Source organism: Scatophagus argus, chromosome 9 (genome assembly GCF_020382885.2).
Source record: "Scatophagus argus isolate fScaArg1 chromosome 9, fScaArg1.pri, whole genome shotgun sequence".
NCBI classification, from domain to species: domain Eukaryota; kingdom Metazoa; phylum Chordata; class Actinopteri; family Scatophagidae; genus Scatophagus; species Scatophagus argus.
The window spans coordinates 6023307-6311664 of record NC_058501.1 but is presented as its reverse complement, the minus strand read 5'-3'; the positions used below and the strand labels follow the sequence as shown (position 1 = coordinate 6311664).

The 288358-nt window shown below is 40.3% G+C and overlaps 8 protein-coding genes, 1 long non-coding RNA gene and 1 other non-coding gene across 27 annotated transcripts; 4 read left to right on the top strand and 6 right to left on the bottom strand.

The window, feature by feature from the left end:
- Positions 1-19684: 19684 nt before the first annotated feature.
- On the bottom strand, positions 19685-34565 carry LOC124065161. The gene is made up of 3 exons (XR_006844370.1): positions 34394-34565; positions 21966-21972; positions 19685-19696 (listed from the first exon to the last, which is right to left on the bottom strand). It is a non-coding gene; the product is annotated as an uncharacterized LOC124065161 (long non-coding RNA).
- tent5aa (terminal nucleotidyltransferase 5Aa) lies at positions 20208-26185 on the bottom strand. Its single transcript, XM_046400315.1, has 2 exons — positions 24053-26185; positions 20208-23603 (listed from the first exon to the last, which is right to left on the bottom strand). Exons 1-2 carry the CDS (start codon positions 24473-24475, stop codon positions 22824-22826), a joined length of 1203 nt encoding a protein of 400 aa, XP_046256271.1. The 5' UTR covers positions 24476-26185; the 3' UTR covers positions 20208-22823.
- A 3964-nt stretch (positions 34566-38529) lies between the features above and the next one.
- On the bottom strand, positions 38530-59636 carry ibtk (inhibitor of Bruton agammaglobulinemia tyrosine kinase). Its single transcript, XM_046399651.1, has 29 exons — positions 59477-59636; positions 57791-58689; positions 57515-57611; positions 56896-57020; positions 55311-55421; positions 54158-54328; positions 53792-53909; positions 53291-53471; positions 52476-52599; positions 52012-52189; positions 51490-51643; positions 49121-49505; positions 48739-48995; positions 48545-48631; positions 48373-48455; positions 48186-48223; positions 47980-48076; positions 47741-47842; positions 46942-47059; positions 46702-46762; positions 45805-45932; positions 45427-45539; positions 45063-45208; positions 44696-44811; positions 44306-44404; positions 43921-44070; positions 43025-43225; positions 40194-40326; positions 38530-39744 (listed from the first exon to the last, which is right to left on the bottom strand). The coding sequence occupies exons 2-29, from the start codon at positions 58112-58114 to the stop codon at positions 39619-39621; spliced, it is 4023 nt and encodes a 1340-aa protein (XP_046255607.1). The 5' UTR covers positions 58115-58689; positions 59477-59636; the 3' UTR covers positions 38530-39618.
- A 1910-nt stretch (positions 59637-61546) lies between these two features.
- tpbgb (trophoblast glycoprotein b) lies at positions 61547-63762 on the top strand. Its single transcript, XM_046400237.1, has one exon. The coding sequence runs from the start codon at positions 62029-62031 to the stop codon at positions 63160-63162; it is 1134 nt and encodes a 377-aa protein (XP_046256193.1). The 5' UTR covers positions 61547-62028; the 3' UTR covers positions 63163-63762.
- A 20246-nt stretch (positions 63763-84008) lies between these two features.
- ube3d (ubiquitin protein ligase E3D) lies at positions 84009-101303 on the bottom strand. The gene is made up of 10 exons (XM_046400317.1): positions 101004-101303; positions 98319-98530; positions 97741-97831; positions 95972-96194; positions 95440-95512; positions 95277-95355; positions 94480-94588; positions 93255-93421; positions 90869-91007; positions 84009-84537 (listed from the first exon to the last, which is right to left on the bottom strand). The coding sequence occupies exons 1-10, from the start codon at positions 101093-101095 to the stop codon at positions 84517-84519; spliced, it is 1206 nt and encodes a 401-aa protein (XP_046256273.1). The 5' UTR covers positions 101096-101303; the 3' UTR covers positions 84009-84516.
- An 896-nt stretch (positions 101304-102199) lies between these two features.
- dop1a (DOP1 leucine zipper like protein A) lies at positions 102200-127979 on the top strand. 2 transcript variants are annotated; one of them, XM_046398356.1, is made up of 38 exons: positions 102200-102595; positions 103967-104164; positions 104369-104550; positions 104678-104848; positions 106219-106408; positions 106646-106744; positions 107241-107340; positions 108307-108416; positions 109252-109366; positions 109498-109618; positions 109985-110104; positions 110457-110574; positions 111585-111614; positions 112829-113095; positions 114630-115158; positions 115527-115810; positions 115902-116054; positions 116176-116276; positions 116401-116666; positions 116822-118952; positions 119216-119327; positions 119574-119756; positions 120326-120451; positions 120861-120995; positions 121387-121442; positions 122741-122845; positions 123076-123142; positions 123375-123519; positions 123913-123992; positions 124635-124744; positions 125039-125188; positions 125360-125421; positions 125829-125981; positions 126180-126316; positions 126472-126527; positions 126613-126777; positions 127038-127167; positions 127375-127979. In XM_046398356.1, the coding sequence occupies exons 2-38, from the start codon at positions 104027-104029 to the stop codon at positions 127681-127683; spliced, it is 7506 nt and encodes a 2501-aa protein (XP_046254312.1). In that variant the 5' UTR covers positions 102200-102595; positions 103967-104026; the 3' UTR covers positions 127684-127979. The 2 variants fall into 2 exon arrangements, with proteins under 2 accessions (XP_046254312.1, XP_046254314.1); XM_046398358.1 differs by lacking the exon at positions 111585-111614.
- A 122-nt stretch (positions 127980-128101) lies between these two features.
- Positions 128102-169061, top strand: snap91a (synaptosome associated protein 91a). Of its 14 annotated transcripts, none has more exons than XM_046398361.1 (29): positions 128102-129436; positions 144722-144864; positions 147344-147419; positions 148253-148355; positions 148846-148939; positions 149291-149402; positions 149778-149884; positions 150000-150041; positions 153429-153490; positions 153824-153832; positions 154438-154450; positions 154722-154909; positions 155042-155136; positions 156071-156085; positions 156352-156576; positions 158233-158310; positions 159645-159890; positions 161208-161291; positions 161582-161650; positions 162010-162126; positions 163441-163512; positions 164169-164399; positions 165916-166095; positions 166189-166207; positions 166572-166662; positions 167346-167441; positions 167606-167731; positions 167901-168005; positions 168453-169061. In XM_046398361.1, the coding sequence occupies exons 1-28, from the start codon at positions 129307-129309 to the stop codon at positions 167979-167981; spliced, it is 2904 nt and encodes a 967-aa protein (XP_046254317.1). In that variant the 5' UTR covers positions 128102-129306; the 3' UTR covers positions 167982-168005; positions 168453-169061. The 14 variants fall into 14 exon arrangements, 10 of the variants coding, with proteins under 10 accessions (XP_046254317.1, XP_046254318.1, XP_046254319.1 ...); XM_046398362.1 differs by having other exon boundaries at positions 128106-129436; positions 162028-162126; positions 165901-166095; XM_046398363.1 differs by having other exon boundaries at positions 128107-129436; positions 158254-158310; positions 165901-166095.
- A 2719-nt stretch (positions 169062-171780) lies between these two features.
- On the bottom strand, positions 171781-177879 carry prss35 (serine protease 35). The gene is made up of 2 exons (XM_046398369.1): positions 177504-177879; positions 171781-174133 (listed from the first exon to the last, which is right to left on the bottom strand). The coding sequence occupies exon 2, from the start codon at positions 174112-174114 to the stop codon at positions 172840-172842; it is 1275 nt and encodes a 424-aa protein (XP_046254325.1). The 5' UTR covers positions 174115-174133; positions 177504-177879; the 3' UTR covers positions 171781-172839.
- Positions 177880-189915: 12036 nt separating this feature from the next.
- me1 (malic enzyme 1, NADP(+)-dependent, cytosolic) lies at positions 189916-267552 on the top strand. 4 transcript variants are annotated; one of them, XM_046399028.1, is made up of 14 exons: positions 189916-190141; positions 219581-219714; positions 222034-222183; positions 245085-245160; positions 246965-247126; positions 254041-254144; positions 262193-262302; positions 263173-263270; positions 264250-264363; positions 265001-265106; positions 265316-265458; positions 265547-265720; positions 266769-266867; positions 266972-267552. In XM_046399028.1, the coding sequence occupies exons 1-14, from the start codon at positions 190013-190015 to the stop codon at positions 267137-267139; spliced, it is 1767 nt and encodes a 588-aa protein (XP_046254984.1). In that variant the 5' UTR covers positions 189916-190012; the 3' UTR covers positions 267140-267552. The 4 variants fall into 4 exon arrangements, with proteins under 4 accessions (XP_046254984.1, XP_046254987.1, XP_046254985.1 ...); XM_046399029.1 differs by lacking the exon at positions 189916-190141 and adding an exon at positions 207859-207981; XM_046399030.1 differs by lacking the exon at positions 189916-190141 and adding an exon at positions 219097-219132.
- On the bottom strand, positions 203847-203918 carry trnap-cgg. Its single transcript has one exon. It is a non-coding gene; the product is annotated as a tRNA-Pro (tRNA).
- Positions 267553-288358: the final 20806 nt, after the last annotated feature.

The following is a 288358-nucleotide window of genomic DNA, read 5'->3' as shown; positions in this document are numbered from 1 at the left end:
ATCAAAACTTAAATCTTGTGAATAAATCTGTAGTTCCCCTTAACAATTTACTTTGTGTTTTGAGTGTCCTGCAGACTTCTTCAATGATTTACTTCAATGATTTAGATGTGCAGTAATGTCACTGCAGCAAATATCGTGGAACATCAAAGCAGAAAAACTAAAAGAACTTCAAAAGTGTAGGAATATCAGGATTAGCACAAGGACGCAGAGGTGGATGAGGAAACTGAGGCAGAAGTATGGACCTGAAGCACAGGAGAAAACAATTAGAGTCCACACAATGGAATCAAAAAACAAGATCAGAACACTGTCCTGAAGTTTATACCATTCGAGATGACTGCACGGTTTGGTGGAGATGGAGTGAATGAGCCAGTACTTAAGTATAGCTGGTTGAAGGTTGATTGCAGAAGAAGAGTTGAAGCTGTGCAGGTGAGTTGGCGGGAAGAATGTAGGTCCGCCCTGCCCAGCTCACACACACACACACACACACACACAAATACAGCACATGGGGAGACAGAATAAAACAGAACACGCTGAAAGGGGTAAACACAAGTGAACATGAGGAAACCCAAGAGATGAAACTAAACCCCCTTAACAGTATCAGGAGAGTTGTGAAGTTGATGGGGAGACACAGTATTGTTTAAGCTGCTACAGGTAATGTAATTAATATTGTACACATAATGCATCAATTCAACCTATGCACAATTAATCACAATGTCAGTTTTTATGACTGCCTTTTATGACTGACATGCCTGCCCGCTAATATAACTTCAGTCTGTGCATCAAATGCTTTCAAGGTCATATAGAGACAGTCAAGAAAGGAAGTAATTTTGATCTCTACATCCTGTTTTGCTGATACTGTTTTCTCAATAGGAAATGGAATTGCAGATATGAAATTAGACACTGTCTGCATGCGCAGTCTTCACAGCTGGAAACAGATGTGATTCTGGCGACTCCTCTTTTAAGGCAGGCTATATGCAATAGTGTACAATATCGGATAGATTATTCAAAATATATTTTGTTGCTGAACAACCTCTGACCCATGTGTGTGTGGCCCTGGGCAAAAGTATAATAGCCTGTTGTGATTGGCCCAGAATTACACCATAGACCATATGTCTTTTTCATTTTAGAAATAGAGGTGATGTTTTAGTCTTTAGTGTCTATTTAAATGTCAATTTTATAAGTTTAAAAAAATATCAGTTTAGGAAAATATACATTCTCCAAGTTGCTAAGCATTGGCAAGTTGTACAAGAGGTTGGGCCCAGGCCTTTTAGGCCCACCTACCATGCAGTGCATGTCGAAAGGTCTGACCAGGTCATCTGTACCAGTAGAACCAGTGAATGGCAGTGAGTAGCTCAACAAGCCAGCCTGACTTTATCATAATCCAAGACCACAAAAAACATTCCATGGTGACACACATCTGCACACTACTAGGCTTTACATACATATGGCTTTCCTTATACTTCATAATGCAAGCAGACACATACTTTCCATCTTGAACAGAAGAGTATAAAGCCATGTGTCATAACACTTGAATACTTAGATTTCTTTTTGCTGCCTTGATATCTTGTTTATGTAAATGCTATCCATTTTTAATTTTTTTTTTAAACTCGTTGATCAGTGTGGTTTCATCCACTCATAGAAAGCACCCATTACATTTTTCCTGGACAGGCACTTGCTCTTCCGTTCCTACAGCTCTACCATGGCAGGTCTGCTCTCTCTCATTGTTGTGTGCAAGCTATTTGCCACACAGCAAAAAAAACAATTAAAAAAAAACAAACTTTTAATACTGCTGCCTGTTTCTCTCTTTACTGAGCCATACTGAGTATGTGTTTTACCTAGTGCCAACCCTGACTAAGGGGGCAACCTCAGCAGACAAACACAGAAGTAAGTGCCTTTATAATGACTAAGGTTTTATAATCTACCACTTTTTATAATCTTTTATAATCTTATTTTTGGCGAATGTGGCACCGTCTTGATTTATTATGTGAGAAATAAAACAGTTAAAGACTGGTATCCCTCAATAAAAAGAGGAGTAATCAGCCAATTTCACTCATGACTGAATTTAATATTGTGTGCAGGGCAAATTAACAGATGGACCTTTTTATGTAACACCATGTGACAGTAAATGTAGTGACCTATCATGAGAACAATGCAAATTACACACAGAGGACAGGTTACTAAATAAGTAAAAGACATGAACCAGGCCATCAAGGAAAAAAATGAAATGATTTTGTGCAGACAAAATGATCTCTGCATGACCAATCTGGCTCTTCTGTTCATGAATTTGTTCTTTTTTTCATGCAGTTCGACTCTCTGCCTTGTCTCTACATGCCACATAGCTAACTTCATGTATTTACTGTGTGATGGAAAAGAGTCTCATTCCCCCTTTTTCTTCCTGCTCTCCCATTTTTAAAATGCAGACAGACAGCTGCACGTAAGCACCTCAGGCTTTAAGATCAAGTTTAAGTATGGCCTTTTTAACCCTCTGAGTGCTCCCTTCCTTTAACAATTGACACTGCCATCCTTACGCCCTTTCAAGGCAGCTATAGCCCATGGAAAAGCCTATTCCCTTACCTGGAAAACAGGTTTGAGTTGCAAGGTCACTGAGGTACTTCCAGCGGTTTCCAAAGGCAGGTTCATGCAAGTTGCGACTGACTCATTCTATCAAAATCCGGTACTGTTTTCACAAAGATTTATACTTTCTTAGCTGGAAATAAGCAAGTTTTGTTTCTGAAGTTATGTTTTGGAAGACATTATGTTTCGTGATGCACCGAAAGTAAGTGAAGCTTTTCCCTCAATGTCCCAGTTGAGCTCTGCTAGTCAAACACCTTTGGCCAGAATAGCCTTCCTCATCCATCTTATTCTCTGGCAGCAGCCACCTGGAAGTCTGCATCTGTGTCTGCTCCAGTAGTTCCCCTCCAGTAGTCAGCGTTCATGTTGCTGTGTTTCCCTGTTGTCCACAGACTGATGGGTTCATGTGTGACTGTTCTTCTTCCCTCACACACTCTATCATGTCAGTGAAGGGGTGCAAAGGTTAAATGTGATTACACAATGGAAGAAATGACATTATTCATTTAGTAACAGGTGTTTGTTTTGAGCAGTGCTACTGGGAGAAGCCATGTTATCACAGAAAAAAAAATTCAGTTTCACCCAAGGTTTTAGGAAAACTGTAGCCACCACGTGCACCATGTGTTTTGCATGGTCACCATCCAAATTAGAGCTGGTACACTGTGTGCAGGAATATGTAAATAAAGTGATCTTAGGAAGAACACTTAAAATTAGTAATACAGCTCCAACATCAAACTGGGAGAGAGAGTTTTCCACTGAGCTGTATTGTTTACACTGTCCAAACACTTTCAGCAGAAGCAAGTATCTACATCTGTCTTTTTTCACTTTCTTGTTTTTTTTGTTGTTTTTTTTTCATGTATAATGTTGCTACTTTTCTAAAATTTCCCATGAAAATCAAGAGATTTTCACAGATCACGGAACTCTGGTCTACAGTATTCACATTTTTTCAAATAAGATTAATAAATGGATGCAGAAGATAAGTCATTTGTTGTCATGGTCCAAAAACGAAGAAGTTTGATTTATGCATTTCTTGTCCTGATATCAAATATTTGTACCACAGCCAAGACAGGCAGGTATACACTTCTAAGAGCATTCATGCATATATGGGCATGTATGATACGGTATCATGAAGTATATGTACAGACATGTACAGCTGCATGTGTGTGTGTGTGTGTTAGTTATCATAGGGATATGTGAAATGCACTTTGTCAAACACACACACGCACGCACACACACACACACACACACATCCATGCTTCACTTCACTCACTAGCACACTTTGTCAGTGTGCTGTTTGGTACTGGGTAGGTAGCAGCAGCTGGCTGGTTTATCAGAACTTTTTTTTTTTTTTTTTTTTTTTTGCAGCTGTCTGCTGCAGCTGGAGATGGACTTGATAAGAGCTTTGAGATTGAACCAAAATGAAAAGTAGTGGGCCATAAAGCCAAATCAGTGAGCTGAAAGATACTGAAGAGCTCTATGGAACTGAGTGGAACTTGGTGTGTCTCAAAGAGAAAAAACTTTCTCTCTAGACTCTAATGCCCAACATACAGCAAGAATAGGACAAAACATAATATTACTATGGAGATTAAACTCAGCTGACTTGAGCACAATGCACTTAGACTTTGCAAAAAAATGCCCCTGGACTCAATAGTACCACCTCTCTAGGTGGTGTTTAAAGTATTATGGGAAATGTCACTGACTAAATCTGTGATACAAGTTGAGAAAAATTTGGAGTAGTACAACAACCAATTAAAAAGAGAGGGTGAGGAAACAAAGATGAATCACAAAGATTTAGTCCTGAATGCTTTCACAAAGCTGTCAGCGTGAATTTGTCACATTTTAAAGACACAGAAATGGTTGACTTTCCCATGAAACCCCAACTCCCTGCAGCAATGGAGCACTCTGATATTTGCAGTTCCATTTCAAAGTTTCTCTTTTTGGTGCCAGGATTTGAATTACACAGTCTTACAGAAAGAAAGTACCTGACGAAGAACCAAGAATCTGTCTTGATTGGCTGATTGCAAGCAATAATGTTCTTCAGTTTGGAAGTATTCTGTTTGCCAAGCCTCGCTGTTAGATCTGTTCGGCCACTTGGTACAAAGTGTTATACATGTATGAACCCAGACCCTCCGTAGTATTAAGCAATCCCTGTGTTTTTTGTTACGTCTCCATGGGCCCATCCATGAAGCTGCTGCCATGTTTAACAAAATTCGATCTTTGAGGCTGAAGGTTTGTGATCAGAGCCAGAGATTCTGTATTAGTTGGCTAACAGTAGGTGATGGTGTTTCCTGTTGTGGGAAGGGACATGCTGACTCGATCACTGCGCAGGGTCGTTGTGGTCATGCCTAATAAGAAGCAGAATTAAATTCCTCACATGTCTGGAAACCAAGCACACGAAGGAGTCAAACAACAGAGGGAAGAGGAGGACAGAGGCAAGGGTACAGTAAAAAAGGGCAGTACAAATATTGGCATGAAGAAGAGAAGAAAAACGAAGCATTGATCCCTTTATTGTTTCAGCTGAGGATTGTCCACAACCAGGAAGCCTTGGACAAAAGCTCTGCGGTGGGGCTAAGTGTCTACAATTATAGCACAACATCATAAAAAAGGCGAGAATTGCATGTGCGGTTACATGTGCGGAGAGATGAATACAGAGTAGCACCCATCCTCTGTCAGTTTTATGTCTCTGTGGATATTGTAGGTATTATCACTGCACTAGGAGGCAGTCAGCTGATGCCTGCTCTCACTCTATAGTGGTTAGTGTCAAGGGTGTCTAGCAGCACTATTTCAAAGTACATATGAAGGATGGTCGGTAAAGGCATTGTGCAGCCAGAATGAAGGAAGTCTGTTCCAGTAAAAAGGTACAGCAACACAGGACACAAATATTGACTTTTGTCATCACTTTTTTTTTCTTCAGCAAAGTTCATGAATGTGTTAACATCAGAGTTTACACTGAAATCATAGTCAGGGCTTTTATTCTGTGTCTATCCGAATCAGTAGGTGTGTTAGCCAGTGGATGCCCCTCCATACACTATAACCCTCTTCATAGGGTGAGTCATGCACTGATTTATGAGGCAGAAACTCAAAACACCAGAATAAATCTGAACCCCAGAAACTGATAAAACGCTTGTTTAGCTCCTGGCATGGCAACCACCACCGGACAAGATTTAGACACCACTGGCTCTGCCTGTTCTCTCTCTCTCTCTCTGTCTCTCCATGTCCTCTGTAATCTCTTTCTCTCTCCCTCCCACTCCCCATGTTTCACTTTCCCAGATTTTTGTCTGGAGTTGTCAACATTTGAGCAGTCCAGGACCGGCACGGTTGGATCCCAGACCAACAGCAACAGTCACATGAGGGCCTCAGCGTGAACTGGACTGGCCCATGACCCAGAGCGGGACTGTAACTCAGATACAATGACCTCATGAAGCACAGAGGAGGAGGCCTGTTCTGAAGCAAAGCAAACCACTCACAACATTAAGCAGAAACTGTTAGGAGTGTATCATCTCAAAATAGCACTAAGTGCATTAAAAACTAAAGGCACAAATGATAGACTGGTTGCTTGAAGTTGTTGTTAGCCACCACATTTTCATGAGGCTTTTAATGATTTCCTCTTAACAGGGATTAAATAAATAGCTTGACATTTTGGGAGATCAAGTTGCAAGAGAAAACCAAACTACCATCATGTTTTAAAGTTTTAGTCCCGTTATATTTAGTCACATACGCTTCAGACTCTCTCCTGGAAGTTACAGCAACATGTGACCAAATAAAATTTCAGATCTCTCTGGGTTTGTGTTGGAAACATTTGGGATAATGTAAGTACACAGCTCAGGAAAATATATAACAAAGATCTAGTCATTTTTAGACATTTTAAATTAATTAAAAGCATATATCTATCTATATATCTATATATACATATCTTTATATCTGACTCTTGGCAAGAAAGCATATAAGCATATTTCCAAGATTCTCTGCCTATTATTTTATCACATTATTTCAGGTTATCCATATTTTTGACTTAAGCTGATTCTGCACACAAAATCTACAATTCCTGAAAGCTCTCCCAGTACCAAGAATTAAAACTATCTTCCTTCCCAGCAGACATCCATTTCCGCACTCATCCATGTTGTAGAAGCATCTGTCATTTGAGCTGAAAAACTGAGGGTGGTACTTACTTGTGCTGGGGCAGGTGTGCACAGTTTGGTGGGGATTCCACTAGCACAGGTATGACGATGGAAAAACTGCTAATTACTGTTATCTTTATCCCAGGTAAGTATAGCTGTGGCTCCCCAGTTCTAGATCTGAGTGTTACTCCATTGCCGGAGCATAGAGGCCTGTCCAGAGAAATAGGAATGGCTTTCAGGAGCTGCGCTTTCACCATCAAGCTTCTGTGATACGGTGGTTTATAAGCCTTTAACTGGTGTAATTTTAGCTTTAATGAGCACTTGAGAAGAAAGGTATGTTGAAAATTGGTACTCTGTGCCAGTAAAACATTAACACAAAGCCCCTGGCAGCCCTTATCTTTAAAAGTCTCCGTCATTGCTCCACTTGCAAGCTCTTCAATGGTAATCCCTTCAGTGTGGTGGCTGAAAATGTACAGAATGACATTATGAGTGGCAGTGCTTGCTGTCCTGTGAATGAGCATTTACACCCCTGAACATGCGTTTAGTTCAATACCTACAGAGCATAATATTACGACGGCAAACCCAAGGAACAGTAAGACATTAAGACAAAGTAAAAAAAACTGTTGGCAAAAACTGGTAAAAACTGTTTAGAAAGGCAATTTAACCACACTTTCATAAAGCTTCATAAAGTGTTGAGAGGAATTAAAGGAAAAAGTTTGCCTATAAAATTTGTCAGGTGTTGAAAAAGTCTGAGGGAAATATGCGACTCTATGCCACCAGTCAAGATGCAATTTACAACCATGTGTTCAGACTCATATAACACATGTTGCAAAGACTTGAATTGAATAAAAAGGAATGAAAGGAAATCATCACTATATTGACATGATTCCAGTGAATAATTTCCAGTGAGAAATATGCTGTCTTCACTTAAAGACTATTTTTATAAAGGACTGATAGGGAGCTTGATCAATATCAGTAAATCCAGTGGTGAACTACTGCTGAAGGTCTATTGGTGTGTAAGTTCATTTTGAGAAACAAAAACCAGTCAAATTCTTTTAATGTGTTTTACAGGTTTGGGCATTAAGGCTGCTCACAGAAATCCCTCACACAAAGCACAAGGGAATTGACATATTGCGTTAAAAGTCGTTGTTAACTGATCTGAAAGACATTGTGAAAGCAAAGGTATATCAGAACAAAAACATCAAAGCCTCCAGTCACTGTAGCACTCCCATAACATAACTGTGGGCTAGAAACTTTACATCTTCAGAATGTGAGCTTTTCAGCAGCTGAGGCAGCCATCAGTTTCTAATGCTTTTTGTTGTTCTGTTGCCCCAGTGGAATAGATCCAAATTTCATAAGGCTAAGAGAACAGGGAGTTTGCTCAGCTGACATAAGATCATGTAATCCCTCAGTTGCACTGAAACCATGAAAATCACCCAGGTTGGTTTTATGAGGATTTTATACAAAATCAGTGATAAACATTGTGTCATTATAGTGAGTGGTTTTTATCACATCAACACCGAGACAAATGCATTAATGTTGTTGCACCATCTGGAGAAAATCACCCTTGGGTTCCCCCCTCATGACCTCTCCATGTGGTCCAGTTAAACATCCTCTCGACAAATGAGGGGCAGAGACGGTGTCCAAACTGAGTAGGAGCTATGTTACAGGCTACCCTCCAGAGAGGTTTGGGTCATCCAGACAGGAAATGAAAGGGGAAAAAGGTTGTAAAATGAGTTCTGCTCATGACTCATCAAGAGACCTGGCACACAGAGCAGTGCAGCCTGGAGCTTGTTCCTCAGCTTGTTCCAGCCTGGACTGTTTTGCAGTGCAAACACTTTAATCCAGTCATATGTTAAAATACATTTGTTGTTTGAAATGTTGAAGGTGTGCTTTTAATAAGGTTCAAAAAAAGTTTTGTTTGACTGAGCAATAACATACAGATATTACATTTAGTGTATTAACAGTGAAATTGTGTTATTAGAGTACAGTGTTTGATGTTCTTAATGCATGTAATGATATAAGAGTGAAATTATGGTCATTGAAGGTATACATAAATATCTTTGCAGGTAGAGAGGAATTTTATAGGTAACCGTATGTTGCAGAGGCATGCAGAAGAGCCAATGTGTTGTACCTCACCTCTTTCATGCAGTTTAGGGAGGAATGTTCCATCTCAATAAATCATCCTCACATTTTCTTCTTTACCTGAGTTAAAGCAGTCTTACCCCTAGGCTGTCAAAGACCAACACCATCTTCATCTCCCTGTGCCATGTGCTGGTAGCTCCGACAGATCAATACTGAAATACAGATCAATTAGGCCCAGATTTAACCCTAGTTAGTATTTGTGACTGTACTGTGAACTATATAATGTTGTATGGAGCTTGCAGTAATATTCTACCATTAACTGTTTCATGAATTAAAAGAATGAAGCTGGTGTTTATGAAGACACTGTTATGTTCAGGAAATGTTGTTAAGTTAACTTTATCAAGTTTTATTTTGAAACTTTGAGAGTCGTGCATTTGGGTTCAGGTTTGAAGTTCAGTCGTGACAGACATCTAAAAACATTAACTGTAAACCATATACCATAGACTATATGTACAGATTGACTACATGTGTTCATATGTCCCCACTGCTCAAAAATGAAGACAAAATGTCCCAGACACAAGTGCTGCTATCTCACAATGATGACGTCATTTGGAGCCAGAGTGGTTGCAGTAATAGCATTGTTGCCTCACAGCAAGAGGGTTCCAGGGTTTCCGAGTTTGCATGTTCTCCCGTGGGTTTTCCCCGGATACAATCCCAAAAACATGCACATTAGGTTAATTAGCTACTCTGCACCCCAGATGTGAGTGTGTGTGTGTGCGTGTGTGGTTTCTTTGTCTTAGTGTGTCAGCCCTGGGATTGATTGGCAACCAGTCCAGGGTGTACCCCAGCTCTCACCTGTAGTCAGCTGGGATAGGCTCCAGCCCCTGGATAAGCGGTACAGAAAATACATGGATGAAAAAAAACCCCAAAAAAACCTTGGACATCCAGACAACAAAACAACTGGAACCATCGATGCATCCATTTATCGCTACACCATAAGGCTTCAGCTTGTTGTAGGAATCCAAATGCCAAAGAGCATTACGCCCTTTTGCATTGTCACGCCCAACACATTGTGCTCATCTGAGGTCCACATCGTGAGGATCTATTAATTTAATTATCTGTCGCATCATAGTCCTGTTGGACCACAAATCCCATTTGTATTGCTTGTAATGATGAAACCAGCGATAACCTTGCATCTGCCCAGTGCCTTGTAGTTACTGATGAACAAAGGCGATCACCTCATCCAAGTAAGTGTGATGTTCAAAACTCTTCAGTGTCTGGATGCTTATGATAATATGGTGATTCTGCTAAAATAACAAATATTTCCTTATTGCTCAATCCAACTGAAAAGTAGATTTTAATAAGTTCTTCCATTGCAGACACAATCCAGAGCAAGTTTTGTCTGTATCTTGCAGTGTAGTGACTGTAGAGCTGTTTCCTTACTTGATAGAAAAAAAACAACAGAACTCCAACAGAACTGAGTTTTTTCTCAGAAATTTTTTTGTTCTGTTTTTTTTTTTTTGTTTTTGTTTTTTTGTTTTTTTTTCTCCTATGGCCCTAATACTCTGTCACATATTTTGGGCGTGAAGCAGGTAAATATAAACTAACTCATGGAGATGTGTTGATTTCTGAACCAGTGATGCTCCATTGGTGCTATTTGCTGGCGGATTTATCAGTCCTGGGCTCATGAACTTTTTTTTTTTTTCAGAAAAATCTCCAGCTGGCCGTGTGTGTGGAATTACACCCCAGGATCCAAGCAGGGCAGGCTCACAGAAAAGAAAACAGCTGTCAGACAATGAATTACTGTTCTGTGACCAGACAAGTGCCTTTCTGAGCAGTAGATGAGGAAGCTGGGAGTGCATCAAGAATCTCACACACACATTTATATGCACCGTCTTCCACTTGCACATGTACACATATATTGTATGCATACTTTCTCACATCCAGAGGCTCATGAGGTCACACATACAGAGAAACAACAGTTAAATTACAAGTTGCACCACTTCTCCTGGACGTAAACTTTGAAACCTGCAATATTTTATGCTTCAAATACTGTACTGAGATAACATAAACCCAACAGCGTTCCACATTGTGGAGATATATATTCACGTGTTTAGTGCTACAGAACGATCCAGAGGGGAGAAGGAAAAAAAAAATCTCAGACTTTCCAAAAAAGCGTTTCTTTTTCTGGAGACTGCTCTAAAAGGTCTGTAGGGCTAACTCTGGCAGCAGCATGGCTTTGCAATGCAAACAGCGCACATCCTCAGACTGACCCCTGTGAACTGAGCCAGCAACTTCACACAACTACCTCTGAACCTGAAGATCTCAATGCTGCCTCAGTCTCACACATGACTGTGAGGGACTGAGGCTGAATGGTCTCATAGCACAGAAGAGGCCCTTAGAACAGCTCAGTTGAAGGGCTCAGTGTGTAATACATATTTGTGTAGGGGAGTTAGGGCTGAGATGGTTTCCAGTTTTGTCAGTTTGGTAGTTTTTCTTCATTGGAAAAGATTTTAGTTGAATCGAGTTGTAAATATAAAGAATCTATGTTGTACAGTTTTTGCATATTTTTTATACTTTTTATTCAACTCCTTTGCACCTTATTGCTGTCCTTATGCTGCTGTGACAATGCAAATTTCCCCACTGTGGGACACATAAAGGAAATTCTTATTCTTAAAAACTAGGCAACATCTACATACTTTCTGGCAAAACAATGGTTTATGATTTGTGTTTTTAGTGGATGTTGTAATGATGTGACAGTGATCCTGCAGCACTGCTCTCCTGACCTGGAATAATGTTTCATCAACAAAAAAAAACTTTTCTGCTCTCTCATTCATACTGCTCAGTACATTCACTCGCAGGCCAACCTACAGGAGGCACAGCACATGCTCACTGACCAGATATTGTGTGTGGACCAGGCAAGCCCAGACTTTTAAGAACTCATAGTGATGAGCTTCCCACATACAAACAGTGTATTAAATGCCAGATAGATGTATTCTTTGCATCACTGTTACACTTCAGTCTACAATCATGCCATGCCCCTTACTGTACTGGGTAACTGAGTCATACATCAGCTTCTGTGAAGACTGCTGTGCACCATAATGTATGGCAAACCCTGATCCACAAGTCAGACAGTTACGGTTGCAAAAGGAATAGGCATTTAGGAGTGGTGACGGAGACAGGTTTAGAGAGTCATGGTACAGATTAAGGTGGCCAGTGAGAGAAGCGACTGTATTCTGAAGAAATTCAACGCCAGTTCTGTGGTACTGATTCTGATTCTGTCTGGCAGGGACTCAGACAGATCACAAACTACAAACCTAAAGCCCTTCATTCCATCTGCTTGTACTTGACCAACGAAGTAAACAAGATCTATTTTTGTTTTGGAAAAACAACTAAATTGATAAACACATTTCTAAACATGTTTACAGTAAAGAATAACCAATATAGGCTACTGGAAGTGCGTCTGAACACAGATGAGAGGGTACATCATAAATTGCAACTATGAACATACTTTCCATTTCTGCCAAAAATCAACAGATGGCTCAAATAACAAAATAATGGGTTTTATCTAACGTGATAAATTGCAGCAAGCCTTGGTAGAATTCTAACTTAAAGTATACACATATAGAGAGAGCAAGAGAGAGAGACAGAACAAGAAAGAGAGCACCAAAAAGGAGGAGGCACAACCCTTTTTTTGAATTGCATCTTTTTATCTTTTTTCTTTTCCCTATCTTGCACATTTAAAATATTCTTACTCTGCTTAAAGTGAATATTTCCTGATGAATACAACATTGCTTTACAAAATAGCTGTACAACTGTCTCATTTAAATAACACCTTGAACATATAGTTATTCTTTTTGACTCACAAAAGCTTTTTATCTTTCTTATCTCTCTTCTTATATTTTGTGCTTTATTTGGTGTTATGCACCAAACACAGATGTGAATAAAATGTACTTCTGACTGAAGAAGTTAAATTCAGCCACCATCAGTTTTATTATTCACACCTGTACCTTTATTACTGTGGCATATAAAAATATGTTCCATGTCTGTGCTTTAATTTTGAGGCTATATGATTGAAGTTAGATTATTTTTAGACCAGCCTTGGCTCCATCCTAGGTCTCTTTACTTCATTATCTTTTTTTTTTTTTAAACCACGGCTTGATGGTGACATATTCCTTTGAAACCAGTCCCTTCAACACTGTTTTGCTTGTGCCCGTCATCTTGCACCCCACATTGGCAATACATGCTGTAGCCTGAGAAGTGAGCAGACAGATAATCTGCTGTTGTTACCTTCAAAAACCATAAATTGTCAACTTTGCATTTGAGTTTAGGTTTGGGTTAAATACATAAGATTGTGTAAACATGTCAGTCTTTAGAACCATGGGTCGTTTAACTTAATTGAGCTCAGCGGCTTGTTAGCAGGCATTACGCTAAGCTAAACACATCCTAGTTCGAGCTCCATGCATAGTGCACACACATCGATCTTCTACTTTCAAAGAAAACAAACACAGAAAGCAATGAATTAAATTCAATATATCAAATATGACCATATGTCATAAGTAAAAGGGACTTCTTTTTCACAAACAGCAGGTTTTGTGTTGTTTGCATCAAACTTGCATCTCGAGGTATGAAATCATCTTCCCTTGCGCATGTGTTCTGTGTGTGCCTGCGTGTCAGAATTGCGTTTAACAATAATAATCAAATCAGTGCTCAATCTCAGCCAACCTCATCTAGTTGCATTGTGCAGCGTTCAAAGGAAAATCAATCTCTCCTGCCAGGGGGTTCTGTGCATTTTTCATTGCCTGTAGGACTCTCCTGCCAATCAGATTTAATTGGAAAGTAATGAAATTTCCTTTTAAGGAAATGATACAAGTTTATGAGGATCATCTCTGTGGGGAGACAGGATAGCCTTATCTTGGTTTGGTTTTACGCAAGGGTAGAGTCTGCACCAATTCAAACGAGAAGTGTCTAGTCCTTTCACAGTGTCATTGTATGAAATTACCTGGCTTTTATATCAGCTCTGCCATCTGGGTCCCATTACCTCAGAAACTGATGAGCTAGCCTAAAATGGTTTCATTTGTCTCAGAGAGGAATACTGCAGTTTATCCAGCAAACATCATGTTTGTCATATGGGGCCAGCTTAAATGCACTCCAAATTGCTTGGATCATAGTCAGTTTTATTTTTTGCCTGTTAAATGTAAAGCTATTTTTAGACACATGTTGAAATTATGTTACTCCATGTTACTCCAGTACATCCTGGTGAACCAGATAAAGAATGGACTGCTCCGCTTTCCTGACTGAATTTGAATAAAAACCTTTTTCAAAGCCTGAAATGTCTTTCAAATCCCCAGTGTGGTTTACAAAAGAGAATATTATAGATTTTATTGGTATTTGTGAATTTAGAGCTTAGTATATAAGTAAGCACTTTTAAGGCTATTATTAGGGGTGTGAGGAATGCATTTTCATATAAAGCAGCTGGTTTGCTCAAAGCAATGGCTTGTGTCAGGGCCAAGGATCTCATCTGTTTCAGGAGAAAGAGAGTTGGGGGGGTGTCAAAAGCCACAGAATGGAGGGTGATACATGACAGGCAGTCAGATAGGCTTTTTTGGCTTGATGTTAAGTGCCCACAGGAACCACAACAGTATAATACCAATAAAATGCAATAACATAACTATAGTTAAACACTAAATATCTCAGCTCTGCCATCTTCCGCTGGACCATGACAACAATCACAAAAGTCATTTCAGGTCACTTCAATGTTGAATTTAATTGCTATGTTATTGTTGTGATCACATGGAAGGCAATGCCAATCTGTCAATCCACCACTTTGGTACAGGCTGAAATATTTTAATACTTACTGGGCGGATTACAATCACACTGTTAAGACATTCATGGTTAACAGAGGATGAAACCTACAGACTTTGGTGTTTCCCTGTCTTTTTCACTAATGTCCCCAGGAAGACAAGTCATGAAAGACAAAGCCATCCTTCCAGTACATCTCTCCAATGATACGATCCTCGACTTTTAACATTTCTTTAAAAACAATTCAAATCACATTTAGTCCAAAAAAAATAATGCCAGTGTGTTTTAATATACTATTAATACTTTATTATTAAATGTAAGTTCTTTGGGTAAATATCAGAAATAGAAATAGGTAGGCATTGGAACAGTATTTCATCAAATTAATATAACATTACATCAACACTAGCAGGCTGCCATCATGAAACCCAAAATATAAACTTTTTTTCTCAAAGGAGACCACAACAATTTGCAGAGTAGCTGTTTACTGTAGTAGACCAAATGTTTCACACATACAAACACACAAACATGTCATGCACAAATGGACACCCATGCATGCATAACCAATATGTGTTGTCCTGATATGGGTGTAATGTTGTTTGCTCTGGCTGTGTGACAGGGAGTCATTTTATACTCATAGTGGTTAACTTAGACCACCACCACACAGGCATTATATGACAGACCTTTCATGTGACAGGTTTTCATATTTTTTGTGTTTTTGACTTTTTGTCCAGTTTAGTAAGTTGTATACACAGTATTGTCTTATTGTTGTCTATGGGCATGTAGCTATGGTGTTGTTATGCATGAAATAATGCGTAATGTGTTGTTTATCAGCTGGCACTGTTAACTTGGTTTGAACCTCTATAGCAACAATGGCTGACTAACATTACAAACCTTGTGTTGTAGCAAATGGAACGCATCCAACTTGGTTTTTAAAGGACGCTATGTCCCTCCAAGTCCTGAGTTATGACTTACGAGTACAAATGGAACGCAGCATTAGTTCAAATTAACCTTTTGACAAGTATTTTTGTATGTGGCCTACTTTTGGAGGTAGAGTTTCTTTTTGAGGATGTAAGCATGGCAGCTTTATGTTACATTCATAAGGTAACCCTTAGTTATGTTGTTACTGGTAGGATTATTTATTTAAATGCAGTAACTTTGGATAAAAACATCAGCTAAATGAATGTAATGTTAAAAAATAAAATGCTTAAATACAGGAATGTAAGAAACTGTAAGACACTGTAACATTAATAACTGAAGTAGATATGAAAGTCATAAACTGATCCAGTGACAATCTCTCTATATATATCTTTTTCTGTGTGTGCGTGTGTGTGTGTGTGTGTGTGTGTGCGTATTTACTTGATGTCACTTCTGCACAAGTCAGTGCCACAATGGGCCACCCAAACAAAATGTCTGGACATAATACCAAAAATGACTTAAATAATATAATAAATAAATAATAATAATAAATAATCAGATAAATTATATTTAGATCTTCTCTGTCATATCGGATCGACAGTTTCTTACACATGTGACATTTCAAGTCCAATTTGCACTTCATGATAAAGCAATTTTAGCTGAGGTGTAAAATCTACAGGTATGAGAAATGAAAAATGTAAGTTTTAGCAAATGTTTACAAAATGATTTTGTATCACTTATGGTCTGTTAAAGCAGACAGAGGACCTTCTCTCTCTCCGTCTCTCTTTCAGTGTCTCTCTGCCCCAGTTACTGAGTGAGGCAGGACGCTCATCCAGCAGGTTCTGAGACTTACATAAGATAAACCTGCTAACTTCAATGACACTAATCTCTGAGAAGAGAGGATCACCTTCCCTGCCTGCACTCTCTGAACTTCTCTCTCTCTCTACACACACATACACACAAACACCTCCTTTATTATCCACTACTCTTCATGTTTATACTACATTTTTTTTTCTTTTCCACCCTGTTACTTCCACCTCTATCCTCATCCAAGATTCATGAATCACTTGTCTCCATTCAGCTCTGTATTTTCTCCCTATTAATACTGAGGTGTGCTTTTACGGGAGTAGATAAATCTTCAGACATCAGCAACAATAGCCATTAGCTTCCCATAGCTCCCACTGACATCTGTTGCTGACTTCTGTCTGTATATCTTTTCCAGTGTCTGGTTTCTTTTGTGTTTTCTTTAAGTGTATCACTATAGGTCAAGACTAAACTTGTCTTGCATTACCATTTGTTTGACACACCTACTGTTACAGAAGCTTTCCCAGCTTGGCTCACATTTGGCTTAAATCTGGTGGAAAACATGTTTTAAATGTTTTAAAAGGAAGGAAAATCACTGTTGCTCCATTAAGTTATACTGTCAATCAATCACACTGATTACAAAATTACATTGATTATAAAACACTGGAAACATGACAGCTGAGGAGGTGTATGGAGTAAACTTTCAGTGAACAAGACAAGAATTTATTTGTGCACTTTATTTTGTAATATTAAGTTTTCAATCCATCCATCCAGTTTCTCCACTTATCTGGAGTCGGGTCGAAGTGGCAGCAAGCTAAGCAGGGCATTCCAGACATCCTACTCCCCAGCAATGTTTTCCAGCTCCTCCTGGAGTATCCGAACCAGATGAGATATGTAATCCCTCCAGTGAGTTCTGTGTTTCACCTGGGGTCTTCCATTTCTACATGCCTGGAAAACTTCAGAAGAAAGACATCCAGGAGGCATCCTAACCAGATGCCCAAACCAAATCAACTGGCTCCTCCTCCAAGAAGTTCCATTAGTACCATTACTGTAAAATAAGAAACACAAGTATATCTGTGATTCCTTAACTGTGATATTGAGATGGGCTCCCAGCCAATAATCTAACTAATCTCACACAGACATATAAGCCTAGCTCAACCAGAAGAACCTGAGTGAATGTGATGTATCTGCTGATGTGAGTTAACGGTTTGTTGTTGTTTTGTTGTTTTGCACTGTGGTGCTGTGGTGGGATGGTGGGAGCGGGGTTTCAGACCAATTCAGGATGATGTTGTTTAATTTAGGACAGTAGTGTGCTGTAGGTCCAAAAGTCTGTGACCTGCGGCTGACTCTTTATCTTCCTCATGGCTGCTGACATGCGTGATAAATGTTTCCTTAATGTTTGTACAAACTCACCCCTCTGGAATTTGTTTACAAGCCCAGGTTGATGTGTGTGTGTGTGTGTCGGTGGGGGGGGGTCTGCTTAATGTTACCCAACACTCTTAAAAATAAAATGTTGAAATGTTCTAGTTTCTGGGATTTTGGAAACGAAGCCACATTGTAAATCCAAACATTAGTTAGCTTGGCCATGGTCTCACCACTCCTCACCAACATACTGGACTCCAACCCTCCAAACCGGGCTGACCAGGCAGTCAGTTTGGTAAAGCCGCTCTCCAAACGGTTCCTACTTATTCCATAAAAATTTTCATCTGGAAAAAATTCTTCACAGCAATAGAGAGGAAAGAAGAAGAGAAATCCCATGAAGCTGGCCATTCTCCATTCCTTGTGGTGGAAAAGCCATTAGCAGCTGAGCTCTCAGACAAGCACGAGGCCGAGGAACTCGAGGATGAATGGCAAGTGTTTAAGCTTTTATTCAAAGGTAAACAGGTTATAAAGACATTCACTGGCACATATAGTGTGGATTTGCTTTGTGGTCGGCTTTAGCTATCACCTTCTGCCAGCTAGCTGCCGTGGTAAGAGTCTTTCACAACTCCCTCTTTAAACCTTAAATCAAAGCTCCCTTCAATTAGGAGGGTTATTGCATTTGATGCAGCATCTCAAATTAAGGATGTGAGATTTAGGCTCTTTGGCGCCATTGTTACATCAATCTGACTTCTTTAGAGCAAACCACAAATGAGAAGGGCTCTTCAGAGGGGATTAAGTAAAATAATGCTTGAAATTAAGACTGAGACTAGAAGCACCAGCAGGTATGAGTCACTGACAGTGGGCAAATAAGTATTCCTGCTCACTGCTGGTGGAAGGCAAAAATTATGTTTCTATAAGCTATATACTGTAGATGAAATCTAGTATACAGGGCCTTCACGTGAGAAGGGGTCAGTTACAAGGCCCCCACTGAGGACTGCCGTGCCAAATACAGTATCGAGGTTCAAGATGGGGTAGTGTAACCAGCTCTGAACACAGCATTGATTCACTTGTAATTTCAGCATTAATTTGGTGTTGTCTTTTTGGACATCCGCAAATCAAGTCCAACATTAACTCTAACTCTTAACTAATAGCTTGTGTGGCAAATAAAGCTTGTCTGCTGTTTGGTGCTGAACAAGCAGCATACAGTTGGTTTTTAGAGTGTTTTTGCTGAAAACAGATGCTTTGTGTTGTTGGAAACAAATTGATGAAACAACACAACTGTGAGTCCTAAAACCAAAACAATGCCGAGGACAATTGTAGAGGCAAGAATTCTTAAATTGATCTGTTGTTAATATAAAAATATTGGAGCCATTGGCGTGTCGAACCAAAATGTTTTGTGTTAGATAACTGAATACATGAACCCACTTAAGTTGAACAATGTAAAATCCAATATGGCACACACAGGCTCATATTTTATTTCAAGTATGTGTTAAAACAATAGTCACATGCCCATGCCCGTGCACTGAAATGCTTGTGGTCACTGTAGCTGTTTGTCCTGTCGATACTGGCCATTGAGAGATCCTTTCATTATGCAACTTCACTGTCACTGCTGGGGGATAAAACCAGCATGTGGAAGTTCAGCTGAAGATAAACAGGGTTTCAGCAGTCCAAGTTAGTCAAACCAAGTCAACAAAATTCGAGTCAACTCAACAATTTTTTAAAGCAGACTTGAAAACATGGGATCTGTCCTCAGAGGTTTGACCAACAGAACATTAAATGTTTTGTTCAGATTTTAGCTTAAACAACAGAAAGCACACAGCAAATGTTTCTGTACATGTCTGTATGCACACAGCTGTTCAGACTCAACCTGTCAATCATTTCATCAGTGGCTCAGATGATGAGCTGTAAATGCGCTTAAGTGAAAGAGATAATATCCTTATCATGTCTGCTATATATAGTGTATCTCTTACTCATTCTGTGTTTTCTTCTCCATATCCCTCTGTATCTAGGACAGTTTGTCATGTGACCTGTGTGACAGTCAGCTCTGTTGTCAGGAGTTTTATTTCAGCCTGACAACCGTGAGACAGCTGGACTCTGGTCTCTGCGGGCCTTAGCGTTGATCGTCATTGCTTTGCTGTCGGAGTATGGGGGGGCTGTTAACACAGAGAATTTGATGAGCAGGCAAAGATATTCATTCTACAAAAGCGTTGAAGTCTCTTTTTTGGGTGGATGCAAATCCCCTCACAGTCAACAACAGCTCATTCTAGCAGCAGCGGGCCAGTTCTGGACGGGTTTCTGGCTGGGCCTGTTGGGCCCAGCAGGCCATGGAAGGGATTTGCCTCTCTGAGTGAGCGAGCAGGGAGCCCATCCGAAAGCCACTGAATGGCTAAGTGAAAAGAGACGCTCTAACTCTCCTTTGAAAAAAAGAAATCTGGAATTAATCAACAAATGAGCAATTTCTCTTGTTTGGCAGCAGGTTTCTGTCTGGACTAAACCAGGGCAGTAAACTTGATTTAGACTCAGACAGATGAATAATGAGAGACATCACAAATCTGGTTTTCAAATATTTTATTGATGAAAACATCATTAACCTCTTGACCCATTGGACACATAACATAATATAGCAAAAAGTTATTGAGAACATATCCTTTGAAGCCCGATCACAGATTGAAAAGCACTGCAACACCTGCAGTGTCTGATACATTTATAAAAATAACAATCATAAAAAATATACATACAACACAAAGATCTTTTTTCGCTCTTTTTCAAAGTATGTAAAAGACTGCTTGAACAGAAACAGATATTTGAGACAACGTATACAAGACAATGTAGTAACCCACGACCTCTAACTGATAGGCACAATTACTAACTGACAGGCAGACTGGAGCTAGCTAGCTAGTCAGCTGTTAGGACTTCACTGAGTATAAAAGGACAATACGTTGCCTGCACAACCAAAGGATATCATCAAATGGACAGCCACTGAGAAGAAAAAAAACTGAATAGAGCAGTTATGCATTATCAGAATAGGGCGAGACAGAGAATGAGAAAGAATTTTTTTTTTCAGCGAGACAATTTCTTTTTCAAACACAGTCTGAGTCAGTGCTGGTCTTCTGGGCCTAACCTACCTTTTTTATGCTTAACTCATTTCCTTTTTCTATCTGCCATCAGGAAAAGCTGCAGTGTAGTTAGCAATGAGTGAGTCGGCAAAGCAGAAGCATGTTATCATATATATACAAAGTTCTTTAAAATTGTGAGGAATGAAGCATTAAAAAAAAAGTAATAATAAGCATCATTAAAGCAACCTCACATATGAAAAAGAAGTTCAAACTTAAACTCTCCTGAGGCTGATGTGAATGCATGCAATTTTCTTCAGCTTCAACTCTTTTGAACTAGAATTGTATGATTAAAACAGAGAGCAAATGTTGATGACAAAATGTTTTGGTCTCCCTGAAAAAAAGGGGGGGTGGAGGGGGCGGGCACAGCACTGTCCATTAAGTTGTAATCTGACCTTAACAGAAACAGCTTATACAGTAAAGCATGGGAGCCCTAGAGAGATAAACCCCATCACCAGCTGCACCCATCTCTCCAAATCGACTCACTCTACCTCCTGCCTTTTAAACCACTACATTTTCATTTCTGTCCCTTTTTTTACACCTCTTCTGTCTACATCCCAGTCTTCTATACTAACACAGCATATTTTTTCTCTCATCAACAAATGTCCTCATTAAATTTTAGGTCTATCAGTGGGGCCGACAAAATGTTTGGCACAACATCCTCTGAACCCTAAGCGGAGCGTCTGTAGACCCAACCCCAGCTAAGTTCAAGCTCTTCAGCAGCAGCTGAGGAATTCCCTGCCAGGGTGCTACAGCAAATAGTGTCTCATCATCTGAGGTGTCTCAGCAAATATCCTCGCACTGCAGGAGGAAGCACGCACCAGCTCTCCGTCGGGCCCTCTCTCTGAATGAACCTTTTCCTCACTCTGTCTCTCTGTCTCTTATCTACTTCTTGTGAACTTGTTTTTTTTTTTTTTTTTTCTCAGATGACAACAAAAGAAGCACCGCTGTACAAAATATTCAGGAAATTGCATGTTAGCGACAGTTTTCTGTGTTGCTGATGATCTCAAAATGCTTGTCATCCTTTTTCCTGGCAAATATTCAATAGCAGTATTCGGTATAGCGCGTTTATCACACAGCAGAGATCAATTTTTGAAGTTCCAAATACGGATTCACGTATTTGGAAAATACGAAACACACGAAAAATGTGAATCTTGCAACAACCCGCCACTCATTTGACTGCTACTGCAAAATCCACACTGATGCTTGATGCTCTTTTTTTCCGTCCAAATGTACACAAACACTGACTGTGCATGATTTCACGTATACATTCACAAGCCACTGGGGTGCTGTTGTCTTGTGTATAAACAGCTTGGGGCAAATTCACAAAAAACATATGGCCTGCTCATTCTTTTCTCTGCCCACAGAGAGGCAATAGGCACTTAAAAACACACATATGTTCACATATACAAATAGACATAGCTTCATATTTTATTTATTTTTTGCCCACCAAAATTGGGTTTTAATGTTAGAAACAATCAAAAAAATCTTTGGTCTGTAAACAACCATAATTGTATCCAAATGCAAGTCAAGTTGAACAGCATCTCACCTCAGTTCATCTGACATAAAAGCAGAGTCTAGGGTGCTCATGAGCCCTGCACACACCCCAGATTTCACCTACAGTGTGTTTGTGTGTGTGTGCATGTGTGCACATGGAGTAACTGTCATCTTGAACTGATGCCGCTGTTTGGTCTGCTGTTGGAACATGCTGTATAATCAGTTCTTGACAGCTTCTATCAGTTTTAATAACAGTTCTGCTGCTTGCATTCAAGGCCCAAACACATTTGCCTTTAGCTTTTACAAATTAGTCTTAGCCTGCAGAGAATCAGAAGATGTTGGCATTTCAGGACAAGTGAGATATACACACTGAACTACATACTTGAAGTGAAAGCCAACTGTTCATACTGAACGCATGAACAAAAAATGCAAGCTTTATAAAGACAGCTTCTTTTTCTGTCAGCTGTCAAACACTGGGCAGGTTTCAGGCAGCGACTATGCCGCTCACTGCTGTGTAAACAAATCAGACTCTCTCCCTCCTCTTTTCTTCAGGCCTGACTCAGTTACAGGGCAACCAGGTGGAGTATGCAGGCTGCTGGCAAGCAAACACCGGCTGTACCTGTGCTATGTAGTAGTTACTGAAGTTGCCATCTGCCACATAAGGAGCAGGTTGGTAGTAACACGTTACATTAGCCACATTGGGGATGACGTTCTGTTCGGCTAGAACTCGCACTGCCAGCATGGCTATGAGCCCTAAGGTCTGCCGCCTCTCGTGTCCCATCAGGCACACCGTACTCTCATTGACCACTCCATGGAGGGTCATCAAGTAATCGTACTTGCGGTCCTCCAGGCCCACAAAGTGGTTTTGAAGGTAGGACTCCAGCTTACGCTGCTGGTCACCAATGTCAGGGAAGTCAATAAAGAAGCGTGAGCACATGTAGCGCTGCAGGGACTTCATTTCTGACTCAGAAGCGGCCCGGAAACCCCTCACCAGCAGGTGACAGTATTTCAGAAGACCCCCGCCTCGGATCTCCTCTGGGTTGCGGGTGCAAATGATCTTGTGGCGCAAGTGGTCAAGGGCCTCGTTGAAGTCCCCATACACACTCTCACCCACGATGGTAGGGTGGAAGGTCTCAGCCATTGGGTTTTCTGAGCACTCGTAGAACAGCAGGAGGGAGTCCAGTTTGATCTGGAAGGAGTCCACGCTGAACTCAAACTGCCGCCGAAGAGAGTCCACAAACTTAAGCTCGACATTCTTCCCACGATTGTTGGAAAGGGAGATAAGGCTCCAGCGGTCTGAGTCGTTACACACCTTCACCATCTTCTGCACATAGGCCTCCTATGTGTGTGTGTGTGTGTGTGTAAGAAAGAAAAAGCACAAAAATTAAGTAGACAGTCTTAAAGGTACAATCATTAACTCAGCAGACCCATACAGTGCACACATTTAGACCTGATATTTCAACTATGTTTTACGCCTTTTTTTCTGTATGTGTAAGAAAAAGCTGCATCTCTTTGTGTTATAAATCTTCTGTTATTAATACTACTGACCCCAATATTAAAGACCATAAAATGTACATGGATATAGAATCTAGGTGGTGGAGCACAGGATCCTTTCCTAATTGGTTTAACTTAATCCTCTTAACTATAGAAAACCGACATTTTACTATCACTAAACTAATCTAATTGCACTTTAAGCTGGTGGTAATGGTGGTTAAGCCGAATTGGAATTAAATCATGTCACATGTCTAAAAGTAAACAATAGAAGCAGAAAAAAAGTGCATAAAGTACCTTTAACGTTAACGGAGTTATTTTCTCTTTATTCACACATTCTGGTAAAAAATCCAGGAGACAGTCCAAAACTATGTCCTTCACTGTTTGGAAATCACTTTCACCTTTCATATCTGCGCAAAATATGAGGTCAAGGTCCTTAAAGCCCAGTCCGCTGTCCTCATGCAGAATGTGGCTCGCTGCAGAGCCATTTAACCGTACGTCCCGGACGTGGATCTGTTTTTCCTCCATCCGACTCCGCACCACCTTAACGATCTGCCGCGGCTGCATCTCCAGAGTGGGGAAGTTCCCCCGGCCGTGGATCGGTATGGTCTCCGTCAGGATGGCGTCCAACCGCTGCACTTGCTCCCAGTTAAGGACGCTAATGTTGCTGCCTTCTGTGTCAGACATACAGCTGGTGGAGCTACTGTCGTCCTCTGACATGGTGGAGGGTGTCAAGTCCTTGGCGAATGAATTTAAACAAAAATCAATTCGTTTTCTCAAATAAAGACAAGTCAGTGGTCGCGTCTTTACGCGCAAATTCGATAAAGTACTGTGCCTATAACTTCTCCCGTATCAGGATTCTCGCTATTTGAAGTTGTCCAAATTGGATGTAAACATATGAAAATAAAAAATTAACAGTAACAATAAAAAATAATAAAAATATTAACGACCACAAGGCGAATAGTGATAACTGCGTTAGTGCACGCAGCAAGCCTGTGGTTGGAGATCCAGTGGCGCAGCAGTCGAGCGGGTGGTTGTGTTGATCAAGGAGTGCAGTCACTCTACAGAAGCGTGTAGAAAACGAGTCGTAACTTTCTCTTCTCTTAGTCCGTCCTTTTAAAACATTTCCCCCGGTGCGGCCGTCAATGCGTCCGAGCGCTGCGCATCACAGTCTTTGAAGGTCGGTGATGATCCAGGAGGGGGTTTTCTTTTCCGGCTGTGACTCCATCACCCAAAGGCACGCCTATGATTTTATGAATTTGCATGAATAAGCTTCTCCTCGAGTCGCACTTTGGCACGACCGATGATGAACTCGTCAGAGGAATCTAGTGGATCTTTAAGCACAGCTCCTACATATTTTGATTTCTCCTCTTGCTGGCAGTAAATAATCCCTTAAATACAATTTGAATGCGCTCGGGAAATCCAGCTCACTTTCTCCAGTTTTGTTCAGTTCAACATATTTTCCCCACTCGTGCAGAAGTTAACCGTTACCTGCCCACTTGACATGCTCCGTCCTTCTGCAACAGTCAGGTCTGTAGTCTGAAGATGTCAGCTGTACTTCACCCCGCCCCCCTTCTGACAGTCCCCTGAAAACCCTGCTCAACACGACCACGATGTAAGACTGGACTTTATGAACCAGCTCCACACACTACCTTAATTGCATATTTATAATGCTTTTAACCTGAAGAACTCGAAGTGCTCATTAACAAATTCAACTCCATTAAATTATTTCTGCTCGAAATGACAGTTGCTGCACCTGAAATCATTCATGAATTACAGCATAGTTAGTGTCTTCCTTCTAACCGTAAATTTGACATTTAAAAGAGAAAAGAAAACAAAATAAAATAACATGAAATATAAAAGCAATTTCCTTATCTCTGAGATTAAACTGGTGCTGATCTGCATATACAGCTCACTTGACGTTGCCATATCGCCCTCTGTGGGCTGGATTATTGTTTGACATAAAGTAACAGTGCCTCACAGGGACAACTTCCTTTAAAGTATCGTCTGAAAACACTGTGATATACTCTAAAATGGTACTTATTCATAAAGCCATTAAAGAAACTGAGCTTTTGCTGATGAAAAACAGACAAAAAACAAACAGGAAATATTTTAGCTGTAATCCCATAAGCCTGTTACCCCCAGACCAGTAATACATTCAGGTCAAGTCTGCAGGTCACTTCCTCTGACAACATGTGTAAACTGTAAAAATACTTCTTACAGTACTTTCACCTTCTAAGATGTTCCTTTAGAGCTGATTCTATCCCTGCTCCCCTCTATAGGTTCAATTTTTCTCAAGTATCAAAAAAGCACTAGACAGTTTACGGTTCAGGGACCATGTGACAGTGTCAGTCAGGGGGTCAGATGAAAGCGGAGGGGTCAGGGCGTGGCAGCTGTCACGGGCGCTCCATTAGGTAGCGTAAAGCCCTGCGTCACTGCAACCACCCCAATCTGTAAACCCTGATTATCTCATTTGCTCTATGGCACTGTCTTAACTCCGAGGCCCACTCAGGAGCTCAGTGTCAGTGTCTCTGCAGCACAACACACACACACACACTCTTATATACAAGTTTACTTTCACAATGTGCTGTTTTTGCAGTAAATAGAGCAGTGAAATAAATCATAGAAACAAGAGAGAAAACAGTAGTTTTTGGAGTGTAGTTTTGAATTTGACCTTCAGTTCATTTTAGAATCTAACTATTTTTTTGTTTTCATGCATTGCTTTGGCACGTGGCAGACAGGTTGATTGCAGATCTCTGAAATCGAATCCCACATCTGGAAATGTATGTGGAACTATTAGTTAGTTACAATGGACCAAGAGCAGCCTCGTCAATGTGTTTCCCAGGTGTGGAGACATGGTTGCTATGGATTGGACCAAGTCCCTCCACCCTGCACACTGCAAAGCTAAATCAAAGCTGCTGTCAACAGGTATACATGTCCAAAACTGAGCTCTTGTGTAAATACTACTTGTCACCTCATTAGGCCTACTCATGGCAAAATGGATGATTAATTGTTGGTGGTTGTTGTAAGGCATGGGATTATGCTGTCAAAAAATTAAATGGAGGCAAGGATCCCCCCGGTGATGTTGATGTCTTTCCCTGTCATCTGATGGGTTTTTATTCATTTACTCAAAGTATCAGCAATGTAAAATATGGAAAGATTAAAAAAAAAAGAAACAGAGCACAATCTTCCTACTCCAGAGACTTTCTAATGTATGTGAGACTTCTTTTTCTTCTGTTATTCATAAAGTGACTCTTTTACACTATATATATATATATATATATATATATATATATATATTCATATAGATCTTGCAGCCAGTTAGCTAGCTGACACCTGGTTAACCTGCTGGGAGGATGAGAGCCCATGTGATTGACTAAGTGCTGAGAGGGAGGTTGCAAAAATCTGCTGTCATGAAGACAGCATTTTTGAGGAAACACTAAATTCCTGATTTCCTACATGAAACCTTATGACAAATTGAATATGGATATAATTTATCTCAACCTAATCCCACTGATTTCAGCCATCCATAATCCAGGTGCCCATTGTTAGAACCAAATTCTATTCTGCAATGTGACTGTGATAAGAAAAATCACCACTGGTACAACTGGATGTTCTAGCTGGCTTTCAATTATAACAATGTTTAAGGAATGAGTTGTGTGGAATATTTATTAGAACATATGTCTCATTAGAAGCAATCCAGAAAAATCCTGATCCTCTCTCTTCTAACCTGACCTTCAGCACAGCGACAGAGAACAGAACCACTTGTTATGTTGTGGCAAATTAATAAGCAGTGATAAATGATAAAACAATGCATGCAGGGTTCGAAAAATCTACTGAGACATGTGCATAGTCTGTTGTGATTGGAGTGAGGGATATAAATGTAGTTTCACATAGACATTTTATTTTCTGTCAACAGAAGCGGAAATCCTTTTTTTCTTCAGTTGGTGTGATATAGAGAAGTAAAGCAGATGGAATAACGAGGTGTCAACATCAATCTGAAACACTTGACCTCAGAAACCGTGGGGCGTGACATATGGGCAAGCAGCTTCTGAGCCAGTGTTACTTGGGAAAACAAGACTCAACTAGAGAACAAAGACTCAGTCATTGTCATCCCCTGTGTGTCTCCACACTCCTGCCTGACCCTCACCCTCCTTTCACAGAGATAACTGGATTTCCAGGAGGGTCACATTAGTTTGTCCCAGCTGTCGGAGAGATATTCCCACTGCTGACGGCAGAGTTAGTTTTGGTTGAGGATCAGAGGCACAAGGACAGAAATGGGATTTCCAGTCCTATTCAGTCAAACTGTTTCTGACCCCGGTGACAAAAAGCTGGAGAATCGTTCCGCCCTTAAGGAAAAGTAGTGTGGGGTTATACAGGGTCTGCGGATAGAAGAAGAAGCAGCCATCACTTCAGTTGGAGAATCCCTTTATTTCAGCCCTTTTTGATCCCAAAGAGGTTGTGTGTGTGGTGAGTCTGCTTTCAAATGATCCTGGCAGATGAATGCTGAAGGTTACAGACGGGGTCTTGTTACACAGGAAGATAGAGAAGCTCACCTAATCTTCCTAATTATAAGGCCTTTGTGATTTCACAGCCTGCAGGTCCAGGGACAACATTCTGCTGCTAAAGTGCTTGAGAGACTAATAGATGCTACAGATATGCAGTGATCTTGGTAGCCACACAGTATCTGCTGTCTCTGGCTAACTTTCATTTAGTGGATTCACCTTAATGGTATGACAGCCACTCCCCCACCTGGACATTCAAACCATCCTGAAGGCATGCTGGGAAAATCCACATCAAACAGCCACACCTTTAATTCAAGGGCTTTTAAGCGTGGTTTTCTAATCTGTGTCATTGTAACCACATGCTTAATTGCACCCTGCATCTTTCATGGGTGTGTCCATGTACTCTAACAACATGTCTTAGCAGTCACTCGAGACAGAGGGATGAAGCAAAAGACAAGAAGATCTCATCTAAATTTCTAAGAAAAAAAAAACATTTATCACCTATCACCCATGGGGAAAAGATTAGCTAATTAGCTCTATTTCGCAAAACACACAGGAAAGGAAAATTCCAGATAAGATCTCTTCTATATCTAGCATATTTCTCCAAGACATAACTGTACTTGGTTTAACATCAGTAACATCAACATTTTTTCACTCTTCCTCTTAAAATGCTCTCTTTTTTCTCTCATTGCGCTGATCTTTATGTGTCTGAAATGATCAGCTCTTAAGATAACAGTAAGCAGGCCCGCCTACAGAAATGGCTGGGCCTCTTTAAAGGTCTAGTGAATGGGCGCTCCCAGAACTTGCTTTACTCATATCAAGGCACACGTGTGCTCACTGTCTCCAACATGATCGTCTTTGCTGTCACTGACATCATCCTCCTCAACTGTTAGCTACCTGTTGGCTATGAACCATGAATGTATTATTTAGAGCTGGATACAATGGTGTTGTTCAGACTTGCTTCCGTTTTTATTCAGTAGCCACTCACGATGTTGCAAAAAAAAATTCTCTGCAGCCAAAAACCATTTTCCCCATAGACTATGATTATAAGAGATGTCTGTAAAACTCTTTACAGGACACCTCGAACTGTAAAGAAAGTTTCCCTTTCCAATTCAGACTTTCCATGAACCGAGGAAAGGGACTGAAAAATCAATGTAAAGTCTATGGGTCGAAAAGGAACTGACTCCTGCACATGTTCCCGTGGCAGGTAAACAGGAGGTGAACCCACCAGACACCAGTTCTTATTGGATTTATTATAATATTAGCCTGGGGGCTGCGAACAGCTTCCTGGGTCAACTGAAAAAAAAAAGCTGGTCTTTATATTATTATTTAAGTCTATAGACCCTCCCTCCTTTTCTTCTTCTTCTTTCATTTCTGGCATCCCAATTTATGTAAAGGTTTTCATATAGCACAGAAATTCACTCCAATATTAGCTAGCAGTTAGTTTAGATTAGCAAATTTTTCAGGGACTGTGGCCAGCCATCCATGATGTGTCTCTGATATTTTGAAGTTGCATTTTCCTAAAACAGCAATAAATAAAATATTTATATTTGATGTTTTGATGATGAAGTAATGGAGGGCGAAGTTAAATTATGTTATCATTACTCATAACTAGGATGAACATGATTAATGCAGGCTGCCCTGGGCCCCCGAAGATTTTGGAACAAAGATTTTGCCTTCACCTGTTCCCCTTTATGGATGGCCCTGACAGTAAGATCCAAAAGAGAACTTGACTGAGTTCTAAATAAACATGCACAATGTCAGAAATCTATTTCAGAAATCAAACACAAATCTCAACTCTGTGTTTTGACTGATTGTCCAAAGGTAACATGATTTGTGTTTTTAAAGGGGTTTATGTGCAGGGCTACTTCTTGGCCAGTCAACATAAGTTCCTCAAGTGTTGTCATCACCATGAGGTTGCACGAAAACCCCTCATAAAACCACAAATCCAGGTAAAACCAAAAAAAGGTTAAAATGTGTTTTCTTTGGTGGTCCAGCATATCAAACTGTCATTTTTCTTACCATTGGACAAAGACAAAATAGTGTTTCCCCCCGTTTTCTGTCTTTGTGCTAAGCTAAGCTAGCTGGTCTGCTGGCTAGATCTTTATATTAACTGTGAAGACACTGAGAATGTGAAGTTCTCACCTAGCAAGAAAGCAAATAAGAGTTTTTCCCAAAATGTTGAACATACACTTAAGAGAAAGAGAGGAGGAACAAAAACTGCGAAACAAGCAAAGCCAGGAAGAACCATGGACCATGGTTTGGTTAGATTCAAAGTCAGCAGACTACATAGTTCTGATACTGCATGCCTAACAAAATAAATGTTGTATGACATATCAATTAAAATTGGGATCAGTGTGTGTTCTGAAGTGCAAATACTTTAGACAAAAAAAAAAAAACAAAAACAAAGCAGACAAGAGAAAAGTGGATGTTATAATAATGAAAGTAGAAGTGTCATCAAAGGTTTCAAAAATGGACTGGAAATTGCTCACATTTACAACTGTCCTCACATCCACTGACAGGTTTGGCACATGCTTCGAAACAAAGCTCTGAAGACGTCACAAGACCACACTCTTTGCCAAGAGACACGTGGCTCTGAGGCTGTCAAAGTGATCGCAAGAGGAAGCCAAGAGGATGTGAGCTGAATGACAGCAAAGACAGCAGGAAGGCTGGTACATTGTAACCACACTCTGAGTACAAGCACTTCCTGAGGCCTTAATGATCTTTGTAAAGCTGCCAGAAGAGTGACGGCCGTAGAGAGGTCAGGTAATCCAGAGCTAACTGGCTCCATGTCCACTAAATAGGATTGAAAGGGCTAGTCAAACCTTGGCCCCCTGAGCCACAGGTCAGCATTCAAGCCAAAAGAAGAGTATGAAAAACTTTTAAGTAACTCTTAAGGTATTAAGGAGGACCTGCCATGCATCAGTCAGGATTGTGAATGAACTACTGTTCAAATTCTGCCACATCTTTTAAATTAAACCTAAAATATATCTTAAATAAAGCTATATTTTTAGAAACGCTATTTTTTATTAGTGTTAGTTGTTGTATTTTCACATTATATACTGTCATATTTTCCTACAAATATATTGGTCACATACAATGCTTTCAAATTTGCCACTTGCCTGCCTCATACAAGCATTTTTAAGTGCAAAACAAAATCTACTGACATGCAACTACAATTAAATTTAGCTGGCAATTTGTTTTCTGTGGTCATTTTCTTTTGCAGGTAAAATGCATCTGATAATGACCAATGAAATGTTGACATTTTGGTAGATACTGGATGTTTTTTCACTGTATGTATTCTTTCATTTCACACTAGTATAACTCTTCAAAAATAATAAACACGTATACTTCTTTTACAGTTGTACAAATAAAGAATGTGAATACTTCCAGTCCCTTAAAAGCATAATATGCAGCAATCTCCTAAAATCTATAGACACATACAAAAAGCAGTTTCTTTCTATCATAACTTTCGATCATCTAGAACTGTGTGGAGGTGTCTGTGTCTGCCCTCTGCCTGTTTGTCCTTATTTTCTTAGTACTTTGGCACGGGGGGACATTTCTGGGCGTCAGCCTTTGTGTAGCTCTGGGCAGCCCTAAGCCAGTAACAGCAGGACTACTCTATAAAAACAGCTGTCTCCATTTCTCCATGGTCTCTGTCCTTTCTCTTTTCTCTGTCTGTCCTAAAGAGCTGCAGGTCTGTCTGCGTGAGCTGCAGAGAGACAAGCAGGAGCAGAGAGACAGGATGAAGCCTCCACTTCAGCTACATTCACACGAAAGGCATTAAGCAGAGGTTCAGGTGTTTTACTACTGGGAAACAATAAAATCATTTTTTTTATTTCTCTGATTCATTGCTCTGTTCACGCTTAACACTGCCCCCCTTTCCATTCACTGTTTAGCTCACTTGATGTCCACCACTCCCCCCTCTCTCTCACTCTCTCTCTCCACCATTAAGACATAAAGGAGTGGAGAAGTAACTATAAGAAACTCCATCTAAATCTGAAAATATGCGTAATTGGATTATAGTTACACTGTTGAGAATTATTTGGATTAAAATTTTTAAAATATGTTTTTTTCATGCATATGTTTTTTAGGCGCTTCTCTTGTCTTACAAGAGCCGTCATGTGGCCTTTAAGAAAAGCATCTCAGATGCTGTAAAATACATACAGTACAGCTGTAGATTGTACAGCGCTGTTACTGTGAGGGTAATTTGACCAGTTCTGATGAAACTGCAAAATGCATTGAATAAATTTTCATGTGTTTAAAGAGAAAAAATATTTGTAAAATTTTTGTGGCTGGTTCCATTTTGTTTCAGTATGAAGTTCAACATTTACATTCAACATTCAGATTAGATTTCATTGATTATGTAATCCAGTGGATAATATTACCAATTTTAAAAATCACTATGTAATTTGTCTTCAGTAACTGATTACATTTCTAAGAATCTGATCCAACCCTGGATATATTGAAGAAACTTGAGTTACTACACCCTAAAAGCAGACAAACACATTTTATGTGCTCTAAAACAACACTTTGCTTGATACAAGCAGTGAACATACTGAACGCAAAATCTAATTTAAGGTGATGTGACAGCCCATCTGATTGGCTCATACTGCTGTCACCAGCCAGACCTTGGGCAGACCTCCTCATTGTTATCTTTGTGTTGTGGCTTTTGGTTTTCTTGAATTTGTTTCACAGCACAACATCCATACAGCAAATTTTCACTCATCCACTACTTATCAGGGCTGGGCATGCTGGGCCTACTGGCAATAACCCAGGCACATGTTGTTGTCATGATATGTGCATCAGGTGGGGCTGTATCAGTATGTGCGTTATTATTTTATCACCTTTGTCTCATTTTTAACTCAACTGGGAATCTGACTTATGTAATACTGCATTTGCTGAAATAAAACTTGCCTAAATACCAAAATTAAATCATCAGCTTCATGGTTGTGGAACGTGATAATTCACACAAATATAAAAGGGTGAACACTCAGAAATGCAATAACTTTACTAAATAAAGCATTTCAAAAAATAACACTGAGAAGTCTGTTTTGCTGTTACTGATTTATAGTATCTGGAACTTAGTATCATGGTTTGACAGTTAATAAATGATGTAGCATATACATTAAATATTGTTAACAATGACATTGGACAGCTTACATTAATAATAATGAAAAAAGATATTTGAATGGAACATTTTCTCAAGACACTCTTGAAGCCCCTCCCCTCATTTAAAGTGCTTTTTAAGTAACATATGTTTTTAAGAGGTGTGCAAAGAAAAAAATGAGTTGGATGACAAGATAAAAATTTTCATATATATTTTTGCATAATTAGAAGACTAGAAGAAGGAAAAAAATAATTCTACAAACTAGTTTTCATTTTTTGTTTGTTTTTAAAATGAGGAAATTCTGAACAGTTTATCAATTTAATTACACTAGCTAAAAAAACGTGATCATTTGGTACTGCCTTTGTGCCCCACTAGATGGAACTCTGAGGCCCATAAACAGCTGTTCTTTAGCTATTAATCATAACACATGGTTTTCAGCGCAATATATTTTTCTCTATTTGTCACAAAAATGCATTTGTTATGTTAAAAATTCTTTTTCTTTTGTAATTTCATTCACTCATTTTTTTCATTTAAGTTAACATGTATGAGAAGTCATTAAAATGCTTAGCAAAGAATGGGACAACAATGGAACTTACTGCCCCAAAATAGACCGTGTGTGTGTGTGTGTGTGTGTTTGTGTGTGTGTGTGGTCATGTAAGGTTGTCTAACCTCACACCACAACACAACTTGCACATCCTTTACCATAGAGAAGGCATCAACACTAAACTAAATTGCAGCTACTTTGCACCTGGGTGTGCACTTAACAGAGGACCTCACCTGGAAGTTGCGGCGAGCTGGGCTGGGGAGGCCAGTCCTGAGAAGCTTCTACCACTGCGCGGTGGAGAGCGTCCTCTGTACCTGCATCACTGTGTGGCACGGCAACTGCACCGCTGCTGAGAGGAAGGCTCTGCAGAGGGTGGCAAAGGCTGCACAGAGGACCATGAAGGGCAGCCTCCCCACCACCTCAGACCTCTACACAGCATGATGCAGGGGGAGGGCCCTCCGCATCATGAAGGACTCCACCCAAGAACTTCTCACCACAGCTGTTGGAATCCAGCTGATGGATCGTGAAGGTGGGGTGTTTCTGATCTCTTCTGATATAGTTTCCTCATCCTCAACATAATCAACTAACTCCAGTGGGGTGAAGTTTGGCTTACTGGAAAGCACAGAGCAGTTGTTGGTTGTGGCTGTTGTGCCCCCCCCCCCCCCCCCCCCCCCCCCCCACACACACACACACATACGACCTCACTAAAAACACTTTACACCTACAAGTGCAATATTCACAAGTGCAATGCGGACTTCTTTCCTGGATTATGGATCCATATTTATGCTGCACATGCTAAATCTGGCTTCTTTATTTATTTATTTATTTTTCTCAGAATGTTTAGTTTCTATATTAGTTTCTATATTGCATTTGTGCTAAGTAAAAATATATTCTATTTTTAAAAATATATTCTATTTTTAAAAATATATTCTATTTTTACTTAGCTTATATTTCTGTTTTTTTATTCAACTTTTCATTTCATATTTTATTATATTCTACTTATTGCTTCCGGGACCTGGGTCCTAATTTCATACCATAAGAATGTAAATGTGAGCTGGTATGACAATAAATGTTCCGTGATCCTTCCTTGATCCTTGATCCTTATTGAATTAGGCATTTAATTAGGGAGAGGGGAGAAGGCAGCAGTGGCAAGGTAGAATGGAGAAAAGTTGCTGAATTGCTAAAACACTAATTTCTGACCTGCAAACAGTGTTTTACTAGGTGAAGATAGTTTATGGTTTTGTCAAAATGATGCTCAATTCAGTGAATGAGTTTAGACAACTGAGCAATTGATTCACACAACAGAAATTAGTGTTTTAGCAATTCAGCAACTTTTCTCCATAAGCAACATGCCTTGACCACTGTGTTTTCATTTTTTTTGGTGTAGTGTTTAATGACTGCTCAGCAGTTTTTCTATTTAGTCCAATTTGTGCAAGATCTGATAACATTGTTTGGTTTTGAGCACATGAAAAAGTATTTTGAGGTGATGGTAAGAGTGGGGAGAAGGGTAAAAAGAGGAGAAGCAAGAGTGACAACAGTGTGACAGAAGAAGGGAAGAGTAGAGTAGGGTTTGCGGTTGGTTAAGTTGGGGGAGGAGTTAGGCGGTCACTCACAAACATCAACGTCGGAGCATCCCAGAAAGTGGAGGAACTCCCAGATTCTCATCATCAGAGCAGGCTTTTCGGTCAATGCATATTCCTGATCCTGATCTGTAGTCTTTTTGTTGTTGTCCTCTTCCTTCTTGTCCTGTTAGGATATATAATAAAACAACAAGGTAAAAACCTAGTGACAGGTACTATGCTGCTCTGCTTTACACAACTGAAAGGTGAACTCTGAACTTTTATGGTTATTGTGTCTTATCTTGTTTAATCCAATCTCCTTTTTTTCTATGAATCTGCTCTAATTGATTGAATTTTGCAGGTGAATGCTTCCTTACCTTGGTGGGGATTTGACAGATCCTGTTGCTCTTCTCAGCAGGTGCGATAGACTCCTCTGTTCCAATATTGCTCTGACAGATAGACTGATGGCATGAACTTCTCGCCACAATCCAGCTGATGGATCGTGAAGGTGGGGTGTTTCTGATCTCTTCTGATATAGTTTCCTCATCCTCAACATAATCAACTAACTCCAGTGGGGTGAAGTTTGGCTTACTGGAAAGCACAGAGCAGTTGTTGGTTGTGGCTCCAGAAGATGAGTTTTTGTGTTCACATGACAGTTCACTGGATGAAAACCTGACACCCTTGTCCTCAGGGTTTTCTAAAATTGGATGGACCTTATTTTTCTTAAATTTGAGAAAGCTTCTCCACCTCAGCAACTTCTTTTTCTTCTTGACTGTACTGGTATGCGGACCAGTCAATCTGACATCTTTAGTCTCAACGTCTGAGCATTTCTTAGTAGATGGTGTAAAGGCAACATTTTCCTTCTCTTCTGGCATCATGTTCTCATTCTCCACACTGACCGGAGGGATAGAGTTCACATTTGTGATTGTAGCAGCTACTACTTCCAAGAAAGGTCCTAGCCCTGCAACTCTGACCAAGTTGTTCTCCATGACACCCTCAGGCTTAACGCGTTCCACAGCCTTCCACCTGGTAATAGACATGATGCAACGGTGCAGCATCTCTGAGATAGGCATGCTGGCAGTTTCAGAGATCACCGAGGTGGTCAAAGAGTCAGAGGATATCTTGTCTCTTTCTGTGCAGGAGGGTGTTGAAGTCAAATCTGTGAGGCTTTGCTGTTGGATAAAAAAAAAAAAAACCCACAGTTAAAAACTTTTAGACTCTTAACTTAAGTGAATATTCCCCTCTGAAGTTTAGCCAAAGTGGGATAGAAGTACACGTACCTCAAAAAGAACTTGAGTTAGTGTGTGGAGTTGTACTTCTTTGCGTTGAGACGCCTTCAGATTTCCTTTCTTCTTTTTGTCTTTGATGTCTTTGTGTTGACCTTCTTGTTTTTATTTGAAATGATAAGTTGTGTTGTTGCGGTTCTCTATAAAGGTTTGTTCTGATGATGTCACAGCGGTGATGTCACAAAGGAGTTCTAGAATTCTATATGCACACACACATGGTTGTGTTTCCACCACTTTTAGAACATTACATAGACTTACATTCATTTCCTAGTGGCTTAACCACCATCTAACCATAACAATAAATATTACTTGCCTAATCCTAGCCCTTACCTTAACCTAAATCTAACCTCAACCTAACCTTAAAGATAAAATAATCCTTTATTAGCCCCACAGGGAGAAATCTGCTTTGTCACAGCAGCACAAGGATAGCAAATGAAGGTACAAATAAGGGAAAAACACATTTTTTTTAAAATAAACTATACAAAAACACACATAATATTTACAGTACTGCACAATTATTTACATTATTAGCAGTAAAAAGTTATGGTATTAGACTTCAGAAATGAGGGATTATTGCACAATGAGTTTGTGGTGGAGTGCATGGGGTTAGCTAACTAATTACCCAAAGACCGAGCAACCTAATTAAAAACTTTTAAGGTTTAAAAATAATTTGAAAGGGTTAATAGTCTTTCCTTTTTCTATGGAGTGGAGAAGTAACCAAATACAACTCCCAAATACAAAAGCAATGGCTTTTCTCATCAGCATCAGCCTCTCCCCAGCTGGACAATATACCTCATCACACTTCAAAAGCAGCTCAGGAATGTCTCCGGGTTGGAGGCCCCACCAGGTGGGAGGGTGGATTCGGCTTATTCCAGGGCATCCCACAGATTCTCCATCAGGTTGGGATCTGGGGAGTCTGCAGTCCGTTGTTGTGATCCTTGAGACATTCCTGAGCTGTTCTCAGAGTGTAACAGGGTTCACTGTCCTGCTGGGGGGAGGCTGATGGTGACAGGAAGAGCTGTTGTCATGGGTGGTGTGTGTCAAAGAACATCCATGATGGACAGAACCCAAGGTTTCTCCACAGTAATACTCCATTGTGAAGATATGCTTTATTTTAAGCCACTCTACCCGTCAGTGGTTTTAATGTTGTGGCTGATCAGTGTGTGCAAAAGCAACCATAGAGTCTTTGAGGAATACTACTTTGTGATCTCATTTTAAAACATGTAATGTGGAACTCCAGTACCTGTGAAAACACAGTGCGCATATGCTCAGGTTTAGCAATTCCACATTGGTTTCCAGGCTTGTTTTGTCAGGCAAGCACGTTGCTCAGTGATGTAAAGCAGCAGACGGTTTCTTCATGGCTTTGGTTCATGTGTCATCTCTGCACCAACTAATAGATCCTAATCTGTAATTAATATTTCCTCCACGAGCTGTCTCTCCCTGACTTCCGATGTGATGCTCTACCTGTAATTAAAGCCAATAAAATCCCTAAATCGCCACACTCGCTGTTCAGATCAGGGTCATCACAGTTAATCACACGCTGAGACTTGATAATTGTCCTCTGCTCATGCAGGGCAGCTAAAGTGTCAGGAGATGGGCAGATTAAATGTTATATTGATTAGATGCAGTGAGAGCCACATTTTTCAATAAAAGACAAAGTTTCTGTTATTAAAAAAAAGACAGAAAAAAGCAAGGAAATAATTAAGAAAATTAAATTTGTCTCCTTTCTTTCCACTGCAATCTGAACTGAAATAAAGACTGGAGACAGGATCATTGCACAGATGAGATCATTTATTACATGCCATTTTCTCTTTTCTCTTTATGTCTCAAATACAAATAAATGGCATCTGAAGACAAGACTACATGGTCCAGATCTGAGGTAACTACCAAACTAATATTGGCTTCTGCAAAAAAGCTGCAGAATGAAACAACTTTGAACAGAGAAAACAATGAAAAAAACAAATTATATTTTAGTTGCTGTATCCATGTCATCAGCTGATAAAAGGCACACCACCTCCTCTGTAACAACGGTCATAACTTAAGGAAAGCCAGTTCCACACAATCAACCCTAGTGAGCATTTACCCTTCACCATAACTGCATCAAATTATGTATTTTAAATAATAACATATTTCATTCATATCCAAAATACACACATTTACTGATTTCAGAGGGGTTACCATGCACTGCAAATCATCTGTAGCAATCAGTCAAAACAATGTCTGTATTTAGAAGAAAAGAGCGCAAAAAGAAACTAAACACACTTCCTTGGCAAACAGCTCATGTCACTTTGCTCTGCCACAGTTAATAATTGGCACTCTTACCTTAATCACATTGGGAGCTTCCACTGAACACACGCAAACCCTCAGGGTGATGTAGCTTGGACCCATTTCGTGGCCTGAACATTTCCATTTCTTTTCATTTCTTTGGCAACTTTAACTTCACACAAGTAACAATATTTATTTGGGAAAGTTGGTTACTTAGTATTGGTTTGCCGAGCACAGACAATGTTCCTAATAATCCTGCCAAAATATAAGAGGGGAAAAAACAATGGCGTGCATAAGTAATCCCAGGCCCAAAGCATCTCCTTCAGGACCACATTCAGTTACTCAATCACTCTCTTTCACACATACAAACAAAATCTTGAGCAGCAATAAAATAAAACTTAAAGTAACACTGCAGAGACAACTTTAGATTTGCATCAGACCCATACCACAGCGGGAAAGACAAGTCAGTGGCGCAGGTCATCATGGACTGATAGATCTGACGATGTGTCAGAGATGCTGCCAACAGAGTGATAACTCTGTGATAGGGGATGTTCTGACTTTGATGGTACGTACAGCTGGCTGTGCTGTTTAACATTAGTGTTTGTTCCAGGTTGGGGCTGCTATAGGACCTCTGAAAGACCTCTCAACCACTATCAGCTCATCAGGGTTGTCACGCGCCTTATAATGGAAGAGAAGATCTTGGATTGCCCGCTCTTCAATCTACAAGGACAGGAAAAAAGAAAAGGAGATCGAGCCAGGGATATTATGGGCAACAAAACCGCACTTCATTCGAGGGTTAAAGAGAAAACGCTGACATGGAGAGCTTAATCATAATGCGATAATTTACATAATGGTAACCAGGAAGCCAAAGGGGAGGAGCGTTTTGTGGAGGTGCTGACAGAAGTCTGGCAACAGCTATAGAAGGCTGTCAAAAGGATAAAACTGGGAGCACCTAACCAACACTGTACAGAATGTGATGTTCATTAGATATATGTATGCCACATATGGATAGAAAGGGGATGCATATTGTGGCCAGACCACCATGAAGCACCATAACCATATTTTCCACTTGGATGCTGCACACACAAGCTATACATCCAGTCATGGCAGGAGTGTTTATGTGTTCGGGTGAGTGTGTGAGCACTAACATGCACAGACAGGCGTGTTACCTGGATGAGCGCCAGCGGCTTCTCTCGACTGCGGATCAGCGCAGCTTCCTGCTGCTTCTCCTCCTCCACGATCGAGGCAAAGGTCACCAGGGAGGAGAGGGGAGGGCTGCCCACTGCTCCCAGCACCCACGGCCTGAGGGGGAGAGACGGGTGACACAGAGAGACAGAGATGGAGAGAGGATGGGTTATCAAAGCCCGGGATAGTGAAAGCAACAAGAGTCTAAGTGCGTGAACCAAGGTTGAGTCAACTACTACTGACAAGCTCCTGTGTGTGAACGGCCGCCTGTCCACCTGGCTTTCACCAACCTTTTATAGGATTATGAAACGGGACTGACGTTAAAATGCAACCATTATGCAATACCGAGACCATTCTTATTAAACTTTTAAATGACCTTTGCGACCACACAGCCGCAGGCAACACTTTTATCCTTATTCTTCTTGACGTCAGAGATGCATTTGTTACAGTGGATCACAAAATATTATTGGCCAGACAAGAAAATTGTATGTGACTAAGGGAACCAGTCATGAGCTGGTATCATATCTCCACAACAGCAACGTTTTGGTTTGTATTGGAGAGTTCAGGTCTAAAGAGGAAAACTTCAAGCTTGCTTCCACAAGGTTTGAGTCTTGGTTGTGTTTTATTTAATCTCTATATGCTTCCAATTCTATAATGGTCATATTAACTACAAAAACAAATATTCTCTATGACAACTTTGCAGACAATGCTGATATTTACACACATCATTTCCTTCTAATAACTTCCATCCTGCTGGAAAAATGAATCAGTGAGTTCACCAGATTAATAACTCGATGTCCCAGAACCACTCCAACTCTACAGGGGCAAATCTGAAGTAATTTCTCTCACAGGTGCTGATCATTCTTTTAATTGAAAGGAGTCAATTAAAGCCTAAATAAAATACAAAATCTTACCGCTTGTACATCAATCATGAAAGTCTTAGCTGAAGACTTACCTACGAAACAGCCAAATCTTTTAGATCCTCTGCAAAGCATTTCGGTTTGAGAGTTAGAACAAAGACCTGAGACACTTCTTTGGATAACTAACGGCCACACTGGTGGAACAAATCACCAGAGGATCGACAGCTATTGCTTCTTTTTTCTTTCGGTTTATGTCTATATTTTCATTTTTATATCAGGATTGTTCCTCTGTATACATGTCCATATTTGTTTAATCCTTAAATGTTTGCTCAGCACTTTTAAGTTGCCTTGTGTGTGACTTGTGCTACATACATATAATAATTTAAAAAAAAAAAAAAAACACATTGCAGACACATTTCCTCTCCTAATATTTGTATATTTGAATTGTATCTTTGACTGTCAAATACAATCTGCCTTGCTTTTCCCTATTCCACAAGGATTTTGACCATTTGCTCAACATGACATGATGTAAAGTAGATGACATGAGCTCCCTGCAGTATGATTTGTGTGTGATTTCCTGCTTCATATTTTCTAAGTGAGGGCTGGAGGAACATTGCGTTCATGTTGTTTAAATGTGGCCATTATGATCCATGCTACAGCCATGAGGAAAGTGCAGTCTGTGTTTGTGTGTGCGTACGTTAAATCTCGCCAAGAGACAACTCTGGAAATGTTCATAGAAGACGTAATGAGAGGAAGAAAGAAAAATGAAATTAAAAAAACAGTCTGACATGACTTGGGATATGGAAACAGTGTCCCAGTAGGCAGACATGAGAATATACAAGGCTGCTGCTGCTTCCTGAGCCTTGAACTCATCCGTCTCTCAGCTCATCCAAACACAAAGAGGAACCTGAAACCTGCTCCCCGTTCTGTATGATCTGTTGTGACATGAGGGCTGCCCTTATCAATACTGATTAACATCAGTGGCCTCACTGGAGTGACTCACACAGCTGTTTAATATCTAGAAATCTGCTCTGAAGACTGCTGCATGAAGGGTGGGTAAACATAGAGCAGAAGAAGTATGATATCACACATAAGAAAGAGGCACTTCCAAAAGGCCAGGAAGATGACATTCACTATTAAGACTTGAAATGACAGCCACAGTTCAATTTCTTTTTTTCTCTTAATCTTGCACACACAAAGACATAGATACAATTAAAAATGATCTGCTTTCGTGGACAATTGCTGTATTGTCCAGTTTAACTACAAATACATATTTATGGACTGGAGCTCACGCTGCAGTCTGTGTGCACTGTGTTTGTCCAGCTGTCTGGGGATGTCGTTAAATGTCAGGCTGACTTTGTGTCTGCAGGCAGGTTAACACAGGCTGTAGTGGGTCATTTTGAGCTGTTCACCTCACTCAGACTATAGGTTCATACCTCTCTCTGTCTAACTTGAGGAGATCCAGTCAACACTTACATTTGACAAGTGGTCCAGTCAGACTTACAATTCAATATTTTGTCATTGTTGTTTTCTCCACTTCCTCTGGAAAACTTAAAACACATAAAACACTCCTCATTACTTCCCCTTTTATGTCTTAATCTCAAAGCCAGTGTATGTTTGTGTAAGATCAAGGTGCCCCACAACATTTAAAAATAGTTTTATATTTGAGCATTTTCTCAATCTGATGAGAGAGAGAATCGGGATGTATATTGTGTCCTTTTTTCTTAATTAAGGCTCAGAAGAGGGTTTGTAATGAGGTTAGTTACAGTTGAGAGAATGTCTCTTCAATTGTCTTTTCTATCTTGCGTATGTATTGTATGTGGGTTGTTGATTTTAGAAATACATCAGTTTTGTGAAAATATATCAACAGTGCCCCCTAGTGGAATGTAACAGTACAGAACAGACGTAGTTCAAAGTGTTTTCCCTTATGTGTTTCGTGTACAGTAGACACTCACCCACTGGGTCTGTCTGGCTCGTTGCTTTCAGCACATTTGAAGGTGACCCTCCTGGTTGCAGGAGTAGCAGTGACAGGGGACCCCTGGGCACTTCGGCCCCTCTGGATTCCTGTTTGTCCCTCTCCAATAAAGCGGCTCTCCTCCTCCTCCAGCAGCGCCCGAAATGAGCATGAGGATGGTGGGGACTGGACAGCTGTTGCCCTACAGGTGGAGACAAGTGACACAAAACATGTACGAAACATAAATTCACAATGAAAGTAAAAGATTATGGCACTTTTGCCGCTGCTGTTTCTAGGCTGTCCTGCTGTGCAAGAAGGGAATTCTCTTCTCCATTCAAATTGACAAGAGCTGTATGGCTAAAAAGCTTAGGTACTCTAAGTATTTCTTCACATAAAAGTATTTGATTTAAAAAGAGAGTCCAGAACTGTTATTTCAATCCAAAATGACAGCATCTGTCTGCACAATAACTACTTTGAAACATGCAGAAATGTGTCACTTACACTACACTTACAATATTTTGTATGAATTGATGAATACTGACTGAGATCAGATCTTCTTGAGGAGCTGTGACAGATCAGATGACATGCTGATTCATTTACTATTTGTTTGTGTGATGTTTACATCAATTTAAAGTTACAATTATAATTTTAATTTGGCTAACATTTAAAATATTATTTAGAATATATGAGCTTCCAACTTGTCTGCTGCAGCTTCAAATCAGCTGACACACTAAAACCCTCTGCACAGCTGCAGTTGGGAAATAATTCTCTTTGGTTTTGTCATTCCATGCAACCAAATCCACAAACACTAAAACTGTCATACCAGTGACAGTCTCTAACCCCATCAAGAGCAACCAGGAAGTTATGTCTTGACAGTTGTGAGCAGTGGTCACTTACCAGGCCTTCCCACCACTTTTGGATGGGGTGACTGTGGGGGTTGGTTTGGATGCAGTGGACTCAACACTGGCTTCCTTGTTAGCCATGGCCAACATCTTCCTCTGCTTCTGGGACAGTTTCGCAGGAACGGGGGAGTGCTTAATGCTGGTGCTGTAGGAAGAAAAGTAAGTATGGTTAGCTGGAGGGAACAACAATGAAGAAATGATGTTCACTCTTAGGGCTGTACATCTGTCCTTCAGAGAGGCCAACAGGACAAAATGAAGTATCACATTTAAGGCACAAATGTAATTTGATGAAAAACACTCAATAGGTGATCACCACCACAAAGCAGTACTGTAAATTATTTGTAAATAATAGTAGTAATTATAATAAATGCCAGACATACCTTCCAGGGCTTTTAGGAGCTGCTCTGAGAGTCTGCTGAGAGTTGGCCTCCATGTCCATAATGGTTCGCAGATCCAAGACCGGAGGAGGACGAGCAGGGCTGCAGAGTGAAACAAAGCAGTCACACATACAGCTCATTTTTCAATACTAAACTAATATTCAAACCCTCTCATCAAAATGAAGTGGGAGGATATAAGGTCTGTTGTTATAGTCAGGCTAACACCTCAACATATCAAATCCCAAATCTGTTTTTCAATTAAATCTAAAACCACTGATTTCCTCCCTTTGAATGTTCTATCCAGAGAATTTTTCAGGATGAGAAGAGGAGAAAACCAAGACTGTAAGAATGAAACTGACATTTTAAAATATGGGATCATTAATTCCATCTTACCAGGGAAGGACCTTGGGGATGGCTTGTGGAGCAGAGTTAGGGGGAGTAGGAAAGCTGTCCCTCGGGGTCGGGGTGTTGGGTGGGGTCTTCAGTCTTTGAATGAAAGCCTTCTCATCCTGCAGATGATAAACAACAGTTTGACCAGTTATCTACTGTGTTTTTTTGAGTATTACATACACTAGTAATCATAAAAAGGCTAATGGATAACTTTATCAAAAGTACAAACACAAGGTAGGTAGCACTTTGTGGAATCTTTTTGTGATGCACTGACAGAACCACATAAAGTATAAAAGACAAACATATAATGTTTTTATTGAATTTGCAATGAAACAACTGCATATGTTTGCTGTAGCGGTCAGACTTTAACCTCAGCTCGGTCATGGAAGACAGGTGACTGCATGTCTCTGGGACTGCCAACCCCCATGTAGCTCCCCTCCGAGTCAGATGTGAGCAGCTCCTGCAGAGACTCTGTAGAGTTTGCCTTGCCTGACTTCACCAGGGATGGGGAGATCACTGAGAGGAAACAGAGTGTGTCAGAGAGATTACACAAATTATTCTACAACAACAACAACCTGACCCTTCTGAAAGGCTTTTATGGATGTGATGAAATAACAAATGAAACTCTGTAGTCTGTTTTGACGTGTGAATATGTGATAAGTGTAACACTGTGGTAATGTTTAATGAAAAACATACTTCCAAATAATATATCCTCTGTGTGTGTTCAAGTATACCTGCAGCAGGGGGGCTTTGAATGATGTCAGAGAGAGTGTAGCCCCCTGAGCTGTCAGAGCGTCGCCTTGGTTTCTTTTTGGCCTTTGTCTTGGCCTTCTTTATCAGGATTTCCCTGGGGGTAGGGGGTAATGTGGCACAATCATTAGCACATATTTATTTGGAGTATCACATTTGAGGAGTTTACAAGGACTCCCAGATAGCTAGAGTATGGCCTATACATTAAGTAGTCACTTAAGTGTTTCTGCTGGTCTGCATCTACACGAAAAGTGCAATTTCTACAACTGAAAAGAAAACACAAAACTCTGAACAGCTACCAAATTAGAAAACAAGCATAAGTAGAATCAATATGCAGATACTGAACATTTGTGTTTGTTTACCTGCATGAGAGATCCAGTTCTGCTTCTGGCTTTGGGCTGAAGGCTGAGTCCAAGTCCTCATTTTCATACATATTGATGTCTGGGGCACCAGGATCTGGAGTGATAATTCTCCTTTTCATGGCTGGGATCTGAACACAAAAAAACAGGACAACTGAAGAATCCAAACAGACATTGCTGGAACCCAGCTTGTTGACTGAAGCATCTCCAGCATCCATCTGTCATCAAAACCTCAACCTGTAAATATTTACATGAGAATGGAACTGACTGAAAATAAGCATGCAATCAGTTCTGTCAACTGTACAAACAAAAAGAAAAATTGACTGGAATATTCCAGCACATATTACAGTCATAATACATTTTAACACATAAAAATGAACATCGCACCCTCAGTCACATTAATCCACAATGTAATGGATTCCTTCGTCTTTGCCGCTGTGTTTTGATTTATTTTCTTGGCACACTTGTATTTCTGTACATTTCCCTGAAGCCATACAGAGTGTCTAATAAGTTGCTGCACTCAGCTGCGAGTTATAAAAGAAACAACAATCACGTTACTTTTCCCCAAGTCACTTCTTTCATTCAAGACAAAAAAAATATCTTGTAGTCCCAGCCTAGTTGAGAAATGACTGTTGTATACATGGACTTTCAAAGTCATGAATCTAAAGAGCCCTTTACTAAACTGAACTTACTTAAACTGTAAGACTGGAATCAAAATCTGACAGTTAGCACTGCTGTGTTAGCGTCAGTTCAGAACTTCCTAGAAACTGTTTCTCAGCACTGCATTTAATTGCTATATTATGTTTTTAAAAAAAAGGCAAAGTACAATTAATAAGGACACATCAAAGTCATCCACGAGGTGTTGCAAATTGGGATGTTTCCAGAGGCGGGGTGACTCACCATCCTCCTGTAGGCTGCAGAAAGCTCCACGATCACTTCATCACTAAGAACATCCAGCGCTCTGAGTGTAGACAGACAGACACAAAGAGGAGAAAAGATATTTTTAGTCTTCTCCTGCTGGGGAAAGGATTTGTCCTGCAGTATTTTAGAAGTTCCATGTCTACAACTTTACTGAATACATGCTCATGGACTGATGTATACTTATGGAGTGCACATTAGGTTAGTTATTTTGATTCTTACTTTGACTCCAGCAGGGCAGCCATGTTGAGCACAATGAACTGGAGACAGGAGAGTTTAAGCTGCTCTGCGTTATATAAGGCAGCAAACTCGAGCAGCTCTGCAGCATTCTTCAGAGTCACTGTAAAGAGCAAAGCAAGCTGCTTCAATGGTGATCTGAAGATAACTGTCAAAAGAAACAAATGCTTCGAATAATATTTTAATATAACTTTCATTTGTAAAACAGTGCTGCACTCACATCATGTATAATGTGGGAAAACAGAAGAATTCAACATAAAACAGTCAAAAACAGCTGCAACCTGAGTCTATCTGGTTGTTAGTTATAATTTTCATTTTTTACCTCAGGGATAACTGGCAGCCATAAATGATGATGATGTTGAAAGGAAGTTGATATTTAAGAGTGAACACCAGAACAAACAGCTCATGAAGCTGAATAACAGGAGGACACAGCAGCCTGTGAGTAACCTCCAGGATGCAATCACTAAGTGTTTAAAACACTGTCACTTTATCATGTTGTGCTTTCATACCTCATTGAGTTAACTTAGAAAAACAACAACATTTTTACCAACTTTCACTCAATTTACATTTCATATTCATATTTAATAGTCTGAAAACCCTCAAGCGCATGCTATGTGGATGTCAGGAACTCAAGTCTGCAAATGAACAAATTCCATTTTATGCTTCTAACCATAAAACTTAATTTTCATGACAGGAATGCAGCATCATTTCATGATAAAAGAAGCAGTGAAAAGATCAAAATAACTGGCACTGTGTGGAAGGCCAGAAGAAAAGACAAACATACAGTTTTCTGTGATGACGACCTCACACATTTCCTTCAGTCGTGTGATTAGCAGATGGTCAGCCACAACCAAAACGTTGCAAATAAACTCCACGTTCAGAGATTCTGATGAGCAAAGACAGAGAAAAAAAATAAAACTTGTTGATGTGTGCATTTTTAATGTTTAGGTTGCAACTTCTGCCACATCTTCAAAAAATATTAATTCAAAATGTGTTGTCAGACAACATGACTTGACAAGCTACCTTTAATGGTGGGAGACTCATCTGTGTAAATATACTCAAGGATGACCTGCAGAATCTCTGAGTTAGTGGGCATCTCCAACGCAGTGCAGGATGTGGCCTGAGGGGGGCACAAGGCAGCATTATTATCAGTACCTGTATGTTGCACCTTCAGTCCAGTGGAACATTTGTTAATGAACATTGCAGTATGGAACAAAAAGAAGGCATACCTCAATCCAGGGATTTCCAAGCATACTGTTGAAATATTCTGCAAAAAAGGTGGACACAAAAGTAAAAACATTTGAGACCCACTTTCTGTAACTTCACAACATACAGCAGCAGTCAACTCTAAGAAGGTACATTCATGCAAAATAGCAAATTGCATTGTTTGTTCATTGCAGCGTGGATGAATCTTACCTAGTCTTGCACAGAGGACACACTTGTGACATGGAAACTCTTTCCCATCTTCAGATTTCAGAGTAACATCACAAAGATAGGAGCTGCACAAACACAAGAAGACAGGTACATCAGAAAATCATCATACATTTTCATGTCTCTAATAACTGTTAATATGCACTCATATACGCACCATTTTTTCTGGTAGAATTTTGGTCTGTTTCCAGTTTTCTTGTGTATAACATTGATCTTTCCACTTTCATATTTGACCCCGTCCAGGCTGACCCCCCACCGAAAAAAAAAAAAAAAAAAGAGAAAGCTTGATTAACAGGAAATGACACGAAATCTGCCTTTGCTTCAGGGTCTGGTGTACAGTCGGTCTCTCACCGTGCAGACAGGTTTCCCAGGCCCAGCTTTTTTGCAACACCCTGTAAGGTTTTTACGGGGTTGGCTCCTCCCTCGTTGGCACTGGCCTTGTCACCTTTGCCTCCTTTCCCCTTCTTGCCAGGTTTGGCGCACTTGCTCTTGGTCTTGTCACCATCTTCTTTGGTTGCAGGGGGGAGTGAGCGGTAGACCTCCAGGGCTGAACGACCTCTCAGACCCAAGTCCTGCAAGCTAGTGATAAGCCTCTCCTGATCCGAGTCCTGTCCACGATACAGTAAGACACTGAAAACAACCAATCACAGCTCCTCTTCACGGCTAATGCAAATATTTTGTACACACTGAAACAATAGTGAATTCACTTTAGGGTCTGTTTTCTTCCCCTCACCTGATTTTGTCCTGTCATGACTCCTGAGACTCTCGGCTGGGCTCCATGCACCAGCAGCTCACAGGAGTCTGTGTAGATGAAGTGTAGGGCGTATTCAAGCATGTCTGCTGGGATCTTCTCCAAAATGATTAAATCGCAGCCCACGGCATCTTCGCTCTTCCTCACTTCTCCATCAAGCTCCTCAGCAACCCCACAACGCTCAGATATGAACAGTTTCCGGAAAAACTCTGACCTCATGGACAGGATGTACTTGTGGGCCGGGAAGGTACGATCACCGGCCTGAAGAGTCACATCGTGGATACTGTCCATTTCGTCCGCTTCATCCAGAAGTCTCCGGAAGTGTTGGGACGAAGAGGATGGAGAAATGATGGGAATCTCATACAAGCTGAATGAAAGAGAAAAATAGGAGCATCTCTTTACTATAATCATTAACAGCCATTTAGAAAACATGCATGAAGGACACACACAAGGAATATCTGTGGCACCTCAGTGATTATCAAACACTGGGTACTCCAATAAAGCAGTGTATGTTATCAGCAGGTAGAATATCCAAAAATAAAGACAATTAAACACAGCCAGATAGACAAACAGTCCATTATTTTTCACTATGCCAGCTGTCTAAATGTGCCAACACAACAGTCAGTGGTAAGTCATTAGTGAGTCCCTAGAGAGATGATGCTTTCGAAGTCAATCTTATTTTCTTTTTATGTGGTGAGAGGCAGGTTTCCAACTCTAGATGGCAGAGTTACATCCTTGAACCGTAAGACAGGAATATGTTTTACATCTAATACAGGGGTCAGCAACCTTTAGCATGAAAAGAGCCATTTGGCCCGTTTCTCACCAAATTAAAACCCACTCGGAGCCACAAAACCTATTTGACCACTAAACTGAAGGTAGCACCACATATAGTTCCCTTAAACTTATGCTTTAAATGTGAGAACTATAATAAATTACTTTTATGAAATTAATAAACTTTAAACGAAAAATGACAAATTTTTATTTTCCATTTTTAACAACGCAAATCACCTAATTCTTTTGTACTTTGAGAGAAAAAGACACTGGCAATCATACATTTATTTTCAAATAAAATAATATAAAAATATATCAGGGCTGGGCAAGTCAATGTGTTAATTAATGACAATTATTATTTTTTATTTTATCGCGTATTAACTCAGTTTTTAGTGAGCAACAGTTAAATAACTAGTGAGTAACGGAATTTAAAAATAATTATTATAATAAAAACAGCGTGATAAGATAATTGTCGGCGTTAATTAATTATCGTATACGCGATAATAACGCGTTAAATTGCACAGCCCTAAAATATACATGAAATAAAATAAAAAAATATTTGCTGATTTCTCACCACATGTTAAGCATAACTGTAAAGCAGTTTTGTCAGCAGTAAAAGCAAACAAATCTGTCCATGAGGCATTAAATGATCTCTTTCTTTTCTCTTCTTAGATTTGTCCATTGCTAGCTTACCGGGTGCCAACATAAGTCACTTATTTGGCACCAACAGGTGTCGCAAACAGGATGTGACAAAATTGTGAAAATATTAAATAATAAACAAATAAATAAATAGATAGATATTAAAACAAGTTTTATGTTAATGTCACAAGAGCAGCTCAATCTCCAAAATATGCTCGTCCTCTCTTAGCCACGGGAGCCACAGAAGACGTATGATAGAGCCTTGGGTTGCCAACCCCTGATCTACTAGATCTTCTTTGTCATTTCTCTAAAGGCTCTGTTTCCATTCACTAATAAGCTCTTCAAAGTTTATCGATGTTTGAGCATAGTACAATATAGTTACTCACATACCAAAAACAGATTTTAAACTTATTGTGGAAAATAAAAGCATGCTCCAATGGTGTTATGACACTGCACACGATAAACATACAGGTAAAGCAATAAGATTAATTCTAATACTGAATCAATTATCTCAGAGGTGTACGAGGAGATAATTAAGAAGAAACAAACAGCACAGTTTTCATCAGAGAGTCTATTCGGATTATGCAGCCTCCTCTATTGGGACTGGGACTCAGGTGAAGTTTGGACTTCATACCTTCTATCTGTCCTTTTTTAAAAAAAAAAACAAAACATCACATTACAGTGATTTCCTCCAATGTCACAAATGCTACTCACTGTAATTTAATGCCTTACACGGGATGAGTTTATGTTTATGTTTAGAGCTGTCTGTCTCCAATCTGCCTGCTTAAAGTTAGCACTGCAGCTGTCAACACTGACTGCAAAACAACTTTCATTCCATATATGCAACTAATCCTGTAACGCCTTCACAGGCTTTTTGGACTCATGAACATAACTACACCATTGTGTGCAGCATTTTCTGTGCTTAAATGGTGAAATAATACCTTGTTTTGGGGTCGGACTGAAGCACTCCAAAGTTTCGGCCTTTAGAGTCCATGGTGATGCTCACAGCTCTGTGCACATACGGGAGTTTCTCCAGACGGATTCGCTCATACATTGTGCCAGCATCTGTATGGCCACAAACCTCCACACTGACCTCTGTTAAATTACAGAAATCATCACATTTATTGCAACTGAATTAGCAAATCAAAATATCCTGATTTCTGAAGTCAAGTTTTGAAAACTGTTCTTCAGAATCTGGCTTTATTGATGTCCCTCGGCTGACCCCTTTTACTTTAATGTTTGTGCAATCTATTCTTATCCTTGTTCGCTTGCTGCCGTTTTATCTCAAATAAACTTGATGAGTATGTTTAGGCTCATATTTTGTTTTCATAAGTGCTGACATACAAATTTAAAGTTTTGGATCAGATCAAATTACACAAGAGTCAAAACGTGCAGTGAAAACCATCACTACAAAACATTTACCAACTTTATGATTCAATTTTCCATGTTTCTAAATTCCTCACCTTTCTTCTCACTGTACTTCCTATATTCTCCGGCCCACACACCACTGAAGCCCTCCCCCTCCTGAGTCACAAACATCATGCCGTTCTTGCTGAGAGCTATGTCCGACATGAAAACCTGACGCCCGTACGCCCACCGGCACTGTCTCACGGAGCTGCCGCAGGAACGCCAGCAAAACACCTGACAGACAGGAAAATGCAGGAGGGAGAAAATTTAAGGAAAAGTACAAGAACACAAGTCTTACATTTCACAACGTAAGAATTTAACAATGTGAGAATTTTCACAAACAAAACAGGTAAAGTAAAGCAGCGTTTAAAATAACAATGCTGCAACAAATGATGCAGAAGTGAGACTACAGATTTATTGTTCCATCATTGATTTAGGCCAAATTATTATGTAACACCCAGCAGTTACAGAAACAACAGAATGAAAAGGCATTTCCTCTTTACTTTCTAAATGCACTTACCCTCCCAGCTTCATCTAATGCCAAGATGGTCACCTTTTCTCCCCCGCCCTCATTGAGGATCTGTGGAACCACACGATGGTCCAGACTACCACCGCTGACCAGAACTTTCTTGATGTTCAGCTGCCTGAAAGAGATCAAAACCAAAATCAAAATATGAATAATTTGAAAATATGAATCAGAATATGAAGTGTCAAATTTAAAACAAAAGTATAATGCACTATATTCATCAATTTATCCATCAGTGGATCCAGATCTACACAGCTTGGTGGAACTCACTCATTTAAATACATCTGCTGATTTCTGGAGCATCTCCCATGTTTTGTTATTGCAATTTAACAGTCAGGCATACACTTAACCCCACTACCATGTCCGATAAACAAGTACTCACAGTATGCAAATCAAGGAAAAATAGATAACCGTTTCCAGTTTAGTGGGTGCTGTACTATCTGCTGCCATTCAAAGTAGGTTTGATTAGAATACTGGAGGCAATTCTTGTCAGATGCACAAATACAAAATAGAGAGAGTACAACCTTTAATTCTTTATAGAGATTACATCTTTACATTTGCCTGACAAATATCCTGTCATCACAAAATGCATTCTTTTGTTATTTAGGAATGAGTGCTGGACATGAACAAGATATCCACCCGCCACTTCTGCAATGGGATACTTTACTATCATAGACAGCATAAGAGTGACTGTTAAATCTTTCAATGAATGGAATCTTCATCCTCTTCAGTCTCTTAAGAAAAAAAATATTTGATACAAGGCTATTTGAGTGTTTTTGCAAAGTAAAAAACTGTAGTGTTCTATTTACCTGGAAGCCATTTTCTTGCACTGGTAGTCAGCCAACAGGTAGACGTCGCCCTTCTCAGTCACAACTACCGTTGCTCCATCACTAGCTGCTGCCATGGCTATGTTGACGTCCTTGTGGTGCAAGGCTGACACCTGTCGGGGGGCTGTCACACACTTCTCTCCATTAGGATCCAGCAAGTAACCTGGAGATCAAAACGCAATATACTGTGCATTAACATATCAAGATGTACATAGGCAGTCTGGCATTTTTTAAAAAAATACTAACAGTACAGTTTTGAGTCATCCATCTCTGATATGATGGACCATACCTCTTTTCCTACTGCAATAAAAAACCTTTATGCCATTCTACCACTGCAACAAAATCAGTACTCATTCTGAAAATATGAGCAAAGTGTTTTACTCTTTACACTGACAAGATGACACTTCACATATACATCTGTTTAGTTACATTAAGTACCTTGTGTAAAACTGGCTTCGCTGACATTTCAATGTTGAGACTTACCCAGCTGGCCTCCATTGAGTCCCATTGTGTAGACAGCCTCCCTGGTCCACAGCACTGTGTGGAACCTTCCAGCAGCAACTCCTATCACTGTCCTACCTTTCAGCATCTTGGAAAACACCTACACACATAGCATACATATTACAAAGGCCTTGAACTTTAAGTGTACAGAATTTAAGAGATTCCAAATTTTGAAGTTAATTTTCAACATAAAGTTTAAAACATACAGTATACAATTTTAATCAGTCTCAAACAGATACTTGTATGCTACGTGAGCAAAGTGAAGAAGTCCCATTCAGCACACAAACAATGCTTGTTACTGCAAAATGTCACTGACTGCTTTCCATCAGCCTCCCTGTTCCCTCCTACCTGTTTAGGGACGTATGCTGAGGCGGGAGGAGGAGCCAAGCCAAGCTGATGAAAGGTGTTGAGGCCAAAAGTGTAAACGTAGCCTTCTTCTGTCAGCACCACCGTGTGGTCTTTAGCTGCTGCCACCTGGGAGCAGTGGTGGGACATGAGACCCTCTACCATCCGGGGAATCTGTGGAGGCGTGTGAAAAGGAGAGGATATTGAAAAAAAAATAGAAAAAAATGAGCCCACTGATCAGCAGGTAGGCATCTTTGTGTTGGACCAATAAAAACAGTCCTGAAGAGTTCAGAGTTTGTTCTACGTTTACTCCTGACAGCATCCCATGCCTGAATTTCTAGCACCAGGGTAATGCCCTGTGTAGAACACTGCCATGTTTAACTATTTTCTGGTATTCACTCAAATACTACGTAGTAGTCATAGTGGGAGCCATGCTGGTTTCTTCTACTACTAAATTTATTTGCTGCAGCGGTTATAAATGTCTGATGATAGTCTAATTTCTCTTATCGTAAACAAATCCCCAGAATCCCATTTATCCATGCCAAACCTTTACAGCGCGTTTGTTCAGATTTTCAAGGAGTGAAGTCAGCTATATTACTCAGGTTACACACAGTTTGTGATGATGGCAGTTTCAAACATTTAGCCAGGGAGAAAGAGAACACATATCCACTTTGTGATTACTGTATATGGTTGTAGTCAGGGAGGACCCATCAGCTTTATCAGTGCTGACAACATGACTGGGTGAGACTGATTAATTAATATTTGATAACAGGCCTTTGACATGTAAGTAAACACAGCCTAAACTTAATATCCTTTAAAAGTAATTCCTTTTTTCAGACTCATAATCATTATGTCAAATACATCATCCCACACACTGAACATCCCACTTCAAAACTGAAATAGAGACATAACTTAACAAAACACTGCATCTTTATGTCTAAAAAAAATATGTAGAAAAAGTTGATCTCAACTCAGTATATGGCTAATGATAAGTTAATAATAAGTTAATTCCTTACAGGCTGGTCATCAATCAGCTTATTTCTGTTTCTTTTCAGGCTAGCTGTACATTATAAATCAAAAAAATGAAAATGGACTCATTTACAATTACATACATGACACATCTGGTCACACCAAAATACACTATAACAAGTTTCACCAGATATGTTTGTTCATCTCCATGTCCAAGTCGTCCTCCCTGTCCATGCCCACAGGTGAAGACCTGGCCTTTCTGAGACAAGAACACAGAGTGGAACTTACACAGGACCACCTACAGAAAGAAGAGGAGATTAAACATGAACATAAGTGATTTTTCTCTTTTTGCTTTGGTTTTAAAATACGGTAATATACATGATATTCTGAGTGATAAAGTTTGTTTGAAGTTCATGCTAATTAAGGCTCTTGTCATTCTAATTTTGACCTCACAATAGAGGCTGCTATGCATCTCTTTCCATGTCCCTCAGCCAAGCCCTCTTGTAGTGATAGTAAAACACTATGCCAATAAAAGGCCGGGGCACAAGTGGAAAAGCAAACATCATTACTAATACATAGCTCCCCTCAAGCTGTCAATGGAGCGCAGGGATGTTTCCCCAAGTATCACATTGATTTGGACATTCACACACATGCACACACACCAACGTAGATCATTTAATTAAAAACATGTCACTGAGGAATTAATATTTAACCTCTGGCACCTGCTGGATTGGGCTAGGAAGACAAAGACTATACACAGTGCCACTGGGTCATTGTATGGTCATGAAATCAGATCCATCTGTACCCCAGCCATGAGGCTTTATGAAATGACTCTGCAAGACAAGTCCTGCTGGGCAGAATAAATCCTCAAACACGGGGTTTCTTCTATAAACACCAATAACATGGTGCTGCAAAGCCCACGTGAATAATTTCTTATCCCATGTATGAAGAACAGACGAAAATGACAACATATGTAACACGGTTGTCCTGCATCACTTAATCTACTAGCACTAGCACCTGGTGTGTACACATATCACTGGGGGGGTGGTTGCACTGGTGCCAGGAGCTATATTAATCACACTAAGAGCACTCACATGACAAATGCATGAAATTTTAGCCTGTCTGGCACAAACTGGCTCACCAAAGTCACAAATTGAGACTCTACAGGACAGACAAGACAAAGCCAATCAGTCTTCGCCTGACACGCCAAATATGGCTGCGCCTCTGTTTGACTCAGTTAAACAACATGACTGATAGCTTTGCCCCCCCGATACTGCTGCCCCATGTCCATAGCTAAACGAGAATAATGTCCATGGATTACTACAGTATGCCAAGTAATAAGATGTGCCATAATTGCACAACTACCAACTTCATTCATTTATCAACAGGACAGTTTAAACCTCTCAAGCATAACCAATATTTCTACATTTATGGTTTAAAAGAAAGTGCAAGCCAGTATGAACCTGGCTTTGAGGAAGAACAATTTCACAAATGCAGATTTGCTTTGAAGAGAAGGTTGTGTAATACAGGACTCTTGAGAGAGAGTGTTTTGCTGCTTTCCCCAGGTGGCGTGTCTTATCTGGGAGACCCATGTGCTTTGCTTTTTTTTTTTATTAAAATGTAAGACATGTTGCCACAGAGTCGAATCATGAGGCCCTTACTGCTATGACACATGCAAGTGGGGCTTTCTGGCTTGGGAAGCCCTCTATCATAGGAACACACGTTCATGCTCCCTGGAGATTCGACACAACAGCAATGTGTTGTTAGCCTACCTGCTTGATATAAACTCCAGTCCTGGCAAACACATCCACAAGCTCTGGGTGCTGTCGGCTCTCCTGATTACCATGCCCAAGACTGAAATTTGTGTTGTTTCCCCATGTGTACACTTCGGTTGGGTCTGTAATGAGGAGGAAAACACAATTACAAGCACGGCCACAACACTATTTACACCTGAAGCTTGATTTAAACCACAGGTCTTTTCTGCCATTAAAAGAAGGCAAGTCAAGATTATTGGTAGCCCAACTTTCAACCATAAGGAAACTCAAAGTGCTCTACAGAAGACATAAAAATCATTAAGAAAAGACAGACGCACAAAAGTAATATAAAAAGAGACATTTTGAAAAAATTGAAATGGAGTAAATTAAGAGGATGAATTATAAGCTAAAACAGAATAAAATAAATAAAACAGAGGGATGTCCTGTTCACTGTGGCCACATCCTCCATAAATCTTTCATAAAGTAGTTTGTACACAATGTGAAAAATCACAAATCATAATGGCTAGGAGACCTATGAGATAGAGCATAGGGAGAATTAAATCCAAGGCGTATGTGTGAAATGCATTATTAACAGAATAAATCACAATGCTACCTAGAAGCAATCAGCTTTTCTTACCAGTGTTTTTGAACACAACATGTGATGGTCGGTCTTTCATTGTAAGGTCTAAGACAGAGAGACCCTCCTTGTCCTGGGTGGAGAGGAGTCCGGCATGCTGAGATAATGTCACGAAATAAAAGTTAGCCAAGGGAATAATCTTAATTTTTATCTTCTATTACTTATTATTTATCTTATATTACTTCCTTACTTAACTAATTTTATGACATTTCAATAAGAACACTTTGAAAACAAAATGCACAGAACATTTTTAGATGATCAGCACTAAATACATGCCTTGACCAGCGATATGAGACAGTGGATCTGTCCGTAGAAAGCGCTGCGATGCAGGGCGGTCCAGCCAGATTCTTTATCCTTCACCATCAAGTCAGCATTCTTATTCTCCAGCAGCCACTCCATTATGGCCTTCTTTCCCAGTGAAGCTGCCAGGTGCAGTGCAGTGCGACCAAACACATCCCGCAAAGTGGCTGCATTGTGGCAGTGCGAAGTCAAGAATGTCCGCAGCTGATCCTCAGATCCAGTTGTTAGAGCTGCTACCACCTCCTCTGCATGCTCCTGTGAGCGGCATTTGGGGGTGCAGTACGGTGGTGCCAGACTCATCCTGATCTCAAATCTTCGCAGTGACCCTTCCTCCCTTTTGTATTGCAAAGTTCTTCTGACAGCCCACCACCAACAATTGCAACCAAACTCAAAAACAATACTATGTGAGGTAACAAACCTGAAACACTAAAACTGTTTCATAACAGAGCTGCTGGCCAAGAAGATAAAAAAAAAATATATGTGTCAACAAAAGGCTGAAATAGCTTAGAGTGCTAGAATTGTGCTTGTGTTGAGGTTCCACCGCACCCTAGCAACTCCAGAGCCTCTGTGACTTGGTTCAGTCCACCATTTCAACCAAGAATTGAACACAATCTAAGGTGCCTGTGGCAAACGATGGCATTAAGAATTCGATAAATACAAAACTTCCTGTGCGTTTTATACAAATTTGTACATATAACGTTTGCAAAAATAGTTTCTCCTTTATATACTCTTTAATAATTTACAAAAGGCATAAACTTCAACAACCATCTGACCTTCTTATCCAGCAGTCCAACCATCAAACTTGAGGGGAAAGGCCCCCTTTCCCCCCAAAATTCTCACGTCTCTTTTCAAAACTCCATAATTGTAGAGTGCACCTGAGAAAGAAAGGTAGACAAGTATCACTAAAGCGCAGTGACCAACATTCACACATTGTGCACTTGCAAAATGCAAGAATACAAACAAACATTTCAGTGTAGGATGTAGTAGTGACATGAAATCCAAAACTGCAAGCACAAAGGTCGGAGCAAGTGTGACCTAATTACAGGCGTAAGAGGTAGGTCAGCTGGCAGTGCTGTGCAAATGGACACTGGACACTTATCATTTTAAAGTTTGCATATGGGTAATGTTTTTGTGAAGGAAGTGCACCAACATTAATAAGGATATTTAAATACTGACCAAATAGCAGGGTTATGTAACAGGCTAAGTATTTCGAATAACATGACTTGCTTCGAGTGTGTTTGTCATAAAGAACTATTTTTTAAAAAATAAGAATAAGATTTACTGAAAATATGCCACTACATACTGCAGTTTGGTGACTACTTCCTAATGCTATCAAGCTATGGCTTAGCACAAACTAACAGTTACTGCGTGTTTTACAGTGTTTTAGCGTTAGCTCATAACGTTTAGCCCAAGCAAAATAACGTTAAGATTACACGTCAAGTCACACTGTTGTTTTTTTTAGGGGGGGAGTGTCAGATCTGGCACACTATTTTCACCCATAGAGTGCGGAAAAGCTACTATTAACGTACAGGTTTAGTTGTCAATTTTCTTGACTGGCGTTATACTGACAGCTAGCTTTACCAACACATCATCGACGGCTAGCTTAACGTTAGCGAGCTGTTCTGCTGCAGGGAGATTAACTAACGTTGTATCATTTCTTACCTTCCGCTAGATAAAGAAAAAAAAGCACATGCAGAAAGTTGCATCAACGACGTACATCCACGGTGTCATTACTACAGATAAGCAAGCGATATTTCCACTGATGCAAATTTTGACAGGAATGGATGCCTAACACCCTGCAGGTTAGGTAAAGACCTCGCTTATGTCGAGACTTTTGATTGGTCAGGGCGTGTACATCCTAATATTCTATTGGTTCATTTTTGGGGTTGAGTTGTGCTGCTGTATCTATGATGTCATAGGAATATTTTTTAATATCTATTTTTATTTTAGTGTTTACATTAAAAAATAATTATAAAATCAAGTTAAAAATGATATCAAAAACGATATGCCTTGTAAAATAATTTTAAATGATTGTGTAAGAAAATTAAATAAAAAGTGATATTTGCACCTCTTGTGAGACTCGGCAGCAACACATTATTCTTCAACAGAAATTTGCAATGCCGTTCCCTCTGTCTGACAAATGTGTTATTTTACAGAACTCGACTATATTTCCGCGTATGGAATTAAGGGTTTTAAGTTAATTTTTGCTCCAGTGTGACACAGTAATATTGTACTACTTAAGAGAACGCAAATAATTTAATGCTCCATTTATCTGAGGACACTACACTTAAAATCATGTTGACATGAAAGATGGATGTAAAACGTAGAACATCATTTCAGCTACAATAATCTCATTTTTAACTTTGGGTGGTGTATCACTTTCAGTCTCAATCCAGGTTTCATGGAATTACTCAGATGATTGTCACATTGACCCAGGCTAAGAAAAGGATGAGGTCAAAGGAGTGTAAGCTAGGGTTACACTGGTATCTGCAATGGGACTTCCAATATGACATATTGATGAGCCAGCCCTTCCTCACAGTTTTGCATCTAAGCAGTACTAGAATCCTGCATAGTCCAGCAAACAGTGTTTTCACCAGAAAGTTATCACCGAAGTGATTTCTTAAAAGACAATGTGGAAATATGGACCATGTAATGAGATAAAAACGAATAGGTAGTATAGTAATAGTTTTCTAATTTCTTTCATCACTTGAGAAAATTACTTACAGCTACCAAAAAGTGTTAAGTGTTAAGTTACTTTTTTATTTTTACATTAGTGTTATTACTTGTGGATAAAGCAAGTGAATTATTCCTGTTTTCTGCGATGGGTCCCCCTGAGGGAACCTTTGGAGTCGCTGGAAACACGTCTGAGGGACACATACAACATTCACCCATGCTCTAAATCTTCAGTGTTTTCCTCCTAGCTTCATTGTTGTGGTATAAAAATGCTCATCATCCTCCAGGATCCTAAAAGTGATTCTCTAAATAAATAGCAGTAGCTTAATGATGAGTTCAGTAATGTGACATTATCAGTGGATCAGATGATCCATGTGTTTCCTTTTCTTTCTTTTGTTCAACTTTTATCAATTCTTTAGGATGGGCCCACGTGTTTTATACCCGGACAATACTATCAAATGGGATTTGTGTTGAAGTGCATTAAGCTAGATATCAAATCGTATGATAGGCCTAGCAGATTAAACTAGTTTTCCCACAAGAATCACAAACATTTTTCTTTCCCTGCATGTTGAGTCACTGACATGACATCATGTCAAAATACTTCATTCCAAGAAATGCCGTCAGAAAATATATTTGTGCTTGGTAATGATTTATGTATTTACAAAAATACCATCATCTTTGTTCAGATGTCAGAGGATACACATTTGACTACACTGTGCTATACAGTCTGCTGCTTCATCTTCGATCGACACAGTGAAGGCAAAGCTGGTGTCAAAGCTGGTGCTCTTCCCGTTGTTTGAGACGTCATTTCACTGGAGCCCCCTTCTGGGACCTCTGGGGGTCCCTGGACCCTAAACCGTCAGGCCATCTAATTTTTTTTGGGGGGGGGGCTACACTTTGACAATGATGTTAAAATTAATGTAATCCAGTGAGGCGTCATTTTGAGTGGAAAATTTGAATAAAAATATTTAATAGACTTGTGAGAGTTTTCTGTTCACCCCCTCTTTAGCTGAACAATGGTATGCTCCGTCCTTCCAGTGGTCTGCACTGTGCTGCTGTGCTTAGTCTCTCCCTCTAGAATCAACGTTTGGGAGAGACACAAGCTGGGAGGTACGTACTCAGCGCACGGCATTCTTTGGGGCACAGGGAGGTTGTCTGTTTCGGAGCCAGTTTCAAGAGCAACTTATTTTACGATTTACATTCCGCATCGGACTTGCTGATTTGCCGGGACTGTATAATATATTGTGTAGTTTTTATAAGACTGAGGTTTGAAAAACAAACAAAGACGGAAGTTTGCGATCTTCATCCACATAACCATAATGCTCATGGAAATGTAGACTTATCCTAAACGAGGATGGTTTGGAGGTAGTTTTATGGAGTCTGAGTTGGATGTGGGAACGGTTTTCGAAAGGATAAAGGCGGGAAACATATTTGAAAAACTTTGCTTTGTTCACCGTGGAAGAACGAGTAGGTGACTGGGTTGGATTGTTGTAAAGAAATCTTTACGCACGGTCTGCGCAGACAGATTTGTTCAGTCCAAGATGCGCCTGTTGAACACGTCGTGCGGATGTAACCGCGGAGAAATCCAAGGAAGCACACACAAGTCTGTGATGATGCGTTTGTTTTTCCTCCTCGTGGCCGTAGTGTCCTGTGAAGGCTGTCCGGACAAGTGTTTGTGCATCCCACAGACGGTGAAATGCCAAAACCAGGGCTTGGACGCGATTCCGCATTCTTTACCGACCAATACCAAATTCCTGTTCGTCACAGGAAACAACATTTCCCGTATTAGCGAGGACTCATTTCCAACCCTCCTGGAACAGTTAACAGACCTCTATCTCAGTGGGAATGAGATAGAGTTTGTGGATGCAAACGCATTTGACAACTTGCCAAATCTTGTACGACTGGATTTGAGTAACAACAAAATCGAGAATTTCAGTGAAAGCGCGTTCCCTCATAATAACACACTGCAGGTCCTGAACCTAAGCAGATGCTTTCACAATCATTCCACAGTGAACCTGGAGTTCCTGGAGATTGGAAACCTCCACCAGCTGAGAGTCTTGGACCTGTCCAACAATGACCTTTTGATTCTTCCAGGCGACGTGTTCTCCAACCTCCCCAGCCTGGTAAACCTCACCCTGCAGAACAGCTCCATGATCTCCATTCAGAACGGGACGCTGAGGGTGCCACCGCTGCGTGAACTTGACCTGAGGGACAACAGCCTGAGGGATCTGTCCACCACTGCTATGGCAGAGTTCAGCCTCAAGCCTGGCCTCCGCATACAGCTGGCAGGGAACCCGTGGCGCTGTGACTGCTCCATTGAGGACATGCTGTTATGGCTGAAAAACTCCACTCAGATTGTTGACATGCAGAACCTAACCTGTGCAGACCCCGAGGACCTGAGTCGACAGCTGCTCCAGCATGTGTCTCACTCAAAGCTGAAGTGCTCTGGTGACATGGAGGGTGTGCTGGAGACTTCTTATGTTTTCCTGGGGCTGGTGTTGGCTCTGATTGGTGTCATATTTCTGCTGGTGCTCTACTTGAACAGAAAAGGCATCAAGCGGTGGATGTACAACATCCGGGATGCTTGTAGGGACCACATGGAGGGCTATCATTACAGGTACGAGATAAACTCTGACCCGCGTTTGGCCAATCTCAGCATCAATTCGGATGTGTGAGAGAGGACGGGACACTGTCTGAGACCCCACAGTGAGATATTAGATGACTTATACTGTTAACATTTGCATGAAAGTCTTCCTCCCCTTTCGCCTTTTCCCCTACAATGCTACAGATTTGGCATCTGTCATGGCTCCTAATTAACCCCTCTCACAACCGCCATTCAGCCACTGCCGCATGTTCTATACAGTTACCTGGCAGCTGTGATGTCAGCCGTGTTTCTGCCATGCATGGACAATGAATCATGTCAGTTTTTCTCTTTCTTTTTTGGATAGTCGCAAAGAGTGATGTGTTCTGTTTTTACTTTTCCTAAAGTATAAATGGAGGAGTATATTAACTTTTAAGCGAGAAGAGATTACAAAACACGTAGGCTACTGCTGGTCATTGCATCCCTGTCATTATGCCTCTGCTGCAGATAGATATTATACTGTTTGTTTGAGTGTGTTTTTTTTAATATGTGAATTTGTCATATACAGTATGCCTTTTTTGAATGATTAAAGTGCACATTGCATAGTTTTTGGATTTAGTAGGTGGATGTAATTGCTCTTGCTTTTTTTCTGTGAAGATATTCAACTAAATAAAATGCCTCTGGATTGCTGGTATGTGTTTTGACTGAGGACCTTTTAATTTTAAAACTGAGGAATGTGATCATGGACTCAGCAGAGACACTCATTCCTGAGGCGGTGCTACAGCTGGCATGAACCATATGATAAATGCTAACTTTTATCCTAGTTGTCAGCGAGTTCGGCAATGTGTGAAACTGTTTTAGCTCTATTTTTATTAAGAAGTGAGTTGGTAGGAATGCAGTCAAATAGAGAAGTTGAATAGATAGTGCACTGTCTGAATCTAAATGAGCTTCTTCTGTCTGTAGGTCTAAGTGATGAGAGTAGCCAACTGTTATCTCCCATCCAATTTAGTTCCTGCTGTGAATCTGATAAATATCCTTGGCTCTGCAGAGAATTCCCCAAAATAATGTCTGTGAGCTGCAGCCAGTAGGCAGGTTTCACATCCAACAGCCCCCACCCATAGACTCCAGCACACTGTGATTGCCTTTCGATATACTCCAGCTGCAAAAAACAGAAACAAGTGGTTTGCTGTTTTGTGACACATGCTAATGAAGGCAAAGTGAACCCAAGATTCTCATGGGGCACACAGAGGTATTATGGAAATGAGCTCAAGCAGCTTTGCTTCTCATGTAACCCTGTTTTAAGGGAACTGGCAACCTTGAAAAAAATGTGTTCTATTAGTGTCTCCACCCTGTCAATTGCTACCCTATTTTACATACAGTGCAGTATAGTACGAATCAATAATTAATATGTGGTATTCCTTTGAAGAGTATACCATGCATGTTGGTGCCGTGTGGCAGTCTAAAGTAATGAAGATGTTTGTTGTGTCTGCTCACGGGAATGACTGTGAACTTCCTTGGCCTTTTGGAAGAGCATCTAGATACATAATAATGTCTTCCTCCTTCCAGCTCTTCACACAAATACACAACAATCTCTAACACCTTAGCCTGGAGCTACAGATTTTCCCTCGCTGTCATCGTGTATTTTAGTATGGGAAACATGAGCATAGGACCAGGAAGGGAGGATGGGGACTTTATACACAGGACCCCACATGTGTGGAGGGCCCACAAAGATACTAGGATAAATAGCAGTGGATGCAGGAAAGGGCCCTTAGATTATGTTCATGTACAGGGTCCAGATTTTTGTGCTACATCCCCCTGACGAGAGCAGCTTCCATAGTTCTGATCGTCTCTGTCTGATTACGCTCGTTTGGCATGAGGAAGGGAAGCGCTGTGTAACACTATCTGTCTGCTCTGGTGCTCCGGCTGGTGTTAATGCTCTGTATGTCTCCTGACAAACACAGCAGCAGCTCTGTTGTCTCAGAGGACTGAAGACGTGTCGTCACACCTTTAGTTTCACACTTCCCTCCTGGAAATCTGTCAAGGAGACAGCATTGCCAGTCTTGGAGATAAGGATTGTGTAGTTGTTTGTAATATGCTGCACGTTTTTATTGTAGGATTTTTATTCTCATTGCCTTCAAGGTGTGTTTCTCAGGCTTCTATTCCGATGATCACACCTTCATTTCTGGCTCTATGGCATCCGTGTGTGATTGTGATTTTACAGGTTGATTTCAAGAATTTCCCTCCAGGGATTAATAAAGGAATTCTGATTTCAGCTGGTTAAACACTCCCAAGCCCAAAGGCTGCTAGTTACAAGCACTTGTTTCCTCACTACAGATTTATAATTGTTGCAGGCTCATTTTGAACATGGAGGGTTCTCACTTCACACACAATTCCCCAAAGTGAGGCTTCCTTACCTTTTTGTCCCAGGAGGGACATACAGGTGCAGACTGCTTACAACCTAATGTTTCCACAGAGACTGTCAGTGAATAGTCTTCCTCATCCCTCACACTCTGCAGATTCATATTAACAAGTGATTTTGCCCAGCCACGCCTCGAGCTACGCTTGGCAGAGCAGGTGTAATTACAGTGGGGAAAAAAGAAAAAGAAAGCAAGCGAGAGAGTAAATGGTTGAAAAGGAAGAAGAATAAAATGGATGAGTGCGGAGGGCGCTCTGTGTTCTATTAGCACGGCGACACCTTCTCTGGCTCGCTCAGTGGCCCCTTTGTGCTTGTTAGTACTAGTCTCCAAACAGCTTGGACGTCTGAATAGCCGGTCGTTGACTTGTGGTGTCAACTGAGATTCAGAGAGGCAGCAGTTTGTCTCAGGCATCTCCCTGGACTCTCTCAGCTGTCTGTTAAGGCTGTGGTCTAAAGCTTATTTCCAGACAGGAGCAGGATTGCCTACTGAGGCCTGACTATTTCATGATTACAGACAGAAATGTTCCCTTTATTCCACAGATGTTCCACGTTCCTTTTATCTTAGTCCCTCACTTAAGGGTGCAGCATTACCTTTGTGTACAGGTATGCAAGGTCGATTTTTTTTTTAAATTCAAGCGCTCCTTGCAGCCCAGCAAGGAAAACACAGTCCAAGGAAACACTAAAAAGTTCAAAAATGACCTCTGTAACATGGGAGATTCTCGTCTGATTTTGGTAACTCACATTACTGAAGCCTCATTTTAGCTGCAGCCAGATACGAATCTCTGTCCCATTTTGTAGAGAAAGGCAGCTGCAGCCAATTATGTTGCAATCTTTCGTGTGATCTGTGGTTTTAACTGCACATGGGAGATTTTTCTTCCCTTTCTTTGGCCTTCCAGACAATAGGGAGAAGAACTGTCTTCAGGATAAAGTCAAAGAACCAAAGTGGAGGTGTATGAAATTGATGAGTTTATTTAATACACTAGCACAGCTACATATATGAAGCAAACACACAAAAGCACATTATTTAACTTGGAACAAAATAAAGACAGTGACAGCTAAGAGACAGAGAGAGAAGCTGTAGTGTCTTATTTGATAGCGAGCAATAAGACTTTCAAGCTAGGTGCAGGAAAGTGAACATTTAGATGGACTTTAAAAAATATTGAACATATCTTTTAAAGATGAGTGGTTTAACTCTTGAAGTTGGTCACACAGCTGAAAAACATACTGGCCTTCCAGACAGTCAAACCTTGTCCCAACCGCTGCTCCTGCCCAGCAATAGTGCACACACAGACACTGTTCCCTGCTCACAACCACGTTTGTTGAGTCACATTTAATATGGCTGTGCACTTTCCTACTGTTGAGAGACAGACTGGCAGGTTATCAGATTGCCAGAGTACCGTAATTACATTCACTGCACCACACTGGTCTGCTGCTCCACAAACACCTGGCATGTTGCCCCAGCCACTGACCTTTCCGGTGGAAAAAAATTTGGCTAAATAATTGGCAGTCACATGGGGCACTCTTTGCTCTTTGTAGAGTGAAATATGATGAAGGTTGTTTTTTAAAATAAAGAAATAGAAATTCCCTCCATCTGATATGGCACTATTGTTCCTGGATATAGTGGTTAGCCAATTGTATGCCAGGCCTCAACCGCCACCCCTGCAGCCTCCCTCCACAGGACATGCCTCGGCTTCTCTAATGTGGATTTATGGTGCTGTGTGTGAACGTGTTTGTGGAAGCCTGCCTCCTGTTGAGCCATGTTGGCCTTAATGAACAAGCAGCCTCCTAAACGAAGACGGATCTGAGCTGACGGCGCCGTGGCCTCTTGGAGAGAACTGTTGCCGCACAGCATCTGCCACATGCGAGGGACAGATGCGTAGAGATGTGGCTGAAGATATTTTGCTTGCTGAATTTGTACAAAGAGGAAACTAGATGTGATATGTTTAAAATGTCAAAATACATACCGAGAATGACCTTTATGTGTAGAATTGCCGGCACTCAGGGCCAGGTGAGGCTACTAGTTTGTTTTTACTGAATGTTGAGTAAGTGCATGAGAGTTGAGGATGTAAAATGTTAATAATATACTGACCTTTCCTGGGTGACCTTTACTCTTGGAAGACTTCAGAGAATAGATTTAATAATTTATAATTTTCTTTTATTATGTCACAAGATTTGCATGAGATTTTCCTCTAAAGTAAAATGTGTGTCCTGATCATCAACATATATTAATTTCAGATGCCACTATCTTCCTGTGTTACTGGTAGGTTCCATGCTCGGGTGCATGCGCCCGTGTTATGAGCAGGCACCCGAGCATCTTTGTAGTGAGAAATTTTGATCATACTGAAGCTAAATCACAAAGTCAGGCCTTTTCTGGCCTGTTCTGGAGATTTGTTGAAAAGAAAGCTGCAATTTGATCCACACTCCATAATGTGAGTTCAGTAAGTGATATTTAATTTTGCAGTGCATCTGGAGGTTAGACTGATAAATCTCCCACAACCTTTCATGTCTTAAAAGCCAGCCTTCACTCAGCATTGCAAATGTTGAAGTGTTACCTCTGAGCACTGCAGCTAACAGCCTATCAACTACACATGAATGATTTTTGTGATGATTTCTCAGCACTCAATAGCACAGCAGATCAATGGACCGGTCTCAATAGGAGTTGGTATTTTCCTTCAACACATTTTCTGTGAACATAAACTTGAAACCCAGCCTGCTTCTTGTAATCCAGCCTGTAACATAGAGGGACAAGAGCAGCCTTTCTACTGCCCTTTAAAACCACTGGAGACTGATTAATGTATAGACATGTACATCTGATGCTGGGCTTAACCAACAAGTGCTCTCCTGTGTTAAGCAGATAGTGAGACATTCAAGTGTTTTTACACTAATTTGTTTCTTAGATGGTCCAATATCCCGACAGTGTGCTGAGGAGATTGCTGGCCATTTTACATTTACAGCCTGTCACCTTTGGTTACAAATCCGTAAATGCTCCCAGCTATGTCTTTAGCCTGTGGTTAATCGAAATACCCATATAATGTATGCTATTGCTCCTATTTGTCCAAATAATAAAGAGTAAAAGAGCAGCAGACGTTTAGGATGTGTGTCTACTGTTTATCATCCTTATATACTGATAAAGTCAAAAGATGAGTGTTAAATATCAAACTCTTTCTTGGTCCTCGTAATTTGACCAGTTAATGACAATAGTCCACTGATTGTGTACGGATCACAATGAGGTAGAACAGGAAAGACACAAAATATAAATTATTAGAATAACTGCGACTACCTGGATTTGGTAGTCCTGAAACCTGACCTGGGCCAGATAACACCATCATCTTGGAGCACATGGAGACATGTTACTCTATTGTCCACTAACCCCTCTTACACCATCTTGGTGTCTATATTGGTTGATAATGAAATCCACTCGGCTTGGAATGAACAGTATTGCAATGGCTGAACACTGTGTATTTACCTTTTTTATACGCAATGTGAAAAGCCAGCATGTCTACAGCCCTTAAATCAGCTAATGGCTATCTTAGCAAGTATTATCATCAGAGTAGGAATGTAAATAAAAGACTTTATGTCTGTTCACTAATTTATGTCTGTATGTTCAACAGTGTATTTATAAATGTCATAAAATATTCATCCCTCTAATGTCATAACTACGAAATGTAAACAGTTTATTTCATGTGCACTTGTGTTAAGATTAAAATTAAACATTAATTGAGATTAAACATTTGATACTGGATTATTAACCTTTTGCGTTTTTGTCATCACTTACTTTTTTCTGTTTGCAAGTGTAAATAATTTATCACACAACTCTCCATGAGACTACATATTGTCATTTTTACACTGTGTTTCTGCATGGATTAGAGACCTTTAATGTGTTAATTAAGATGCTTTAGGTGCTGGTAGTCTTAAACTTCATTTATTTATTTATTTTGCAGCCAGGCTAGCTGTTTTTTCAGTCTTTATGCTAAATCAAGCAAATCACTTCTGAGTCGTAGCTTTATGTTTAGGTAATGAGTGGTATCAATTTTCTGAGCTAACTGTCAATAAAGCAAATAAGCATATTCTCCAAACTGTTCCTGTCATGTTAATGTTTGTGCTGCTGTCTTCATCATGCCTCCCTTTAAGGAAATCTTCAGGGGCTGAAGTTAGTTTTAAGTAGTTAAGTAGTTGGTTTTTAAGTAGTAAAGAAAGGCATGTAATCACTGAGACACCGTAACAGTTTTTGTTTTGAGAAATCCTCTCAGCAACAGGCACCTGCCACTCTAACATGTTAAGCTTTCCATGTGGACACACTCCAACCTAAACACCACTTGAGGTGTGTGTGTGTGTGTGTACATTTTCTCTCACACTTTCGAAGGAGCCACCACTAGGAGTAAGGGTTAATTCTTTCCCTCTCACATCCAAATAAACTGTGAACCGTGACAGCTTTTTGCCCTGCGGCAAAACTAGAGTGGCACTTGTGTAATCTGAGGCATGTAGTACTGTACCTAGAGAGAAAAATGAAATGATTTAGAGAAGTATCATGACTGTTTGAAAACAAAGTAGCTTCAGGTCTGTTCATCATGGCTGCTTTTTGTTCTTTGTTTAAACTTCCTTTCCAGTTTTGAGTGAAAGTGGAAAAAAAAACTTGAAGACAACAGGAGTGGGGGAGAAAGGTATGATATATTGTCACCCAGTATTAGTTGTCACATTGACTGAACACTTATCACCACAAGAGGTAAAATATTGAGATTTCTAATAACCTGATGTCAAGGAAAGTTGTTAGGCAAAAATGTTTACTGAAGAAAAAAGCTTCCCGAAGAAGTAAAGCAGTGTGAGAGATTTGCTGAGGGAGGCACTTTAACAACAGTGATGATGCATTTAGTACAGCTTGGTGGTCCTCTGGCTGGTTGTTTTGTGAGGCCATACGGTCAGCAGGGAACAACATTAAATGCTCGGTAATATGATGTAGATCGGCGGAGGGTGTCACAGTGAGTAATGACCTCAGCAACACAGCAGTAAGGCGCTGGGAGCAGAGACAGCCAGGAAGAGCTTGATCACGCCATCCTGTAATGCTTTTACAAGGTCGTGTGGTGCAAAACCTCTATTTAAAAACATGTAGTTTTTATGCTCCAAATCAGAATGCTCAGCAGGCCTTGAAGAAATAGTGTAACAAGGTCCACACAGAATATGAAAGCTGTGTTCCTGCCATTAATCTGTTAGTACAAGAGGTGTTAAATTGGACCCTACTCCTCCGGCTACGAAACTTACACAGGAAAGAGAAATTTGTTATGTTGCCTAAAAATGATCCAGTTTTTCACAGCTCTTCACACAGGGTAACCAGATTGGATACCTACACCTCCCTGGTTTTGTGGTCTATGTTTGGTGTTGAAATAATAATTAATAAAAATACATAATATTTATTCTGGACTATGTCATCCAAGGACGGGGTTCTGAAGGAGTGCTATTGTAACAGCTTAACCCCTCTTGTTATGAGGCCTGATAAAGTATAGCATTGACAGTACAGTGGCAATGACTTTCAGCATTAAAAATACAATTTGGCATTGAAAAGAAAACATGAATTGAAAAAGGAAAGATTGGCATTGGTACATTTGTATTTGAAAAAAGTTGTATTTGCACTGAAACAAATATTTGGCAGGTACAATAGGCACAATAAAGCAACATTAAAAATTATTTCCCTTTACTTTTGATATATCTTTTTGTGTGTTTTTCAATGACATTGTATTAGATTTTTTTTTTCAAGTTCAGGGGTTTTTTGCATGGTTTACAGTTCCAGCTCTCATTTACATATCTACATACTAATGAGAAATGTGACTCTTTGGACTGAAGGTCTTCTTTGGGGCCTCAGACACAAGACATAAGCACAAAACTCTACTATCAAACAGCAAGTACGGTGAGTCTCTTTCAGCTGTTCTTTTTCACATAAAACCTAACATTAGCTATAATAGCTGACATTAACGAGTTAAGTTAACATTAGACCTCTGCCAGGCCAGCATAGTGAAATCATGTAATCTGGATTCTACATGTATGTGCGTGTCAGAGCCTCAGCAGACCACATGTCCCGAGGACTAACGTTTCTCATTAATATGCATATATGCAAATCATACTCTCTTTGCCCCCTCCCTTCAAACTCTTCCTCCTCAACCTCAAGCCAAAATTCTTGACAGAGAATCTGAAACTGAAAACCAGTGAGACTAACAAAAACCTGCCACCTAACTGATACAGACATGAAGAAAAAAAGAAGGAAAAAAGATTAGCACTGAAAAACACATCCTTTTTAGCATCAGTACAACTTTTATATCTGTTTCAGGTTCAATACAACTTTGTCAAATGCAAAGGTTTCCTTATTCAGTTCAAGGTTTGTCTTCATTGCCAAATTTAAATGTAAAATGTCACTGCCACTGTTATAGTGCCATATAACACAAAAAGCATGATCTGTTCTGTTCAAGAATTTCAATCTAGTGCGAAGAGAAATAGCCTACAAATGTGCTTTACCCTTTAACATCCAATCAATTAGATATAGAAAAGGAAAAATGTTTTTTTCCTCAAGCAAAAAATGTAATGTTTTTGCTTTTTTATTTACTAAGTGACTATATAAAAGTAAAAAGTATATCTATTTTTAAACTCTAACTGTTTAAGTAACAGCATTTTTTTATTAGCGTATTCACTTGTATTTTTAGATTGGCCAATAAGCCAATTTCTTGTCACTTTCAGGCCTCTATACCTTGTTAGCTTTCCATATGTGTAGGCCCATATAATGTCCAATACTCAAATAGAGCCCTTTCTCCCAGGGGCCTCAGTGAATGTGAAAATACTTACATTCACATTTCTCCAGTTACAATCTCAGCCCCCAGTTGTCAAGTACGTCGTTCCGCCCCTTTGCGCTCCATCTTGTCATTTTCTATTCTCTGTATGAAATGAGACAAGACAAGACTCTATACTAGCAAAGCAGTTTGGCAGCAGCGCTGGAGATTAATGAAATAGGCTTCGGCTACAGTACAGACTCAGACAGCCTCCCGACAGATGAAATGCAATATTCTTAAAGTGCCGTGTAACATGAGCTTCATATGTAGATATCAGATAGTACTTGACGATACCTCCATTACCATCCACAAGCCAACGCTTTGGGCCATTAGGATCTCTCCGGTTACCTTGCTGTACATGAGCCAATCCAACATGAGAAGGATAAAAACTCAATTAGCTTTTGTAAGGTGCTGCTCACTCTACAAAGTAGAGTGAATTCAGGGTTCTTATTCTATTTTACTTCAGCGTTCACATAGACCCTTCAGTATTTTCTTTGTTAGTTCAAACGTCAGTTTCATTGTCAATACTTGGCATTTTGGGCTGAAAGTCCACTTTCTACTGATAAAACCAAATTCTTGCAATTCACCGGAGTATACAAAAAGTGCAGCTCAAGGGGGATTAATCCATCATGCTCTTTTGCAAATCCCTTTAACAATGTGGGGATAAACATGAACAGAAAATTTGATCCGACAAGTGGGCCTGTGGTTTAGGGGTCCATGAGTGGGCAGCCATAATAGGCGTCAGTTCGAAGGTATGTGTTGAAGTCACTGTGATTTTAGTTTTCAGAATGGATGCATTGAGGCAAAATGTGACATTTCTCCTTTCTCCTGCTCTATATCTTTTTCTCAATTTCTTTTTAACTCAACTCAATTTCCTTTATTCTTTTGGAGATCACAATGTAGTAGGTTTCTGATTATTGTTGACACTTCTGCCTGTGTTGTATGTATGTTGTATTTGCAATTTACTGTAAATATGTACTGATCACTAATCTGCCCTGCAGACAGTGAATTTCACTTTAGTCTGTCTACAAAGATTTCACAGCAGCAATCTTTGAAAAATTTGCAAAAGTCCTGTTATTGTAATGTTAACAAGACAGTAAAGTGATGAACTAGAAATAATTGGATGAAAAACATATGGCCCAGTGGTGGTCATATATCTGCTGGCTAAATCAATATGTCTGCTGTTTTAGTAGCAGCTGTAGAGTACATTTCTTTAAGAATTGTACTTAAGTAGACTTATGAGGTAGTGGAACATCTATTTTATGGACATTTATAATTTTATGCCACTGCATCACTTTACAAGTTAAGATTTTCTATGCAAAACAGTCCCTCATCTTATAAAATATGATCCACTGCTGTAGATTAGATGAGCCAGTACCAAACAGTAGAGAAGCGACCGGAAACACGTGAGTAAGAGAAAGCCCACACAAAGTAAAAATACAGATGTGTCCCAACCGCAAGGCCACAGAAAAGCCCAACTTTTGGTAAATAACCACATAAATCATTTAGCTAATTGTGATACTGAGACAATTGCTTGTAATCTTTTTTTATTATGTTATTTTATATTCTGGTTATGGTAAGGCTTAACTTAAAAAGATTAAAAACTTTAAAAATGTTGCTACAGTATATTTTCTTCACATCTAAATATACCACTTGAGTGAATATATAAAATGCATTGTGTGTATGTATAATAATTAATGATGGTGTTTCAGTCCTTGTGCAACCATGTAGTTGGTTTGCTTTGAAATATGCTTTATGAATACTTTTTTTCCCTTCACAGATATCAGGTAAACTCCAACTATAATTAGTTTGGCAGAGACTATAAAGGCCTGTGTGTGTGTGTGTGAGTGTGTGTGTGTGTGTGTACAAAGTCAAGCAGACAGCTGCTGTGGAAAAATGAAACACTTCCTCCTTGTTGTGCCCATTAACAGAGTTTTCAAACATCCTCCTCTCATCAGCAGTGATCCTGAACAAAGCTGGCAGGGTTGCAGGCAGGCCAAGGCCGCAGGCAATAATGCTGTAGTATACTGATGTTACAAAGAGGAATGTAAAATGTTAATGACAACAGATCGGCAGTGCATGCACACACACTGTAATCACATCATCATCCCTACTGGCCAGTTAGTCACTCTGCCTTAGTTGGAGCTGTGTTTTCAGTATCAGTGCTGATCAAGTGTACATACTGTGCCCCATAAGCAACCTTATAACACACAGTAACTTTGGTGATACAATTCAGTCCGCATGGCCTGCTGCTCTCTTCTGCGGTGACTCTGAACTGTGATGATGGAGCTGTTCAAGTGAGAAAGGAGCTATTGGATAACAAGCAGAGACAGAGAAAGATCAGAGGGAAAAGGCTGCTGTGATAACATCTCCTGCTTGAGACGCTGACAGCCTTGAGAGGCATCCTTTAGTGGTCTGAAAACAACAGAGAGATGTATGGCTCACAGACAAAAGCTACACATTACGCTTGATTTCATGCTGCCCTTCTGAAATGTTTTGTGGAATGAAATTCCGAAACAGCAAATTACGCGCTGAGGACACAAATCATGTACGAAAGCTTACTTCTTTCCAACAGCGTTCTGAAATGTGTGCAGATCAGTTGAAAGAGGGCCTTGCGGCCTTACTTGGTTTGATCATTTGTGGAGTATTTTGTATACAATACAGTACAAAACTGAGTATTTATAGTATATGCCTAAGATAACATTGTAGATCAGAAAGAAGGGTCTATTACTTCAGCACTACAGACATCGCTATGGATTTATCAGTACACAGCACAGTCTACTGATGCTTCAGAGCCGTGCACGGGGCAATAGATTGTAACTTGCACAAACTTCAGTCAAATAAAGGACCAATGTGTCAGACTGACTAATACATCCGGCTAAACAACCCCTCTGCCTCTGAACTCTCAGGTCGAGGAGAACAATACATTTTGGTCATTTTGCTAACAAATTGTGTACTGCTTGTGATATTTTGAGCTTACATTACTATACTATACATTATTCTCTTCACCACACTTTACCCATAGCATTTATTTGTTTTTGTAGATACCCACGTGGAGCAATAGTCTTACATTACTGTTTGAGTATTGTACTTCCCGTAAAAATTGAATTTGACATGTAAAATCGGTGTGTCCCTTTAAGGCTGAACAGTGCTTTGGTCAAGATTAGATCAGAAACAACACTGACATATAGACATTGTATGTTGTATGTAGTCATTGTTGCTGTCTTATATTTATTTATATTAACAGATGTTTTTCACCTACCTGTATGTACATAATAGTTGCATGTTTGGTTTGACCAATTATTTATTTATTTATTTATTTTATTCTGTTGCCATTAATCAATCAGACCTGTATGTCTTTTTCTATCTTCCTGTAAATTGCTCTGTTTTTAAGTACATTGAGAGCAACTTAAAAATCTGAGTTGAATTCCTCATGTGTGCACTCATTCCAGATGAAAGCTTGTGTGGGTGGGGGGAACACATTTCTCCCACTTTCTGAGGATGGTACTTTTTGTCAAAGTGCTCATTGTACAAAAATGTGCAGAAGCCACAGTATGGTACTGCTAAGAGTGACAGTTAAAATTAGTGTATGGTAATTACAAAGACATCACTGGTGAAAACGTCCCCACTAACTCCTGCAGATAATAACATGTACTGCAATTAGGGCAGAAAAAAACTGCCTGTCTCTCATTCCCTCTTTCCTTTGTAAAAATTACATTAAAAGCTGGATATCGTGACCATGATTCATTCTCCACATACAGTACTGCACATGTAGCCCAGAGCAAATTGAAGTGAATCATTTCTTAACTTTGTTACAGAAGCTATTAAAGTCGACACAATGCATTGCCAGATCTGTAGCTGGAGGCACAGTGACAAGTGGCTCTGTTATAGAAGCAGTGGAGACAAGCGGGTCGACATTAAGGTCTTAACGCCATGGTAATATTTCCATAAATCAAACTAAAACAATGCAAAGACATGTCCCATGCACACAATGCTGTACCTGAACGAGAACTGATCTACAAGAGCTGGTCTAGAGAAATATGTCAGTGAAAAGTAAGGGTGGTGTAGGTATGTATCATATCAAGGAATTCTCTTATGTTATGGCCTAAAGTTTCTGTATTCAACTATTAATAAAAACCTTTCCAAAAGAGTAAGCTAATCCAAACTACAAAAACAAACAAAAAAAGACACTGTCCCACATACTGCATAGATTCTAGCTGTTTAATAAATTTTGGCCTGAGTTGCTAAACTTTTGAAATATCCATCATTGAGATTTCTCCCACCACAGCAGAACAATTAAGGTGACTAATACTGCAAGAATACAATAAAATGCATGAAAAAAAAAGAAAAAAAAGATTACAGTCATTTTTTCTCTCTGAACTGTAGGAAGACATTAAAAAAGGAATGGAAGATTCACTTTGACAAGAAAGTAGATGGGATGATGCTCTCAACTTGTCAAAACGTCCTGCTCTCCACCTGCCGCCTCTGTGGGATAGCGAGGGTCTTTGTTCTGACTCAGCGACAAACCCTCCTTTGAATAAAGGCTTCTGTCTATTAGAATGAGCTGCCTGGGAGACTTGTGGAGAGAAATATAATTTGGAAGCAGCTCTAGGAAATGGGACTCTCACACCTCAAAATATTAATGCCTCAGAGACTCACAATGTGCAGTCCTGGAACCATTCAGAAACTGGACTCTGTCTCATCACGAAGAAACCCATCTAAAGATAGATTCATGTAAATATATTGGAACAGACAAAAGGCCTCTCTTTGGCAAGAGGCAATGGGTAACACGCAAACTGGCACACATGCGCATGGAAACCGTGGAAACCATCCTTTTTAGCCAGTGGGAATATGTCTCCGCTTATTGTTTGCTTTTATTCCAGGTTTCCACTTTTCTTTGTATTATAATGCAAGAAATGTATTCTTGGGGTCAGGCTGGCTACACAAACAGAAGCCCCTTGAACCTGAGGCTACAAACAGCCACAAACCCCTGGAGAAAGACAGGAACGAAACAGGAGAGAAATGTGCCCTAGTTCCTCTCCCTTGCTACACTTTTCTTTGTGTTCCTGAAATCCTGGAAAGATGGACACTCCAACTTTATCCACTTTTATTTTTTATGTTTGGGGAAAGAATTTGTCACACAGATATTCCTAGAGACCTTCATGCATGTCTTCTTCCAGATGAATTAAAATAGTTTTCTGGATTTTCCATTTCGTGCCATCATGAGATTCGGTTTATACTTGAGTGCTTGCAAATGCATTCCCATCAGTCTCAGCTGCACATTGTGCTTAGCAAATGTTAGCTCAATTACAATTACAATGCTGAACACAAAAAGAACACATTATCTCAACTGAACATTAGCATGTTAGCATGCAGATGTTAGCTTTTAGCTCAAAGCACTGCTGTGTTATATGTACAGCCTCACAGATCAAGTAACATGGCTGCTAGACTTTTACCATTTGTTCAGACAAGACTTTTAGAGTTGGCACAATTGCATAAGTCTATAATGATATGTGACTGGGTGGGAATTTTTCCAGAGTAGGACAAAGTATGGCAGACATGCAACCTGCTGAGTTGAAAATATTTGAACTTGTGCATTGACTGTATCGTGGCTTTTTACATTTCAGTGTTTGTGAAGATCACCTCTACTGCTACAACATAAATATAGCTTTGCGGTTATTACCACAAGAAAATATTCATTCCTGCTCATAAACTTTTCATTTGAAGGTTCAAAATGGTAACTGTCACACCACATCTGCAGCGGATAGTCTACACCCATGAGGCATGCAAAAGAGACGTGAGTCTGTGTAGATTGGACCATTTGTCTTAGCCGTGAGTGCTGACAGATTGCCCTGTCGTTAACATCCCCCTCTTCGTCTCTCACTGTTCCCACTTCTATCCATTCCTCATTTAGATCCTCCCTAAAGCAGCAGTCTGTATAGCTGTCACCTCATTCATGGGACAGAGCTGAATGATCCATCTTTGCTAAATAGTTGAAAGATCTCAATTGTAGAACAGAAGTCTGTAATATTCCAGATGCACTCTATTTCATTGTGCCACCAGGCACTGACAACCTCTTAAAAAGGTATTTTTAATTTTTCATCAATATCTTTATTTTGTTCCCATCCTGTATAAAGTATTTTGTTCATTTTGAATCAAAGTTTTCTTGAATGCACATCCACACTATATATATATATATATCTCCCCTAGGAGAGAGGATTACCAACTACAGGAAACCTAACTGCTTATTTTTCTATAATACATGCCGAACATAGCCGCTGATAAGCATTTTGCCCCCCGACAGTGAGGCAAAATCTCCTCCGTCTCCAGACTCAGAAGCAGCAGCCGATTCATCTCCCCTCAGGCTGGAGGAGACATCAAGCTGCAGCAGTAGCAAAAACGGCATCCTATCACCCCACTTCCAGCAGGGCTTCCATCTCCTCTGTCAGCTGTCAGCTCAAAATGTCTCCTGCTTGTCACACCAGAGCTTCCAACGCAGTCTGTGTCTGTCTGCCCAACTACCATCGCGCTTTCTTTCCAAAGTTTGAAATGATGTTGTACATCGAGCTCGAAAATCAAAAGCTATATTCTGCAAACTAAACAGCAGAAATATTGCTGAAGTTTCATTCTCACATACTGCATTCTCACATTGGACTAGCCACTCATGACAGTAAGCAGTTTTCTGTCTGTCATTGCGCTGTCACAAGCATTATAAGTTCCTAAAGTGCTTTCTGAATGTCTGTTACGAAGGGTTTTTTTCCCCACGCCTCATGCACGCTGAGGCAGCTGTGTCATTCTTCCCTGGGAGCAAGTTGACTCTGTGGTCGGTGCCTGCTGGAATGTTTGGCATGGATTTGGTTGAATTATGCCACCGAGGCTTGTTGAAACCAATGGATGAACTACCGAGCCCCCGAAGACTCCAATGATATGCCCCATGGCCTTGCTGGAAAGCCAAGATGGAGGAGATACAGGGGGAGAAAGGCTGAGGTATGGATGTAGTGGTTGTTAAAGTTATGGGGTAAAGAGATGACACTAGAGGGGACAATATGACTCTGTAATTAAGATAACAGTGAAACATGACTGAGAGTCTGCAGCCATGCTAGAATCTCTTTGAGGCAAAACAGCACACTTTTGAACTACCTGCCAATGTCAGCATACTAACGTGCTCACAGTAACAGTAGCTGTGTTTCCATCTAATTGTCAAGCAAGTTTGAATTAAGTTTTAGAAGTTACAAAAAGAAAGAAGAAGACTAAAGAAAATGTGAAATGTGAAAATCAGGTCACTGTAGCTATCTACAGGGTACTGGGGAAATTTATCCGGGAATGGGAATCTTATGGGAATATCTATGATTCTGCTTCTTCTCGTAATGTAATTTAAATGTCTGCAATGTCATAACTTAATCTGAAAATGCATTTCCATCTCCCATTAACTATGGACCCTTTACTTGAAAAAGGCAAAAATCACCTCAAGCAATCATTAAAGCTTTTTTGTAAAAACTGAGGTTTTTTTTTTAAATTATGCTCTCACTATTAACCTTTTATGCGATACTGTACATTGGAATATGTCAGTGGAAACATGGCTTCTGCTTCCATGTTAGCATGGCAGGTATTGTGTCAGGAACCAAAGTAATGCACAAATAAAAATTTGACCTCTAGAAAAAAAGTGATTTAATTACAGAAGATATTACAATTCATCCCAAGGAGGACATGACTGACAGGACATTTCACTCTGAAACATAAATGTCACCTTACTACATTTTGTCCTCCTAGTTCATGTTGAGAAAGTACTAGATAATAATTCAAGATCATTTGTAGGGTTCCTCTTCTGAGCACCATGGATATATGTATCAAATCTTATGGCAATCCACTCAGAAATTTCAAGGCATTTAGAGGAAAAATTCACAGATTTATTCTCTGGAGATCACAAATTCCATCAAAATTTCACAGTAACCCACCCAGTAGAACAAAGGGTCCAATAAAAAGTCAACTGAAAATTTTAATTTCTTTGTGTGGTGCTTCATATCCACCAACGGTGATTTGTACTAAAGGTTATACAATGGAAAGCCATACAGAGACATCTTAGCTGGTACTATATTTTCATTCTGAAACTCATTTGATCCCTTAGTTAGAGTTGTTTGGCTTCTTAAGTGCAAAAGAAATGAATTAAACAGAGCAGGAAAAACTGAAGAGGACAGGATATGGGATAGGTTATGGTGCAGTATTCTCAAATCCATTAAAAGACCACAACACATGTGCAGTCCCATGAAAACTATGGATGTAACAAAACTGACTTTGTTTTATTCTGTCTTTATTTTTCACCTTGATCGCAACTCAGAAAACAGAGCCAAGATTCTGTGATCCCTCTTTGGCAGAAAGACTTCAAGATTCTCAGGATAGATGACCCATTAGGCTTGGGTGACTAAAACGGGAACTCAATCTAATGCCTCATTTCCTCTCAGAGATGAGACAAGCTTTATGGCTTGACCTCTCCCAAAAGGATCTCTTTCTTTCTACAGTGGCCACGTTGTAATCTCACACATCACTGTCTCGCTTAATCTGAAAATAATATCAAATACATTAGTAAAGGCAAAGGCCTGGAAAATCCAATTTGAAATTCATACTGTGGTGCTCGTAGACTTGATCACTACTTATGTGTAATGTCACATGTGGTTTCGATGGACCTTTATCTCCACTGGGACAGAAGTCAGAGGGAGTGCAGGGAGTTCTGGGGGAAGAGATGCTTCAAGTTGCACTGTTTAGTGCGGTCTAAATAAAGTTAAATGTAACACATTAACTTATTTGCTGTCAGGTGAAATCCTCAACTCCAAAATGACAATTTTTAACTTTGTGATAGTCGTACAGGTTTCATTTCATTATTGTTAAGTTTTTTTAGCCATGCCAGCTGCATGGCTCCAATGGCAATGTTGGTTTCTTCCACATTTAAACATCGCAACTGTTATATAAGTATAACAACTACTGGACAGAATGGAATAACATTTTGCATAGACATTCAGAGTTCCCAGATGATGAATCGATACGTTTTGTTGATCGTTTGTGTTGATCCCATTACTTTTTCTCCAGTGCCACCATGAGGTTGACATCTGTGGTTTTCCATGAAATGTCCGCTGCATGTCATGTCATGACATTTACTAGCATTAGGAATTGTCTCCACTTTGATGATACCTTTTTTTATCAACTGCATTCATTCAGTCAAAATTTTCATTAGTTCAATAATTTGGTTTACAATCCGCAAAACTAACTATATTCTCAAGAGTCTCAACTGTAGTTTATGTTTAATGGGAATTTGCATGTGTTAGCACACCACTATGTCTCTTCAGGTTGAATCACTGGTTTTTGATTTGGCCAAAAAATGTTTATCTTTACTTGGAAAAACATGAATTTCATCGGGCGGCACGGTGGTGCAGTGGTTAGCACTGTCGCCTCATAGCAAGAGGGTTCCAGGTTCGAATCCCGGTCTGGGCCCTTCCATGTGGAGTTTGCATGTTCTCCCTGTGCCTGCGTGGGTTTTCTCTGGGTACTTCGGCTTCCTCCCACAATACCAAAAACATGCACATTAGGTTAATTGGCTACTCTAAATTGCCCCTAGGTGTGAGTGTGTGGTTGTCTGTCTTTGTGTGTTGGCCCTGCGATTGACTGGCGACCAGTCCAGGGTGTACCCCGCCTCTCGCCTCTCGTAGTCAGCTGGGATAGGCTCCAGCTCCCCCACGACCCTGACGGATAAGCGGTATAGAAAATGGATGGATGGATGAATTTCATCAACATGGAGGGTTGTAAGTTTAGTCATGAGGACAGAAATGTCTGTCCAAAGATGCAGCACTATACCACAGAGTGATAATGCTCTCAAAGGAATGCTGAAGTATTGCACATTAGCAACAATCTATGACATTTAAAGTGGCTGCAGATGGATATAATTACTCTTTTTTTCCTTATAGTTACTGTATACATGTAACTGAAGAGCAAGCAGAAAGTGTTTTGCAGCTATGGACAAGTAATTACTGAGGATGAACATCCACTAGACCTGCAGACTTATATTTTTCATGAGATAACTGTCTGAAAAGGCTAATGAGCTGCACAGTGTCAACGCATGGCAGTGAACTTTTAATTTGACACTTCCATTGTCTATCATCAAGAAGATAAAGATAAAGACAAAGACTGCCTGCAACTCCTGAAAGCTTCTGGGTGTCTCTGTCCATTGGCGTGTTCAAAACAGCAGCAGCAGCAGTCAGTAATGTGGAGTACCTCCTTCTGCTCAGCGGACTTGAAACAAATGGGTTATTTAGAGCCTACTTCATTTGCACTTGTGGAGAGAGGGCAAAAAGGAAATGAGAACCCCTTGATGGTTCAGCATTGGATGTATTTAATTAGCCAATTCGCTCTCTGCTTTGTCGCCTCAGTAGGCACAATACTTCTTTGTATTTTTTAAAGTAATTGTCACTTGCTGCATCAGCATTCAACAGATCCAGGCATGCAGTCAGGAGCAGAAAAAATAGTCCCCCTGTCTCAACTAAGTGCTTGTAAAAAAAGACACAAGGGCCCATATTATGCTGTATTGCTGGTCAGAGATAACCTATGCAGACTGGATCCCGTGTTCACAAACCATGAAGCAGAGGTGTGGGCATCATAGGCTCCAGTGGTCATCAGTGGACCCAACAGATTACTCAACTGTGCTCTGCAGTCAGTTTTGCTTGTTAACACAATAATTTCTAGTAAAAGCCAAAGCTTTAAAAATGTCACACAAATCCACACTTTAAAATACATGTCCATTGGAGAGGGACATATACAATCCATCTGAGAATGACTCAGCCACAGTAGCAGCTCTGGGGCTGCACAGTGGTGCTTTGAGCAAAGTGCTAATGTGACCATGTTAACATGCTGATAAGCTGTTATGCTGCTTATGTTTAGTAGGTGTAATGTTTACCACATAATAATGCTCATCATCTACATTTAGCATGTTAGCATGCCAACATTTGAATATATTGCTTAGGCTGATGGGTGTCATTCAATTTGCGTGTATTTTGCAGGTCATAAACATAAAGCAAAAAGATCACCAACATTACTAAAATCAATCTTTAAGATAATATGAATTTGTGTACAAAATGTATTGCCAACATTCCGATCAAAAACACAAATATCAACCTCCCAGTGGCGCTAGAAGAGAAGGGATCACCGAAGTCAGTAGGATTCATAATCTGGGAACCATGAAAGCATGCATAACAATTTTATGGCACAACAATAGATTTTAAGATATTTTAGACTGATTCTAAGTGGTGGACTGACAAAATGACAGACCTAGATCCACACTTCAAATATGACTAAAAAAGTACTTTGACATACTGTAAGAATTACCTGACCAGTCCATATTATAATGACCTTTGGAGGGTGAAGAGTGTGTGATGTTTCAAATTGAAAAGACCATTTAACCACACATTTTCACAATGCTTGCTACCACGCATTTTACATAAATACCATCAATCATTGACACACACTTACATATAAACCCACCACTAGATAAAAATGACCTAGCTCCACAAGCTGTAATTACAGTACACTCAAGTGGAGGATGCGCTGCTGTACCCTGGGGCCTGAAGTGCCTCTATGATAAGCTTTCATCAAGAGCCAACTCAAGAACAATGCCCCACATACCACCTGGCAAAGCTCTCCAGCAGAGAGGAAAAAAAATAAATGAAGAGGTGATACTTCTAGAAAGTTTAATCTGTTTTTATCAAGACAGGCAGGAAAAATACAAAATAAAGTTTCAAAAAGAACAAACACACACAGGCTTTTCGACGATTATGATACTTTTTGAGCTAACATTAAGATTAAAAATGATAAAACAACTACAGTGTATTTAACTAACTATCTATTCTACGAAAAATAATTTGGATGTTCTAGTCATTCTCTTCCAGTTTTGCATTTGCTGGATATGTGTTCACATTTAAAGGCAGAAACCTGTTTCCACATGAATCTGTTTCCAAGCGATGATACACTTGTTGACAGAACCAACCACAAACCACAACTTGACTTGATTCCACAAGCCAATCTCGCAGTAATATCCATTCTAATACTTACTGGAAACCTGTGCAAGAATAACATAGACACACATGTTGTACATGTTGACAAAGGTTCCTGTCTCAGCTGGTCCAGGTCCTCTTGAATTCTTTACCAAGTGGAGCCTTGGTCTCCTTGAATCTGACCTCTGACCTCACAGTCTCAGGTACGCCACCTAATGTTGACAACAAAGAAATGTTAAAATCTATCCCTCAGCTTGAGGATAAAATAAAAATAGATCAACTTTAACATTTTACAAATCTCCAGTTTATACTGCACAATGAGAATTTTTATTCCCAAACGCACAGATGTACTGGATCTCTTCAGTCTGCTGAGCAGCACAGCAACCCATTATCTGCAATTACTGTCATCAAACAACAAAAACACCACAGGTGGTAGAGATTTAATCAACTTCAAAAACACACATTCAGATAAACAAAGAACAGGAACAATCAGATGAGCCCTGTCCTCTCCCCTTCTCTTTTCCTCCATCTGCTGTTCCTGGGTGTTTGCCTGCTGCAGACAATGGCTGTGCTCCACTGAGGGCTCTATATTGGGATGATGGATGAGGGCATTTGCCTCACTCAAGGCCCTGTCTACTCCGTCCCCATGCCAATGTCTGCTCACCACTCAAGCGCATCACGGTAATTCATACAAATGATAACAAACGGCAACTAGGGGTGAGCTGCTTCCAACACACCTCTGAGCCCGTGAAAAAGAAGACAAAGTGTGATAAGGAATCAGAGCAATGAGAGTAGAGAAGCTGGCATATGACTAGAGGGTTGCCAGGTTGAAGCCGGGAACATGAATCTAAGGAAAGCAGGTATTGTGCTCCACTCCCTTGACAAGTTACTACTGAGCAAGGTACAAACCCACAACTCCCTCTGTGGAACACAGTGGCTAACACTAAAGCTGTGGCTGCACTGGACCGTCCCAGAGTGTGACTGTATGAATCTACAGTAGATAGATACTGGAATACCAGATGAGTCCTTGCTTAAAACTCCTGAAAACATAAATGTATAAATATATGCAAATATGTATGTCTTTTTTGGTGTGTGGCTGTATACATCTAAATATATGTAGAAATTGTGAATAATGTGATAAGGAAATCAACTGATTATTACTGAGCTGTGGAAAAGAGTTAGAATCAAATAAGCTTATCGTTCTTCCTACTTGTATTATTTTCACATGTTTGAAAAAAACAAAAGCCTTCAGTCATTCATTCAACTAGTGAATTTCAGAAAACATTCTTATGAACAGTGTATCACACAAAAACGCAGCTAATCTCCCTTATCAGAACTGTGAGTGTTTGGCATCTGGCATCAGCATCTGGATCAATCAATCAATAAGTGATATAGGCTCTCAAATCTGCAGGGGTACACCAGAGGCTAGGTACAGGTAGTTAAAAATAATTCCATAATTCCATGAAACCAAGATACCAAGAAAAAACAATATTACTGGGTTTCTAAATAGTTAACTGATGACCATGTTACTTCACTATTTCTTAAAGAGAACCCCAGCAACCCTGGATATTCAGTCCAAAGAAAAGTAAATGCTTGTGTGTGGCTGCAAAGGCAAGATTCCAGGAAAAAAAAAAAATTTGGACTGCAAGCGGTGATTCCTCCACAACACTGTACCTACCAAGAGGCATATCAGCTGGTTGAGAGCCTGACTGAAAAGGTGAATCACAGAAACCAGAAAAGGTATCACAGGACTAGTTTACACTTGCTTCTGGTGAGTACATTCAACATTTTTCAAATCAACTATTTTATCATGAGAAGCCACACAAAAAGAGTTCTTAGATAGTTTGTACTTAAGAGTGTTAAGATTACACAAAGAAGGTCTTTAAACTGGCAGTGAGGCTGACAGCAGGTCTGCCCAGAACCCTTGATGATAATGTGCTTAAGGGTGTTACAGTTCTTTGATCTCAGTGAAATTTGTTTGAGCTTCAAGCACGGTGGAATATAAAGCGTCACTGCAAAGCCTTTAGTGTAATACATCTACCTGCAGCAAGAGATAATATTTAGGTTTATTTTGCATCTCTATACAACTGCTCTTTAGCTGAAAAAGGGGTCTCAACAGGGGTCTGGATATTAAAAGGTTCTGAGATCAAACAATCATGCATGGACAGAAATTTCATTATCTTGTAAATCACAAACAAAACTCATAAACTCAACTAATCACTTAAACTGTCTGCTGATGACAAAATATTTGAGATGTTGTCCATGAATATTTGGGTTTCTCATATTTTTGTTGCTGTCCCTCAAAGATACCTCAGTCTGATTTGAAATCATATAATATGGTACAAAATCTGAACAGAAAAGGTTACAGGATGACAAAAACTTACAAAGGAGGCAAAACAAGCATAATGTGAGAAAAAAGTTCACTGAACTTTTAATCTGTTAGCAAAAAAATTGAAACAAAGTTAAAGTAGCGAAGGTGGGGAAATTACTTTAATTTCAAAAATAACTGTAAAAAATTATGTCGAGTAACACTGATGAGATAAAATCAGCCTTGAGTATTAATCCATCATATATCTAATTCAACAAACTGCATCTTTTCCCTCACATTGACAGTAAATGACACTGAATTGCCATATATCTTTCAATTAAAAAACAACATCGGCCTTATTTATCTTTTCAGTTGGAAATGTTCTGAAGTAAACCTGGGCACAGAATAGCCTCACAGACCCCCCCCCTCTCATCTATTGGTCCACGTGCAATGAATCGAGACGCATGCATCTTGGGGGAAGTAATTTATTTCGACAAAGTGCAACTGATCATGGTGGGACGCTGTGTGGACTGCAGAAAAGACTGAGGCAAAGTGTGATCGATACATCTTCTCAGTTCTTCATGTAAAAGGTTGGGTCAGTTTCTGTCTAACCTACATGTTGTCTCTGTGGGAGTAAGGAGATTAATGAGGCGGGGGGCGGGTTGTTGCTGTTGTCTGTTCCTGGGGTAAAGAGGGACGCTCTCAGCGCTTGAGCCACGTTACACCCCATTACACCAGCAGGCCCAGGGATGGAGAGCGGGGAACACAACAGCACAGAAAACAGTAGATATTCTACATGCAGCATAATAACCGGGCTATGGTGCAGGTCTTCATCTATTCACTGGCTTATCTCACATACCCAATTCAAAACAGTTACCTGCAAACTGTTCTGATAAAAAAGTGAACTGAGTAGTAGTGTTTATTTTGGGGAGGAATAAACACATTTGCCAATTACCTTTTTTTCCATGACTAAAATAAGATGATGAGACGGCACAGACATCATTAAACACAGACTGTGGGACTGCATAGTTTGTCTTGCACTCTGGGCAATCAAAAGATTTCGCTTTTGATTTTCACGTTTTGAAGAGAGTATTAGGTCCCAGGCCAGTTGTTGAATCGTTACAAATAAATGCGCAAATCAGAACATGTTCCTTCTCTGTTCCTGTATTCCTTACATCAGTATCAGCAGCCCACCAGACACAGTAGCTTTAGATTTCTTTTTAAATACACTTCATTTATCCTAACATGGGACGTTGGCTTTTCAGTGTAGAGGGGATATACAGTATATTGTTTTGTTTTCTTTTTGGTTTTTTTGTTTTGTTTATTTTTTTTTCAACTTCTCTTGTGACAGACAGTCTGACACCATAGGAAGAAAAGCATGTATGTAATTAATAATAAGGACCGCATTCCATTTAGCTGAGCCAGTTCTCATGCCACAGTACAAGCCTTTTTACAGCACACAGAATTTCAAGTTAGGTGACCTTAAATAACTCTCAGCATAGCTCCACTTCAACCTGAGCAGAGATCTAATCAGCCAGAATAAGTGAGAGCACCTGTGTGGGTGTGCTGGGCTTTAACATTCCTCATCATTTTCCCTTCCAAATAAGTGATTTAGAATTGTTGGGTTAAATTTGCTCATTGCTGTCTGATGGTATGATGAACAAAATATAAGACTTTCTTTGAAATGACTGCAAATGGTGTTGCCACTTGGTCTTCTCAAGAAGGCTTTTGCTCATTTGAGCCTTCAAAAACCAACAGAAAGAAAACCACAGCACAAAACACCCACCCTCTCTGTCCCTCTTTCTTATTTGCATCTTCATTTCGTCATCTTTAGCAAATGCAACTCTTCAGTTTTGCAATAAACTTCCTTACATCTGTCCCAGTGCCTAAACATCACACTCTGGGCGTCTGAGAATTTTCCAAACAGGGACTCAGACACTCTCAAACCATCTCCAGTAATTCTAGATGTCCCTATGATCACATTACCATCCTGTCGTCTGCAGCCTATAGCACAAGCTTCTACTATCAGGAAGTGTTCAAGTGTGTCAGTTTATCACACTCTCTGAACTGCTGTAACCACTTCTACCACCAGACAGATACTATGTCCTATGTCTGGGTCGCTCTGTCTGTAGCCTTCTCCATTTCAGCAGGGCCTAATTTCTTCCACCTCGCCCACCACTGTCATGTTACTATCACTGTACTACAAAATGTAAGAGGAAATAAAAATCATTCGTTTTCCATGCGCAGGGCTGACAGTGTGAGAGAGAATGGACACTGAAGAACAACACATTTTGCCCGGACAGGGGGGCTTTTGCAGGTAAAATAACTAGAATAGCAATAGATCTGTAGAGGAATAGATGACAGTGTGGCGCTGTCTCTCTGAGCCTCTGATTCATTGCTGTATACAAAAATCTTTGGTTCTTCAGTCACAAGCACAGATTGGAGTTACAGCTGCTATGTGCAGCCATTTGAAATATCAGTACATCAACTGCAGAACCCTGGTATAACCGACTGTTCGTGAGCCGGCAGCCCCCTAATTTACTGCTGCCGTGTTAAGCTTTCCATTACACAGTACATATACAGCTAACAGTGGTATGGGGAGCAAATTTACCACTCCAAATTTGCAGCAATTTTTTTAAGGTAGACAAGGTAGAGGTAGACAAAATAAACAAATAAATAAAAACTAATTTCCTAGCTGAAACTGAAATGGCAGCTGTCACTGTAGTTAGTTAGTTAAAATATGTTAGTTGTGTTATGCCATTTTTGCAAAAAATTAGCACATAAATGGTATGTGAGGTTATAAACACAAGTCACCCCTTTTAAAATAGACAATGACTCCTTTCCCACTGCCACTCCATAAGTTTGTCTTTCTCTTTCTTTCTCTTTTTTTGTATGTGTGTCATTGAATGTGCCAGAAAACGGGCAGATTGTATACATCATGAGACTGCATGCTGACTGAGAGGTGCATGCAAAGTACTGAACGGGTGCTGACATAGAAGCCAGTGACAATGTTTGAACGGAAATGGATAGAAAAGCATTATGCACCTATGTCCTCAACTCCAACAGGTATCACAGCATTGCCATAGAAAAAGGGGACAAAAGTCAGCTTGTCCACCTGTGTGTCTTGTTTACGTCACAGCAGATCATAGCTGGAGCCATTAAATAACTGTGCCAATGCAGAGTCACTGGACGTGGGAATAAACACCATTTGGACCCTTTCCCATTTCCACTGCTGCCTCAGAAAACCAGTTTGGCTGGTGTTGACAGAACAGAGCTGCTAATGTTAGCCCCCATCCAAGACTGTCTTCCACACAGTTTGGCAGCTTACATTAGAGTTTACACAGATTTGATTCCATTCCTTGCACTTTTGTACTTGTGGTTCTTGGTTTTATTCATTTAAGTATTTCCCTGTTGAATATTGAATGGCTTATTAGTGTCATGTGAAATCTTAACATAAAAAAGGCTATTTTTAGGTTATTTTGTCATTGCAATAAAGTATTGCTTCTTTGGTACTTATTCCCTCGCTAGGTCTTACAACAGAGGCTTCACATAATACAACAGTAGATTGTCCTCTATAAAAGATTTACTTACTGTATTCCATCTCTCATATTGTTTAGCAGATGGAAAACTTGTTTAAGTGGTAGGAGTTACTTCCTAAACTTTCTGAGCAGGAAGTGGAGGATAATGGTGCTAATTACCACCATAGCTCTGTTTAAAACAGCTCAGAGAATAGAGTTGTCAGCAAGGTTAACACCACCTATTTTCTAGTCAAAGGGTTTTTCCTTGGCATCTCGGGTTAAATATACACATTTTGCACAAGTGCAAGCAGGTGTGTAAAAGCTGAAATAAGGCTGACAAAAGTAAAACCTTACATTTGACCCATATAATCCCCAAAGTGAAGCTGTTGACTGAAAGCTCTGAATCATGAAATTAATTAAGGCGACATAAAAACACTGTGAAGCACTGCTGAATAATGGATAAACAAGGTGCTGTATGTAAAAAAAGGGCGAAGCAAGTGATTTGCTGACAGCTACAGATTCCCTGCTGGGCTCCTCATAAGGTTTTTTACAAAAGATGAAGATAAATTAGAAGACATTCAGCATCTCTCTGCATATAGTACACAGCATCAGCATAAGGATTTTACAAATATCAAAAAAGATGGTGCTATTCAAAGGGTCGACATGCCTGAGTCATCATTTGTTGCCCATTACAGTAAATACTGTAAACTGTCTCACCTCATAGGACTTCATGCAGCGCATAGACGCAGGAAGCGTCGAGTTGCTGTCATCTATCACTTGCAGCAGCTCCTCACACACCTTCACCGGCAGCACCACAGGGTGTCCTAAGGCATTGACCTCCCAGCTAGTAACAATGCTGAAAACACACACAGAGTAGAAGTGATTTATTGTGACTGCTGCAGCATTATACAACCTAGATGATGCCCAGAATAGCTGCTGTAAATCCCATATTGAAGCATTTGTCCTGACGTTTTAATTAAGTAGTTTTAAACTGTACTAGAACTGAACCAGATAACTGGGGCTACATAAAAGTGGATTGATGACGAGCGTGTGTGTGTGGCATCAATATGTGTCTGTGCGTGAGACAAATAGAAGAGGGGAATGAAAGTAGAAGAGGAAGAGTGATTGGGAGGGGAAAGATTGATGCTCTGTCATTGTGTGGTGGTGATGCAGTTTGTTCGGGCGACATTTAGCCATCTGTGCTGTTCCTAAGAGTGAAAAGTCTTCTCAAAGTTTTGGTGGTTCTACTTAAGACATCACGCTGAAGAAACACTACCACTACAGCTCTGTTTACATGCACGGTATATGTAATATTAGCCACTCAACATCACACAGGAAATCTAATTAACTTTTGATGTACACGTTGATCCAAACTAGTCAACATCATTACTTACATATTAGAATGAATTCTGTGGCCCATACAATTTACATTAGACTCAATTTCCATATCTATGAGATCTCAATCCTATTGTACTGGACTGTGATGGTGCCTGCAACTTTCACTCAACTCATAATCAAGTCACTGCCATTAGTGACAAGCATAATCCACTTAGGCACTGGCTCACTGATTCACCAGCCAATTATTGGCAGTTTTAACAACACACACTGCAACCTCTGGTTGCAGTCGACTGTATCCTGAATAAGAGGGCTATCATCCAGGGAGTTCAGCTCCCCAGGCATAACATTTAATTTAAAAATGTCAGAGATGAGTGATGAAGGATGAATGAGGTAAATTCTGTAAGGGGGAATTGACATGTGAGTAACACCAGCATTTAGCTTTGCAAGACTGCAGCGAAATGTCAGAAAAAAATTCAAAAAGCATTTGCTCAAATATGAAGCACCTTTTGGGTATGGTCACACACAGGCATAATTAAGACTAGTGATTATTCAGCCCCTGGTCTCTTTCATTGTATGCGAGCAAAGGGACGGGTGAAACATTCGCTGCTTTGCTACTGGAAAATGTGCACATTTTTCAAGTGTGGTGAACTTTATAGCAAAGACAAGTAGTAGTCCAATGGACTACAAACCAGCTGACTGATTTCCATGTATCACATCTGCACCGGCAGGAGATAGTCATTCATAGGCAGTAATGAACAGCTCTAAGGTCTGAAATTTGAACTGTGGAAGAACAGATGTTTTTTTTTTATTTCATTTCTGACTGGATTTAAAATACATATATCTATAGTATGAAATAATTCATTCAGTGAGAAAAAAAAGCTGAAATTCAGAGGTGTTAATTACTCATCGGACTTGACAAAATCAACAGTGCTTGAGTCAAATGTTGCTGTCATGGCTTGTTTTACCAGGACGCCGTCTCTTTCGGTGCCCAGCATGCACCTATGGAGAAACAGCTTACCAAGCATCACTCACCTCACACAGATTATCGTGTCATTTACATGCATTCTTACTGCTTTGACTGAAAAGACAGGCCTTTCTCCTTTCATCTGAGTTTTTCCCTCTAATTACCCTTTCTCCGTCAGTCAACTGGTGGAGGCTTGTCAAAATGGCAGAAACATCAAAACTTCTCTGTTCTGCCTTCACTCCGTGCTGCTGCAGGGAAGAGGAGGAGGAGGAGGAGGAGGTGGGGGAAAACGCTGAGTGCTGATTCAGTTGAAAATAATGAGGGTGGAAGGCTTCTCCACTGGGGTGCTGCCGTACTGAACATGGAGAACCACATGCAGCACATCCACCTACACCTTTCTAATACATTGTAGCAAGGTACACAGAGCCTCACTCCAGTCAAAACAACATCCCCTGTATGTGCAACAAACACAAGTGTGGCTTATGCAAGTGACAACACTGAGACGATAAACACCTCTGATGACAATCTCATTCCTGAAATAATAGACAATTACGTTTGAGCGAGAACCTTAGTGCCAAGTGTTCTATTAAGACCTAAAATCTGTACACAAACAAAGTAGTCTTTCATCCTTCGCAGTGAGCTGAGACAGGTGGTGATTGAGAGAGTGCGTTGGAAAGATGAAAGGATAAGATTAAGAAGAAGAAAACAAAGACTGAAGGGGGGATATGGAAGGGTGGGGGGGGGGGGGGGGGGGGGGGGGGGGGGTGGAGGGTGGAGGATGTGGTAATTTTCCTCACTTACTCTCTCTGCTCGGTGTCTGTGTGAGAGCAGGCGGTGTAGAGGAGTTTCAGGGCTCTGGCAGCTCTGGGTGATGGACTGTGAAGAGCCGGCGAGCTGATACACCTCTCACCCCCGACACTCGTTTCTGGGACCGACGCCGCGATGGAGTCGCTGTTCAGCAGCCAGAGCTGCAGGAGGAGCAGACAGGTCACTTAACGCTCGAGATACCCGTGGGCGAAGGAATCCCACTCTGTGCATCCACTCATGCATGCTGGGGTTAGAGTGATACTTTGGAATGATGATGGACTTTTAATGGCCATCACATTTTGCATGTGGGTCACTCAATAAACAGACTTAACATCACTTTTACACTTCATGGCTTTTCATAATTTTATGCAAATTCAAATCTGTCAGAAAATAAAGCATTAGTTTTCAGCTGTAAAAGATTATTTGTTATCACATGCTCAATGCAAGACTATACTGAAGATACAGATTTCCCCTCAAACCCAAAGTTTTGGTTTAGATTGCTGTCTATAAGGGAATTTATTTTGTATTTTGTTACAATTGTTTATTTCCTCATACTACAATGAGGAAGCATGCTTGTCAAGAAAACAAAACAAAACAAAAACTAAAAACAAAATCACTGATGATAAACAGAGTATTTGATTTTCTATAAAAGAACTCCTGGTCCCTTTTGGTCCAGTTTCACACATGATTAATTAGATTGCTATTGCCATCCTTTTTCAGTGAGGAGTTTTAATGTCTCACAGTCTGAAGTCTGCCAAGAACACAATTTGTGGAAAATTGGAACATTTTGGATGTTTTATGATATGCAAATGAAAAGCTGTGCATATCAGAAAAACATATCAGATGGCAGTTAAAATAAACACATATCACTGAATCACACACTTTCTGAAATACTCTACTCAATGCTACATTATAAAATAGACTATTTCGGTTTTTGGCACACAGCCCAAATTAACAGATTGAACAGACAATTGAATGTATTTTTATTGCAGTAATATATTACTGTTGTTTTAGCCACTTGTAATAGTCCACTTGTAGCTAATTTTAAAGAAGTTGAAAACCTGGCAATATGCTCAACAACTCTAAAATCACAGCCAATCAGCTTTTCACATCACTTGAAAATCCTTCCACATTACTCTTTCCCATTTATCAAATAATCAAGTAGTCTATTCTTACAAACATGCCATGTATTTGTCTGATTATGTTAGCTTGTTCTTACCAGTAAGAAGGCTTTTCCATCAGGAGTCTGGACAGAGAAGTGGAAGGTGCTCAGTGAGTTTGACAGCGCCAACAGCCTGGCTGCTACAGTCCTCTCCAGGAAGAGAGATCTGTCAAACAGAGACAGACAATGTCCATTCATTCACACATTCAGTCTTTATAGAGCATATTAACCTGCAGTCATTCAACCTCATACACTCACAGTAATAAAGAATGGAGAGACTGATGGATTTTGACAAGATAACCAAATGCCTTCAAGGTAAAGTTATGGAAAAATATGTTACTTTTTATGGTCATACTGTTTTTGAAGTCAATCATTAAGCTCATGTACAATAGCCTTATTGTACTAATGGTGATGGAAAGCTGGTGAAAGAAAAAAAAACTGAAGAAGTGAGACTGTGTGATGCTTGTGTGCAATTTTGAAATTGATCAAATTTGTGCTGTGGGAGTTGTGGTTATTGAAATGTTTAATTCAGATCTACAATAGTGCAATTATCTTTGAAAAGGCCTGAACACAGGGCTGATAATCAGCTATTCCCCAAAGTTTTACCAAAATCCAATCAGTGTTGTGTCAGACACTGGGTGAGTCTGACATACAAATGATCTGCCTTATGGTCTAAGCACTGATTTAACTGTGAGAACAAAAGTACAGGACAACAGTCACAATGTCAGGATGACTCGGTGCGGTTTCATAGTATCTCCTGTATCCCCGGCACATAACAGCTACCTTTTTCGTTTCCCTATGAAAGAATGTGCTTCAGCAGTTAATGTTAGGACTTGGCTTGTATAAAAACCTGCCTATTAAGTGAAGCTTCCGGCTTTCTGTCTCCCACAGCAGGCTCCACCACCACCTGGGTGATGTACAGTTTCAGGGTCTCTGTAAGATACAATACAAACTCTTATACACAGCTGAATTATGAAATTCTGATTATTTATGAAAATCGATTTAAGTGATGCACACCTGGCGCGACAGCCTCTCCCAGCACTGATGAACAGCTGTTGCAGGAGATGAGCGCCAGTCGACGGCAGGGCTTCTGTACGTAACAAACGGAAGAAAACAGAAAATCCGTCAACACAGTACACAGCCATCTTTAACTGTTAAGCTGTTTTGAAAGTCAAAAGCCACTACAACCAGGATGGAAGACAGAAGAGGAGGAAAAACAGCAGGAGACATAGAATAAGTCAAGCAAATTGTCATTTGTTCCTCCTGCTCTTTCTGTCCTCTCTTTCATTTTTTCTCGTTTCAGTCATGCAACGAGTGCCACTCGTGCAGAGAAAGAGTCATAGACGGAGTCTGTGCAGCGGAGTTTGACGCAGCTTTGATGCAGCCGTCTGCTAAGTACAGTATGTGCCTGAGTGGGTGGCTATAATCTACGATATTACAACGGTTTTTCCTTTTTTTCCCAGACAAAAGAAATTTGCAAATGCTGGTTTAAGGGCTTTGTCACCCTTCTAAGAATAAAGGAGCAAACTGGTTGTTTTCCTTTGCTCACCTTCGGATCCTGACTGTCCTCTGGGCCAACAGGGCTCACTTCCTCAGCCAGAGTCTGTTCACAGCTGCCATCTCTGGCTAAGAGGAGGAAGGTGTCACCCAGTAAACAGTCCTCTGCTCGGGGTAGCAGCTTCTTGTTTGCAAATGGATCAGGGTGACAACACCAGTCATCCACAATGGCGTTCCAGTTGCCATTGGGGAGAGGGAGAACTCGCTTAAACTCTCTGAAGAAGAGAAAAGGCAATTACAGTTTTTCTTTTTCTTTTATCATCGTTCAGTGATATTTGGAAATTATAACAGCTGTTATCTCCAAATAGCACACAGTTTCCTTAAGGGCAGAGAAGATCAGAATACAAAGGAGAGAAATCAGACAGTAAAGTATCCAAATAACACCAGAGACTGAGGGAAGAGGAGGATAAATAAACAAGCTGTTTCTTATTTATTTCTAAAGAAAGTCCACAACAGGCAAAATATTCACAATGTCTAGTAAAAGAACAACCCTCCAATTATTTTTTTACATTTGTTTTTGCATGTAGTAAACGTGTGTATATTGTTGTGATTGTCTGAGTCCTGATATATTTGCAAATACCTCAATGATTTCTTAGTGGGCACCTAATGGAGCAAGCTGCAAAAACTGTACTGTTATATTATCACCTTATAAAGTTAGCAAAGTTATTGTTAATTCCAACACATTTAGAAATATTAAGCAAGATCAGCTTCCAGTTGAATGCGCCATGTTTCTGGCACCTGGCTGAACTTAAATCGAAGTCACTAACTTTGTCTGCCTGCTTGTGGTGTTGGGCAGATAGTGTACAGTGGGTTTATTAGAGTTGTTTTAACCATTTTAACAGCCTCTTGCTTCTGAAACGGTGATGAGAGCTTTGAGACGGTACCAAAACAGCCACATTTTAGGCCCTTAAACCAAAACAAGGTGCTGAAAGACTCAGCAGAACAAAACGGGAACAAAAATTGATGATCAATTTCTGTTGATCGTCAAAAGCCTTTCAATTGCATGTAGTCACATGCCCGCCCCCGTGACCCTGATGGATAAGTGGTATAGAAAATGGATGGATGGATGGATGGATAGTCAAGTGACCCATTGTTAATATAAGAATACTGATTAGTGCAGCTTTAATACAATAGTTACTTTATTAATTCCAGTATACACATGAAAGAAACTTCAGAGGGCTCTTTGTGATGTTGCATCAATGGCAGCCTTAATACCTCTGAGCAGCCACAAAAATGGAACATATTGCTGCAATCATAGTGAAACATAAATTATAACTTCCCTCGCTCCAAGCACTACTCCTGACATTTTTACTTTTCTCAAACCTTGTTGAAAGCAAAAAAAAAAAAAAAACAACAAGTTTTTGGCAACTTTTACTGTGTTATTGCTGAGAAACATAGCCAGAGGCCAGGACTATGGATAATGCAGCTATTGCAATTTTCAGCATGTCACATTGCTGACCAGAGAAAGCTACAAGCTTAAGGCAATAGGAACAATACCACTGTCCCGCTGAACCACCTCACGGCGAGAAATGCAATTGTTTTTTAATAAGTAGCGCAGACCTTTACGTCACACCGACTCAATAACTCTAACCCAGTCAGGCTGACATCTGTGGACTCCAGCTCCATCCATCAATCCCCCCTGACTATCACTTCTACTGCTGGGTCACACCATCAATAAACACCCGCTCCTCTTCCTGCAGAGGCGGGTGTAAATAAAAACCCATTTGCACTGATGCTCCTCCTCAACTGTCTGTGCCTCACCTGTCTTCGAGCAGCCTGGTCATGCAGCCCTGGCAGTAGAAGCAATAAGTCTCTTTTGCCCGGAGTGTCTCCATCACACTGTCAGAAGCCTCTGTGGAAGGCCAAAGGCAAGCAAATAAAAGCCAGATTTTGTGAAATGGTTGCAACCTTGTAGTACAGAGCAGAAAACTGATAAAATACTGAGTGGCTTGGCTAAGGAGCATGCAATCAATCTGATTTTGATTGGATTTGTCAATGACTGCCCTTTGCTGTACTTTCGTCTTGCATCGAAAGTGAAAAAGCTCCAAGAATGAGCCTGTGTATATTATGCAATAACTCTGGAGTACATTTTTGATGATATGAGATCAAATCAAAAGGGAGTATTCTCAGGACTGATGATCAGTTGCCTGTGGGCTGTTGAAATTTACACCTTCACTATCTCAGATGACCAAGTGACTCAGTCCAATTAACTCAGAATAGACAGCAAGCTCTAAATAGCTACCAAAGACTTCGTTCTAGCTTTGACACTGAAAAGTCCAACAAAGCAGAGGGAGGTTTCACGTGTCTGGCTGTGTTTCCATCATTGTCCTGGACATCACCTTCATCCATGCCTCTTGAGACATTAATGCACAGTCTGAAATGCAGCTCCTCTCCACAGGATTCTCCTGTAGGCGTCGGAATGCAGGATCCCTGCTCGAAGGTGACGCCTGTCGGTAAAGTGACGATCAGCTCGCCTCTGGGAGTTTGGATGTGGAGAGAAGAGTCTCCACCGGTCACAACCACATCTGCAGGACTGCTGGCTACATGTTTCCTGAAGAGCAGAAGATGCAAACAGACACTTTACACACACACAGCTTTAAGGGAACACACATAAGAAATATTTGAAATACACAGGTTTGTTTAATTAGGTAGATGAGCTGATCACGACCTCTCATGTCCGTTGGGGAAAACTAAAACTAGAGCCAGGAAATGATTAGCATAGCTTAGCATATACACACAGGTGGACCCTCCTGGCCTGGCTCCTGTAGTCAATTAAAAATAAATTAGTTGCAATCTATTCTGATAATCAACTCATCCTTTCAGTCATATTTAAGCAAAAGCAAAAACCGTATCATAATCCAAATATCACTGAAACATTTGCAGGTTACAGTTTCTTAAAAATAAATGAAGAGTCTTTGGGTTTTGCACTAGTAGTTGTACAAAAGAAGCAATTTCAAGATGTCACTTTGAACTCTGGGAAATATTCACAATTTTTATAGACTGAACAATTAGTTGATCAATAGTGAAAATAATCAGCAGATTAATCGATAATCACTAGTTGCAGCCCTAGACTCCTGTCTTGTTGTCACCACCTCCCAGCCAGAAAAAAGTCCCGTACCTAAACCTGTAAAAACACAATCTGTTGCTTTTCTTTTGCATAAATTAAATAAACAAAACATGAGATGGTAATCAGTGAGTTTTAGAGGTTCTGAACTGTAGATTTTGTTATCTTCAAGCAGTGTGAGACCAGCTATTTCTCAAACTTTCCAGTCTTAATTTGCTAGGCTGAGCTAACCGGCTGCTGGCTGTAGCCTTACTGAACAGACACACCTTAAGTATAATCTGTCCTCTTATATGATCCTCAGAAAGAAACTAAAGAGGCAGATTTTACTAAAATTGCAAACTATTATTTTAACTCTTGAGGAAACATTATGTTAAGTGACAGATTAGTTTTGGTGTAGCATATTGGAAACATCAAATCACACAAATATTGATTCAGGAGGATCTGTAATTAGTGAAGTTGTCAATACAGTGATTAATATGCCAGCCTTTAGAGCAGAACATAGACCGCATATAAATTAATAAATACTTATATGTGATCTATGCTGCAGTAAAACACCCTCTGCAGAGCTGTTCTTACTACTGTAAGAAACTATTAGAATTAATACTACTACAACCATAAATACCACCTCCACCTCCTGCTGGGTGCTGCTGTCTCAGTTGAAAGAAGTACTGAATACTAACTGAGTTCAGGAAAACCACTGAGAGAAGCACGGTGTTAACTGAAAGCAAACTGGATTCAGGATGCGCAAGTGCTCTGAAATTTTTTAAAAGACACAGTTTTATACGTTTTCTTTTACACAGAGAAAGACAAAGAAAGAATAAGATTTGCTTGTGTGTTCAGAGTAACCTCTTCACTGTACATTCAGTGCTCTGTGGGAGAGGAGAACACCAGGGCTCAGTTTGCTGCCTGTTGAATCTCATTAACCCCACCTAGTGGTGTTGTAGGTGTATTACATACACTTTCAGCAAGCAAACGAACCCATTTGATTGTCTAAGACAGATCACTCCGGCTCTGGCTCTGCTGCAGTATATCATATACGTATTGTTGACTGGCTGTTAATAATGATATGAACCATTCTTATTCATATATTACTGTTTAAATATAGGTTTACAAAGTTACTACACTACATGGAAATTCCCTCGTAAAGCACACGTACCTCAAATCTCAAACTCAAAATCATAGGATTAAAGTCGATTATGACCAAGTCCAAATTTCTCGTGTAACATTTTTGACATAAAAAAACCCCCTCAAAATTCAATTTGCCACCTTTTTGAGGGTCAAAGTAGGAATCGTTGACATACAATATATAGACAAAAGTATACAGACACTTAGATTGTGAGCCAGGCCTTTTGGTCCAACATCAGTGCCTGACCTCACAAATGTTCTACTGCGTAAATGGGCAAAAATTCCCACAGAAACACTCACACTCCAAAATCTTGTGTGAAGCCTTCTCAGAAGAGTGGAAGCTGCTGCAAAGCAGTGTGTATTTGTCATCAAAGTGCCTGCTGGTGCACCACACAGACAAATATGTCCGTGTCTGTGTGGTGTATACAAACTTATATACCGTATGTACTTATATAGTAACGTTTGTTACATGAGCTAACGTCACAACAAATCTGGAATAAAAGCGTCCATTTGGCTAAGCTGCCACTAATTCAGAACAAAAGCCAGATCATTATGATTCATTTACCACATCGGGTATTTAAGCAATCAATTTTGTGACACAGTTTTATTTCTGTCCAGCAAAGTGTTACCAAGCGTAGTAGCACAATTCAAACTATAACTAGCCGACGTTAACGTTGGAGAAACTTACAAAGCAGAGATGGGGGCACACTACGGAGACACATTTGTAACTAGCTACTGATCTCGGCTAAGTTAGCTAATGCTCTTAGCTAGCCTAGCTTTGAATATAATAACGTAACCTAACTGTAATTGTTTAGTCATGAATCAAAATAATTACCCGACAATAAGTAGCCCACTCTGAAGTCTTTTTCTCAGCTCTAAGAAGACTCCAACTCCATGTGTTTTGGCTGGCATCTCCAGCTCTGACATTCAGGCAGCGCAGTATTCAGACAAGAAGAACTAAATCGTAACGTTACACAAATCACAACTCAGTATGGCTGGGTGACTGAGGATAGCAACATAGCGTTTAAGGTAAAACTAATATAAATGTACGTCCATCTGATTTTGCAGGATATGAAGGTTGTAACATGTTTGCAGCGTGATGAGGTGTTAAGTTCACCATAATACGAAAGAAGTATCCGGTCAGGCATTTCAAAATAAAGTGTTAAACAATCAAATTCTTGACGTTTTTCATTGCCATCAATTAATTAATTAAAATAGTCTGTTCTGTTTTGTGTGATTCCATATTCCACTACTAATCAAACCATGAACTGTGTATGTTTACACTCTAAAACATACACAGTTCATGGTTTGATTTGGATGTTATTTATGATGTCTTCAAGTGATGGCATGTATTTTGTATTTTGATCTTGCAGTTTTTATCATATTAGATCGAGAGTGACTGTGAAAAACTACTATTAATTTTATTTTTAATTAGTGTCCAAGTATTTGTAAAAATGTGTCACCTTATAGCATAACTGTGTGTTTCTGTTTTCCCGTGGGCACTTTTTGTAAAACTATGGCCCATGATTAGATTGAACTGTTAAGGGGCCCTTAAGCAAATATTTGCTTCCGAGCCTCTGTTATCTAGGAATATGCACCTCAAAGGTATTGAGCACAAATAAAATAAATATCATATTCATAGATTTTTATTCAGAGCCTTTGTAGATTAGCCAATGATGAACCTGTCTCAGTGGAGCACTAGTGGGTCCCAGGGCAGTTGCACAATTTGCCTGGTTGGTAATCCATCTGTGCTCCGACATAGGAGTGACTGGAACTGAAAAATATTGTTTGTTTGCAGCCTATTATTTGTTGTTACTATTTTTACACAAACAATTTTAAATACACTTAACTCTTAATTTAAGAGTTGAATCGCTGGGATATTTAATAAAATAATACAATAAAATATTTAAAAATGTGGACGCTGTATTTGCTAAAATTGAACTTCTCGGATGCGCGAGTTTTTATTCTGAAGACATAGCACATCAGCTTCAGTATATCTGTGGGTTACTTCACAGTTATTCACGAAAAGGCGGAAGACGTCCATGCGGAAGACCGGAGCAGTTGGACGCTATGGTTGGACGTAAAGCTAATCTGCAGTGCAGTGTGGGAGCTGTCAATCGTCTCCTTTTTGTATCTCTGGCACTGGAAGCTACGATGCGCTCACCACTGTTTATTTACATACTGTGGAACAATACAATGAAATATAAGAATATGTAGAATATAATTACCTACTGTCTGCTTTTTATCAAGGGATCTGACTTACATGGACGAGTGACATCGGAGCCGGGCCCTGCATCTTCATCATTTAAATAACCTGCTACTAACGTTAGCTAGCTTGCTTGTCGTATTAGTGACGCTGTCAGCCGTTTTTACTTGGCCCACCGGCCCCATGATTAAATGACAGTTGCCGCCCTGTGTCCTATAACGGTAAGCTTTTACATCCGCTTGTATCATTAACGTTATTAAGTGCCGTGGACGTTAGCTGAAATCACCACTACAAGCTAGTGACAATGTAGTTAGCTGTTAGCTAAGCCCCTACTGTAACATCTCGTCTCTCACACAGACAAATTATGACGACAGTAATGGTTATTACCCCTAAACTTTTGTAAATATTATTTTGGTAAAGTTGTTTATAGTAATTTTACATATCGTATTTTTCAAGACGGAATATTAACTTAGAGATGCGACGGTTGTTGCTCTTTGGACGACAGGTGTGCGTACCTGCCCTGCCATCACTCTGTTGTCGGCGCTTTACAGCCTTTAAGTCTGCGTAGTTCAGGGAAGAAAAATCACTCGCTGTAACAAATTAGCCTCTCACTTAAAACGTTACATTTTCTTGAATTTCAACTGCACCATTTTCTCAGTCACTATGTATTTCTGAATAAGTATGGAGGCTCTTTATCTGTTTACTGCCATTCGTTACAGCATGAAAGCACAGGTGTGATTAATAACATGAATTAATCATAGCTGCATTGTGCTCGTGGACTTACTGATAAAGTTTCCTGCGACCTTTAAATTGGTACTGAGTCATCATTAATGTTGTTAGTTCCCCCTTCCTTACTGTGGCAGTTCAAAATGTCCACACTGAAAGGTTTTGGTGGGCAAGACTACAAAAATGTTACTTGCCTTTTCAAAATCTCTTCGAGCCCCTCTTAAATGTAATACTCATATAATAGAGCACATAATATTTAAATGACATAATATCTTCTTGTTCTACTGAAACTGTTGCTCTACAAGTCATAAGGTCACATGTCATGCTAGGTGTGTTCATGTGCTTGTAAGTTAGCTTACATTTAAAACTCCTTCTAAAAGACAAGTAAAGTGTTTTTAAAGGTAGCTTGTCTGTGTAGCATGCTAGCAGCAGCCCCTTTTATGGTGACACTGTTCACCAGCTGCAGAAATCTGCTTCCTCTGGTGCTGTTTCTTTAAAATGAAGTGTTTTTTCCCCAAAGAGTGCGTTGTGCAAGTGACAGCAGCAGCATTGTGTGAAAGTTGATCCTACTCTTCTCTAAACTTTGAAGATTTTTCCGGGGAGTTCATTCTGTGATTCAACATGTCATTTCCAAGCACATAAAACAAAGAATGTAAAGACTGCTTATTTCAGACTTTGCTGCTCCTGATTTGCTCTCTGATTCAGTCTATAAAAACGGCTCCAGCAACAGCCTGACAAATAATAGAGTACATAGTCTTTGATGGGCTGTGACTTTTTTTATTTTTTTGGGGGTGGGGGGGTTGCTGGTCAACTAAAGTAAAGTTTGTGTTCTCATCTTTTTATGCTCTTTTCTCTTTTCATTCCAGGTGTCATGTACATATGTGTGCCTGGTGTTTTACATTAGTGTATAATAACCACTCAGGAGAATGAATGCAGAGGAAGTGGAGCTGCTCAGTGACTCCAAGTACAGGAACTATGTGGCAGCAGTGGACAAAGCCCTTAAGAACTTTGAGTACTCCAGTGAGTGGGCAGACCTCATCTCTGCGCTGGGTAAACTCAACAAGGTAATGATGTAAGGCAGTCCACAGCTTAACACACACTGCACTGGATTACAAGTTGTACAGAAGGCAAAGGATGTGCAATATATACAGCATACAAATACACAGGTATATGATGACTGAATACATGTAGCAGGTATTGCTGCCTGCTGCAATTGCATGCGTTCTAAGGTAAAGATGTGAAGGTTACACATTTACATTCTGTCTCAGGTTTTGCAGAACAATGCAAAATACCAAGTGGTTCCCAAGAAGCTGACAATAGGAAAACGGCTGGCCCAATGCCTCCACCCTGCCCTGCCCAGTGGGGTCCACCGCAAGGCCTTGGAAACCTATGAAATCATCTTCAAGATCATTGGACCCAAGAGGCTGGCCAAAGACCTCTTTCTTTACAGGTAACACTGTAGTATTACAGTAAGCAGTAGTACTGCTTGTCAAAAGTCAGCTAGGCATGTTTTCAAGTCTTCAGGTGTTTTCAGATCTTGATATCTCACATCTCGCATATCTTTTTCACCACTGCAGCTCTGGACTCTTCCCTTTACTTTCCAATGCCGCTATGTCTGTGAAGCCTGTGCTGCTGGGGCTCTATGAAACCTACTACTTGCCTCTGGGAAAGACTTTGAAACCAGGTCTACAGGGACTACTGACTGGGGTTCTGCCAGGTCTGGAGGAGGGCTCTGAGTATTATGACAGGTGAGATGAGCAGGAATGGAAAGATAAACTCTTAATGGCTGTGTGTGGGCATTTGATCAAGCCATTAGGAGAAAGCATTTTATAGCATAATGTGGGAGGGAATTGATTTGAGATCATATGAATGATGCATGAGATATTATGAGACATTGCAAGATGAATAAGGATTCAAACTCAACACACAGCCCAATACGTCTGTCTCAAAACCTGGTTTACAGTTAAGAAGATGTTTATTGTTTGATTTTGAGAATTGCTTGCAGACATTTGTGTCTAGTATTGTTAAATTTACTGTCTCAGAATATCCAGTATGTACGGCGTTATCTTGTGTATCTAATGTTTTTTCTTTTTCATTGTCAGATATGTGTTAATGAAAGCTGGAAAATAAATTAATCTCATCAGTTCTACCAAAATGACTCTCACAGGCCCTGGAGGGCGTTGCATTTAGAGGTTAAGCCGCGGTGACATAATAGAAGGGGGCTGCATCATTATCGGTTGACCGTTAAACTTGTTTTAGGAAAAGTACAGGTGCAACTAATAAAATTAATGATGGCTCCATTAGATTGAAGCGTGCCAGTAAGCAATGCTAGATGTAATTGATGTTACTACCCAATTTCCCTCAGGATTCAGTATTTCTGATTCTGATTCTCATTCTAATAACACCTATGCCTTTCCTGGTATGATGTTAGTCAGTTATTAACAAAAGGCCTTTGTGATTGGCTCAGCATACAGCACGTCATCTTGCTTTTCATTAAGTTTTTTTTTCTATATATGTTATAAGTTTAGTTCTTATATATCAAGTATGTAGTATTTTACATCCTTGCTTTGAGTTTATTTTTCTACTGTAACATTCCCAGGAGGTTGCATTATTTTTATTATGTCATGTTACCATTTCCAGTTACTGCTTACTGTTTCAGTAACTCAGTTTCCTCACAGAGGAAATTTAACTTTCATTATTTAAAGTCAAATCACCCATCTTGTCAGCAGAAATCACAATAACATCCCATCTGTTCTCATTTTGATTTCACAGATTCAATTTATTTGTTCTAATGACATGTAGTATTATGTATAAATGCCGAGAAATCCTTGTCACTTTGTGGAAATGGCAAATTAAAACTGCACAGTGAGATCCAAATAGTCTCAGAAACAGCAGTGAGTGAGTGCTCTGTTCAGAGGAAGCTCAGCAGTAATGAATGATGAATCTCTCTCTTTCTCTCTGGTGCTTTTCATTTGTTCTCTTGCCAGTTAGATGCGAGTGCTCTGTGCATTCAATGATGTTGCTTTACAGAAACAAAATTCAGAAACCTGTTCATCTAATGCAACTTATTGTACGTGCAATAAGCATGTTCACTGTGTCCTGTCTTTGTTTTCTGAAGAACTAACACCCTGTTGGAGAAGGTGGCTGCAGCAGTGGAGCAGTCAGCCTTCTACAGTGCCTTGTGGGGCAGCATCCTTACCAGCCCTGCTGTGCGACTCCCCGGGGTGACCTTCGTTCTGCTGCACCTCAATCGCAAGCTCTCCATGGAGGACCAGCTCTATGTCATGGGCAGTGACATTGAGCTCATGGTACACGACAGTACATGAGATTACAAACATCCCCTGTCAAAATACTTAATGACAGACTTCTGTGCCCCTAAGCTCAATATATAGTATGCATGTCTAATAGCTCTTCTGATGGGCCAAATTTACTACACAGTTGCAGTTTGGTCATGCAGATGTTTCAGTGAAATGGGTTCATTAGCATCACTTCAATCTTTTAAGTGTCCAAATGCAGATTTGAAATAGTGTCTCCGTTCTCACCAGGTGGAAGCAGTCAGTACCTCAGTCCAGGACTCAAGTGTGTTGGTGCAGAGGAGCACTCTGGACCTGATCCTCTTCTGCTTCCCCTTCCACATGAGCCAGGTTAGAAAGCTGTGTGACAAGGGCAGGCTAAAACTACAGGTTGCATGTTAACAGAAGTATGGTAGTGATGTGTGTGTGTCTGTCTTACAGAAAGGATTAGTCCAAACTAAGTAATGTGTTGTTGTTGTATCAGTCTCTTCATACGTCAGTTAGTATTAATATCATTATTAGCATTCTTGTTATATTATTTCAGATTTGTGTGTGTGTGTGGCTTTTCTTTCTTTGTTTCTTTCTTTGTGTGATCATGATGAGGCCACTCAGGCAGCCAAGCCGTGGTGGTGACTCATGTTAGCTTGCTTGTTAAATCCTTCACCTCAAAACATTTGTAGACATGTCAGGGCTAGGACTCAGCTTTCCTCTGACATCTGCATCTGTGTGTGTGTGTTTGCTTTTATGTATGTATATATATATATATATGTGTGTGTGTGTGTGTGTGTGAGTGTGAAAAGGAGAGAGCAACAGTCACAAATGGTCTGGTCTGTTCTGTTGTGTTCAGGCGACTCGCCCTGACATGATTCGGATCCTGTCAGCAGCTTTGCATGTGGTTTTGAGAAGAGACATGTCCCTCAACCGCAGACTCTACGCCTGGCTGCTGGGTGCGAAATACACATTCAGACACAAAGACATGTTGTATAATTTGCAGTGATACTTTCTCCACATGAGGAAACAAAAAAATTTCCATTTGGGTTCAAGAATGTCAGTTAACTCTTTAGACAATAGCCAAAAGTGAGGTTGTTGTCATGTAGATTCACACTTTTATTAATCTCTAGTATCCACTTAAAAACCTTTGCATAATCCAGTGGGAAAAAGTATTAATATTTATAGGTTATGAAACCATTTTAACTAATATACAAGAGGAGACATAGACCTTTGACATGGACCATGGTGGGAAACCTGGTATGCAAACCTTCATATACACATTGTTCTGGTTTGTGGGTTGCGTAAGCACCATGTGTGTGCTTAGTTGCTGTTTTATTTTTTCTGTTCTGTGTAACATACAGTGGCCTTATATCTGCTGAGGTCATTGTCTTACTTATTTTCTCTTGTTTTCATCTCACTGCGGATGAACATGCTGGTAAGTGTGTGCATGGCTAAAGGTGGACACTGAATGTATCAAGCTTACACACGTTTCCACAGCAACTTGCAGTGATTGAAACACTAGATTACATCAAATTTCTAGATCACCAGAAATGAAAAGAAACTAATAAGTAGTGGATCTTCTTTATGGTGTTTTCCCCAGTGAATGGGATATATTAGCTTGTTGTGATAGTGAGCTGAAGACTTTTTTTTTTAAAACAGTTCAGTGGTACTTAAGATTGACAGGCCTTACGACTCTAATTATGATTAGGCTTCCATAGCGTGGAGCAGAGGAGGTGATGTGACATCAGTCATTATGACTTTACAAAGAAGAAAGAAGAAGAAGAGGATTAACTGGAAGATACAGTTTATCTCCATAAAGATTAAATCTCCATTTTCTCCGCTCTGGATTAGTGCTTTGCTTCTCAGCTGTACGTCTGAGTGTTTATGTAATTTTAACCATACCTCTTTGTTTTTTTTTGAAGGCTTTGACAACAACGGGGTGATAATAGGTCCCCGCAGCACTCGACAGAGTAACCCAGAGGAGCATGCTAGCCACTATTTCAACACCTACTCTAAAGACATGCTAGTCCAGGTGAGCTCTCAGTCTAATAGGGCACTGATGAAAAATGGTTCTTAGGTGTCAAATTAGCTTTCAAAAAAAAATCCCCAAATCAAATATCTCCTGATGACTGAACGTGTATATATGTGGAGTGGGGAAGTGTGTGTGTTGGTTGGGATTCATCATAAGTTTGGTAAATCTGGCCCTCTGTTGTCTGTCACAGAATTTATCCATCCCCTTTAATCCCTTTCTCCTACACCTCCCACATTCTCTCTGGAGTTCGCACACATGTCCTGCTCTCTTCCCCTATTCCCATTAGCCTCTCCTTTGAAGACGGCTCTCGAGATTTTTACACACAAACACACACACGCTTGTGTAATCTCTCCTGTTACACTCAAAACCGCCTTTGCCCTCCTGGCATGTGATGAGCTCTGGTTCTCCAGCGGTTGGAAGAGGGGACACACAGAGTGATGTGGATGCAAAGTTGTTTTTGAAATATTTCCTTTATTTTTTTTTATTTGTTTTTTGTTTGCTATTCTGCCATCTGCTCTGAGATATTTATTGGAGCTCTGTCCACTGGGAGGAGGTTGGTGCTACAGAAACCGTCTGTTCCCGGGTTCAATCCATTATGTGGCAGACGAAGCGTGAAGCAAACACAAAAAAACAAAAGGGGGCTCAATACAAATATGAATTTGCATTAAAAGTGGTTCTGGCAAAAAATTATAGGAAGCAAGATTAAAAAAAAAACCCACATAAGTAAAAGATAAATAACAAATCAGTGTAACTTCTGCTATATCAAAAAAGGCTTTGGAGGACTGATTCTGATTGCTACTGTAAAAGAAGTGTGTATGTCCGTGTGTGTTTTCAGGCAATGGTGGGGATCTTGCAGGGCAAGGCCCGAGGCGGTGAAGAGGAAAGCATCCTCATGCATGATCTAAAGCCATTTCGCATCCTCATCAGTCTGCTGGACAAACCGGAGCTTGGTAACCAGTCTATCAATATGTAGCAACCCACAATCTAGTTAGAGTTGTAAATATGTAATAATGATGCACAGAAGTCACAGAAGCATATGTCCACTGTGTATGAAACTGCTTGTATCTGCCTGTCTCTCCAGGCCCAGCAATCTTAGAAGATGTTCTGATTGAGGTGTTTCGGACTCTACACACACAATGCCAAACAGAATTGGACCTCCAGAACCAGAGTCCATTCAGCAAAGACCACACACACCTTAGCAGGTCAGTCCAGTCCAGCACCTGTCCAAACTCAAATGAGACCCATAAGTTTAATCAATAAAGATAAACAAAGCTAATAATATTTAGTAATTACACATGAGAACATCTTAAGGGATGCTTGAATTGATAGAATATCCAGAGCTTGCAAAATGTTAGCATTACAATGTACTGAAAAAACATTAATGAAAAATAAGATAAAAATGTGAAAATATGTTCACTTAAATAGCTAGTCAAAATAATGACAATGTTACCTTTATAAATATAAACATTTGATACATCACTTAACAACTACTGTTACAGCGGATGTTTTTGTTAAGGTCATCCATATGGACATGAATAGCGTGATGCCGATTATACCTTCTGTCTTAGTAAACTACGAGAGAACAAGAAGACGGCCGAACTGATTAAAACAGCCAATCTCCTGTTCAACTCATTTGAGCCGTACTACATGTGGGACTACATCGCTCGCTGGTTTGAAGAGTGCTGCAGGTTTGTCTGTTAAAATTCACGTGAACATAGACTGTAGTTGCCACTTAAAGAGGCACATCTAGCTAGTGTCATAAACACCATCAGTTAAGTTGTGAATACTTTAGACGACAGCTAGAAGTTCCTGTCATGTTTCTGGAGCCATTTAGAGGTAATGATGCATTATACTGGGCAAGGTTCCGTCTTGAGAGAGAAGAAAACAGATGGCCCTAGTCTGCTACTCCTGTTTCAGTATGTTGTTGTGTTCAAACAAGACTCACTTGGTACCAAGGGTCAAATGTGTGCCACGATACTTTTTCTGCTGCCATTGCATCCACATCCACTGAACATAATATCAAATGCGCTTCTGTTGCAGGAGGACAGTAAACAGCAGCTCTCGTTCACAGCGGCATGCTGGGAACTTAGATCCTCCTGAGCTCTCATTGGTGGAGTTCTGTCAGCTGGTTGATTTCCTGCTGGATATAGTTTCCTTGGTAAGACTCTTTCTTTCTTTCTTTTGTTCTGTCTTTTGTTCTTTTTTTCTGTCTTTCTTTGTTTCTTCCTGTCCTTCTTTATTTCTTTCTTTTTCTGCTTTTATCTGTCTTTAAGAATCTGTCTCCTGTTTTCTCTTTCTCCTTCTCCCACTCTCTGTCTTTGGTTTTAGTCTGGTATGACTTTCTTTAAACTCTTCTGCTTATTTGTGTCATTCATTCAGTGTCATTCTTTTTCTCTTCGTGATCTTTTTTCCAGTGTTGCACTATCTATATTCATTTGTTATTTTTATGGTGTTTCTTTTTTTCCTGTTTTGTCATTATTTTGCCTTTCTATTCCTTCATGTTTTCATTTCCCTTCCTTTATAGGTTCTCGTTTTCTGAAAATGTTGCTCTCGTTGTTTATTTTTGTATTTCTTTACCACATTCTTTCTCTTCCCTCTTTTATAGCCCCTTGTCTCCTGTCCCTGCTTGGGCTTTTCATCTCATTTTTTTTCTCACTCATGTTGGCTCGCACACCTCCTTTTTGAATCAAATATTTTCCCTACAAGCACTATTCAGGAACATTTGCAATTTGGCCCACATTTGTTGTCTAACTCCATTTTTGAATCCCGTTCTGTGATGTTATGGCCACCATCAGGGGGGTGTGTGTCTGTGTATGCGTCTCACCTCTCCTTTATCTGTGTCTGTATGTGTGCAAAACACAGGCTTTAAAATGCCTGTGTTCAGTTTCCCTGCCAAAAATGTTGTTTGCTTCTTCTTAGAAGTTTCCTTCTCTACACATTTTCCAATCTGAATAGTTTGGAAATCTCACACTCCTTTGTTACCATGTTTAAATGCTTGTGTGAGTGCGTGTTTGTGTGTGTGTGTCTGAAAGAGAAAGAGAACCTTGTGTTCTTTGAGTCTGTGAGGAAGCGTATGGTTACTGTGTGTGTTTCTGCAAACAAAGTGCTGTGTGGCCTGTGCTCTGCTTGCTCCTGTCTGTTCAAACTATCTGCTCTTTCTCCTTGAAGCCTACTAGAAGCATGAGGGTAATCTGCCAGGTAAAGTACTGCTCTTTCCTGCTTTTTCACCTCACCTTGCTTCACTGAGGCTACGATAACATTTCTGCAACGTCCTGCCAACATCCCTCAGGTCATCCTGCCCTGCTTTGAGTGATCATTTCAGAATGACTGGCTGACATTTTTTAATGCCAACAATGATCCAGAGGAAGAAGTGGGAGTATAACAGTCATTACCTGTGGTGCAAACTTACATTGGCTGTTTGGTGTGGATCTTGTGAAAATGACATCTCCGCCCAGTGTGTTTGAGCTTTCTGTAAAGCATGCATGCAGTTATTTGCTATTGCAGTGCTCACATATTTGTAAAAAAAAATATGGCACTTTTAGTTTACTTCATGGTTTAATGCTCATTTTATTATTCGTTTGTTCTTTTTTGCTTTTGTTTTTTCATAAAAATGTGTCTTGCTTATTAAGTCAAAATACTTGAACTTAACAATACTTACCAGAAAATGTTCAAAAGATCATTGTCACAACTCTCAAGTGTAATATACCATAAAATCAAATCTTTAGAAAAGAAGTTATTGTACATTTAAATCCATAAGTCCAGCATATTTAGCGATAAATTAATTAAACCCTTGAATTTGTGCAGAGCCTTCTTTTTCAAAGGAAAAACAAGATTAAAATATGATTTTACTTAAACACAAATAGAAGAAACAGCCAACATACGAAAACAAAAGAGGATGAGAGAGATCGCATGGTATTACCAGCAGCTAACATTTTGCCCTCTAACTTCTGTAGGCCTTTTAAATATTGATACTGTTGGACTGAAAACTATTTTACCACTTCCATGTCACTTACATATTGAAACTGCACTAAAACTGTACAGGGAAATCTGTCTTTGAAACCAGAAAAAAAACATGTCAGCTGTTACATGTAGCCTTCATCACCAGTTGAAATGTGGTGCTTGCAGCAGGACAAGGATAAATATAAGTAGAAAAAAGATAAAATAAAATTATGAGGTAAAGTGACAGTGGCAAGATTAATAGAGTAGAGTCAGCACATCTAGAGTGTGTATTGTATTTTTAACATCATTCTAGATTGTATTCATAAGATTGAAACAAAATGAATTACATCAGTCATAAGTCAAAAAATAAAAGTCCAGAATTAGCCTTAATCCCATAATGTCAGGTTCACCTAATTCTATATAGCCAATAATTGCAGTCATCACTTGACTTCTGTTTTTTCCAACTTGTCCAGGAGACCTACATAGAGATCCAGACAGAGCATCTTCCTCAGCTGCTGCTGCGCATGGTGGCTGCTCTGACCTGTCACCTGCAAGCCCTTGGCCTCGGGGAACTCACCCATTGCCTTCGTCTCTGCTCCAAGATCCTCAGCAAAGTGCAGCCACCTCTGGTATCCCCTTTGGCTCTGCCCTCAGACCCCCGGGCTCAGGGCATTTCGAACTCCACTGGCAACCCCTCAAATTCAGCAAGAGATAAGAACAGAGACATGGAGGACAAACGGGTGAGCAAAACTATTAAAAATGTCCCATAAAAATGAAAGAGCAGTGCTATTCTATATCAGAAGCACCGTGTTTTTGCTGCCAGTTTTATCACAAGATCAAAGTATCTATTCACTATATTGGCCAGTTAGAAATGAAAACTGTTCATGAGCACCAAAACAAAAGTGATGCCATCCTCTGCCAACCCCTCACTTTGAAAAGCACTGTCAACCAATAATTCTGTTCTGTCACTGATCATGTAAAAATCTTTTGATAAAGTCAGAGACCCTGTTGCTGCCTCAGTCAGAGCAAATCCCAGTTTGACCCTCAGTGAGGGTTACTGCCCAAAACTCCATCAGTTCAGGCTCTGATGGTGTTCCCTGGTGCCTGAACAGGGCCCCTTTCGGCTCTTGTTGGCTTCTGCCTGCCTCCTGCTGTGTGCTGCAGTTGGCTCGATAGTCTCATAACCGGCCCTGCCATCCCACTCTCCCTTGACACAAGGCATTTGAAGACTTGCTCCGAACAAATGCTTCGTTTGGCTGTCCTGGTCCTCCTGGTCCCTGTCCATCAACCTGGTTGATAAAGTACTTTGGCGCTCAGTGAGGCGTGTTTAAGAGCTCACTCAGTGAGTCCCGTGGCTCGAGATGGATAGGGGCTAGATAGATTTGGGGCAGACTCATGAGGTGCAGACGAGAGGACAAGTAGAAAGACTGAAGATGCTTAACCAACAGCTGAGCCCAGCCCAGCTCGGCTCGACTCTCCTAGGAAGAAGAGGAGTAGACTGGCCTCTGATGCCCACTGGTTGAGCCATATCCATCAGAGTGGAAAATATTCCACATACATCCGCTGAATGCTATAACAACCCCACCCCCCACCCTGAGGGGCATATAGAAAACGTGCTGTCTAGCGTGCCATCTGAGTCCAGGCTCAGAATGTGCATGCTCCCTCAATCAGAATGCATCCCAGGAAGCCTTCAGGCTCCCGCAGGCTGACTGTGACAAACAATGGTAAGAACTTCCGTCTGACAGTGGATGCTCGTCTGGTGTACAGCTCTGTTTACAAAAGTCCCTCAGGTCAAACCCAACAGATGTGTGTATAGCCCCACTAGACAGTATAATGGCCAGGATACAGGATTGCATAGGAATACTAATGGAATTATTTATTATTAATATTATTATATAAATAATTATTGCATGTAAATGTCATCACTGTTAATAGTATATAGAGACTGGTAATATCATCTAATGTCCAGTATGGCTCCCCCCAAATTGAACCTATCTAGACGTCAGCCATGGTAAGCGAGAACACCAGTTTGGAGTTTGAACGGCAGATAAATTCATCTCACATAATACTTGTTTCCATACTGCTAGAAACAAAGAAATTCATGAAATTGAAAACAAATCCAAAATGCTCAGTGGGAATACACAGAATTTGCACTTGGAACTTTCCTTGCTTGCTGTATTTCTAGTGTACTAATCAACAACACACTTTGGCCTTTGTTTTCCGTCACTCTTTGCTGAACTTCTTCATCACTTGCACTCCTCTGTCCTCATGCAGGCTTTGTCTGCTACGCTGGAGACCCCTGGCAGTGGGGAAGTATTTGAAGATAGGGAAAACCCTCATAGCAGTCGCTCCTCTGAAAGTGGATTCACAGACTTCGTGCAGTACCAGGGTGATGGCACAGAGGAGACTGAGCGAAACCCACCTCCCCACCCAGCAGTCAAAACGGGCCGTCGCTCTTTCTCAGGCCCATCTCAGACCAAGCCTCTGGACAAACCAGTCATGCAGTGCTGCTTGGAACACTTTCAGCAGTTTCTCTCCAGACTTATCACCTTATATATTACCCCTGGGCAGATGGACAAAGCCGAGAGTGATAGAGGCGAGGTCATGCACCTGGAACCCCTGGCATCAGATCCCTCACAGCACAATGGTCATATAGAGTCATGCTCAGGATCAGGGCTGATCCAGAAGGAGTGTGTTGCTGCTTTCACTGCTGCCTGTCAGCTCTTTTTAGAATGCTCCAGTTTCCCTGTCTACATCGCAGAGGGGAACCTCAAGTCCTCACCCCCACAGGATGTGCAGTTTGGTAAGTGCCTAAATTGCTCTCTGTGATTAAAAAATTGGGACATCTCTATCTTTTTTTTAGCTTGCACTTATGGTAGGCTAACTATTTGTGTGCATTAAAAATATAAATAAATAAAATCAGTTAAGATAAAGATGTTGGATTTTTGTATTGTCTGGCAGAAAAGCTGAAATGGACTAATGGTTTTCATCGGAATATCTGCCATCTCTTATATACATATATGCTCTCAAACTATACACAGTTTTTGTTTTTAGATTAAAAATAGAAACTGCAGCCATGCATCTCTGGTACTTTATGCTAAGGGGAGTAACTAGAGAGCTTGAGCTCTTTTACAGCTTGAAAATGTTTCATGTACCTCTGCTCCACTACAGACAGTGAGCAGGTCCATCTGCCAGTGTGGCTTCAGACCCTGATGGATGCCTGCTGCCTGTCAAGTGACTTCAGCCTACAGGGTGTGGCCATCTCCCTTCTCATGGACCTTGTGGGACTCACCCAGTCGGTTGCCATGGTGACCGCAGAAAGCGTGGCATCTGGCAACAGCTCTGAGTCCACTCAGCCTATGAGCCCCAGTCAGGGTCGAGTAGCTGTCGTCATCAGGCCACCACTCACTCAGGGAATCCTAAAGTACATCGCTGACAAGACCAATTTCTTCAAGGTAGCGATCTTGTTTTTGGTTGTTGTGGAACTATAGGTGGGCTTAACTGTTTTGATGATCTTGACTATTAAATCTCCAATCTTCTTCCTAGAGTGTAGCTCTGATACTATGGGACCAGTTGAGTGAAGGAACGCCCCAGCACCATCAACGCAGCGTTGAGCTCTTCTACCAGCTCCACAACCTGGTGCCTTCCTCCAGTATCTGTGAGGATGTCATCAGCCAGCAACTCATGCACAAAGACAAGGTTAGTACAGTAGACACTTTCCATCCCAGGCAAACTGACACAAAATAACTCGTACAGTGTCACTCTGCGGATGCACATAATCTGTCAATTAAATCCATGCTGAAGGACCTTTTTCTTGCAGAGAATTCGGCTGGAGGCCCACGTGAAGTTCTCGGTGCTCTGGCATTTGACGCGAGATTTGAATATGACCAAGTCCTCTCCTTTTAATCGCACATTTGACAGGTGGGCTGGCCTAATAAGTATTTTTCATAATATAGTTGTATTTTGCATCAAGTTCCTTTCTAGTGATTCATTGTCATTTTTATTTTTTCTTCCTCTCATGACATCTTTTCACTTTGTCTTTTAGATCTCTTTTCATCATGCTTGACAGTCTGAGTTATTGGGATCCGTGTACCAGCGCTGTTGGTCGGGCTTGGCTGAATCAGGTTCTTCAAAGACATGACATTGCTCGGGTTTTAGAGCCTCTCCTTCTCCTTCTGCTCCACCCCAAGACCCACAGAGTATCCATTCAGAGGGTACAGGCTCAGCGCCACTGGGCCCAGATCTTCCCTGAACCACGTGAACACGAACCAACAGAACACATTTACACCAGGGACTCTGGCTTCTCCGACAGTAAGCAGACCATTAATTCTGCTTTTTTTGTTTGTTTGTTTGTTTTATTGGTAGTTACTATGTCCTTTTGTGTCAAATTTTTCCACAATAACTCCTTTTTACATTTTGTTTAAATGTTCTTTTTTCATTGTTCTTTCCTCTCTTTCTTTCATTAGACTTTAGTCAGATCCATGGGGAAAGGGTGGCACACGAGGAGCACCAGGCTGTGGCGATGAGTGATATGGAGCCATTCTGTCTGACTGTCAACCCGTTGAGTGACAGCTTATCCTTACTGAGTCTGAGCAGTGAGAACTTGCAGGTAGCTTGCGAATATCAGCATGCTGACCACCAGGGGGAACCCCAGAGCTCTGATTCAAGTGGTTCTCATTACTCTACAGTGGAAAATGGCAGCTTTGAGGAACCAGAGGGTGTCAGCAGGCTGGTCAATGGCTCAAACCAGCAACATGGTTCTTTAGATGACATGTCTGAGGACTCTATAGAGGATGCTGTATCCTCTGTTGTAAAAGAGATGATAGACAGGGTTATGAGTTTAATAGATGAAGGACCCCTTGAAGTCTCACCTCCACCTGAAAACTGGCCCCAGACAGATACAGACAGCACTTCATCAGATACCTCCACTGGGATCCGTCTTGACTCTGGACCTCCTCTCTTCTCCAACCACCAGACTCTACCTGAGATGCTGGCAGAAGGGACACTGGAGTTCCTCTCTGTTACACCGACTGATGTATCTGCAGAGGAGCAGCACAGAGAGGGCATCACCCGTCATAGTTCATCGCCTTCCATTGTGACATTGCCAGATGGCTCCGAACCATCCAACTCAGACCACAACCTGCGGGTGGACGACCCTCAGGCCCGCAAACGTAGCCATAGCAGCACTCAGCTCAGCCTTAAAGGGAAAATCATGGAAAGGTTAGCAGACAAATCTCCAGGTGCTAAGCCCAAGATCAAGAAGGCCAAAAGAAAAGAGGAGGAGAGACAGAGAAAGATAGCAAATCAAACTGAAAAACTGCGACCACCCAGTATTTTCTTCGGGGACAGCCTGGATCTGGAGAACTGGTACAGTTGTGGTGAAGGTGAGGTGTCTGAGATTGAGAGCGACACTGGTTCACCCAGCGGGGGCTCTGGTGGGACTGTGGGGGGTGTCAGTGTCGCAGGACACAGATTATCCTCTTCTCCACCTCGTTTTAACATCCATCCTCTCTACCAGCATGTCCTACTCTACCTCCAGCTGTATGACTCCTCCCGGGCTCTCCATGCCTTGTCAGCCATCGCAGCCATGCTAAGAGCCATACCCTCAGGGTTTGTAAGGGCTATCTCCACCACCAGCATCAACAACACGTACACCCCACAACTCTCTTTGCTTCAGAACCTCCTAGCCCGTCATAGGGTTTCCGTAATGGGGAAGGACTTCTATTGCCCCATCCCTCAAGACTCCCACTCCCACTCATTCCGCAGCGCCATGTACTTGGAAATCATCATCTCACTCTGTCTCTACTTCCTAAGAAGCTATTACTCTGCCCATGTAGCAGCAGGCCCTCAGGACTTGGCAGGGAACCGGGCCATGCAGCTGACCAGTGTGGAGGTTTTAACTCTCCTCTTCAGTGAGTTAGTCAAAGTCACAGGTGGGTCAGCTAAGGGCTTTGCTAGTTTTATCAGTGATGTTCTCTCTAAGTGCAAAGTTCAGAAAGTGGTTCTCCATTGCCTGCTCTCCTCCATATTTAGTGCCCAGAAGTGGCATGAGCAGCGAGTGGCAGGGGTCAACATGGCCACAGTGGAGGAAGGTCTGTCAGAGGACAGTGTTATCAATCTGTCAGAGGACCAGATAGACAGCTGTAGCGCCGTCCAGTCTCAGCTGTTCAGACTGCTGCAGAGCCTAGTTGTACTAGAGCACAGAGTCCTGGTGCCAGCCGATGAAGGAGGAGAAGGAGGACCTGTGGGAGGAGGGGCAGGAGGTGGGGGAACGGGAGGTAGTGTTGGTGCCGCGTTTGAAATCTTGGGTGGGGAAGTGGAGCATGTGAACCCCCAGCAGCCAATGACATCCCTGCAATACCTCCACGGACAACCAATCACAGCACAGGGTATGTTCCTGTGTGCGGTGATCAGGGCCCTACATCAACACCACGCGTGTAAGATGCATCCCCAGTGGATAGGACTCATCACAGCCACCCTGCCATACATGGGGAGGGTGTTGAGGAGAGTGGTGGCCTCCGTCACTCTACAGTTGTGCAGGAACCTGGAGAATCTTCTTCAGCAATACCGCTATGAGACTGGGATTTCTGACACCAGGTATTAACTTCTTCATGGATCATAATGATGAGCTGCACTAATGTAACATAACCCATTCTACATTTAGGTATTTCATACAGGCAGTTACAAAAAATAAAATGGCTAAGCAATGGTTTGGTCACCAGATGGCACTCTTGACCATAAGATGAAATAGCTCTCTTATACATCATCCATCTTTCTGATGTACCATTGGTGAGGAACTGACACATGAATACATGAATTCAAAAATAGGTTAGGTGACATATTCTCTCTCTCCCTTCAAGACCCCAGTGGATGGCTCTCTGCATCCCTCCTGACCTGATTCTGACTGTGCTGGAGGGGGTGACGGCCATCATCCATTACTGCCTGCTTGATCCCACTTCCCAGTACCACCAGGTGAGGGCGCTGTGCTCCAACATTTTTGTTATCAAATTGCTCCATCATTTCTGAGTGAATGTTTACAGCCTCTGTACAGACTTCTTTACAAATAGTAATTTTGAATGCAAGCCTTTTCTGTATTTGTCACAGTTATTTGTTACATTCATTAGTGTAATTTGTATCAAGATGTGCTTGATTATTTTTTATTTCTTTGCATAATAGTATAAAAGTACTGGCTGTCTTTTTGAATATTCTGCCTCTCAGTTACAAGTGAGTGTTGACCAGAAGCACCTGGCTGAGGCTCGCTCAGGCATCCTGTCCATCCTCCACACCATCATGTCTTCTGTCACCCTGCTGTGGAGCGTCCTTCACCAGGCTGACAGCTCCGACAAGCCAGCTGCTGCCTCTGCTGCCTCAACCTCCAACATCAACCTGGGCTCAACTAAGGTACATCAGGCAACATGTACTCAGAGCGTTTACATATTTTTGTGCAGGTCTTTGCCAGTCTGGTAAGGTGATACCAAGTCCTGCCTTGGTGTAATTAAACCCATCTTGCATGCAGAATAGTTGCCTGACCTAAATGTTCTTCAAAGAAAGTATTGTAATTACACATAAGATGACTTCTTTTAGAAAATTTAGCTCTGTATTTGTCTGTAAGTAGTTTTTAGGCTTGTCTAGATGATATTAGTTTTTGATATTAGTTATTAGAGGTGGGTTGGTAATGTAATTTTCACTGAGATAATACACAAATTTTTTATCTTGTATAGAATATAATTTGTACTCATTGTGCGGGGTCCTGACACTAGGAATAATTAAAGATCTAAAGACTTAACTTTTACAACTGACTCCAATGTCCACAGACCTCAACAGCAGCTCAGTTTTAATGCACATAATGTTGTTTGACTGTTGATTGATGTTGTGTGATGTGGAAGGTAGCAGGCCATACATATCCCAAAATGAAATGTGACTGTGTTTGATTCATTTTTTGCATTCGTTGTTTTTGTTTTTTGTTACAGAACCTCCGGCAGCAAATCCTAGAGCTGCTGGGTCCAATCTCCATGAACCATGGTGCTCACTTCATGGCAGCAATTGCTTACGTTTGGAATGAGAGGAAACAGGTCAAGACTCCAGTCAGAAATAAGGTGGGTGTTCTAAAAAGAGTAGGTAAAAAGTATGCCCATCTTTTTCTGTTCTTTTCCTAGCTTGTACTGTCTTAATGCCTGCAGTGAAAACTATTTCCACTAGACGTTATTTTCTTTTTGAGAAGTAAGCAACAAATTGCGTTAATTTCAGTTTAATGTCTAAGTAAAGTATATTTAAAGAGTTAGCACCTGGCTAAACGGTAGTGTTATGATGCCCTTTCTCAGCCTGTTCACTTGAACATCACTGCAGCAAGGTGAGAAATTAAACCAGTGGAGATCAGGTTTTCAGGGGATGATAAGTTCTTTTTTAACACGAATCACAAAAGCAGCACATTTATGTTATTGATGTCAACGGAGACGTCCTGACTCCTGTATATCTCTGTCATTATATTTATTCCACGTCTTTCAGGTGATTCCTTTAGCCAGTGAAGAGCAGCTGCTGCTGGTTGAGCTGGTTCGTTCTGTGAGCGCCATGCGCACTGAGACAGTCATCCAGACAGTGAAAGAGGTCCTGAAGCAGCCTCCGGCCATTGCAAAGGACAAGGTTTGTGTTTTAAGTGTTTGTTTCTGAACTCCATTAGCTTAAATGATTTCGTCATCTTTGTTTCCCTCAGCATAACTCAAATTAAACACTGCAGTGTTTTAAGAGTTTTTATGTGTGTGCTATAACACCACACATTTAACTGTTGACATAGTAAAAGAAGTTTATACTTTTTAGTTAAGATATTAGAATTTATCACAAATATCACTTGGATAATGGAGCAGGGTAACAATAAGACTTTGATGCATTTCTTTTTAAGATTACAATTTACAATTTATTTTGGGTGCAGTCCTTGGTTTTCTCGTGGTCTTTGACCCTTATGGCTTTTAGTTTCACCTTGTCTATAGTCAGTAATTACTAATTATTAATACTATTTCTTAATTATCCCCCACAGAAGCACCTCTCCTTAGAAGTCTGCATGCTGCAGTTCTTTTATGCTTATGTCCAGAGGTGAGTCCACTGCTTACCAACAGCTGTATGTGTGATGAAGTGTCTTGCCAAAATATTCACCCCTCCTTGGCTTTTTGCCTATTTTGTTACTTTACAACCTGTAATTTCAGTGTTTTTTGAATTTTATGTAATAGATCTGCATAAAATAGTCTAAGTTGGGGTTATGAAATGAGGGAAACATATTTAAAAAAAAAATTAAAAAATAAAAAACTTAAAATTGGCTTGTGCATATGTATTCACCCCATTTACTATGAAGCGCCTAAAAAGTTCTGGTGCAACCAATTACCTTCAGAAGTCCCATAATTAGTGAAATAAAGTCCACCTGTGTCAATCTAAGTGTCACATGATCTGTCATTATATATAAACAGCTCTTCTGAAACGCCCCAGAGGCTGCAACAGCCCTAAGCAAGAGGCACCACTACCCAAACAACACCATGAAGCCCAAGGAGCTCTCCAAATAAGTCAGGGACAAAGTTGTTGAGAAACACAAGTCAGGGTTGGGTTATTAAAAAATGTCCAAACCCTGATGATCCCCCGGAACGCCATAAAATGGAGAGAACATGGTACCACAATAAACCTGTCAAGACAGAGCTGCCCACCAGAACTCATGGACCGGACAAGGAGGGCATTACACCATCCCCACTGTGAAACATGTTGGTGGCAGCATCATGCTGTGGGGATGTTTCTCAGTAACAGGAACTGGGAAACTGGTCAGAATCGAGGGAAAGATGAATGGTGCTAAACACAGGGATATACTTGAGCAAAACCCTGCAGTCTGCCAGTGATTTGAGATTGGGATGGAGGTTCACCTTCCAGCAGTACAATGACCCTAAGCGTACTGCCAAAGCAACACTCGAGTGCTTTCAGGGGAAACATTTAAATGTGTTGGAATGGCCTAGTCAAAGCCCAGACCTCAATCCAATTGAGAATCTGTGGTCAGACTTGAAGGTTGCTGTTCACCAACAGAACCCATCCAACTTGAAGGAGCTGGAGCAGTTTGGCCTTAAGGAATGGCCAAAAGTCCCAGTGGCTAGATGTGGCAAGCTCATAGAGACTTATCCAAAGCAACTTGCAGCTATGATTGCTGTAAAAGGTGGCTCTACAGAGTAGAGGGGGGATGTGTAGTAATGCATGTTGTTTTCAAGTTTTCTGTTATTTTGTCCTATTTGTTGTTTGCAAGGCACACATGTAAAGGATGCTATTATGTTATTGTTTTTATATTTAAAAAAAGAGCAGGGCCTTTTAAGCTTTAAAACCTTTTACCTTGCTTTCATCATTGTGCTGTGTTTTTGTCCTAGGATCCCTGTGTCCAGTTTAGTTGATAGCTGGCCATCTCTGCTGGCACTGCTGAAGGACTCAGTACCATTAGGACTTCCTGCCCCTGGACAGTTCCTTATACTAGGGTTGGTTTCTCTTCTTTCTCTCCTTCCTCCCTGTATGCTCACAAATCTGGGGCACCACTTATACAGATACAGTTAAATTTAGCAGTTTTGTGGATGTTAGTGAGCGAGTTAGCACACTGTTAAATGGTAACAATGTGGATCTGAATGAGTCGGTCTGTAGAGACTACATCCTCTTTAACTTTCACATTATATTCTTTATTTAACATGCTCTCTCTCTTTGTTTTCTCTAGGGTTCTGAACGAGTTCATTTTGAAGAATCCCAATCTGGAGAGCAAGAAGGATCAGCGGGAGCTGCAGGTAATTACAGGGGCCACCTTGAATGCTAATCAGCTCTTAAGTTCTTTCTTTGTGTTTTCTAATTAGATTATATTTCTTTTATTTCACTAGCATATCAGTTACCACCATTTTTTTTTCTTTTTTTTTTTTTTTACATCATCAATATAACACGTTTTACTGATGTTTCATGCTTTGTAGTCATACTGATGTGATTGAACACAACTTGTTTCTCCCTGATGACTTGTGTATTCAGGATGTGACCCATAAGGTGGTGGAAGCCATCGGGACAATCGCAGGCTCCTCTCTGGAGCAAACCACATGGCTGAGGAGAAACCTGGAGGTGAAGCCTTCTCCTCAGATAGTGGTGGATGGAGCCAACCTGGAAGCTGATGTAGAAGGTGGTGCTGCTTACTTATACTAACTGCCAATGAAGGCCTTATATGTATCTTTGCTTATTGCTGCAGTGTACATTCAGTTTCACACTAAACCAATGTTTTACGCACTGTGTCTAATGTAAATGACATAATGTTTCACTGTTAAGGTGCCGGCGAGGCACTGTGGATACTGACTTTTAGTATCTGTATTTTGGCAAAGGAAGGATCATTTTTGTGTTTATACCAGAGATGTTTTATAACATCTGTGTGAGAGGTACAAACAGAGCACTTGGATGTTCCTTGGGAAAAAGCATGGGAAAACTTGTTTTGCAGATAATTGACATGCTTCAGAATGGCACTATTAATATATTTCAGCTCTGTAGCTGCTGCTAACATTTGCTAATGTGTGTTTTGTAGATCTAATGCTCACAGTGATGGAGGCCTCCAGCTTCACTCCATCAGTGTACAGCGTTCACGCCCTCACGCTGTTGGCTGAGGTAAAACTCTTGTGTCTGTGATTCAGCTCAATTGTTGTTTTTCTGGCCATCAGTCAGTGGCTCTGCCGCTTATTTCCTATGTTTGTCTTGATTATCTCTCAGGCTGCTCTCCCTCACGGTTACCAGCAGTGTTTAGACATGTTGCTCTCAGACACAGCCCTACAGTACACTAACATGCTCCAACTGAGCTCCTTAGAGACCTGATTTATGACCCCCTTCCCACCTCTGCTTCACTCATCATTAGTGAACCAATAAATCAATTTGTTGGACTTTGTACTTCGAATGAGCTGACTGTTCAAATCACAGCACACACCTTCTTCCATCTTGGCTATCTTAGCCTAGTGTGGAGCTAATTATGCACATTTTGCCTGTGCTTTATTGCCCTTTGCAGCTCATAGATTAATGGGTGTATTCATGGCAATATATCAACAGAATACAGTTTGGTTTATGTGGTTATATACTGCTTATATACAGTATAATTTTCCAGTCAAGGAATCAAACTTCAACTACTTCAATGCCTATGGATGAATACATACTTTCTGTGGTTATTTTGAGAGGGCGTCACAAAATTCAGTAAATGTTGATGTGCCTAGTGAGATCATGTGGTGTGCGACTGACATGAAATGATGTGGACTTTGACAGGTGCTGGCTCATCTGTTGGACATGGTGTTCTACAGTGATGAGAAAGAGAGGGTGATCCCGCTGCTGGTTAATATCATGCACTACGTAGTGCCCTACCTACGCAACCACAGGTGAGGATAAGCCTCTTACTACTTTGTTGTCACTGAAATTTCGTCTGAATTTATGGCTAAAGAGTTAATGTCTTAAATTCACTTATTAACCTTAGAATCACTTTTTATGTAAGTGTTACACATTCTGAATCTTTTTACATTACAAAATAGTGAAGTATGAAGGTGAAACACATAAAATGTCAAGCGATCTTTTCATGCTGCAAAGGAAGGTGAAGGGCAGCTAAAGCAAAGTGTGAAAATGAGTCGCAGCTGATCATGTAGCATGTTTTATATGTCTGCTGTTTGTCCTGGCAGTGCTCACAACGCCCCCAGCTACCGGGCCTGCATCCAACTGTTGAGCAGCCTCAGTGGGTACCAGTACACCCGCCGTGCCTGGAAGAAGGAGGCCTTCGACCTCTTCATGGACCACACCTTCTTCCAGATGGATTCTTCCTGCGTCAGCCAGTGAGTAGGAGAGGAAACTTGATCATGTGTGGGTGAACTAGATGCACTATCTCAGCAGTCTCCCCTTTGTTTAAGAAGTAACCATAAGAACTCAGGGACACCAAAGATACATTTGGATCAGTCTTTCTGAAATATTAATGTAACATCAACACAATTTTTCTCATTTTTCAGCTGGAGAGCCATCATTGACCACTTGATGACTCATGACAAGACCACATTCAGAGACCTCATGAGTAAGCTTTACAGTTCATGTTATTGTGGAATAAAGATAGATATCCCCATTGTGTGTGGTTACATGCAATTTACCAGATCATCTGTTTCTGTCTGACATTTGCCAGGCAACAATGTTTTGCCCTTTTCATGTCTCATCTCATGGCAGAATTTAACTTGCAATCCGCAAAATAGCTTGATCAAAACGTGCACTTAAACTCCTGCTCCAATTAAGCTTGTAGCACATGCAGATGTAAAAATAATTAAGGTCAAGTCAATTTTATTTACATAGTCACAAATGCTACATTGTCTGTTCTTAAACCCTCAATTTGGTAACACCAACAAAATTTAAAGCCTCTTAACAGGTTCAAGACTGGCGAAGAGACTAATAATGATTGTGTGTGTGTGTTGTGGGTGTGTTTCCTTTCAGCCCGGGTGGCTGTAGCCCAGAGCAGTTCTCTAAGTCTGTTCACCAACAGAGATGCTGAGCTGGAGCAGAGAGCCATGCTACTCAAACGCTTGGCTTTCACCATCTACAGCAGTGAGGTGGACCAGTACCAGAAATACCTGCCAGACATTCAAGGTAAGCAGTACACACATCAGTGTTGTGTACAGATACTGTATGCAGCGGCAGTTAACACCCTCACCGTTTTTCACAAAAATATAACGTGAATGTATATAGTAATTTCTTGAAGTGGCTTTTATGCTGACTGCATGGAGATCTACATCGAGGTCAACTCTGTGGGTGGTTTACTAACTTGCATATTTTCCACATGTCCAGAGCGTCTGGTGGAGAGCCTGCGTCTGCCTCAGGTGCCCATCCTCCATGCTCAGGTGTTCCTGTTCTTCAGAGTGCTGCTGCTGCGCATGTCACCTCAACACCTCACCTCACTGTGGCCAACCATGATCACTGAACTGGTGCGAAGCAGACCACACTGACAACATTGTCTTTCTTTCTCTTTCACTCACTTAATGTACTTTCATGTTTTTATTTTCATCTTTTACACATATATTCACACTGGCATTCCTCTCATATCTTTCATTCATACACTCTTTATCCTACTTACTTGCAGGTTCAGGTGTTTCTTCTGATGGAGCAGGAGTTAACAGCAGACGAGGACATATCAAGGTGCGTTATCTGGCGATATTATAAATGTGTATTGCAGCACTAAACATCGCAAATGACTGATTTATCCTCTCCTGTCCATCTCTAGGACATCAGGGCCATCCGTGGCTGGGTTGGAGACCACCTATTCTGGTGGGAATGGCTTCTCCACCTCTTACAACAGCCAGCGCTGGCTTAACCTTTATCTGTCTGCCTGCAAGCTCCTAGACCTGGCCTTGGCCCTGCCCCCGGAGAGCCTGCCTCAGTTCCAGATGTCAGTGCAGTCTTAATGGGCTTTGCATGTAATTAGGTTGGGTTATGGATACTAGATATAATAATAATAATTATAGGTAATAGTAGCAATAGTAACAATAATAGATATAATTCATTTAAATTGTGCCTGTCAGTGTTTGGAATGCATGAATACAGAAGGGGTCATTTGCAATAACCATTTTAAATGGAACAATTGCCTACTCAGTATGATGAGTGCATATGAAAAAGATATTTGGTTGAATGAGTCCTGCCTCGATACAGGTACCGCTGGGCCTTCGTCCCAGAGGCTTCAGACGATTCAGGATTGGAAGTGAGACGTCAGGGGACTCACCAGAGAGAGTTTAAGCCCTACGTGGTCCGACTGGCCAAGCTGCTGAGAAAACGAGCCAAGGTACCTCATCCTCCCTTTGCCCACACAAGCTAATTAAATGTTGGAGACAGATGACTGCCTCTTACATAGAGTATAACTCAGGGAGACGCTTATCACAGGAACCTTACTTGTAGCCCGTTTCATTCATGCTGCCCTGTCCTCCACCTGCAGGGTAGCACATGAGTTTTTCTACTGGGGTAATTTTTTATTAATTTCCCATTCCCACAGAAAAACCCAGAGGAGGACTGTTCTACCCGAACCCTGTCATGGGAACCGGGTCACCTGATGCTGACTCTCTATGTGATCCGCAGCATGGAGCAGCTGCTACCCTTCTTCAATCTGCTGAGCCAGGTGTTCAACAGCAAGGCCAGTAGCCGCTTGGGTCCCGCCTACAGCCACAACCCTGCAGACACCTCTTTCCCAGGCCGCAAGGAGGGTCATAAACTTGAAAGTCAAAAGGTCTTCTGGAGTCAGGCTCGACAGAACATTGAGGAGATGGTTGAAAAAGACTTTCTAGAGGGCCTTATCAAGACGTGAGAACATCGCAAGGGGTGGGAGGGGAATTAACACGTATCTTATCAACACTCGTGAAAAACCTCAACTTGTACATTCATGAACAAGAGAATGCAAATAGGGAAAAATAGTTTGTACATTTTTGTATTTCTAATGATTATTTTACTTTTCAAAAGCTATTTAATTTTAATTATTTGTATATATGAAGCAGCTTTGATGACTGACTTTTAACATTTCATGTTAGTCCTTTTGGACAAAGTGAAGATGCTGTGCCATTCCATATCGATGTGACTTAATAAAGATTTCTAATGAGAGGGTTATATGCTCTCTGTCACTGTCGTCATGACATTTGAAGTGCATTTACACTATATAACTTTAACAGTACATCACAGGTGCCATTTTTCTGTAGGATTTTACATTTGATACTTTGGTACATTTTGCAGTTAATGCTGTTGTGTTTTTGCGTGAGTAGGATTTTCACTACATGTGATGGATTATTTTTTACACCGTGGCATTGATACTTTAATAAATATTTCCACGACCAGCAAACCAGTGACAAGCCACAAGCCTGAGTCACAAACTTGTGTGAAACAGTGAAACAGAATATGTCAGCACCATGGACGGGAACAAAGACGGTGTCCTGTCACGTCCTGGCTGCAGATCTCTTCTTGAGCATCCATGATGTACTGTATGAACACTGTGTTAACTGAGGCATATGACCTTCATAGTATGGGTGCAGCATGACAAGAATCAAGCTTGGCTGTGGAGTAGCTTTATTAACCCCTCTTGTCCTTAGCCATCTACAACCTCCATCCTAGCTCTCGTCTCCTCCCAGCTCTCGCGATGAAAGAGGCAGCAGCAGGGTTGGTAACACTGCGTCACCTGACTCGGAGGAATGGGCGGGGCGTGGTGAGAAATATCAATAATTTATTAATTAAATGAACGCGAGGATGTAAATCCGTTGAGAACACCGCCATCCAACGACCCGGTTTGAAGAGCGCATCGCGGGGCTTGCAGGCTGACGGTAGACCGCAGCAGAGAGGAAGCACCCAGCAGGGGAGGAGGAGGAAAAACCGCTGCACTGGATGGTGGGGGATGATGATGATGATGATGATGATGCAGCCATTCAGGGCCTGATGTTTCTCTGCACGCCCCGTTGATACACAGGGACTGTCGGACTGCTGCTGTTGGGGAGGATTATCCAGGAGGCTGGAGGAAGGAAGACAGGGAAGGGGGGAGGCAGCGACGAGCATCCTCCGGTGAGGACCGTTTTGTCGGTGAAGCTGGCCGTCAAATTACACGGAACAGTAAGAATTTGTCTCAAACAAAAGGAAAAGCCCCAAATTAAAAACATTTTCAACGGATACTCGTCCACAGGGAAGAAAGTCAGTTCATGATTGTTCTAGAAACCTTCGAGGATCCAACACAACTGAGTGGGAATTCGAACAAATCCAGTATTGTTATCCAGCTACAATTCATCAGAAAGTGTCCAAGTATTTCTTTCTTAGTGCTGTGCTTCTGTGGCGCTTTCGAGGGCAGCTCGGATTTGTAAAGCCGGCCGTTCGTTTCGGTGTGTGCGTTTGGGGGGTGGGGGGGTAGGACCATATTGGACGCTTTAAAGTCCAGGTTGAGCTCCACAGAGAGAAGATGTCGGGTCAGACGCTGACGGACCGCATCGCCGCGGCGCAGTACAGCCTGACGGGATCCGAGGTGTCCCGAGCTGTGTGTAAAGCCACCACACATGAACAGACAGCCCCCAAGAAAAAACACATGGAATGTGAGTAATCTATCTATCTATCTATCTATCTATCTATCTATCTATCTATCTATCTATCTATCTATCTATTTCTCTATCTCTTTCCTACTGAATGTGTCCTGTCGACCCTGTATCCGTCCTCCTCGTGCTCAACTAGGCCACACAGCAAAACCATGATGGTTGCCTCCCCCCATCCTTTGCTCCAGTTTGTGTTTATGTGCTTGGAGGAGTTCTTCAGCCACACTGTATGTTCTCCCATGTGTACACACACACACACACACACGGACACTATGCTTGAGGCATCTACCGCTTTAATTTAGACTTTAATTGAACAGACCAAACTTATTACCAAATTACAGCAGGGTTTCTATCCACATTGTGCCCAGCAGATGAGCATCAACCAGAGGGAAGCCACAAAGCCTTAAGCCAAATAGCTAAGCCCCGCTGACTGGAGGCTGTCTCCCCCATGTCGCTCCAGTGCTGGTGAATGCATAATTGAAAAGGTTGAAAGTGGTGTTGTACACACTGGCCTTTGCCTGGGCTCTTGTACGCTATGGTAGAGCAAAAAGGTGCTTGGCACTGCCATTAACTGATTCTTTTTTTTTTGGCACAGTTTGTTGATTTATTGCCATATTGCTTAACAGGGGAGGAAAAGGTTGGAGGTATATAAACTTATAAATGCAAGGCCATATTACAGTATGACCATCCATACATAAAGTCGATTGGAATGATTGAAATGGTACTGTATGTGGGTTTACATTTTGTTATACCTCTCTTGTGTTTCTGAACATTGTGGTTATGTTTAATTATGATGACCCACCTATACTCAGTAAGACTCTACCAACCATATCACTTTATTTGACACTGACTTCTGTCTTGTAGTATATCTTCAAAGACATTTGACATTTCAAAGTCTCAGTGCTACTGGTTGCCCTTGGCACCAACATCCCACGTGTTCAAAAATGTAGAACAGTAATAAAATATTCAACACAGAATGTAACTCATGTACAATAAAACATACCTAGCAATGACAAAATAATAAAGCAGAACATCAGCTGAGATAAAACTGCCTGCTCATATACACATGAAATAACTAAAAAGCAAAATGGCAGCATTAGCTTAATTTACTGTAACTTTAAGTTAGTAATTTTTAGCTGTTGAAAACAATGTTAAAATTATGCTAAAATGTGTTAGAGGACAGGTGAAGACAAACATTATGATACTGTGGAGAATGTCTGCAAATGATAAAATGCCAGCTAACTTACACTTAATAGACCAGGACAAAAGGGAACAGATGAGGAAGACATGGAGGAAGGTGGAGAAAGCTCAAGGTGAACGTCATAGGTGCACAGTATCTGTAAATGTAGCAATAATTATTCATGGCAGCAGGCCTCCATACAGCTGTTACACAATCCGTACCACATGATCAAAGTCCTATCATCATCATTTCTTCAGTATAAAATCTAAAGAAAAGGGAGAAAATTCAAGCTGGCGAACTCAAACCCAGTGGGAGAAATCAATTCACCAGTCTGTTTGTGTCCAGACTAGAAAGTCAAACGGGATGATGAACTGTGTTAAATCATAGCGCAACAAAGTAGAGAGCTCACCCACTTGCCAAACTTTGCATCAGCACTTTGTTGTTGTGGTTAGAGTAGAGGAAGCACTGCTCTCCATATATTGCTTCCTTATTCACCTTCAAAAAGAATTTAACTTCTCAAAAGTAGAAACTAAAATAACTGATCCAATAAATCCCCTTGAAAATACACCCTCCTGGATTCTCTTGAGCAGACGCAGATGTTTTTATTCCCTTTAATGAACTGCTTTATGAGTAAGGGGCGTGAAGAAACTTGAAGGTTGAAGTAACATCTGAAGTAACACCCAATCTGTAAATCATAATATACCATGTACATACTGTTAATTTATTTATTATATCTGCACTTGCTGCTTTTTGCACTTCTGGTTAGATGCTAAGCTGCATTTCGTTGCCCTGTACCTGTACATGTGACAATAAAGGTGCTGCCTCAGGGATATCATCTGACATTACATCTGATTTCATCCACAGCTGACACTTAACCAGTGTGCTGCTTGGGTCAAGTAAAAAACAACTGGTTCTTTTTTTGTTTCTGTGACCGCTAGTAGAAATACTCATCTACATCATGAGAAAAACTTGTTGCCATAGGACATGATGGATGATTCACAGCTGTACTGTTTCACATAGAGGAGTTTGACATTCATCATTCTCCCTGCTACAAAACACTCTGACTGCACTAACTGCATTAACTATGCATTATTCTTTACAGCCAACACATTGACTGCAGATGTGTTTTAACCTGATATTCCTTGTGTTATGCAGTATTTGTATTGATACAACTCCATTACAAAGTCTCATATTTTAATTAAACAATCCACTGACATAATCAGTCATCTTCATAATTAGCCTCCTCTTCCCCTTCAGATATCTTTCCGCCATGTTGATGTGGTCTGTCATGAATATGGATAATCTGTGCTGTTTGCCCATATATGTCAACTACACATGGCTTTAGTGTCTTTGACTGCTGAACATTCTGTCTGTTACTAAAGCACTTTACATATTTTAATTATATCAAGATACTGGAAACATACTGATATCCATCCTACATATTAAAGTCTCATTTTATTCTGTATTTTCTGGGTTTGGGGCCGTAATCTGAAGAGAACTGCTCTTTACACTGAAGCTGAAATATGACAGCAGCAGATCAATTAAGATACCTCTTGTCTTGCTTTCCGCTGAGCTCAATGATCACTAGAGATGTCCATTACGTGTTGTAGTTGCTCATTCTGATCAGCCTTATCAAAACAATGTCATGCATAATGTTCTCTGCTACCAGAAACATTTTCAACCACTGAAACAAGTACAGGATTGATTTGCCAGATTTTCTTAGTCCTAAATCCAGGGAAGTTTTTGACAGATATTTGTCCATGGTCTAAAAATAATCTCTAATGGATTGTTCCACGGATGTGTATTGGTGTATTGCTTGGCTGATCCAGTTAAAGGGACATCCAGAGAGCAGCAGGGCAGTAAGCCCCTCTTGCTGTGACCCCGAATGCCCAGACCAAAAAAACGGAGAAAATCAGAAATAAGCGAGCTTTTAGACTGAATAAAGTCCTTCTGACTCCTTAAGTAGCAAAATCACCATAAATAGATTATATTAGATAAGCCTGGGTATATCTCTTTTGCAACTTTGCATGCAGCTCTTAGTCAGATTAGTTTGTTTTATACCCTAAAATTAACCTCTGACTGTAAAGCAGTGAGACGCTGTTTCCTTGGGGTTCAAGACACTAGACTGTGACTAAATGGTTTTGTGTCTTCAGACCACAAACTGCTGACACTGAGTACCAGTTAAAGAAAAAAGTAATCCCAGTAATAGCACAATAGTAAATATGTGTCTCCAGAACTTTGGCACAGCACATTCAGCAGTTATTTTAAGAGCCTGACAGATGATTGAGATACAGATCAGAGGTCCTCTTAAAAGATTAGAGAACAGGCAGCAGCACAAATTGGCTTACGCACAACAAGAACTTACAAAAGGTTTCATTGGCTGCATGTGTGTGAATGTATGTTTGTGTGTGGATGGTTTCATACATACACGACTTCACATACACTTAGAGCTGCACGCCACATGCTATTGACGACATCCCGGAATAGAGGAGCACGTTGTTGCAGAGGAGGAGGTGCAGCTGTGAGTCAACATGAAAGGATGAATGGGAAGTTCTTAAGGCTTTAGAATAATTACTGTGAACAAAGAAGACCACTGCTGAGAGGAGTGGTGGTCTGAAAGCTTGATGTGTGCAGCAGTGACATATGTAAAGATAGAGGCTTTCCACTTCCTCATGTTGTACAAATGTAAAGCCAGAATATCTCAGATAGGAACGTTGCACTGGTGACTTCATTTAGCATAGTAGTGAACGGGCAGTGGAAGCGCAGCTTTGAAGTTTGAAGTAGTGAGTTCCTGCCCATACAACTGCCAGGCCAAATCGCAAGAGTTCAGATATCAATAATGACGTTTCACCCCCTTTTCATAACATCATATAACTAATTAAAACCAAACTTATCCTAAAAGTGAAAATTTTACCACCTAAAATAGCATCATCATCAACAGCAGCAGCATCATCATCTTTGTGAAAAAGTTATTGTAGCGTGTACTTTGAGTTTTTACTTTGGCCCTGGGCCCATCTGCTGACATGGAGGCAGAGGGGGTTATGACCTGTACATCACCAGCACAAGATGGCAGCGCTTGTATCTGTGATATATTGGTTTCATTTTTGTACAGTGCGAGGAAATGTTGTCCAACTTTATATTTTTTAGGTGTTACCCCTTGAAGGCAATACATGTTGGTTAGAAACACTGTTTCATTAACGCTGACATGGATCACATTTAAATTTAGGTTATTTAGGAAAAATACTTTTCTTATTCTAACTCAAGAGTTAGCTTTTGAATTGTCTTGGTGGAGTCGTGTGACCATCTGGCACGCTGGCAGGCACACGACTCAGGGGTTCAGATGATGAGAGCAATGGCTCACGCTAAGCATGTTCACAATGACTTGGTGATGTCACAGTGTTTTATAGCAGTCTGCTTAGCCCTCTTACCTACCACACACTCCGTCAGTGCTATCTTCACAATACTGCAGTGTTCTGTCTTTTGAATCGGAATAGGTTGATTACACAACATCTGGCAAGTGCATTAATTAAATTGTCAGTTAAGTGCCTGATACACTCTTTTTCCACTTCAGTCTGCTGCTACTGCTGCTGCTAAATGGCCTCTTTTGTCAAGGAACCCATTTTATTACTACTTCTACCATGAAGCCACTGAATGTGCAACAACCAGGGGCTTACATGGTAGCATTTTTCTGATTGGTCAGGATAACAACTGAGCTCTGTCTCAGTGTGATCCAGAGGCTCAGAGTATGGATCAGAAGAAATACAGGGTATCTGCAGCCCAGAGGGAGACACTTAGAGAACTAGTGTGTCAGGGTTTGAATATCTGCCAAATGAAGATGGCTCTGTTTCTGAAGACAGGCCCCGCCATTCCTGCTGCTTAATAGCCTCTGTCTTTATCTACTGTCACTCATGTTGCCCTAACCTCTTAATGCTCCTGCTGTTAAGAGAGTTAGGACAGGTTTATAGCTTGGAGGTTGTATTTTCGAAAATGGCATAATTTTCCCTCTCTCACCGTTGCTTCTCTCTCTCTCTCTCTCTCTTCTTTACATCCGTCTCAATTGAGATTCTGTCTTTGTTTGTGGCGGTAATCATCACCAGCACTGCTGCTGCTCTAAATCTAGTCACTCCAATTAACAGATTTTTTAACACAGTGATGCAATTATCATCATTTTGCTCAGAGCAAAAGCAAATGCAGGATACATGACCTGCTCTGTATGTGTGTGTGTTTGGTGAGGGTGGGGAGAAGGCAGGAAGGAGAGCAGTGAGAAACATAAACAGCGTGCTGAGTTCCCTTTGGCTGCTAAGGTGCTGTTACCACAACACGAGTCACCATCAATGTGTTACCATATTTGAGAGGCAGACTGTCTCTCAAATGTGGGGAGGGAGTAGAGGGTGAGGGGGCTTTCTCTGTAAAGTCTCATGTGTTGTGCATGCTAATTGTTTAGCTCATTTTAAAGTGTCTAGCTGATATTTTTCATAGCAAATAGAGCACATTTGGTATTGTTAGTTTTTTGTTGAAAGTTAGAATAGAAGATTAATGCCACTCTCATGTCTGTGAAAAAAAAGGGGGGAGGGGCCAGTTTATTAGCTTAGCTCAGCGAGATTGGAAACGGGGTGAAACACATATCCAGAGGCTGCAGGTTGTAGCCTCATATAGTATTTAATAGACAGCCTTAAGAATCGTATCAATCTCATTATGAAACTCTCAGCACGAGATTGAAAGTATGTTTTCACCAAACTATTCCTTTACTTCTTGAAACAATAACACAATCAAACAGTAATTACCTGGCTAAATAATCATCATCTATCAAAGACACACCTGCTATAGAAATAATAAATAAATGTAATATTATATATAATATTGTAATTAAACTTCTTGTCGTCTCTTTTGCCGTTAATTTGCTTTAGGTTATGTTTTTGCTCTAGGTACTGACCAGCCAGAGAATTTCATGTCTACTTTTGCTAAAGGGGTTGTGTTCATGGACCGACAGTCTGGACATATGTGGCACAAAAGCTTCACCAGGATTTAGACAGCCTGTATTCACTCCTAGCACGATCAAAATAAGATACTGTTTTCACTGAATAGCAGCAGAGGACTGAAAATGTCAGTAAAACTGATGCAAGGCAAAACATTTGTAATTACTTCCACTTGCTGACCCAGCACTGTCAGCCCGGGTGTCTCCATTAAAATTGCTCCTAGTTATTTTTTCGTGTTGCTTCAGTTCCCGTCCTGTGTGTTAAGACTAGGTTCCAGTATTTTAACATACAGCAGTGGGCCACCTTGTGCCATGTAGTGTAAAATCCAGTCTCCATAGTTTCTCCGGCCTTCCTGCGCCCTCACTTGGTCATCATCTATTTTCCTTGTTCTGCCTCTCCCTCTCTGTCTTTTCACCAATACTACTCCCACCCTTTTCTCTTGTGTGTCTTCCTTACTGTTCTGTAAAGATTCTGTGCAGTGCCCCTCTAATGGTGAGTGAGCAGAGGAATGTAAAAGGAGATCGGTAAGAGCACCCAGCATGTACTGCAGCACTGATCTCACAGCAGGTGTCCTTGCAAACCCCTTAATGCTTCTCTACTGTCAAACACTGTGTGGGAGGTGGGTTGTCCTACCAACAGTGTGTGTCCAGATTAATGAGCTGCGATCAGGATGGAGCTCATACAGCTGCCAGCAGACCCTTGGGCACTCTAAATCTGAGTAGCCATTTCACGTTGATTTGCTACTCCTTTCTTAATACTGCCCACCTATTCCCATGGCTCTCAGTCTCTTCTCTGATGTTCTCTGGAGGTCACAATGCCCTTGAGCCTGCTAGTCTGAGAATAAATAGCATAAATATTCCACTACATGTATTCATGAAGGGACTTATTGCCTTTAAATGTGCAGAATATACACACAAATGGCTGCTTTAGCCAGAAAAGAAAACAGATACACTGTCTATTGTATGCATGTAGCAGCATGAACATTAAAGGGCCGTGTCCATACCCAGGCTCCTTATCAATAATGCAGGAAGGCTTAGGTTTCCGGCTGTTTTATTACTCTGTCTGACTGCTGAGTTCTGCCTCAGGATCTTTGCAATTAAAAACAGTGTCACAAAAAACTGTTCCCTTCATGCCAATAATATTTGTCTATTGAAAATATTGAACAAATACCTTACTTTTAGAAGCCTTGATTGTAGTTGGGGAGGGGAGAGTGAAGGGAAACTCTCAGATGTAGTTTTCTCGAACAGATAAAAAATAAAAAAATGCTTAAATGTTTCACCGGGGGCGGCACGGCGGTGCAGTGGTTAGCACTGTTGCCTCATAGCAAGAGGGTTCCAGGTTCGAATCCCGGTCTGGGCCCTTCTATGTGAAGTTTGCATGTTCTCCCTGTGCCTGTGTGGGTTTTCTCCGGGTACTCCGGCTTCCTCCCACAATCCCAAACACATGCACATTAGGTTAATTGCCCCTAGGTGTGGGTGTGAGAGTGTGTGGTTGTTTGTGTGTTGGTCCTGTGATTGACTGGCGACCAGTCCAGGGTGAACCCCGCCTCTCGCCCGTAGTCAGCTGGGATAGGCTCCAGTTCCCCAGCGACCCTAACGGATAAGCGGTATAGAAAATGGATGGATGGATGTTTCACCAGACATACTCTGGTAGTCTGTTAATATACATGAGTTGTTCACCCAAGTAAAGTTAATTTGTGCAAAATATTGTTTAGAAATGGAGCATTCACTATGAGACCCAACCCCATCTGTTACTGTTCCTGCGCATGTCAACCTTTGACAAAATTTTGTGGATTTGTTTTTTTTTTTTTTTTAGAACAGTGGGTTCCAGAAAGAAGTACAAAAGGCTGGTCTCTCATGTCGTTGACAATTCGAGTTTATTCCAGCAACAATCCTACCTGCTGACGTCTTTGTTTTGATGTTTTGAGTCAGAGTCGTTAAGAATTCTTTTGGGCAGAGCAGAGACAGCTCAAATGAGCTTGAACGAGCTTTCTAATTTTCTACCAATCATGTTTTCACAGCTAGTCATTTACAAACCCAATCCCAAAAAAGTTGTACTGTTTTGTGAAACGTAATATAAAACAGAATGCAGTCCTTTGCAATTGAGCTGTGTTTATCAACAACAGTTTTCCAAAGTGTTCCTGAGCGCATGTAGTAATGTGCTTTATGCAACTCGTTTCACTGAGTGGTGAACCTCGTCCCTCTTTACTTGTGAACCACTGAGCCTTTGAGGATGCGCCTTTCACATTCAGTCATGATGCTATAACCTGTTCCCAATGAATCTGTTTACCTGTTTACAGCAACTACAACTCCACCAACGGCCGATTGAAATACCACCGAAACCAAAGGGTCTATATGTAGACAGCGCTGCTATCTGTGTCCACCAGAAGTAGCATCAGTACTGTGTTGGATGCCAGCTTTTTCCTCAGATGTCACTTTCAGCCTTCACAGTGTCTGGATCCCAATGACTTCCTCTTTGTTTGGCTGCCACACCACATTGGTGCTATGCTATACTGGGGCATAGTGCATTCTGGGTATTTTTTTCCTCTCCCTGTACGTTGCTTGAGGGTGAGAGGAGCTATAAATACACACGGCTTTTCATGGTCCGTTCATGTGCAGCTCAATGAGGCATCACTCATGCAGCGTGGCTCTGCACTCTTTTGAAGATAAAGTGCCTACTGAAAGCACCAATCCACGTTTACCTATTCAGCAATACCAATTCATATGAAATATATAGATATGTAAATTTGTTCTCCATGTAACAAGTCTACAGGTTTACAGTGCATATGGAAGGTATTACTAAGTGTTTATATGAATTTGGTGCTGAATTCTTCACTAGTGTTAAAGCTGGTATGACTCATGGCTTTGGCTAGATGACCCCTATCAGTTTGCTGCTGTGGGAGTTTGCACTTTTCAAGAACTCGAAAGGATTTTACTGCATCCTTGATGCTGTTGCAAATATGAGAGCCTGTTGCCTAGGAAACCACCTTGGCATGTCCCCTTTGGTGCTTATTGGTACAATTGTAAAAATCCATCTGTGAGGAGGATGTAACGCGTGTGTCATGGAGGCTTGCGTAAATGCTTAAGTGTGTCCTGCAGTGCATGCATGCTTAGCAGCTTTCCTTCAGTGGTACTCGCACACAGTAGCTGTGGTATTGCATACAGTTATTGATACATGAAAGGCTGTTAGTTGAAACTGGAGTCCTGTTGGTTGAGTGTTGGGTGTGGCAGACACTGCAGGGCTTTCCTAGTAGTATTGGGTGACAGATATTTGACACTGTGTGGGTCAATAGAGCACAAGTCCAGCCCTCTGGGTCACCTGAAAAGACACCTTTCCAGAGTAAGCCTGGCATTTTTCTATAATTTTATTTTTGTCAAAAGACCCCATGAAAAGACCACAACTAACCGTGCATCTGCCTTCACTACCCTGTCTGTGGCACTCAGCTCCAGGCTGGTCTCACACTGACAATATATTCTTGAATTCTTTAATATATTCACCTTGCTCTTTAACTTGCAGAAGAGTTTCTCTCATGCATCCCAGCTAAATTCCTGTTTCCAGGATAATTGGAATGTTCACTTGTGCTTCACTTCATAGACGTGCCTGATCAGTACTTTTTTCCAAGTGCCTGATCAGTACTGCACACATGCAAGCCTCAAAAGAGATAATAAAAAAGTGAAATGGCTCACTCCTTTGCTACTTAAATCATAAGCTTCAATTCAGTAAACAAAAAGAACAGTATTGTGAATAAGTAACCATAACTCGAGCATGCTCAGTGATCAACATCACTTTTTGTGTTTATATGTGTAGTTTTTAGAAAATGGTACTGTTCTGGTGTGGTAGAACAATCTATAACACACTGTGAGCACACAGAAAATACTTCCAAGGATCAACTCATTTTTGAGACAGTGATTCTGCCCATGGTCTGCTGTTCTACTTCAGTTTGTGAAAATTGTACTGGATGTTTCATGGATGACAAACAAGGCTGTGTGTTGTGCTTAAATTTTGCTTCAGTTAGGCAGAATGCTAATTCATGCATGGTTTCATTTTGAAGCATTTATTTACAAGCGCCTTCCATGTGCGGGGGTCTTTTCCTCTTGTCTTTACCCCTCCTCTCATTTTACAAGCACAAACACACTGTAGAGGATAGGAACATGTCAAAACACTGGTTCTATCCTCTTCGCTTGCTGTGCTGCACAATGATGGCTCAGGTGTTGTGGCTGTAAAATTGGAACAGGAGAGGATGTCTGTGTACACATTGGTATGGGCCTGTGCTAGAGTGTGTGTATGTGTATGGTAATAAAACAAACATGTAGTAGTAGTATTTTAGATGCTCTTGTAATCCTCGTGCCACTGATAACCTTGTGTAACAGCTAAAAATCCCCAGGCTTTAAATGAAGGACATGTTTTGTCACTGAGGGACTGAAATCTCATACAACAAGAGATCGTTTGGTTGCTGCCGCATTTTTGAACCAGAATATACAGCACATTGTAAACAGTGCCCAGATTCTGTTTTTAACTTCTACACATCTTTATGAGACACAATGTAAAATACAACATAGGAAACAATAGAAAATGTTAATCTTAGGGTGCTTGGAGACCACAAACAGAAAGCCTATTTTACAAACCAGGTGCATGGAGAAAGATGTGGGCATAGATCAGTCAGCGAGGGCATAAGGTTTGAAGCAGATGTTTTTGAAGTTCCCCGAGCTACATGAAAATTCAATACTAAATCACTGCAGTTCTCTTTTATTTATTATCAAAAATGCTGTTTGAAATTTGTGTACATCTCTGTGTATATGTCTGGCAGGGATGTGATAAAAATATGAGTGATTCGGCTTGTGGTGTGTTGCATACAGGATACGGAATATGAATACAAGCATGCAAGTACTTGTTAGTCAGCGTGACTATCTGTGTGTGCTAGCACACATATCGAGCTGCCTTGCGCTCTGGCTCTCTTTCTTACTCACACTCACACATATGAATAATTGAGAAGCAAGGTGGGGGAGACGGTGAGTCAGGAGTTCCTGCTGAATTGTTGTTCAGCATCTCAATCAGAACCGAGGCTCTCTGCCTGTTTCTCTGTCGCTTCCTACAGGATTAGTGTTCTATCATTAGTGTTCTATTCTCCTGAATGTTTAAATATTTACAAAGAGTTTATCCGGGATATTTAAAAAAAAAAGAAACGTTACTGAGCTCATCAGTGATTCTATCAATATAGTTCCCAACATCCTTCTATACACAGTGTTTATCCTGGCAGACAAAGAAATGATACACCGCTTGAGCAGCACTGACTGATTGTCACTGCAGTGCAGAAGCGATGGCCGCCTGGAATCAAAAAGTGAAAAAACTGAACTAACTAACTGAACTGTTATTAGGATGTGATTTACAGTAGATCTGAGCCAACTAATTATGTAGATTAAATGGGTATGGCTTTGCAGTTTGACTCTGGCAAGTGTGGCATAAGCACTGACCCTCCCAGTGGGAAATAGAGAGAGACAGGCAGAAAGAGAGACAGACAGACCGACAGACCGAGGTACAGACAGGCTGAGACTAAGGGATGAAAAACGTAGGATGATGCAGGCTGCTGACTCATCAGCCCTGTAGGGCTTATCCTTCTCTTTGTGTGTGTGTGTGTGTGTGTGTGTCTCCTGCCTCACTACTGAAGGGGACGTGCATAGCAATCATTACCACATGATGAAAGCATGATAGAGGAAACAAAAACGCTTGTAGCATGACTGTCAAGGCAAAACGACCTTGAATGAATTTCTGCTTGACTATTCATGCAGTTTAAATAGAAACACACCTTATAAACCAGAAAAATAATTTACCATTTAGCCACAGATCATACATACTGAATGTGGCTTACTGGAGTTTCAATGCAAAGCTGACAGACAAACAGGTTTAATTAAAACATTCGGTCAGTGTTCATATACATATGTTCACATATATCACACATATGTTCTGATTTTTTAGTGGCACTCAGACCCATATGTGGTTACTGAACATGTGAATATTTAAAATATGTATATATTTTTTGTTTTACAAACAAGTGAGTAAATCCCTTAGCTGGGCATTCTCACAAACTAACTAACTAACTAACTAACCAACTCTACTCAAACTCAAATTAAGGATGTATGTCTTGGGAACTATATTCAGCTTTGGAGGAAAATCCATTTGGTTCTCTAATGGGCATTTACAGCATCAGGACAGGGTATGTAGGTATATGGTTCTTTGTATATCACCTCACAGTGACAACAAGACTGCAGAGTTATTTACTGATCGCATCCAAGAAATACTCCAGACATAACATAACCTGTAAAACTACAAAAAAATATCTATTTTATTGATATTATTTTCATTTTTCAGGCTTTTTGTCTGGATTACACTAACAAGATATGACATGTCAGTCACAGATCTTTAGTATGTTTTTATATCCCTAAAGAATGCAGCATATTTTTAAATTAAAGATTAAAGTGACATATTTTGTCATTGGAGGGAACTCACTCCAACGAAATTTGTGCTCTGCATTTAACCCACCCAAGTGACGTGCACACACACACAGCAAACCCGGGGCAGTGGGCGACCGCGTGCAGCGCCCGGGGAGCAGTGGGGGTTAGGTACCTTGCTCAAGGGTACCTCAGCCATGGACACCGGGACGGGGAATCAAACCAGCGATCCACCGGTTACGGGTCCGACACCCTAACCGCTGATCCACGACTGCATATCAACACAATAAGTTGACAAAACTGTCCAAGAGTAGTTGGAAACATTCATTTATTTGATTTTTAGTTTCAAAGTAAGACGTTTTACTCCCTAGCTAACCTGTGTCATTATAATCAGTGACAGATTGCTCTATGTGTGAGGAGTATTGGGTGCAAGGTGTACTGGCATTTAGTCTATTTTGAGCTGGGGAGGAAAATTCAATAGACACCTCTCAGCTGCCTCGCAGTCTGCTGACAATGTGCAGACATGGATATGACACTATTAATGAATCACTGGACTCAATAGTAGTTGCTCTGGGCCTGCCCTGCTCTGCTGAATTGAGGATTTTAAAATGATGCCGGTCATGTTTTCTTTCCCTCTCTGTCTGTCACACTCTGCATACACACCTACCCATCTCATTCCTCACACTGTCTCTGAAGATGTGCCTTGAGGTTTTTACATGGAGGGCAGCTTTACTATCTGCCAGTGACAAGTTATTCTTCACATAGGCTTTACTCTTGCCTGACAGACGCTGATAAACAGGAGGTAGGAAACACAGCTACAGATTATTTGGGTATTAGCAAGGTATGTTAAGCTTTTGATACATACCTGTTAAATTACTAATAGTGATATGAAAATATTAAAATAAAATTAAAATTGACCTTGTAGTGCAGAGGGATTGTTCATTTCAGTGCTCCATGCTAACAGTTTGGCTTAAACAATAAATGTTGGTAGATAGCTACCATTATTCAATTTTAAAGGTGGTTTTAATTATGGAAATTAACCATTTTAATAATATAGGATGTATCATGCATTTTAAAATTAAAGCAGAATTAAAAGCTTACGTTTTCTGCCCAGTTGGGGGCAGCAGAAGTGGATAACTGTACAAAATGGAAATATTATTACCCAATTACCCATCACTCACCAATAAATATGTTAGCAACCACATCCACATAGAGCAGGATAGCACTGAAATATCTGTCTCTTTAGCTGGTAAATGCACCACTATATTTACCAGCTGGATGCTAACTTTGTCTGTCTATTAATAATATTAACATCTAAAACATGTGCTAGCAGATACTAAAAAGACTCACAGAGTTATGCATACTCCATTTAATCTTTTTGTAATAAAAAGCTTTAAATATGCTGTGACTTTAGAATATTCATGCTGTAACCCTGACATGAAGGCAAGTTGTCTCCCCAGAGTCAATTATAAATATACCAGAGAGCCAAAGTATATGCTTAAATGGAAACATGGAATTGGTAACTTAAGCTGTGCACAATGTTTTCCCATGTTTTTCCCATGAGACCATTTGTATTCACCATCATAATTATCAACATGGATTTACAGAGTCGAATCCCGGTCTGGGCCCTTCTATGTGGAGTTTGCATGTTCTCCTTGTGCCTGCGTGGGTTTTCTCCGGGTACTCCGGCTTCCTCCCACAATACCAAAAACATGCACATTAGGTTAATTGGCTACTCTAAATTGCCCCTAGGTGTGAGTGTGAGAGTGTGTGGTTGTTTGTCTTTGTGTGTTGGCCCTGTGATTGACTGGCGACCAGTCCAGCGTGTACCCCGCCTCTCGCCCGTAGTCAGCTGGGATAGGCTCCAGCTCCCCCGCGACCCTGACGGATAAGCAGTATAGAAAATGGATGGATGGATGGATGGATGGATGGATGGATTTACAGAGTTGATAATCTACAAATAACAAATTGCTTTATTTCATCAGGTCCTATCTCTGAACCATCATACTGACCAAGAGACCAGTCTGTCAAAACCTTGGAGTGCTCATTAACTGTCTGTCTGTTCCTGATCTGTAGGGCTGAAAGTCTGATTCACATTGTAGTTCCTTCTTCCATTGTGGGTTCTTTCTATCTCTTTGCTCTGGAATGTTCCACTCTCCCTCTACTTGTGCTGGCATTAATGACTGGATGCAGAAATGAACAGAGTAGCAGCCAATGTGACTCATACCAGGCAATGGTGGCATAATGTGAAGCACTCATCTAAATACATTGCATTAAGATGGAAAATGGCACTTTCATTTAAACATTTAGACACAACACATAACCTAATACAAATGGCTGTTTACTTTTTACTCAGACCTCTAGTAAAAGTATTAAAACAGGTCGAACACATGTAAAATGATCTCATTCCATTTTCAGTGTTATTTGAAGGAACACTGCTGGGAGGAATACATATGGTGACTTAAAGTCAGGATTAGAATGTGAGAGCGCAAAGCCCAGACTCCACATTTACTCGAGCAAACTTTTGTTTGTCATCTCTCATCCATATGTCCACTTCTTACACCAACCTTGCAGTGGTTTGTGTCACCATTACTTCAAGGAAAGGCTGTCAGGACGAGCTGTACTTAAGCCGAGTCTCTCCCCTGCTGATATCCACCATCTGACCTCCTATTCCTTTTCTCCTCAGACCTGATCCAGGCCACCCAGGAGACCAATGTTAACGTCCCCCAGATGGCCGACACGCTGATGGAGAGGGCTGGCAATGCCAGCTGGGTGGTGGTTTTCAAAGCCCTGATCACCACGCACCACCTCATGGTGCATGGCAATGAGGTGAGGTTATGGTATACTGCTGACACACACCCGGAGTACACTTATTTTATTGTCTAGAAAATTGCAGTCAGGAGAAGTGAGGAAGTATTTATCTTACTGAGGAATACTCTTTATCCCAGCTGATCTGCTGAGCACCACAGTGTGATTGTAGCCACCAGTAGTCACCAGAGGATTGGTTGCACTGGAGAGATGTAAAGTAGGACAGTGCTGGACAAGGGCGTTGCTGATCAGTCGACTTTCAGCACAAGACCCAAGGTAGACACGCAAATACCTCCTCAATAACACAGTGTAGCCAGGGCACAGACTGCCTTTTAAAAAAGTGTGTGAATAGCTTGTCAGTATATTGATATCACAGTTAGAATGTGCAACAGTTATTCTATGTTAGGTCAATAGCTTACTATTAAGCTAAAATTATTGTTGGATTTTTCCAACCCTTTATGGATAACAGGTCAAAATATTAAATGTAACGTCAACATTTTTTGGAGCAAACCCACAGAAAATTATCACCCAACTCAACAATTCCCCTCTGTTTTACAGAATATTCTAGCACCTTTCAGTGCATTGTTTTGGTTTGTAGGACCACAACTTTACACTCTCAGCACTCTCATCAGTTTCATTTCCAGACAAGGTAGACAGTAGTTTTTAGCTGTGGAGCATTTAGCAACTAAGAATGTAGACAATCAAATTCCCAGAGCAGTTGGATAAGACCAAAACAGAGCTAAAAGGAGAATGAATATAGGAATTGCATTCATCAGGTGGACAACAACATGACTCCAAATGAATGGAGATATTGCCTCATGTCTGCTGGGTGTGTAAATAGACAACTGCTTACAACTGCTAACACCTTACAACTATACAAGGTGACAGTATGTCAATAATAGTGATGCTCATCATTTTCAAGCTTGTCGGGTTGCTCTCAAGTTGTCAATAAATCATTTTATGCAGGTTCAAAGCTACTTAAATTGAAGTTAAAGGACATTCAATGGAAAACTGACTGTAAGATGTCAGTGTTATTGGCAGTGACTATGTGCTGACACAGAACGGTTAAGATGAAATAAAGATGTGTTCAGTGACAGTTTACTACGATTTTACTACATTTTTTTCTTTTCTTTTGTTTTGTTCCCTATAGTTGTGAATTTTGGCCTCCACAGCAGTCATGGAATTAGCAAAGGGACTGACCTTTTGCTTCCTGGTCCTGACCTCTTGAACTAATTTATGTCCTGACAGTTCTGAAAAGGCAACAAGGGACAACTGAGAGCAATAAACAGATGGTCCTTTACTGACCGTCAAAGTGGCCAAGCTGCCACTGAATTTGCAGATGCCACAAAGGAGAGAAATGTCGGTGACAGCAACACCAGAAGTGTTCTGAAGTGTTCAACAGGAAAGAGCAAGAGATGACATATTTTACTTAATGAAGAATAAGAAGGCAAAGAGAAATACTGCTAGACCAAACCATCAGCTCATTTAAAATTTACCTTCCATCCCTACTTTTCCCTATCCAGCATCAAGGAGTGAGGGGTTGTCTTCCCAGCATACACTGGATGGAAAGAGATTTAATCAGATGAAGATAATACCATTAACTTTTGAAGCTTAACAGTTCCATGTTCGTGCTATTACCTGTGTAGTATGGACACAGAAGCTCAAAGGGAGTGTGTCATAAATGTTTGTGAGCTGTGAAATTTCATTTGACAAGGCAATATACTGTATGTTTACAGTCTCCTGAGTCCTTTTTGTGGTACAGACTAGAGAGAATGAAAGGAGGAGCAGAGGTAATGTGTATCTCACCATTTCTCCAGGGAGAGTTTTTCATTTTTAACCTTATTATGCTCTGTGTTTGTGTAAATGGAGCCACTGAATAAACTTCAACTGTGTGTGTGTGTGTGTGGCACGTTTTTAAGCACCTGTGTGTCGCTGGACTGAGCTTGTTCTTGCAGGTCTGCACAGGGGGCCTATTTGTCTGTATTACTCTATATTTCCTGCTCCTCTCCGTGTGTATAATCGATATTCACACACTCTTACTCACAAAGACTGCTGCATTGCTCCTTTAATGCTGGATTTCTATCTACTGACTAAAACATAAGACAAACATAGAGTCACACCTCTTACATTAATTCTGCTTTGTGCTACAGGCAGTTTCACAGCTTTGGGTAGAGTGCTGAAAGTGCTGAACAGCCCCTTTGAGATAGCTGTGAACATCAGCCAAGGCTTCCTATCTTTAAAACAGAGCCATCTGTTTGAAAGTTATGGGAAATTTAACAAGCCATGACTGCTGTGATATGTCTTTATTCATAACTTTGAGATATAACCTGTGGTTATTTTTCAATTACATATTTTTAACTATTAGTTTAGTTTTGCTGATATGTATTAAATTTTCAAATTGACTAAACTGACTAAATTTTGCTTTAGCCAAAACTAGAGGCGTTTAACCACATTTGTCAATGGAATAGAACTAAACCCTTTGTATTGTCCTTTCCTGCAGAGATTCCTGCAGTTCCTAGCATCTAGAAACACCCTGTTCAACCTCAGCAACTTCCTGGACAAAACTGGCTCCCACGGTGGGTGGTGTTTCTTTCCTTCCAATCAGTGTCTAAACCCACCCTCCATTAGTTTTAATACAATTTCATTCCTATATTTTGACCTTTTTGTTTGTTCTTTCAACCCTTTATTTCTGTGTTTAGCTCTCTAGTACTTACCATTTAAGTTTAATTTTTCAGACTCACTATGTCCAACAGCAGATTGAGCTTAAATGTTACAACCAACCTGACCAGTTCCAGTTCTCCTAACCCCTGCTTCCCTCAATTAAACCCATCTCCATGGAAACGAATGTAGTCTCCATGGTGATAAATACTGGGTTCACAGTCTGTTGTCATGGACATTTTGTCTACTAGGATGACTGGAGTATTTGCAGTGGTTAAGGAGATGCATTAATTTTGCAAATTGTCTCCTTCTGTTTCCAGAATTTAAGCTAAGCTAATCGCCTCTTGGCTCTAGCTGAATATGTAAGATACAGACAAGGAGTTAGAAGAACACTGATGCCACTCTCATATCTGTCTGTTAAATATGAAGATACTTCCAAACTTACATTCAGTTTAGCTTAGCATGGAAACTGAAAGCAGGAGGAAACAGTTGGCCTGATTCTGTTGTTTTCTTATTCATTTGGCTTGTTTGTACAGCGTAAACAAACAATATAACAAGTTACAGTTCTTTTCCCACGTGTGTGTGTGTGTGTGTGTACATATGTGTATGTGTATATATATATATATATATATATATATATATATATATATATATATATATATATATATGTAGTCTTTCAAGAGCCTATACACTGCACTGAGTTGACGTTGGAGACTGTGCAGGTGTTTACATATGAGTGTGTCTTCCTCAGGGTACGACATGTCCACGTTCATCAGACGCTACAGCCGCTATCTGAACGAAAAGGCCTTCGCCTACAGACAGATGGCTTTTGACTTTGTCCGAGTCAAGAAGGGGTATGATTTCTCATTTATCACAACACTACACTTCTGCATGACTATTTCAGCATTGTTATTGATTTTTATGCTTTTATGCTTATGCTGTCTTAGTTTACCCGGGACCACAGTGCCCCCCCTTGTTTCTTGCCCTCCATATGCATCAGAACTACCTACATCCCACAGGGGTCCTGTCCGTGAGGGAAATGGGCCAGATGCGTGGCTTTACTGCTTGTACTGCATGCAGACATGACTACAGAGTGGGATAATATACTCATGCTGAGAGTCAACAAATATGTTTTCCTGACAGACACAAAGTCCCTATAGCTACATAAGCTGGTACCGAAAAATACAATCACAGACGATGAAAGAGAGCTGTGACACATTGGTGGATACTGTATATGTGACAAGTACAGACAGGTGTTATAGGTGTTGGCATGCAGACAGTATGTACGTCTTTCCATCTAAGGGGTGCCCAATTCTCACAATTTCTCTTTCTTGCCCGTGTCAGAGCTGAAGGCGTGATGAGGACCATGTCAGTAGAGAAGCTGTTGAAAGGAATGCCCACACTGCAGAGCCAGATCGACGCACTGCTGGATTTTGATGTGGGTGTCACTTGCTAATAGGCAACAAATTCACTTTGTAAGGTTGCTGAATTTGCTAAGTGATAAACAGAGTTGAGAAAACAAACAAACAGTAGAATCATCTATGAAGACATTTCAGTTACAGCCCTGCAACATGTAGGATGTCTTCTATAACTGAAAAAAACATGTATGTCAGATTGTATTCATTTAGATTGTATTAACCTGTAACATCATCTTTATCTGGCAAAATGTCGCTGTTTTTTTCACTCAATACAGCCTGAAAATTTCTCATTTGAAGGCTATTTTGTGTCTCATATGCTTGCATTCAGAATCCTAACCACACTGTGCCCCTTGGCTTTTACTTGTCTTTAGGTACATCCCAAGGATCTAAACAATGGAGTCATAAATGCCTGCTTTCTCCTACTCTTCAAAGATCTGATCAAGTTATATGCCTGCTACAATGATGGAATCATTAACCTGCTAGGTGAAGACTGGCTCCTTTTTTTTTTTCACTTTACTCATTGAATAATCAATGAACAGAAGTTAGGCATCCTTAAAGGATAAGTTTGAAGGTATTATATGCATTTTTACCAGGAAAAGGCAGTAATGTGTTAGACCGTCTCTCAATACTTTCCAACTTCTTCATCCAGTCTTATGCATTCTTATGCCCCAAGCCCAAAGCAATACAGAGAGCAGCTGAACACTGTATTTTTTAGGGACAGCTACTCGAACAGGAGTAAATAATGAATTTGGTGGTGGTTTGGTCCACCAGGGATTTTACAGCGTAGAGCAGTGAATGTGACTTTTTCCCAAACTTTATAGGGATCAAGACTCATGTTTCATAATCTCTGTTGTCCAGAAAAATTTTTCCAGATGAAGAGAAGCCAGTGTAAAGATGGGCTGGAGATCTACAAGAGATTCTTGACAAGAATGACTCGAGTTTCAGAATTCTTCAAGATTGCTGAGGTAAACTGCAGACAACATTATAGCACCCAAGAGCAGCTAAATGGAGTATTGCTTTGTAACTGTTGTACTGACATGTCACTTTCTTCTTTCTTCATGTCACTTTCTTCTTATACAGCAAGTTGGAATAGACAAAAATGACATACCTGAACTCACTCAGGTAAGACTGACTAAGGCTTTTTCTTGCCATTATTTATTTAAATGATGATAAAAATAATGTTAGCGTTGGATCTGTAAAGTCTATTTAGACTCCATTGTAACAGGAAATGTCAGTATTTTGTTTTTTTCTATACTTTATCTCAGGTGAATGAATAATGCTTTCTCCTATTTTTACTCCTGCTGTGTTCACCATTGTTTCACCTTTTTGAAAACAATCAACCATTCACGATACTATGTTGTAAAAAGAGGGCACAGTAACCTTTGTGTACTTCTGTTCTCCATGCAGCCAATGAGCCACCTTATTTTTCACTTGCAGAGGTGCAGATTGATCATTCAGGCTGAGCGTGTGAGTAGTGAGCACAGAGCTAGCTGTGGGGAGCAAACAGCTTAGGGAAGGTCACCATTTGAACTCTGAGTGCACTGAACTGAAGCTGCACATCCAGCAGACAGAAATTGGGCTCTGTGATAAAGTGGGATGATGAGACTGGAAGAGCCGATTGGATAAGCTATGATATGCTGAGTGGTGCTGCTGACCGGGCGGCTGTTCTGCTGCTGAAACTCTGGGCTAAACATAGTTTTAGTTCAACAGCCATAGAAAGTCACAGCAGACTGTTATCAGCAAATTGTGCTGCACGGTTTCCATAACATCTATAGAGTCACTGTAAAGATTATTGTTGGGTCACTGACCAATTCTGTCAGTGAGACCCACAATTCCTGTTGGTTCCTCAGTTAATCTTCTATAGGCTGCTGAACTCTGTTGTGTTGTGGAAACTGTTCAGACATGGCAGTATGGATGACTTGCATGAAAAGAATGCTGTAAAGCTGTCAGATTAAACTGAGGCTCGATAGGTTGATCAAACATCATGTAATCTACGACACTAATTTAGTATATTTATATCTCTAATTCATGTCAGAGACTTGCAATTATTAGTTGCAAGATTAGGCTGACTCAAAGCTAACTGCCTGTGTTATGTGAGAAAACGGGATTTCTGGCCCAAATATATAGATAGTTTTTTAAATAGGTATTGTTTGACATTTCAGGCAATTCTTGCTGAACTAGATGAGACCATTGATACCAGCATCACATCTTTACAGTTAGCTTCACCTAGCAAAAAGCATATAGCTTATAGCCTGGCTCTGTCAGATGAAAAAAATCTGCCTACCTGCACTTCTAAAGCTCAGTAATTAATATCTCATTTGTTCAGTCTGCACCCAAAACTAACTGTGGAAACAAGTTGTTTTATAGGGAATGCAACAAGTTCCAGTCATGATAAACTAGGCTAATGGCCTGCTAGCAGTAGTTGATGTTTACAGTGCATATTTGTGGTATTGATCTTCTTATCTAACTATCTGCAAAAATGTGAATAAGCATATTTCCCAAAATCTCAAACTATGCCTGTGGTGAAATATCACTTTATGCACAGGTCGTGAATACTAGTAAACTAATATCCACTTTGAGTGCATGTGCACCAGTCCCTCCTTCAACAACATTCTTAAAGGTCTACGAACAGTAGATAATACAACCTCTGCAGATTGCATTTAAACATGTTGCATTCAGTGTTGGGTTTTGACTGATAGAAGTCAAAGTTTTACATTACGTTACGTTATCCTCTTGTGCTGCCTATAGAGAAATTTTGTTGTCTCTGCCTCTGTTTTCTTTCAGTTTGAATTTTAGTCTTGTAAATATATATTAAAACACTTTTGTTGTCTTTATCTTGATGGCATTTTTCTTCTTACATAGTCCTGGACTCCTGGACTTTTTTTTTTAGTGTTCCCATAAAAAAGCTGGAGAAGACTTTGAATGTTATTGACCTGTTGGTTGGATTTAAGTATGAAGCTAGGGTCTGTTTGTAGTATTAGTGGTTCTTATCAGTGTCTGTAACCTCACGCATTTAGTCATGTAACTATTCGCGGTTGTTTTAAGGAAAAGTTGTAGAAAACAGTACAAAATGTCCCTGCACTAGCCTGATAAAATGAAACATAAACAATGAATGAATACCAGGTTCATTTGAAATATGACACCATTTTTCTTACAAGTTAAGCGCTCCAGCGTTTCAAGCAATACTGTGCCATAAATTAGCAGGATAATATCATTAATCTTCGAGGACTCAACCTGCGTATCTTGGAGGTCCCTGTCTTTAAAAACGAGATTCTGTATGGCTGATAAAATTTAATCTGTGTTCAGGAGAGCAAACTATATCAGTCTCCTCGGTCTCTCAAACTATAGTGGATTAATCTCGTTCTCAGCCATCAAATTGTGTTGTCATCCCCTGCAAGAGGAATTACATCAGCACAAACAAGGCAGAATGTTATTACCATCTGACTGTCCTTGTAGATGTGTTGTTATGTCATCGCTCATGTATACTTGCGTGCTATTTTTTAAAGCAGTGAATAGGTATGGTAAATACTCTGTAAGTGACTGGGTTCACATCAGGTCCTTTCTCAAACGTATGCCTGTAGCTGTCACATGCACAGTTTGACAGCAACAGAGCTTGTCCATCTTTGTTCTTGGTGGTGAGGACAGGCACTTGAAAATCTCTAGATGATAAATGGTCTACCCTTCCCTATGAGTGCCAAGACAAAAAATTATCAGCCTTGTTGGTCTCATAAAATTTAAGGGCTAATCGACCATACAGCTTTAAATGGACAGATACAAGAAATGAAGCAGGGAATTAGATGGTGTCTCTTAATAAGACTACTGGATACACTGCCCATTTGACTGCATGTCAGGAGGTGATCCCATTAAGCCCTGTTGAGCATGCAGCTTTGCATTGTGGCTGGCTGAATTATTGTTCTCTGTATTAGCACTGAGATGAAATCTTTTCTGTTGTCTTTTATGTTTCTGTTTTATTCTTATTTATTTAACCTCCCTTTCCTCCATTTCCTGTGTAACAAATTGAATTCTGAAATTGTACATTATGTCTAAATGGAATGGTTTAAAATTGTGACTTAAAATAAGGAATATCTGATTTAAATATATTGTATGTACAGCTCACAAAGCCTGAGAAGCCATTCAATATAAAATTACAGTTTTTGATAGTTGTAGACACATGTTGCTGTGGACACTATTGACTGACCAGAAGCCCTTGTCTTAACTTGTGAAGTTGTATTTGTGTTGCCATTAATCACAGCAGCACAAAAGAATTTGACAAGACGGGACTTGTAGATAAAGATAGGAATATATTGATACAGATATAGATTTAGGTATAATCTAGATATTAGTTCAAGTGATGATATAAGTTAACCCAGTTAATCAGTGTTTCTGTTTGACTGCATAGTGCACTGCTCTGTTGTGGAATATAATCAGTAATGGCAACCTCTCTGTCCATATCCGACCTTTATAATGTGTTTGGCCCTGTTGGATTACCTTGTCTTTAATGTTCTTCAGGCCCCAGAAAGTCTTTTGGAGTCCCTGGAGACACACCTTAACACACTGGAGGGGAAGAAACCGTAAGTAGTTCAATACATCTACACCCTGTTTTGTTTTTTAATTGTTTACCAGCAGCAACAAAGAGCTGAATCTTCAGTAATCTTTTAATTATACACTTTCATGATTCTTGCTATTCTGAAAGCTATAGAAGTCTGGAGTAATTTAGGCTCAAGAAAGCCTGGCAGTCCAACATGCACCTGGGCTTATCTTGTGCTTTTGTACTCTTAGAGTATTTTAACTCTTTTTGGCCTGCTTGATCTTTGTAAGTGACTAAGTAGGTGACTACTCTTGTCTCCCCACTGGTCTCTGTTACATCTCTAACATGTCATTTCTTCTGTCTTTGCTCAATTCAGAGAGGATAAGTAAGTATCCTCTGTCAGTGAGAATATTATTTTATCATTTATCATATTGATCAGGTGTGTTGAAAAATAAACTTTCAGTGTTTCTATAGAAAAGGCATCTGAATGAGCAGTTCAGTGTATCATTGTGTTTTGTGCAAGATGCAGTTCTATAGAAAACATTTTTTTGTAAACATTATGTTCATGCTTGTGATGAACATAATTTGTACCACTGTCACTAACCTACTCTACAATGACAGGTCTTGCCTTCAGCTGGTTACCTCCAGCTTCATTGTTAACATAGTCATCTTTGTTATCATCTTATCATGCAATCAGCCACAACTTTTAGAAATCTTTTACAAATCTTTAGATGCATGCCATTTAGAAACCCTCAGCTCTTACTTTCTCTTGAAAAGCTTTGCTGAAAAGGAGCAGGGGCCAAGAGGCCGTTACTCAGCAGATCAGTGTGCATCCATTAATTGCAGATAAGTGGAATTGCCTTGAAATGCTGCTTATCTGAAAACACCAAAGCAATACTTAAACTGTCATTTGTCTCTCATGGTAACAGTCATTATGTTTCAGCTTGTACATCAAACTCTTTAACTCATGTGCTATTGTTGTTTTTGCAGGTCACCCACCAAGGTGAGCGATGTTTCTTGATAATCATAATTTAGTAAAAATGGCGCTCTTTAATTTATATAGTACCATTTAATGTCAAAGCACAGTTATTGAGAGCTTTAAAGAGCAGCATCTGAACTAAAAACTGTAAATGCTTAATTCAGCTTTTAACCTCAGACTTTAAAGTTCTTACTACAGACAGGTAGTGATTCATTGTGAATTTGTGTTTAAAGGATGTTTAATCACATTAACTTACATAACAGTGTGGTCACCATTTTAACTTCCTCTGTGGTAGGATGCAACAGCCAACAGCAGTTCACCGGCTGCTGCTGCTGCTGCTGCTGCTGCTGCACCGGCCAAGCCTGCACCTCCCTCTGTTGCTGGCGGGCCTCCTGCTCGCCCTGGGCCACCTGCCAAACCTCCTCCGCCCTCTGTCACGCCAACTGCACCAGCCCCTGCCACCACTGCGACTGCTAGCAGCAAGTAAGAGTCACTCAATGATAATAAAAATTGTTGCTGTATGTGAGTGAGCTGCATGACTATCCAAGTTTCAATATTACATTAGGAATGGATTCCCTCTGTCAGCACACCCTTTTTTTTTGTCTTTGTGTTTAGTGCTCTTGATGATGGCTTCCTGTTGGATCTAGACCCCATGTCCTCCTCATCAGCAGGGGGCGCTGCAGCAACTTCCTCCACAACTGGCTGGGGAGGTAAGCACTTTTTCCTCCACTTTTGGTAGCTGATTGTTTGCAAAGCTCCGTCCACCTTTATTCGCTGTGTGCTGCCAATGCGTCTGTTCTGGCAGGACACTTAGGCAGTTAATAATGATAATGCTGACAGGTGAAACCCTTGAAATTGAAACAATAGGTCCTCGATTTCAGATGGAAGCAGACAAAAGCAAATTTCAAGCTTTCAATCGCTGCTTTTGCTGACAGAATTGGATGAGTTGTAGCTAGCTTGCTAGCTAACTAAACTTAATTTTACAGCGAGGACTTACTATACACTTACTATACATGGCTGCTCTCAGTTTCCATAAAATTCAAATGAACTATGCTGATGTTTGCCACATTTCATCCCATTAACTGCAAACTCTTTTACTTTTCATTGCTGCGGACCATTTCCAAAGCATACAGTGGGATGAGCTCCCCACAGAGTGATTTTATTGATATGATAAAATAAATGGAAACCAATTTCTGCTTAGTAGAAGCAGGAAAAAGAAAAACTATGATATGCTTTGGAAAATTGTTGGCCATAATCAGGTATGATGTATATGAGTTGAAACAAAATGGATCCCATGAACCTTTATGATATTTCTGTTCGTCAGACAGTGTGGCTTAAATTACAGAGCATGGCCATTATCTGCTGTTGCTGTTTGTCAGGGCCTCTGTTTATGTCTACTCATGCTTTGATGATGGCAAAAGTCCAACTGTGGCCTTTCAAAGCCGAAATTACATTAAGGAGCTTTTAGCTGAATTGTGTTTTACTTTTTATCCATGTGTGTTGTTTCCTGGCCTTTTCTCTTTAACACTGACAGCTAGCAAATTAAAGATTGTTAATTTCATTTGATCATTTCCACACATCATACCTTTCCTTCACACTTTCGCTCATGCTCTTTCACCTCTCTCTCTCTCTCTCTCTCTGCAGATCTCTTGGCTGAGGGTGAGTATTCTGTTGATATAACTTCACATTGAATATGATGCCTGCAGGGACTTTCACTCCACAACTTGGCTTTCTACCTGTAGTTCTCAATGTGTTTGTGTCAAATTATTTTCACCTTTAGTACCCAAATCCTTTCTGCTAATCCGTCGTTTTCAATTTTTCAGTCTCTTCGACATTGCTGTCTTCCTTTCTTTTTTCTCATATTTCTCTCTTTTGGGGTTTGTGACTGGGTCATGGTGTTTGGATTGTGGGGTTTATCTGCATAGCGGCTCCAGCTGCCACAGATGAAGCCTCTGAAGCTCTCTTGGCGAAGGGAGAGTCTGCTAATGCTGATGCTGATGCAGCAGCCGCTGCTGCTCCTGCAGCTTCCGCACCCACGGCAACTGCTGTAGCTCCCGCCTCCGTGGCCACTTCAGCCGCTCCAGCGCCGGCCTCGCTGCCCATCTCAGCTCCTGCAACTACCACAGCCACAGACCTCGACCTTTTCGGAGGTCAGTCTGGTGCGAGGATAGGATATAGACTAGAATACACAGTATGGCAGCCTGCCTGCTTGTCTGCATTGAGCCCTTTCATCACTGAGTAGTTTACTGATCAGTGTTAAACCTAAACTTTCATAAAATCCCCAAATTCTACACTCGTTTGGCCCATCAGATTGAATGTGTGTGTGTAATGAATGCATCATTCATGAGATATCTAAAGACTGAGGAGAATCTGGCTTTGAGGTGCTTGCATTTTTAATGCAACTTGAAAACAGTAGAAACCAGAAAAGCCTGCTTGAAACAAGTGTATTAAATGTACACTCTCACACTTCAAAATGGCACCATAGTGTGCTCATGTTTTACCATTGGAGTCACAAAGCCACACATTTGATTTTCAAAATAATCACCAAGCAGTCCTGGGGTTGTTTAACAACCCAGTGCTGCTCTGGGCTGACTTCTATTACCTTCTGGATGAAAAAGTACTTTTTCTGCTGCATTATTTAGAATCCCTTTCTCAAGGAGCCTTTCCCATTCTTGCTCTTTTTGTAAAACAATAGCTAAACACACACTCACACAGCACACTCTTTTGTGTGAGAATATTAGATATTATAAAGAAATAGAAGAGAATTTGTAATGCAGTCTTTAATTTTGGCTCATGTTACACAAAGTGAAATGTCATTTTCAGCTGTGATTTTTGTTTGGATTAGGACAAACAGCTTAAAAAATCATACTTTTATTCATCCAGCAGCAAAACATTTTTTCATCAGAATTTTTAGAAGAATCTTTGAAGACTTAAATGTGATGGTTTTCTACCCTTACTTTTTCCTAATGTTCTAACATCCTGCTTTGCGGCAATCGTGTACGCTAACCTGTTGACATAAAGCTTTCATACACTGTGTTTGGCATTGAGCCCAGAGCAAATATTTGTTATTTGTGGCTCATCCCAAAAATATTAATCAGTATAGTAGATTACTTGCATTTCTCTGGGTTTGAACGAAACACTAATAACTTCTGATATTAATGAGTCTTAAACATTCAGTGTTTTGTGATGATCTCGTGCACCTCAGTAAACCCACTGCAATGTAATTAATCTGTTTTTTTTATGACTCCCATTAGGGGATTTGCTGCTTTTTGCTTTTTTTTTATCACCCATAATGATTTTCTCCCTAATGACTTACTAACAGTTTTATAAATATGTCAAGATTAAGAGTAGCTGGATTTTATTTAATGCTATTTTGGCTTTTTAATATTAACCCCAGCCTTAACATTGTAGTAGCACCAAATATCTGCTGAAAAGCGCCAGCGGAGTGTCTTTGTGAAAGAGACCTTGCATTGTCCATTCCTGAAATTTTCCCTCTTGTCACAAAGTAACTTGTGCTTCATTCCACAAACCTGCACAGGTAGTGCACTCATTGAATGCAGCATTATGCAGCCTGTCAAAACTCATCAGTTGGCTAATGGTGCAATCAGATTATTCACAGCAGTACATGGGCTGCATATTTCTTGTATTCTCTGCTTTCTCCTGATGCTGACCTCTCATTTTTGTTTTTTGTCCATTCCATCTGTTTACTCATCTTTTGTTCTTTACATTCATGTGTTTGTCGTGTGTTGGCCTGGATGTTATGTTTTGCGTTTGCGTTGTGGCTGTTTTTGTCTGCAATACCCTAGATGCGTTTGCACCTTCCCCAGGAGATGGTCCTGCTGCCGTGGCCGCGGGCCCCGCAACTGATGCATTTGGTGGATCTGGTGGGTGACAAAAGAGCTTTTTTTGTCCAAGTGTGTGTGTGTGTGTGTGTGTGAATGCTAAAGCTGTTGTTACATTATTGTATTAAAGCTGCTTCTGCTTCCATAGAGACAGTAGAACAAATCGTGCCCCCAGGGCCTACTGTTTCACCCCAAATCCTGCTGTAATGCCCCAATCATGGACCCTCACCTGCCTCATCTTTACTACTCTTTTCCACCTAATATTGACCCAGTGAATAGTACAGAAAAACAGCACACACTGTACACCTTCAACTATACTGTAGTCCAACAATGAATACCAATTGTTGTGATACCCTAACCTAATACCTGATGATAATGATTATACTAATGACTGCTGATCTTCTTTTCTTTTTTAAAATAACTCCATTTGGTCTTTCTCTTTGGCCCTCGCAAATTGAATTTTTGCTTTTTACTCCTACACAAAGAGTTGCAGTTTGTTTAACATGTTTTGGCATTAACTTTAGTCTGCACCCACTCTGGTCTAGAGACATGCCAAAAATGTTTCCTCTTGGTGAGCTTACCTTTTTTTTTATCAATGATGAGACTATTCTCTTAGATTATCCATGTGTCCCCCACATCTCCAGGGTTTCATCTTATTTCTGACACACACTCATACAGACGCTCATTCTCACCAGAGAATACATCCTACTGGCTTTGGTGAGTCCTTGTCTTTTCATGAAAGGACTATCATCAGGTCAAAATTTGAATTTGTTCAACTAGCTGAAAAAGCAGTGACATTCCAATCAGCCTCAGCTGTGCTTTGTGTTTGTGAATATTAGCCAGTGTTAGAGTTTAATTGTTCTCATTGCCTGGATGAGTAATGTTTGGTATGAAGCATGAATGAAGGTGCTTATCCTCTGCCTTTCTTTAATCACTTTTGTCAGGTGCCAGGTCTTCACTCTGAGTAGCATCTGATAGTTGTTTTATTTCAATGTATTATCACATAGCCAACAGTGAGCCAAGGACACATGGATAAAATACTAACTGGCCAATAAACCAAATATCATTCCACACTCCCAGCAGTAGTCAGTTATAGGTTTCTGAAGAATTGTTCCCCACAGTCTGTTGTAGCTTGTGGATGCAGTTAATAAGTGTGCTTGGTTTTCTCTCTGACTACACTGATTTGTAACTTCAGAGGTGTCTTTCGTCACAAATATGTTGTTTTTTTCTTTTCTTTTCTTTTACAATGTTTTTTGCTTTAACAAACCCTCAATACCCCTTTTCCTTCCCCATTCACCCACCAACCCCTTCCTTTCTTCTCTAATCATGAACCCCTCTAACCCATCAACACCACCCACCTGCTGCTTCTCCTGAAGACCCTTTCGCTACGACAGAGGGGAGTGCGGACATTGCTCCTGAGCTGGACCTATTCGCTATGAGGCCTGCCGACACAGGGTCCACCGCTATCACCCCTCCCACCTCTAGTGAGGCGCCGACCATCGTCGCCCCCATCGCTGCCCCTGCTGCCCCCACCCCTTCTTCCACCACCAACACTACCACAACCACCTCCGACACCACCACCACAGAGTCTGCAGCCGCTCCGACTCTAGATATCTTTGGTGGTAAAGTCCTCTCGCTCTCATTATGCCTCTCACTGCATTGCCCTGCATTATGACGATGATGATGATGATGATGATGATGATGATGATGATGATATAGGTTTTGATAGTGATGTTGCTCTTGCTAGTGATGATGATGACAGTAGTGATGATGATAATAACCTGCCCAGTCCCTACATTTCAGATTTGTTTTTGTATTTTCCATGGTGCCTTCCCCTCAGATACAGATCATTTAAACAAGTTAATCAAGCAACTTGACCTCCTCTGCAGCATTGAAATCATTTTGAAAAATCCACAAAGAAGTCATTTGTTTATGCTATTTCAAAAATTAATGAATTAATTATTTGGGCATTTTTTGGGACCAGTGTAAATTTGATCTCTGAGGACATAAGTTGTCTCTTTTTATCAACAGAGGTGGCTCAACTTGTTTTGATTATTAACCTAATACTAACAAACAGACCGCCAAAACTTAGAGGGAAGAAAATTGTTTTCTTCTCCTGCCTGTGATCAATATGTTAAATACTGGCAGCTGAGAATGCTTTACTGTAGCATATGCACTTATGTTAAAAGGGAATATTGCTGGATGTCACAATTTGCATATGATATGTTTTTCCTCAGAGTGGTCTGGGTTGCTCCCATGGTCCAGACTAGATTAGGTGAATTTGGTGACTTCAAATTGCTTCCAAATGTGAGTTGGGGTGGGATCCAGCCTCCTTTAAACTTACACAGCTACAATAAGTGTGCATGGATAATGGATGGATGGATGAACATGTGCTATTCCTATGATTCGGGTAACAGCTATGGATAATTTTAGGTTTAAATATTTAGGCATACTGGGCCTGGTTCTACAGATAGCAATGTCAGTCCACCACTGTGGTTGAGACTGAAATATCCCAACAGCAACTGGATAGATTGTCTTCATATTTTTCTAGACATTGCTGTTCCCAGAGGATGACTCCTATTGATTATAGAGTCTGCTGACTTTTCCTCTGACACAGGCTTCAGGTCAAAGTTTTCACCTATTCAGTGAAACAGCTTGACACGGCTGCCTGTGATGTCACATCACCCATTTGGAAACTGGACAAACTCAAAATCAAAATTCATTGATGCAAATATGGAAGTCTTTATGCTGAAATTTGGCAATATACCCTTTTAACTTTTGCACTGTTTCATTTTCCATTGCACTGAACAGATAGACAGTGGCTTTAATAATCAAAATGTCTGCTATCTCTGCTTTCCCTCATCTCTCTACTTAACTCATTCTGTATGCACTGGACTTGAAATCTGAATGTACATATGATTGTGTGTCCTTGTTCTTAGATATGTTTGATTCTATGCCTGAGCAAAGCCCTACCACAGAATCCAAAGCTGCTACCACTCCTAGCGTAGACCTTTTTGGTGCAGGTACAAGAGTTGGTATCCATTTCTCTGTGTGTGGAACCTCTTCATCTCTTCTGGTTTCCATACCTCCACTCCTCTGTCAACTGTTTCTTTCCCCCACACATCTTGATTTGTCCCTCATAGTGGTATGAGAATTGTGCATGTAACCCACTCGTCAAATTTTGGATCGTCCTTGTGGCTGCTTTTTACCGCTGTGTCTTTCTACCTGCCACGCTAATACTTTTCTTTGCTCCCCGACCTCCACGATTTTCTTCTTTCTCGTATTCTGCCTCTTGCTTGCGTTGATAAATTAGACCTTCCTGCTGTTTCACGCGGGCCTTCTCCTTTGCCCGAGCCGGCTCCGACTGGAGATATCGTGACTGGTGAGTTAAGCTGCTTTATCTTAACTGCATCACTGTTTTCCCATTCCTTTATTATGAAGAGTGCGGCCAGCCTCAATTATTGTAAGGCTTTTAGCATGGTGCTGGTGTCTGCATGCACATGCACACCAATGCTGAACTTCTAAATGGTGCACGCTTCAAGGATGTGGATACACAGTGAAGATGCAGGGGTGCCTGCTTTCTTCTCCTGCTGCCTCTGCATGTCTGTGAGGCAGAGTAACAGTGCATGAGAAATGTATTCTCCCATTGGAAATAGAGCTTTGACTGTCAAATGTAGTCATTTAGATTTGAGAGTAATTTAATCCATTCCTGCTTCTGTCTCTGCCTGACTCTCTGTTCAGACTCACTTGTATCTCCAGCTCCTGCTGCTCCTGTTGCTGCTCCTGCTGCAGCTCCTGTTCCAGAGCCCCCTTCTCCACCCAAAGCAGCAGAACCAGCACCCGTCATTGATCTGCTGGGTACTGTACCTCAAAATGCACATACACATCTCTTTACAGCACACTTACACTTACACTTGTCGAATTTAAACAACTTTTTGTGAATATTCTAGTTTTACTTTGCTTTCTTCTGGGAATTCTTTGTTATCATTGTTGGTGGTTACAGTCAGTTGAAGTCAATTGTTCATACTAATGAGATATTGTCTAGATGTTGTGATAGACTGTCGGTGTAGTGCAAAGCTAATTTAACCAGTTTCTGGATTAGACTGCAGACAGATCATAGATGTAGTTGGCAGTAGCCACCAATTTTATTCCCCAGATGAGTATTACACAATGTGTTTGTGTGTCTTTTCTTTTCTGCAAAATGTAATTTTATTTTTTGGCTCAACTTCATGTCGCACTAAAATTTTAGCCTGCTGGAGTAAAAACGGGAGGCACTCATTATTGTCGATAATTATTTGTTGATGCACCACCTTGATCCTGATATAAATATCTCAACAATTATTGCATGGGTTGACAGGAACTATATGTAGAAATTCATGGTTCCCTGGGTTTGCCCTTTGTGTAATTATTCATTTATTTATATTTGCATTGCTTACTTAAAAATTATGTGAATTAACAGAAATATTGTTCGTATCATTCAACAGTATTGTTAGATTTTTATTTTTATTGAAATATTAGGAGAGCCTGCTGAATTTGTTGCATTATGATTCACTATATTTTTCAGTATGATTGTCTTGCTAAACCAGTTATGCATACGATACAGTTATACTTTAACAAAGAAAACCACAGCATTACAGTTAGGCATGGTTATATATATTGTGTGATTGACAGTCACTGCAACACAATAAATCACAGTCTGACATCACTTCTTGACATCCTGTGAGCAAAAAACTTTTTGGTTTGTGACCTAATACCTGAAAACATCCCATTGCTTCGGCTGCACTTTGTTTTTAGAGCTAATTAGCAAATGTGAGCATGCTGACGTGGCAAACATTATACCTGCTAGACAGCATGCTAATATTGTTATCGTGAAATTATTAGCATTCTGATGTTAGCATTTCGCTTAAAACATGTCTGTAGCCTGGATGTGACTGCTGCACATTTTGTACCACAGTCACAAAAAAGGACCTCATGACTGGAAGGCTTTCTCTATCCACAAAAATGTCTCAATTTCATTTGACATTTGGCACTTTTTATGTCAGTTATTGTTTTGCTTCCTGGAGATAATCTTGTCTCCTACCCCCCCACTGTGTCCCACTTTGTGGTCCAGGGCTGACCTCTCATCCTTTTTGCCCTCCATGCTGCGTTGTGGATATCCGGATGGCGTTGCAGACTCCTTTGGAAGTGCAGTAGAGGAGACTCAGAGCTCTGCTCCTGGAGGGCCTGGAGACGACCTGCTGGGAGGTGAGACTGTCTGTCGCTTTCAAGTAAATTATGGTTTAGCTGGAAAGGCTGAATGGACCAAAAAGTTTAAGTTAAAATAAAGTTAAAAAGTTTTATGCTTGCGAATGGCTGACAGAAATGTTTTATGTTGATTAAGAACTTATGCAGTAATGTCAGAGATACATTTATCAGTTTAATAATGACGCAGACTTGGCAGGATTGGTTGCAATTTATTCCACAGCAGTTCCATAGTAGCATTGGACTCATTTGAAAATGTCTTTTAAAAACAGTGTCATTGTCCTTACTAATGTAAGGAATTTCTCTTATAACCTCTTAACCTTAACCTTAACCGCTAATATATATGTTCTTTATTGTATTTTAGATTTTATTTATATCGCAGTTGTCTTGATTTGATTCACAGTTGTCTCAGATCCTGAATACTCATTTGAACATTTGGCATATGATGCAGATTTTTCATCTGTATTCTTTGTCTTCATGTACTTTACTCTGACATGTCCTGCTCAGATACTGCAAGACATGTTGCACATTTCATTTTCATATTATTTTTGCTGCTGCTGTTGTGTCAGTGATTATATTTAATGTATGTTTCTCATGGATCAGTCTCACAATATTACATATTATGTCTCAGTTACAATCCTGTTTGTTATCCCCTGCAGGCCTGATGTCCCCCACCCTGGCTCCCACGGCAGCCCCATCTCTGGCTCCAGCCTTGGCTCTGGCCTCAGCTCCGGTGCAGAACGACCTCCTGGAGTCAGGATTTGACACTCTTGGCTCCCTTCCCTCTCCATCACCACCTGTACATGCTGCAGTGGCAACGGTACCAATAGTACCAGCTTCAGCAGAAACTGCCACCACATCAGCGCCCTCTGGTGGCTTTGATGCTTCAAGTGAGTGGATCATAACATGTTAAATATTTCTTTTCCGTTTTGTTTTGTTTGAGTAATCTGCCTCATTGTCATGCCTGGTGAAGAGTGAAATATTAAAGAATCAAAGTATTTTGTTCATATTTTGCACAGGTCTTCTGCTTGATTTGCATCAGTCTGCTCTGGTTTATTAAAACTGAGCTACATTGACCATAACTTAGTTATATCTTCCTGCAGAGAGCTTGACTACTGCATGAATGACACACTGATATGTGCTGCTGTCACTGTCCTCCTTATGTCTGCCAACTGCTTAACTCCTCAGCACTGCTGTCTCTCGCAGTGATTCTTTTTCTTTTTTTAATCCGTTCTCTTGTACTTCTTATGCTTTCACAAATGCTGAACTTTGTCGACCTCACGCTCACCCCACCGCCTCTCTGCAATCTTTCCTTCTTTCTTTCCTTCTTTCTTTCTTTCTTTCATCTGCATCTTTATTTCCCTCTTCAAAACAAATCTGTGCTCCCGCCACTCTGCTGGGTCATTGCTTGCTTCTTCTAATCTGTAATTGGTGAGTTCAACCTTGCAGCGCATTGCGGCATGTGCAGTTTGGAAAAGTCTCCTGTTCTGTGTTTTTGCATGTGGCATTACGACCCCGGACTGCCTCCTGCATGAGTCAAGACTTACTGTATTGTTGTTTGCACAATGCGTCTTTATTTGCCTTTGGTATTTTAGTATAGTGGGTGGCTCTTCTAGTTACCACATACCATCAAGGCCAGAGTCTGTGGTAGATTCTCCAGGTCCTGCTAACTAGGCCCTAAAACCTCCTTTAGCCTTTACATTGTCCCTTAGCATGGTGACTCCCAACCAGGATTATTACGAAGGGGTTTTGAAGTTGCCAAAGGGTTTGTGGAAAAATTGTGAAGCAGTACTTTAAATAAAACATGAACATGAATGTGAATGTATTAAAAACTATCAGAGAAGTTAGCTAAAAGTAAAGGGTAAATGGTTGAACTGTCCTGCTTTTGCCAATCTCAGTGGCAGTGTAATGTTGTACAATAGATATTGTTAATTGATAGGTGGTACTGATGAAAGGTTACTTGAGTTCGTGTGGTATATCAGACTAAAGAGGGCGGCGACCCCTGACTTAGTGAATGCACCCTCAGCCAAATTTCAAATGCTTCTGTGGTGTTCACTTTGAATGAAAACCTCTAAACTCATTGGCCTTGATGAGAAATACCTTGTGCTTTTTTCCAAAATCAACTGTTGTTTAAGTTTCAGAGATGTCATTATGTAAACTGGCCAAACAGCCAACCACATGATGTCCCTTAAATATATTTACAGTACAGTCCTACATTGTGCATGCAATGCACAGCTGACTGCTGATGTTATGACAGTCGGACTGTCCCCTTCACTTTACCGTCTGGTCTCACATCTGTACTCTGCCCATGTCATAGCTAGATTAGGGATTTGCAGATTTGTAATCCATGTTGTTTCTCTGGTGTCCCACCATTTCCACCCTGCCCCCAAGTGTTTGATGGATTAGGCGACTTGTTGATGCCCACCGTAACACCTCAGAGCACCGGGGGCAGCACTGCTGGAAGTACAGCAGGAAGCACTGGAACTCCCATTGCAGCAGGCATTGCAGCCGCTCCTCCCGCCACCCCACCTCCCAGCAAAACCATTGGAGGAGACCTTGACTCTTCACTGGCTAACCTGATTGGAGGTGGACTGCAGATTTTCTTGTCTGGAGCTCAGTATATTTCGTGTATAAATAATATTTGAATATAAATTTAACTTCTTTCTTTCCTCTTTTCAGACCTTGGAGTAAAGAAAAAGTAAGTGCGTGTTTTAAGATGTGAATTAAATGCATGATGTAAGCTGTGTGTAAGCTTAAATATGTATAGATAACTCTATACAAGGCCAGTTATTTGTATTCATTTTTAGTCAACCATATGAATTCATTAGGATTTCTTGGGAGCAAAATTGATGTCATTTTGATAAATGTCAGTAAAAGTCCTGGAGTTTTAATTGAATTTGAATTTTAAGTGAGTGCAGGAATTCTGTCTCTCTTTGTGTCTACATGTCCCATCTGTTAACCTTCAGCTGACTTTCTGCGTTCACCACTCCAAAAATTAAAAGTATCATGGGGCAAAGTGCACAGTAGAGAATGAGGTGTATCCTTTGTTTGATCTCCTTTAGAGACCCACAGAGTGAGAAGAAGCTGACAGGAGGCGCCAACTGGATGCCACAGGTAGCTCCCACAAGCTGGGGTACGCCAGGAGCCCCCATGGTAAGAACAGCATGTACACCACACCCCTCGTCAAGAAATCACACTTTTCACACAATCACATAAGCAATTTTGCTACAAACTGCTACAGACTGTCGCAGACTCAGATAAAGCTATTAACACATTTTAATTTCTGTAGACATTACAAAGAGCAAAGATAAACATGACAAAAACTACATTTGTTATTGTTCATTATTGAAAAGTTAGGTCTTTTCAAACACTTCTGAAGACAGACTGCCCACTGGGTAGCTCCTCCTTCAAGGGCATCTTTTTTCTGTTTGCCTTAGCACCGCAAAGGTGTAAGCTTGATTTTGGTTGGTATTGCAACAATACTTCTGTGTGACATGCAAAAACAACAATTGAAGAGACACTTGTCTGTGTTTTGCTTAATTTTTAAGGCAGTTGTTACCAGCTGTTGCTTACACTGCTAATGTTTCATGTCGCTTCCAGTTGACAGTGTTGCATTGGCTCACCAATCAGTGTGCACTTAGATCACTCAAGCTACCTTTTCTGCTTGATGAGCAACTAAAACACTTCTTCTAAACTGGGTACTTAGAACTGTGATGAGTTTTTGTGGTGTGGGTACAATAAAAAAGAGGGTTCTTAGAGCTATGAAAAGGTTCCTCCAGTCGCAGAAGTCCTCATCATGCAAAGCTATGCACTCCTGATGTATCCTGTCTCTCTAGACTGGTGCTGCCCCTGGAGCTCCTGGGGCACCAGGAGCAGCTCCGCCTGTTGCAGCCATGGTGCCATCAATGAGTGCACAGCCTGGTTTTGGCATGGTAGGTTTTATTTCATTCACAGTAAGTTCTCTGTATTATTGCTGTGGGCCTTCATCATCTTTTGAATCTGTAACTCAAAACTGCATCTGTGTAGTAGTTATATTCTAATAAATTTACATAGCCTTCATAAATTATAATCTGCAGTGCTGTCCCTGTCTTACCAGCCTCCCACAGGAGGGCCTGGAGCTCCCATGATGCAACCTGTGATGGGGCAGCCTATGATGGGACAGCCCATGATGAGACCTCCTTTCACTGGCGCTGCACCCGGAGCTGCTGCACCCGGAGCACCGGTAACAAACCACATATTATAGAGCGCTCATTAACTAAAAAAGGTCATTTGTCCTATGTCAGGAAGATTCCTTTTAGCCTAAAAATTCAGCAAAACTTTTTTGTAGATTTGTTTTCCTGCTGCTTCATATCTGGTCAATATTTTAAATTCTGCATTTCTTATTTTCTCAGCTTTCTCCAGGACCCACAAGCCAGAGCCCCAAGAAGCCCAAGGACCCTTTGGCAGAACTTGACCTCAAGGACTTCTTATAATGTCTCAGCTGGGAGCTCACAAGAGTACATATAGTATATACTGTTCACTTTGTGCTAGCTGATGAATCTTTTGCTTCAGTGAAATATATTATGAATTATATGGTGGACAGAAGGATAAAATGGCTAAATTCTGCCAATGATAGAGATTTTTTTGATCAGGTTATTTCATTTGTTACCACACTTTTTAAATTACATAGAAAGAAACATGTTTCAAAATCCTAAGGATCCTTTTTTAGAGTTGATAAATAAAACATGTAGACAGGTATTGGGGCACCTATTACACCAACAGGAACTTTAATGATAATGATAATTCAACTAAAATCAACCTGTTGTGTAAACACAGCATCAGTAAAAACAAGAAAAAAAGTGACTGTCAATTTTTTAACATGGAACTTGCACTTTTTTTAAATTGACAACCAGAAGAACCACATGGGTCTCACTCTGAAATGTTTTCTACTTCCTGTCTTCCAGCTGCTTTCTTCTTTGGAGGGCCCTGTCACCTTATACCTGGTGTCTGTCAGCATCTCAGGATACCAGTTCAACTATTCAACCTTATAAGAGCCTCTCTTCTCCACCCTGCCCATCAACATCCCACCCTTCTCCTGTGTGATGTCGTAGCACAAAATGTGAAAGTGAACCATAGCGGATTATATATATTTCAGAAAAAAATAAAAGCGTGTGCTTAAGTAGATGTACTAATCTTTTGTCTAAACAAAATCACTGAAAACCCTGACAAAAAAAAAATCCACAGAAGTAAGTGAGAGAAAGTGAAGGTGTATGTGTTTAGATTTATTTCTAGTATTGAGCTGAATGATGGATGTGTTTTGGTGTCCTAAGTTCCACCCACCACCCATTATGTGTCCCCGCCTCCTCATGAAGGGGGAGGAGCTCTTCTTCGCTCCTCTCTCATTGGATGGGGGTGGTAAATGAAGCCCCAGTAGATTTTCGGAGAAGCATTTCATGTGTTGTTTACAGAAAGGTCCTCTTTGGTGTACATAGATTTCTCTGGTGAGGATTACGTCTCTATTCTGTATGTCTGTTGAAGAGAAATATAAATGTGAATCTGACATGAAGTTGTAAGAAGTTGTGTGAGTATCCTTCTATTTCCTGTCATATTTTGAAAGTATTCAGACAAACATGAATACATGATATGATTAATATACTGTATATTAACAAACATCTTCTATGGGCTTCTGAATCATACCAGACCAGGAAGCAATCCTTTTTGTTTTTTTCTTCTTTTTTTTTACTGTGGCTCATTTTTCTATGTTTCTTTGGTTGTCTTTTGTCAAATGTTATTTGTATGTTCTGTTTCTTTTAGAATAATTCTCCCTGGAGCACCTTGGTAGCTGTATGGTTCAGCGCATGCTACCTGGCCACATGGTTGCAATTGGTCGCACAGCCTGACCTTTATCGCATGTCACCCACAAATGAATGAATGACTAATGCACTAGACTGCTGCTGCTGATATTTCCTGGCAATTAAAGAACACAGCTTTCTTCCAGAGAAAATGCTGTAGTTATTCATCGCGGAAAACTCACATTGAACTAAGTAAAATAAGTGTCTACCCGAAGTTTTGACACTACGTATGTGGATAAGTCGCCAGTGGTTTTATTAATGATCCGGTCACGATGGATATTTTTGTGTCCAAGTAAATTATTCCATCACTATACCAAATTCTATGTTCAGACAGATCAAATTAAAATAAAAAGCAAATATGTACAAATGTGATTTGAAATGGAGATCCAGACTTCAAGAAATAGCAGACAGCCAATGTGGTGATCCAGCAGCAAGGACAGGTTTTTCTCACCTGTCCATGGCTGAACACGCCTCCACACAAGTCAGAATCAGGAATGAATTAAAGGTACCCTGTCAGGTTTTTTAACTAAACAAAGCTCTGTTTATATGCACTATTTATGACCAAATAAGCTTTGTGTGTATCATTGAGGAATAACAAATGCATTGAATGCATCTACCGTACTTTGTCACAAAACTTGACAAAACACTTGAAAAGCAGATTTATTTAGAAAATTTTAGAATCCACATTGTTTACAAACAAAACTGGCACCCACTTTTTAAAACAGTGCTTGAAGTTCCTTGTTACTAACTGGCTGCACCCAGGGTGTCAACTGACAGTGTGTATTATGACACTGCTGCTTTGACAATGTTATATTAACAGCAAGTTAGTGAAGGTCACCTGAAAGTACAGAGACAAACATTAAGATTTGACAAAATAATTCACATATGATCGTTGTCTGAACATAATTTTTGTTCAAGTTGTTTATTGATTATTGCTGACCTTTGGCACATTATCATTTCAACATTACATATTCTAAGTGGCCACATGGGTGTTATGTGTACAGTGTTGGAATCTACAACAGGCCACTGATTGTTTAGCCATGATCATGTTCCCAAAAAGCATCTTAACATGAAGCTTCTCTGATCCCACACACTTACAACAGAATCAATATGTTGGTGTGCATTGGAACTGCTGTATATACCAGAGGTTCCAGTCCTGTGCTGTAAACCAGACTAATGTAAAACTTACTTGTGTGTTGTTGTTTCAGTGGACAGACTAAGCAATTGGTTGTATGAATCTGATGTGATTCAGAAATAATAATGGGAGATTATTAACATTTTTCATGACTGAATTATTAAAATTGTATTTTTGTTTAGTTGTAAATTTATTTTATTTTTTGATGACCCTCCCCAGTGCATGTATGCCCTTTGAGGTGCAATAAATTCAATTATGGATTGAACAGCCCATGAAGGATTGTGTTGCTTTCATATCATAAAAATTATATGTCGGTTTGAAGGAGTATTTCATGAACTTCCCACAAAGTCAGTGGTATGTTTATAGTGGACTGTTCACCAAGGCCAGATTACCATCTTGGCAAATGTCCTGGGCAATACACCCTCGGGGTCTCATGAAGAGCCAGTTTTGTCATCATTTGGTCATTTCATTCACATATAGTTTTATTCTTGGTCCATGGTCCTACATATAGTTAAGTCAAATTGCTGCCAAATGGATGCACTGAAAACATGCAGCCAGATAGTTTCATTATTTCAGCATAGTGCACTGTTTGGATCCTGGGTGCCTGGATGTGAAATGAAGCTGTCATATTATGAGTGACAAATTATCAATACAAATATAATTATCATTTTACATATCCAACTACACAGAGCAACAGTGTTTCTGTCCACCTGGTGAACACTAAGTTGAGCATTCGCTCTCCTTTAAGCTCTGTTTTAGTCTGTTGATCACCTGAGAGAAATCTCTCTCTCCAACACTGTTCACAATGTTTACCAATTACCTGCTAACTTTGTACGTCTGTTGCATGCATGGTGCTGGGCAGCTGCATCATGTTAAAAACGATGCTGTGTGAATGAAAATAAAACATTTAAGATGTTCATGTAAAAGCCAAAACAATGAACCGATGACGTTCATGAGAGTTTAGTGGAACTGCACATTCGGGTGATGATTCCCCTGTGGGTTCATAACTATGATATTTGAGCTTTGAGCAAAAGAATGTGGTAGGTTTGACTTATGGTGAGGCATTAGTTGTTGTTGAGTATGTTAACAGTTGATTCTATGTTTTCTGGAAACGAGTGTATGACAGACACACACACACCCACACACACACACACACACACACACAACCAAGTAGTAATCTTGGTTTAATGGTTGTTCGTCTTCAATCTGCATCATTAGGTAATCAGGTAATAGCTACTCAAAATGATACTCATAGGAATTTTTGGAGCATAAACAACAGGACAAATAAAAATATCACATCCTAAATTTGTTATTATATCACAACATATTTTGCTATGTCATTTAATCCTTTCAATTAGAGATCTCAACAGCTCAAGTAAATTAGTAAATGTTTCAGTCCCATTTTAAAACAACTCAAATATGTAGCCTCATATTAAATACATAGTTACAGTACTAGGCTATCAAAATATATTCTGAGAAGCCCCCCCTCCCCCCACTCCCACCCGTCAAAAAAACAAAAACGTTTACAGTTCCATAAATTAGCACCATGTCTTCTGGTTAAACACCGATATAAGTATGTGCACAACAATGAAATCACATTTGCCATCATTTCATTGTGTTGCAAGAACAGAGAAAAGATGATGAGACTCACAAAAAAATTCTATACAGTGCCCATAAGGACCCTTTCTCTATTTAGACAGGAAACTCTTAAAAAAGTAGTTGTAAAAATAACAATGTTCATGATATACACAATGCAAACGCCAGATTGTTCAATTAAAGTGTTTATAAAACAGTATCAATATCTACTGTACGTATAGTTCATTTGTAAAACAAAAGTTAAATGAATTTCTCCTAGGTCTTTTGTCAAAGCCAATACACACGCTCTTCTTTACAGTGGAAGAGAACACTTTTTTAAAATGCAAGTTTCTGTGTACACAGCCTGAATGGAATATAAGACAAATGTACCAGGACTTTGCTCTTTGACATTTGAATATACACACTTTCCAACACTGTATCCATAAATGTCAAATCTTTGAAAAGAGAGGAATAAAAGGAATAGAAGCCGACCAGAATGATCTGAAAATGCATACATTTTTTTCCGAATTGTATGTTTTAGCAAATAAATTAGAAAAGCTGACGAGCCACAGTTCTCTTGATGCACTGATGAGTCCTGGTTGCTGTCAACACAGAGTCAGTCTGACTGTTTGTAGGTTGGGTGTGTGTGTAGATCAGCGTGGCAGGGGAAGGCAGGGAGAGGCAGTCGTAGGCCCCCGGTTAATAATGACTGGTGATGGTAAGAGTAGGTATAGAGGTCGGTCTGAGGGATGGAAAGGGTTGATGGTTAATGGGGACTCCTGTGTTGTCTTAGGCTACCTGGCACTCACTTGAGTCCCCATGGATCCAGTGGCAGATCTGGGCATATTTGAGAGGTGTTATCCTAACCGCCACGTTGTAATCCTGCTGCGTCCCGTCCCCGTTTACATCCACCCACTGGTGACCGGAGAAAACCCCAATGATCTTCCTCTTCCACTTCTTCTTGCCAGGCTCTTTGAGGCGGACGTAGACCCCAGAGCCACTAGAGCCAGGTTTGGCATCACAGTACTGATACAACAAATCATTGGATTCCTCAGAGACAGAGCAGAAACGGTACACCAGGTTGCCGGGCCGATCATCATCAAAGCCAGAGAAGTGGATTCTCCCAGCAGGGATCTTCTTGAGCGAAGGGATAATACCCAGATCCATGTGTTTGGTTTTTGGAGCTTTCTTCAACTCCAGAACAGCGTAGTCATAATCTGCAGCCAGACCATTAGACACACCTTTGAACCAGCCCTTAGGCACCAGAGTGTGCCTAACCCTGGTCCATTTAAACGAAGGTTTCTCTGATTCCACACTTCGCCGACTCCGGCTCTTCCTGCCTTTCCTTTTTCCTTTGCGGTCCCCTTTCCCACCATTCTGGTCCTTTTCCTGCACTTCCTCTTTATCTTTGTCTCCCTTTCTCCTTTTGCCCTTTCCTCGCCCTCCTCTGCCTTTGCCTCCTCTCCCTCGTCTGGACTTCTCCTTCAGAATACCGACACGCAGCTTCTGCATCCCATCTAGATAATCCTTCCCATCATGGATACAGTGGGCAGCGGTCAGCACATGGTTAGGTGACACAAGAATTCCAGAGCATCCTGTGGAGATCTTCACAGAGGTGGAGAAGGGATATTTGGTGGAGAACTGCTTATCAGAAATGGTGAAGCGGGTATCTGTACCATACACTTCTCGTTTGTGGCGGGAGCTAGACGAGATGTTTCTGGACCAGTCAGCCATCTCATTGAGACCCTGCACAGAAACTGAGGTATACGTGCGTGTACCATTCTCATAAACTGTCTCATAGGACAGGAACTGCTCCAGGTCATCCAGAGAAGTGGTAGGGAGGCGACGCTGACACTCAATCCCACAGATCCCACTCAGCTCCGCCTGAGAATGGGCTGCGAAGTTTGGGTTGCTGAGAGGCACAGTACGTCTTTTTCTTACCAGAGGCACCTTCCACTGCGGCCAGGTATACTCATCATTGACTGTATTCTCCTCACTAGCGACAGCCACCACCACAGCCAGTACCGTCACCGGAAGCAGGACACACAGGGGTATGGGGCCCATTGTTAAGTTGGGCCTGGATCTGAAATGTTAAGTGTTAAAGAGGAAGATTTAGTGAAACTTTGTAATAAAGGTGGAAAGATAAAAAGACTTATTGAATACATAACTTATTAGCTATGTGTGAGTCTAGGAAGGGTAATGTCAGTTGGTTTGTCGGTACACCAGAATGAAATATCTCACTGTTGGATAGATTGCCATGAAATACTGTACATTCATGATCTTCGCATGATGAAACCTATCCTCTTGTTGAACCTCTGTCTTTCCCCTTCATCTTCTACATGGGTTTTTCATTCTGATTCTAAATGAGATGTCTGAACACCTCCCTGCTGAACTGCCGGGAGCACTTAATTACTTAAGTGAACCCTTACTTTTAATCTAGTGCTACCAGCAAATTTGGTTCTCAGAAGATGAAGGCTAATAACTTCAGAGAACCCCTGACATTTCCCCCTGCACCACAGTGAGGTTGACATTTGTAGTTTTGAGTGAAATGTCTCAACAACTGGATGGATGGACTACTATAAAATGTCACACATATGTACACATTGGCAATCACATTCAAACCTCTTGCAGGATGAATTATATAATCACTTCAGAGAATCCCTGCCTTTTATCTACCGCCATCATTAGGCCAAAATTATATTTTAAACCTGTACTTGGGTTTATTACATTACATTATTATCAGCCTTAGCTTTACTTTGCATTTAGTGCTAATTAGCAAACATTATCATGCTAACAAACTAATCTAAGATGGTGAATATGGTACACATTTTAACTGTAAAGATGAGCAGAATAGCAGTGTCATAGCCAGCATGTTAGCAGGCTATTGTTTGTATTTAGCTCAAGGCCCCTCAAAAGTACAGAATCATACAGTGCATACATGGCTGCAGACTCTTTATTTTAGCCAAGTAATAATGTAATGTAATTTAAACAGATCATGGCTATGTTACTGTTTTTGTCTTCACTTTAGCCTTTAACTTAGTTCAGTCTGTTGTAGTTTTCTTCTGTTTCTGACCAGTTTATTAGCTCAGAAACCACCTATCTACAACAGTGTTTTTACATCATGATTGCAAAAAGCTATCGAATTGATTTCTTTTGTCTGATAATTCTGTGATAATTGCTTTATTATTATAATCACTACTGCTTAGTAAGGGAGAGAACACACTCAGATCTATTTATGGCCACACAGAGGCAGTATAGCCCAGACTATTAGAGACATCCAATGGGCCTAGACTATGGACTCACTGTGGAGGCTCAGCAGTCTGTGGCAAAACAGCACACTCAGGGCTGTCCATTTCTTTAAAGAGCACAATTCCTCAAAATGCTCAAGTTTGCAGAAAAATATATGAAGAATATATGAAGGAATATCTCTCTGTGTAAAATATTCTTGAGTTCTCGAAAAACAAATTTCTCGGCAGTTGATACAATGTCTGCAAGCTGGAGTAGAGATTTATGTCTTCTGAGTTGTGCTGAAGGCTGTAGGCAGTGAGGAGAGGATGAACCCAGATCCTCTGTATGGGCTGAGACAGTGGCTTGGAGGTTTGCCACAATGGTTAACCTTCTTCTTCAGTAATGACCATATCTGGTTTCTTTAACTCCACTCCAGTCCTTGTCCTTGCTGACAAATGACATCTAACATAGAGACTATGCAGGCACCAGACAGCTTGCCGGTCCATGCTTCTACTGTATGAGTGTGGTGTTGCCAATAATCCTGATAACCCCATAAAGGAAATTACACTTCGGGTACATTTTAATAGATTTAGCAGTCCATCATGTAACTACAGAGTAGGGAGTTTCATTTCATCAGCATGGTTGTGGTAATGAAGTCACACAGGCCATTCAAGACACAAGGAGAGAAAATCATCTGTATGCCTTTTGCTGAGGAACACTGCAGCAGGAGTGTAAATTCAACAGTTAATTTCAAACAGAAATCCAGAGTGAAAAGTCACAGTGATTTCATTCATTCTGGCTGTCTGAAGGGTTTAAATGATGTGCGATAGACCCGCTGACATCTGAGGTATTCAGCTGGAGGACACACTTTTATGGAGGACATTAGATTGACCAGGGGCTCCAGAGACACACATTCACTTTGAATTAAAAGTAAAAATGAGACTCCCAGGAGACTAAGCTGAGAGGAAGAATGTGCAGCATAATCTGTGGATCATGCCAACAGTTCATCATCTATTTCAGAGATACTACCCAAATCTCCTCTTTTAGTTGAAACTAAATTCCAGTAAGGGCATTGTCTTCCAAAAGAGTCCAGCTGCAAAGGAGACTGTTTGGCTTGAGTTCACCACACAGTGTCCAATAAAACATACCCAGTTGTCGACATCCAACCAGCCCCAAAACAGACGGTAATAAAATACAAGCCCACAAGAGCTGTAAAACAGTCTCAATAAATGAGAATACAAAAATGACCCTTAGTTTCTGTTCAACTTCACACTCCCACCGCCAGACTCAGACATAACACAAATCCAGAAGAAAGCCTGCAATTATTCAGCATAGAGTGGAAACTGATATGCTGCCATGGTAGCTCTCGGTTGTCAAAGGCGCTCAGATGAACTATTTTCCACTGCAGTCAGCTGAACAAGAAGCTGTGCCCTCTCCATCCCTCGGTGGAGGGAGTCACACGCACTGCTAAAAGGCAGCCTGGAGACAAATGACCAGTGGAGGGCGCTATGGCGCAGCTGTCCATCTGCAACTCAATAAGCATGGCTCACCATCTATTGTCTAGTTCAACACCAAGTATAACAACAAGGGTGATTTCATTAATTTGACGTGTTTTCAAAAACTTCATCTAAGGCACAGAGTTTCCCGAAACAGAAACTGTTATTGGTTTACAATAAAAAAAAATGTTTTAGTTTTGATCAATATCAAGGTGTCTTGGTAAACGTCTAAGCAGTTGTTTTTCTCTTTCCAAAAATAACGAAAATCACCAGTGGCATTGCAATGCAAGTAAATAGTCGATTAAATTAGGTATTCAACGAAATGTGAGAAACAACATCTGTAATTCCACATCTGTTGCAGCATAGTGACTGTATGTGAAAAGAAGGGGAGTAATGTCTCTATAAATTTTAAAGCAACCCACGCAAACTGTATTTCAAAAATATGTTTGATGCACTTATTGTATAACGTCACTAGTGATAACAGTCAGATGCTTCAGTATATAAAGGCTTATTAAGGAATATTACGCATAGTTTTGGCTCCTATTCCGATTAAATTCCTCAGGGGAAAAGGGCGCATCCACACAGATAAGCATCCACAATCAAAACTGAGAGAATTCGATTCGAAATTGAAAACCCCTAAATATTAAATAATGCGAAAACAAATACAGACCACATTTCACACACTTTTAGAGATGGTTATTGTTGTACAAAATGACAAAAGTTTCCTACCTGCTTGCATCCGATTGATGGATACGCCAAAATCCGCAATGTATTGTTTGTCTTCCCGAATAATATACAAATATGATCCCACTGGAAAACAAACGCGGGGTTACTGCATCCCAGACGTCCCGGTATCAGCAGGACGAAGGCTCCCTTCTCCTCATTGCTTCTTCAAAGAGGCTGAGAGAAAGTCGCGGCTGGGACGCTCGGCTCTGGCTGCACTTGATGCTGAGAAGGGAGGGAGGCAGGGGGAAAAAAAATCCAAAAAGGACGTTTTTTTTTCCACTTGTGACAAAAGCTCTTCACATATGGGTGGGACCAGACCGAGAGATCTAACTAAAGGCTGAATTGGGTGAAGTCAGTGGTCTATTCAGTGGGGAGGTGTGTTGGTAGGCTGGCAGGCTGCAGCCCAGCCATGCAGCAGGAGGAGAGCCTTACTAAATGGGACTTTGAGCAGGTCTGTGAGGGAATTAGTTCCACTGCTCTTCATACAATACAATAGCTTCTTAGGCATTTCAGTTCTGAGCCATGTGAGCCTCAACATCTGCAGCACTTTGATTCTACAAGCCCAGTGAAGTGTAAGCACCAGGGATGTGGCTTTGTACAGTAAATGCAAATGCAAATTCAAGCTGTATGCACAGCCTATACACATAAATTAAATTTAATAAATTTCCACAGAAATATTCTTTGATACCACTTTCTATTTTTCATTTTTGCTGTTGTTGCTAATATTCTCATTATTTTTTTCTGTCCTGCACACTTTTACTTCCAGCTAGTTTGAAAGAATCTGAGATATTTTAGGGAAAATCACTGTTTGATACAGTCGTGGAACATGTGGAACACATTTTTCCATCCTTTAACCTTAATAGTACAAAAAGTTACTTAAAAGTAAAAGTTCACCTTTGGAGGCTCCGCCCATTCCATCTTCCTCCAGCCAGTTGAAGACTCTGATTGGAGCGGCATCCAGTCAAGCCCTCCAATCCCGAAGGGGCACTGTCATAGAGTAGTTATGAAACAATCTAAGAGTTTCACTTTGTCATGTGTTAAATTAGTTTTTTGCTATGACCTCCAAATACTCCAGATCTCAATTCAATTTAGCATGTGTGGGTTTGAAGAACAAGTCCAATCCATGGAGGCCCAACCTCGCAATTTACAGGATTTAAAGGATCTGTCATTATTTTATTAGTGGGCCAATAGCACTACTAATAAATATTGAATTATTATTGCTGATGAATCTACCTGAAAGCAAGATTTAATGTTTAATGTATTGAGTCAGGACTAAGGTACTTTTCCGTGGGGTACTTTAAACTATTACAAAGCATCATGTTTAATAAGGTGGTCATAAGTCTGGATGCAGGACATCAATCTGTCTAACAATAACGGCTGTCGAAAATGGAAGTAATCAATCAAAGCACAAGAATCTGAAAATTGTATTGTATTTGGTTAATGTAGTTTTCACCACTGCTTTGTTGGAGCTGTTCACAATTTCGAGGTGGTAAAACATACATACATAGTAACATACATAATATGCATTCAAAAGCCAGCTTTTCTGTAGTCCTTATATTTATCTCATGGTCATATAGCTGCTCTGCCCAGAGAACATATGTTTATACATCATCATCAGAAACCGTGGTGCAGTTACCTCCTTTTATTCAGTCTAACAAGAAGAATTGGACTATGAGACAAACTCAAATAAAATTTGTGTGTAGCCTTTATGCATTATGCAAGGTCACAACCAACAGGATTAAAAAAAACCCCACAAGCGGCCCACAGAGGAAGAATGCCATGTGAATGAGAGAAGAAAAGACATGGAAAATATGTGTGTAATGAGGGAGAGAAAGAGACGGAGCGGGGAATGTTGTGATGATGATACACATCTGGAGCAAAGGAGGAGAACAGGGTGTCACGTGAGCCCGATCTGTCAGTCACTTTGACTTACAGCAGGCTGCACCAGTACTGTCATAAAATTACACCTGTTTCTGAAACTGTGACTCTCTCTCTCTCTCTCTCTCTCTCTCTCTCTCTCTCTCTGTGTGTGTGTGCATGCGAGAGAGAGAGAGAGAGGAGACTTGGGTAACCTGCACACCTGACCAGCATGTTAAGGATCATGATGGATGCTCATCCATGTGTGTTGTGATCCCACGCATGCTTGCGTGTGTGCATTGAACATACAGATACACAGCTCAGCATTTTTTAAGCAGTATGACTTAGAAGAAGAGCTACATGTTCTCTCCCTCTGGCCTTCTGGGTGCAGTCCTGGTTCTGCCCTTCAGGGTCAGCATGTTAATGAAGCCTACCTATGTTTTGGGAGGCTGACCCATTAAGCCACTGGTCAATGCAAAACGCACTGTGGGGACTGTAAACATACAGGGCTCCCCGGTAGATTGTTGGCTTTAGTGTATAAGACTTCTGCATAACTTAACATGCTCAGGGTATTATGTTATACACAAGGCCACACAGACCGTGGGAAAACATTGCATAAGTGACATCAACCGTTCCCTTCTGAAGAGAGAAGTTGGGTTCACCACTCACCACCAAATTGGTCAAATTACTGAGGCCACAATATCTAAATTATTTAGGAAATGAGTGGAGGGAATCAGAGGTGGGATGAACACACTGCAACCACCACAGTTGAGTATAATAGAAACCATTTTGAATAGAGTAAACAAGCTCTGCTTTGAGACCCTGACCTACTCTAGAACAGAATAATGGAATTTGGAAGACTTTATTATGAGAGGGTCCCCATTTTACTTGTCTCATGCATACGCACATGCACACAGGTGACAAGATACACATTCCTGTTGATGCTTTTACACTTTTCTAGTGAGCTGCAATGTTCCAGTGATGGAAGTGAAGATTGGTAGTTTGTACATTTAAACAATAAGGGATTTAAAACAAGGCTTTGTAAATGTTTTATGAGGAAGGACACTGGTGAGAGAATGTAAACAGAACTTACAAGAGGACAGGACCGAATTAAGATGGGCAGTCACTGGGTATTTCTGTTAATCTTGTATGTTTGGACCTGCAAATGTTATGTTCATTATGCATGGATTACTTAAATGACAATGGCGTGACTGCTCACACTTAATGTAAGTATGGAACTCCTGCTAATCCAACAACAGCAATGTTAACAAAAAGAGAGAAAGGCAGCATTTAGACAGTTCTAATATTAATGGAATAAAAGAATGAAAAAGTAGATCCGTAAGTGAGGTGGCTGGGAGAGGAAGACAGTATGATCTGTCTGTTCTGCAGCCATGTTCAGTCAAGACTGTAGTTTTAGCCACAACAATGTAAAACATTCCATCACTTATGCTGAAACAAGCTCTTTATGATTTATAAAAGATGTTTTGACAGAAGCAGTGAGGAAAATCAGGCTGTGGAACTGTCCAGAAATTCAACCATTTGCCCAGAGCTAAATCATTGATTGTTCAGAGAATAACAACCAATCTTGCAGAAATTCAGAGCGATTCTAAAATTAGTCTCAGGTGACCAATTAAAATCGGGCTTAGGCTCTGTCTGGCTTTATGTGTTTGTTTGTTTGTTTGTTTTGAAAACTCTGAATCCAGATCACAGTTAAGTGTGCTAAGACTGTACAGACGATAAATTATTATTATTTCACCCTTGGCAACTTGTGTCCCTCCTCTCAGAAGCCACTCAACATCCAGAGTGCAGAAACGCAATAATAGTTAATGTTGTCAGTTAAGTTCAAGTTCAGAGGTGAGAGAAGAGGAGTGAAGCAGCAGAGTGAGGGTGGGGTGGGGGATGCCTATACTCCCAGCCTGGTGGCTTCCAAATAGAGAAGCAGTGAGTGATATTTCTGGTTGGATAGAGGGCCTTTTGTGTTGGGTGTCACACCCTCACGTGAAGCGCTGCCTTTGCACTATGCTGTGGTAGATGGATACTTGCTTTCAGGAATTTCATTAGTTGTGTTTGGGTGCACTGGATGATATCTTTCCCACCTCCACCACAGTAAACCAGCACAGCAGTGAAGCTCTTAAAGGAGTAACATCAAGTTTTGGGGAGTCTAGCCTTCCGGTTATCTTTTAGCCGTGACTCACAGCATCAAAAATGTGTCTAGTGAGTTTTTATTTTGGATTCCTCTGTTTGATTTATCATCTATAAAAACCTTGAGATCCCTAATGTGCTCTGACAAATTCTAGAGAGCTTTGTTTCCAAATGAAACTATCTCAGGGGATCTTGTTGCCCTTTTTGCTGTATATAGCTGTATACATTAAAGGCTGCCTACTCCTCTGCACAGACCACACTAATAAACGAACTCAGAGGGCTGCAGTGACCCACAGTTCACTTCCACAGGCTTTATTTTGACAACCGAATGGTCTCTTAGCTCTGCTTCACACTAAACAGACCACCATTGATATGATAGGACTCTCCACCTCACTACATCTCCCTCTCACATACACAAATACAGTATATACAGTAAACAGATATATAAACAGTAATGGGACAGTAATTTAAAGGTCTAGTTTAGATCCAAATAGAGTTTATAATCTTTTCAGTAGTAAATATTTGGGCTAATGGTTGGCAAGTCAGCTTTCAGAGACGAGACTGTACATGATGAAAGGCTGACTGAAGTCACATATGCTCCTTTGAATCTCATGTGCAAACGAACAGGCAACCACAGTCCTGCTGCAAAGGCAGACTTGAGAAGGCAAGTCATTGCACTGCCATCGGTTTAAAAGAGAAACTTTCCTTTTCATATTGTTGATGCACAAGAAGCTGAAATTTTGCTGGGCTGATACCTTTGAGGTTGGAAGGGAATCATTGCCCTGAGTGAGGGAGTTTAATTTTCTTAAGTGCTGTCTTGTTCAGGAGTAAGAAGTGAGTAAGATAGAGCACAAGAGCATCAGCAGTGATTTGGTCGCTGAACTGCACTTAGTGAAGAGAGAGCTGAGTGTCTACCGGTCAGTCTGTGTTTGAGCCCTTATCTACATGAGCTTTGGGTAATGGTGAAAAAGACTGATATCACAGATACAGGCAGCAACAATTAGCATCCTCTGCAGGGAGACTGAGCTCACTCTTAGAGAACTCCAAGACAACTTCAAACTTTTCAGCTACTGATGGTACCAGATGAAAAGTACACAAAGAGCCTGACAATCCATTCTACAGCTGTCAAGATATTTCAAATTAAAGCACAAATGTCAACCTGCTGGCTGTCAGGGAAATGCCAAGAGTATCTGAGTATCATATTTTATGTCAGATCACCTGAATGCTATTGAAATATTTTAGTCTTGATCAAAGTGACCGTCAGAGCAGGCTGATATTGCCACACCATTAGCATGGCTACAAATTGCTATTTCTAAACAGTAATTGTCCAGAGGTGGAAATCAAATATCCAGAAACAACAAAACTAATAGCTGTTAGAGTATATCTTTCCAGAAAACCTCACGGGAAACTTGTCATGATTTTCCTGTTCCAGGCCAAAGAAAAGACAAATTAACGGGCATGTAAATAAAACCTCCTTGGTTTAAATACTATGCATCCCTTTGGTATGATTTGCTACAGCCTGACCTTTACAACAAATCGACATGTATTCCTTTATGATCCTCTATGACTCTCAGTATGTGGCCCTATGTTTACACAGACTGCCCATAATCCCTTCCTGCAATAAAAACTTAAAAATATCATTCCACATCACATGCCTGAAACACCTCCTGTCCACTGAAAAAACTATGCTACAGGTAAGAAGCAGAGTGGAGTGCCTGTTGCTTCTTTCATGGCTGGGATAGTATTTGGACTCTTGAGGTGTCAAGCGGTGATTGACGATCTTGTAATTTGTGCTTTGGTACAGTAATGGTTAGTTCAGAAGGCCAAATGCGTGAAAGTAAGAGTTTAGCCTCCTTAGAAAAGGAGCTCTCGGTCACATATAGAGATGTTAAAGGGCTTTGAATTCTTTTCTGCTTTGCAAACAGGTCTTTAAAAAATGTCCTGTCTCCCCATACATCCCACTAGTTTCAAGAAATGTAGCACTGCAATCTGCGTTTGAAAAGAGGAAGCAAAACAAACATCACAAACCCTAACTCTTATCATGATAATAATGTGGGCAAAACTGGCAGGGCAATGTTTTAAACAAAAGTTTGCACAAGATGTTGGCTGACATGAAACCAGTTCCTCCACTTTGCAATAACTTTAACACTACACAACAAACATATATTTTGCAGATTATACAGGAGATGAACCGTCGGTGAGGCTCATTTGGCAACACAGCGGAGAGTGGAACCAACAATTCAGACCTGTTATTGAGCTTAAGGGTAAAAGATCTGCAGTGTGCCCGCACTGAGATGAAACTGTTTAGACACGCTGAAACAAACACGGTAAAATATGACATTTATCCCTGACAGAGCTCTTGTTTATAGTGAGGATTTGGACAGAGGAGGTGTTCTCATTTCACAATGTGCTGCCAGGACTTAAGACATGTGAAAGGAGGGAGGATACGGAGGTATGTGTTCAGTTTGCATACTGCAGATATAGTCAGAGAAACTAGCAGTAGCAATGGGAAAAAACAAAAAACCAAAAACTATAGCATGTTTAAATCCAAATGCAGTATGTGCCACTTACAAATGCAAATGTGAATTTATCGAAAATACTTCAGAAATAATTCCATATAAGTGATAATTCATATATAAGCACATGTGCTGTCTGGATGTTGTTCATGTATGAGGTTTTTGAGATTTTAAACGATACATTTGGAACATTTCAGGTGTGAAAACATCTGGGAAGGACACACACACACACGTGCAAACATAAATACGCAAACAAATTCTAACAGGTTTGGAATGATTTCATACAATAAGAATGAAGTGAGGAAAGCAGAAAAGCCTCTGTGTGTTTCCATGCTGAAAGACAGAGAGACTCATATTCTGCAGGGTCAAAAAGGTTACGTAAACACACTGTGTGACTAGGTTAACACACTAATCTCTGTCCTCTTTCCTGGAGAAGAAAGAGGGTTTTGTTGAAGTGCAATGATGACGCCTCTTTAGTTCATTCTGCCAAATGCCATTTAGTAGTTTGACTGGTGAATCTCTGGTGTCTCTCCAGCCGAATCTCTGCTCTGTGATGTTCAATGCCTCATTGGGATCTGTCTGGCAAACGCTGACCTGCACGCTTGTTTCATTCTGCAGTCAAACTGAGGTCAGTGGCACACCTTGTTTTGTGGGTAAAGTCATCATAAAAAGGGTCAAAACACACCCACATGTTCATGCAAGTTGAAACACACACACACACACACACACACACACACAGTGTTCTGTGCCAGAAAAGACAGACCTATTGTTCAACCCTATTGTAGAAAAGTTTCTTCTAAAATATCTGTTTACTTTATTGCTTACCTTCAGGTTGAGCTGAAACTGAATACTGTAATTTTGTGAACAGCTTCAAGTCTTCAAGTTTCCCATGTTGGTGGCATGATATTCCTTGGAGACATGCGACTGACTGTGACACCTAATAGCTCTGTATTGACTGTATGTATTAAAATAAAGTGAAATACCAACTAATAAAGTATATATCTAACAATTTCTTACCAAAAATGAATTAAAAGTCAGTCAGTTTGACTGTTAAAGTAACCTTCTATACTGAGAAAAGGTATATAAAAAGTACCTTGTTGACAATTTCACAAATGTGCTGTGCTGTCTAGTATCTTGCCAGTGATCTGTTTTCATTCACGGGATGCTGAAAGCACTACCTTCACCAGACATTTATGGGACATGTTAACGTTAAGGCTCAGCAGCACCTTCCTCAGGATATGTTTAGGGCTTCCTTGACTCAACTTGGCCTTTTATGATCAAACTCCTTCTTGGAGTACATTCATATCAATGCAGCTTTCTCTTATAATGCAAGACAGAAAAACTGCACGTTAAAAAGCTCTCTCTTTTTCCACCTTCCCAAATATCTGGTGGCTCAAACAGTGGGTCATTATGAAGAGTGATCAGTCAAAGGGCCCATTGATTTGGGGGGCTGGGGGAAGGTCATGTATGGGCTCACAGAAGAGAGGGAGAAAGAAAGCAAAGTTGCAAGGGCAGTCATGTATGTATGTATACGGCGGTAGACTTGGAAGTGCAGGAGCCGCTCCAAAACATCCACCCATTTCCTCTTCTGGGATTGAAGGTGCTCAGCAGGCCCAACACCTCTCAGCTCTTTTGTGCTTGTTCTGTGCAGAATCAAAACAACAGTTATGGCTTCATAAAGTTACCTAAAGAGAGGAAATGTGGTTCTGGTCCAGATTTTCCTCTGCCAATGATCAAATCATATGCTGCCAGTTCTTGAAATTGGAAAGAGTAACTATGGGTATGGTCGTTCTGCAAGTCCGTGAACCCACTGTGGAAACAAACCACCCAAGTTTATTGTACACAGAGTTTATTGGTCCAAAGTAGTGATAATAAAAGAAACTGAAAGGTCAAACACCATATCAGCCTTCAATAACACACACTGCTCAAAACTTATGAACTCTCCTTCCTATGGTTTAAATTGCAATGCAATCAGAAGGTATGATTTCCCCCCACTCCATAGAGTCTGACTGCAATTAAAGTTAACGACCATGTTTGCAAATCCTTTACATGAGCTAGGGTGCAGGAAGTATGGCCAGGTGTTGCTGTCAGAATGCAGCAAAATAAATGGAGGTAAGAGACAAAACCATGTGATTGTGGGTGATTTGATTCTCGGTAATTGTATTTGTCTTTGTCTGCTGCCTCCTCCTCTTCCTGACCAAAAAAGCCCCACAGGGATAAACAAGAGACAAAACACAGACAAGAAAAAAAAAAGCTGCGTATGATGCAGACTGCAAGGATTGAGACTTTACATTAAGACAGTTTCTTTTTATGTGTGTGTCTGTTATTAGGATACAATAACAGGAGATTACATCCATAAAACATCTGGTTCAACAGGGTCATGACAATTTGATTAGGAGAAGTATGGATGAGAAGAAGGTGTGTAAAGTCCTCACTCATTAGCATATTTGTTATCTTATCACCGATGATTCTTTCAGTGTTACAACTAGTTTATATGCCATTTCATCACCAGTAATTGTAACAGGGTTTATGGTCTCTTTCGTCATCTCCTGCACGTTGCAGCAGCTCAGCTTCACAGTGACCCTTGTCACTTTCACATCATGGCCTTGGCTGTTCGCCATTCACAGAGTGAAAACCAAGAGAGCTCCCAGTGGTGCAAGAAGCACTCAGATCTTTTCTTTAATAAAATACCACATTGTGGAAATGCTCTGAGTGAAAGCCTGTATTAAAAGTGTACTTCATACTATAAAATTAGGTAAAAAGACTTGGCCATGAAGGTGTCTTGTGAGATTTACTTTGGTGATTCGCTAGATTCTCAATCTGGTTAAAATTTCAATTTTTCCAATATTTTGGTTCACGACCAAATACTTGCATAACCAACAATATTCCCATCAGTATACTTTGGGTTTAGTACCAGCAGCAACTCAGGTAGGCTTTGTGGATTTGTAAATTGACGGGACAATCAAGTCAAGAGTAGGTTTAGACATTGTTACATAAAGTCTTGTACTGGCACATCTCCTGCGGGGATTTTTCTTTTGATATACCTGTGTTGTAACTAGGCCTTTACCCGGTTCAATGAAAGCCTTTAATGCACACTTGGTTATGCAAACACCCTTTGTATGATAGTCCTGTGCTGGGTCACAGGAAGCCTATTACATTTCTAACAGCAGTGGCAACACTTAAACTGAAATATACAGAAGAAGAACAGTGACAGCTCCCGTGTATTATCATATTAATGGTCTGAAACCGTGTTCTTAAAAACATCCAGCTGCTCCAGTAGCTACTGTGATCACCTTCAGTGTGTGGGTTGATGGTGCTTCCCAATTTCCCCATGCATTCCTCATGCCCTCACATTGCCAACTGGCACCCTGCCTGAATCTCAAAAATAACTTCCAGCTCCTGATACAGAAACACATGGGAAATGTTTGTCATACAGATTAGTCATTGAAACACAGACTGAAAGCCTGATTAAAAAACAACAAAAAAGAGAAAGTCTCTGTTATGCTCAGCTATTTAAGGAGCTGTTTAGGCTGGAGACATTGATCAGTATCAAACACTGACATTCTCAGTGTGCTACCAGTTTTTTGAACATTCACATGCAATTTAACAGTCTCTGGTAAAAACTACATGTGTTCAGGTTTGGGGAATTTTTATGTTGTTAAATTGAAACATTTCACTCAAAAGATCCTTTATAGGTTGTGGAATTTCTCCAGCTCCCATCTTTCAGTTCTGCATTATTTAAAAAAATAAAGTCTGTAATAAGGATATACATATTTTCTTTACATCAAAATGCATGTGTTCAGTTATTCAGTCAATCAATCAGTCAATCAACACCCAATGAGCCAAATAAACTGAGTTTCTGAGTGTGAAACTACTACCCTACAAAATACCTAAGGATCATTTCCTTTCAGACTCTTGACTCTTTGGCTTATTTCTTATGATTTCAAACTGGGTTTTCAGGACCATTAAAAAATCCCAATCCCAGAGAGATGGAAATTTTTCAGGAATATAAGTATAACCTGTATGATACGTACAGTGTTGGTTAGCTGCTGCTCTCACAGAGCTCAGACGGGTCCGTCCTTTTGGCAGCTGCAGCAGTCCGATGTTGACGCTGAGGCTTGAGGACAGAGTAGTCTGCCGCTGACTCTGTTGCCAGAGGGAGCCAACAAAAACCCCAATGGCCGCATTTGAACGTCAACAGCCTGTTGATAATGTATTGGTCATCTATATTTCTTACTCCTGCAGACAGGTGCACAAATTACGTGTTTTTAATGCATCTGAAATTAAGTTTTAACATGTGTTGAACAAATGAAACATGAATGCTTCATTGTAAATCATACCTCTTCATATGTCCAACAAAGATATAAAGCCCTCCATTATTATTAGTGGGACCACTACAAAACAACCACAATGTGACGTGATTCATGGAGGTCATTATGTCTGCTTATTCCCTGCAGTATTAGAAAGCAGGCAGACTTTAAGGGTCACTTAAAGCTTATCTTCGCTGTTCTGCAGACACATTTGATTTGATGCCTTTATCAGTCTGACCATCTTTACACACCCGGCATGAGCTCAGCCCTAATGTAAAGTAAGTCTTCACACGTGTTCACTGAGGGTTCAACCTCCCTTCATCTCAGTCAGCCTACCTGAGAGGCAATCCTTGGCAGTGAAGAGTGGCAATCACAATCAGGTCAGAGATAATTCACAAGTATGAATAAGCAAATCATTTGAAAAACTGGAACTAGTATGTCCACGTAGATGCCTGTGATCCAACAGGGACTATGATTTCCAAATCCCTGATGAGTCAGGTGATTTCAAGGCAAGACTGGGGTGAACGTGGAGCATACAGTCACCTCATCAACATGAGGTTTATGGACTGAGGGTTGAATAACCTTTCACTCTCTTCTACAAAGCCAATGCATTTCTGTCAAACTCTCTGTTACATAAGTCTCCTGCTCAAACAGCGTAAAGGCTGAAAGTTGACCCTGGCTTCAAATATCTTCACTCCTGTCACAGCCCTCAGATACTCTGGGTTGTAAAATGATCTCAGTCCCGTGTTAGGAACAAATGCCATGACTCATCAAAAACCTGAGGGAATAATCTAAATCATTCAATATGTGAGATGTTTATTTTGTAGCAAACAAAGTCATTTCTGGGAATAGTGTTTGCTACAGATCCTGTAGAAGTAACATTACTGTCACTGCTATGGCTGAAACTCCTGTTTTTTGCTGCTTGTAGAATCCTGCTATCAGTATTGGACATAATTTATCTCAGAATTATGGTTAGAAAATAATAATCAAATATATTGCTAGTAATAAAGATAGTGGCAGCTGTGTAACGTTGTTTGAATTCAGGTTATTCTGACTTACAGTAGGCTACACAGTATTTTTTATTAACAACAACAACAACAACAAAAAAGAAAGTTAAAAAAATGATTAAAGGATTCATGTTCAGGGTAGGAGTGGTCTGATTGATTTTCATTTATTGGATTTTGGACAGATAGGCTATAATTGTAATTTTCAATAACCAATCAATAATCAACCATTTTAATAACCCTGTAGCCTGCACATAGAAGTCTATAACAGTACTTATTTTATAAATATTTGCAGTACATCTCCCATAAATTATTCCTATAAAGCCCTGGCTATATATTTGAAACTACCTTTTTTTTTAATTGATATATAATTCTCATTTGACTGAAAAATTAGGGTATAGTCGAAAGGGTGGAAAATGGTGTGTTGTGGGTTTATTTGTGCATCCCTTGTACCTTTCCAGTTACTACGACGCACCTGTTGCAAGATGATATTGCATCGGAGAGACTTTGAACATAACAAGACTTTCAGTGTTTGATTGGAAACCGCCTCATTGATAAGGTGACTCTGACTCTTCTTAAATAGAGTGACAACATCGGCAGAGCAGAGCTCAGCGGCCGGACCTGCGCATCCACTTGTTGAGTTCATAACAGTTCACCGTCGCTCTATTTAAAGAGGCAACAACATGGCACACGGTCAGGTCAGACGGGAGTCGGTGGAAACGGAGATGCACAAGTCCGAAGACAAAAGAAAAACTTTTGTTTACACCAAGAAGAAGGGCTACGATGTAATCCGAAACCCTCTCCTGAATAAGGTAAGTGTGGAGACTCAGTTGTGTGAGTTTGCAGCCTTTTTACTGACAAGGTTTACAAGCTAGCTGCTGCCTTCAAGGACTGTAGGAATTATATTATAAATCTGAATAGAGCTTTGACGGCCAACTTCAAGTGTGAATATAACCGTGAAAAGATAGAAATGTTCTGTGATATCATAATCCACGAGAGCCTTAGACAACATGTGAGGTGTGGTGATTCTCAGCCAGTGGTGGGTTTAAGGCCTACAGCAACGTTTTGCTAATTAATGCTAATGTTAAGGATTGACACCTAGCTTACTAAGGTATTACATTGTGCTCTATATTCAGTGCTATTCCTCCTCTACTCACTCACAAGCGGTAGCCATCAACAATATTTATGATCTATGGTGTGTTTTTAATATCTTAACGCTCACACGAGTCTTCTTCTTGATATCTGGAGCCCTGTCTGAGCACTGAACGCCGCATTAGCCAGGAGGTTTAGGTATCAGCTTTAGACGAGGTTATATTTAGATTTAAAGAGACCAAACGCTGTTGTCACACAGAGGGGGGCTTTTGTTAAGATAGCCCTGTCACGCGTTGCTTTACAAAGACTGTAGTGGTGTGGTAGCAGTACATTTTTAACAAAATGAATGTTCCCACAGAACCTAAACAATGGGTGTGTGATTCAGCATATTTTGACTCCTGTGAGCTCACTAAAACATGATATCTTGTCTAGGAAGATGAGTCTATTATTTTTAAAAACCCATACAAATATTTAGTGTAAAAGCTGTTTTTGCTCAAAGTAAAATGAGGAACAATAATCGAAGTTGCTTCATTATGGAACAAAAATGCTGACAGCTTCCTTGTTGAGCATGACATAAGTTGATGACTTTGCATGTTCTTATAATGGGGAAAAGTCATTGTAGTTTTCTGGAATTCTGAAATGACTCATGACTCTTTGCAGCTGATTTGCCTAATATATTTTTTCTTCCCATGCTTTAAACACATCCTTGACAAAAGAGCTCCTGGCAGCCTTCGAGCCTTTCCAGTGTTTTCTCTTGGTTTGTGTGATGGGATGGGGCCCGGGAGGTCATGCTGTGGGGACGGGGTCTCTGTCCATGGTGCTGACTGACCATCAAAACAGCTGGCTGAATTCAGGGCCACTCTTATGTGTGTCCAACAGTGTGCCTGCTCTTGGTCAAAGTCAGACTAAATTTAGAACAGTCTATTTCTTCCCTCTGAGCTGTTCTCCGCATTCTCACTATCCAAATATGTTCTCCTCTTGGGTGCTATGGGAAAACATTGAAAACTTCTGACCTTTTGGTGTCTAAGCTTTAAGATATTCTGGCCTATTTCACCACGGACTTACAGAGTTTTTTATTTTAAAAGCTGTTTCGGTCTGATAAAGGTTGCAGTCAGTTGAAGCAGCTGCCAGCCGGGGTGGTGTCAACAGTGAGCTGATAAGTGAGACAGTGAGCTTCAAACAGGCCAGTGTCTGTAGAGAGAGGGGTGGTGAGCTGGGGACTGCACAGAGACCTGTTTGTTTGGCAAGTTAATCACTCCTCTCCTGAGAGCGCCACATACTGCACATCAACCCTGTGTGTTTGTTTTCACGTGTGGCCGTGTGCATGGTGTGGTAGGGTGAGGTGAGATGTGTGCACAGATGCATGTTAGCTAATAACAGCTAATTTGACACCCTTTGTAATGTAGGTGTATTCAACACGGAGACACAAATGTCATGTTTTCTTGTGAGAGACGGTCTTAAGGAGTAGGCCTTATTAGTTTAATCATTCATGTAAACATGTCATGTGTGATAAAGTAACAAATCAAAACATTTCCACGTTATCTTTTTTATTAAATTTATGAAAACAAACCAGACTGTCACTGAGAAAATGGGCACCTCTCCTGCATGTTATGCCACAGGAAGTTCGCCTGATTACATTCATTAATGAGACTGTGCTCTACAGACTTGATGCACAATTTCTGTCACTGCTTGTTGAGGCTTCCTGTCCAGTGTGTTAGTACTTCATTTGCATAAGCAGTTGGATGTATTAAGCTCCTATGGCAGATAACCAATCCCTTATCTTTAATCCACAAGCCTGTTTTGACTCTTTCTACCCAAAGAAATACTGGCTTGTGCTAACTCAGCGATACATTTGTCAACTAGACTGACGGCAGACTGAACTAAAAACTTCTCCAAAGTCTACCAAACAACAGTGAAACGCTGTGTGTATGTGCAAGTGTTTGTGTGTGCGTGCCTGTGATTTCAGGATGTGTGCGTGGCCTCAATCTAATGTCAGGGCTGCATCATATTCTATGACCTCCACCCGTGTAACGACGACCCTCGGACAGTGTTGATACGCTGAGATTGTAAAATCTGAGATTTATGAGTTGATATTTGCTGAATTATATGCAGAACTAATATTATTTGTTTTACTATGCACGGCTAAAGTTATCAAGCCTCTATCCCTAATGGTATCTTCAGCCGTGTGCCCAGTAACTGTGCAGGTATCTGTTGAGCACACCAGACCAGGCCAGCCTGTTTTCTTTAATTCATCAGACTTTTTTGTATTTCCAGAATTCTTCAGAAAAATAAGCATGCTAATGTTGTTAATATTGGCACTCTATGACCGTCTGGGTCCGAGATGTTGGCCGTGGTTATGTGGGGGAGCCTTTTAGATCTACAGAGTGAGCAGCTTCTCTTCAGTGTCCCAAACAGGACAAACGGACAAAAGGGATTTTGCGTTTTTAGTGGCCACCATAGGGGAGGGCAGGTGAGGGGTGCTCAGTTGGTTGCAATCTGTAACCACACCGGAAGATGCCTCTAAATCCTTCACGCTGGACCTTTAAGTCCTCATCTTGAAAACCCCTCTGATTTTCTGTTGATGGAGTTTGAATTTGTTTTTTCTGCTCTTACCTAACAGGTCAGATTTTTTCTCTCTTCAGACTAAGATGGTGGCTGTGTGTAACAGAGGTCAGTCTGGGACTTATAGCTTCATTGCTTAAACCTGGTCCGGTAAACTGTTTGTTTACTTCTCACTTTACACCTTGGGACCCTGAATGGACCCAGTGTACAACAGGGCTCTTAAAGAGGGCTAGATACTGTAGGTTGACCTAAATTTATGTGAAAGCATGACCGGTTTAGCGCTTGATGTTACACTATAGTATGTCTGTTTTAATAAAAGTCTGTTGAGAACTGGACCTCAGGCAGAACTAGAGTCTTTAATGGATGATTGAAGATGTGTTTTTATTCAATGCCACAGAGACACTGAAATGTCATTTTACTCCCAGTTTTAAGAACAAACACTTGTCTTCTTCTTTTCCTTTTTTCCATTTCCTTACTTTTTCTTCTGAGCAATGTTAAAGAGTGAGTGTTATGAGAGCCGCAGGTCTTTGGTCTAAAGTTTACAAGAAGGCTTTTCTCCTCCCTTTAAAGTTGGTCATCCTAAATGAACTCACAATTTGCATTGTTAAATTGTTTTGGAAAAAAAGTAGTTTAATAAGCTTAATTAAATGAATAAAAAAAAAAAAGAAAATACTGGGCTTCTGCTTTGACAGTTTGCATTCAGTTTGCTCAATCAGTAAGAAAAACAGATTGGGATTTCTAAAATCACAGTCTCTGTTTTCATCCCACAGAAGAGTAATGTTTTTATTTTTAATTTTTCAAAATGGCCTTACATTGGTTAGAATAGATAACAAAACTTTATTATTCTGAACTTTGATATTTCTTATGCTACTGCTTGGCTGGTGGTTGTATCTGATCAATTCAACCTTCCCTCTCATCAGCTGGCTAAACTGACTCAAAACACAAGCACTCTCAAACACACTCAAATCACAAGTCACAACTTTGAAAAAAAAAAAAAAAAAGTTTTCTTCTGCAGCCAGGTGAAGTATCCACTGTCAGCCCTGTGTGTGAACCGGGACGAGGAAATTGGAGGAGAAGGTAGGAAATGACTGCTAAAGCATGTTAGAGGCTGGGCACAGGCAGTCTTCTGTGGCTCAGGCAGTGGCACATTGTTGCCCTCCCTCTGATTTCAGCAAGCCCTGGGGATGAGGTGTGTTTACCTCCCTCAGCTTGCCCACTTCACCTCTAATAGGAGCCAGTCAGAGCACAACCTGCTAATTGATGCTGAGGGAGGCAGCGCTGAAAGCAGCCTGTCCTCACATCAGCAGGCTTCAATATCCTTTTAATCTCCCCTGTCTTACACTTACACATGCAGAGCTGATGCATGTGTATAACATGCGCACACACACACACACACTCACACACACACACACACACACACTCACAACTTCACCTGACTCTTTGGCTAACGCTCCCTCCTCCCTCTCCTGAGGTGGAACCGGATATTGTAGGTGTGTTTTGTGTGCAATAAAGAGTTGAAATGGGTGTGAGGTGTAGAAAGAGTTCTCTGTGGCCAGGAAGAGAGTTCTGGACACGCTCCACAGACGCTCTCTGTCTCTCTGCTTGATCTCACATTAATGAGGCATCTGTGTGAATCCTAGCCCTTAGTGCGTCTCTCTGACGTCGGTTCCGCCTGTCACGGACTCGAATAACAACAACAACAACAGTCTCCTTAAAAATGCTCTTAGTACCCGATCAGGGATGCTGTTTCACCTCAAACATGGCACTGAGCTGTCGGCATATCTGTGGCCAACAGATGCCCATTCACCGCCTCTGTAGTGTAGGTGAAAGTGACAAGTGCAGTCAGTCATGAAAGTTGGACAGAATGAGAACTGCAGCTCCTGTCTCTTTTTTGCCCTGTTTTGCAGTTTCACAGCAACTGTCTGGCAGTTAACTTGCTTGAACAAAAGCAACACACCTGACAAACGTGAGTATTGATTTAAAAAAGACTTGCAATTGCATTGCAGTGGGCCTCTGAGTGAGAGATAATGCTGCCATTCACTCCTTTAACACTAAATCCCAGGAAAAACACATCTACCCTCCTGATTAGACAGTAGTGTTTTGTTTATTGCGGTTTTTAAAATCACTAAGATTATGCATCATTAGAGCCTACGAATGCTGGATAAAATGGAGAGCCCTTGCCCAGACAGTGCTGCAATTGGATGCCTCATTTGCAACCACAGGCTCCATGTATAACTTTGCAAGATGGCCCGTCAGATGCAAGACTAGAATTAACAATCTCTGCTCCTGGCAAGCACAGAACTGCGTATCTGATTGGGCACTGGGGATGTCCTGGTATGCCAAATGGCGACAGTCCTGATAACCCTCTATAGCAACTGGAAGCCATTAGAGCCTCATGTTAGATTTATTCTGCCACACTCATCAACTTTTGCTCCCAGAAAAGTTTTTTTTTCCACACCAGGTTTGTGTTTTCGTTCAGCCAAGATCATCATAAATAAATTTAGCAACAAACAAACAAGTGGCAACAAGTATGCCTAGTTTTTTATTCAGAAAATGGAAATATATCTGTGTCTGTGCTCTGTGGATGCACTCCCTCAGGTATGTGTCATGCTTTGCTGGTTGCTGCACAGCGACTGATCCGCTGAGTTTTCCATGTGAAACATAATGTGTTCCAGCCGGTCTGTGTCTCTAGCAAGGCCCGATAAGGGTTTTATAACAGCGTGTGTACTGCATTATGTCACAACTGGTAAAAGGTGCCAGTGAAAAAACAGCTTGATGACCCAACAATGTCTTTGGTTGATGCAGTCTGGAACTTTGAGTCCCGCTGAGTCACTGTGTCAGCATGACACAAACATAAAGTTCATTTTCTGCACAGTCCAGACTTATAAAAGCTTTGCGTTGACAGTTTTCTGTATCTCTGTATTACAGCAATGTTTTGTTTGTGCTGATAGCCAAGGTTCCCATGGACTTTGGTAATCTTTCCACACTTGCCGGTCTCTCTGCTTTCTGGCCCCTGTCCACATGATCAACATTTCACATTCTAGAGCAAATCCTCAGATGGATATTTTTAATGATAGAGTAGTACTTCATGTCACAAGAATGCCTTGATTCAGTAAGATAAAGAGTGAACACTAAGTCCCTAATGATGCTTATTCAAATATCAAGTTTTATCCCATGAGTCCTTAAATAATTGGTTACTTGTCACACATACTTATTTACTTGCTTGCTGAGAGTTAGATGAGAAGATACCGCATCAAGTCTGCAAAACAGATATGAAGCCACAGCTAGTGTGCACCTCTCTCGGCTTATAATAAAGAATGGAAGCAGTGAGAGATAATGGCCTGGCAGTCTCATGGTGACAACAAGACCTCTGAGTTCCCAGCTTGTCATTTTGTTTGGGTTTAACCAAATGAGATATGACTTTCTAAGGAGTGAACTTTAGAGGTGCAGGTGGGCAGAGTTTGCCCCAATGGCGGCAGTCTCTTTTGCTCAGATTGAAATAACTCAGCGACTATTAGAAGGACTGGCATTGAGATTTGTACCAGCATTAATGTAATGTAATCACCTGACCTGAGCTCCATCAGATTATTTCAGAAGCTACAAGTTTATTTCTATTATCTTTGGAGAGTTTCTTCTGTCCTGTCTTTATAAATTATAATTAGTTTTTTAATTTTTGCTGTAATATTTGCTGAAATATTTTCTTGTATTATGAGACATAATATTTCTCTAATCACTAAATTAAATAGTTAATGAAAAGACTCTCATACATCTGTACAACACACAAAGAAGAAATCACTTGGAAAGCTTATGCTGTTTCACATATTTTAAAAAGCAGTGTAGTGTACGCAGAGAGTAGTGAAATGTGGGTGCGTATTTATAAATCAGAGAAAATAATCTATTCATGTATCTTTGCACAGCGCCAGGTTCATTGTAGCTGTTTCCCCCTGCTCACAGTCTTCATGCTAAGCTAAGCTCAGCGGCTCCTCTCAAACCTTCAATCAAGAACTTGAATTTGATGTCCATTTTTTGTGGCAACTTCAGTTAATGGTGCTCACCTTTTAGATTTTGTGGATTTTTTTTTGGATTTACTGTCTCTGGGTGGGGAAGAAATCATGTGAAAATACCAGTATGTGTGTGTATATTACAGGCTGTTTAGAGCTGGATGACAGTGGTTATGCGAGGTTGAACTCGAAGATGTTGGCAATCAGATTACAAGCCCTCGTTTAAGTGAGCGGTGAAAATGGGACAAAACTTTCTCTGTTCAGACTTTATACTGAGCAGCTGCAATTGTCAATCCCCCATACTAGGCGGACCGCGGAGCTCCATAGGCATGTGTGTGTAAAATGTGAGTGTGTGTGTGTGTGTGGATGTTCCCAGGTGTGGCCAGTTGTTTCAGGTTAACCATACACGTTGCTGGCGACCAGACATTCCTCTGATGGACTGAAGTGGATAGGCCAGACAGAAAGTGCACCTTGGTTCCCCTCCAGTAACCAACCCCAGAGACACATGCACACACACACACACACAGAAATACACACATACTCTACATTTCATAAACCACTTTAAATAAGTTCTTAACCTGCAAATCCTTAAGTGCTTTTATCTGTCTTGTTCAGGGTTGGTTCAGATGAAGAGTGTAATATGATCAGACTGTCAATTCAACTGTCAGTGTGCACACACACACACACACACACTTGCGATGCTGTGTGCAGCAGGTCCTTCTAAAGCCCTGCCTCCTCAGCTCACTTTTGTGTTTTTTGTAAGGTGGTCCTCATTCATGTGAGGACAACAGAGAAGCCATTAGCTCGTCCCAGACAGACAGAGGGAGACAGTCTGAGCCTCATCACCTTCCTATGAAGCTCATCTCAAGCATCCAACCTCTTTCAGTCCCCGGTATCTTCCCCCCTCCTCTTCTCCTCAATGCTGCTTTTGTCTGTTATATTAGAGTGGTGGAGGTCTTGCCATGTCTTAACAAAGATACAGCAGCAAGAATTCAAAGGTAGTATTTTGTTTCAGCATTCTGCAACACAGTGGATAAATGACCATTATGTACAGAGCAAGGTCAGCGAGATGGCTATCATTCAGACTGAGCCTGTGTTGATTGACAGGTTTTGTAGAGAGGAATGGTTTTCAGACTGTTTGAGACGGGAGTCGATGGCAGAAAATATGTCTTTTGAATAAACTGTTTGAACTTATTGTCCCGTTCGCCATGATGCAAACTGACAGTGAGCAACAGTGCAGTTATTGTGAATGACTCACACTAGCCCAGCTGGTGAGCAGATAGCTCACCAGTCACAGTAACTAGCACTGCAAGTGGTCCCTGTGTTACCAAGCTTCTAGCACCAAATATTTCATGAAAGACATGAGGGTGAATTGTCCTCTGTCACTGATGGATGTATAGCACTGCAGGTGGACTCCAGTGGACATTCCAACAACTGTTGTTCAGAGGGGCCTAAAGTCAGAAAAGCCCCTTCCCACTGTAAAAAAAATACTGCTTTATGGGCCACAATGTGCTTAAAACAAGTGCCAGAAACACAGGATGAGCTGTTTAGCCCTCTACTTACTTGAATGGGGATAAAATGATTTGAACTTGCGGCTCTTCCAGACTTTTGAATTATCAGACTGAACAGATCACATTCTGATCCATTCTGAATTCTGGGAGTTATTTTGCAGCTGTTTCTTTCATAATGTAAGTCTTATGTAAGTCAAAAAAATCTTTTTGGCCCAGCAAGCTTCACGTGATGTTGTAATTACACTTTGTCACTGTATCAAATTGACTTAAGAGCCTTTTGTATGTCCTGGGGCTTGTTGCCTGAAGTTAGGGGTCTAAATTCTTCACCTTCTACAGGTCAAAAAAACCCAAATACTCTCATCACTAACAGATCCAAAACAAACAAGGAACTTAAAAGAATGGCAAACTGTTGCTATAGCTGTTTCTGTCTGAAGTGAAAAGCCCACCATGAGCTACTGTCTCACTGCTGACACTGTTATGGCCTCTCCCTGTGTTTTAACAGTGGCAATGTTTGCTTTGTGAACAGACAGATTCTTTTCTTTCACATTTTTTACCGCTACCATGTAGGTGGTCATTTGGACAGAAGACGTTTTTGTCATCATATGTGACCTACTAGTAACAACGGGAAAACACATTTTATTGTGGCCCCTCACATTAGCTTATTCACTTCTAAGTACTATTGGGACACCTCCATTAGGGATGTCACAGAGGTGAGTTGGGAAATTTATTTGCTCCTGCTCTGCAGTGACTATGGATTTTTTTATTTGGAGACTGCCACTGTCATTGCACTGGCTCTCTGTAGGACCACAAAGAGTTTAATTGGCGAAATCCTGTGCTGTTAAGACAAGTCAATCAGTATACACTTTACTGAGAGTAACAATGACATCTGACATTGCAACATAGTTTTCTCATTGTTGTGTACTTTTTTTTTTAACTAAGGGACTCTCTTAATATGACTCAGCAGTAGAGTATTATTGGTTGCTGCTGATGTATTTGGATAGAAATGTGTTTCCATTGGGAGAGAGTCACAAACACCTGTAAAGGCAGACATGGCTGTTGGTCTATTCTGTTGCCTGAACATGGCCATTGAATTCTGAAACACCACCAGCCAAAAGTGAATACTTGGAGCCCAAGCTTCACAGAGCTGCTGATGTCTTCAGAGGCTTGGACGCTTTCCCAGCAACACTCAGGCTCCTAAGGGACCTGGACTGTGGAGAATGAAAAGGCTGCCTCAAGGGGATTGGCTGTGTTTGAAGAGCCATACGTGTCCGCTACCTCCACCCACTCAAAGCTGCCCTCCTTAAGTCAACAGCGGCTTGGTTTTCAAGGCTGTTTGACCAACAAGCGTGTCTGTACACTCACAAGTTGACACCGCCTGATTTAAGGAGCCCTGTGCTTGCGTATTTGCTCAGGACGAGGAATCTAAGACGCTCCTTTTGGTGAGACTCAGAGCTCAGTGTTGCTAGGTGGGGATCATGACTCATGAAAGTGAGAAGTAAATTAGAGGCTCAGTTGCTGTCTGCTCTCTAATGGAAGATATGAACAAGAGATGAGCTGTTGTAGTTCATCATGAAAGCTCTATAAGTTTATAAATATAGATTATAGATGTTAGGGAAGCCATGGGAATTGACACACCAAACTTCAAACATTATTTAAGGGCTTTTTCTTTCTAATTTCTACCTCTGCCAAGACTGCCTCTTTTGTTATTTTCACCTGTATTTTTTACCTTGTTTGTTGAAAGAAAAATAAAATGAAAATATGGTTTGGAAAACAAAGTGAAATAGAATTCAAATAAATTGATCTTTTTCTAAACCAAACACATGCCTTGATTAGTCCATATTTTCTTGTGAACGTGCTTGTTCTCAGTGGTAAGGTCCCAACCATGACTCATGGTACACGCTCAACCAGGTGAGCTGCTGGGGCATATTTAACACCATTCTTCACACAGATTAGAACTGTTAATACGGATAACACAGGTTATCTTTCTGACTGATGTGCTTGGCTCTCTGAACAAAGATTAGATTGCATAGCCCTCGACCTGCAAATGACTACATTTGTTTCGGACTGGGTGTGCACATGCAGGCCTTACACGGCACATTTGTTGGGAGACATTCATTGTGAAACGCTTAGTCAGGCTGTAAGATCCTGAGGAGAGACAGATCGGAGCTGATGTGGGCTCTTTCTTTTCCTCCTGAGAGGAAGGGATGGATTTAATGGGCTTTATTCACAGGGCAATTCCTCTTGAAGTCTGTTATGGCTGCCATTTTAGCAGGAAACAGATGGGGGGCATCTGGCCTCTTGTTGAGAAAATCTTCAGGATTTGGACACAGTAGTGCAACCTGGTACTTTGTGGCTTCACACAGCATGTGAAGATGCAGCTTACATTAGCAAAAAAGGTTATGCTGACCCATCAATTACATTCATATTCAGTCAGGTCAAGATAAGGTAATTCTAGTCATTCTACACAAGCTGGAAAATAACTCTTATTTTGTTAACATTCCAGTTAGTTATGTTTTATTCCATATCTTTTGCCTTTAAACATTTATTTTTACTTGAACTTTTGCTGAACTTTACCTTTAGCCATTGTGAGAAATCTACTCTATGAAAGTGTAAGTCTTGTCAACAACAAGTACAAAAACATAACTACACTAAGTTGGAGACAAATGTTTGTTGAACCCATTGCCCCATTTTATGAAGTATTGCATACCCCATTCACTGGGGCGGCATTTCTGTTCTGCTCTACAAATTATTAACAGTCTCTCTGTGTGTTTCATGTGACATCTATGCCCCATACATTCCTGTGCTTTTGCTGCTTGTTTTATGGAAGATGGGCAAGAAGCAAATGTAAAGGTTTGACATGGACTATAAATTCTGACCATAGGATGCATGTGATTTAATGTAGATATATGACCATTTTTTAAATCCACTCCCACTTTTTTATAGACCTTATGAGATGTGTTAAATGTACAGTATCATGTAAAATTTGCAACATGATAATAGTTTCACTTGGAGTTTCACTGGTGGTTATCGGTCTCTGCTGTTGTCCCACATCTTGTAATGAAAGACCCATTTGTCTGGTACTTCATACAGGTGGCCTGGTGTTTCTCACTCTGGCAGGTTTATTGGGCTCAGTGTGCAGTCCTGTCTGTCACTGAGCATACTAACATGAGGAGGAGAGAGACGGGCGATAATGACCTGTCTTTGGTTGCCTCCACCAATACAGGATACTGACTACTACAGTGTGTCATTACAGAAGAAATGGAAAAACAAAACAAGACTTAAACAGCGGGCGTATTGCTTTAGGATAAAATCCACAATCATTGTACATGTAAGATTATGTCATCAGGCTGCCCACACAAACTTTATTTTGCAAAATGCTGATGTGCTTCTAAGTACACTAAAAATATCTATCAAACTCTCAAACATTATGGGCCTACATCTACAGTGCACCTGGAAAGTATTCACACCGCTTCGCTTTTTGCACATTTTGTAATGTTACAGTCTCATTCCAAAATGGATTAAATTAAAATTCTCCCTCAAAATTCTACACAAAATATCTCATAATGACAAAGTGAAACAAGTTTGCTTGAGTTTTTTGCAAATTTGTTAAAAATGAAAAACAAAAATGTAACATGTACATAAATATTCACACGGTTTGCCATGACACTCAGAACTGAGCTCAGGTGCCTCCTGTTTCCACTGATCGTCCTTCAGAGGTTTCTACAACTTGAGCTGAGTCCACCTGTGGTAAATTCAGCTGATTGGGCATGATTTGGAAAGGCACACGCCAGTCTACATAAGCCCTCACAGTTGACAGTGCATGGCAGAACACAAACCAAGCCAGGAAGTCAAAGGAATTGTCTGTAGACCTCTGAGACAGCCCACTCCTCAGTAAAATGCATATGAAAGTCTGCTTGGAGTTTGCTAAAAGACACCTGATGGACCCTCAGACCACGCGAAACAAAATCCTCTGGTCTGATGAAACAAAGATTGGACTCTTTGACATGAATGCCAAGTATCATGTCTGGAGGAAACCAGGCACTGCTCATCACCTGGACAATACCATTCCTACTGTGAAGCTTGGTGGTGGTAGCTTCATGCTGTGGGGATGTTTTGCAGCAGCAGGAACTGGCAGACTAGGATCATAAGAACAGGATCATACTCTAAAAGGCTTGAGGCTGTAATTGCTGCCAAAGGGGCTTCAACAAAGTATTGATCACAGTGTGAATACTTACATGCATGTTATATTTTTGTTTTTTTCATTCTTAATAAATTTGCAAAAAATTCAAGCAAACTTGTTTCACTTTGTCATTATGGGGTGTTTTTGGTAGGGAAAAATTAATTTAATCCATTTTGGAATAAGACTGTAACATAACAAAATGTGCAAAAAGCGAAGTGGTGTGAATACTTTCCGGGTGCACTGTACATCAGAGCATGTGCTGTGAGCTTATTCTCCTTTGGCATTTGTAACTTAAAAACTCAAATAATAATTTATTCAGAGTTATTTGACACATTTCTGTACCTTTACATATTTAATGTCTTTCTGGAACACGGCCTAATAGTGCTAATATTAATTATTAATATTAAGGACACTTGCACACACTTGCACATGCATATTTATGCTGCTATATGAAAAACCGGCTTCTTTATTTAATTGTTTAGCTTATTTAAATGTCTAGTTTTACATTCTTTATACATTCTATTTTTTATTTAGCTTATATTTCTATTTTATTCAACTTTTTGTTTACCTCGTACTTTATATTTTTATATTCTTATAGTCTACTTACTGCTCCCGGGACCTGAGTCCTAATTTCGTACCATAAACAAGTGAATGTGAGCTGGTATGACAATAAAGTTCCTTGATTCCTTGATTCCTTGAACCAAACATAAAGAAAGCAGCAGCACACCATTGTTATTTTTTCAGGCACCCTTTCAGTACACAAAGCAACAGCAAGCATATTCAAAGTGATACATTATGGATTGTTGACATAGTATCAAATGATTACTCCATCACAGTTTAAAGGCATTGCTCTGTCACATTTGTCAGACAAAATATTCAAATGGACTAATATACTATCTTGAAGATTTTAACCCAGGACCACTTACATTTTGAGCCAGAATCATACCCCTGGTCCAACAAGCCACACCTCATTAGCCAGCTGATCTTGACCTCAGCGGCAGGTCATGACAGATCATCTTTCTTGTGGCAGATGAAATGAGTAAAAGATAGTTATCTTGAGGTTTACCTGCAGAACTAAGTGACCAGCTGCTTCAGTTTGCCCTTACTGTGTATGCAAGATTGTCCTGCAAATACAGAGTGGGCAACTTCACATCTAGTCCCAGCAGTTGGTGGGCTCATCCAGGATTCGAACCCGGGACCTCTCGCACCCGAAGCGAGAATCATACCCCTAGACCAATGAGCCCCACATCAGTAAAGGATTCACCCTTTGCTCTGGACAAATGCTTTAGGCAGCGCTGGACCTCCACATGTTGACATGGTGTCTGTCTTGTGACAACAAATAATATTGCATGCTTTTTCTGCAGTAGATTTTACAGTGCTATTTTACCTACTAAACATTAATGGCAATGCCATTTGTTTTACAAGTATTTGGTCATAAACTGAAGTATTTTACAAATTAGCTTTTTTTGAACCTGATAATGGTGCTAGGTTGTAAAGTAGATGTAAAGGACCACTAATGTTGTTTCAGTTCATCCGTAGGATGGAAATTTGGCCCAATCCTTCACTTAGACTTTATAAATGAAATGAAAACTAGGATCTGCTGGTGGCACTAGAGGGGTCGGGACCTAAAGTCATTAGAATACGCTGAGTAGGAACCATGAAGTTTTGTACAGAATATCATGGCAATCCATCCAACAGTTGTTGAAATATTCCAGTCTGCACTAAAGACATTTCCATCCCCAAGCCACAACTGGGAGCCTGGCTAGAATTCTAATTCTCTTATCATGCTGGTCCTTTTACTGGTCCAATTCAGGAAATATTACTATAAATGAAGAGCTAGCACAGTTTAAACTGACTTGCAAAATCAATTTTAATCAATTTTAAAAATGCTTAATTTTGTCAATAAAATATATAATAAAACTTGGTGGTGGTGGTGGTGGTTAGCATTGTCACCAGTCTGGGCCGTTCTTTGTGGTGCTTGCATGTTTTCCCAGTGCCTGTGTGGGTTTTCTCTGTCCACTGTCCCAAAAACATGCACATTAGGTTAACTGGCTACTCTACATTTCCTCTAGGTGTGCGTGTGAGTGTGTGCATGTGTGGTTGTCTGTCTTTGTGTGACAGCCCTGCAGTTGACTGGGGACCAGTACAGAATGTAACCCGCCTTTCACCCGTAGACAGCTGGGATAGGCTCCAGACGTCCCCTGTGAGCCTGATTGGATAAAGCAGATACAGGAAATGGATGGATGGATAGTGTAATCACTGCCACATACAATAACATCACATCATTATAAGTTAATGTCTGATTATACATTTTCAAGTAAGATTTGGTAGTAGATGACATAATTCACTGTAGACTACATATCCCAGCTCTAAATAACAAAAAGGTATGCACAATTTGCAAACAGGATGACAAACTTTATTAACTTTTCTTATGAAAATAAATACTTCACCATGTCTGTCACGTGTGTTTGTAGACATTCACATAGGTCACTGAGGTTCAAGATGTTAAAAGGAAAAGCAGAAACAAAAATATCACTTCTCTCCCCTTTCATGTGGTGTTCTTTTTGGCGCTTGAGCAAAGCATTTGTGTTGCCATGAAATCGTTGCAGTAGCTTCACTGTGGCCATTTGTAATGGAATTTCCATTAGAAAGGGAACTTCCCATTTGACAAAGTGTAGACCTCAGGGTAGCTCTGGGCTTTCTCAGGGTTCCCCTCAGCACGCCAAATGGACGCACATTCTGGCTCACTTTTTCTGACACTGACGCAAACACATGCATGTGCAGCCACGCATACAAGCACACAAAGATACAAACTAATGCACTAAACCATGCAGACTTTTATGTTCTTCTAAGCTACACCTGCAAACAGGAGGCAGCATCCATGAATAAACCTCCCATTCACTCTCTTACCATCGGAGTGATAGAAGGTTCCTTAAAGGCCCTCAGCTTCACTTAAAGGTCAGCTAGCAAAAGATTTCTGGCATGAGTGATGCTCTGAAACTTGCTTTAAGATGTGTGTCACTGCTTTCTCTCCTTGGGAAATGAGCACAGACATCGCTGACCTTCGTTGTCATATTTCTGCATTCTTCTGGATGTTGAGACTACCTCTTGATGTGTTCAGGTTTGTGTGGACTGAAAAATATTAAAGCAAGTATTGAACCCAATGGACTTTCCAGGCCCTTTTGACACTATGTATACATTCTCCAAAATTTCCAAGTGTTTTGGTAGCCATGTGCTTACATTTGTTTTTGACTTGTGCTGACAGACTTCCAGTGAACATGTGCTAACCTTGTGTCAGCCTAACTGATCACTAAATTATTTGACATGCTTTCCTGGCTGTAGTTTCAGAGAAGTCCCCGATTGGGCTTTTTCCGAAGCAAAGCCACACAGATAATCCTATTGCTCATGCTTGTGCCCATCTTAAACATAAGCAGATATTAGATCAGCCAAGGCTGAAGGCAGATGGCATTCATTTATAGGGGAGTGGGCCAGAGAAGTCAGTTCTGCTGGATGTGGAGGCGATGAGTATCGATTTAAAGCTAAGCAGTTAGTAGTACATTGGCAGTAGAAGTGGTTAGTGAGGTCAGGTCCCAGCTGAAGGGGACCAGGAAATGACTTTACCTCTGCTCATACCAGGAACACTAAAACCTGCTGCAGCTGTATGACCAAAAAGTGAAAAACTCTTGTGATGTTTTCTTAAGTATGTTAGATGTAGAAGGCTGATAGTATAAAATGTTGGCTTAAGCAATGATCACTTAGTGTATGTAACTACATTTATTCACAGTTCATACTTTTCTGAAGTGTAAGTAGCCACAGAATGCACAAAGTGGCTTTTCAATTGTTGAAGAGAGGATTTCATGCAATGCTTTGGAAGGTTGTCTGTGCTGTGATGAAAGACATGTTTATAAAAAACTACAATTACTTATTAAAATATATCTCTGTCTAGATCTCAATTTGATTGAAAGCTATCTATGTACATGATATTTAATATATACTAATCTTCATACTACTATGAATATTTTTTAAATATATCATATATATATATAAAATATATCATCATCATTTATTTCATACAAACTGGAAAAAAAACATACAGCAGAACATCTGCCAAACGTCCAGTTTTAACAAAGAAATATTGCTCTTTCAAAGATGTATTACTTTATTTATTAACTCCTGTGTTGTGCAATGCATTGTGGGGCAATAGTGTCTCCAGTACTGTAGAATAATATGTTATATTTAATATTATTGTCAACAGATGCTGTGAAAAAAAGGGATGTTCAATGAACCTCCTACTGGCCTGTATAGTGAAATTCTCACCACTCACACAAAGCTCCCCTGTTTTTCTATGCTTTAACTAGGAGCCACACTGTTGCCCTCATGTGTCTTCATCATCTTTGTCAATATAGATTAGTTTCAGGTAGTCTAATACACAACACCCTGGTGCTGCAAATACCCACAAGATCACCAAATGGGGATTAATTCACCTCTGAGAATAGTACCCAAATAATGCACAATTTTCCTGTTTGAGTAAGATTTCTTAAAAACCACAGTGCCCACAAACTTGTTTAGGAAATTACTGAGCCTTGCAAAAAAACTATGTAGAAAAATGTATGTAAAAATATATTAAATATTCATAAATACTAATGGGCTTGGAGCTGTGTGCCACAGGGTAGGGAAGTCATTGTTGAGGGTGAAATGGCTTGTTACATCCTCTGCTTTACTGTGTGTGATGATGAAAAAGTAATCACGTAGGACTATTGTGTCATGTCCTGGTTCTGTTTTCTGATTTTGAAGTGTGCCATGTGCCATATTTCATGTTTTACGTTCAGGTTTCGATCACATCCTTTTCTGTCCTTTTGTTTTTGAATCTGTGTGTCACGTTTCTTGTGTTTCCATGTTTCATGTTTGTGTTCTTATGTGTTTTCATGTTTTATGTTCAAGGTTTCTGTCACGTCCTGGTTCTCTGTCTTTTGGTTTTTGAGTCCTTGTGTCATGTTCCATGTGTGTCTTGTGTTTCCATGTATTATCAAGGATTTTGTCATGTCCTGTTTTATTTTGAAGGTGTCACTTCCCCTGTGTGTCTTGTTTTCAAGCTTTGCTTTTGGTTTTCCTGATTGCTTTCTTCCTCCTAATGGATGTCACCTGTGTCTCGTTGTCTTGTCTATTTAGTCCTAGTGCTCCCAGTCACCTGTGTCAGAGTGTTTTGAATTGTTGTATGTTCCATGCCAAGATTTTGGAATGTCTTCATTTCATGCCAGGATATCTTTGCCACAGTTTTTGCCAGTTTTCTTTGATCCCAAGTCACAGTAAGTGTGAGCCTGTTTTGTTTATTTTTTTTTTATTTTTGTAAATAAAGACCGTTGCTCAGACCTCAGCCTTGCATCCCTGCGTCAGACTCTGCTTCGGGGTTCTGATTTTTCTGTGTCAGCCACGCTGACTTTTTTTGTGACATATTGCTGTATATGCTGTTAGTGTATATATAATATAATATGTGGTGTGGTGTTGTTAAAGAGCTTTGGTCACATTCTCTCGCACCATATGTTAGCTGCTCTGTAGCCACCACAGGATGACTCTGTTTCAGGATAGATGGTCATCTTATGTTGCCACTGTTTCCACTTGATTGCTGATGCCTATAGAATGTATATTGTGTAGGGTGACTGCTGTGGCCCTTTGGAACAATGAGTGCAGTGATGCTACTAGACTTGCTTTCTCAAAATCAGGAAATGCGTTCCTGTGAAGCGTGGGCCCAATATGTAGCTAGTTAAAATGATGAGGTTTAAGTTTACCGTGAGACATGCAGAATTTGTCTTTTTGAAACCCAAGAACATCTGTGGATCCACTCCATATGGGTGTATCATTTAAATGATTGACACTGATAACAAGACCCCCTCATAATGTGAGGGCTATCCCATCATTCAGTGTCTCTCTCTCTCTCTCTCTCTCTCTCTCTCTCTCTCCCTCTCTCTCCCCCCCCCCCCCCCCCCCCCCCCCCCCCCCCCCCCTGTAAGTGGTTCTTAGAAAAGAGAGCAAATGAAATGGAAGACTAGCGATCATTCTTATAACTGGGAAGGACAAAAATTTCTGGGAGGACTGAGGAGTTGAAGGGGTGGGTCACCAGTTTGTTTGATAAGAACCAGTCTGCTGAGAGTGAGCATGAATGCATTCATTTTGCTCTTTCCTCCCTGTTATCACTCCTCCAGCAATTGCCTACTTATGCTAATGTAAGAACACATCAGACGTCACTAAATTTGGTTCGTCAGCTTTGGATTGCAGCCCCTAATCATATATTTAGTTCCTATAAATTTTATCATTTTCCTGCAAGAAACCCCTAAAGTATGAGAAGGAGTCACTAATCACAAAAACGGTCCCTGTTTGGGATCAGACCTGGCAACTTTGTATTTATGCTGCATATATGCAGCTATTCCCAGTCAGTGGTGCTTGTAACCCAAGGAGTATTTCTGTAGTAGAGTCCTCTAAACAATGATGGAAAAATTGTTGAAATGTGTAACTTCAGCCACAAATTGTGTAAATTCAGATTTAACCAAATTAACCTAAACAGTCAGTCAGTTTTAGTACTATAGTTAAAGTGTTAATAAGATCCCATTTAAAATAATTTGTGCATGTTTTAAACCCAAGGGGTGGTGTTAATAAAGAGGTGGAGGTAAGTCTGACAAAGATGGTTGGGATTTGGTGGTACTTGACATGCATCTTAGCCACAAATTACCCATAACGCTCACAGTCTTCAGTCTTAATAAAAGTCTGCTGTCTGCCTCAGAACATATGCCATTCATCTCTCCTCTCCTTCATTTTCATTCCCCTTCCAAATTCTCTCTATCTCTCTCCTGTCCTCTCATAAACCATTCCTCTCGTGCTCTCTTTCACACTTGTGTCACCTCACTCTCACCTCCCCATAACTGATAAACTACAAAATGTTCTGGTCATGTTTTATGGTAATCTGTGAGGGGGAATTCCAAACCCTCTTTGCTGGGGCTGGTTGAAAACTGCAACACACCAGTCCTGAGCTGGCTGTTGTGGTTTAAAAACTTGCATTTGAGCAGCTGGTGGGAACCTAGTGAACTGGGTCTCTCCCACAGCTGGACAAATTAGAGTGGGATCTGGCTGTTGTCAGGCATGCAGCAAAACTCTCCTGGGCCTTTTCAATTTACACTCATCAATCAAGCACTGCTTCCATGTGAAAGATCTGAAACAATGACTTCTCATTACTGGACATAGATTACTAACACAAACCAGAAACTCTGAGAAGTTTGCATTATTTGTTTTCACTTTGTGAGAAATGTCTTTAAAAGAAAGGCATCCTTTTCCTTTGTAATATCACATTTTTGCTGTTAATCAGTTCATGCTCTCATTTTCTGTTCATGTGCCTCTGGTGGTGGACATTTTCTATGTAGCAATTTTAGTAAAACTGAAAACTTTAAACACATAGGGGTATTTCAGCACAGATCTTCTGAATAAGCCCAGCATGGTGTTGTTTTGTTTAGGCATGAAAGTGTCAGTCTCTGCCCTTCCCCCCTTCTGCTTCTCTATAATGATCAGTTCAAGGTCATCCAGTTCATTCTCTGTGTGGTTTCTTTCTTAGTGGGTGAAATGTTCTCGGTCACACAGACACTCTATTTGCAGACAGAAACTTATGGAAAAAGGCGACTAAGAAGGACTGAATGTACAAGAGTCTTGGAGTCAGCTAAACAGCACTGTATCATCATATATCACAGTGAAATGAGAGGATTCTACTTGAAAGTTCTCACCGTTTTGGGTTCTTTGTTGGCATCTGACATGATATAGATCAACATGTTGTGGAAGAATGCCATTCTAAGGTGTTTGAAACAGGGATGCACCCACAGATCAACCTGTCGGAGACCGCGATCGGACGGTTTTCTCTGCATGGACTAGAGACCAGCCACTCAGTCTTTTGTGTCTCAGATTTAGAACATGGTCTTACCAGCTGAAAATGCCCAGTCTGTAGAAGTTAGCAAAGGAAAAGCAGCTAAAGCTCAGTGTCAGACACAAGTCAGCAGTCTCTCCCATCTTTTCTTCTATGAGCAGTGAAAAGTACTGCTCTGTTGTGGTGAAGAGAGAGCTGAGCTGAAAGGCCAGGCTCTGATCAACCAGTCAGTCGACGTTCCAACCCTCACCTATGGTCACGAGCTATTGGTAGTGACTGAGAGAACAAGATTGTGAATACAAGCAGTCGGAATGAGTTTCCTCTGCAAGGGTAGAGCCTTACAATTAGGGTGAGGAGCTTGGACATCCAGGAGGAACTCAAAGTATGGCTGCTGCTCCTCTACACCTTAACCAGTCAAGTTATTTTTAGTTAACTTGTCATTTTTAGTGGGTAACACTATTTGCTGTGCATAAGACTGCCACGAAACAGTCATAACCATGACATGACACCTGTCATGAACAGGAAGGAGTTGTTATTATGCCATTTGGTTGTCATTCCATCAGTTATGTAAAGTTGAATGAAAGTTTGACTGCTGTGGTACAGTTTAGACTTCTCATCAAGGTGTCATGTCAATGTTATAAGGTCAGTTTGACAACAGGAAACAAGAACAAAGTTGATTCACAGAGTTTCATGATAGTCACATAACTTGTTCTTGATTCCTGTTTATACAGGAAGCTAGGCAGGGACTTAGGCAGAGTCAGCTAACGGGACCGGCAGCTGCATGAAGATGATGCACATTCAGGAACAACACCAGGCCTTTTTAAATCAGGGAGGTGGGTTGTGATTCAGTGACCTGGAACATGTTCTTTAATCAGACTCTAATCACTTTGCATGATACAATCTGACTATATAATGACAAAGCAGAAATCACTTGACACTGTGGATAGAGCAATCATGTGACTTCATGTTTCCCTGTCATCGACCTCTCTATGTGGTGGATATATTTCTTTGCTGAAAAGTCACTTTTATTTTTTCCAGGACAGCCTTGCCTAGTGCAGATTTAAACAATTCCTCTGCTTACAACTCAAACCACATCTGAGCAGGACACAGCCTCTGATAGACTCTGTATTGCTGCATCGTTTCTGCCGTCTCTACGTGGCAGCACCAGAAAGAGAGAGAGGCTGAGCTGAGCATGGTGATGGTGGTGGTGGTGGTGAGTGGTCTGGTGGTTTTGCTGTTATATAACTAGCTTGGTCGACCGGCTGATCACATCCTGAAAGAGCTGTGAATACTGGCCCAGTCTGAGTGGTCTGTTAAATCCAGTCACCTCACCGGCCAGACGCTGATGGCCACCTCAGTTAGTCATGAACTCCATATAAGAGCATCCCCGCCTCTCTTTCCCGCTCTTTTCTTTGTTTTTGTCACTCTTCAGCCCACCCTTTCTCTCATCTTTGGATTCTAACCTCTAATCCCAACTATGATAACTATGGGATAAATCTGTCATTCCACTGGGCTATCCTCTCTCTTACCCCCACCAGCTGTTTTTACAGCGTCTAGACACACATGCCGCTGTTGATAAAACGAGGACGCCACGGTGTGCTGCTGGACAATGAGGACGTCGTGGAGTGTGGATCTTCTCCTGCAGCAGGATTAAATAGACTCATCTTTTTGTGAATCAGGATTTAGAGAGGCTTTATGTGTGTAGTGGGTGTGTATTGTGTGTGTGTTTATGAAACATCAGAGAATGTACATACCTGTGTGTACCTCTTTATCTGCATGCACAAGACAATGTGTGTTTATGAAGACTTGACTTTAAACATCTGCATTAACACCATTCTTTTGCATTTTGTGTATATGTGTGCAAGCACTTAGGTGTGTGTGTGTGTGTGTGTGTTTATAAACACTGGAGCGGGGATGGAGACGTATGACTCAGTCTTTCCTCCAGCTGTTGGCCAGCATCTCCCTCTGTACGGGTCACTGTCGGCCAAACCAGTGAACTCATCAGGAGGCTTCCTGTGATAGAACGTTTCTAATTCAGTTTCTGCTGACCCTCAGAATTTACCAGCCTCCTACATGTGTTTTAGTTTCCAAATGGGCTTACTTTGCACGTCTGGGGCACATATCATCTTCAGGGTCAAGAATAAAGATGATTATGTGGGGATGTCTGATGCCTCCAGGCAAGAAGTTTCTTTATTTTCTGGCCAAAGCCAAATCACCTTCTAACTGTTTCCTTATCTTGCGTAGATACCATACTTTTCTACTGAAAGCACCAATATGATTTACTGAGATGCTGCTGTATGCTGCCCATTTAACTGTAACAAACTGTCTTTTCCTGGAGTCCCAGTGCAGTGTGGAGAGAACACGTGGCGGTAATAGTCGGGTTGAGTAGATGGTGCTGATGGTGGTGTTTATGGGAACAACCTCAGCAGTCCTCTGTTCCCTGTTTGGTCAGCTGCAGAGAGCTTGCTGGTCTGAGGAGCACTGACATCACTAGCAGAAGTGAATCCAGATACACTGGTCTATGGTGCAACAACAGTGTGGGTGAACTCAACCGCTGTAGGTGACTTTCTCACAGCACTGTTGAATGTTACGCAAATGTTAGCCCCCCTCTGTTTGATTTTAGGTTTATTCAAAATCAGCTATTATACTTGCACCCACAGAAGGACTTGTGCACATTACTGCCAGCACAAAGATTTTCCACTCTCCAGCATCCATAGTGGTGAAATTATACAAAACATAGTACCACTACTTTTGCTTTTTAGTCATAATGTACAAGTAGACATGCAGCAGCTGAGTCAACTCACAAGGGATAAAGCTTTAGATTCAGGCTGATAAAAAATGTGTAACACTTGTTTGTTTGGCTGTCTTTGGTCTTGAACCTTTGGATGCTTCTCAGGCATTTGTAGCTTTTGCTTTTTAAATCTCCCAAAGAAAGTGATATGTTTTTACAAATTTTTACATATTTTTTTAAATCAAAGTTAAACATTAAAAAAAGTGAAATTGCATTTTTTTGTTGAAGGGCGCATATAACTTGATTACGACCTCTGAAAAAGTGTAAGACTTGGACATGACCTAGCAGAATGAATTTCCTGGATTTAAAATGTTGATTAAAGCTCTGTGTTAACACCTTTTAAACCTCTTTATTGCTTTTCAGTGTGACTGATGTGGTTTTACCTGGTTTCACTGTACTTTACTTTGTCTTTGTTCTGTTTAAAGCTCATGAAACACTCTGGAACACTTTGTTTTAGATCCCTCATAAATATTGTTGACTAGACCTGAATTATTAAGTACAACATTCAGGGGAAAAAAAAAACACCCTAGTGGCACTAAGGGTGCATAAATGCAAGACAGATAAATGAGGGGAAGCAGGGTTAAGATGGCTATCAGTATACATCACTTTCAGCAAGTGGTTTTGCTGATAAACAAGTCATACAAGAAGACCATCTCTCGTAGTGTTTCAGCTCGGCCTCCTATGAAAAGAAAGCACTCCCTCTCCCACGTAGCAGTGAATAGAGAAGTGCTCTGTGGCCACACACATCTCTGCCAGGCCATATCTCAGTGCCAAACATTTGAGCCCTCTTCCTGTTCAAGGCCTGTGAGCTTTTGTCTCCATGTCTGATCTGCAGCCGTGGGTGAGAGAGACTCAATAGGGGAAGGCCTCCATATCATGTTAGGCTCAGGCTTCTCTCAATGGGGATTGTTTCTCCTGGAGCAGAGGGCATCTTCATTGAGACTGCGGCTCAAACAACACATAGGCAAAGAAAACGAGGGAAACGTCCAACAGATTTTTGTTTGGAAATGGGATTAGTGTAGTGGAGGGTAGCAGACTGCGATCAGGAAGGTCCTGTCTTATCTGGGAATCTCTCAAGGCGAATCAGTCACGGCTTTGTGTGGAGTTACATCATTTTAAAGCTTTCTCAGAAACTGGAAAGGCTTTTGAGGGTTTAAGGTTTTGGTTCAAGTTCTTCTTTGTCAGCACATTGACAAAATTGTCCATCGAAACCAGTTATTTCGTCTCATAGTGAGTCACAACCAAGTTTTTGTTATTAAAAAAGGAGAGAAAAGTTACAGCTGAAGGAGATGATTTCATTTTCTTCCACTGCATAAACACATGAAAGCATGTGTTTTACTACTACTACATGTGATATGATCTTAGATGAAATGAGTGTGCCAGTATACACTGGGAGACTGATGTATTTCAATTATATCAGGTATTTTATTTTACTAGATTAGGCAAAATGTTGCATTTTTATCTTGTTTCTGAATTGTTAATATTATATACAGGTTTCTCCAATATTAGCCAGGAGAAAGTCCATGTTTTGCTTTTGTGTTTTTTTGTGTAAGAAGTTGTGGCTTCACTGTGATATTATGTACGCTATTCCTATTGCCTGAAATGATTCTGTAAGCATGTCACTCCACTGCTTTACAGATAATAGCAATTTAATTTAATGCCAGCTCAAATTACGACGTTACGTAACCCAGAATGAACTGAACTCAACTTTCTGTGTCTGCATAGCCCTAAGGTTCTGTGTGATGTCAAAATATCTGACCACTGTATGTGTTGACAGTATGGGTGAACAAAGCAGCCCACTGCAGTATAGTAAAAAATGTATGTCCATTTCCATTAGACTGAATGACATATCAGTATGGTCATTTTGTCAGTTGGAGATTTGACATTTGTTACACCGTGCTATGATAAATAACATGAGTGTATGAAATTCCATTAGATTCCCTTAATGCTGAAAGTGACATGAAAAAACATTTGAAAGGATGAAAATGTGTGAGAACTGTTCCAATACAGTGTTAATATTGTGATAAGGAGGCTACTCGTGTGGGCAAGATAAACCAAACAGTGGTATTAAGGAATTTAACTCAAGCAGAAGTCCAGTTGTAATGAGGGGAGTGGCTGCAAGCTTTTAGCCGTCAGAAAGAGCTCTGTGTGGTTGTGGCACATGGAAATTAAAAGGCTGAGGTAGCAGAACGTTTGAATTTCTAAATCTTTATGCTGAAAATGTGGCAACAAAACCACCCTTTGAACTCCAAGGGCAGCACAGAGGAAGAGAGACAGAGATGGCATTTTATCAGTTTCAAAGAACGTGTTCTTTCATCTTTCTTGTTTGGCCTTCTGGTGAACTAATTAGCTGTTTCCTCTCCACTAAATGTTTTGGGCAGGGCATGGCAGCAGTCCGAGGTTAAGGGGTGGCACTGGCCAGTGGGTAGATTACAGGTTTGGGTTGTTACCACGGCTTCTGGGACATGGAGCTGTGGGCATCACATGTGTTGGCACAGAGTGCGGGCACTTCAGATGTGGTCATGGACATGTGGAAGCTTTCTAGGGTTTATCCTGCCCAACCCAGTTTAGGGCTCCTGAGGGGAGAGAGAGCAGGCGTTAGAGCAGTCAAACCTGTACTCAGGCAAACAAACATAAGGATGCTTTGTGTGTATACATGAGTGTGCATGTGTCTGCATTTTGTCAGCATTTAGGTTTGGATGTGTGGGTGTGTATGTTTGTCACTGTACTTGATGGTACTTGATGAACATAAAATAAAAAAAAAATACAGCAAAAGAAAATGTTGGCATTTGTTCTGTTTATGGCTGATAAACCTCTGAATCTTCTGTTTGCATGTTTGGCTCATTTAGCTTCCTAAATAGAAATTCATCAGAGGCTGTTAACAGAGTTAAGAAGAAGTCAGATCTAGAGGTAGAGGTAGATGAACTGGTTTGGCTAATTAATCAGTGCCAATACGACTGTGCAGCCTATGCCAGTCAACTTTGCTTTACCTCTAATTACTGACAATAAACGATAGCTCCAAAATACTAATAATAGCTCCAACCAACCAACCATCCAGTTTTTAGGGTAAGTTTAATCAGTTCCAGATTTATGTATTAATTATTTTGAGTTGGTTATTTCAGTTCCAGATTTCTAAATTATTACTTTGATGTTCAGTGATTTGGGTTCATTTATTTGGGTATTTATTACTATGACTTTAATTTTCAACAGTATCAAATGTATTTCACTGTATCTGTATTATCAGTCAACCTCCAGCCAAGAGTGGGAGATCAGAGATTTTTGCTTCATGGGTAGCAGAACTGCTGTATTTAATTTTGGTGCTTGCAACACCATTCTTGCAGTGTGTTTTTCCTGACCTATGTTGAAACTGAGTCCATCCTATGCCTAAGCAGTCCATATGACAGACATGTTGAATATAAGAGTGCAACAGAGAGGACCTTGGAATAGGAGAGATTGACAGCTCTATTTACAAGCTGAGGACAAGGGTGTAGCAAAGCCAACATTCAAGTCAAAAGTCAAAGAGATGTCAAAACTGCCGCCAGTGGTTCCCACGCTTTCCAAGCCAGTCTACAAGCTGTGCGCTGATAATCTTTGGTGTCATGAATCCCCCTCCATTACAGTGCCCGGCGCTGTCCCAACCAGCCGTATCTTCAATCATAAAGTCAATCTACAGGCCAGGGTTTCCCCCTCTGTACAGCCAAGCTGCCTTCTCCTTTGTGGAGGGATGTTAATTGGTCGTTTTGGGCCCAATTCCATGGATGGTATCTATTTCACATGTGACGCTGGCAGCCTTCGGTGGCCCATAGAGCTGTGTGGGTAATTATTCTTAATGAGGCATAGGGCGCTGTCATGGGTCTTTTCATTCACGTCAGCTTCCTGTGATATACAGTATAATCTGGTCTAGATTTCCACTTGACATGAAGCAGATTGATTGAATAATTGATTGTTTGATTCACAGGTTAGTTTATAGTTGGTCTATTGTTACTCTGCAGAGTTTACACAAGTAGATTTTATATACAGGACATATGATGAACTTGTCACAGATGTAACTACAAAACAGTATATAAAGTAAATTAAAGCTGATTAATGTATCATGGCATGATGTGTCAGTGTTAACGTCCTGGCATGTTAATTTCACAGGGGTTCACAAGAACTACTATAACTTTTTACACATTAAATACATTTTACTGATAATACTGTCTGTGTCTTCTGATTATAGAATAGTGCGTGCCTGTTTTGTGTGGATGTATGTGTGTTTTGTGAGTCTTCTTTTTTTTTTTTAGCATTTCAGTATCCAAGTGCGAGTTGTGTCAGGACCAGCCAATTCTCACAGAAAGAGTAGAAGCCGTAGAAAGTAATAATCCAGTAAGTATATCTCAGCTAATGAAAGAGCAGTGTCTGTTATGAGGAATGACTCTCAGTTTATGGCTTCACATTAAGCTCAGTTTGCCTTGTGTATTTTAAGACTCTTTCTCCCATATTTTCTTCATGGTCAGCTGTGGCACACGGCAGAGCAGTGGTGCATCTTGAGCCAGCTGCTGTTCCAAACACACTTGCGGAGTCTCAAGTGAACAGCTGGCTCTCTGAAAAATAGAAAATCTTTTTTGATAATTGGTGAAGGTTGTAATTCAGAGCTGCTTCTGTCTGTCTGAGGTCTGTTAAGTACAGACTGCATTGAGCCTCGCAGAACGATGGAAGAAACGGGACTATATGTATGTCTGAAATAACCGATGCCCTTTATTCAGTCATGCTCAGAGGATTTAGTACTGCCAACTCAATAACTAACATCATTTGTGCAAACTGATGTTTACATGCTGCCTGTGTTAACTTATGTATTGACATACTGTAATTCCTGATAGTTTGTAGACAGTAAGCAAACAGAAAATCAATTTCTTTAGATGTTTTGCCAAAAAGGAAATGGCATTTTTTTGTTTGGTTCCTTCCCCTTATTCCCTCCTTTTTAACTTCATTACCTTCAACAGTCATTGAGAGAAAATCTAAAATCAACATTTTGAAACCAGTCTGCTTTTTTATTTAACAAAATCTAAGACTAATAAGATTTGGAAGTGCATCTGTGGTCAGCACTGATGATTCCTCTGATGTCAGAACCGCCAAATTTTATTCCAAATGCCTTATTCTGTGTCGTATGCTTTTCTACTTCCCTCTAGCAGCATGTCTCGTGTGATCAAGCACATTTTTTACAACCTCAGAACTGTTTTAACAAAACCAGATACACAGAAAGTGCCAGTGGTGTGGAATGGCTGTAAATTGTGGTGGCTGGGCCAAGCATCCGTGGATGTGATCCAAATCTGAGGCGTGTGCAACGCAGCCTTGCGTCTGTCTCACCAGTCAGCAACAGTAGCTGGCAATGTTGAGGCTGAGGCTTCACCGGGTCGCTGGTCTTTAGTGGTTGGAGAGCAAATGAAAATACCCTCCATACTGTATCATGCCTCATTTGCAAAGAATAGTAGAGAATGCTGTTCCCATTTTGAATATGGACTCAGTGGTTGTTCGGGGTACAAATCTCCCTCTTTTATATCAGAGGAGCTGTAGCTGAAGTACCTCAGTCTCACAGCATCACCACTTTCTGAGGTCACATCAACACACAACGCATCTCCTGAGTGAGATCACCATCTCCTCTGTGGAATAATCTCTCTGGTCAGAGGTCAGACTCTTCAGGGCTAAAACCTTTACCTTTACATTAAACATGTGCTTGTTTTTCAGTATTCTCATTTGAAGTTGGGAAAAGTGAGATCAAAGCCAAAGGTAAGGTTGGGCTGAACCAGGTGATTAGTCTGGGCTTGTGGTTTTTTAAGGATGGGCATTGGTTAATGTGAACATTACACCAGAATGTGAGGGAGGAAGCCCGTCTGAGAGCAAACACTACGGCTAAACAGAGGACATTTCTGACACACCGCTTCTTTCCGCACTTGGAATGTTTTGAACAGGAAAGATCTGTGAATATTTTCCTAAATATCCAATTGTTCAAAGTTCAAACAGAGTTTTCAGAGCATAGCTGAGCTGGGGTGGATGTGGGGTAAATATGCCAAAATTGATGATACCATGACATCCCTACTCAGTGCATAAATCCTCTGCTAAACTGTGGTTCAGGAAGACATTCAGCACCCATAGGTCTTTGCCCACTCAGGATGTTGCGGTATATCATATGTTGGGACGCTGGAGGATAATGAAGTTGGTTTGTGTGTATTTGCAGGGCATGGCTTTTTCCCTGGAGGAGCGTCTCCAGCTGGGTACCCATGGCCTGCTGCCTCCTTGCTTCATCAGTCAGGATGTCCAGCTGCTCCGGGTGCTCAAGAACTACGAGATGAAGAGGGACGACCTGGACAAGTAAGGCTGATGTACAATCACACACACATACAAAGCTCTATTGCTGTGACGTAGCATCTTTTCATCTTCTATATCAGGCGAGTACAGGTGCAATTCTCTTGGTTCCCCATAGAATTCCTTTATCTCTGTGCACAGTGAGACATCTACATCTGGAAACTTTCAAAGCACAAGAGGCAGATTAGCGATTGGCCCCTGGTGATCTACATCCATCTCTCAACACTGCATATTTCACTGAACAAATCTAAAGAGCCTCTCCTCCCTGTTCTCCTTCATGGGTGTTTTCATAACCTCTAGCGACCAAATGAAAACTTCAATTTTGCATGCTTCATTAGAGGCTTAGGAGTTGTAGCTGTTATGTAATGAATTTACCTCATGCAAACACTTCAGTATGGGCTCTCTTTCACTCTCTGTTTCACTGTTTTAAATTATATGCTGACTGCTCAATGTTATCTGTCCGTAAAACAGCCTCTGATTCCAGTTGCTGTCTCTCAGTCAACCGTTCTGTCAGCTGTCACTCCTAATGTCGAGGATGAGTGAGCTGCTTATGAGACAGGATTAAGGCTCACCAGGAACGAGACAACTTCTTGAAAGCTGCCTCCTCTTCCACCACTGCAACATCACAGCATCAATCATTATGAGTTTGTCATTCCCATGACTTGTCAGTGCCACTAACAATTTGTCTCTGGTCCTCCAGTGTGCTCAGACTTTGGGCTTGGTCCCATGGATTAACAGCAGCCATTGCTCAGGCCCTGCTGTGTTTACTTACACTCTGTTCCCCTGCTCTGAATAATTCTTTGGTATTTACTGCTGGACTGTTTCATGTAGTTTTTAACAACCATAACTCCAAACTTTGTTTCCCATTCTATTTTAATCAGATAACTAGACTTTTTTTTTCTTTCAGTGGAATTTGTTGTGTTTTTGAATTACAGCACTCCCAGGACATGCATTAATAATTTGAGAATGATGGAGTGACTTAAGTAACGACTATGACCATGTTGTCAGCAAGGGAAATGGATGTTCAAGGCCTTTGCCAACTGAAATATAGCATATGTATGACTAAGGGGAAATCTCATATTCGGTGAGGTTGTTAGAAAGCAGTAACAGCCTTAAAATGAGCCAGTAGATCATTCATGCTAAAATAGATTAAGACAGAGATAGATTAAGCCCTGGCTGCCTCAGTAGGTCGACTTTAAAGGGAGCTCTGCACTCAGTAAGTCGGCACGGAACCTGCTTTATAAAGCCGTGTGTCCTGTAAATATTCCTGTTGTGGGTAGTATTCATGCCTTGTAAGGTTAAGAATGGAGAAAGAAACCCTCCTTTAAAGTTTGCCAAAAATCAAAAAATAGCACACTGCAGTGATAAGTTAGGATATGATGTTGGATGGATGGATTTAATTAGCTGTTTTTGATTGGTCAGAATGACAGTGAGAAGTGAAGTCATCAAAATGCTAGTCAAACTTTTGTCTCTGTGTTGTCTTTTTTCTTCATTCTTAAAGGGGCACTTCAACAATTCTACAAGAAGAGTCAGTTTACTTAAGTTATCTTTACATACACTAAAAACTAAAAGTCTCACCGAATTAGTATTAACAGTCTATGGCAAATAATCAGTCCATAGTAAAACTGATTTTAGTTCCATACTGTGAGGCATATAGAGACTTTGTGATAAATTGCATGTGGCAGAAGCTCATTTGGTTCACCATTATAAAATCAGTGCTCCTCAAGAGCAGCTGTCACCTCTGTGTATTGTGCAGCGGCTGTGGCCTAGCCTATAGCAGGGAGGGTGTGCATGCTTTTTATCCCCTCAACAAGAGGCACCTTGTGCTCTGGCTTTATGGAAACTTCTCTGATCAGGAATAGAGCCCTTTCTGGCATGCTCTGCTTCATTTGGGTCATATGCAAACCCTCAGCACCCAGTCAATCTACAATCAGAACAAAGAGCTTGTGTAGGGGTCTGACTTTCATTCTATGTATTTTTCCAAGCACTTGGAACACCAGCAAAACAAATCTTTAGTAGTAATTATTATTATTATTTAGTAAGTAATTATTTTATACGTGAGCACAATTAGTCCTTTTATCCTCACTTTTTTGTAACATAGCATTCATATGCACATATTCTCATAGTAAATCCTGCACATTCTCACTATCCTTCAACTCAATCCTTGCACTTCCTCTATTCTTGCTGATATGTCTCGCTCACATACATATAGAACTTAACATCTGACTTTAATAAACCCCTCCTCAGTTCAGCAGGTATGACTGCTCAAGATGTTAAAGATTAACATGCTGTGTTTTCTTCCCTGCTCCTCCCTGTCACTCCCAGATATGTGTTTCTGATGGGCCTCCAGGACCACAACGAGAAACTTTTCTATCGGGTGCTAACGTCAGACATCGAAAGGTTTATGCCTATCATTTACACGCCTACTGTGGGCCTGGCCTGCCAGCGGTATGGCCTGATATTTACAAGACCGAGGTGAGACACACTCACAACACTGAACTAACTTAAACTATAAAACATGAGGTTGCATTTGCAAGTTATGTTCTTGGTTGAATTTTCACAAATATTCATCTGGTCTTATCATAAAACTGAGCTGTCTATGCAGTAGAAACAAATATTTTTGACACTGGTGCTATGTGACTGGAAAACACGGAGATAAAGAGCTGTGGTATTCTTCTTTGGTCAAAAGGTAGGAAACCCACAACAACTAGAATGCATTACACTGCACAGGAGTAGTAAATGCTGCTGCTGGTGGGTGATGTACTGCCATTTGTACATGCAGTACATGGTTTTGATTCATCCAGTGTAGCTACCAAATGGCAACCTGTACTGTGTTAATGTAACAGCTGAACGGCACACTAAAATGTGTTTTTGAAAACAGCTGAGGTCAGAAACATATCATGGCAGACTATTGCCACCAAATCAATAGGGAACTCTGGGTGCAGGCAACATGGATGAAAGTTGAACACTGTTAATTAGTGGGCCAATGCACTATTGCTATTCCATTTCTTTACTACTTCTTATTATTATTATTAGTGGGCCAATGCACTAGAATGGGGCTTAATACAAAGCCGAAGGCTATCGGGTGCTAACGTCAGACATCGAAAGGTTTATGTTGGTCATTTACAACAATAAAAACGAAGTATCATTTCATAGAGCATATTGTTTACATTTTTTTTTAAACAAAATGCAAGTTTTTTTTTTTTTTTTAAGCATATGCTTTAGAGTTAATTATTATTGGCTTCCATCTGAGTTGTTTATTGCTTTAGCCTAATAATTTTAGCCATAACTTATCAATTACCTTTAGCTAACTGTTAGCTACCTGCTCCCCTCTGGAGTCCTTCAGTGTTCACGTGTTCCACGACCAGGACGAAAACCGCTCTTGTTCCTCTTGGATCCAAGGTTCGACTACTGGCCGGATTCTCCTCTCCAGTACTCTGGCATAGACTTTCCTGGGGAGGCTGAGGAGTGTGATCCCTCTGTAATTGGAGCACTCCCTCCGGTCCCCCTTCTTAAAAAGAGGGACCACCACCCCGGTCTGCCAGACCGAGGGCACTGTCCCTGACTGCCATGCGATGCTGCAGAGTGGTGTCAACCAAGACAGTCGCACAACATCCAGAGCCTTAAGATACCCAGGGCGAATCTCATCCACTCCCGGTGCTCTGCCACTGAGGAGCTTCCCAACTACCTCAATGACTTCGACTTGGGTAATGTGTGGATCCGCCTCAGGGTCCTCAGCCTCCGCTTCCATGACGAAAGGCACGTCAGCAGGATTGAGGAAATCCTCGAAGTATTCCTTCCACCTTCCAACAATATCCCCAGTCGAAGTCAGCAGCTCCCCACTTTTACTGTAGACAGTATTAGCAGGGAACTGCTTCCCCCTTCTGAGGCGCCGGATGGTTTGCCAGAATTTCTTTGAGGCCGACTAATAGTCCTCCTCCATGGCCTCCCCGAACTCCTCCCAGACCCAAGTTTTTGCTTCCACGCCTGCTCAAGCTGCTGCACGCTTGGCCCTCCAATACCCGTCAGCTGTCTTGGGAGTCCTACAAGGCTCGATAGGACTCCTTCTTCAGCTTGACGGCATCCCTTACTTCCGGTGTCCACCACCGAGTTCGGGGATTACCGCCATGACAGGCACCAGAGACCTTATGACCACAGCTCTGAGCAGCAGCTTCCACAATGGAGGTGGAAAACATGGTCAACAAGGAAAACATCCTTGTTGTTTTATCTTTCATCAGAGGCTTCTGAAACGCTCTTAGTCTGACCTGTCACCTAGAATCTGTTTGCCTTGGGCGACGCTACCAGGGACATTAAGCCCCCGACAACATAGCCCCTAGGATCATTGGATCATTCAGGTACTCAAACCCCTCCACAACGTTAAGGTGGCGGTTCAAGGAGGGGTTTTTTTTTGTTTGTTTTGTTTTATTTTTTTATTTTATTTTTATTGTTATTTAAAATGTGAGAAAAAACCAAAGCACTCGGAGTAAACCCAGATAACACAGTTAACATGCACATGTGTGCTCCTCACAGCAAGGAGGTTAAGGGCCTGGATCTGGATCTGAACCTTCGCCTGCTGTGAGACATGTGCTGCCCTGACACCTGAAGTCCTGCGTCATATCCTGAACTCAGCAGGACATGAGGCGGGACCACGGGTCTCAGTAGACCTTTTTCATAGCAGAGATTTCAATTTGTCATAGCAGGAGCCAAATCTGTTCTGGCCAGGACAAAATGTCTACTTTGAAAAAGGTTTGCCCCACCCAAACACCCACCCTAAGACTGCCAGTGACTGCTCTTCAGCCACGTCTGCAGCAGGCAGTGAAGGGTTTGGCCATGGTCTTCAAGACACATCTGAAGAACCTTTTCACACCGCTCGTCCTTTCCGGCAGCATCAGATGCTTCTTCAGACCCTCAGTTATATCTTTGAACAGGTCCTCGTTCTTTACCAGCAGGCTAAGTCGGAGATTCCCTTTTTGTTTTCGTATGGTTTTAATCAAGTCCTTCTTCACCGCCTTGGCGATTCTTTTGATGCGTTGGTCGTTCACCTCAACAGCAATGTCAGAGTCCGCGAGCTCTGCGAAGAGCCTCTGTGTGAGTATGCTGATGATGTTGATTATGTGTTTAGACACATAAATCCAGTCGTCTTTCACGATCTGACGAATCAGCCCAGTCACTACCAAATGGCATAGTTTTTGCAATTCTTGGATGTTGTCTACTGTGGCCCCATCTGCAGTTTCATGAGCTTCACAACAGATAGCTGGCTCACCTGTAAGAGAAGCTGGTGTTCTTAGATCTACCAACTCTTGCTTAAGCTTCCTCACGCCAATATGCACAGGGCCTTTGCAAATATACTTCTTTGCTAGTCTCATCCCTAAAATGCATGTTGTTTCCTTCTAGATGGTGCTGAATAAACATCCTAAGGAAAAACACGGTGCTTCAGACACAAATCAAATAAGTTTTACACCATCTGTAACTGTGCACCTTTGTGGCTGGTCTCCTTAAAGGTGTCTCTGGACCAGAGCACTTCCCTAACGGACCTTAATGGGTTTTATGGTGTACTGCAGGCTTCTATCTGATGGGGATGCTGTTCTTTGGTCCTCCAGGGCCCTGTCTATGTTCCTTAATAAGATACATGTGCAACAACATGTCCACACGCACACGCACACACACACACACACACAGATTTTCAAAATAAAAGCCCCTTTCAAATTACATGAAGTGGCTGTCACAAAGCTTTTCAAAATAAAAGCTTCAAGCATGTTTTGAGATCTACCAAGAAATGTTTCCAGCCAGCCAGGCAGGGTCCCGGCCGGCAGCAGAGCCCTGGCGAGCACCATAGGCCCACTCAAAATTTCTTGTGAAGAACTTTTCTAGTTTACATATACTACACATGTTATAAAGATACAAAGCTGGTCTTTAATTATTACACTGTGAAATGAAGACTCAAGGAATCTTAAAGTATGTGCATGTGTATGTTGGAACTGGTCTTTGATGCTCTAAAATCTGAACCAAAGTTGGATGTTGCGGTAGCTCTTTCAGCTGGAGTTTGGTCAGACTGTTCAGCTCAAGGTGAACCACTGAAATTAGTTCAAGGTTCACCTTGAGTTGATCTGTCTGTGCTTCATGTAGACAGATGTTCACTGGTTTCCTCTTGTCTTCTACTATAAACACACTTTGTTCTCTGTTGCGCACACACACACACACACCATTCAGCTGGTATCTGCTTTACCCTCAAATAGGTTCATCGGGTCCAAGTCTCTCACTATCTGACAGAAACACTCCCTAAGCTGTTATAGATAACCTGTAGATATTGAGCTGATAATGCTTTCAATTCCAGTGTTGTGTTCAAGGCCACTCTCTATATTTCTTGGCCCTTTCTCTGCACATTTATCCTTTCTCAGGTGTTGTGTTTGTTTTTACTGTAATAAGAGTGACAGGAGAAAGACCACCCTGTCCTTCACAGGCCCTTCAGCTCAACAGCAAGTACTGTTGGGTATAATTACTGACCGATCTTAAAGGATACATATAAGCCAATAATCCACATGACGACCTACAGTGGTTAGCCATTGTTGGTAGCCAGGAGGCAATTCACCTCACCAGAGTGATGGCCATTAATTGAAATAATCTAGATTTTTTTCAGTTAGCATAATTTAGTATTGTAAAAATACAGGTAAGAAAAATACTGTTAACTAATGTTTGGAGTAGTATCTGAAAGGAATGTCAGTGACAGTATTTTGTCCTACATTCAGCAAAGCCAGAATTTTCTAAATGCTTAATTCAATGATGGCTTCATTTACCTCCATGAATGTTTTTGATTAGTGATGAAACCCCAGTCTTTCTAATTTTGTCCAAGTAGTTTTCTTGTAAAAGCTTACCTTGGGTGTATTTAAAATATTTAGAAACCCAAGTTTTCCCATGCACTTAACTTTGTTACCCAACAACTCCCTGTTTCTCTGTCTCTGCAGAAGTATGTGGAAAATATTCCTAGCATGCTTCTCTTCCTCTCACACTGAGCTGGCTGGAGGAGTCATTTTATACACTCCCTCAATCTCACAGCACAGTGGGACCAGACCTGCTGCCAGAGGCCTCAGGGTTGGGAGTTTGAAGTTTGCATCAGGGGGATCAGTTAGCAGAATACACCAGGAACAGTCCACTGTCTCTGACAGGTTTAGGTTTTCAGTCAGGCTGTTTCGCTCTGTTAACCATGGCTGAGAAAGAGTAACTGGCCAAGCTCATGATACATGTGAGCCTGTAAACATTATATATCGTGTCTATGTTTTTAGCCACATTAGTGCTCTGTGGGTGACAATGTCAGTTTGTAGATCTTCCTTTTTGGTTCAGACCACTGATGCCACTGTGCATATGTGCATGCGTGTCTTTCAGTTGGACCACCATAGCAGCAGATTAGGCCTCTAATCACTGGCTCTCAGGTATAAAGACTTTCTGTGCGGAGGCAGCAACCTCTCCTTGCCTTGCCTTACTTTACCCGCTAATCTGCCTCATGGAGACTAAACACTCCGACACCAGGCTCTGTACCTGAGGTCATAGGTCAAGCGCCATTAAGTGTCAAAACATGGCCGATTCAGTGAGCTTTGAAAGGGCTAGAGGCAGGAAGGAAAGCTGGAAAAAGAACACATTCACATCATTGGAAGATTAGTGGACATGCTTACTTTTGTTGGTTTGTAAGCTCATGAGCAGACACAGTGTTTTAGCAGAGAAAGTTGGTCTGTCTACATTACACAAAGTTTGTTTGTGTTTGCCCCATAAATGCGGGTTGTGTACTTTGTTTGACAGCCAAAAGTACTTGGTTGTGATAAATGATAATGTTGATGATAATGATCCTAAGTATTGCATCCAAGTAATTAGGTTTACTTCAGTCATTGCCGGTGTCACTGTACCCTCTGTGGTTCACTGCTATGGACTGTCTAAATAAACTTGTAATAGCCTCTTTTAACGTGAGAGTCTGACTCTTCAAGAAGCTCTCAAAGCAAGTGACATGAACCAATCCATCTTGCTGATGGAGATAGATGATCACTGGTAGCCCATTAGTGGATTCCTGGTTAAGGATAAAGGGCAACTCTACTACTACAGCTGTCTGTCAGGAGCTTGAAAGTAAGACAATGACATTCTTTATCTCCCTAGAGATAGAGAAGGGTAAAGAGCAGATGCTCTCTTTACTTCTACCTTTTCTACTATATAGGCCATTTGTCTTCCATCTATCAATTTGATATAAACTACTAATTTCATGTTGTAAAGGGGTTGCTGACCGTGTAGTGAGTAGTTTGAGGATAACAACAGACAGCATTCCATGCTGAATTTGAACTTTCGTCTCACATTTCAGCCAGGGCAACCACGTAGCTCGCTGACACTGATGTGTTTTTAATGTTTTTTGGACAACAGTAGAGCAATATAGCAGAGATGAACAAGATATATCACGCTTTCGATACGCGATACTTTTCATAGGATCTATTCAATATTAGTAATGACATTTTACGTGTAATATAGCTATAAATGCAAATAAAGTAGAATATTGTCACATCATTCTTTAAATTTGAAATTTGAAAGGCGTATTTTTCACCTCAAATTTATACAAAATTTTGAGACCAGTGGAAAGATTATCTGAAATTTGATAGCGTTCCCATAATGGTGGCCATGTTTTTTTGTTTATTTATTTCTTTTTGGTCTGAGGATGGCTTTGTGGTCAGGAAGGGTTGAAGGCACACACCTGCAAAGCAATACCCATGTGATAATGTGTCAGGGTGTGAAACCACACAGAAGCAAAATGCTATTAGTTTTATTGTCAGCTACATAAAAGATGTATTACAATGCAATATTATATCGAATACCACCATGATTAGGTCTTGTAAGGCTGGTATTTGACAAAAGCAGACGGTGTGCTGCAGGAGGTCATAAAGGCCTAATGAAAGGCATCGGCTGAAGCTGTCTGAAGTGGCACATGCTGGATGATGAAGTATTCCAGTCTTGCAGATTAGGGGCTTTTGAGCTGTGATCTCACCCATTCAAGCCCACACACAGTGTTACAATGCAAGTGTGTGAGAAAAGCTATTTCTTTTGGACTGATGAGCGCCCAGGGTTAAAAACAAAATAGCCTTGCCTTCTGAATCATTAATCCACACATTATCATTGAACCGTGATGACCGACCTAAAACTGTGAATTACAAACAAGCACTTATTCCACATAAACTAAAGTCCAGGGAGAACTTGTACTCTGATCATGACTGTTGCGTGACTTTTGCTGATGTATTTGTTTACCACATTTTTCTCTTTGTCAGACCATGAGAGAAACTCATGCCTGTGTTGAATGGAAGAAGCACTGGAGAAGTAGGGAGGGGAGAAATGGTTTGGAATTACACTGACCTCATGAGGAACGTGGCAAACATTTGGGTTTAATTCCACCCTGGACTTTGGGGACCTGGTATAGCAATATAGAGCTCGTGTCCAAGGAGGTTGTACAGCCAGTGAAAGCAAAGAAACACAAGGGCACAGTAATCTGTAATGCCACATTTCCTGCAGTATCTATTAGTATAATAAATTATTCTATCAGCTATACCTAAAATAAATCCACAGCAGTGTTACTGTGTAAACATGGTATGCAGTCAAACTAAATATATGTTTTAAATAATTGTCTACTCAACTAAGACTACCTAGCTGAATTGTCCATGACCTACAGTGCCAGGAACCATTGCTAATTCAGACTACCATAACTTTCCATGACTTAGGGTGGTGTACCATGGCTGGAGAGCAAGGTGGTTGGGCTTGGCCCTTTGGTTTGTTCCATTGTGTTTCTAAGAAACAGCCATGAAATCACTACAAATATATTCATTTAGGCTTTTGGCTGGGCAAATGGCTGTCAGTCTCTGTCGCTGTTTTGCCTCTCCTTAGAGATGTTTGGCTTTGGTCAGGATTCAACCAGGGTCTGAGAAAACTGTAGCTGTCTGGTCGAAGCTTTGCCAGATGACCTGCTGCAACTCAAGTTCAGATTTTAAATTCAGGATACAGCTATCAACAATATTACAGGAATCCTGAGAATGCCAGACATGGCACAGTAAAGAAGAGACAAGCAGCCAGAAAGCCTTTGTTTATCAGCAGGGCTTTTATTGTGAACCATTTGCAGGCATATGAAACAAGAGCTGACTTAATTAAACAAAAAACAAAACACACACCAAAAATGAGCCTAATGATGCCTTCGGGTGTCTTCATTGGTTATGTGATGCTTGCCTTTACTGTCCAGAGTCTTCTTCCAGCCTGCCATCAAACATGGGCGCTGACAGAGGATGACACAAAAAGGAACATTTTTAATACTTCCCCAAAGACTGTTTATCCCTGCATTTAATAAAGTTATTTCAGTTTGACTTTGCTGGATCTACTGAATGGTGCATTAATTTAAGACCCTCCATCTCCACCAAGGATAAAATTATAGAGCACAGTTCTGTTTGGCTGCTATTTCCTCATCATCTCCATGGGTCAAATTTTGTTGCGCAGTGGTAATATTTCACCAGCCCACACTGGAAAATGCGATTTGCTGATCATCCTATGAAGCTTGTTTGATCTAGAGTCACACTCGGTTTGGTTTGTACCGTTTGAAAGTAAACCCTTAAGTGTCTCAGTACCATGCATCAGAAAATTCATTCAACATATGTCACATACACATATGTCCTTTAAATGACCTTAATGTTAATTTCACAGTACAATAGAAATAAGAGAAAAAGTATAGAATGACAATAGACTTGAGTACAGTGTAAAGCTTCCTCCACAGTGATAGTATGGATGTAGCTTTCACCTTCATGCCTTGAGAAACTGTAGCAGAGCCATAAAACGTGGGAGAGGTCGATGAATTAAATACGATCCCTTATGGAATGACCTTATGTTTGCAAACGTTGGCCACTTCCACTACTTTGCACTTATGTGCTGCATATGTTTTAGCAATGTTGTCTTTTCTGCACAGTTACTGCTGCAGAGGCCCTATAAATTGACAAAGAGGTGGCAAATGGAACTACATATATAATTTCTTTATTACACCTGTCAAAGCTGAAATGTGAACATATTGCTTGGATGCCAAAGAACATGTTGGAGGTGGCTTTTCAAAAGCTAATCCTACACGAGCTGAGGCTCACCAGCACCTCAGCAGAGTTGTTTCATGCTGCTGGCTTCATCCCTGTGTGACTTGTAGCAGCCAGAAGGGTGTGTGTGATGTAAATAATAAATAAAATACAATGGATACGTACAATATGTGTGTCGGGTTAAATGGAGTTTCACACATACTGTCTATTGTGGCTGAAAGAGTTAAAGGACATAGAGTTTGCATCTAAGTGTCAAATGTGGTGGAAATATCAGTGTTACACCTTCAGTTGAACTGAACATATACACCACCATCAGGCATGGAAAAATGCCACAGTGATTTGTTGAATCCAGCTTTGTTTCCCACTGGTATGAATGGAAACTCTAAACCAAAATTTCCCTGAGTCACAGTCCAACCTTTTTGGCCCAGAGTAATCTACAGTCCCTGCCATTTTTTTTGTTCCCTTTCGTAGCAGTGTAGAGTAAAACTGACATTATGGTCTAATGCAATGATGTAAAAATTACAAAAAACACCAGCCTAATCAGATCCAAACAGTTGCCACCACTTCAGAGCACTCTGATGAAGTTCAATAATGGTCCGATGAAGCTGTGTGGATGGTGAAGATGATAGAGCTTAACAGTTTGTTGTCACTTAGCCCAAATGATCAACTGATTTACGATAGTGCTTGTTTTTCCAGGTGTGGTACTTCATGCTTCAAATCCAGATGCAGTTTTGTTTGTGTCTTAAAATTACTATGGTAGTGAGGGGGAGGTACAGGAAGGTTTCGCACATTACACACATGTCATGTCCTCTGATTTAGTATTAAATGAAAATATGGGGCCACTTGACCTCTAATTGGGGAACATTGTAAAGCAAACAGGTCAAAATCACTAATTCGTCCAGATTTACATTTTTTGTATAGCATACACATCTGCTGTATTGGCAGGAAACAGGCAATATTACATTTTTTCTCTATCATGGTTTAAAAACGTGCTCGGTCAGGGTTAGGAGTAGGCCTTTGTCTTCATGGTTAAAACTAATACTAGTTTAAAGGAATAGTTTGACAGTTTGATGCTCATTTGTTTTCTTGCTGAGAGTCACATAAGAAAACTGATACTATTCTCATGTTTGTAAGTATTGAGCTAATCATGAAAGCGGGGGGCGCAGCATGTCTGGTTCTGTCCAAACGCTAGAAAATCTGCCTACTAGAACCCCTGAAGTTCACCAATAGCATTTCTTTTATTTTATCCAAACATGAACATAAATGGAAAAATGAGCCAGGCTAACTGTTTCCCCTACTTTTTGTTTACATGCTAAGCTGAGCTAGTTACCTTCTGGCTCCTGATCAGTTCTTAGCAGATAAACATAAAAGTGGTATAAATCTTCTCATCTATGCCCTGGCAAGAAATTCAACAAGACAATTTTTTAAAACATCAGTTTTTGTGTGTGTGTGTTTTTTTTTTTTCCAAATGAATTAGCTTTTCTTTTAACCATAAAACAAAGCTTTCCCAACATGTATTTACATTTAGTTTTGATTTTAGTACTCTTTTTTTTTTTTTTTTTAGCATATCGGCAAAAACTTTGCCTGAAACTACAAGCTTAATATTCAAACTAGGTGAGCTATAATACTGTAATTGAATTTTTACATTTGGCGCTCCATGTGAAACTGGGTCAGCCTCATATTTTCGTGGGACACTCCTTCCTGCTGATAAAAGAGCTAAGTCAACAGATTACACATTAATCACCATCCAGCTGCACCACTTGCATATCTGCATTTTGATAAGACCTCTGTGAATGGAATTAGGTCTACAGTATCTGACATTAATATCTCTTAATGGCTCTGCTTCTTAGTTAATGTATGTGGTAAAGAAAGCACTAAAGGCTAATTTATCTTTATTTTGACAGCTCCATCAGCTATCAGCTCAGCTTTGGCTGTGAACACTTGTAGTTCTGTCATGCATTTGGCCTGAGGCTGGAAACTGAAACTTGAAAATATCCATCTGCACTCTTGGTCTGTGTGAGTTGCAGAATCACTCAGAAAACTGTAAACGCTTTCTACAAACACCATTTCATTCAGTTTCGACATACTATTAAATGTAACTAGTGGGAAAATGTAAATAATCTAATAAAAAAGTTAGAAACTATTACCATGAACAGTATATTAGTCCCAGTACTTCATACACACTCATATTCCTCGTGCATAATTTCAGAGCTGTTTAGGTCATAGGCATTCTGGGTCTGTGATAGTGATTGGACCATTATAATAATGTATATTTTCTGACATAAATAACAGGATAGTACAGAATGCATTGCTATAGATTTAGACTGATTAATTGTTTTACTCTTTTTTTTTTTTTTTTTTTTTTTTTATCACAGCAAGAAAAGAAAACATTTTTGTTCTGTTCTTTAGCCTTTTAAGTTTGAGTAGTTAACATTGCGGAATATTAACTGCAAACCGAAAGTCTATATTTTGATAGGTTTTATAATTATCAAAATGATGAAATAAATAATTGTGAGTAATTAAATTCTACAAATTCTACATTGCAATGAGACTAAAACACACAACAGGCCTGTTTGGCTGGAGTTGAGAAGTTATGACATGCTTGTTTTTCAGTGTTTAATAGATTAAGGCAAATCTGCTGCAAGGTTTCCTTGCTAACTGATAAGAACATATTTGAACCATGAAAGAATAACTTAAGTGGCCTTGCAAAATCCTATTTGATCCCAGCCTATGCCTTGCAATAACATTATATATAAATACGCATGACAAATGTTATTTATGTAAAGCAAATTTTGGCAGAGCACATTGGATTTTGAAACCCTCCAGCTGTTTTAGATCATTATATTTCCCCTTGTACAAGGTCAGATTTTGCTCTCATAAGTCATATAAAATGTTTAGATCATATAGGATTGGAATAAGAAGAGCTTGTTTATGATTCTGGATGTATATTTTAGCTCTGAATTCCACCATGAGCATGCAGGATCTCCTTTTCAGGAGGCATGGCCATTAATAAACACAACAGCTGAAGGTAAATTGACCTTGTAGTTATTATGAATGATCTCACTATGAGATGACTGGTTTTGGTGATGATGTAGACTAACTCTTCAGCACTCAGTCTGACCTCTGACCACTCTACGGAAATGGGATCTGACCCCAGGTGACTGTCCTTTTTGACTCTCTTTGATCTGTTTTCATTATGTGAGACTTGACCCTGGTGCCCTGAACATCCTCTTTGATTTATACCTCTGTATTACATCAACGAGAGCTCTAGTTTCCTTGTTAGAGAGCTGAAAAATGTCACCTGCAGGGCTGTAACTAACACACACATTCTTCTTATATGGCAGATGGTAGAGTTGCTGAAAAACAACTTTAAAACACAAAATGAATTTATCCCTGTTCAAATAAAGAAAGAACTTGTGTTTATCAAGTAGTGATAATTATGAATCTTGTAATGATCACATTATTTTTAATAGAATGGAAAGAATTAAGGGTGACACGGTGGTGCAGTGGTTAGCACTGTCGCCTCATAGCAAGAGGGTTCCAGGTTTGAATCCCGGTCTGGGCCCTTCTGTGTGGAGCTTGCATGTTCTCCCTGTTGCCTGCGTGGGTTTTCTCTGGGTACTCCGGCTTCCTCCCACAATCCCAGAAACATGCACATAAGGCTAATTGGCTACTCTACATTGCCCCTAGGTGTGAGTGACTGTGTGGTTGTCTGTTTTTGTGTGTCAGCCCTGAGACTGACTGGCGACCAGTCCAGGGTGTACCCCGCCTCTCGCCTGTAGTCAGCTGGGATAGGCTCCAGCCCCCCCGCGACCCTGACAGATAAGCAGTATGGAAAATGGAAGGATGGGTGGATGGAAAGAATTATCATATAGGCTAAATGTCGCATCAGCTTTGATATTTTGCATCAAAGTGTGTTATTCCTCATAAGGAAGCATCAAGCTTAATACAGCAGGCGCTGGGGCACAATGAACCTAATAGGTCATGAAGTCATCTCACCTCTTGTGAATCAAAACCTACTTTTGTATTCTGCAGCCATTTCTTCCATTTGTATGAAATTAATTCAGACATTTTAAAATAAATAGTACAAATATGTAATTCATATTCAGTATGATTTTATTGAGACTGTTCTCCCAAGAAAAGTGACAGCATCAGTGGTTTCAGCGTGAACCATGATCATCTCATAATCTTAACCATGTGGTTATTATTGTAACCATGACGACTGGGACCTTAACCATAAACAAGTAATAATTCTAACTCAAACCACAATGTTTCCAGTGTTCCTAATCTTAACAAAGTCCTCTTTGTAAAGCATAATCTTTCCCCAAACCTAACCAAACCTGAACCATGGCTAACTAAATGAACCTCAATCTCCTTGGTGAGTTATAAAAAATATACCAAAATACCAGAGGAGCCTTAATTCAGGATTTCAAAAACAAGACATTTATTCAGGTTAATTGATTACTCAAGTATAATTACAAAATATCAGTACCAGTGTGAAGGCCTGATGGATCATCTTGCATTAACTTAAAAGGTCATGATAAAAAGGATTACGGTCTGTTGTTTACCTGCTGACATATGTAAAATATGATGGTTTTAGTCTCTCACTTAGTGTCTTATAGGATATGAATTTTCTCCTCCGCTATAAGCTATGAAGAAATGGAAACTCTTAAAGCATTTCTCCATCTGTTTTATAGTGGACACTAGCAGTTTGCCTGCCACCACAGACATGCCTAAAATTGAATAAGCTTTATTCTGTTAACGTCATGGAGAATACAATGGGCCATAAATCACTGTTATCCATACAGTGATGAATGATTTTATTCCTTTAACCTGTCTTCTGTTGTCATTGATCTTTATGTCTATTTTTCATGAATACATAACCTATCTGGAGGACAGGTCTTTTTTTCTTGTTTTTACATTTTTCTTGTGTGTGTATAAAGTGGTCAAGACTATATATATATGTGTGTGTGTGTGTGTGTGTGTGTATGTATATATATATATATATATATACACACACACACACACACATATTCTGTATATACACACACACATATCCCACTTTTGTGAACACAAAGCACCATAGCAAAAGCTAGAACTGCTCAGTATGAATTTGCTGGCTGAGCCAAAACCAGTTGCTTTTGAATGTGACTTTGCAACCCACACAAAATGTCACTGGCATGCCCCAGATGTCAGGAAGTGTGTGGAAATGAGAATGAATGGAAAACCTGGTTGCAGAGAGCTGAAAGTTCTCTAATAACCAGCTGGGTTCATCAGGTCTGTGCCTCTGATTCATTTAGCAGGGCCTTTGTGCTGGAATTGGCCTCTTCCTGCTCTTAGTTGCACCATGAGTTATGTAAGACTGGCTGAGAGCAAAGTTGGACATCCAGTTGTCTGGACATTCGACTGCCTCTCCTTCACCTGGACAGCTACAGTAGAAGACAGACTTTGAAACCCCAGAAACTCACACTCTTTGGTTGCTATATTCATCACCTGCAGGTTGGCCTGTGTCAAAGATTCCATGGCTTTTTATGTTTTGCCCTCAGCGTGTTACCCTAAAGTGATGAAAGGCTGGACAGACTGGACACACTTTGTTCATTTTGGCCTCAGATACTCTAGGTTCCTCCTCTTATCCAAGTCTGGAAAAGTTTCACAAGGGAAGATTAGTTGTTATATGGAGGCCCAAACTGATTTCAGTGGGCTACAGTGGAATGAAGTGGGGGTCGGTTACGGTTTTCCGAGGCCAGTGACTGGAACTGGTTCGTGCTTATGTAAAAAGAGAGGGTGAATCAGGCAATAAGTTGAATACTTGTAATATGATGGAATCCTGTCAAAGTCTTAGCATGCCATGGAGGGTGGGAGTCAGCAAAAGAAGAAGAGTTCATTGTCTTCAGACTTTATGGAGAGAGGAGGGAGTGAAGGGAAAGGAAAGAGAAGAGACTGGTGAGAGTAATCCTGCCTGTCACGTTTCATTTCCAAGTGACGAGAGCTGCATATGCTGAGCACAAATTACGGGGTACAGTTGCATTCCTAGAAGAAATATACAATAAATACGCCCCTCAGACATTCTTTAACAGCATATTTTTCTGATGGAAGAAACACAGGGAACTGAAGGCTTACATGTGCTTAGACAGAGACAGAGAGGCGGATTAAGGCCTGGATAATTGTGTTTGTTGAGCTGATGCAAAATTATTCACCCACTATCTGGATCCCTTTGTTGTTTCTTTTTTTTCTTTTTGTGTTTACAGAGCACTTTTTCCTTTTCCCAGACGTCTGCTGCATATTTAGCTTCTTTGACAATCATCTTTTCCATTGCAGTTGGTTATTTTTAAAATGGGTTTGCTACAGCTCAGGCTGCAACATGAACAGGGTGATTGATTGGCATTACCAAACCTCCTGTAGTCACTGAGTTTTCCTCTTCTCCATCAGTTTAGTCAGTTGCTGAGCTGCTTCATGTACTGCAGCAATGGCTTTGGCTTCACTTCCTTAATGACGTTTGAAATGATCAGCATGAACAAAACCGAGGGTGCAACCTAAGTAATAAACATAACATGCTCTCCCATTATGTGAATACTCAAAGTAACTTTCAGTTTGTACATAAACTGAAATTAAATTCTTCTCTTTCCATGGAAAGCCATTAACTTATTAAATACCATTCAGCAAGAAAGTTGAAACCAGCGGTCTCATTGCTTAAATATTATGCTGTCAGTCTTTTTCTGCCGCTTGTGGTCTGATACCACATCCAGTCATAAAAATCACTCTGTTCCCCTATTAGTGTACTGTATGTGTGTGTGCATGTGTGCTGGGCTGTCTCACTTGATGTTGTGCTGGTCCTCAGAGGACTCTCTACCCACCTGATATGATGACAGACACACGTGTTAGGCCCTGACCAGTATTTCCAGTGACTGACAAATTGGCTATTGACATACAATATAAATCAAAACAAGGATATTTTGGTTATCCTAACATTATGGCTCGAGGTGAAATGTTTGGTTTACCTTGACAGAAAAGACTGTCACAGGCTTAAGTATCCCTTCATGTTTCTGTCCTGAATGCACTGATGTTTGATCTCAGTGGTAATAAGTGTTGGAGAAGTTACCCCTCATGGGAATTAGGATTGAAAGTAAGAAAAAAAAAAAGCCAGAAACTATAGACTCACTGGCTGTTATCACGTTTCTTTCTGTGATACGCTCATAGATCTGTCTAGATAAAGTAAAAAATGTTTGCCATTGTTATTGACAGAAATTGTGTCACAATTATGTATCAAGTTCGTTTGTCGCCCAGTTCTTGGTGTAATTTATTACTCTTCAAACTGGAGACTGCAGTGTGCGGTGCAGTTTGATGCACTTCACTGATAAATAAATGGCACACAATACATTTACACAGTTAACAAATAAAGTTGGTAAAGCTGTTCCACCAACATTTGAAACTTGTAGGAGAAAACACGAGCAGCCAGTCAGAGTTGTTGTGGTGCCAGCATGGTATCTCTGTTTTAGTTACTCTTTTGTGGAGGACCGTGAAACTGCTGTAGGTGTAAGGTGTGCAAGTCCTCGACACCAAGGCATAAATGAAGCTTAATACAAGACCTGACTCAGAATAAAGGACTAGACAGGCCCAGAAGAGTGTGCTCTTTTATTGTTCTTTATTATATTTTTAGATTTATTTTACCGGACATACTATAGTTCAACCAACACATACGATATTATGTGAACAAAATCATATGCTTTGATTTTGAGATTTTGTTTTGAAACTCTGACCTCGTCACAGGGAAGTAAGTTCAGCACAGCAGGAAGCGGGGAGTGGCAGTAATAACTACGTCACAAAATGCACAAAATTAAAAAGGGTTTATTTTTTACCTCATCTCTCTTGACACTTAAGCATGTTAGTGCAACACCTGATGTGACCTAAAATCTGCTCTAAGTTTATCCACAGCAAACAGTTCTTTTGTGTTTTGATTTTGAGTTTGGTAGTTGGGAAAAAGAAAACAAATTGAAAGTGTGGTTCATAGTTGTGTGCATAAATTAGTTTCATCTAAATGAATGATGTCTCTGTGTTTGAGCACAGTGTAAAAAGGCAGACACAGCACATTTCTGGTAACAAATCACAACACATCAAACTCTGGGGTTTATTATTGTGTTTTTAACTCTTTGCCTTTGTTTGTGACCATTTGGACCTTGACCAAGTGGTGGGTAGATGAATCCATTCCAATGAAATTTTAAATATTAATCTCTTGTTACTGGCAACAGCATGTTTTTGTTTCTGTGAAGGCCTGTTGAACTTCCCAGCTTTAATAAAATGATATATCAAATATCCCAGCAGCTGGTCTGGCAGAAGGATCCAATGTGTTCATTTTGGAGTGATGTTTTAGTTTGAACCCGTTATGAAAAGTCAGGGATCTCCTTGGGGGGAATGTGCCCGTTGAAAATGTGTTTGGTTTTCTGACAAAGGCAGACTATATCTTGGATACCTTCCTGCTTTATGTACCATACATTTCGTACTGCGCTTAAAGTTTACAGTTGATTGTTTATCCATGTTTGCAGAAGCCCTTTTTGGGCATGCACAGAATGGAGGACGTCAGTGTGCTGTATGTCATTGCTAAGAGACTGTGTGTGAAGCACTGTGTGAGATGGGATACGTCACTCTGAGAGCTTAATGTGTCTGACTGTCTCTGTGTGTGAGTGACTGCTGCTCTGAGAGCCACACAGCTTCACATGCTGCATAACATTTCTGTTTGCATAATCATAAAGATACAGGGTGTTGAAGAACTCAGGTTAAGTGAGAGAGAAATTAGTCTAACGGTAACACTTTTCTGGGGCTGATGACAGCTCCAGCTGGCTGATGGCTGGAACATGTACAGAGATGGATTAACTATATGTCTTTAGGCCAGCTTGTTGGTGATTTTACTCAAAAATTTAGCAAGATCAGTATGTACTATAAAGTTAAATATATAGATAGATAGATAGATTTACTGAAACCAATGTTGTGTATGTATTTAGATCAATCCGTCATGTGTTTGACAAAGTGGGGAACCTTGGCCCATGCTTGCTTGTGAACCTCGGAGCCTTTTCAGGATACTCCTTTCACACCCAATCATTATACTATCATCTGTTACTAATGAATCTGTTTACCTGGTGGCAAAACATTGACTGTATTGTCTTTGTTCTCTTTTCAGTTATGTGCATATATCAAAAAGGATCAGCAAATTATCACATTCTGTTTTACTTGGTGTTTCTGTCAAAGTGACATTTCAGAAGCTTTTACAACATCTTAGACATTGTTTTTTTTGGTGGGGGGGGAGTTATGGTCACATTGTAAGAACAAAAGAGTTGTTATTTTCATTAGCTGACATTTATCTCTTCCCTCTGGGCAGAGTCACACTTCAAGATGTTGCCTCCAATTAGGCCCTTTAAAACAAATTTGAAAAATCAAGTGGAAAATCCTGTCATAAATTTTCTCAGGGTACAAGAGACCAAGCATGAAAACCTGTCTGTTATGGCAGATTTGGAGCTTAATTAGTTGGAGAATTCTTGTAGTGCATGACTGTGACCTTTAACACTGTTTTCACAGTATTTCTCAGTGATTTGTGTCCACTGTGTCAGTTGAACCTTATGTGGTTTGCTAACTGAGGGCGTTCAGGACAATGAAGATTAAGGTTATGCAGAAATGGTGGCTGGTGATGTTTTGTGTGGACACAGGTCAGCGAGACCGGCTTCCTCATGAGGCTCAAAGTGTTTTGGGGTCATGGTGTGGAAATCAGTTTTTTTTTTCTCCTGCCATCCCTCACAGCCTTCCACAGTCCCTGGTGTGTGTATTGTGTCAGGCGGCAGGTCAGCATGGTGCTGTTTCAGGCTATCAGGTTGTTTTCTTTACCCTCTCTGTTCTCGCCACACTCTCTTGCCAGACACGGCAGCTCATTGCTTTGTGGCCCTCCTCTCATCTAGAAAATAAGGCCACTGCTTTTCATTGTGATTATTTCAGCAGCAGCAGTCTGGCAACACACACACACACATGCGTGCATGCACACACACACACACATTTCAACTCTAAAAACATCAGTTTTTCAAAAATCTCCTAGTCCTGACACCAAAACATGTAATAAATCCGCTGATCTACTAGAGGACACTGTGTCACAGTTTGCCTCTCCTGGGTGTTGTGTGCATGTATGAAGGGACAGTACTCTGAATATAGCTTCTTAGAGAGTGTCAAAGTCCACTTGTGTAGGAGGTCGGGGTTTTCGCAGGAGACCTAAGTTTGAGTCCCATGTGAAACCAAGAGTCGTTGTTGAATCATTTTAACTTACATGACAAGTTAAATTATGTGACATGCACGTGCAGACGTGGGGGCACCTGACCATTACACCAAAAGGGACTTTAATAACATCACATTCTAAATACATAGAGAGCTTTGCAGCTGTAACAGCTTCCACTTTTGTTGCAAACTGGGTCTACAGAAATGTTTCTCAGTAAGCTTTATGTTGAAAGTCTAACCAAATGCTGTATATTTATTGTTGCTATTTCAGCTACGGATTGCAAACATATACATTACAGTAGCTGAGGCAAAACATGATACTGACTCTTTAAAACTTTATCGAGTCAGCTGTAACACATGAATATCACAAATTGATAGTGTGTAAAAAGTTAGTTGGAAGTGAGAATAGCAGATAGGATAGATAGAATTTAATTAAAACCGATGGATAAATGGTTGAGAATGGACGAAATATACAGCATGCTAAAAGTAGGCCTATTGAACACATGGCAAATAGCTAGAAGTAACTGTTTCGGGCGTACCTGTTCGCCTGACAGGAAAGTGTGTGCAAGAAAGTTTTGGAACCCTGTGTGGTTGCCTTTTTATGTTATATTAACAACTGTAAAAGTAAGACAGGAGAGGATTTTCCTTTAACCCTGCATGCAAATCCCAACCCTGAACTAGCAGCAAACCCTTGAAGAAATTTAGATAGGCCAACAGTGTTCTCACAGCAAACATGTAAAATGCTTCTCTCTCTCTCTCTCTCTCTCTCGCTCTCTTTCTTTGAATATACTATTTATGTGCACAATACATATATATTGTGCACATCCTGATAGCTGCTGTATGTTGGGAATTCTTCATTAAGTTTTGGTTTCAATAGATCATCATCATCTTAACAGGCAGTGATGATGGATTTAAAACAGCTCGTCCTGACTGACATGAAGAGATGCTGCTCTGGGTACTGCAGATGCCTGATGTGATTTCTTAGGGGAGTTGGTGTATGTGTGTTTGCCTGTCACGGGCACTCCTGCAGCTCTGCTTCATTAGACTTTTTCAGGTCAAAGTTCATGAGGTCGACAGCTCCTCTGAAAGCACAGAGAAGCAGATAATCACAGTTGGAGGAGGAAAAGAATAACAACAAGTGGAACCTGAAATGTTTTGGGTAACCTTCAGGTTGACAGAGATTAGGCGTCGCTGCCAGCGTGCCTGTCTGCTTTGATCTACTTCAAGAAGTTGTTTTCCAACAATCAAAATGTGGGGTCAGTCTTTCAACCCCAATGCTGCTCTTTCTCCAGAATCCCTCATATTGTTGCTGCTGGCAGTGGCTCATGTGCTCCAGGCTTCAGGTAAACACACAGCAGGCTGCACTTCTTTCTCCTCTCTCACACACATCCTCTGTATTAAAGACAGCCCAGCTCCCCACAGGTCCCTTACAGCTGTGCAGACTTTTTTTTTTAAACTCTTTAAGTTGATCTGCGTGTGGTGCATTTCGTGCAGCTCTCTTGCCGTCTCTTTTTATGTCTAGATGTGCAGATGTATGCAGATGTGCGTCATTATATTGCCAGAAAAGTTGAAAGGTTTTGAAAATGACAGATGCCAGATGTCTGCAGGTCCGCAGGTCGTCACCTTTATGAGACCTGCTGAGCTCTTTGCACAGGGAGAAATGTGTGTCTTTCAAAAACGTAATATCACTCAGTCTCTTTTAATCTGTCACACTCTCTTCCTGTCTCTTCTTCTTCTTTCTTTTCTCTCCTTTTTACCTGAAGAGTAGCTGGAAAAATAGCGACTATTTTTAGAATAACAATAAAACTGTTAATTATTTCATTAAGCACTAATGTTTCCCAGAGTCCAAGACGTCACCTTGGCCTTGGGAGACGACGGTATTTAACAGTGAAAATCAGCAAATGCTGACCCTGGAGAAGCTGAAATCAGAGATCATATTAAGACAGGGCTGCCATTTTTCCTCACTCATCGAACCACTAGCAGAAAAAAACAAGCTCCAAAGATCATTATGAACTTAAATAAATTGCAAATGATCTTTTGATGTACTTAACTTAGCTAGAAAATCCATACTGCCTTCACTTAACTTTTTCAGAATAATGTGGCTTCAGGCTAAAACAAATTAAGGAAGAAGCTGTAGAGGCAGTAGAAAACAGAGATGTATATGACACTTTTATTAAATGTGACAAAAAATTCACATTAAGACATTCATTTTTTGTCAGTGAGCTGGCTAATTGATAAATTGTTTTAGCTCAAGTTAATTTTTGCCCAAGAGATAATTGCTGACTATTGCGAGAGGTAGTGCCTCTGTTAGGTTGTAAATAACATCTCTCTTATCTCTAGTAAATGCACAGTCAAGTTCAAAAGGGGCCTACAGTGTGTGAGCTCTGCCTAATTGATCAGAGATTAGAGAGGACACAGTGTTGACTTTTGGAAAGCTAACACACTGTGCCCTGGGGCCACTGAAACTCAGTTTCCAAGTGTGTGCACCTCTCCCATTTAACTGGAGTCATGTGACCATAGCACTGACCAGCTGCCTTTTAGCTACAGACAAACACCTCAGCTCTCAAAGAGTTTAGTGTAGATTTCTTTTTAAAAAATCATTCTAGTGATATCATGTTGTTTTAAAGCAACATGGTGTTACTTTGTTCTTCACGTGTTCTCCCTGATATCTTAGTTCCGGTGGGTCTCCGCTTGTGAATTGCTGATGTTGGCTGCTTGGATGTCGTTGTCAGTTGGTCACTCGCTTTAGTCTCGCCTGAAATCTCTCAGCAACTACTCTATGTATTCCCATGAACTTTTAAAGACATTCAAGATAATAGAGGCCTCATTTATAAAAATAAAAATAAAGTTGGTGGGACAATACTGGTGACATATTAAGCAGACTTTGATTTAAGACTTGAGTTGATTTGTGTAATTTCTAATTGAAAGGTGCTTATGGAATAGCTACCTCACTACAAGTGCAGGGACAAATAATACTCTGGTTTGAATGTTAATGATAATGTGGGTCTATAACTATATAACGTTTGATATGAAGTGAAATTAAATGTGTGCGATGCATCATTATACAATCTGACTTCATGTCATCACCTGACTAATTTTCTTGTCTCCAAAATGTCTGTACACAAAGGTCAAAGATGTACTGTGCATAAGTACAGCCTCACAGAGACGTTTGCTTCACTGAATGCATTTTTTTTTTGTTTTCTAACATGTTAAGTAGAATCTATACAGACAGTGTACGCTACCACATCCCTGACTTATCAAAGCATTTTTGTTTGACACTTTTATGTCTTTCTCTTCATCTCACCATATTTCATTCTTACTTTTAACAATGTGTCATACAGTTTTATGTTTCACCGTTTTCTGCTACAAGAATTGACCTGGGATGGGTTTGTACTTTATGAGCAGATTCTTACAAACACTAATGTTTTTACTGTCACTGGCACATGGAGGAGGTGTTGCCCCCATACTTCAACCAGATGGGTGTGTTGGGGAGGAAAGGCAATGCAGCTGGACCCCACGCATAGAGATGATCTCTTTATCCTGGGATTGTCCCAGAGGGAAGGACTTCGATGCTACGGAGCAAGGAGAGGAAAGAGGGAGGGTTGTAGGAGGGGTCCACACTGAGATGAATGAATATTTGGGGAGCCTCAAGGGTCCAAAGCAAACTCCCTGCAGAGGCCTTGGGCTTTGGGCTCAACGTTAAAATCCCAGGTGCCATCAGTATTCAATAAAGTCTTGGTCAGAGGAAAGAAAAGCAGAATAGAAATAGCTGCTCAACTTCAAACAGTCAGTTAGAGCTTAAGCCTGTTTTTCCTTCAAATCATAGATAAGATTTTTTTCAAGTACAAAGTGTTCATGAGTTATTTGAGTTCTTGTGTTGCTGTTTGCCACAATTATTTTAGTGACGTTTGACTTCACTAGAGTAGAATATATATATATATATATATATATATATATATTTTAATTAGGGAATAGCAAAGACCAGCGTGCCAATGTGAATCTTTTTGAATATGTAAATAGTGTTCTTCTATTTGTTTTTATTTGATACAGGGGGCTGTTTATCACAATTCACGATCGTGGCCACATTTCAACGTTGCTCAAAAACTGGCCAGAAAAGGACATTAAGGTAAATTATATCACTCAAAGAATGGCATGAGCTCTTATGGGTATTTCATAACATTCATGGGATCTTGGAATCTGTTGAAAACTCTTTTACGTGACTGCATCACTTCAGCAGAATATAACAATCCATGTGTGTAAAAATGCCAAGTGTGAGAATGCCTCAGTGACTTTTGTTCAATCGGCCCACTGGTCAACACAAAGTGAGTGATGATTACACAGATACAAAAACAATCCATCTGAACAAATTAACAAATGAAAAACCGTTTAAAGAGAGATGGGCAGGATTACTGGTTTTCAAGGCTTTGATTACAATCCAGAAATACAGAATATGACCAGGCCTCCTTAAATGTACTAGCATACAGTTTTATAATGGCAAGGATGCTACACTAGGGACAAACCATAACAACTGACTTTAACAGTGCACTTTATCTATTTTGCCTTGTGTTTTATATCTTTATATATTTCTTGAGTGTTCATTTTAAGTGTTTTGTGCTATTTATACGTGTGCCTTTAAGCTGAGAATCTTTACAAAATTTCGTTGTGCTCGCATAATGACAATAAAGACTCTTGAATCTTGCAGATTATGTCTATCTATATCTTATCTAAAAGTATTGAAGTTAATATTTAAGATTCATTAAAGTACTTTACATTTTTTGTAAGCTGAAGATGGATTGTAGTGTACTGTCTCCATGACTGAGCAGCAGATCAGTACTGCTACCTATCTGAAATTAGTAGTTGGACATTGGTACCTACATTAGATTGATATTTTAGTAATTAATTCTTTTAGTAACAAAAAGTGAGCCATGCAAGACCATGCTGTTATAAAAAATAGTGAGTACGTTAACCCAGTGATCTGTTTCGGAGGTCTCTTGACCTGCTGTACTGGCCAATTTCCCAAAAACTTGAAGTATTCCTTTAATCTTCTTTATAGAGCAACTATGTGCAAGTCATAATCTAGTCATACTTAGAATGACGAAACCAGTCGGCATTCGTGGCATGTCAAATATACCTGCAGCCTCAGCCACCTGTTCACAGCTGTCAGCAGCAGGGCATTTACCTCAGCGCTGACATGCCTCCTGTCTTTATCAGGGTGGTCTTATCGTAAACTCACCTAATATGGCCTACTTTTAACATTTCCATGGAGACAGGGCAAACGGGAGCCGAGGTTGTCATTCCCTGATAAGTCTTGGAGGCCTTTCTGTCACATATTAATTAAGTGAGAGCTGAAAAAGAAAAGCTGCTAATGATATTAAATATGGTCATTATAGATTTAAAAGACTGAAATGGGAAAAGTAATGATACTCTTTAAACCTGTCAGACTGTGGGAGGACCAAGGCTGTAAAATATTTGTGCCAGAGTTATCTGCGTCATGTCGGTGGTGGAAAAAGAAAAACACTCAGAATTAGGAACATTTCAAATAAAACACTTCTGCTGCTGATATTAAGTGTTACACAATTGATTTGTCTCATGCTGTGGAATCAACCCAGAGCGATGTATTTATTGCTTAATAAGTTAAGTGACTAGTGAGTGGAAAGCCAGGAGGGTGTAGGAGGACCTGGCTTACACTGAGGAAAAAAACATGTTTCTGTGTAGCAGGGTGGACTTGTTGTGGTAAAGAAGGTTTGACATCATGAGTCATGGAGGCAGAACTATTGCTTTGTTTATTTTCTCATTAAATTGTGTTATAAATGTTATAAAATCTAATTTAAGAATATCCGTCATGTAGCAGCATTGCACGCAGATTTAAATCGATGAAGTTCTTTGTGTGGCTACTGTAGTTTATGGCTGACAGGTATGTTAATTAACAGGCTGTCTGTGTGACGGACGGAGAAAGGATCCTGGGGCTGGGAGACCTGGGCTGCTATGGTATGGGCATCCCAGTGGGCAAGCTGGCCCTCTACACAGCCTGTGGAGGTGTGCCGCCACAGCAGTGCCTGCCTGTCATGCTGGACGTGGGCACAGATAATGAGGTAAGAGCTGAGGACTAAATATAAATGATAGACAGCCTACAGAATGATATGTAACTTGATATCTTTTATTCTTTTTACATTAATACTGTAAATTTATCATGGTGGAAATAACATTTATTCATGAACTGCACTTAATTATATAACAAAATTTCATGCAACTACATGCACTTCACCTGAGTATTTTCATTTTCAAAAGCCTTATACTGAAGTACTTAAACAGCACTTAACGGCCTTTCAAAGGAAATTGTTGTGGTTTTTATGTCATTACATCTTTTAAAGGCCATTGATATTCTAATATGTTGATGCAATACAGATGATGGTTTTACGTATTGCAGTGATATGCTCCTTTACAGTGTAACTTGTTACAGAATAAATAACCCAAAAGTATATAAAGTAGATAAAATATACACACACTCAGCTACAACATTCAAACCACTGACAGGTGAAGTGAATAACATCAGTCTTCTGTTTATAGAGCAATATTCTGAGGGGAAATCTTTTGTTCTGGCAATCGTGAATGTTCCTTGACACACACCACCCACCTAAACATTGCAGACCAAATACACCTCTGCATGACAGCAGCTCTTCCTGTCTGCGTCAGCCTCCCCCAGCTGGACAGTGTAGCCCGTTACATTTTCACAACAGCTTAGGACACAAAGGATCCAACCTTTCGTTTCCGGTGTGCACAAAATCCCCCTGGAGGTCCTGTGTCCCTTCCCAACAAGCCAGGGTTCTTTTGGCAGCAAAAAGGGAGCCTACAAGATATTAAGCTCATGGCTTTAATGTTGTGGGATATCGGTGTACGGTAGACAGTATTCTTCAGAAGTACAGATAGTTTGCTGCTGCTCACCTGCCACAAAGTGGCCAGATAAAGGTAGTATTCTGTATTATGATCCAATGTGTTTTGCCCTCCTGCTCCTCTCTCAACTTTATTGCCCCAGACATTAAAATCAAAATATTAATGTGTCGTGAGTGACTTTACAGTCAGGAAACACCCTTTACATAAGCAAGGTAAGCAGCTCTGTTGATAAATGCCAGCTGGGAAAGCACCTCTCCGCTCTGCCTGCCTGTGAGTGTAGCAGCCAACAGAGCTGGAGTTACACACCTACTGCATGTGCCCTGTTCTCTATGGAAGTGTCTCTGAAAGATGATTCAAACTCAGGGTAGGGCAGCACGTGTCTGTGGCCTCAAACAGAGTAAAATTAGTCTGTGAGCACTTCTATATATACATAACCCTCGGCCTTGGCCAAGGGTGTGGCAGCCTCAGATGCCTGACACAGCTGAGCTCAGCCTGTCAGAGGCTGTCCCTTATTTTCCAAGACAGTCTTCTTATGACTCAGTCCCAGAGGTTCGGTTTCAATCAAAACAAATGTCAGATGGATTAAGAATGAGAAATGCTTCTGCTGATGAGTTTGCAAATAAAATCAAGCAAGAAATGTAAGTAGCAGAGAGAATATGGAGGAGTTAGACTGGACAGGGACTAAGAACAACCCACTGAATTCATGCAGACGAGAGCATCATTTATGTCCTGAGGTTTTTCTGTGATAGCAATGCACACTTCATCAAAACCCTTCAAGTCACAGCAGAAATCCTTTGCATTATGACAACAAAATCACTGCAGGCTTTCTAGAAAGCCCTTAAAAGATATTACATTGCTACATTAGCCCTCTTCGTGCCTTTGGAACTGGAAAAAAAAAATAGCAAAATCGTCTCTTATTCTCCCAAATTGTGCTCCACAGCTCCTTATCTTTAGAGGCCTGCAGTATGTACTTTAGCTCTACCTTTTGACCTCTTCCTGCACTGGCATCGCTATGCATTTTAAGTTTCCACATTGAGCATGTTAGTCTGTTTGAGTGATTCTGCTTTGGGGTGATAATACCATCTGCAGATTAGATTCTTGGATGCACTGCAGTACTTTTAGACATTTATGGACATCACAACACATCTTTAACAATGTGTCTCATAGTCTTTGATCCATACTGGCCCCTATCTGCCTTATATCTGCTGCCAAAGCGAGAAGAAAAGAAGCACTTTTTAGATATGTGTGTGTCAGTGAGAATGGACGCAGAGTGAGTTAGATGAGAAGATTGATTACCATTTCTATGAGTTAAATGTGGAAGGCACTCTGTCCAGATTTCAAAGTTACTATTCAAAACACCACTGAAGCTCACTGATTAGCCCATTGTAAGTTGTTTGTTTAACCTATACACAAAAAGAAATGTAAAAATAGTTTGTCACTTTAGATCAGAATCAGAATCAGAATTCCTTTATTTATCCCTGAAGGGAAATTCATGAAGATGAAGTTATATTGCCCTGTGCTCACCAGCTGAATCTGGCAACTCGTTACCCCTGAGACACTTTTGTAATATAAAGAAATATGAATTTTAATTTATTACAGCACACAGGAGATGGGACTTACTGCACATCAATCTTCTTATCTCTTGGAAAGAAAGACAATAAGATTATTTTCTCAAGATGTGCAACTATTTCTTTAACATTTTATTAGACGCATGTGACTATTAGTCTGTCAACATAGAATTTATATAAATGGAACACATTTGAATGAAACACACACACACACACATATATTTCTGCTTATTCAACTTTAAAAGAAATAAGTACAAAAGTAATTTTACTGTAGCCTGGCCCCAGCCAACTCCTCTAGTTTTCTATTATTCTAAAGAGATGACAGGCAAAATGAGTTGTAATGGGATAAATGAGCCATGTGTGTGCCTGTGTGTGTTTCTGTGTGTCCTATGTGAGGTTCTCCTGGACCAGCCTCATATGGGATGCAGTTTAGCCCGTTACCCCTCTGTACCCCACCTCACTCTGCTGCACTGACTGTGACGACTTGGTGGGAGCAGATGGAGGTGGGAGGCTATGAGGTAGTGGTAGCTCTCACTAATTATTGAAATGACTGTTATTATGGGATTGTATTTGTCCTTGAGTGGATGTGGGGTTAGAGAGAGATGCAAGCAGGCAGACATCCAAACACTGTAGCAGTCAGACCAGCCTGACCTCCTTCTTTAAACAAATGGTTCGACATTTTTGGAAATACACTTATTATTTGTCCTGCCAAGAGTTAGACGAGAAGATTGATACCACTTTCATGTCTGCCACCAGTTGGTTAGCTGGCCCAGCAAAAGACTGGAAATGCAGAAAAGCAGCTAGCCTGACCTTGTCGAAAGATAACAAATATACCTAGTGTCATCTGTAAAGATGAACCATTAACACACGATGTTTCTTTTGTTTAATCTGTGAAGAAATGTCTTTGCTCTGAGCTAAGCTGACCAGTTGCTGGATGCACTGTAGCTTCATTTTGTGATATTAGTCTTCTCCTCTAACTCTCCTGAAGAACATGAATTAGCATATTTCCCAAAATGAACTGCTCCTTTAATCTTTTATCAGATCATGAAGGGCCTCAGTGCCTGTAAAATGTCTCTTTAGCGAGTCTGTAGTTGTTATTTTTTCTGCCGAGGAATGTGGTAGCTGTGTAATATCATGTTAGACCCAGTGATAAACTTTCTCTACCTGGACAGCTCTTATCTCCTGCACTCATACCGTACACACACACACACACACATATCTGCGGGGCTGAGGTTTTCCTGCATCATCCTGTTATCGCCCTGGACTGTATCTGTGTGTGTGTATGCCCGGGCCTGATGTCACCTGGAATAACCTCAGCACACTGAACTGAAACGAGAGTCAGTGATGTCATCCTGGACAATGTGCTGTTTGTGCGTCTGAACTGGTTGGGCTTTGCCGGGTGTCCTTTACCTCAACCAGGCACAAGCTATTCTTGATCTCTGGCCATGCTCCCCCATTAAAATACAGTTTTCATAAATGCTGCAGGCACATTATTAACACTGAAAGTTACCTGCTAAACTGCTTAAACTCCCTCATCAAAATTCTGGCACAACAAAGCAGTCAAATATAACTTCATATTATTCATCCAACAGTCATCAGTTTGGAAACAGTTGCAATAGTGAAAATGGAGCTTCTGTATCTCCTGGGAGCATGAGCTGTCAAAAGCCATACACAAGAACTAATCCCTTCTGAGAGAAAATGGGCTGTACAACACAAAGGACAGCTCATGCAGTCAACAGTAGATAATCTGGAACAGAAAGACAACTCATTTCAACAGTTCAGCATAGTGTCAACGAGGTCAGCCCATCTGAAACTCAGCCAGGACTGTCCCAGTCACTTATAAAGCAGCTCCTTCTTTTTCACCTATAAAGGCACTTTTGTCACAGTTTGTATTTGGACCGAATATCAAAACAAAAACTGACCGTCATAAACTATAACTCAAGAGAAGGCACATTAGTGAAAGTCCACTGCAGGGCTAAATATCACTCATATATCTATTTTTGTCTTTCTCCTTGCATGCTCTTGCATCATCTTGTGAAATTACCACCAAAAGCTTTCTGATATCAGTCCACTTCTCTGTGGGATCATATGAAAATATTTTGCTTACAGCAGAATTGTAGTCTTATTACTACCCTATAAACCTTTGCCAGGAAATGAGTTGTCAACTTCAAATAAATATTGCCTTAAATAAACCTCTTGAGCTGTCCTTGGGCATAGCAACTTTGACCCTGTCATGGAAAGGTGGCCGTTGCCTTCTCTAAGCCGTGCTCATCTTAGTGGCACCCTGTAATTATCCATCGCCAAAAGTAAAGGTCGCCTGTCCCATTGAGACATGACAACACTACATACAGTTCCCCACCCTTTGGGATTAAAATTTCCTGGAAGTCAAAGTTTACAGAGTGTAGCACATATGAATTAGTCTCAAATCAAAATCTGTCTTGACTGTATCTAAAGATATAGATCTTGATCTGAGAAAAGATCTGAGAAAAGATCTTGATCACCCTCTGCTGGCTGGCTCCAGTACACATCCTTAACCCTTCCTCCTGCATGTTATCAGAGGGGACACGGATGTAAAATCTATTTTTCCCAAAAGTTTTTGTAATTTTAGGTCGTTTTCATCACGTCTGATGTAGGTTCAAATGCTGTTTTTTTTTTTTTTGTTTTTTAATTCTTTTCTTTTAATTAGTTGTTTCATGTTATAAAACGGGTTTGAAACATGGTTGATAGCTGAGCCTGGGATGTTTTGTCTTCTCTTTTGTGCAGTGGTTTGGAGTGGAGATGTATGGGCCATCTTTATATATATATATATATATATATATATATATCTCAATGGCTGCCGTAGTTTCTGTGATGTCACCCATTGGAGTTTTCTGAAGATCCACTATGAAGCTCAGTCTGTTGTTCATTTATTTTAATAAGGGGATCTATGAGGACTGACTCATTTTTGGAGCCAGCCTCAAGTGGTCATTTGAGGAACTGCTCCTCTTACCACTTCAGGTTGGCTCCATTTATCAGCCTCGTAGCTTGTCAGTTAGTTGAGACACAGCCACATTATTTCATGCAGGTGCAGCATGTCAAAAACCTGATGAAATATGTGGTGATACCAGAAAGCAAAGTGGCATTTACTCCCACCTAATTCATCACAAGTCTCACTCTTTCATCCGGTCTGTCTCGCAAACATAGCTTCCTACCTACGTGTGCCCACAATCTGCTGGTATATCCTTCACATACTTCAAAATAGTAAGGTGTAAAGGTTCACTGGTGCTGCTCTTTCATCTCTTTCACATTGTTAGTTTGCCTTTGAAGAGCTGTTGGTGTGATAGTATATGTGAATTTTAAAAAACAATGACCCAGCCTTTTTAGATATGGACCCTGAAATCATATTAAATTCTTCATTCCTACATGTTGAATCTGTTTTTCCTTCTGTTCCTTCCAGAAGATGTAAAATTACTTCTTAAAATCAGTGGGTTAGCATTGTAAATGTGAGCACATTGGTATGATGACTCCAACATTTAGCTCAAAGAGCTGTTGCTTCGTTACTTATCCTCTCACTTACTGATATCGTTACTCTTCAGACAACATCTTTAAAATGCTAAGCCACTGTACAAAGAAATGTAACGTTATATACTTAATTATTTAAACCTATATAATTCATCCACCCAATGTAATAATGACCTCTTCCATAAAACCGCAGTGAAATGATTGATATTGCAGTAAAAATGAAAACATTTGCTACAGGGCTAGGGATTTGTTGTACATTTATCTTCAGCCTGCGTGTGAAGTGATAGGAGGTGTTTCTCAGTGGATCATACACATGGTTCACATTGTAGCAGAGGTCTAAGGTCTACAGAGTTACAGGTGTGTTCATGTGTGAGAATGTGTTCGCATACTGTATATAACTCTCCTGAGTGGACAGAAATCACACACATGGACTGCTCAGTCTCACACATTCCCTGAGTTCCTCTGTTGCAGAGGTTTATTCTCTGTGTGAGCATGCAGGGCACACTACACATATATACCACATATATCTTCATATTTTTATTATTATTATTTTTTATTTATTTTTTTTTTTATTGAAGTATTATGATGATGATGATGAAACTAAAGAGTATAGTTTAGACCTGCTCTAATTGGAAAGTGTCATGAGAATACTTTTGTTGTGGCGCTTTACAAATAAATGGAATTGAATTGAATTGACGATGACGATAATGATAATGATAAAATACCTCTGATGACTGAAATGGTGGCATTTGGGCTTTGAGATGGAACATTTGTAACACAAATCATGGGAGTTTGAAAGACCGGCTGAAAATTTTTGAATGTTAAGACTATTCTCACAGTTATTCATGAATGATTAATTTGAAGAATATCACAATATTATAATAAGTACCAAATTATATTTTTAGAAAATTGATAGAAAATTAACATTAATGGCCAAAAAGAAAGTGATACTGTTATACTGTGTATATAACCTTTGCAATGCAGTTGCATGTGAGGCAGAGTGGTCATAAAGGTTGATCAAAGTCTAAATACATGTGTTTTTGCAGGCACTGCTCAAGGACCCTCTCTACATTGGGCTAAGACATAAGAGAGTACGAGGCCAGGCCTATGATGACCTGCTGGATGAATTTATGAAGGCTGTGTCGGACAGGTATGTTACTGTCATTTTAAAGCAGACGGCACATGGTGCTGTTAAAAGAAATATGTTAAGCAGTTTAGCACAGTCAGTACACGCAATGTGATGGAGCCAATCTTGTGGGATTCGTGAATCTGGAACTTCATTTACAGATAATTCTATTTTACTTTCTTTGAACTAAATTTTGGTTGCTAAGCAATGTTAGTGAAATGTCTGCTTCCTGGCTTATTGGCAACATGAACTTATTGAAAAGTGATTACAGAGCCTTACAGAGCCTGTTGTTGCTATTGTTTTTAGTGGTATGATTTTGCCCAGGCAGGTGACTGAGAACACACCAACACAACACAACTAACCTGTCAGCAGCTGAAATGAGTGCTTTTTCATTCTTGGCATCATAATATAATCTATTTTGAAACTGAAGAAAAAATGACGCTGGATGTGAATGATTTATTGAACTTGAGCTCAAAGAGAATCAGGAGTCATCGGTACAGAGTGCTGCATTTGATGCCATCCAGTTCTGACCTGAGAAACCCCAACACTGTTCTTTGATACAACTGCTGTGAATGCTCAAGATAGTTCCACCCATTCTCGATGAAAGCCCAGAAAAGACGATAAGGAAAAGACTGAGTGGCCAAAACAGGAGAGTGTTATGCGCAGGGTCAAGACTCGCCCAGTGAGCATCCAATCATCTGCCACTGTCAAGGCCTTGGTATCTGCCGGCTCCCCAGCTATCTCCGGGAGGGATGCCTGGGTGTCTGTCAGTGACATTCAGTACAACAGCGATGACCAAGGTCAACCCCTAATCTAAAGGGAAAATGAGAGACAAGTAAAAGAATTCCCTTACACCGAGCTTTCAAACAGAGATATATATAGGAATAATGGGAGATATCTGGTTTGTTGAAGAATCTGTGTTTATCCCTCTGTGTTGACCCATGTGGTCCCAGTCCAGGGAGCATATCTAGAAATATCTTCCATAAACACAGAGGATTTTGTATGGAGTGAGTGATTGACTTCAAAAAAATTGAAGTGTTTAGTATTCCACAATGCCACTCAATTGGTTTTTAAACTCTGATCTTATCTTTTTCTTCTTCTCTGAGCTGTAATTAGTCATGTTGCTTCCCTATGGGGTTTGTACATCAAGTGTTTATTGCAACCCTGCCCTTAATGGAACTTTTGTATACCTTTGACTTCTATGCATGCTGACATTTCTGTCTATCTCTGTGCCACTGTGTGCCATGGAGCCGTCACAGCCACACACACATGGGCCTGGTTAAGACTCATCTGAGAGAGGCCAGAGTGCAGAGGGAGAGTCCTGGGTCTGGGCCCCCTCCAGCTGGCAGGAGGACGCCATGACTCTAATAACTGGGTAGCTTCTCAACTACAGGGAACAGTGAAGCTTTTTGCCCAAAGGAGCCAGATTTCCGGAAAATGAGTAATTATGGGCTCAGAGATTGAATGAATGATTATAACTCTGCAGTCTTTCAAGTAATATTCATGTTTAGTTTTCTAAGAAACTAAACATAAATTCTTGAGCTTGACTTTTCATCAATAAGCAGTAAAGGTCTAGGTGGGATTCTTCAGCCCCACTGTTCATTTTGAATAACCAGCAGGTGTTGTCTGCTGCTTTTGTCTTCAGACAGAAATGAATTATCCCTTAATCGCATTGCTCCTGCACACACCCAGAGCACATTAAAAAGGATGAGCCCAGGCTCAGCGAAGGTTTTAAAACTTTGAAGTCAGCATTTTTTTTTTAAGGAAACACTCGTCTTTTTGTCACGTTTTATCACACTTAATTCCTAATGTGTTTTTAATGGTGTATGGATAATTCTCCGTGGGAATCCTAGTGCAGAAAAGTTATGACATGAAACTGGGGGAGTGTGCTGGAACTGAAGGCTCCACACAACAAGTCATTAACAGATCAAAATGCTTTCATCCACACAGCAGCAACACATTAGGTTTTTCATACTAAATGCTCCTTCATCATAGTGACGCAGGAGCATGTACCAGGACAAGACTGATGCTGTATTTTTAAGGCCAATATCAATTTTTTAATTTGAAGATTTAGAAACGGTTCATCCAACACCCTTCATAAAACCAACCAACTAACCCTTATGATACTGAGATGCAATCTAGCAAATCAGGATGCATTCTGGGACATAAATTTCATGGACACACATTCTTGGGGGCCGCAATAATGAAGTGCTGGGCCTGATTTGGTCCACAGGCCTTCAGTTTGACAGTTTGTGCCTTAGATAGGTGATGTTCATTACAAATATATTTTTGAGCAGCCAAATTATATGATTTACTCAAAAACATTTTGTGCCATTCTGTCAGAACCATTCATGTCAGAAATGATTGAAAAGTATTTGACAGAACAGGCTTCAGGCTGTTCATACAACTCTGAGTAGCATGCAAAGTCAACTCTTTTAAACTTTTGACACTGAGTGACGAAGGAACAGACAGACCAATGGAAGGATGGGTGAAAGCGGCAACAGAGCAAAGTAGAGAAAATGCATAATGCTTCTTAGTCTTTAATGGCGGCTTGGGGATTTGAGAAATAATGTATGCTGAGAGATGCTGGGTCTCTGGAGAGCGGGAGGGGGCTGAGGATTTATTAAGGCTCCAGCCACGAAGCCATGCAGCCCCGTAGGGACGGCATTAACAGACAGCCTCTGTGTGTACACTAACACACATATATGCGCGCAGGTTCGACAGCTGTGTTTGGACAGAGCACCCTTGTCTGCGACCTTCTTTGCAAAGGTCCTCCCTGGCTCTGAACTCATACCTTCCCCTCTGCTTTAAGTCTCCCTCTGAGTGTTGAAATTATATATGACATCCAAATACCTATTAGCGGGAGATTCAGATTTCATCAAGTCTCAGATGAAGCCAGATTGCGTTTCCTGAAGGAGCTGGGTCACTCGTTAACTCTCTCGTCCCACAGACATAACACCAAATGTCTGAGTGATTCGCCACATGCAAAATGTCTGTGGTCTCATACTATTTTTTCCCACTAATATACATCAATAACAATGTCACTAGCACTTATATATTGGACTGGTTTGGCAGGAAGCACCAGGAAACTCTGAGAGTACAATGTACAGTACAATGAGTTGAAATATTTTTCTTTCATTCTACTACCTTTATGTTTGTGGCGAGTCATTAATCACAGCAAAAGTTTTAAGCACAATGGAGCTCCATGTTGGTCTGGCAGCATTTCACAGATGGCTGAAACATGCCAGTGCAGGAAAATTTAATGTCTCGTCTGCAGGTGTTTTGTCTGCCTGTCTGGATGTTTCTAAGTCTCCAACCTGACAGTCAATGTTATCAAAACACCTGCCTTCATGAGATAATTTGTATTGTGTGAATGAATAATGAATGATAGGAGATTAGCTTACAGACAAAGCTTGCACACTTGAATTTACTCAGCTTCTTACCACAAGGGATTTTGTCTTTCTGCCAAAGTTAGAACAGTTTTAGTGACTCCATGATATATTTTGTTCTGTGCTTTTTTTTACTGGTTAAGAGAGGGCAGGGCTCATCTGGAGAAAGGAGATGTCACTTACTTCTGAGCATCAATCAGGATTTGACAATATTCAAATCAAATGTGATGACAGCTGCCATGTCCACCAAGTCTGTCTGTAGTGAATGATTCATTAACCACTTGGAGACAGCAGAAATAAGCTTGAAACACAACACTATATTGATACCTTTTACAGTGATGTATGTTGACCATGTTCTATTTTCATACTCGGTCAAAACAAAGCTAACATTTAATCTCCTGTTTGACGAATATGTTTCTCTTTTGGGGCTAAATTTTCCATATGTTCACCAACTGTTACATACTTTTTGGTGTTGATCAGGTAGTGTTCAGTGGGTCGTATTGTCAAAAATGCCTGCTGTGGCTGACGAGTATGTATCTCAGCAGAACTAAAAACCAACAGAACCAAAAGAGTTGTGGGCCAGAAATCCAAAACAATAACCTGAAAGAGGCTAAATTGTTCTGTAAATCTGAGGGGACCTACCCTGTTGCGTGATCATTCTTTGTGGGTTTGTCACTACAACTGACCCTTTTCATATACAAGTAGCCATGTGATCTATTGGTACAATACTGTAGATACTTTAGCTACATCTTTGTTCATTGCTACTACAATATGTGGACAAAAGTATTCAGATGGGGCTGTGGGCAAGGTACCTTCCTTCCAGTAAAGGGAAATCTTCAGCATACCAAGACATTTTGGACAATGCTATGCTTCCAACTTTGTGGCAAGTTTGGGGAAGGCTCTTTTCCTTTCCACACAGAGCCCTGACCTCAACCCCATCCAACACCTTTGAAATGAACTGCAGCAGAAATTGCGAGCCAGACCTTCTTGTCCAACATCAGTGTGTGACCTCACAAATGTTCTACTACATGAAAGGGCAAAAATTCCCACAGAAAAATGTAATGTCGCTGTAGTCCCCACTGGTGTAATGGTCAGGTGGCCCAATACTTTTGCACATAGCGTATTTAAGTCTCTGCCAACTACCACTGCATTAGGGCAGTTTTTTGTTAGATTTGTTGTTAAGAGAAGATCACAATACAGTAAAACTGAATACAGTAAAACTCAGGAAAGTTTGTTTCAAAGTAAAAGTTGTCTTTAGTGCATTTTTTATTTATGATGTGATTAAATGACAAAACATTGAAGGTTTTTCTCCAACAATAGTTGGACATCGGATGGATCTTGGATCTACTATACTGTAATAATAGACTATAGTACAAAAAAAAGTTCACAGACAAACTTTATAGCTATCAAGGTATATCTTTTTTCCTAGGGGGCTAATGTATTCTTCCCCAGGAAAAATGATAATTTACATAATAATAAAAAGTCATTCATATTTAGAAATGTTTACAATGATTTTTTTTTTATTGTTTAATGTTTATTTTTGTAAGAATATTGTGATGTGTAACTTTCATTGCATCATTGGCACCTTCACCTACACACTAGCAATAGTACCATAGTCTTTAATTATTGAACAAGTACTCAGTAATTTAAGAAAACAGTTGGAGTCTGCTAGTCTATAGTCTTCTCCCCTTATACCTATTTGTATCAGTATCCAATAAGGGTTATATTAATGCCCTACATCTACTAAATAATGACATTGTCATTTGCAGGCTGCAGTTTAAAGTATTACCTAATAAACTTGGAATAATTTATTTACCCTCTGCTGAGTCAAAAGAAGCTAAGACAATGGATCCATAATAGTAGTTCTCAGTTCAAACATCTGTTTATAGCAATTATGGTTCTTTTTATGTGAGAGCAATCCAGATCCATGAGTCTTTTTCCCCCACCTCTCACAGATTAATGGATTTTTCTCAGCACAGTCAGGACTCAGGAATATGGTCTGTGTTTTTCATCTTTTGGGTGTGCCCTGCCTTGCTTAGGTTACTGCCCTTGATACTCCAGCTTAGATACAAAAGCAAATCCTTCTGTCTTTGTCCATGATACTTTTTATTCAGCTGGCAAAGAGGTGCATTGTTGGATTTTGGCGTTCCATTCATAGGGTTGTCAAGGAAAGACAACAGACTTTCAGGCAGAATAGGGACAACGAACACAAATGGCCTCCAAGAGGTGCTTTGTTCAAGGCAAAGCTCACACACACACACACACACACACACACACACACACACACACACACACACATACACACAGAGATTGTCAAAAACACTCCCCCTCACTTTATTGGCTTTGTCCAAACAGCTTTCTGCATTGTGAATGTGACTTTGTTTCTACAATACCACAACCACAGATAGTCTCTCTGTAGCTTATAGCCCTTGAATGAGCATATGTTCACAGCTCAGTTCATTTCATATCTGTCTCAGGAGTCTCTGATCTTTCAAACAATCTGAAACTGTGAATGCAATATCTGACACTGTTTTTCACTCTCATTTCGAACCTTAAAAACGAATCTAAGAACAGGGTGTGAGTATGACTCTCGACTAATCAAATCCACCTCTCAGGACTGTATGCATGACCAGCTTGGTTCTGCGTGAACTGGTGTGACCTCTCCAGTAGTGGCTTGCACCAAACCATACCAGAGCGCGCTGCGCTGGCACTAGGGCAAGGCCACATATATCCTCGCCTGTCGCCTGTCTGCGTCCCTTAAAGCCCCAGCACAATGAAAAGTTTATAGCTCCCTTCTTGGACTCATTATTCATCCTCTTTGCACAGGCTCTTAGTGCTTTAGTACTGCTCTGTGCTTGATAGAAAACACATTTCTCTCTTCAGCACTACTGCCGTGTTGGCAGTCAGTAAGGCTGTCAGTCTCTGTATTAGGAATCTGTGTCTTGCAATGTGGCAGAAGGAAGGATAAACAGTGACCCAGCAATGGCACTCTCTCATCAGGACATCGAGTTTTATTGCAGTTGAACTCAAGTCACTTCTCATCCTGCTTTTCTTTCCTGCCTTGCTTCCGCTCAGCTTCATCCTCCTCTTGCTTAAAGTTAAACAGTTTAGCAGCAAATGTTACAAGTGGGAAACAGCTTTAGTGAATTGTAAAATAACAGTGAAAACGAGAATCCTTTTCCTTATGAGGTTTGAGGTGGGGTTTTATGAAAAAACTGAAAAGTAGTAGAAAGAAAGAAGAGGACAAAAAAAAGAAGGCAAACAGTGTTATAACTGTTAAAAGCAAATGTGATGTGGTAGGGGGTTTTGGAGGTCTGTGGTCTGTTTTACTTGGCCTGTCCCCAATTCTGCCACTCATTCACTGAAACATGATCCCTGGTCTTTTTAATTCAGGTTTTCTTCACCCTTTCCTCTCATTGTTTCTACTCACAAAATAGGTAGTATTTTAAAAAAAAAATTATCGCTTCCAAATATCGCTTCCACCGTGTCAGACTTTAGGCATACATTGCCAGCTTTGCCTGGGTCTCTTATGGACTTGTGCAAGTTAACAATCATAATCAACATCAGCAATCAACTCAGTGGAACTCCTTTTTCAAGATCATGTTATGTTGGCTAAACCACGTGTTACTCATAAAGCCAACATTAGCTTACTTAATTAACTTAATTAAACAACTAAATAACAATATATACAATCTGTTAATGACATGTATCATTTTAGACAGCAATAAATTACCCTACTTTTGTCAGGGGCTGATTTGCTGCTGCTGCAAACTCAGGCGCAGGTTTTGGTCTGGTAGACAGACTTCCGATCTCAGTGAGGATTAAAACAGGTGTAAAGGTAAAGGCGAGATCTGATCACTCATTATCTAGGTAACATATCTGGATACCAATCTTTTTATACCCTCTGATCTGCCATTAGCTTTTCAGACATGTTACTCTGGACAGCTTCACCAGATCCTCCTCTCCTTGTCCGAAAGCTGAAAACCTGTCTTTCATAGATAGAGCAGCAGCAGTCACTCTGCAAACATCCCGTAAATTCCTGAACAAAAGTCCAGTTGTTGAAAGGCTTCACTGCTAAATCTAATTTGCAGCCTCGTAATGCAGGCCTTATAGCTTATTTTTGTTGTATGATGTTTTTTTAGGAGCTTATTGGCACAGGCTCCTGTGATGCTGTATTGACTATATGTGATAGGTGGTCTGAACAGCATGTTGTTAAAATGAACACTGCTGCTTTACTGGGAAACTGGGTGGGCTCTGTGTTCTTTTCCTTCAAATGTTGTGTTTATGTGATTCTACTCCTTTGTGGAGGTTTGACCTGCACCTCTAATACTCACTGTGAGGTGGCGTCATAAAGTTGGGGAAAACAGGTGTCAGCCTGTCAAATATCTATTAAACAAAACAGTGTACAAACTTCTGTGGCTGTATTTTTCACTTTACAAATGACCTGTAACAAAGAAGAGTATAACATAACATTTAAATTTAGCTGTGCAGATTCAGAAAGCTGAATTTAACAGTATTAGAAGTTTTCGCACCAGGACGCCAGCATCACTGCTTCAGTTTGTCACCCAGTGCTGTGTTGTACTGTGGGAGAGCAAACCCCCAGTAACAGTTAGCTTTGTCGTCTCCTTTATTTCTGCTCAAGCTCTCTGTTGGTTCAGCCACATGCTGCTCTTCTCTTTACAGGTATGGGATGGACTGTCTGATTCAGTTTGAAGACTTTGCAAATGTCAATGCTTTCCGTCTGCTAAGCAAGTACCGCAACAAGTACTGTACATTCAATGATGATATTCAAGGTAATGCAGCTACACACACACACACACAAATGGCCATCCTTTCCTCTCTCTCTCTCTTTCTCTCTTTCATAAAACCACATGATCAGCATAGAGGCTTAACTGCAGACATCAATAGACATCATCATCATATGTTTCTTTTTTCTTTTTCTTTTTTTTTTTTGTTGAATGATGTTCATAACAAACCATTGGACTGAGGCTTAGGACACTGATACTAAATTTAAATTCACCAAACACCTGATAGGACTGTCTAATGTGGTCAAAAAGGCGGGCAATGGGAGCGCTGTACTAACTCTTATTATGTCCGTGAACAAGCAGATTTCACTCAGCTAAGTGTGGAAGGTCCATGCGGTTTGGGTAAAGTTATTGTAAGAACCACTTAATTCACAGGTTAGGACAGTCACCTTCCTGAACCATCACTGATTTATAAAATACAAATACACAAAAAAATACACACCAATGCACACAGCTCTTACATTTCAGATTTTCTCCCTTTTAACTTGCCTTCATGCCGTGAGCTCATGCTAATATAAACTCGAAGCCGTGTATTTTATGAGCACCAACAGTAATTGCATTGTGGACTTTTTTTGCCCTGGGTTTCCCATCTCAGGCTACAGCCTCTGCAGGCTGCTTAAATTTGTATTTATTCATTCATTTTGGTTTGATGGGCCCTGACTTCATTTTTGTGCTCATTATCTGTTTTAAAGCAAGAAAACATATGATTCTTTAATATCTCTCTGGCAACTTACTTTTTTCTTGTTATCAAATTATGTTGATTGTGCAGCAGTGAGCAATACAAGTATCATAAATACCGTGAAGAATATCAGTAAGAGTAGATCAAATGGCTTGATGTTGCTCTGTAATACTCCTTAGGTACTGCTGCAGTGGCAGTAGCTGGACTCCTAGCTGCACTCCGCATCACTAAAAGCAAAATGTGTGACCACACCATTGTGTTCCAAGGTGCAGGGGAGGTATGTGAAGCACTCAACACCTAAAGCAAGACTGTATATATAAGGCTGAACAGCATTCGCTGCAGGATGTCTACCGAGGATAACATTTTGAGTTTCCCTCAGTGTCCCTCAGTGATTTTTCTTGAGTCTGATGCTTTATACAGACTACATGATATCAGTTCAATAAAGGATGTTTGGAATTTGGTGTGACAATTGATCATTTTAAACTGTGTAGTGTATCATTGTGGACAACAACCAATGCTGCACCTGGGGCACATCACAACATCACAACACAAAGACTGTCCCACAACAAATTTCACAGCATTTACGAAATGTTGACCAATAGGCGCACTCTTCTGCACAGAACAAGGTGCTGCAAGGTAAAATTGTGTGAATGAAAGGGTCACGCCCATTTTCTCTTTCTTTTGTAGGCTTTTCTGAATTCACCACTCCAGATACCATTGGTTTTTACTTGTTTGTTTGTTTGCTTACATTCTGTGATTGGTCAGAGACCAGTGTGTAGTCTGTCCTGTGAGGTAATTAGGGTTTTAAGATGTTGACCAGGTATCTGATGAAGGCACAATGCAAACTTTAAAATGAAAAGGACATCATTATTAGGACATTTGAAATGGGGCAATAAGCAGGCCTTCTAGCCACTTTAGGCCTCTGATTATAACAGACCAAATGAAGTTAAAGCAGCAGGGGGTGTGTTTTATTGCTTATGCAATATCTTTTTTTTTTACTTTTAAGAGGAACATTGTGTTTTCTCACATTAAACAAGGGACAATTAAAGACAGTGAAATGTATATATAGCTGTTTTAGCCAGAGGACATTTTACTCCAAAGAAGAATGATTTCCAATTACAATTCTACTACTTTTAACATCATTACTCAAGCCGTGACTCTTCACCATGAGCAGGGAGATGTGTGGATTTTCAAACAGAAAGAAAATGACATGATTTCAGATCAGACTGATTCCTTAATTTTTGTCTCACTCCCAGGCAGCGATGGGGATTGCTGAGCTGATCACCATGGCCATGGAGAAGGAGGGACTCACTAAGGAAGAGTGTTTGAAAAAGATCTGGATGGTTGATTCCAAGGGTCTCATTGTCAAGGTGTCTTCATAAAACATCTACAAACACATGTACACTTTGAGGTGTCCAGATTACACGAATCCAGTGTAATCTGAACATTTTAACTGATTGCAATGAAGGGGTCAAGGGAAACTGTGTTTTCTATGATTTGTCATAGAATCTTCAAAAACAAGTGACAGGAAGTAAAGATCACAGGTGAAGAATCACTAATGGTGGATTTTCTGAACTGTTTGACAGTTACTCCACAGTCAAGAAAAAAGCATTTCCCATGGTTCATTAATTTATATGACAGAGGTCTTTTCTTGGAAACACTGCAAAAGTCTCTCCATGAGATGGACATTAACATCTGTTACACATCTGTTTTGTCCACTTTGTCCACAACATTTTATTCATCATTCATTCCTCCTCCGGGTCCTCTTCACTTTACTCGACTCCTGGCTTTCTTCTTCTATCTCACCTGACTTCTCCATGCTCAAATCTTTCTACGTCCTCTTTTCTCTTTTGTTTCCCAGCTGGAGTGAAATGCTTCATTCCTTCAGCGCTGAAAGTGGGAGCAGTGATTAAAAGCGTTAAGTTGTTTTTTTTATAGTTTGGTGTTTCCACAGATGTTTCATGTCTTTAATGTCCTCCTCCTCAACCGTCCTCTCCAAATGCTTAGGGTCGAGACCACTTGACTCATGAAAAGGAGAGGTTTGCTCATGAGCACCCACACATAAAGAAATTGGAGGATGTGATCCGGGAACTGAAACCCACAGCTATCATAGGTAAAAGAGTATTTTATATTGATATAGTTTTTTACTTTGATTGTCAGACCATTTGATGTTAGATAAAGGACATTAATGGACTAGAAGCAAGGGATTGTTGAAAGAAAAGAATGATTTTTTGTCATCCTGTCTTTAAAGTTGAAAGACAGAAGATTTTAAGAAAGTGGTGGTAATGAGATATGTTTCGCATTAATTTCTTTCTGCCTCAGGTGTGGCGGCTGTTGCCGGAGCCTTCACAGAGCAGGTCATCAGAGACATGGCTTCCTTCAATGAACACCCAATCATTTTTGCCCTCAGCAACCCAACCAGCAAAGCCGAATGCACTGCTGAGCAGTGTTACACACTCACAGAGGTACTCGGAATACTCACTGAATGATTTTCTTGGCCATGACCATCTTGACTGACCATCTTTTTTAATATGTTACTGTATCTCGTTGCAGGGGCGGGGCATCTTTGCCAGCGGCAGCCCATTTGACCCTGTCACACTGCCTGATGGGAGGACATTCTACCCTGGTCAGGGAAACAACGCCTACATCTTCCCCGGCGTGGGCCTCGGAGTCACCGCCTGTGCCATCCGACACGTTACTGAGGAAATCTTTCTCACTGCAGCAGAAGTAACAACCTGATATACAGACCCTCTTCAGCTCCTTGATAATATTATTATTAAATCAATGCATGAATTTGTACAATGTGTTATTAATCACTAAACCTTTGCTGAAGTCTCATTAAAGCCACACGTTGAAAATCCAAGTAAAAAAATCTCTGTTACAAGCATTAGAATGTTGCTTAAGTAATAATATAGAAGTAACATTAGCAAAATGTACTTTAAGCATCATTAGATTAATATGCATGAATAGCATTTCTATGCTGCAGTTGCTTGAGATAGAGCTAATTTTAGCCACAGTTAAAGGTATGATATCTGTCTCTGAAATGTAACAGAGTAGAGGTGTAAAGTAGCACAAAATAAAAAAAAAAACTCAGGTAAAGTATTTCAAATTTGTACTAGTAGTACTTAAGCAGATGGATTTATATTCTACCACTGATAATTGATTTTATGTTGCTGTATTTATTTCCATAAAAGCAACAGAAAGCAAAAGGCAAACTCAACCCAAGATTCAGCACATGAAAGAATTTGTTGTATTAGTTATAAATTCTAAAAGGCTGAGAAATTAGTTTTTCAAATTCAAAGATATGTATTTTTCCTTTCAACTATAGTGATATTTACACTGCTTTGGTGTGAGTTGCAGAGTTTTGGAGATATCAGCTGTACAGACGTCTTCTTTCTGATGATGAGTGATGCTCAAAGCATCAAAATAAATAAATAAAAAAAGCATTTGAAAAATCCAATAGCAATGAGAGAGAAGTTGCTTCACAACTGATAACACTCCCTTTAAGACTCTCCGGAAGACCTAATGAAGTAAACACATGATAAACTAATAGTTCCTGTGTAATTGTACAGAGATACTTAGGGGGGTTATGAAGGCCCAGTGAGGCTGATCTCTGAGATCACATTTAAAACTTTAAAACTATTTACCCGAACCACTGGTCACTGCTTCTCTCTGTAAAGGTTAGCTGAGAGTAGTTTGACTCATGCAACACATGTTGGCACATTATGTTATTTCCTTCTCCACTCTAACACAAGCTGTGTGTGCCGTTTAACAGGCTCTTGCTCACATGGTGACAGAGAAGGACCTGAAGGAAGGAAGATTGTATCCTTCTCTCAGCTCCATCGGGGACGTCTCTCGCAAGCTGGCTGTGAAGGTGTGTGCACACAGTCGAGAGCAGATGTATCTTACCGCGTCTGTCCGGGTCCTGTTGTATGAGGGCTCATGAAACTGCACTTTTCCAAAACCTGTGTGTTGCAGATCATGGAGTATGCCTATGAGCACAACATGGCCACACTTCGCCCGGAGCCGTCCGACAAAGAAGCATATGTGCGCTCACTCACCTACCGCACTAATTATGATGAGTTTGCTGTGGACTCTTACCGCTGGCCAGAGGACAGTATGACTGTGCAGTCATGCAAACTTTAGTGCACTGGACAGAGAGACAGAGTGAGTCCTGGAGGGCCTTGGTAACTACTGATGCTGCGATGTGAAAGAGGCTGTGTGTAGAGTTTTCTCATGAATATATTACTGTGAAAAGAATGGTGACAAAACATGTAGAATTATTGTGCTTTACATCTCCAACAGTAAAACGCATGGTAGTCTACAAATAATGCACTTATAAATAAGTGAAAGAAAGGAAACTGATAAAATGGGGGACAGAAAGTGGTATCCAGAACTCCAGAAATGAAATATTGCGCTAATCGCTGTCGTCACATTACATTTCATGATAATGTATTTGGAGAAAGTTCTTCACAGGTTCCTATTAGTTGCACTGTAATAGGGAGTTAGATTATCACTGTGTAAACCATAAATAAAAATGGCTTGATTAATGATTTCCATTTCTGATAACTCTGTTAACTGAAATCCGGGACAAAAGTAAGCAACACACATTTTATCTTTCTGTGACTTTATAATGAATGCAAGACAGTTTCAGTCTTGCTTTACTTAGTAATTGATAAACTGCTTATCAGTCAATTACTTATCAGCTCTCGAACACAAGAAAAAAAATAAATAAATAAAATTGGGAAATAATACTGAAAATAAAATTATCTGACAACAGAACAGGAAAAATGTCACTTGCCAAGAGTTTTTTCAAAACAAGTGAAAATATTTAGTCTCAGAGATGTTTTAAGTGTGGGCAAATTTAGCATTTTTGCTATCACCTTGAAATAAGGCTATATGTTTAGGGACTGTATCTTAAAACCAGTACATAGTAACTAAAAATAAATACATTTGTCTGTCCATCCATTCCTTTTCTACAAACATGACCCCTTGGAGGATCATTGGGGGCTGGAGCTCATCCCAGCTAAACCAGCATGCGATGCAGGTGACACCTTAAACATGTTTCCATGCAGACTCCACACAGATGATTGCAGTGGGATTTAATGATGTTGCAGTTATCATGAAATCAGGTCATATTCAATGGAATATAATTATTTTAAGCACACTATGCTAAAACAAAATTGCACATTTTGCTTAATATAAGTAATGAGACAAGTGTACTTGCAGTGTTACTAAAAATGAGATTTTCAGGCAATTACATTTCTTCTTACTTCTTTGTTGAGTAGACGTATACAGAGGCTCCATATGTGAAGAGCAAAGGATGCAAAAGCAACATAAAAAGATTAAATGTAAGACATATGGCGAGATAACAGTACTTTAAACCTCCTTTTACTAAACCACAAACACCCTGCTTATTTGTTGAAGGTTCTTGGATTAGCCAACACAAACAGTTGTGTTGTTACATTGAAGAAATGAAAAGCACAGGATGCTTGAAATTAGAAATTATGACTGTGACAAAGTAGTTTTGTACTCACTGTTGATCAAACAGCTTTAAAATTCTGGTAATTTTAGTGTCCAGCACTAACTATTCAGAAACAGTTATAAAGTCTCAGTGAACAAGTTCTAATATCTTACTGTGATAGCTTAAGTGAAATACTCTAACTTAAAAACTTCTTGGTAAGAAGAAATGTCTTGTCAAACAAAAATAGGACAGGTTAATTGCAGTGAGTGCATCTTATGGTGCTCTGGCTCCCTCCAGAGGCTAACTTCTGTCATTGTAAAATACATTACCACACACTACAGTTCATTATAAACTTTATGTTGAACATTCAACTGTCAGGAATTTTTTTTAAGTTGATTTCTTTTTTTTTTTATCATCAGATTTTACCTGGAAACTTAATAGCTCTTTTGAGACTTCATCAATATATACACCACAATACATTATTAATCTCTATTATTTTCATTCTCATGCAATCATAGAGCAAACAAATCATTTATTGTGATATATGTAACCCATAGAATGGAGCCATAAACACATACATGCGATATGTGTTGTGTGTATATAGGAAAGATGCAATAAAGTCAGCAAGTTAATCAAATCAATGTATTTTGTGCCTGTCCAGTGTCTTCTGATTTAAACTAAATATGTTTTGACATTAATTAATCAATCTAGCCAGACAGTCAGTACCAGAGGTCTTGGTTGGTCTGCTGCACATCCCAGGCAGTAATCAATAGAGAAGCAACATGACCAGTTAGTATTCAGTTTTGAGCGTCTCACCCCAGGCTGGATTTACAGAGACAAACATTTGTTTTCCTCCTGTCACCCTCCCTTTTAATTCAGCCCAGGGCAATCACCACTCTGACACGGTGATCAATATGTCTCAATGTCAACACCACGCAGTAACTGTCTATCCCATAAAGCCAATATTCCAACAACATTCACTTGATTGTATATGCATATGTCAGAAAATATGTCGGATATATCCTCTTATCTGTGGGATGATTTAAGAAGAAGCCATGTGAGGGTGAACTGTCATCCTCCTCCTGTAAATTTGTTCCAAATACTGAATGTTCTACTCTATGTATTACTCATGTTATTCAACATTATTAACTCTACAGTCTACAGTGGTGCTCTTTCATGTAGTTGAAGCCTAAGTGTCAAGAACACTTTGGTTAAATAAGCATCAGTAGTAGATCACGGGTCTGCATGAACTGTTAATTTAGCAACCTTTACATTTATTAAAGTCAACCATTTGTCCATTATATTCAGCTCTATGTTTTATCCATTTTAGCTAACTGTTTCCATGGTTTTTACAGTTTCTTTCAATGGAACTTTTGAATAGCTGATTCATTCCTTTAGCCATCCATTTCAGCTGAATTTATTATGATGTTTATTAATTAGAATTAATTCTGAGTTAGTCTATATTTAATTCTTTATCTCTCTCACTTATCCAATATTATGGTAACTATTCATTACTTACTTTCAGCTTATCTATATTCCACCCAATTATCCATTACTTTTAGCCAGGTTAACTTTCGAATTCTCTGCTAGCTTGTTAATGATTTCACATAATCTTACAGTATGGGGTGTTTCGCCGTTATATGTGACTAAAGGAGTTATATACTTATACGATACATACATACACAAAAATCATAACATTTACTTTCTCAAATTAATCTTTCCATGTACGAACTGACAGGTCGCAGGGCGCAAGCACACCTGACTGGAAATCGGTGTTCTTCAGCATGTAGGTCTGTGTCACTTTGCTAAAGCTGACCTTAAGTAAGAACACTGTAAAGGATAATCTCCTCTCTGTGTCTGAACGGACCCTGCAGCCCTCTGTGGCACCTTACTGGTTGCAGACAGGCCTGGTGACTGGCAGCTATAACCTGACCCGGCATCATTTTGACCTTGTTTACAGTCTCACATTAAATGGCACATTGCTGAGACCTTGTGATCAGTGCCAATCAGAAAAACCCCTCAGGGAATGTCGCCTGTGTGAGTCTGTCTACCCATCCTCCCTGTCGCCTGTCTGGCATTAAGCCCAAAAACCCTCTCCAATCTGCCGACCACCATTACATACACTCAGCTTGTCCTGCTTTGTGTAAACACAGCTTAGTTCACACAACATTTGTTTAATTCAGTCTAAGGAACTATTATTACAGTTTATCATCTTGCTTTGTTTAATTTGCCTCTTTATCTTGAAGAATGTACTATTCTGACAATAATTTCTAATTTTTACACTCAGTACTCTCCACTTGTAGTGAAATACTGAAATTTGCAGGTCTCTGAGGAAGAGCAACCACTTATGAAGACCAGCAGGGGGTGCTCTGACACATTGGTTGCTCAGTAAAAGGCACTAAGTGTAACGTCAATACAATTCCAATTTGAATGCACAAATTTGTCAATTATCGTCTCTCCTATCAGCACATTTTGTTTCACCATTACCTAAGTCTGCTCACACTTGTGCTGCCATTGAATTACTACAATGGCATAAAATAATTACTACTAAATACAACAAAACTGCTAATTTCAAGTCACTGCATTTACTCTGGGCTAGTTTCACTAGCTACATCTTCCTATACATATAACAGTTCAAGCTCTTACATTGTTCCCTGCCGTTGAATGGCTGGTCTAGTGGATGGACATTATAGTTACCAGTACAGCCTGAAATGATTACCGGTAAATTTGACAAAATCTATGTGGATATTGTCAGTAATCAGCAAAATGGAATCAATTACATTATAGTAGTACATCAAAAGTTGCTGGTCCATTAACTGCTGAATGTGATATTTCTGATGAATATATGCTGTTGTTTTCTAGATAAAGAACTCCAGAGCAGTTAAGAAAAAAGATCTGATGAAGCAAAGGAACTCTGTGAACAATATAATATTTATATTTAAATATTTATTATATTTATATTTTAATATAATAATTGAACTTCCCTCGGGAGTATCTATCTATTTATCTATCTATCTATCTGATAATATATCAATGTCTTACTAAACTGGGTTATCTGATATCAAAAACAGTGACATTTTTAGTTTGTCACCAGTTCTCAATCAGCAAAGTATTTATTCTGTTGTTTTGTGTTATTGTGTGTTACATTGAACATGGGGAAGAGAAAAATAGCAGAGAATTAGCTGAGGAGATCAGAAGATCAAATCCAAGCATGAACAATATCAAGATTTCCAGAAACCTTGAAGATCCTGTGTCCACCATGTGCAATGTTACTGAGAAGACCCATGGTACTGTAGCCAACCTCAGTGGAAGGGAACGCAAAAAAAAAAAAAAAAAGAAGTATTCAAAGAAAACAACGTTGTACCAACAGTCAGACATGGAGGATGTTTACTGAGGTACTGTTGCTGTCTCTGGTGCAGGGTGCCTTGAATCTGTGCGTGGCATCATGAAAGTGGGATGTTACCGAGGTATTCTGGAGCACAGTGTTCCAGCCAGTGTCACAAAGCTGCATCTGTGTTGAAGGTCATGGGTTTTCCAGCAGAACCATGACCCAAAAACACACCTCAAAAAGCACCCAGTAGCATTTCAATAGAAAATGCTGGACTGTTCTGGTCAGCAATAAGTCCAGATCTAAACAGATGTACAGGTGTAGGAAGATCACTGACTTCTATACGGAGTGCCTGTTTCATTATAGAGATATATGTAGAATACAACCTACACAAACCTTTCCATGCCATTTTGATATACACTGATTCATGGTGGTCTGCAGTAAGGTGGAGAGAAAGACTCACTGTACCAAGGTCTGCTGAATAGACACAAATCACAGTGAAAATCAAAGTTTCATAGCAGCCACCAGCAGCTGAGTGCTGAATGGACAGACAGAACTAAAATTACATTAAGTAAATATGGTGTGAACACTGTTTCATCCTCACTGTTCCTGAGCAGAAAATTAACTGCTTCAACCCTGATCATGTCCTGTCTATGGAGACCAGTCAGTAACCAGTCAGACCAGTCAATTAACCTCAGAGAGCGATAACACTGACATCATAAAATAGCATCATTACTTTATTAAATTATTTTTTAGTTGATGCAACATATTTGTCTTTTTCAGGGAGAACCTACTGTATATAAATAATCAAATGTAAGTCTTGGTCTTTGATACTGTTTTCAGTGTGAGACAACACAAGTTTTTACACCAAATAACCTTTATTTTCTCATCAAATTCAGGGCCCTGCCTGGCTGGTGGTGGACTGAATGAGGACATTTATCAAAACCTCCTCTGTTCAGCAGCTTTGTATCGTTCTGCTGTTCCCATGAATGAGCCTATGAGTAATTTACAGAGACGTCTGTGTTTCGCAGACAGTTCGTGAGGCCTGCATGTCGCACAGGTTTTAGCCTGAGAGGCAGTGGTGGGCGCAGGTTTCCGACAGCCTGTTGTTTGTCAGACGGGTACCACGCGCAGATACCAAGCAGGAGCGCTAACGCCTTGACAACTTTTCCATAATTAGATGAGGCCTTGCACTCAGTGTGGAGATTCTTGTGCTGAAATCTAATATGACATGTGTGATCACGACCCAAAGTCGTATTTAATTAATTTTTGTTGCAACACAGGGCGCACAGACATCATTCCCTGCAGCTCTCTTCACTGAAAAAAACAATGTTCTTCTAAAATAGGCCATTTTGTAGCATTTGTGAGCAATTATATACAGGTCGGCTGAGTTGAACGTTTATGTTAGGCAAAATTCAACAAGTGCCAAGTTCAGATAGGTTTTTTTTAATGTGATATTGTTCACCTATCTAATAAATCAAGATGAGAGAAATGGAACATTTTAGCATAGTTTAGTTAAGCTGCACAGCACGTTGCCTTTAGCTGTTGAGCATGTCTTTGCCGCCTTTTAATGTCGGCACATGCTAGCCAGGCTTGTGCTTATTATTCTGCTGCAAGCTCCAGATGGATCAACACATGCTGAAAATATTAAGAGCAAGACATTTGCATGTGACCTAAATCCCTCACTTCTGCTCTACCATGCAAACTAGTCAGTCCAAAGACATTTTTTAATGACCCTCAATCTGCGCAAAATATTTTTCTGTACTGGCGATTAAAATGTTCATATTGTTGTATATTGATTAGTTTAGTGGACATGTTATATCTGGGATGCATGATTTGTCCCTTTCTTTGATATTTTCAAAATATCTTTGGAAATTAAATTCACCTATGAATGTGATGTTGCTGTAGCCGAAAGATGAGAAGTTTTTAGTATATCTTGCTACATTTTGTTTATTATTCTACATGTGAAAGTTCAATAGGACTTGTCATTTGTTCACGTGGCTAAATGCACCCACTGGTCAGCCAGCAACAAGAAATATGTTGGAAAAGGTAGAGAATAAGAGGCCTCTAATTAAAGTATTGTCTCATTAGTTTAACTGTGTGTTTAAGTGTATTTTAATGTGTGTGTATGTGTCTTTTAATATAATTTGTGTGCAATAAAGGGATGTCTTTAAAGTTTTCATTTTATTCAGTACGGACCATGGCTCAAAATAAATTTAACTGATTGACAAAAGAAAGGTAAGCCCACCATCACACTTGAAGCCCTCAAGACCAGTAAGAGAGCACTGATAATAAGCCTGGATATATTCTGAGGCGCACTATTGTCTGAAATCACATTTAGTATGCATGCGTTTTCAGGTATTAACATGCATGTATTTGCAACAATAGCAGTGGCTATTGTTTTTCTGCATCTTCATTAATTCTGTAATTGTTTGCTGCCAGTGATTTACTGCCAAGTTTTGTAAACATCAAAGCATTTTCTCTTTTTTCTGAAAGCAGATATAACCCATTAAGTTAACATGCATATTGCATCTTGAGCTAAATAAGTTGGCTAATTAATTGTGAGAGGCAACAACAGCTTCTGGTTGTTATGGGTATAGAAAGTAGTTTGTCCCTCTTAGCTTGTGTGGCCATGGTCTGTGTATGTTCAGTGTGTGCGTGCTGCCGATTTAAATGAGGACAGCGAGGTGTATGTGATGGTAATGCAGCCTCCAGTGCTCTCTGTGTCCATTAATAACCAGGTTGTCTTTGATGTGGCCACGATGAGCGAGGTGGCCCTCTTTGTTGCATCAGTTGCGGCATGTAAATCCATCTGCTCTGTTATCTCCTTAACTGCTCAAGGGTCCACCTGAGTTTGTCCACCTGACAAATTAAAGAACCTACAAAACGGCTGTATTTTCTCTTTTTGACCAATATGTCACGGTGCCATGTCAACATCACACACTGTTCTGAGTCTGGGACAAAGGTTGCTCAGAATGAACACTGAAAACATTATGACCATATAAATATGTAAAATAAAATAATCAAAATCATTGCAGTAGAGACTGAGATATCCTAACTTTTATTCTCAGGTATAGTATGGCACCAAAACTTTTTTTAAAAAAACTTTATTGTCAGTATATTTTACGTACACCACAATTCTTCTCTGCATTTAACCCATCACCGGTTGAACACTCATGTAACACAAAACACCACATGCAGCAAACACACAGGAGCAGTGGGCTTCCATGTCAGGCGCCCAGGGAGCAGTTGGGGAGTGAGGTGCCTTGCTCAAGGGCACGTCAGCTATTACTAATGGAGGGGGAGAGCGTTGGTTGTTCATAATGTGTCCATTTATTAACCCTTTTGAATAAACCTATATAAGAGTGAACCAAAAAGTCAAAAAATATTTTTAAAACTGCTATAGTCAGATTTTAATGTATAAGTGTTACCAAATATTTTTTATATTTGTAACAGCTCTAATTGGTTGTAGATGTAGAAAAGGCTCAACACCCCATTGTGAGAACACTGGCCAAGTAACTGGTGAACACAGTGGTGCATTTAGCTGCAAAAAGGATTTGCATCAGGAAGGAGTGAAAATCCAAACAGCATAAATGAATGTAAATATTCCTCCAAATCTGTCAGAACTGTAAATTAGCAATAGTTTTCCTGTTTGCTGTATAAGCTCAACAAAGGTGATAATATCTTAGTGTTGTGTTTACAACCTATTCATGCTGCCTGCTGCCAGGTAACAATAAAAGGTTAAAAGTTTAAGCTATGATTCAGATGGCTTTGGAGTTAAATTTAAGGTTAGACCAGAGCTGAAGACCATTTTAAAAACAAACAGATCAACAAACTGGACTCCCCATTATAAAAACCAAAGAGGATTGCTGTTATATTTGTGACAAAGTGTTAATTTCTCTACAATTAATGTTAAATAAATAATATCATCTGCAAATATAAACCTAAAGTAAAGTTACCCTTATTGCACTGGATTAAAATAGCCATCTGTTGTGCTGGTCACTGAATGTCTCACAGGCCTGTAAAGAGCCCCTGATCAGGCTCTTGACCTTGTGCTGAATTTTCCCTATGCTTTACTCCACTCCAAACCCAAATCTCTATCCAAACGCTGAGAGAATGTAGTTCAGGTCAGATTGTTTCATGAAAAAATAAATGCAAGCAGAATAGATCAATCAGTGACAACAGAGGACAACACTGGACGAGTGTTTGTGTACCTGTCTTAGTAATATCATACTGTGTGTGTTTGTATTAATGTGTCTGTCTTCTGCTGCCTGCATATGAGTGGATAGCTCATTATTTATTGTCCACAGGCACAATGGCCCTGGAAGCCAGACTAGGCTGGCCAAACAGCCCCGAGCACAATACCTGTAAACAGCAAGCAACCTAAATGGGACACAGTGTAGCATCACCATGTTGTCTGACAGTGATAAAGCTGATGAATAGGGAGGTGGGCTTTCAAAAACAAGAGCTTTATGTGTTGATAGGTGCTTTCCAAATGAAAGGTTGCAGTGAAATTATCGAGAGCAACCTCACACAAGTTGTTTAATTTTTGGGTTGTTTTTTTTTTTTTTTTTTTTTTTTTTGATTGGTTCTCAAACTGCAGGTGCTCTTATCAATTCCAATTTTAAACTGAATGTTGTTTGAATACATTAGAATAAAATATAAACCCGCTAACTTAACTGTACAGTCATGATTAGATATGTTAGCCAGCATGAAATACAGAATCAGATGATGCACACAATTGATTTGCTAGCTTTTAAAATGTTATGCATCGGCTCACTAATACATTTAACCCTAATGCTGATTGTTACCAACGTACTCTTCATAAGAGCCTCAAGGCACTAAAATCATAAATATAATCATCCTGCATGTTCCAGATGATGACTATACGTCCTCTAAATGACATAAACGAATGTAGAAATATCCTTCATGTAGGTCAGTGAGTCTACATCCATCCATCACCTCCACCCACCAGGATCTTAAAGAACGTGAGCGATAGAGATGGAGTGAATCTAAAAAAAAGAGCTTTGCGTTACTTGCGCTTGGCTGCATGTGGTCTAAGTAACAGTAATCCAATCAGATAAAAGACTAGTCAACATACAAGTTTTGCTGGATATCTCAGCCGCTGCGTGCCCACCACAAATTCACTAGTTCCCTGTCAACTTGTTGGCTTCCATTACACTGAGCTCTGATGTTATGGACCTAATTCTTTTGACGCTGTTCTTTAAGTGGGTTTTGCGATTAGGCTCAGATTTCTGCCTCTGTTTTCTCTCATGCGCAATTAAGAACCTCAGCCGTGTCTCCTTCTGTGTCTCCATATATCTTTTTCCTCTCTCACCAAGTAGCTGCTATGCTTGTTCTGATTTGTCCTTGTTTGCATAGGGAGCCTGTACTCAAAGCCATGGGCTAGTTTTTGTGGTATGGTAGTGCCTCTTAGATTCTGTTGTTCTGCTACTGAGCTTCACTGACAGGTTGTGTTGAACGTCAGTGAAATGGACAACAAATGTATGTATATGTATCTCCTTTATCATAAGCAGAAACATTAGCATGTCCAGCAAACTAACTTACTCTCACTGTCTGCAATGAAGGCAAAGCATCTTGATGGTGGCTGGCTGTAGTATAAAGATTACAGGTTACTTTATAAACAGATCCATTCAGGACTGGGACATTCTGGACGTTGTGGATACTGACTTCAGTGTAACAGTAGAAGGTCTGTCCTGATTTATTGAATGAAACGGAACTGGGGAATTACAGTTTCTGCAACACATCTGCTGATATCTTATTTGTTTTGTTCTTTTTATCTGTCGATGTCTCTATCTCGCCTTCATTCATTCCCTTTCCTAAACTGACCAGCACCACTTCAGATGAGGACATGCCTCTTGCTGCTTGGAGCGATGCCCCCCAGATGCTCTTTAGTCCAGATCTTTGTCCACATAAAACAGTGAGAGGTCATGATTTGTCTGACCATGCTGGTCTTTCTGGGTCGGTCAGTCTCTGTCTCCCTCACTGTTGCTGCTGCTGTTTCAGTTTCCTGAGGGCAGCAAGTCTGGTCAGTGAGGCCACATGACCTGAGGCTATGGGTAAACTCTGGCAGGTCTTGGGTCTAGAGGTGCCGCCTCAGATTTGTAGTTAGTCGGTCTGAAAGGCCTTTATGACGGACCTGGATGCGATTGGATCCGAGTAGCACTAATTCACAGGGCTGGTTGAAGCGGGTTGGGACTCTGGTGTCCCATTAAGTTTGGCCTGGAGGATCATAAGTCTGGAATAGCCACGGGTAATGTGAGCCAAAGGTCCATAGCGCAAAAATACTCTAAAGACTTCCAAGGAAAAGAAGAGCTATTAAGCTATCAGAGTGACAGACAGACACAGACAGAGAGAGAGAGAGAGACAGAGAGAGATGGGAGGGTTAGAAGATGAGAGCATTCTTCAGGCCTTTAAATACAGCTGAAAAAAGTAGTCATACAAACAGATCATTGATCTTTCAGTATGTATAATATGCACATACAAGGTTTGAAGTGATGCATTATGTTAACATGAACAATAAAAATGTCCGGGATGTGTCTGATGTGTTTAGAGTTTGTATGTTCTCCTTTGTTCCTGACAGTACTGGAAGAAGTACAGTAAACCTTTACTAAAGGTAGCAGTACCACAGTGTAAAAATAGTCTGCTACAAGTAAAAGTCCTGTGCTGAAAATGTCATAGCAGATCAAGTACTATCAACTAAATGTTATTTTATATACTTACTATTAAATATTATATGACGCGTTCATGTCAAGTTAAGCAGAGTTAAGTTTAAGTTGAGTAGCTTTATCTGTAACAATGTATCTGTATTTTTCCTGTAAAATCATCACTTATAAAGTTAATAGAAAGTATAGCTTCTCAAGAGATGCAGTTGAGTAAAATGTACAATATTATATACACAAGTTAAGTACAAATATTTCAGCTCTGTTCTGCCCAGTGACGAAAATTCAGGTAGGCCACTGTGCTCCGAAAAGGTGCCTTTGTCAGTGTGTTTGCCATGTGATACAGATCTGTTGGTGGTGTTTGCCAGCCTTCAGTCCAGCGTATGATGGGATATGCTTGAACCTCCAATATAAAACTCTTTGTGGCACAGGCCACTAATATATATATTTATTTTTTATTTTATAAATGTGACAATTTATCACCAACAATGACCTAAGGAGGTTGATTCTTTTTGCTGTCTATTTATTAAATACATTTCAGAACCTTAAACAATTATCAGTTCAACTAATATGATGGTGCTGCTATGAAAACAGTTAAAAGATTTAGAGATAATAATAATAATAATAATAATAATAATAATAATAATAATAATAATAATAATAATAATAATAATAAATAAAACCTTACCGCTGTAGCTCCTCACTGCCTTAGTAGCCTTCGTGGTTTTCTTCATTTACCTCCTTTATTCCTTTTTGTTTCCTTGCTTACTTCACTTGTTTCCGTCTTTACCTCCTCATTTCATCCCTTTCTTTCTCTTCTTTTCTTTCAGTCTCATTTGCCATATTTTCTCATTCCTGTCATGTTTCTTTTCCCTATATCTGGTTTAGTGAGGAAAATTTCTTGCCTGGGTTTTGCCCTTGGTGAAGTCTTGGCAGGTCCCTAGATGCCCAACCGTAGCATTGGTTCTGAATAAAGAAAAATGTTGCATCTGAAACTGGCTCTGTACTCAAGATTATCCACGGACAGAAGATGACTCTGGAAGCAGAAGTTGGACCTGGATATACAAAGACAAATAAATCAGACTGTGTTTAGATACAGATAGTAGTGAGTGAGAAAATATATTTCTTTTTGTGGTTTGATGGAACGGCCCTTTATATTTTTATGAATTGTTTAGTATTTAAACGTACCTCTGTTTGTAAAAATATTTAATTCATTCAAATATATGCTCTTAAATAGGTCGGTTTAACTAACTAATAAACTAATGTTTCAGAGCTCATCTTTCCTGCTGACACAAGGAAAGGTTCAGGTGAGTAAATCAGGATCAGAAATGTTTAGTGATTTAAGGCTTCTCACTATAACGTACCTTCAAGACAAACTCATACCCTACAGGCAACACTGCTCAAATTAAAGCTAGTGTAATCAGATTCAATCATGCTCAAGGGAGGAGTTCCCTTTAGGTCCCCATTTTTCTTTTCTGAGGGTTCAGCTCATGATTTTAATTGGGTCCCATCCCAGCCCACTTTATTGAACATGACACTCCAAACAAGCCCTGTCTTTATATGTAACAATATGAAGGAAAGTGCAGAAATGGGAAGAGAAAAGACCTGAATAATTACAAATAAATTACTGACCAGTTAATTTGGCAATTATGGTCAATTAGCCAGCATATGGAGACGTGTGAAAATTATTATCAGGCTGTGATCCTCAAACGAAAATTTTGACATTGTGACCTGTTTTAGCCTTAAGAAGGCAAAAGGATGTGTGCAGTGCATGGTGTTAGGGCAGACTTCTATTGACTTACGTGCACAGAATAATCATAAAAATTTTACCTCTTCAAATGTGATTCCAGTCTTATTCCTAAGGCACCAAATACTGCCATTTTGTCATGTCTCTCTGAATCTCATCCAGTTGCAGAAGGTACCCGTTAACATCTGTATGCGGCACACCAAGTTTTAAGTTACATCCAGTGTACTCACATCTGTGTCAAATGATCAGAGCTACACAGTGAGACATAATTTGCAAAGTCAGAAAATCCCAAGAGGAATGGACATTGGGTTGCCCAAGAGGCTGTCCTGTGTGTAACTAAATGTCATCGACCTTTTCTCAAACCTAACAAAGTAGTGTTTGTGCCTAAACTTAACCAAAGTGTTTTTTCATGTTAACCTGTTGGAAAGGCTTTGTGATAAGAGGTCTTTGCTCATTGCACAGTGCTGCTGAGGGGACCTTTTCCAAAATCTTCAGATGTTAAGTGTTAAGTGACAAATTTCAGCATTGAAATTTAACTCTGTTAATTCTTTGGAAAGACTTTAGAGAAAATTAAAGGTTTAAGAAAGAAGAGATACAGAAGCAGAGGGGTGATGAGTACATCAATGACATGACACCATCACCTCCTGTTTACAGTAGGCTATAAAACAAAGAGGAAATCTGATGATCACCCTGTTTATTTCTGCTCTCACCACAATGAACCTCCTGCTGTCTTGATTCTTCATTTGGACCACTGTGCTGCAGATCAAAACCAGAATTTCCCATCAAATAGTTACAGTGGCTAATATTTCTCCCTTTGTTTCCAACATCTCTCAGCTAATGGATGATGTCTTGCACAGTTTAATGTAATGTTAGTTATGTTAGTAATGTTAGTTTTGTTCCATTCAGTGGTCCACTGTGTTTCTGAACAGACCTTTAAATCTGGTATGCACCGGTCCAAGACATTTATCTTTCATCTGCTATATAACTAACTTCTAACAGCTCCATTACTAGAATTACTTGCTCATTGCCTGATAGGTGTATGTAGCTGAGCATTTTATTGTATTGTCACTGTTGTCTCGTCTTTTGTCAGTATTATAGAAGCCCTGAAAAAATGTTGGTTTAGTATTTGTTTTGGTTTCCAGTAATTTTACATTCAGTCAATTGACATGTGCTGGTTGCTGGTTATTTGCTTTACCTGAATTTAAAAGTTAATTTCTTTCTGAAAAGATAATTTGAACATTGTTTGATTGATCACGAAGAATGGTTTGTTTTGTTTGATTATGCAGACTGTGCAATTATTTTGGTGGATGAATAATTAGTAATTTATGTGATAATTCTTATTAAATTCATATTTTCCTTATATTGACCTAAAACCTTTCCCTACAGACAGTTAAGTACATCCACCGCATTCACTCACAATTTAACCTATTGTCGTGTTTCTACAGTTGGCTAGGTTTTGTCACTACTGACTACATTACAATCAACTAATGAATTTTACGATGTATCATATTTATTCTGCCTAGGCCAAATGGCATGTCTTGCAACGTTAACAAAAAAGAAAAATAATTTATATATCTGTCTTGTGATTACAACGCACTCTAAAATTTAATGGGTTCTTCCTTGGCCCATGTGATACCCTTCAAATGGGTTTCGTGGAAATTAGACAGGTAGCTGACAAACAAACAAACAAACTAATGGATGTAATAAGTCTTTGTCTTATCTATTTCTGCTGAAAAGGCAGAGTGAAACAACCTGCCGTGAGAGAGCACAGTGGCACTCGTGCTGTGTACTGTTCCAAATATAACAGCTTTCGTATGGCTCAGAGGTTATTGAAAGGATGAACATTAAATGCTTCAGTTCCCCATAGTAATAAGCAATGTTAAATAGTCAAAGACAAGCCAATGATCCAAATTAAAGTCTATGTCAAAAAAGGATGTGCATTAATTCCTGCTGGTGAATCTGGTCTTTTGTACATCTGAGTTTTCTTTGCCTGGATGTTCATTTCTCACATGTCAAATGAACGAGCAGACAGATAAAGTGCTCCTTATCACATTTAAAGCGAATAAATTACATCTTCTTCTTCCGCCTTGATGAGGAGACCTGAGAGGAATGAAGTCAACCATAACTGTATGTCTTGTTAGGGCAAAGCCAGTGTTATCACTTCAGTAGGGATCTGAGGGAGAAGGGACATTCAGTATGACACCAGCAATGCAGAGAAGAAGATGAATCCTTCTTTCTATGATGTAGCCTTTTGTTCTTCTATTTACACCAGTTTCCTCCTTCCTCTGAATTCAAAGGTTTGGGGATGCACAGTATATCAATTAAAGGGCTTGTTCTGTCCCCTGAAGGGATGTTGGGAGCTCAGGTCTAAATATTTAGAGAGAAGGTTGATTTGGCATGGCAGAGAGGCCATTAGCGTGGCTAAATGGCCAAGAAAAATCTCAATGGCAACAATCCCTAAACCTCACAACCCCCACATGCACATGTTTACACAGCCTCACAGCCTACTGTTGGCCCATCTCACCTTTACGGCAGCTACAAACTACATGTCTTGGGAATGCTGCCTGGTTAACTGCTAAAATCTTTGTCTGTTGTCAAAAGTATTTGAATGTGCCATTGTTGTAGTTTTCTCCACAAGAAATTTTGTTGTGGCACAAACCTTGAAGCAGTGGTGAGCTTTATTTGCAGTTAGATAAAGGAATACTTGTATCCCAAGACCACAGTGTGACCTCCTTCATAACTCATGGATTGATTTTATTCAGGAGTGGAGAATTAGCAAGGCCAGTGTCAATTGTTGGAAAAGTTCTTTGATAGAGCAGAAAAATAATCAAAATAGCCCATTTACCTTGCAGTTTCTTAATTCTTAAGGAAATTTGTCCATACCTCTGTATAATACTTTCCACTGTATGGCACGTTTCAATAGGGATGGATGTGTTAGCATGAATGTGACTGCTCCCGAGGTCATTTGCATTGCTTGGCGCCAATCTGTTCAGTTTATAATTCACTAAGATTTGATATTTCTGTTGACAAGTCATTTGACATCCCGGTAGTCGAATGATTTCTAATGGTGAGCTGTCAGATTCTTCCTTGTATGTGGTGTGAATGGGTTGGGTGGGGTGAAGAACACTCCTCACAGGACCCACGTAAGAGTCAGCAACTCTCTGGGGGCCTCAGCGTCCTGAACTTTGTGACCTCCTGCTGCACTGTAGCATTCATCAGCTATGACTCGTAAGACCCTTAAGGCAATACACAAACTGCGCTAACACAGTACACAAAAACACAGTTTATTAATGGGACGATTGCAATATTCAAATATTGTTCGACTTTTTAATGCTCACGCTTAGCAACAGTGTATAACAAGATTATTAATGATGAAATAAAACAAATAGAGTTTATAATTATTCTTGATTTGAAGGTAGCTGTCTGAAAAGGTAAGCGTTGTTATGTGGTGTACATTGGTAAAAACCTGGCAAATGTTTGCAAAAACTGTGCCTCAGTTACAACCCACGAAAATAATAATAGCGTCCATATTTATCTCAAAACACTGGACCTAGCTATTCCTTACAGAATTCCAAAGGTGGTCTGGACAATATTCTTAGCAACTTTTTAGAAGTTATCTATATAGATTCTTTTTAGAAGTTACAAGAAATAATTGTATTCCAAGCAGGTGATTCACCTTGAACTCACCTGTGGTGAATCACAAGAGTCTGCAATAATCACTCATTCAGCCAGTTTAAATGGAGCAAAGTACTTATTCTCTTGTTTTGTGCTAGTGTCTGTACTGCACTGAACATGGAGAAAAGAAATAAAGCAGACCATTGCTTGAGATAGTAACAAGGTCGCAGCCAAGCATGAACAATATCAAGGTTTACAAATCCTTCTCCAGAGACCTTGATGTTCTTGTGTCCACCATGTACAATGTTACTGAGAAGACCCGTGGTACTGTAGCCAACCTCAATGGAAGAGAGCGCAAGAGAAAAATTTAACTAAAATTGCTGTGAAGTTTCAAATGGTGCAGAAGGACCTTCATTTCAAGCTGTTCTTCAGACACAAGGTACAAGCGTTTACACTCGCACCATCCTTTGGTAAATAAAGATTATTATTTACCAATTCAATGAAAGAGGGTTCTATTGTAGGAGGCCCATAGGATCCCGCTTCTAAATTCACTGTATACAGAAAAGAAATGAAACCAACGGTCAGACATGGAGGATGTTTACTGAGGTACTGTTGCTGTCTCTGGTTTATATTTAAATATTTTATATTTTAATATAATAATTGAACTTCCCTCGGGAGTATCTATCTATTTATCTATCTATCTATCTAATAATATATCAATGTCTTACTAAACTGGGTTATCTGATATCAAAAACAGTGACATTTTTAGTTTGTCACCAGTTCTCAATCAGCAAAGTAGTTATTCTGTTGTTTTGTGTTATTGCATGTATTACACTGAACATGGGAAAGAGAAAAAAAAGCAGAGAATTGGCTGAGGATGTCAGAAGATCAGAGCCAAACTTTTAAAAAAAAAAAAAGAAGTATTCAAAGAAAACAACGTTGTACCAACAGTCAGACATGGAGGATGTTTACTGAGGTACTGTTGCTGTCTCTGGTGCAGGGTGCCTTGAATCTGTGCGTGGCATCATGAAAGCGGGATGTTACCGAGGTATTCTGGAGCACAGTGTTCCAGCCAGTGTCACAAAGCTGCATCTGTGTTGAAGGTGGGTGCTCCAGCAGAACCATGACCCAAAAACACACAGAAGAAAACACTGCACTGTTCGAAAGTCGTCAGCTTTGATTCAAGAGTTATATCCCTTTGAACACCTATGGAGGGATCTGAAAACAGCAGCTGGATACCAATGTTTTGGGGCATGACTGAAAATATTTTCGATCACCAAAGACAAATGCCTTTTCTTTCTACAAAACTGCAACAGAAACTCCCCAACTTGGGTTAATTATTTAATTCTGTAAGAAATAGGAATTAATTCAATTAATTTGCAGTCTGTACTAATAATATGGACAATCTGCCATGGCTAATCATCTGGGCATCACTACTGTCCAGTCAGATCAACCGAAGAGCCAATTAGATGGCGAGACACAGGTTGCAAAGCTGGTTAAAGTTCATTTGAATCACAAGACATTGTCATGTTTTACAATTCCTGCCAGGGAAAAGACTGGGGAACCAATTATGATAACAAGAATACTTCTTCAGGAGGGCAATGGAAATAATGAAAGAGAGGCCTTCCATAGCTTTATTCTGCTTGATTTGGTTGGTTTGTTGAGGGCAAGATATTCAGAAACAGCACTTATAGCCCTAAGCAGGATTTTTAATTCATAATAAAAGAGAGAGAGAGAAAACACAGGATGCAAAGCAATAGGAAGATGTTTCCTTGAACATGCATTTAAATCCAGTTCGATGCGCTTTTGCACAGTGTGGTATGCATGTCTGAGTTCACAAGCCAATCCTCCCTCCAGGTTTGATAACTGCGGTGGCCTCTCACAGACCCCAGGGCAAGGCATTCATACGGCAAGCAAGCCGCATATTAGACACATATGGTGCCGAAACAGATTTATGAAATAAGCTGTCATCAAATAATCAAATCATTCATGTTTCAGAGAGCAATAATGGAGGTGTGTGAGCAGATATGTCCAGGACCTTTCCTAGTGGGACGCTTTTGTGTGTGCTTGGTGTGCCTGTGGACAAAGGCTTGTCACTGTCTCCTCTCCTCTCTTATTCTTCGTCACACAGCAAAACATGCAAACTAGTGAAAACAAGGATAACGAGAAAAAAATGTGGTCAATTTTATCGCCACATTAGATTAATTTCTGAGCTGGTCTGAGGACATTTTCCTTTTCTCCACCTGTGTAGGAGAATTTCAAAAAGTTAAAAGCAAAAGAGATGTCAATTGTATTTATCTGAAAATGTGTTTCAGCTTTGATTTTTATAGATAAAATTGGAGACAAGGCTTTCTTTTTTCACTTTTATCTCTATTTTATTCATTATTTTTATCTTGCTGTTGTCTCCTTGCTTTGTCTTGCTGTTGTGTTGACGTCTGAAATAACTTTTTATTTTTCTATCCATATCCATCTGCTTTCGTTGTCTTCTGAATATAACCAAGTCAATGTGGGTCTAAACTGTGAAACAAAATAATATTTGCAGACACTGAGTTGATTTAAACCATTTTTTGCATAGCGCAGAGTAGTCAGTTTGATTCTTGAAGGTTCCTTAGGCCACAAAAAGGATGGATCCACATTTTACAATCAGAATCAGAATTCCTTTATTTTTCCCCGAAGGGAAATTCTTTTTTGTACAGACATTGCACTTGCAGTTTTCCTGACCAAGAAAGAAAAGTGAAAGATATAAAAATAGGATAAACAAAAACAAGATAAGTATAAATCTAAAAATACATATTTGTATGTGTAAAACCATATATACATTGTAGATATAAAAGTATGTCCGTCACAGTGCAGAGTTTAACAGTTTGATGGCGACAGACAGGAATGATTTCCTGTGTCAAGGGGTTTAAAAGGAACACAGTGGAAATATATTCTTCAAATTAGGGACACAGATAAATCAGTCTGTCTTTTAAGGTCTGGTTTGGTTTAATACAATACTTTATTGGAGTCTTTTGTGTGTATTGCATTATATGATTTCCCAACTAAAATTCCCCAATAACAGTTAATTTTAAAGGTGAGGTGATTTGCCTGATTTTGTGTGTCATGCACATCTAAAGTCCATCTTATAGCACGATGGTGCACTGTGTTATGTCAGACACAGTGGGTCCTTTATGAACAATGAGAGGTCGTCAGCATATAAGGATACCTTATGTTCAGCACAGCCAAATTTAATTCCCACAATATGAGGGTTATAGCTAATATTACAGCTGAGGGTTCAATGGACAGGGTGAAAAGTAAGGGTGAAGCTGGATATCCTTACTTACCCTCTTGAAAACGATATGACGTCAGACAAAATATTAAAAATATATATATCTAATAACATTATCTCCAAAGGTCATTGCTTCTGGGTTCTCAAACAGAAAGGCTGGTTTAACTCAAGGCTTTGAAAGTGTACGTTGAGACTGTTAACACAAGATCTTCTTGTTTCTGAGGTACCATGACTATGTGAAATAATCAACTTTCTTTCTTCTTCTTCTTCTTCTTCTTCTGTCAAAATTGATGGTCAGATTGATTTTAAATTTACTGTTGATTTCTGTGGAGTTCGTTTTGTCTCCTCAGTGTGAACTGCCTGGATGAATTTATGGCTTCTTTATGTTTTTCAGTGCTGCAATGCACTGTCCACATTCTTGAATTTGATGCTGAATTCAAAATATGCATGTTGTGACATCTGATCTACAAAGGAGCTAATATGAATAAACTTTGCTTCATGCCAACTACAGTCAGTGAATCTTACATTTTCTTTGTACTTAAAACCCAGCAAGAAAAAATCCTCTAATTCTGGCAAGTATTTCCAAATTATTCAAGAAAACTGATTTTAATTTAATGTATTTTTTTGTTTTTCAAATACATTTACATTATGTGCAGTTACTTAAAAATACTGCTTAAATCTGTTTTCAAACTGCAAAGAAGGCATGGGATGGGCATCATACAGCAATGTAACGGCTGATATCATACAACGGCTGATATCGCCGCATGACTAAATGTCTTTCTTCCAGTCAGAAGTAGTAGTTTACACTTTTCTCGTTGAAAAGATGACTGCTGATCAATTCCCACTGGTCCAGATAGGCACTTAAATTAATTAATTACAGCCTTAGCCAAGCAGTGTCTGGATATGATGCACACTATGCAAGCACTAGAAAAGACAAGCCAATGCTTCCTGTACCCTGTCTGCACTCATCCCATCAATGTCAGCAGATCACAGTGTCCTCACTGAGAAAGCAAGCCAACACAGAGGAAAAGGGGGGAAAGAACATGTACCACTCCGCCCACCAAACCCCAGGCTCTGCTTTTTTAAACCCACGCCTCCGCTTCAGCTCCGCCCGCCTGCCCCCATACCCCTCTTCGACTCATCCACCCTCCACTTGCAACCCTAGGCCATGAGTCCAGGCTGTGCATGACAGCTCGCAACATCCCCTGCCACAAATGTTTTCCCAAAGCATCCACTTCCGTGACCCTATCAGCAGATAAA

What these genes read in the sequence shown, in the direction of transcription:
- tent5aa (XM_046400315.1), bottom strand. Translation starts at nt 24,475, where the DNA reads ATGTCAGAGGACGACAGTAGCTCCACCAGCTGTATGTCTGACACAGAA. An exon ending in TAACTCCGTTAACGTTAAAG is followed by an intron (nt 23,604 to 24,052) that starts GTACTTTATGCA and finishes ACACACACATAG; the next exon opens with GAGGCCTATGTGCAGAAGAT.
- ibtk (XM_046399651.1), bottom strand. Translation starts at nt 58,114, where the DNA reads ATGAGTCTGGCACCACCGTACTGCACCCCCAAATGCCGCTCACAGGAG. An exon ending in TCATGACAGGACAAAATCAG is followed by an intron (nt 48,996 to 49,120) that starts GTGAGGGGAAGA and finishes TATCGTGGACAG; the next exon opens with GACTCGGATCAGGAGAGGCT. An exon ending in GCTCCTAAAAGCCCTGGAAG is followed by an intron (nt 44,071 to 44,305) that starts GTATGTCTGGCA and finishes TTCTTCCTACAG; the next exon opens with CACCAGCATTAAGCACTCCC.
- tpbgb (XM_046400237.1), top strand. Translation starts at nt 62,029, where the DNA reads ATGCGCCTGTTGAACACGTCGTGCGGATGTAACCGCGGAGAAATCCAA.
- ube3d (XM_046400317.1), bottom strand. Translation starts at nt 101,095, where the DNA reads ATGTCAGAGCTGGAGATGCCAGCCAAAACACATGGAGTTGGAGTCTTC. An exon ending in GGGAGAGGCTGTCGCGCCAG is followed by an intron (nt 95,356 to 95,439) that starts GTGTGCATCACT and finishes TGTATCTTACAG; the next exon opens with AGACCCTGAAACTGTACATC. An exon ending in CCGGAAGCTTCACTTAATAG is followed by an intron (nt 94,589 to 95,276) that starts GCAGGTTTTTAT and finishes TCTGTTTGACAG; the next exon opens with ATCTCTCTTCCTGGAGAGGA.
- dop1a (XM_046398356.1), top strand. Translation starts at nt 104,027, where the DNA reads ATGAATGCAGAGGAAGTGGAGCTGCTCAGTGACTCCAAGTACAGGAAC. An exon ending in GCATGAGGGTAATCTGCCAG is followed by an intron (nt 111,615 to 112,828) that starts GTAAAGTACTGC and finishes CAACTTGTCCAG; the next exon opens with GAGACCTACATAGAGATCCA. An exon ending in GGACTCTGGCTTCTCCGACA is followed by an intron (nt 116,667 to 116,821) that starts GTAAGCAGACCA and finishes TTCTTTCATTAG; the next exon opens with ACTTTAGTCAGATCCATGGG.
- snap91a (XM_046398359.1), top strand. Translation starts at nt 129,307, where the DNA reads ATGTCGGGTCAGACGCTGACGGACCGCATCGCCGCGGCGCAGTACAGC. An exon ending in ACGCACTGCTGGATTTTGAT is followed by an intron (nt 148,940 to 149,290) that starts GTGGGTGTCACT and finishes ACTTGTCTTTAG; the next exon opens with GTACATCCCAAGGATCTAAA. An exon ending in GTACGCCAGGAGCCCCCATG is followed by an intron (nt 166,663 to 167,345) that starts GTAAGAACAGCA and finishes CTGTCTCTCTAG; the next exon opens with ACTGGTGCTGCCCCTGGAGC.
- prss35 (XM_046398369.1), bottom strand. Translation starts at nt 174,114, where the DNA reads ATGGGCCCCATACCCCTGTGTGTCCTGCTTCCGGTGACGGTACTGGCT.
- me1 (XM_046399028.1), top strand. Translation starts at nt 190,013, where the DNA reads ATGGCACACGGTCAGGTCAGACGGGAGTCGGTGGAAACGGAGATGCAC. An exon ending in CTGATATTTACAAGACCGAG is followed by an intron (nt 222,184 to 245,084) that starts GTGAGACACACT and finishes TATTTGATACAG; the next exon opens with GGGGCTGTTTATCACAATTC. An exon ending in CCAAGGGTCTCATTGTCAAG is followed by an intron (nt 264,364 to 265,000) that starts GTGTCTTCATAA and finishes CCAAATGCTTAG; the next exon opens with GGTCGAGACCACTTGACTCA.